General features: G+C 42.5%; 7 protein-coding genes and 1 long non-coding RNA gene across 22 annotated transcripts; 2 read left to right on the forward strand and 6 right to left on the reverse strand.

Annotated features, from left to right (window-relative positions):
* Positions 1 to 16,417: 16,417 nt before the first annotated feature.
* On the reverse strand, positions 16,418 to 44,868 carry CENPC (centromere protein C). Of its 3 annotated transcripts, none has more exons than XM_065689796.1 (18): positions 44,769 to 44,868; positions 43,150 to 43,196; positions 41,632 to 41,693; positions 41,217 to 41,302; positions 40,076 to 40,166; positions 39,753 to 39,969; positions 38,648 to 38,851; positions 36,734 to 38,034; positions 35,263 to 36,112; positions 33,869 to 33,942; positions 32,918 to 32,986; positions 30,498 to 30,602; positions 29,581 to 29,679; positions 28,011 to 28,106; positions 27,545 to 27,699; positions 27,057 to 27,147; positions 25,559 to 25,631; positions 16,418 to 16,651 (listed from the first exon to the last, which is right to left on the reverse strand). In XM_065689796.1, the coding sequence occupies exons 1-18, from the start codon at positions 44,811 to 44,813 to the stop codon at positions 16,621 to 16,623; spliced, it is 3,696 nt and encodes a 1,231-aa protein (XP_065545868.1). In that variant the 5' UTR covers positions 44,814 to 44,868; the 3' UTR covers positions 16,418 to 16,620. The 3 variants fall into 3 exon arrangements, with proteins under 3 accessions (XP_065545868.1, XP_065545874.1, XP_065545863.1); XM_065689802.1 differs by having other exon boundaries at positions 33,869 to 33,939; positions 39,753 to 39,972; XM_065689791.1 differs by having other exon boundaries at positions 39,753 to 39,972.
* A 4,126-nt stretch (positions 44,869 to 48,994) lies between these two features.
* Positions 48,995 to 80,077, reverse strand: UBA6 (ubiquitin like modifier activating enzyme 6). Of its 3 annotated transcripts, XM_065689833.1 has the most exons (35): positions 79,966 to 80,077; positions 79,577 to 79,699; positions 77,530 to 77,591; positions 75,887 to 75,981; positions 75,048 to 75,076; positions 74,180 to 74,274; positions 73,524 to 73,635; positions 72,368 to 72,448; positions 71,698 to 71,820; positions 71,331 to 71,454; positions 70,008 to 70,111; positions 69,148 to 69,210; positions 68,076 to 68,152; positions 67,347 to 67,413; positions 66,809 to 66,952; positions 66,063 to 66,130; positions 65,710 to 65,788; positions 65,428 to 65,508; positions 64,974 to 65,051; positions 63,538 to 63,719; positions 62,827 to 62,932; positions 62,029 to 62,118; positions 61,838 to 61,918; positions 61,108 to 61,236; positions 60,568 to 60,619; positions 60,401 to 60,464; positions 58,887 to 58,956; positions 58,133 to 58,204; positions 56,835 to 56,952; positions 55,690 to 55,883; positions 55,072 to 55,199; positions 54,140 to 54,227; positions 53,678 to 53,772; positions 52,723 to 52,816; positions 51,365 to 51,584 (listed from the first exon to the last, which is right to left on the reverse strand). In XM_065689833.1, the coding sequence occupies exons 3-35, from the start codon at positions 77,568 to 77,570 to the stop codon at positions 51,555 to 51,557; spliced, it is 3,054 nt and encodes a 1,017-aa protein (XP_065545905.1). In that variant the 5' UTR covers positions 77,571 to 77,591; positions 79,577 to 79,699; positions 79,966 to 80,077; the 3' UTR covers positions 51,365 to 51,554. The 3 variants fall into 3 exon arrangements, with proteins under 3 accessions (XP_065545896.1, XP_065545886.1, XP_065545905.1); XM_065689824.1 differs by lacking the exon at positions 52,723 to 52,816 and having other exon boundaries at positions 48,995 to 51,584; positions 79,969 to 80,075; XM_065689814.1 differs by lacking the exon at positions 52,723 to 52,816 and having other exon boundaries at positions 48,995 to 51,584; positions 79,966 to 80,075.
* Positions 80,078 to 86,440: 6,363 nt separating this feature from the next.
* On the reverse strand, positions 86,441 to 129,637 carry LOC136007303 (transmembrane protease serine 11E-like). The gene is made up of 11 exons (XM_065665215.1): positions 129,551 to 129,637; positions 128,432 to 128,624; positions 120,937 to 121,058; positions 120,097 to 120,215; positions 106,856 to 106,923; positions 103,537 to 103,700; positions 93,384 to 93,422; positions 90,113 to 90,308; positions 89,059 to 89,318; positions 88,166 to 88,308; positions 86,441 to 86,670 (listed from the first exon to the last, which is right to left on the reverse strand). Exons 1-11 carry the CDS (start codon positions 129,582 to 129,584, stop codon positions 86,509 to 86,511), a joined length of 1,500 nt encoding a protein of 499 aa, XP_065521287.1. The 5' UTR covers positions 129,585 to 129,637; the 3' UTR covers positions 86,441 to 86,508.
* Positions 129,638 to 138,249: 8,612 nt separating this feature from the next.
* On the reverse strand, positions 138,250 to 146,136 carry LOC136007304 (transmembrane protease serine 11E-like). Its single transcript, XM_065665216.1, has 9 exons — positions 146,013 to 146,136; positions 145,475 to 145,590; positions 145,004 to 145,071; positions 143,270 to 143,433; positions 142,239 to 142,277; positions 140,372 to 140,552; positions 139,903 to 140,171; positions 138,885 to 139,027; positions 138,250 to 138,478 (listed from the first exon to the last, which is right to left on the reverse strand). Exons 1-9 carry the CDS (start codon positions 146,122 to 146,124, stop codon positions 138,317 to 138,319), a joined length of 1,254 nt encoding a protein of 417 aa, XP_065521288.1. The 5' UTR covers positions 146,125 to 146,136; the 3' UTR covers positions 138,250 to 138,316.
* Positions 146,137 to 183,963: 37,827 nt separating this feature from the next.
* YTHDC1 (YTH N6-methyladenosine RNA binding protein C1) lies at positions 183,964 to 216,740 on the forward strand. 4 transcript variants are annotated; one of them, XM_065689847.1, is made up of 18 exons: positions 183,964 to 184,074; positions 187,928 to 188,029; positions 188,640 to 188,968; positions 189,101 to 189,455; positions 190,726 to 190,815; positions 191,318 to 191,371; positions 191,987 to 192,081; positions 194,003 to 194,111; positions 194,212 to 194,329; positions 195,350 to 195,434; positions 197,364 to 197,530; positions 200,021 to 200,103; positions 201,320 to 201,356; positions 201,450 to 201,489; positions 201,592 to 201,654; positions 203,186 to 203,320; positions 204,201 to 204,408; positions 216,694 to 216,740. In XM_065689847.1, the coding sequence occupies exons 1-18, from the start codon at positions 184,047 to 184,049 to the stop codon at positions 216,723 to 216,725; spliced, it is 2,130 nt and encodes a 709-aa protein (XP_065545919.1). In that variant the 5' UTR covers positions 183,964 to 184,046; the 3' UTR covers positions 216,726 to 216,740. The 4 variants fall into 4 exon arrangements, with proteins under 4 accessions (XP_065545919.1, XP_065545933.1, XP_065545925.1 ...); XM_065689861.1 differs by lacking the exon at positions 191,318 to 191,371; XM_065689853.1 differs by lacking the exon at positions 216,694 to 216,740 and having other exon boundaries at positions 204,201 to 205,208.
* On the reverse strand, positions 207,570 to 222,260 carry LOC136019550 (UDP-glucuronosyltransferase 2A2-like). 4 transcript variants are annotated; one of them, XM_065689893.1, is made up of 8 exons: positions 222,180 to 222,260; positions 220,677 to 221,568; positions 218,342 to 218,964; positions 213,282 to 213,430; positions 212,006 to 212,137; positions 211,497 to 211,584; positions 210,552 to 210,771; positions 207,570 to 209,016 (listed from the first exon to the last, which is right to left on the reverse strand). In XM_065689893.1, the coding sequence occupies exons 2-8, from the start codon at positions 221,414 to 221,416 to the stop codon at positions 208,737 to 208,739; spliced, it is 2,232 nt and encodes a 743-aa protein (XP_065545965.1). In that variant the 5' UTR covers positions 221,417 to 221,568; positions 222,180 to 222,260; the 3' UTR covers positions 207,570 to 208,736. The 4 variants fall into 4 exon arrangements, with proteins under 4 accessions (XP_065545965.1, XP_065545950.1, XP_065545953.1 ...); XM_065689878.1 differs by lacking the exon at positions 218,342 to 218,964 and having other exon boundaries at positions 220,681 to 221,568; positions 222,180 to 222,251; XM_065689881.1 differs by lacking the exon at positions 218,342 to 218,964 and having other exon boundaries at positions 220,681 to 221,568; positions 222,177 to 222,217.
* A 2,392-nt stretch (positions 222,261 to 224,652) lies between these two features.
* Positions 224,653 to 226,458, forward strand: LOC136019599 (uncharacterized). The gene is made up of 2 exons (XR_010614972.1): positions 224,653 to 225,295; positions 225,394 to 226,458. It is a non-coding gene; the product is annotated as an uncharacterized LOC136019599 (long non-coding RNA).
* Positions 226,459 to 232,170: 5,712 nt separating this feature from the next.
* LOC136019578 (UDP-glucuronosyltransferase 2A2-like) lies at positions 232,171 to 246,387 on the reverse strand. Of its 5 annotated transcripts, none has more exons than XM_065689900.1 (7): positions 246,325 to 246,387; positions 244,832 to 245,719; positions 237,429 to 237,577; positions 236,608 to 236,739; positions 236,099 to 236,186; positions 235,154 to 235,373; positions 232,171 to 233,617 (listed from the first exon to the last, which is right to left on the reverse strand). In XM_065689900.1, exons 2-7 carry the CDS (start codon positions 245,565 to 245,567, stop codon positions 233,338 to 233,340), a joined length of 1,605 nt encoding a protein of 534 aa, XP_065545972.1. In that variant the 5' UTR covers positions 245,568 to 245,719; positions 246,325 to 246,387; the 3' UTR covers positions 232,171 to 233,337. The 5 variants fall into 5 exon arrangements, with proteins under 5 accessions (XP_065545972.1, XP_065545982.1, XP_065545991.1 ...); XM_065689910.1 differs by having other exon boundaries at positions 246,328 to 246,367; XM_065689919.1 differs by lacking the exons at positions 244,832 to 245,719; positions 246,325 to 246,387 and adding an exon at positions 242,496 to 242,728.
* Between the last annotated feature and the right edge of the window lie 7,088 nt (positions 246,388 to 253,475).

Below are 253,475 nucleotides of genomic sequence, written 5' to 3' on the forward strand. Positions count from 1 at the left end.
TTGATGCAGCCCAGGACACGGTTGGCTTTCTGGGCTGCAAGCACACGCTGCCAGCTTACATTGAGCTTCTCATCACCCAACACCCCCATGTCCTTCTTCTCAGGGCTGCTCTCAATACAGTCTCTACCCAGCCTACTAGATATTTTACTTGGAATTGCCTTTTTCTGTTCACTTTGTAGGCAAGACTGGATGCAGTGTCACATAAGATGGTATCAGTAGAGAAGATGAAAGGTAGTTTTACCCACTGTTTCATCTTCTGCTGATTATCCTCCTCTTGCCACATCTGTGGCAATTCCACCCCCTTTCAGTCTCTCCTGCCTTCCATAATACAACCCTGGAGAAAAATCAGACATATAAATGCAATTTTCTTCCTCTGTGGTTAGTCCTGAAAAATAGTGCTTGGTCCATATGTTGCTGCTGACACTATAGAAATGATGCTATGGATTAATTACAGCTGGGGACACTAGGAGTAGGGAGCTTTGTGCGTGTTGCTCTCCCATGAGGTGCGCAGTTGCGAAGCAACCTGACACATCTGCCAGGGCTGTCTAAGAAACTATTAGCCAGTTGCTACCTCCTGTGCTCGAGAGCTGCAGGCAATTTCACAGTAATAGTTTCTCAGTTTCTTTCACGCAGGCAACCGTGGTGCTGAGATACTGACTTAAATATGTATCATGGAATGGCATCCTTAATAGAGGTTTTACAGGAACAAAATGTATATGGGTAATCCACAAAGGCTGGTTTCAACTGACAGCTTCATTACTGCTCTGAAGATGCATGGCAGGCACCACAGGCTGGGAGCAGCCACAAGAATGGACAGCTTTGATTCAGGCCATGAGAATGATTCCCCAGCCCACCTGCATCGGTGCAGGATAAAATCAGAAGTAATAGCACAGGGAGTCCCAAAAAGTACAATATTATTCCATGTATTGCATTTGCATAGCAAGGCTTTGGTATTAGGGGAGCAATGGGGGTGGCTTCTGTGAGAAGTGCTGGAAGCTTCCCTTGTGCTTGATAGAGCCAATGTCAGCTGGCTCCAAGAGGGACCCATCACTGCCCCAGGCCAAGCCCATCAGTGATGCCCCTGGGATAACATAGCTAAGAAGGGAGGGAAAAACCCTGCGCAGCTGCAGCCAGAGAGAGGAGTGAGAACATGTGGGAGAAGCAGCTCTGCAGACACCAAGGTCAGTGAGGAAGGAGGGCAGGAGGTGATCCAGGCACCGGAGCAGACATTCACCTGCAGCCCATGGTGCAGCTCATGGTGAGGCACTGTCCCTCTGCAGCACATGGAGGTCCATGGTAGAGCAAACACCCACCTGCAGCGCATGGAGGATCCCACGCTGGAGAAGGCGGATGCTCAAAGGAGGAGGGAAGCCCCTGATGGAGCAGGCTCCTGGCAGGACCTGTGGCCCTGCGGGGAGGGAAACCCATGCTGGGACAGGGGAAGAGCGTGAGGAGTCCTCCCCTGAGGAGGAGGGAGTGGCAGAGACAACATGTGATGAAGTGACCATCAACCTCCATTCTCTGTCCCCCTGTGCTGCTGGTGGGGAGGGAGGTAGAGAATGGGGGAATACAGTTAAACCTGGGAAGAAGGGAGAGGTTGGGGGAAAGGAGTTTTAAGATGTGGGCTTTTTTCTCATTATTCTACTCTGGTTTGATTGGTAATAAATGGAATTAATTTCTCCAAGTTGAGTCTGTTTTGCCCATGACAGTAATTGTTGGGTGATCTCCCTCTGTCCTTACCTTGGCCCGCAAGCCTTTTGTTGTGTTTTCTCACCCCTGTCCAGTTGAGGAGGGGAGTGACAGAGCAGCTTTGGTGGGTCCTCGCATCTAGCTATAGAGAAGCAGAGGTGAGTTACTGGGAGGCTGGGGCACTCTGCCTTGCAGAAAGGACCACAAACTGGTTTTCTCTGTAAACACAAAAAGAAGGAAGACTTCTTCGCAGCAAAGCTGGGCCAAGTATGGAAGTTGCCTGGTGTGGTCTGGCATCAGAATGAATTTACCTTTTTCAGTAAGAGGGAAGCTGAACTTGAAAGCAAAGGCAGTTTGAGTAGGTGCATTTGCAGAAGTAAGTTTAAGGCTCATTGCAGGCCAATGAGGTAGGAGATCATCTTGGGGACTTGATTTAAAGCATCTGGAAGCCTAAATGACTTTTAGTGCCTTCAGAAAACTACCTGAATCCTCGGAGCAAGGGCAAGCTCTAAATTTTTAGAGCACTGTCAAGATGTGTACCCAGAGCCCGAAGACTCCTCCTCCTGCTGCTGCATCACTTGCCCTTAGCAATTCCCTGCCCAAATGGAGAGAAGGGAAAAAAATTCCACTAAAGGACCTGGCCCTGGAGGGGTGCATTAGCTGGCATTATTTTCTCAGTTGTCAAGTTCCAGTGATTCAGAACAAGCAGCAATGCCTCTGTATGGCTATAATGACGTTCGCTGTCAGATACATGAGCCATAGGAAAGGACAGGGCTGTAACTTTATTTTAAGCTGGATAGGCTGTAGCTAAATCTCCTGAATCCCTTTCAGCTTCGGAAATAGCTTTCCCCTATCTCTGTTTTCTACCTGGCATCTTCACATTGTTTGTGCTAAAAAGAGGAATGATACTTTTAATCTTGAAAATGCCTTTAGAGCTTTGGACTGGATCATTTTAAAGTCAACTGTGTTTAAAGCACATTAATGTGGGTATTCACCATAAAACAGTTTTATTTCTGTGCGTAACTGATAAATGTGTGAAAAAACATAAGGGGAAAGAGGTGGGAAAACAGTCTTGCTTGAAAAGACAAACTGTGGATCCGCAGTGAAAGGAGCATCATACAGCACTAACGGCACTTGTGAATTTTCCAGTGAAACACCTTTTATTTTATATATTTTTCCCTCGGGAGAATTCTCATTTGTCTCAACTGGAAAAGAAATATCCTCAGAGGTTTTAATGGCATTTTGCTGGGAAACAGGCAAGCTTTTTGCCAGAGCGCCCACCTGTACCATGAGCAATCCTCCAGGGCTGAGGGATGGATGGCAGCACTGTCCTCTCCCTGGGGTGCTGGCTGCCCTCATTTCTTTGCTATCCCCAGTTTCCCCACTTTTAGGCAGTGCCAGAGGAGGAGATGAACAGAGAGAAGTTTGCAATAAAAAGGGACTAGGTGTTTTTTTCTAAGCATACTTAAACAAATTTAATTAAATGGAAAAACCAAATATTTCCCTGAAGTTTTATGGTGACAGTTTTGTCGTATATGCTTTTTTTAAAACTGTATTTTCCTGCCTAACAGTTCTGGGTGTCAGTTCATGGTCCAACAGTTTTCCTAGTGTTTGGAAAATGATGATTAGTCAGACTACACTGGGAGAATAGCTTATTGGATAAGGTATTTAAATCTTGTATTATTTTTATTATAATCTTTTAAAAGAAAGATGGTAGCTGATGCTCATCATCCTGGCATTATTCCTGTGCAGACACAGGGTAACGGAAAACGGGGAAGGGCAGAAGCAAACAGTACCGTGCTATTCTAGCAGGAAAGAAAAATAAAGAGAAAAACCCAATTTCAAATAGTTTAAAAATTAAGAAAGAACCAGGTCAGGTGGATTTTCAGGCATTGTGCCCTTTTGCATTGACATTTGCCTCTATCAGTGTAGAAGACCTGAAAGCCCAAATGTAAATTGCATATCTGTTAATGGCAATAAATAAGTGCTATCACTGTTTGCTAAAATGAACTGGAGGGGGGGAAAAATCAGGCCAATCATTTAAAACAGGCACTTGTACAGCTCTTAAAGATGTGCAATATGATTATAAAACAAATCAATAAGCTTTCAGACTTTCTGAATGTCATCGGAAATGATTAGGTTACATGGATGGGTCTGAGCTCACCCCTCTCTGGCCCCAGGGAAACCCAAAGTGCCATATTTGAACCAAAAGGGGTGCACTTGGCTCAGAAATGCTTATTTTTGTCATTTCTGTCCCCCAAAGGATGCTTATTAAGAGAAAAAGTGGCTGGAGCTGTAGCACAGTATGCTACCATTGCGATACTCTCCTTTCAACATGGGTAGAAATCTGCTTCTAAGAGCCCATAGGACACACTTGAAAATGCATCAGCTCTAGCGGATATTCCTGTGAATTTGGGTCTTATGTAAATGACATCCTGTAACAAGAGCACCATAAAAGGGAGCCATGCTCACCCTTGCAGCTGACATTTTTGACGTGCTTATCATCCTTACCTAGCTACTTAAGCCTTAAAGGTGGGGTAGAGAGACTCATCATGAGTAGCAGAAACTGATGAAAGTTGATGTCTTCTTGAAAATCCGGCCTTGTTCATCTGAGACTCCACCGCCTTGGTCCCCTGTAGCTATTCAGGCCTCTGTAAAGCCTAACTGGAGAGGCTTTAGGGAGGAGAAATCCCACTCACCTCATCGTGGTAGCTGCTTCACAGCCAAGACGCAGAGATCACTCTTAGTTGGGGATGAAGCACAACTCTGACCAAAAAGTAATTAGCATTGGCTAATTAATCAGACAACCTGCATGTGTGGATTTTCTAAACCACAGGCAAGGAGAGCTCTCAGGAAGGTAAAGTGCAGTATGCACATATTGCTCCCCAAAACGGGAAAGACACTGAGGCAGCCTATTTCAGTTTGCCTTAGGATAGTATCAGTGTTGTAAACAACCTCCCTATAGGAGTTTCCTAAATTATACCAGGAAAATCAGTCCCACTTAAAGAGAAAGCAATAGAAATATTTGCATGCGCTTAGAATCAGGGCCAGAAAACTATTATTTCTTGCATCTTCCACTTATTCTTTCATGAAAAATGTTCCCAGTAAACTTTCCTACATTACATTTTTCTCTGAAATCACGCAAACACAATATCGGACCATAGAGGACTTAAGGCTTCAAAAATTTATTTTAGCCCTTTTTTGTCAGCAATGACAAGGGCCATGGGTAGAGACCAATGGATCTCACTATGGACCTTCACGGCTCTTTGGCGGAGCATGTTTTGATGAGAAAGCACAAAGCGATGAACTGGATGAAGGTGCCCATCTTGGCTCTTCATATGGAAAAGACAGAACTTACAATCAACCACACACAAAAAATAAACCCTGAGGGTATCAGCAATGAGAAGTACTTACTCAGTAACCCCATTAACTTGATGTCCTGGCCTCACTGAACTCAAAGCGACTTTTGCCATTTTCAGTGAGATCCTGAGCTTTCTCGTTATCATTTTAACCACACCTTGCTGGGGCTGGGTTTGAAGAATCACTAAAAGATTACAGTGAGGTGAAGAGTGAACTCTCATCCGTCTCCCCTGCAAATAAATAAATAAAGAAATATGGAAAGGTCTTTAAAGAAGAATAACTATCCCACTCCAGCTCTCCAAACCAAAATGAAAAGCAGTTTAAATTCAGGAGGTTTTGTGTATTTGTCAGAAACACTTGAATATGGGGAAAACCAAGCAAACAAAACCCACGAACAGAAAGAATCACCAGCAGTTGGTCTCAGACAAATTTTCATTTTGACTGAATCTATTTCTGATGTGCCCGAGGATGAAGCATATCAATCCAGGAAATAAGTGTGTGAGCAACTTCCAAGAATAATCAGGATTTACAATGACCTTTTATTCTAGGCAAGCGAAGGCAAGCAGTATGATGGATACAGGAAATAATTACTGAGAAACAAGGAAATTTGCATCCAGCACCAACAGCAGTGAAGGGGGCACTGAAATGTGCTCATTTTACACAGAGGGTTACAGTGCCATGTTATTGCAGACAAATGAAGGGCTTGTATTAAAAATGCATAATTTAATCAAGGGAAAAACTACTAAGCAGATTGAAATATGCAGACATGATATTGGTTTTTTAATATTAGTGTTATTAAATTCCTACAGAATCACCCAAATGTAAATTAATATAAGGAGAAACAGTTAACAAAATTACAGGACCAGATCAAACATTCCTGCTTGTTCACAAGCGTCCCGCTGACTTGCGATATTAGGGATGGCATAAAAGGCTTAGTATAAAGTACTTCATGTGCTGATCTAATAGTATTTTTCCCCATCAGAGCAGCTTGAAATGAGCCCCGATGCGTTGATGGCGCTAGGCAGTCAGGAGCTGAGGATTGGTATTGGTGTCTCCGCCTTGGCCCAAAACAGAGCTGCTGCCTCCCTGTACCATAACCTGAGCATGGCCAGAGGGCTACCAGCTCCACCTGAAATCGGTCCGTGCTTATGATGACCAGGAACTTACTCCCTGGACATAATCAACCTCCAGAATTAATATGTGTCCTGAGAAAACATTAATCTAATTTAACATATTAAAAACATTAGGAACATCCTCCATTTGTGCATGCACAAGTGATGCACCGCCTCTGCTCAGCGTCTCTTGGGCTTGCAGCACCTGCCCCTCCCCAGTGCTCTTTCACTGCTGGTGCTAAAGTGCAGGCTTCCAACTTGCCCATTTTACATGAGGGCAAAACAGCTGGGCAGAAAGGGACTGTCAACTGCCAAGTGGAATAGCGCCTTGAGGTTAAAGCTAGGAAAAGACCCCAAGTCCCTTTTCTCATTTGAACATTTCTGATGTGCCAGCCCTCAGCAGAGAGAGATGTCTTTGTCTCGAAACTCCATCAAGGAACTTGGGGCTCACAGTTGAGACTATGTGCCTGGTTTGCTCTGAGTTACAGCAAGAAAGTCACTCTGTAACACTATTCTTTCAGAAAATGAAGAATTATTGATGTTGAGTTTGTTTACAAGAGTGCCTAGGGGCTCCAGCCCCACTGCTTCAAGCAGCATGGATACACCAGAAAAATTACACTTTGTAATTTTTCTTCCCTTGTCAGTTAGAACATAAACACTGTAGAGCAGAGATTCTTTCTTTTCATTTGCACAGCACCTTGAACCGCTAAGGTCCTAATCTTTCAGGCATATCTAAATGCACACAAAGTGGCTCACCAAGCTACTTTCAATCATTTATAAGCAGTCGTGGCTAACCAGAGGTCCCAGTTGACTGGAAGTTAGCAAATGTGACACCCATCTACAAGAAGGGTCAGAGTGAGGATCTGGGGAACTACAGGCCCTTCAGCCTGACCTTGATGATGAGGGAACGGCTGTAGATGTTGTCTACCTAGACTTTAGTAAAGTCTTTGACACTATTTCTCCAGCGCTCCTGGAGGAAATGCCTGCCCATGGCTTGAATGGGTGTACTCTGCTGAGTAAAAATATGGCTGGATGGTTGGGCCCAAAAAGTGGCAGTGCACAGAATGAAATCTGATTGGCAGCTGGTCACAAGTGGTGTTCTCCAGAGCTGTTCTGTTTAATCTCTTTATCAATGATCTGGACAAGGGTGAGTGCACCCCCAGTAAGTTTGCAGATGACACCAAGTGGGACAGTTGGAGTGCTGATCTCCTTGAGAGTAGAAAGGTTGTTCAGAGGGATCTGGGCAGGCTGGATTGATGTGTCAAGGCTTAAGGGAGGCTGAAGGGAGACCTTATTGATCTCTACAACTAACTGAAAGGAGGTTGTAGTGAGCTGGGGTCGGTCTCTTCTTCCAAGTAACAAGCAATAGGACAAGAGGAAACAGCTTTAAGCTGTGCCGGGGGAGGGTTAGACTGGATATTAGGAAAAATACCTTCACCAAAAGGGCTGTCAAGCATTGGAACAGGCTGCCCAGGGAAGTGGTGGAATCGCCATTTATGGAGGTATTTAAAAGGCGTGTATATGTGGCGCTTAGGGAAATGGTTTAGTGGTGGACTTGGCAGTCCTGACTTAGCGGTCAGACTTGATGATCTTAAAGGTCTTTTCCAGCCTAAATGATTTTACAATCCTATTCTAAAACGGGTACCAATCATTTAATGTTAATACTGATTTCCACCAGCACTATATCTGCACATATGAGTAAAAGAGAAGATGCATAGCATGAAAGCAAGGGAAAGTAAATAGCAGATGTGGCCAGAAATACACAGAATTGCTCGTTTTGCAAAAGTAGCTGTAGACTCTTTTAGACCAGAAGCTGATGTATCAGTGTCACTCCCTACTTCTTTTTCATTCTATATTATCTACCATGTGAGTGTTTGTGACACTACACGCAGCAGGGGATGAAGCCAAGCCAGATTCCCTCTGCTTCCTTTTTCCCTGATTTTGCCACCTGGTACCTGCCCTGATCACAGGTCCTGCATGAGCACAGCACCATAGCACAGCACACACACGGCCACCAGCAGCAATACATAATGGCCAGGAAGCTGCTGCTGCTCTCGATTCCCTGATATGTTACACCAGTGTTAATGAGGAGTAAATAATAATAACTAATAAGCTTTCTTCAGCTGACAGTAAGGTGTTCAATATTCCTGAAGGCACTGGCAACTCAGGGCCAGTTTCCAGAGGCTTCTGCCTAGCAAATATTGCAATACTGCAAACACTGCATATTCTGGAAGAGCAACTCTATGGTATAAACTTCAGCACTCCCCATCCTGCCAGGTGAGGAAATCCTTTGCAGACGCATGAAGTTGGAGGGGATGTTCACCCTCATAGGTTACAGCCTGCCTCGTGCAGCATGTGGCTCTGGCAACCCTCTGAGCTGCAATCCCACCTCAGTTTTGCTTCCTACCATAGCAACATATCCTCCAAAAAGAGAAGCCCAGCTCCCGCTAAACCTTATAGCCTTCTATGAGGAAGTGACTAGGTGGAGGGATGATGGTAGAGCGGTAGATGTAGTTTTTCTTGATTTCAGTAAGGCATTTGATACTGTCTCCCACAGCATCCTCATAGATAAGCTAAAGAAGTGTGGGCTTGACGATCAAGTAGTGAGGTGGATCGAGAACTGGTTGAAAGGAAGAAGGCAGAGAGTTGTGGTCAATGGCGCAGAATCTAGCTGGAGGTCTGTGACTAGTGGAGTTCCCCAGGGGTCGGTGCTGGGACCGGTGCTGTTTAATATTTTCATCAATGACCTGGATGAGGGAACTGAGTGCACCCTCAGCAAGTTTGCTGATGACACAAAACTGGGAGGAGTGGCTGACACACCAGAGGACTGTGCTGCCATTCAGCGAGACCTGGACAGGCTGGAGAGTTGGGCGGGGAGAAACTTGATGAAATTTAACAAGGGCAAGTGTAGAGTCTTGCATCTGGGGAAGAACAACCCCATGTACCAGTACAGGTTGGGGGTTGACCTGCTGGAAAGTAGTGAAGGGGAAAGGGACCTGGGGGTCCTGGTGGATAGGAGGATGACCATGAGCCAGCAATGTGCTCTTGCGGCCAAGAAGGCAAATGGCATCTTAGGGTGCATTAGAAAGGGAGTGGTTAGTAGGTCAAGAGAGGTTCTCCTCCCCCTCTCCTCAGCCTTGGTGAGGCCGCATCTGGAATATTGCGTCCAGTTCTGGGCCCCTCTGTTCAAGAAGGACAGGGAATTGCTTGAAGGAGTCCAGCGCAGAGCCACAAAGATGATTAAGGGAGTGGAACATCTCCCTTATGAGGAGAGGCTGAGGGAGCTGGGTCTCTTTAGCTTGGAGAAGAGGAGACTGAGGGGTGACCTCATCAATGTTTACAAATATGTAAAGGGTAGGTGTCAGGATGATGGAGCTAGGCTTTTTTCAGTGATATCCAGTGATAGGACAAGGGGCAATGGGTGTAAACTGGAACATAGGAAGTTCCACGTTAACATCAGGAAGAAATTCTTTACTGTAAGAGTGACAGAGCACTGGAACAGGCTGCCCAGGGGGGTTGTGGAGTCTCCTACACTGGAGATATTCAAGGCCCGCCTGGACAAGTTCCTGTGTGATGTACTGTAGGTTACCCTGCTCTTGTGGGGGGGTTGGACTAGATGATCTTTTTAGGTCCCTTCCAACCCTTGGGATTCTGTGATTCTGTGATTCTGTAAAGTCAAGTTCCCCACAGGAATCTCACAGATTTAGAAGCAGCACACAAAACACAGTGCTATAACCAGGTCCAGCAGCGCGGCAACAGGGCAAGCTTACACATGTGCTGCTCACAAGACCCCTATTAGGCAGCTACAAAGTCCAAAGCACCCTTCCAAGCTATTGCACCGAGCAGCACTTTCTTCTTGCTGTAAACATTTCTGGCTTTAAACAAAGTGTTAGGCAGAGCTAGTCCTTGTAGATTTGTACCATGGGATAATCCCCAGGCCAACAATTGTTGTCCTAGATGGCTTCACCTGTCTGTGACACAGAGCTGGCACCACCATACTTGTATCTGAGGACTTTTGATGTCCCTAGGACTGAGATATGACCTGAGGATCCAGAAGGCAGTGGCACTTAGGCAGACAGATGACAGAATATGGACAGGACCCTGCCCCTCAGCTGGAATTGGATGTCATTGGCTTGGTCACTGGTAAGCACAAAATTAAGGAAGATCCCCAGTAAAATGTAATAGCTACAGGCATACCATTTCCTGAAACTCTTAGAAGACCAAAGCAGTGGTATTACCCACTCTTTTTCTGTCACATTTTTGAGGTCTCCATTATTCTGTGAAGGCGGATACAGAGTCAACAGCTAAGAATTGAAAACGTGGAAGGAATATGTATAAGCAAATCAAGAGGGCAATCCTTTAACTTCTTGAAGGTTTCAGGAACAAAACACTGGAAGAAAAACTTACCAATTGAGTTCCACTTCATTAGAGGGGGATCCATTTCCAAAGGAAGAAATAATCATCAATATGGAAATACAACAGTTAAGCAACGGAAGGGAAAAAAAGATGGGTCTTTCTGCTGAAAGCCTTGCAGCTGCCTTGTCCTACACTTTATTGGCCCCTAGTGGAAAACAGAAGCTATGTCTTGCAGTGACAAAACTACATTTACAGAGCACAGGGGAAAATACACTACCCCCCATACAGAGTTTGAACACATAACTGACAAAGGAATGCAAGGCATGTGGCTAAAAAGGAGGACTATTCTGCATTAGCTACATACACAGTCTCGGTGATGCTACCATTCAAGGAAGACATTGAGTTAAATATTTGTTCGTTTCTACATACATTCCCATTCAGGTGCATTTCTTAACTGTCTGCCATAAGAGAAATAAAATTTCACCTGCAGAGGCACTAATTTTGTTGACATTTGGACTAGCAGTTCTGAACCTTTGTATGCACTCTGCTGAATGCTAACCCTTGTAGCGCTCAGATTGCAGTGGTTTGGCTGTAAGTAGACTGAAATGAGGATTTCAGTTGCTATCTTCTGTAAACACAGCCTCTCAAAATTAAAACATAAGCTTGTAGGGAGCAGACAGCGATTGCGGTAGCAGTTCTGCCTAGGTATATATTCAGTGATTCAAAACCCACGGCTCCAGATTCCATAGATATAAACAATACGGCACTCCTCAATTAATTAAAAATAGAAACCATAATCAAAAGAAAGCACTAAGTAAGACACACAGGAACAAACCTCTGGAAAGGTAAGTCAGTGGAGGGCAGTAGGCTCAATGCAGAGAGACTGGTTAACATAAAAGACCAACTCACTCACTGGAAGGAGCAGACCCCTCAGAACCAGACCCAGCTAAAAAGCAAACCCAGGCCTCAGTGAAACTGTGCTTACCAACAAAGAACAGCTACCTCCTGAGGAGAGAAGGAATGCCAATCGCTGGTGAATGCTGGTCTCCTTCAGCTGAGTGTAAATCTCTGCATCCCTCCAACAGCTCTGGCAGATTGGCTTGGTTTCCTCCCTCCTCCAGTGTCTGCCTTCTGGAGCCCAGGGTGGCACAGTAGGGTTTGCTCCTGGGAAACCCTAGGGAGTCTGGAGATGGTGGAAGGCAGATGGCAGCACCGCAGTTGGCACCGCATGGGCGGCTTGGCTGGTGTTCAGCAGAGACGCGGCCCTACATCCAGCTCCAAGGATGTACCTTGAATCCTCTGCAGAGGCTGGGCACTCGGGAACCTCAGCACACAGGAAAAGAGCAACAGGCACTCTCAAACCTAGGATAAAACTGATTCAGTGTTTTCAGTGTATTTTGACCGGGTTTTGTGTCCATTTGCTCCTGCATTCATTTTACCAGCCTCTATGCTAGCCTAGGGTGCAGGGTCATGCCATTAGAAGCTCTTTGGAGGCTGAACTGCCAAAAAAAAAAAAGTGCAAACAATCAAATTTAAAAAATGTGTCAAAACATCAAAGCCTGCATGCATTCATTCATTCATTCATTCAGAGATGATGCAAAAGCTACCTAGCAAATCTGAGGAAAAAAACATTTCTGAACGCCAAGTGCAGTCTCCTGACTTGCTTGTTCTGGCCAAATTGCTTGCATTCCCTGTTTACCTCTGAGCAGAGAAGGGAAAAGACACCAACAGCCGAAAGCCGTCATGTTCAGCTTTTTTGACAACTCAGAAGTGTTCGCACCACCCACACTCTGTGTGTGAGAGAGCAATGTGAACAGCAACAGGGAAACTGCAAGCAGTAAACACCAAGTTACCTCTCGCTCAAGTCCCCTTGGCTCAGTGCTGACCCAAGTGCTTTTTTTTCTTGCAACACTTAGCAGAATAACCTAAGCAGCCTGATTCTTATGCCACAAATGTAAAATAATCAAGCACGGGACTTCAAGCCCAAGGAAGTTGTGAATGCTCCATCCCTGGCAGTGTTCAAGGTCAGGTTGAACAGAGCCTTGGGTGACAGGGTCTAGTGTGAGGTGTCCCTGCCCATGGCAGAGAGGTTGGAACTGGATGATCTTAAGGTCCTTTCTAACCATAAATATTCTGTGACACTGTGACTCTATAAATGCTCAGGCCTGGCTGAACTCCCACTGTAAATGCTACAGATTAGTTATATTTATTTCCTTCATGAGGAAAGAAAAAAAATTAAATACAATCCATCTGAGCTGGAAATAGGCTTTCTTCCACCTCTTGCACAGGCTGGGATCTTGGAAAGAGCAGCTGAAAGCACATACAGCATGTATGGTAGAGCTTCACCAGGCTGGGGCAGCACCAGATGCAAAGCAAGGTTATTGTGGCACAGGAAAGCTTTCTCCAGTGTCAAGAGAGGCATCCAGGAAAGCTTCCCCCACCTCATCCACTTTACAGTCTTAATTCCTTAGGCTGCAAAATGTTTGGTGCTGGTTTAATATATATTCTTTCAGTCCAGCATGCGTACGGATAATGTGCAGTTCAAACCAGAAAAGGGAAAAACAAAAATCACATGATCCTTAACAGACAAATTAAACCTGCATATCTGCAGAGGAATGAGAGTCTTATTTTAGTAATAGCTGAATCACATAAGAAAGCAGTCACAGGTATGCACTGGCAGACCACGTACTAGTTGCTTCCCAGAAGAAAGGAGGATCGCTTTAACTCAAGATATTGAGAATACACAAGAGACTCACATGGTAAAACCAAAGCTGAGCTGCTAAAGATGTGCAATAAATGTGACTTTTCATGATCCCTTCTACCACCAGTGGACAACCTGAGGCTTCTGAGGCTGTTCTCAAATCCCAGGCACAAGAATCTGCCTTTGAGCCCACCACATTTCAAGGCTCTGAACTGGCTTGGTAATCCCCGAGCAGCGACTCCATGGCTCTCAGCGCACATGGAACAAGTAACTCATAACACTGATTGGCATAATTTTTAAGACTGGTACTTTTTACCTATGACAATGAAGAAAATTAAGTTGAATTATTTTACAGAAAATATAAATTCAGCCTCAGTTTCTGCTGTGCCCCTTATGAACTGCATGCCTTACCTGTGTGTTCATCACTTCTTACAGCTCCTGAAACTTTTCAGACCTTCCAGTGACATGACGCACTTCAAAAAGTACATCTGTTATTGCTGGAGGAACTGAACAAACACCATGACCCCCCCCCCCCCCCCCCCCAAAAAAAGAAAAGAACCAATACAAAGATACAAGACAAAGAAGCTCCTTCCTTCCTAAAAGTGAATACTGGGTCACCATACAGGTTTTACTGAAACTGCCCTCCTTCTGTGAAGTTATGACTGAGTCCAATTAGCACAGGAAGGGCACATGTTCTGAGTCTTCCAGGTTAAGGCAGGTAAAAGAGAAAGTCACATTAACAATCTTCCTGATCATCAAAACACAGTACCTGGTATATGCAGTTATAGCTCTGTTTCTGTCCAATGCATTGATTTGATCCAATTAACAAGAAACTGCTATGGACTGTTCCGGAACAAAAGCACTGCCAAAACACTCAGTGAAAAGCTGTAATGATTCCTCATGTCAGACCGCAAGCCCAAGAGAGCGTAACCCTGTCTGAACAGTCTGGAAGAGCAAAGAGAGCCCCCAGATCCATGTCCTGCCTGAGGGATCCTGCACGGCAATCTACACAGCAGCTCACCAGACCAGAGCAGCACTCAAGTCATATCAGTGCTGGGTCCTCTGCAAGCAGGCCTAACCATTGTATGCTTCTATGACCTGCCCCTTCCCATTTCACACAGCCCAGAGGCACAAGCATTGCACACACTTGCCCAGGTAGCAGACAGCTGAGCAGCAGACACATTCTCTGTGGCTCTAGTTAATGGTGAATACTTACTGGAATTGAGAACTGCTAGTCAAAAGCCTGCACTTTAGCCAGGCTCTCACCAGCAAAACAATGACAAGTGCTGCTTGGGGAAGGTTGATGAGAGTGGATGTTGTAAATGGAGCTTACAGAATAAAAGCTCCTCTTGCTCCCTTCTCTGCAACATTTAAATAAGTGCATACACTGTCTTTCGTAACACAGTACACTCTTGTTCAGAAGATTTTTTTTCCTTACCTTTTCACCTCCAAAAATTGTTTTGATTCCAGAATTAATATTGACCCAGACTCCAAGTTTTAAATGCTGGACAACTCTACAACACTTAGCTTGCAATCAAAACAGTGGGTTCACATGAGGCAAGGAGACTTTAAGAATAAACCAAACCAACCTGCCACCACCAAGCAGCATGATGCGCAGTATGCTTGTAGTCCAGTTTGGATTTTAAATCATTCTTAGGGAGACCTACTTTTACTACCCCCAGTAGTAAACTACCCCTACTTTTACTGACCCCAGTACGAGCTTGTTGCTGTGGAATTAATAATAGACCTATGCAGATTGATATTCCCAGGAGACAAAGTAAAAGGGAAAAATATTAAAAACTGATGCTCCTGGCAAATGAAAAACTAATGGACCATATTTTCCCAAAGGGATGGGAGGTGCTTTCATTTTATTTCATTCTGATGACTATGCAAGACCTGCCATAATAAGTGACTCTCAGGGAGTACCATCTCCAGCTAAACGGAAACACCTTGAAAATTTCACAGAGAACACACAGGAGAGCATAAGTCACCACATACCAAATCTGAAGAGCACTGGATGATCACAACACTGCATCAGAATGTAGCTCTGTCTACAATTTACCTAAAAACCAAGTAAGTCTGGAATATTTTAACCCAGAGTTTCTGTATAGCTATGGCAGGAGCAGCAAGGATTTGAATTGGTATCAAAGTAACTGTCAACTAGGGACATTGGTTTTTTAAAACTAATATATATAACAACATGGCTCAGTGCAAGGTCCTGCACTTGGGTCACAACAGTCCCCAGGCAATGCTACAGGCTTGGGGAAGGATGGCTGGAAAGCTGCTGTTTGGAAAAGGACCTGGCGGTGCCGACTGACAGAGCTGAACACGGGCCAGCTTGTGCCCAGGCATACAAGGCCAACAGCATCCTGGCCTGTATGAGCAATAGTGTGGCCAGCAGGGCCAGGGCAGCGATCATACCCCTGTACTTGACACAGGTGAGGCCACACCTGGAACACTGGGTTCAGTTACGGGCCCCTCACTACAAGAGAGACATTGAGGTGCTGGAGCGGGTCCAGAGAAGGGCACGAAGCTGGTGAAGGGCCGGGAGCACAAGTGTGATGAGGAATGGCTGAGGGAACTGGGGTTGTTCAGTCTGGAGAAGAGAAGGCTCAGGGGGACCATATTGCTCTCTACAACTATCTGAAATGAGGTTGTAGTGAGGTAGGGGTCGGTCTCTTCTCCCAAGTAACAACTGATAAGAGGAAATGGTCTCAAGCTGCACCAGGGGAGGTTCAGATTGGGTTTTAGGAAAAAAATCTTCACTGAAAGAGTTGTCAAGCACTGGAACAGGCTGCCCAGGGAACTGGGTGAGTCACCATCCCTGGAGGTATTGAAAACACATGGCACTTGTTGTAGATGGGGCACTTAGTGACACGGTTTAGTGGTGGATGTGGTAGTGCCAGGTTGATGGTTGGATTCTATGATTTTAAATGTCTTTTCCAACCTAAACAATTCTATGGTTCTAGTCTTTGAAAAATATTTACTGTCAAATTCGCTCTAAGAGTTTCCATGAACTCCAGTGGAGCACATGAAAGATTTCACTGTTGGTGACATCCTTGAAGCCACTCAAGGTAACTCACATTATTTATAAATATTTACAAGTCAAACTCCTGCAGTTACCTGCATTTTCAAAACCACACAAGCTACTAGAAAATTAATTCCTAAATGATTAAAAAATCAAATAAATCAAAACTGATTTGCATTATTTAATATTTATTGATACAAAATTAAAAATAATTTGTAACAAATCACATATTTATAATTTACACTGGAGAAATACCTTTTAAGATCAATGAAACAACATGCCACTTAAAGCTGGGGTGTATTGCTGGTCGAATGGTAGTTACAGTGTTCTTTAGAACTCATTTGCAGAAGCTGATCTTCAGTCTGCAGGCAGAGCTATGTCTCCAACATGCTATGTGGATTTGGCCTAAATTATAAAAAGAATAGAAATTAGTTCAAATTAACACAGTTTAAAAAAGCCTATCTGGCTGTGCCATGACATTAGCAGGGCTGCGAGACAGTAAAGTGGAACCACTACAAATTGTACTCACAGCAGCAAGGACATTAGAGCATTCACCTACTCCAGTGGCAAATCAATAAAAATATCAGTATCATTTCAATTACACTCAAAAAAGCACATTAGCCTAATTTAATTTAAGCAACAGTGGTCTCTAACAAACACATTCCTCTGTGCAAAGGTGCCATGACTTCCCAAATATGACGGATAATGGCTTGGCAACTTCACACACCGGTTATTCCTAGCCTGCTATATGACACAGAAAAGGACCTCCACTTGAGATGTACAGCATGTGGGTTCTCCCAAGACAAGCTTGAAATAAACTTACAGAAGAGCAGTTTCCATAGCATGGGAATCTCCAGTTTCTTAGAGTGGCTGAGGCTGGAAAGGACCTCTGGAAATCACCTGGTCCAACACCCCCTGCTCAAAGCAGGCCCACCATGAACCAGTTGCCCCAGATTCAGATAAGCTCTTCTTCCCCATACGTGAGCTTTCGCCTGATCTCTTCTGTACCTCTTCATCTATCCGCAGCAACCACAGTGGCAAGAGTGAGGATGCCAAGTGTACTTGGCAAATACACGCTCCCACCTGCAGGCAGCAAGTAGGAACGCAGATAACAGGTTCTGAGCTGTGGGGACAGAGCTTTTCCTCATAGAAGGAGGTGTCCAATGAGCCTAATGAGGTCTTAGCTCTGTCTCTAGGAGAAATACATGAAGGCAATCCTGAAGGGCCACCAAGCTCTTCCAGCTTATTTAGTCCAGGTTCCTCCTTAGACACCACAGAAACTTCAAAACCCAGGAAGATTCTCTTGGCATTTACCAGAACAGTCAGGCAGCAATGGGGTGTGAGGGAGCACACATGTCCACATCCATATCTGCAGCAATGGGCACACACCACCACGCTAGACCTGTGTTCCAAAACCAGCTGGTGCTAAATGGCATTCCCACTGGGCAAGAGGAATGAAGATGTAAGAGCAGGTGAATGCCAGGACCAGACTGCCAATGCAAAATTGGCACGTGGCACGATGCCCAAACGATGGCACAGCCACGGCAAGATTGTGCCAAAGCAAAGCAAGTCACCAACACGCTGAATCACTGCTACAAGAGGAGCTAAAAGCACAACACTACAATGCTCTGGGGTAAGTCTGGCCAGGGCGAAAGGTGCTGGGTGGATCCTTTCAGCACTGCAGAGCCAACCTCAACAGACAGACCAGACTCAAGGGCAATCATGCAGGCCTGAAGCAGTCTCAGTTCTGCTTCTGCAAGCAGCAGATGACAACAGTAACAAACACCTTTCCAGTGACATCCTGAGCTGACCTTCATGGGAATAAAACTACACAAAAGTCTTTCACACAATGGAGGCCAAAGGAAGTTCTGCATCACTTCTCTGAATGAGAAACTGGGAGCTTTGCCAGGCCCTGTACAAAGCCTGAAGGAGAAGTAGCAAAGGAACCTTCAGGCACAAGAACACTTCCAAAATAACTCAAATACCTGGAACTGAGTTAGAAAAATGATGAAATCATTGCAAGCGGCACAAAGATAAAAAAATTTATCTTCAGTAAGGGAAATGCATCCAAAGAAGGCAAAGAGATTAGTTTAGGCAGCAAGACAGAAAATGGAGGAGCAGATTGAAACTGGATACAGCACCTGAGCTGTAACAGTGGCAGGTGAATGCCTCATCTCGCAGCCTGCTCCAAGAGGAAGGAAGAAAAACAAACCAAAAGGAGACAAAGCGCAACTTTGATGGATACTTCAGGACAACTGCCAACCTGCCTAGCAAGACACAGCATGTGCACATGGAATTAATTTCATGGAGGAAATTACTACCAGCATTTGCTCAAATACCTGAGGAAACCCATTCTTTGTAATTTCCAAAACAATTCTGGTTCCAGACAAGTGCGCAGCAAAAACAACCCAAAGGTGGACATTTAAGCAAATTCTTAGCTTATGCAGGCATCCAGTTAAGTAAGACAGGTTTCGTACTTCACCAGCATCACCACTGCATGGAAATGAGAAAGGGGGGGCATGCACCTCATTTGCAACCCTCAGCATCTCACCAGAGATGACCTTTGCAAGCTGAGAAAGTCCTTCAGAAGAGGAGCTAAACTATTTCCAGTAGAAGCAATATTATTATTATGGTTTCCTCCTTTTCCTTTTTTTCCACCCAGAAATATGTCATGCAGCATGGCTGCAGGATGTAAGCAACAGAAGCCCTTTCATGACAAGGTAATAATTTCTGTGAACTTGAGTTAGCAACTGAACTGAGCTATTCTAAATTTTGTTAATTCACAGGAAACTGCCTTAAGCAGCACCAGGGGAGGTTTAGAATGGATATTAGGAAAAATGCCTTCCCCAAAATGGTAGTCAGGCATTGAAGCAGACTGCCTAGTGAAGTGGCGGAATCACTGTCCCTGGAAGCGTTCAAAAACCATGCAGACGAAGCCCTCAGTGACATGGTTTAGTGGTGAACTTGGCAGTCCTGGGATAACAGTTGGACTTGATGATCTTAAAGGTCTTTTCTAACCTGCTTGATTTTGTGAATTCACTCAATGTAGTTTGTTTGAAAGGTTAAGCAGGATGCTAAGATGGACTCTCTACGCCACAAAGTGAAAAGGCAAATAAAGCAGACATTTAGTCGCTTTGTCTTTAAAACACAGTGGCGCTTTTTCACTAGCTAAAATACCGTTCAAGTCTGGCAGCTGTATTCTAATACGTTGCTGCAGCGACCTCTGTGCTTTACCTATGAATTGCCATCAAAGCAGAGAGAAAAGCTTAGCTGTTCACCAGGCAAATGTCTGCTTCTGCTAATATGAAGAAAATCAGCCATAACAGGAGTCAGAGAGCATTTGCTGGATGCAAAAAAACCTCTGCAATTATCACTTAATTGTCCTTCACGGGCCAATACTGAGAGTCTCATACTTTCCCGTTAAGGTTGCTCCCTCCTTCAGCACTTTTTCTTAACTGGCTACTTAATTAGTCTTCCTTCCTGGGCTTAATTGTAAATTTGTTTTGATTAATTAGCCTCAGAGCTGACTTGACACTAACTTAAATATAGGAGGAGTGCTTAGCTTCTCCAGCATGCATGCAGGCTACTGCTTCCTAGGGGAGCCCCCTCTTTGTCAGCAATAAAATTTCAAGTTCAGATTGTGTTTGAAAAAAACCCTTCATCATTAACTTTCATTTCTTGTAATTGCCCCTTCTGTAGGACAACACAAAAGTGATATTAACATAAAGAAAGGATAAAACCCAGGAAGTTCAGGACTCTTGTTAAGTGGATTATACATCATGTTCATTAGCTGAATCCTGCAGTTCTAGAGAAGATGACATAATGCACCTAAACACAAGTGATCATAGCAAACTAGAATCCCCAATCACAAGTGCAGCACAGACAGGTGTATTCTCATGGTACCAACATCAGAGGGGTTTCCCTTACTGACTGGAGAAGTCTATGTTCTGCTCTTCCAAGTTACTGAATTCTATTGAAAATCCTTTGCACAGCCTAGACAAGCCAGTCTGCAGCACCCTTAGACACTACTATTGCCCTTCGTTATGTTTACACCTCCCATCTCAGTCCTTTCCTCACCATCTTTCCCTTTCATCTCCATCTTTACAGTACCTTGATTCCAGAAGACACCTGCACCCAGCACTGCCATGCAGCTGCCATCTTGATCCATTCTGATTTCAGCTACTGTTGCCTTTTCCTGTGTTTTCAGTAACTTCAAACACCATGACCATGAAAAAAAGGTAGTGAACTAAACAGAATAATGTGTGTTAACATCAACTGCACCCATTCAATAAACTTCCTAAATAATCATCAGGAGCACTGCAATCCTTCAATTTTCAAATTTTAAAGTCCGTACCTGTCAAGCTGGAAAGCGAAATTAAAAACCTTACTCTGGACATTAATATGCTTTTCTGTAAACACTTTAAGATTTGCATCTCAACTGAACAGTCAGACTGAGAAAGTAAATATTTTGCTTCTTTCAGCCTCTTGTTTCAATTATTGCCCCTCTGGTACTCCAATCATGAAAAAAACTGCAAAGAAGTGCAGAGTAAAGGTGGTTTTACTATCTTTCATGTGCGCCTTTACTTGGGCACAGGAGTTTAAATTAAGCAAATCAAACCAGGAGCTTTGTGGATGAGCTCAAGAATGAAGAGCAGCTCTGCATGCATGCTTTTTAGTATATTCATTCCTTAATTATCTTGCAGCCAACTGGTTTGACTGATGATCAACTACTGTTTTCACCTTAGAACTGGACCATAGGAATCACTTTGGTTGGCAAATCCTAAATGAAGCTTTTCCATGCAACCTAAGAAAGGTTTGGCTTCAAGATCTCTTCTGAAGAGGAAACGTACCAGCTTGGAAAGACTAAGATACTCAGTTACAACAGCTGTCGATATCATTAAAGAGGCATGTTCCATACTCTTCAGTTAGATGTATTATCTGCAATCAATCACCAATTCAAGTAAATCCTGTATTACAAAAGACATTATGCAGAGTCTATACATCAGTAGAAGTGCAAGAAATATTCTTTCATGCTGAAATGCCTTTTCAGCTGTTGTGAAATGAGGAAATAGCTCTTTAAAGTTTACTGCATTCACCAAATGTTAATATAAAATCCTCTGCAGATAAGCAATTCAGTATTTGAAACCAGAAGAAACTGTATATGTGTTTCAGTTTGCTTTATTGGTGCTATTTATTTTTCTGTAATTACTCAGCTCATATTCTCCTATTTTATGTTTACAAAGTTGTGTAAGTACATATGTGCATAAGTATCTGACAGTTTTGCAACCATTCTTCTGCTGCTTTAAACTGCAAAAAAACTTTGTGTAGTAGAAGAGGAACAGCTTTTGAACCAAATGAAACTACGAAAAGGTTTTCAAAAGAACCTACTAACCAGTAAATTTTGGGTTTGCTTTTTGTGGGCTTTTTTGTTTTGGTTTTTTTGTTTTTTTTTTTGCTTAGCTTTTTTTTTTTTTTTTTCCCAAAGGGAGCCAAAACCTTCAAAAATCTGACTTTTTATTCTGGTGGGGCATTTTCAATTGTCCTCCTCAAAATAAGCCTCTAGTCCTTACCACAATACCTACCATAGAAGACCTAGGGCTACGAACATGAAGTTGATGAAATATATTTTTGTTTCCAGCTCTCTCAATTACTGCTGACAGAAACCAGTGATCCTCCCAAGGAGCAGCATGAGTACCACACAGGCAACAGGAAAGGCCAACAAGTCTCTTTCACAACAACAATCGCAGCTACACTCCACAGCAGGTAATGCTGGCTAACCAACTCTGGCCTAGTTTAACACAAATCTGGCTCAGATTTCTACTGCTTTTAGAAGTGATGTTCTGTACTCTGATGCTAAGTAAAAAGTTGTGCTGTCTGAGGTGAATATGTAAACCATTTTAGTCTATGAAGTAACTTAAAAGCTGTTTCAAAAGCTACAACAGGCAAATAACATTACAGATACCCTAAGAATATATATTTAAGCTCCAGGCCACAACATGCTCTGTATGAGCTATTAATTTAGCATCTTACCAATTCTAACTAATTTTGACACGTAACTATTTGAAACCATCACAGCAGTAGTCAGTGGGAGTTATATTACTCAACAGAATAAAAAATATACTCATAGAGAGAATCATACATATACATAAGCCTTCAGAGGAGGCTTTTTTTCTTTTTTTGCAATATCCTATTTGGTAAAGATAAAAATTAAACTACCAAAGGCTACCCACAACTACTAGTAGCAATAGCGTAGAAAACAGGAGACAAAGCAAGTCCAGGTAGAGGTGAAACATCAACAGTTTCTTCTGACTAACAACTGGTTCTTGCTTGCCACACTGCACAACTCAGCACCCATGCCCTGGAACTCAGAACATTCTTCTGCACCTCTTCACACTATATTCAGACACAGGAGCAAGTTTTTTTACAAGTGTCAAGTTTAAGAAAAAAAACCAAAATGCAATCCAGGCAAATGGTGAGCAACCTAGCTCAACTCAGCTCCCGCTGTATGTTTTAGAAGACAACTTTGAGCAAGTGGCTACAAGTAGAACATACATGCTAACAGAACAAATTTAACAAGGTTTAGTGCCAAGTCCTAATGTTAATGGAGTATGATTTATGTCTTCTTGCAACAGAACTCAATTGAATTTATCTCCACCTATAACACTTTCTTCCTCCTCTCTTTCAAAAACCAAACCCAACTTAACATACATGCCCGCCAAAGTACAAAAGGCTGAGCTTGAAGCTCCATCTAGTGACAAATCGTGGAAATGGCGCTAAACTAAAGCAACATCCTACATACATCACCACACCCGGCACAACTGATTTTGCTGCTTTTATTGAAAACACAAACGAACAACATTGTGAGATTTGTTCCGACTACAAAATGTTCTCTGCAAACTATATAGAGCATTTCTCTCAAGAAACCGATGAGCCAGGAAGTAACAAAACCATCTGGCATAAAAAGTTACGAGCTTTACCAAAACTGCTGTATCTGTTAACACTCCCAGCCATAACATTAGGAAAACACAGAAGCATTCATGGCATGCTGACCTCGAACCTGCTCTTGAACATCTGCCACTTCCAGCCTGTATCAGGAAAAGGTCTGCACACATGTTACTTCTGCTTAAGAAAATACCCTGAAAGACGTAGTTTTCATCATTTACTCATGACCCAAAAGAAAACCCACTCAAAACCTTCCTGCCAAATTGCAGTATAGTGCAGTGGCGGAAGAGACATCAGTGCCCTATAAAACAAAGGCACTGTATCACCTCTTATCTGAGCCCACTGAACTAGAACACATTGCTAGAAAGCAGCAAACTGCCTGGAGCTCCACCACAACATACATACACACATTCTTCTAGAGCCATGAGCTCCATACATAGTCCATACATGTTCACTAACCCCTTAAGCACATATCTCCCTGCTATCTAGTACGTAGACAGGTAATGCAGAAGAAAATTTGCAGAGTAACTCCCCGGCCTTTAACACAACTGAAAAGTAGTCTTGTTCTGACCTTCATGTGGAATCAATGAGATGTTGGGCTCAAAGACCACCACATCCATACCCTGAAAGGTGGAAGACGGGCTTGGGTGAAGCGCAGAGGATCTTTGGTCTAATGCACTGTTTTCCAAGTGGCAAATTTCCAGACCTCTGCAGGCCTGAGGAGCTGAAAGACTTAAACTAAAATGTTTTAGTGGTTAGGATCCCCTCAAGCGGTGGAAACAGCCTGTGTGCCCATCTGGTAGCTGGTATGGCTCCAACACAGAAGGGACAGTATTTGAAGCTTGCTGACCTTGAAAAGAGCAACCCAAGCCCAAAATTTAGAAAATCTGCAAACATCAAATTATCAGCTGTAACTTAATGTCTTTTTTTAACTATCATTTCAACTTTTAAACTGCTTATGAAAGTTGAGGCTGGGAAAAAAAGAAGAAAGATCCTTTTGTGCAGTCTGAACTTTGGAAGCAAAGAGTTCGTATCAAGACAGAGGAAGAACTAAATGGCAATAGGCACGTTCCTCTTCCACCTTCTCGGAGTTTAGCCATGAATACAAAGATGCCACAACTTCTACTAAGTGTTTCCACTGTCAGTCTACATACACACTACTCATAGGAACATACTGCTTGAAAGAGTATGATAAAAAAAACAACAAAAAAACCTCAAGCTCCCCAGTCTAAAGGGGAGCTTGGATGTATCCTAATCTTGGTGTCCGAGCCCCTTCACAGACACAGGAAGTTAGTCAGCAGCTGAAAGCTTAAGGGAAGCACTAAAGCCAACTCATCTTTGCTACTTTAATGTATACTTCAGATATAGCATAAAGATCATGGCCAAGGCTATTTGCACTCAGTCCTGAAGTCCTTAAAGTTTACGATTCCTTTTCAATTTTCCTTATCTCATTCTCTTCTACAATACCAGTGACCACTGAGAGAAAGTACCCTATCAGAATAGCTGCAGTTTATCCTTATCTTCAGCCAGAAGGAACCTGAAAGAGCTTGGGAGACAAATGCTGTGTATACCATCTGCTGTCTAGACTTGGCTTCTGGAGTATACAGTATAATTACAGTTTTCCCAAAGGTCCTCATTATTATCCAGGAACACAGCAAGCAAAACAAAAGGAAATATTAAAGTAATACATGTGGCAATGACTTATCCCTGCTGCACAAAATAAAGCTATCCACAGTGTTCAGAGCTAATCAAGCCATAGCTTCCATGCAAAAGATACAACTGATAAGCTCCTACTTAAGAGCTCCCATTTTACAGTTTGAGGTACTAACCATACATCTGCTAAACAAGGAAGAAACACGTCATTAATACAGCAGAAGGTGGCTGGACCCCAGCACCAAAGACTCCAGCAACCCATCTCCTAGACAAGAACGTGAACAGCATGGTCCTACATTTAAACAGAGATTATTCTAAACAGTTTGTACCAGCAGACATTAAGATGACCAGAAGTTAGCTGAAGATGTCAAATTTTTTTCTAGTGGTAAGCATCTTTAGGGGAGATGAGGCATACAATCTGGATCACCAACGTGCTTTACCCACATATTTTACATGTATATCTTTCTGTCTTTGGATAACACAAGAACAGTAACTGATGCAGAGTGAAGCCTCTCAGTATGTCACTCCTGTTCATTCACCAACTACTGAGGTTCTTTTGGTTTTGCTTTTAACTCTTCCATTGATTTCAGCTGCTTTGCATCAATTTGAAATGTTAAGCTGGGTGCACTCAGTCCCTTTTTGTAGGTAAAAGGAACTCAGAAACATACAAAAGCTTTACAAGTGTTTCAGCAAATTTTTCTGCACTAAGTTCTTCACCTGTCTTTTTTGAGTTGTGTGAAGAGAAGAACACTTTCTTTATTCAGAAGATTACGTATGTTATATCCATTTCCTACAAATAAAAACAAAGAAAGTTTTCTTTAGAAGCCAGTAGTAATTTTTGAAGTCCTCTCTTAAGACAAATGTATTTCTATTTCACATATTTTAACAGGAGGAATATAAGCCCCTCACAGGCATGTCATTGCATTTCAAAGAGATAAAAAGCAATATAGCTAGTTTCATTTATCCTAACCTGTGCTAAGAATAAAGCGCATCATTGCTGAGAAGATTTTTACTGAGAAGAATGTAACAGGCTTGAGCTCTCACCTCTTGAAGCCCACAAGAAAATTTTCAGGTGACTGAATTAACTTTCATTTATTCCTATAGAAAATCTCCATAAAACCCACACAAGGACTGCAGATCTTCACTCACAGATTTGCATACTAACACAACCACAAATATGGAAACATCTAAAAGGCATTGAATGTCAGGAACAATTGACATCCTAACATTTGTCTACAGCCCCACTTGATGAAATTACAAAGAGATCACCCTCCACAACCAATGCATCGCCTATCCAGGCAATATGAGATAAGCCATCAAGAAGCAGGTAAGAATGGAAATGGATCCTTATGGCCACACAGAACTTTCAGCAGTTTTTATAATCTGCTTTTGCAAAGAGCAAACCAAAAAATTGTCTCTGCAGACCCCTATACTTTTAAAATTAAAACAAAGAGAAAACAGCTTCAAAGCATCAAACATTATTTGGACAATGACTGTTCAATCAGGATGTTCTGGTGAAAAGTTAATGGAAAAACAAGTGGTGCACCTTGTCATTTTCTAACATAGCCACTTCACAAGAAAGCTGTACAAAAGCTCTCTACAGCTCCATGAACTGCCTGCTTTACAACTACTACAGACTCTCCGGACTTGCATCTTACCCACTGAAGAACAATCTCCCATATGGAGGAATTCATTCTACTTTTATCTCAGAAGGGCAAAATCACTGTCTAAATTCTCAACAGCCCATGTGGAGTTACAAACCGTTCAAGTAGACATTCTGCACCTTTTATGTATCAAGCATAAAGTGCAAAAGGCAGTGAACTGGTCCAAATGGATTTTCACAATTATATGTAGAAAAAAACAGGCAACAGATAGCAACCGAAACAATTACATTAGCTACCACTATATATTAAGCTGTCTCTAAAGTTTCCCCAACACTATAGTTCAGGGACAGCATCAGAATACCAAGAGAAATTCACTCTTAGAACTTGGTAGTATCATAAATAACTTTGAGGCCAACTCACACAAACAAGCAGTGTTTGTACCACTGCATTCATATCCCGTCTTGGGTCACATTCCTGTCTTCACGACCCTATGTTTTCCAACTCTCTACTCAAAGATATCTTTCCTCACAATTCAGCTCCGTTTTGCTTAGCAGCTTGCTAACTGAGTCTCATCTATGTCCAACAGATTGGTTTTAAACACATGTACATACCTGCTGGAACACAGAAAAAGTCCCCTGTAGTCAGATAATATGATGTCTTATGTAAGGTAACAAGAAGTTTGCCACAGATAATATGGAAAGCCTTAATGAAAGCCAAACAGTTTTAAAGTTAGCAATGTTTCTTCTGCAAACATTTAAGAAAGTTATCCAAGAAAATATACTCTTTGTTTTGCTGTAACAAAATCAGAAACCAGATAAGCTAGATACTTCTATCTTGCCTGCAAGATCTAGAAGAAAGTATTCACTGACATACATATTTAATGTCAAGCAAAGCAGGGCAACACGCAGAGTGCCTACAACAAGTTCCTTTGGTTGTAACTGATTTCACAACTGAAATGATCCATTAATGTTTCCTGTATTAATGTGCATTATAGTGGGAGAAAACCCTGAAAAACCTACCAACGTTGCATGCACTTCTAACCAAAGATTTTACATTTACATAGTCCATTTTATAAAAATCAGAAAAAAATCATACTTACTATTGTATCCATGTGGACAAACTGATATCCCTTTTCTTTAAATGGTTTCAAAATCAATTTACCAATGGCAAAAGTAGATGTATCCAAATTTTTATATATTTCTACCGATTCATCTTTGAAGAAGCACGAGTTACTGCCTTCAGTGTTAACACATTCTACAAGAAGGTCCAGGAGATCAACATTAATATTAACACATAATTAGCCTTGTTACTAGCTCAGTAACTATTTATTAAATCCTACACATCACATATTGTTTCAGTGCAATACCCCCCAAGAGCTAGACTCAGTATTTAGATGAAAAATCAGGATGCTTTTTTGTATCTCCCACAGAATTTTCTCCAGAAGAGTGGTGAGTATTTCAACAGCTCACCCTTTTATGCCCAGTGTGGCATGAACAGTTCTTCTCCTTATCAGTTTAAATACTACAGAATTCAGACAGGCCCTTGGTCACACCCCTTCAACTCACTTAGAAGTACTTCCTCATTTGTTTCCGGGTCCACAACAGCAGTTGGCTTAGAAGTATCAGCCAGGCTGTGATCCATATTTGCAGGTATCTCACTTCCTGAGAAAAAACAAAAACCCACCATAACAAAAAACACAAAAATAATCACTCTACGTTTTAAAAACTTGATTATTTAACCACAAAATTTCTACAACTTTAGATTTCACACGTAAGTACTTAAATTTGGTTTAAGTGCCTACACAGACTGAATACACTTTCTTGAAATAAAGGGAAACCTTCCTTAACAATTCCCTGAAAATGTAGTTTTCATTGGAATTATTTTTGTGTGTAATAGATAAAGGGTCTCTAAAATCCTAAAGAATTTTCCAGGGGAATGCCAGCTATATATCCTATGCTATTGATGACAGTATTTATTTAAAAGGATCTGTGTTTTAAGAGAAGTGCTTTTCTAGCAACAGATGCTGAGAGGATATAAAATACATGATGTATGAAGAGCAAGTTTTTTCCTTTTACCTACTGCTGGTGGGTGTCAGGAGACTTAAGACATAAAGTGTTCAAAAGAATAAGCACATGTTCAATTTTCCTTTTCTCAAAAAATGCCATTAAAGGAATCTCACTTGAAGCTGTAAATCAGAGAACTATTTCTATAATAAAAAGGACTTTTCTAGAGAAGGAAACAGCCTAAGAGTTGATGACAACCTTACATTTTTCAAATAGAAATGAGACACTGGAGAATGTTCATGACAGCATAAATATCCCAAAGCTCTCTTGCAGAACTCTCTTAAGCAGACAATTTAAACTCCCTAGTGCACAGGAAATGTCCTTAAACGCAGTCAGAACATGGATGTTAAAACGCAGGCTTTAGCATTTTGTGACTGATATAGCACTCATGGCTGCTTAAATACTCTTATGCCACAACAGTCGGGGTAGGAGAAACTTGTTTGAAATAGCATTGTTCAAACATAACCATCTCTCTCTCAGAAGTAGCAACAGCTGCAACTCTCTATATAGCTATAAACACAAAATTTTTATCATATCAATAAAATTTAGAAATTTGTCCCAGAAATGCTACTCAATTGATGGTCATTATATGCATCACTTAATATTCAAGGATGCAAGCAAAAGATTACCTGTGAGCGTGAAAGTCTGTTAAAGAGGAAATCTACCACTTCTGGAAGACAGTTAAAATGCACCTAAAGCACCTTGTAAAATACAGCATGAACAGTCACTACCAGCTCAGGTTTACATGGACTGCAAATGATTTGTATTAAAACATAGACTGTACTTAGAGCAAAGGCTGATCTAGACCAGGATCCTGTCTCCCATCAATGGCCAAAAGTATACCTCTTCCTTTGCAATGCTGAAATGTTAAAAGTTTCTACGAGATTATACAGCATTGCTATAAATACAGTAAGAACAGTTTTTCCGTATCACCACATTAATACATCTATTACCCAGAGAGATTCTTTTTTTTTTTTTTTTTACAGCAGGAAAATCTTACAGCAATGGGAGTATTTTCATTTCTTTTTAAGTATCAAAAGAAAAAAGTCTGTATTCATATCTGTTTTCGTACTTTTTTCATCCCTTCTCTGCTTGTGACCATCCTTCCTCTGTGTAATCTTCCTGGGAGGTTCCGGTTCTGGACACACTATTCCACTAATCACAAGTCCTCCTGAAAAAAAACAGAAAGCTCATTAACTCATAATAATTTTTCAAGAATGCAGACTTGCACAACCAACATGCATTTCAGTTGAGGATATATTTCCTTGATGCTGAAATATTCAGATTGTTTTAGAAAGCCAGAACAAACCAGAAAGCTTTTCAACTTCATTTCGGAACGTAATGCATCTTGAAACTTTTTTTAAAAGGATTTGATCATATTTCAGTCAGAGAACATTTCAGAAATCCACGACATAAGAGTAATTTTTAAGATAAAACATCAATCTTAGGGACCCAAAAAATTTTTATTTTCAAGCCGACTAACTGATTAGGAAAGGACTAAAAGAGGCTGAACTGTCAGAAAAAAAATAAAAACCCTGAGAACATCAGATCTATTCAGATCAGATCCCGAAGATCTATTCTAACACTTTGAGGAGTTACTGAGATTGGATAAAATACTGTAATATCTACTCTGGAGAACAATCCCCACACAAAGGGAAATGATCCAATGAATGATCCAGTAGACTCCCTCTTTTTCCGGTGACATACAGAATCTCTGACGTAATAAACCTTCTAGCAGAGAGAAACGCTTTGTTCTTCTCTAAACGGTTAAGGCAAGGCTGATACTATTTCTAGCTGACACTGGAGTAGCAGGAGAGGAAACGGACTACACAGAAAGATGCCTAAATAACTGGAGACCATAAAGGATCCACTTTCTAAAAAAAATTACCAACTGTTACGAACCTCAAGGCTTTCACAGCACAAGATCAATCCAGATTTCTCTTTACTGCTCTATGGGGAGAAAGCAAATGGGTATTTTGGAAGTAGTACCTGAAGGCCTCATCGTATAGTTCACACGCTCGCCTCGCCAATATTCCAGAGGTCTCAGTCGTAACCTTTTTGTCCGACGAACATTAGGTGTGTTGGAAGGCATTACTAATTTAAAGGATGAAATAATTTACATTAAGTACGAAAGGAAAATTGGGAAATGGAAAACATTACATATCCTTTCCTGTTGTTCCATATCAGGGGGGTCAGCACTTCCCAGCTGATAATTATATCAAACTGCCATCACAACAGGAAAAGGGAATCAGCATTGCCAAAAGCATTCTTTTACATACATCAATATTTATTCTTTTTCTTAAAGTCACAATGCTGCCTTCATATTAGATTTCATTCTACATATCTTAGTGAATCTGAGATATGGACATTAGGGACACAAGCACAAGTAGCAGCAAACATAGAATCATAGAATAGTTAGGGCTGGAAAGGACATTAAGATCATCAAGTTCCAATCCCCCTGCCATGGGCAGGGACACCTCACACTAAACACCATGTTATCCAAGGCTCTGTCCAACCTGACCTTGAGCACTGCCAGGGATGGAGCATTCACAACTTCCCTGGGCAACCCAGTCCAGTGCCTCACCACCCTTACAGTAAAGAACTTCCTCCTTATATCCAATCTAAACTTCTCCTGTTTAAGTTTTAACCCATTACCCCTTATCTTGTCACTGCAGTTCCTAATGAAGAGTCCCTCCCCAGCATCCTTATAGGCCCCTTCAGATACTGGAAGGCTGCTATGATGTCTCCAGGCTGAACAGCCCCAACTTTCTCAGCCTGCCTTCATACGGGAGGTGCTCCAGTCCCCTGGGCATCCTCATGGCCCTCCTCTGGACTTGTTCCAACAGTTCCATGTCCTTTTTATGTTGAGGACACCAGAACTGCACACAATACTCCAAGTGAGGTCTCACGAGAGCAGAGTAGAGGGGCAGGATCACCTCCTTCGACCTGCTGGTCACGCTCCTTTTGATGCAGCCCAGGATACGGTTGGCTTTCTGGGGTGTAAGCGCGCACTGAAGCCGGCTCATGTTCATTTTCTCATCAACCAACACCCCCAAGTCCTTCTCCGCAGGGCTGCTCTGAATCTCTTCTCTGAGCAACCTGTATTTGTGCCTGGGATTGCTTTGACCCAGGTGTAGGACCTTGCACTTGGCACGGTTAAACTTCATAAGGTTGGCATCAGCCCACCTTACAAGCGTGTCAAGGTCCCTCTGGATGGCATTCCTTCCCTCCAGGATATCAACCAAACCACATAGCTTGATGTCATGGGCAGGATTGCTGAGGGCGCACTCAATCCCACTGTCCATGTCACTGACAAAGATGTTGAACAAGACCAGTCCCAACACCAGTCCCTGAGGGACACCACTCATTACTGGTCTCCAGAAGGACATTGAGCCATTGACCACAATTCTTTGCATGTGGCCATCCAGCCAATTCTTTATCCACCGAGTGGTCCATCTATCAAATTGATGTCTCTCCAATTTAGAGACAAGGATGTTGTGCGGGACAGTGTTGAACACTTTGCACAACTGTGTAGACACAAACTCTCAACAAAGACTAAATGTGAAGGATTTCATTAGCAACAGTGAAAAGGCACTGCCCTGGTAGTGCAAGAGGAGAGTAATAAAGAATGCATAAGCAGCCTCTTGGTTTCAAGATTCTTAAATCCAATCTCCAAGTTCCAGGAGAGCAGCACTTTTGCCAGCAGAAACCCCCCACATTTCCAAGACTTCTCAGGTATTTATCTTAATTATTACTAAGTCTCAACTTTCAATTTGTCTAAGCTGCCATATATGAATATGGTAACATTCAATATTCTCGTGTTTGTGAGAAAGAATAAAAGCCCCCTGAGAGCTGAAAGCAAGTTAGTCAAGAATATTTACAGGCTAAAAATAAAAATGGTAAATAACTTGCTGCAATAGCTTTTGAAGGCAGACATAACTATAGTGTGCATAATATACTAATGAAGGGAATAAAACCCAATAAAACTCTCCAGTACGGGACTACAATTGACTGTTTGCCCATTGCTCCATCCTATCCAGACTCAGACCACCACAGAAGGCAGGTTATTTGCACCCTCAGTTATACTGTTTAAAACCAAACTCTTATTGTTCTTATTGAACTGTGAGCAGTGTCTTGACTCAATATTAAATGAAAAACAAAAATGTGACAGTTAAAAAGGTAACTGTTGAATACAGTAATAAAAATGAAATACTAGAAGTTTTAAAAGTAATTTACAAATTAGAGCAGGGTTAATGTACACTGAAGAACTACCAGGCCTTATCTGTAAATACTAACATACGAACTCATTTCTAGGTGCCTTCCTATGTCTCATTCAGCAAAGTTTACATCAAGTTGGAAATGCATTTGTATTTATGCACTTACACTAAGATATTTTAAAATAACCTTACCTATTTTATGTCTTGCTAATTCGTCTGACAACAGATGTTGTATTTTACTGTCCAATCCTTCAGAATTATCTGAAAATACATTCAAAACCCACAATTATAATAATATACTATTCCTGACTTTTATTCACTCTACCCACTTGAAGCAACCAAAGGTAACATAAGCAGAAGTTCTTTTTCCTTTAGCCATACATGAAACTCAGTGTAGATAAACAGTACGTGCAATTAGCTTTTAAGCAGTGTAAGCTTGAAAATTACATGAAAACTATACATTCAAGTAAATATTTCCCAGGCCCATTCCTCTGATAAAACAAACATTGGCGAAGTATAACTACACATACTATTTTATTGCTCATAGTGAAAGGTCACTCAGCTTTATACCACTCAAGTCTGACTTTAGAACAACCTTCTTATCAGAACACATACAAAACTAGGTCTTTGAAGAAAACACTGCATGAATGAGTAACATTCACAACTGGCTCTAAAACACTAACGAAAAGACTTCCTGTCCCTAGGGTTCATATTCATGATGACAACATGCGCAACTTATGTAGGGGAACTTAAAAGGAAAAAAAGCAAAGTATTTTTAGGCAAACCAGCCATGATACCATAAAGATGTACAATCTGGTCTGAAGTGATCAAGTAACATCACATGGCAACACACCAAACTGCTACAAACCAAGCCTAAAAATTGTATTCAAAGTATTCTGGAAGGATAACTTCATCTTGGCAGGCCTAATGCCAAACCATGTAGTACTTGCCCCTCCAAAGCTAACACATGGTAAAGCCTGAATACTGTATCATGGATTTTGGCAGAGGTGACCAGAGCCATTACAATCTGCATTCTTACCCTGGACAAGCAGAGTACAACATTAAGAAATTACTAAACCATGAAATACGACTTATAAGAAGCTTATACATAAAATGGAAGAAAATAACAACTTTAAACATTACCTGAAGATGTATTATCCTGTTCACAATATTGACTTCCGGAAGTGAATTTATCACAATGTTCTAGAACAGGCCTGCTTCAAAGGTAAAAAAAAAAGACACTGCTTGAATACGTTAAATGGCAAAGCAGCATTACAGCACTACCAAAAATAGCGAATTTAAGGGATTTTTTTTCAGATCACGTGAGATGGTTTTTTTTCCTTCTAAACTTGTCTGTACTGATTAGACATTGAAGCAAATGACTGCTAGTTAGGAGTCACAGGTCTGAAATTCATCAGTTGCTTCTTTACTTGGTCATTAGGCAGACAAACAAGTGTTCACACCATCCCTCTAAACAGGTTTCTTAAAAATCTTTTATCAATTTCTTGTTTTTTCTCCCTTTGAGAAGAAACAGACCTTCTCCACTCCTCTGTAGCACTACCTTCCAAACTATTTTCCACAGAACATGATTACGGAACTGCTTTAAAGAATAATTTGCATACTGTAAAGAAAGGACAATAAAACAGTTCGTAATTGTAATTTGTAGTATGCATTCTGACATAAAATTTTCCACATAAAATGACAATAATTAACATATATGTAACTCCACCAAAGATTCTCTAGCAGTCAAATGACTTCTAACAGGACCTCTCTTAGAACCTTAGCACTAGTATCCCTAACTTTTCCACCTTCCCCTATCTGTGGCTGTGCTTCACTGCTTTTACCATGCCAATGAAGTTCAGGGGTGATCCTCCAAAAGGTGCATTTCAATGCTAGATTTGCAAAGCTGCACTACAAATATGTCCAAGTCAGGAACAGGTTCACGAACATATTATTACATATATTATAACATATTATTATTACGTTTACTGTTAAGTCAATTTTGCTTACTAAAAGAAACCTGTAAGTCCACAATATTACGTACTGAACAGATTCATTAAAAAAATAATTAAAAAGCACTGCAAAAAGCAGCAATTAAAATCCCAATTAGACCGGTTAAACAGACTAAGTCTTTTAATTACCAATCAGTAGTAAAGTTAATTCTTCAGAAATATAGTTGAAGAGTTAAAACACTATTTTCTCTGTTTATAAACAAAGAAACAAACCTGACAGTGAAGTCATTCTACGGGTGGTGGGCTTGTGTGCACATGTAGGGGGGCTTTTTATTTTATTTGGTTTTGAACTGGATCTGCTACTCAGGTCTCAAAGGCACACACTAAAAAATCCAGCACAAGTTTCTTTATGTAGAAGCATACACTAGATTTGGCACCCACCTCTGTGACTAGGATGTTGATTACACCATTTGGTTTCCCTATTAGCTATTCAGTTTGGCGATTACTGCTTAAAAGTTAACAAGATGCATTTAATTATCTACCAAGTTATACTATACTTGTAAGGAATTACATAAATAAACATACTTTAGTCCACGTTGTGCGTAACGTTTTCTTTTGTTACGTTTTATTTTCACATCTGATAACTTGTGGTTTTCCCTTGTACTTTCCTGTACAGAAGAACTGTCAGAATCCATTTCAGACTCATTGTCCTCAGGGCCTAAGCAAACACCTTCACTGTTTCTGCAGTGACTCCTTTTGGGTATCTTCCCTGAAGACTTAGCTGACAGCAGTTTCTTTCCAGAATTCTTCACGCTGCCTACGACATGCTGTAGTGCTTTTACAGGAGTTTCGTAATTTGCACCACCAATGGATTCCAATGTCTGCAATACATTTTTAGGCTTTTTAGACTGAGCCGAGTTCTGAATCACAGAAGTCTCTAATTCCTGATGCAGGACTGAGGCAAACACCTCATCCAATTTCACAGGCTCACTTTCAAGCTCTTCTTCACTGGGTACACTGTGAGAAATCTCCTTTCTTTGTAACTGAGGCTTTCTCTCACTACTTTTCTTGCCAGTTTTTTTAAGCTTCTTCCTTGAACTTCCTGCTAGTCTCTTAGTTACTGTAGCCCCGGGATGTTTCTGCTTAACAGATTGTTTCTTGTGAACTAAATGCTGAGAAGCTTTTGAAGCTGACCGCAGAACCCCGGAAAACTTCAGCTTCTCTTTTGGAGACAGAGACCGCTTTTGCTGGTGCCCAGCTGAGGACATAAGTGAATCCTCACTTGGCATTACCATTGTTTTACATCGTTCTGCATCACATGCTTTTGTTTCCAGACCAGACTGTGACAACGTAATTTTTTTGGCTTCTGGTTTCCAGGATGTGTCCTTTTTCTTGTTTGGAGAGCTTTGCTTAAGTGCATCCTTTTTAGTCTTTCCTATCAATACACAAAACAGTTGGACATTAGTATCTCTTCTAATTGAACCTGAAGATATATGATTTAATAACGGAAGAGAAAAATAAAGCATTATAATAATTTTTAAAAAGTATCACAAAAGCAGATTTTTCTCTGATGCTTAAAAGAAGGCTTTCTCTGAACTACAGTATATAAAAAAATTAAACCAGAATTTTCAGTGTACTGCCCAGCAGACAAAAAAAAGCACAAATGTTACATTCAATCTGCTTTCCAGTTTTCAGTATTTCCTGCTACAAAACCCTTCACAAATAATTCTTAAAAACTCATCTCCATCAGTTCAAGCTTCTTTTCTACACAGAGAGGAGCAAAAGCTTTTGGGTAGCTACAAGCTCTTTGCTTGTAAGATAAGACAACACTGCTAACTTATTTTTTAATGTCTTAACAGAAAGAGCCGGACAACGGGGGGGGTGCGAAGACACTGTCTCACCACCTTCTACACACCCACACTTAACTGCAACTGAAACATCAATTAGGAATCCATTAATGTCTCTCATTGACTTCACCCTTATTTCCAAACAAACCACCACAAAAAATATCCAGCCATACAACCAGGAAGTCTAAAGACCTGTTTAAATAACTTACCCATATGAGTAACGTTTTGCCTTCGAGATTTAAGAACCTTTCCTTCGCTGTCAGAGATGGAATCTGATTCTGATGTTCCTTCTAATTCATGTGTTCTGACATCCAAATCATCCATTTTCTGTTTAGTACGTGCTTCAACCTGTACTTTTCTCTTCTTGCCTTTCTTACCCTTTGTCTTCTCCTTTTCCATACGAGTAACGTTTTGCTTTTGAGATTTAAGAAACTTTCCTTCACTGTCAGAGATGGAGTCTGATTCTGATGTTCCTTCTGATTCACGCATTCTGACATCCAAATCATCCATTTTCTGTTTATTACATGCTTCACCCTGCACTTTTATCTTCTTGCCTTTCTTACCCTCTGTCTTCTCCCTTTCCATACGAGTAACATTTTGCCTTCGAGATTTAAGAACCTTTCCTTCACTGTCAGAGACGGAATCTGATTCTGATGTTCCTTTTAATTCATGTGTTCTGACATCCAAATCATCCATTTTCTGTTTAGTACATGCTTCACCCTGCACTTTAATCTTCTTGCCTTTCTTACCCTCTGTCTTCTCCCTTTCCATACGAGTAACATTTTGCCTTCGAGATTTAAGAACCTTTTCTTCACTGTCAGAGATGGAATCTGATTCTGATGTTCCTTTTAATTCATGTGTTCTGACATCCAAATCATCCATTTTCTGTTTAGTACATGCTTCACCCTGCACTTTTATCTTCTTGCCTTTCTTACCCTCTGTCTTCTCCCTTTCCATACGAGTAACATTTTGCCTTCGAGATTTAAGAACCTTTTCTTCACTGTCAGAGATGGAATCTGATTCTGATGTTCCTTTTAATTCATGTGTTCTGACATCCAAATCATCCATTTTCTGTTTAGTACATGCTTCACCCTGCACTTTTATCTTCTTGCCTTTCTTACCCTCTGTCTTCTCCCTTTCCATACGAGTAACATTTTGCCTTCGAGATTTAAGAACCTTTTCTTCACTGTCAGAGATGGAATCTGATTCTGATGTTCCTTTCAATTGATGTATGCTGAAGTCTAAATCATCCATTTTCTGTTTAGTAAGTGCTTCAACCTGTGTTTTTCCGTTCTTGCTTTTCTTACCCTCTGTCATCTTTTCAGAGGGCTGAAACTTAGAAACAGGAGTTGCAGAGCTAGCTTTTCTTGATTTTTTGTTCGTACGGGGTATTGAAAAGAAAGAATTAACAGATACATCATATGATTCATCAATGAAAAAATCACATTCATTTTCTATATCTTGATCTTTCATAGGAGGAGGCGATGGAGGTGATATTGAGGCTGAATACCTAAAGAAAGGAGGGACAAAGTAGTCACATCATGTGGGGAGAAAAAATGAATCAAAATCTCACAAAACTAGCGATGACTCTAGAACACTGAAACATGCTACAAGACATTCCTCAGAAGGATTACTATAAAGTTCATCATTCACTGCCCTTTAGCTTCCAAAGAGAACACAAGGCCTGCTTCTCCTTGCTGTGTGCTCATATGCACACCTCTTTATTTCTCAGATGCTGGATAGTCAGCTTCCTATCTAACTGGTCAGCTCCATATTAGCTTTGAAAAAGTCTGTTTGATAACTGCTGACTTCAGAATCACATAAGGTTTTCCTGAATCCTCCAACCTACCTATCAAAACATCTCAGGCTCAATCTGAAACACTATTTAATAGCTACACACTATTTTACTGGCAGACAAAAGCAACAGCACTGTTAAATCCTAACAGCACAGAACTCTGAAACAATTATTCAAACCCTTTCTCAAGAGGCATTTTTCAGTATGTTTTGGGATAGACCAATGTTTCTCCCAGACCATGTTTCCAGGTAGAAGGATGCTGCACCAGTACTCAGGACTGAGTTATTTTACTAGCAAATTACATTCCCTATTAAGCCTCAAAACAAACCTTTTTCCAGGTGTTTCTGTTGCTACAGCTGCTAAGACAACTGAAGAGAAAGACTTCCTTTTCTGTATAGAAGACGTAGCAATACGTTCTGTTCCATTCATGAGAACAACCTGCTCATCTCTTCCAGTCTGAGGTCCTCCCAGATTTTTAACTTCCATGTGGCTCTTCACTGCAGCAGGAGCATTTTGGCCATGAACGTGTAATCTATGTAGGAGAAACAGCATTCAAATATGCTATAAATTCTGAGTGCACATGAAGCCTCACGTGGATGGACAGATGCTGTCATTTTCTCCTGCAGACAGTGTCTCACTTCTCATGAATGAGCTTCCACTTGGTAATTTGCTGGAACACAGGTTAGCTGTACTACTTTCCAGCATAGTGACAAGTATCTAAATCAATGAGGCAACATGGGGTCAGCCTGTGATTTGACCAAAGTGAGGGCTGCACAGCAAGAACAATTCCTAACTTTAGGAGAATGCAATTCAGAAACTGTCAGGTTTCCTAGACTCCAGGTGCACTCTCCTCCAAAACTCATTCCATCAATGGGTGTCAATAGGATCTATTGGGATTAGTGTCAGTCCCCCTTCATGATCTAGCCTGGAGAGTCAGTCCTCCAAGAACTGTGGCTGGGACCACTGGCCACTCTAGCAGCTGGACTTCAGATTTTTCAGAGAGGAGGTATGATCAAATTGAAGCTGTTCTACTTTGCTTAAAGCACCAGTATATTCAGACTGAGAGGAACAATGACTGCTCATCTCTGCTTTAACGGATTTTTTAACTGTCACAGGACTCACTGAAAAAGTCTCGACTACTTGAGAAGTCAACAATTTGGGGCACTTTCTGTGAAAAAGGAGTCCAAATCTGTTCTGACATGCTTCCTGTACTTGGGTCCTGCACTTCTGCAAATTAACCCTTATCACCAGAATATTTAATAAAAAACAATTCTGCTCTTTCTAAACCCAAATATGAAAATATTCTCAAAAGCTTGGAATTATTTTTTTATTACCTCAAAATCCAAACTCATAAATAATTGAAACCACCATGTTAATTTATCCTGGGGGGGGAAAACACACATGATACCACCACCACATTCAGATCTACTTACGTATGTACAGGAGGACCTTTTGCTTCCTCCAGAAGAAGTAATCTAATTGGCCCATGATCATCCTCAGGGTCCAAAGACACATCAGGACTTTTGCGTAGTGCTTCAACATCTTTTAATGTATCATTTGTTTTTATTTTAGACACTGGAGACTCTGGGGTTTTAGAATCAGCTACATAATCACATATCACAGGCTTCAGAGGTGATGTATGTGAGCATCCTGCTATATAAATAAAATAGGTTTAATTCTTCTACTCAAAACCTTAAAAAAACCCCATGAAAGTTACCCAAAATAAAAAACTTAATTCAATAATAGCGCTACCAACCTCTGTTGTTGACTGGTTTTAGTGGTGACGCAGGTAAGGACACTGCAGAATTAAAGGCTCTTTCCACAGAGTTAGTTAACTCTCCCGTTGACTGCATAGTTGATAATGAATAATGAGACAAAGTAAAATATTTGATATAGCAACACTGTTTTGACAGGTATATAAATTTCTACAGAACACAATATAATTTCCTTCTCTTAATTCTTACTCATTTGAAGCACATTTCTATTCTAACTAAACACTTCCATTTCCTATCACTTAACATTTGCTAAAAGTAACTGGAAATTTCAAACAGGTAAAACAGTGGGCAAGGTAACAACTGATTTGCAGCTTTGAACAGACAACCTGCTAGCCCACAGGCAACCTATTTACTCTTTTCACTAGAGTGAATTAATCTAAACAATTTAATTCATCTTCATTAAGTCAGGCTGAGGTTTTGCAAAAATCAGTTTGAGATTATGCAGGATTCTAACATCAGACTGAAGTAAACAAACACCATTATAAAGGATGCCTGTTCTCAACACTATTAATAGAATACCCTATTTTTATAAAACACTACTAGAATCAAAACATTAAAACTGAATATACAAACTACATTATTGGCATAACTCTGTCAGACAGCACACGAACAAGACCTTTGGCTTGTCTCCTCTCTTCAACAAAGTTACAGGTATACAAAGTCATTGTACAGGTAACTTTATCAGGAGTACACAAGCTACAAGAACCATCTTTCAATTTTACTATTTAGTGGATACTAAGAACTGTGTCCATATATTTGGCAAAGTGTCTGAAACCACCCCCAAAGGAGTCCAAAACAGCCTTACCCACCACCAGTTAAAAGGCAGATGCTTCAACCTAAGACCATGAGAGATTTTAGTACCCTAGCAAAAAGCTGAAAAAGCTTTTATTAGCAAAAAAAACCAAGAAAATAAGCTATTAAATAAATCTAGTTATAGGATTTTACTATTATAGCACAACAAACTGAGAAAATAGCATCACCAACAACTATTACAGAAGGTTACATTATAGCCTATATACTAATTCAAGTGACACATGGAGCTTACACTCATACAGAACTAAACTTGTACCCAAGTAAAACTGTACCCAACAACAGGTTGTGACCCTGCTATAACTAACTTACCCTTGTAGTCATGTTGTCATTTCTGATGATAGGAGTTGAGCAATGCGCTGGACTTGAAGAGGTAATTGTAAGATCATTGCCACAACCTATAACAAAAAACTATAAATAAGGGATTCTTGGAGTTGTCAAGGTTTTACTTATTTCAGCAAGTTCTTAAGGCTTGTTAAGGTCACATAAATGCAAACAAGAAAGAAACCAGCTACTCAGGAAAATTATTACCTTTATGAGACAGCTAAGACACAGTTTTAAGTGGCTGGGGAATGCTTTTAAAGACTGTGAGAAAGACTTTATTTTTACTCATTTTATCTCTATTTTTTATTACCATTATTTACAGACCATTAAATATAATACAAGGAAGACTGGTTTGGGTTTTTTTTAACCAGCAAATGAAACAAAACACCAAATCAAAGCTTACTTTCAAAACCGTCCTGTATGAGTTCCAATACATTTTGGCCTGGTTCTACAGCAATCTTATTTCTAGAAAGAAGAGGGGAAAAAAACCCAAACATTTTCAATTAGAAATACTAAATGTTCCTATCCCAGCAATAAAAAAGCTGTAAAGTTCTTACTGATTAATATTTCAGATTATTATTTCTACTAGTCCCAAATTTAACACATTTTACCTACCATTTCCATGCAGATATCTGCAAAGAAACTTGTCTAAATAAAGATTCCAGGAGAAAAAGACCCACTGACATAGAATATAATGAAAATTAAGAAATCTCTTTACATAAAACACGTAAGTACTGCAACAGCTCTCAGGTAGAAAAGCTTTGTGCTGGAGAGGGACTCTTCATCAGGGACTGTAGCAATAGGACAAAGGGTAATGGGTTCAGACTTCAACAGGAGAAGTTCAGGCTGGATATAAGGAAGAAGTTCTTTACTGTGAGAGTGGTGAGGCACTGGAATGGGCTGCCCGAAGGAGTGGTGAATGCTCCATTCCTGGCAGTGCTCAAGGCCAGGTTAGCCAGAGTCTTGGGAGACATGGTCTACGGTGAGGTGTCCCTGCCCATGGCAGAGTGGTTGGAACTAGATGATCTTAAGGTCCTTTCCAATTCTAACTACTCTATGATTCTGTGAATATAGATTCTCTCTTGAAATCATCTTTTGAAAAATCAGTCCTCAAGTCATGGTGCCTGCAGTGACCCAGCCTCAGCAGACCCAGAAATTAAATGCATAGGCATCCATCCCTTCACACAAGGAGTCACCTCTGCTCCTCTGTTATTCTGTGCTTCTACAAAAGTTTCAGCAGCAAGAACTGGCTTGCGGTATCAAGTCCGTAGGCAAGCAAACAACTCAGCTGCTGGATTGCTATTTCAAACCACCCCAGCACAAATGAAAGTGGCAAAAGTGATGAACTAGCCAGAAAATGTTGATCAAAACAAAAATAACAACAGAAAAGCCATGGAGTATTTCTCCAGGAATATTACATGCCTTTAAAAACAGATAATTTGGTACATTTGGTAAGATCATGAAATGCATGTCTAAAAATGGATTCCAGTAACAAAAAGCTCACAGACTTATGACATGCCTTTAGAGAAAGCTACAGCACTGCAAATACTTATGCTTAACATTTATCAGCAAGGGCCGAATAAGCTAGAACTCTGTGTGTGCTTCATCTCTCCACCACCTAAAAGGCAAAATGTTTGCACAGACTACTGTTTCTGTGCTCAGGCATCCTAGATGGGCTAGCTTAGGCATAGCTACACCACAGTTTCCTTCCCCAGCAAAGAAAAAGAAACCCTTGATACTTCATCCCCTCCCTGCACAATTTGCACCTCTCACCACTAGAAAAATACAAGTTTAGGAAACAACATGTGATCAGCTTACTAACATACACCCAATAGTTTTGATGTTAAGCTCGCGAAGAAAAAAATCAGCATAATTTTTCCAAGCAATTGTATCTAAGAATAAAATGTTAAATGCAAATTACCCTCTTCCACGGCAGAATCTTGCTCTGTACTCTCTTTTATGACAATCCTGTGAAGAAATAAGAATCAATTTTTACTAAGCATGGTGACCACTGACAGAGAAACAAACAAATGACCACCCTCCTGTTTCTCATGTAAGTCAGTCTCAGGAATTCTTGATCCATTTGAACCTAGTGGGAGTTACAGTAGCCCTGTTTTTTCTAAAACACCACAGCAGCCACAACCCCTATAACGACTTCCAGAAATTCTCCTTTTCTCAAGAACCATGAAGCATCCATTGCATTTAAAGTCAGAGAGACTTACAGGAGACTTACATGACAGAAATCACAAACAAACTAGTGGTTAACATTTCTGCGACAATTACAGAAATAATCTTTTAAGTAAGGAAAAGGAATTAACTATCACAAAACAAGCTAGCACATAACCTTACAACACACCTGTTGCTCTGTGAGAACTGCTTACATGGAGATTCTTGCCCTGTGTTTACCACCAGCAAGACCAGGCTGACAGGCAATGGCAGCATGTCAACTGTTCCATGGGAAAACTAAAGTCTGGATTAACTACTCCCAGCGCTTCTTTCTGTACTTAAACCCCTAGTATCATTCAAATAGCAGACATGACTCCAGTCATCTATTACCATAACTAGAGTAGTAACAATCCAGTATATTATCAGTATTACTTTCCACGCCAACAAATTTAACTAACCCTACTTTGCCCCGGAAGAGGCAAAGACTGTAGAGAATAAAAACAGGAAGGGCGGGCAAATTAAAGTAAGCAGAGTGCAGTTTTTCAGCAATATGACAAGAAAACAGTGCAAAAAATTCTAATTTTAGCTGAAAAACAAACATGACCTCTTATTTGTTTGTGTAAATTAGAATAGAGTGTATATGCAGTGTGGAGACTACCTAGTCCTAACACAATAGAATTTAGCATATTTTTCTAAGTTGGTCATATTGGCATTACTCTAGGTCACACAGGAAAACAGCTGATCAAAAGTCATCACGTCAGAAACACTCCAGACCCATACTCCACAGCAAAGCAGTCACCCAGGCTTAAACTTCTTTCTCTTGCAGCGGAGCAGGGTACTACGAACCGGCAAGCAACCTTTCACCTAAGAAAATTAACAATTCCTGTAACAGATCTAAAAGAGCTTTTAACAGTTTATTTATCATTATACTATACTACATACAGAGCTTTAAAAAATTAAGCTCCCCGTGTATCTCTGACAGATAACTACAGGAGGAAGACGAGTACCTCTGCAGCACGTCCGGACAAGAGTCACTGGTTCTTTAACACGCTAACCCACGAAAGGAAGATCTCCAAGACGAGTAACAGGCGCAGCTGCCGGCAGCCCAAGGGAAACGGGGTCCCAGCAGGCAAGCCCTCAGAGCAGAAGTCCTTATGCCAGCAACCGGGACCAAGAGGGAGAGCAGAGCACTCACCCACCCCACCCCACCTCCCTCAGGAGAAGCCTCACCGCGCCGTGAAAGGCTGAAGGACGGCCCCGCCCGCCCCTCAGGAGCGCAGTAAGGGGAGGGCCGCGCCGCTGCTCTTACGGAAGCTAACCGCCCCTGTCCCCGACACTGCCCTCTCCCCGCCGCCGCTCCCCGCGCCCCCTCACCCAGTCATTCGCCGTCCGAGGCTGCCGCGACGAGGACGACGACATCAGGGCCGCGGGACCGGGCCGCGCGTCCCCACGCCACGGCCCCCCTCACATGCACACACACACACCCCCCGCCACCACCGCTTTCAAACCTCGGCCTGCTTCGCGCCGAGAGCGGGCAGCGGCCACGCCCCCTGCTCCCTACTCCATTGGTCGGCGGCCGCTGAGAGCCAATGAGGGCGGTTGCTTTTTGCGCGCGCGCGCAGCCACCTCACAACCGCCTTCTGCGCGGACCGTTGCGCTGCCGTGAGGGGAGGCTGTGGGGGCGGCCCTCACGGCACACCTACGGCCGCCGCAGGGTCATGTACGTTTTGCTTTAAGGCATAAGCAACGAACGAAAAGCAAAAACCGGTTGTGAACGTAACGTTGTAATACCCTCCATCTCTTACGGTATCTGCAAAAGACGGCCCCAAAATATAATCGTAAAATGATGCTTATCCATACACACTGGCAAGCAGTGGACTAAGTGCTGACTTGTCATCGCGAGCCTTGCCAAGCAAATGTACGGGTACCAGTGTTCATTAGCATTCATCGGCGGAGTCTAAGTCTGCCATTTAAACAGAGCCAGTAAAGAACACGTACCAAAACCTGCATTTTAGCCAAAATTGCGAACAGGTAGCTGAGGGAAACTCCACAGCCACCCCCCAGAGAATCTTCCAGGAGAAGCAGAAGAGCACTGATTTGCCTTGTACTTCCAAGGTTACCTGTCTGTCCAGCACTCCAGATGTCAGGTAAGGCACGCAGTCCCAGGAAGTGGATGTGTTGAGGCATTCCTTTAAAAATGTATTGCTAGGAGCTACAGGTCTGTGGGAGAAAACGTTTCTCAGCACTGGTTGACACAAATGTTTACACTGAAATAACGATACCTAGTTATTTCTGTTCATATCACAGGGGAGAGGGGGAAAGAAAGGAGGAGAAGAGGATGATAAAATAAATTATATAAAGTAACCACCAATATCTCCAGGATCCCATTGCAATTTACTATTAGCTACTTAAATGCAGATTGAGTTCGACTGATTTCATAGCTACCACTATGGTGAAAAGGCAATGAAGCTACCACAATATTTTTTATACCAAGAGCAAAGTTTGACATGGTATATTGCTCTGACTCATTCTGTGTTTACTGGAGAACAATATCCATGCTGAACACTCTAGTCACACACCACCTGAAGTATATGTGAGATTCTTAAATCTTCGTTTTTTTCTTGTTAGTAGGACTGATGATTTAACTTAGTGTGGACTAACTGGGAAAATAAGAATGCGCTTTTTGACCCAAGATACCTATTTAAGACAAATCTGTAAACACCTACATGCTTGTGTATGTTACAATAGCATGTATGTTCACAGCACATCCCTAATCAAGCTCATTGCCCTTTTTCAGCGGTTGATGACAAGCCCTGTACTCAGGGTTGCAAAGTCAGTTTTACCATACCTACACTCACATCTCTGTAGATACAGAAGCACAGAGTAGAGAAAAAGAAGAAAGGACAAGAATGGCAATGAGAGGACACACTGTGCCTGCAAAATGTGATGGAAAAATACTGTATTGAAATTAGGCAGTATTTGTGGACTCCATTCTGTTGCTGCCTCACAGTGCAATAAACTTTGTGTTAAAAAAAAAACATTTCTTGTCTACTCACCTGTAACGGCATGGATGCCTCACCTCTGCTGGTTCTTTTAGCACTGTCAGAGAAGTCCAACACAGACCAAAACCCAGAAAATACAAGTCTGAGAAACTGAAACTGGCGGTCCCTGTTTCTCTGAAAGGCCAGGCCACCCTTAAAATACCTGGAACATGCCAAGTAAGGCAGCTGGGGCATTTTCCACATTATGCAACTGAGGGAGAGCATAAATTCAAGCAAACTGAGACACCTTCTGCCCAGCTGAACATTCCCACCCCTCCTATATGCCAGCAGGGCCGTTCATCAGACCTTGCCATGAGCTGCTTCAGGAAACTAACCAAAAGTTGGCATCCCTGTTAGTTAAGCTCTCCCAGCTACCTTCTCCAGGGACCGAGATGAGCCCCAGTCAGAGCAGGACACAACTGCACAACTGATAATGAGGGAAGGCAGCAGAGCATGAGAGACCTGCTGGTCATACCTAACTGCTGTGTTAGGCACAGCATCCATCTTCTTGGAAACCAGGATCAGCCTTCAAAATGTGCAACCTAAGTGATAAGCAGTAAGATCCAAATTTAGTATTTTTAGCTTCCAAGTTCTGTCCTGAGTGAAGTGCTTACAGAATGGGTAGCCCCTGCTGAACTACACTCCTTCACAGTTAGTGGAGATGACTAGCTCCAGAGCCTGGCTTTTTTCTTTAAAAAAAACAAAAAGCAAAACAAACCACACATCTCTGGCAGTGGTGGGGAGCATTCACACAGCTCAGCTGAAGGCAGCTATAATGTAGGTACAGAAGCAGCTAGCACCTTCACCCCATACACAGGGTGTGCTCTAGGCAGAATTAGTCTTATTTCCAGACCGATTGTCATGTTTCTTTGATACCAGTTGAGAATCGTGAATTATTACCTGTGGCAGGCAGTCAAGGCTTGGGAAGGTTATTTTAAAAGAATGCCCATGTGTTTCTGAATAGTATATTATGTGTGACCATACAAGCACACCCACTGTATTTTAGATGTACAACATGAGACATTAGCACTTTCTTTTCATGAAAATACTGAAGCTTATTTTGTGAAGATGGTGCTGCTCAGTATGCATCAGGTTAGAGCTGCAGGCCTTCCTCAGTATGAAAGTGAAACTTGTGTGTTGCTGTGAGAAGTGGGAACTTAACACTTCTTCACCATATCTCACTTTTGACATTCAAAATGATGGACTTATTAGCAAGACACTTCTGCTGCTGTATCTGTGCTGTACCTCCTGACACCTTTCAGCTTGAGCTTCAGTAAGCTTTCTGCAACATGAATAAATACACTAGCTACTTCATCGACCACAGAAAATATATGAAAACACATGTTTACTAAAATAAACTCTGAAAAGCTATCTGGTCAAAACTTACCAACCTTTGGACAAAGGTTTATATTGCTGCACTGTGCTGCAACAGAGCATGCTTTCAGAAACTGCAAACAGTTAATGGGGGTTGACGAACCTTTTAAGCTAGTAAATCAGTTGCATTTAACTGAAATTTGGTTCCTTTCTTCAAACAACTGGCCTACAGCTACATTGTTTCAAACACATAGGAAAAAACCAAGAATTTGTCTAAACCCTTTACTTACTTGGTACAAGTCAGACATACACAAACACCCTACTTAGTTCAAACCCACATTATTTCAGGATGTGAGAAACCGTGATGAGGTGACAGGGTTTCTGCATTCAGAGGCCCAGCTGGTGCCAGAGTTTATGTAGCCATTATTCTTGGATAGCTGCTAAAGCACAGGAAGTTTCACCTCAACATGAGGATGAACTTCTTTACACTGAAGGTGGTAGAGCACTGGAACAGGCTGCTCAGGGATGTCATGGAGTCTCCCTCTCTGGAATCATTCCAACCCACCTGGACATGTTTCTGTGTAACCTGCTCAGGGGTTGGAGCAGATGATCACCAGAAGTCCCTTCCAACCCTAATGATTCTATGATTCTGTAAAAATATGAGCAAACTCTGTAAGAAAGCATTTGAGTGAGAAAAAGCTTTAATACTGGTAATGAAACTTCATCTCTGCAAGTCAGCTGCTCTTTCAACTAATAACATCTTGAAGGAAAGCTATTCAAAGTGTTCTAGTGGAATGGCTTCACTGCTGCAAGGAGGTGGCTAGCTCTAGCTGGAATAGAGCATCAAACAGTCCCAGACACACAGATGCTTTCATTACAAGGGGAAAATTAAAAATAAATAAATAAACAAATAAATAAATAAATAAATGAAAAGGAAAAAAAAATAAAAAAAAAAGTGGCTCCCAGACGCCAGGTAGTGCTACAAGCCTCTGCACTGCCAGCACTGGTAGTGACAACACTGGAGATCTGAAGACCACCATGCTGAAATTCAGTTGCCCAGTTTGACTGAGCCTTTTTTAGTGTGATCATGCTGAGCACCTGCTGAGACTTTTGATAAAAAGCGGCAGCAGATCAAGAAATAGGCTGTATCAAACCCAAATTCATCCTGAATCGATCCACTCCAGTGTACATTCACTTTCTCAATATACATCTCACATTCACTATGCATATCAGCAATTCAGAAAGTTTTAAAACATGAAAAACAACTTTAATGAGCCACTTGACATCCACAGTTCTTCCACGTGAAGTCCTCTTTAGGTTATTATTTGTAAGATTTTACCTGGGTTAACTTATAGCCAGAAACTTTTAAAGGTCTGCTAATAAATACCTAAAGCAGTTGTGCATGTTCAGTTTTTCCATCAGCAACTGTTTAACTTAGCAGAACCCATCCACAGAACAGACATCCATTCAACAGAGACACACAGTAAGAGCAGCACAGAGATACAGCCATGCCTGTAAATTCTGGCTGCGATCCCTTCCAACCTCAACCTGGACTTTTTGGCAAGGGTCTCACATGTTGTCATTAATAAAAGCCATTAATTATATCTGAAAATTTACTTTAAACCCTGAGAACTATCATATGGCATTCTAACAAAGTACTGAGACTTTATTATTTTTTATATGCCACTTACTTCAAAAGCATAAGCATGATGTTAACACCATACTAATGTAAAGTGTACTTACTCAAGGTTTCATTTGTTTCCCAGTCTCCAATTCTGAGAGCTGACAGTGCTTTCAACTTGACTTAAACCTTTAAGTGATTCTTAGCACTAGTTAGTGATTTCGGTTGAGTTCAGTTTCTAATACTGCCACAGTGAGATACATTTTAGTTATTTAGGAGTAGAAACATGCTGTCTGCTTGTGCCTCCTCTGCACTCTAAAATGTAGTAGCCGTTTCTCCTGTTTCAAAAAGTTTCTCTAAACAAAGCTCTTGAAAAAAAAAAAAAAAACAACAAAGAAATCATGTATCTCAAAAAGCACTATTATTATTCTAAAAAAATTATATCTATAAACTTAGACTGACTGTAAAACTATATACACCTTCCAGAAGGTATACTGCATGTAAGACTAAATCCCAAATACTGGAATAATTGTGTTGACTCTATCTATCCAGTTCATATGTCTTGATGTTCAAGTTCCTAGCCTAACAGCTGTTATTCTTGACTACAAGTGAGAAGGGAAAACAAGGAGAGGTAAAATTCCTGACCAATAATGTTCACTAATCTTAATGTGAAGATATCCCTAAAGCTTAATAACTTATAATTGAGAATAAATAGCTAAGTAGTCAATAGCTTTTGCAACAGCTGCTGGAGATAACACGCAATCACAATCTCAAAAGCTTACACACATTAAAAGATTTTCCATTCATAGTTTTATTCTAACCTCACTCTATTATCGTTGGGAAAAAAGAAAGAAAAAAAAAAACAACAAAAAAACAACTACCAGTTCAACTATCCAGTGTTCAAATGGTAGAGAACATAAAATGGTGTCACAGATGCTTCTCCAATGCACCTCTGCCTCACCACAGCAACAAAGCTCACCCTTAATTATTTCTGATTTAGCAGTTTCTTTATACTTGGATATCCTAGTAATTGACTGATAAAAGCCTCAGTATTCAGTGCAACTCAGACATGTGCTGTGAACAGGTGTACAGCACAATCATGTGCTAGAAGGGAGTGGTACCAAAAGAAGCAGCTGAGGAAATAGTGTTTGCTATGACAAACATCCAGAGCCCTTTGCCTTTTCTTCCTTTCAAACTCATTTGCTACAGAGTTTTTAACTTGGTGAGGCCAGAAAGGCTCAACCACATAGTTCTGGGTTCAGCTCACTACATCCATCAACCGTCTTCTCTTTCCTGAAGACAAAGTTTTAATGTTGAAAGTGCTAACTCAGCTCTCCAATGCATTTCCACCTTCCCCATATTGCAGTATTCTGCAAAAACCAGTCTTAGTGGAGGTAACAACAGTTCCAGCTCTCCTGAGCAGGTGTAAATGGACACAGCTCTCATGAAGTCATGACCTGCCTCCCTACGCTTCCATGTTGAGACTGACATAAGGTAGCTGCCCTGACACTCAGCATCACTAACTGTTCAGAAGAGAGCACCAACAGCACAATAAAACCAGCTCATCTGCTTTTAAGTGGGAGTTCAAACCTTTTGGATAGATTAAATCTCACATGTAGATGGCAAGAACGAAATTTTTCTTTGAGAATTAAATGAGACGGATTTGAGATGTTCTTAGAACAACAGAAGTATCATAAAATGGCAGTCTCCCCATTTTCTGCACTCTTCTCTAAGCAGCACCTAATTTGCACATGGAAACCATTTGTTAGGTTGAGCATTCTTCTTGCTTTCTTCAGCTCCCCACAAATCAATACAAATCTTGTCTTTAAGGTAAGGACTGTACTGGACATTCCATCTCATGGAGTGACCAATCCTCCTTTGAGCAAACAGGTTTGAAGAAAACAGGAGCAGATGAAACATAAATCCAGTTTGTCTTCAGTGCAAAGCCACTGATTTTCACCATTTGTTTTAATTAAGGCTTCACCAAAAAGAAATATATAGTACCATCTTTAATAGCCGAAAATTAGCACACTCCTTTCAGAACAAATGGTCCAGGAGTGACTTCTTTGTCTCTACCATCAATTGTCTTCCTGAACAAAGTAGTATCTCACTGGTGGCCCTGGCAAGTCTTCCTCTCCATCGGTCTCTGGAGCAAATGACACTGTCAAATCCACATACTTCTTATCAGCTGATGGTTTCACAAGCTTTTGCATCCTACAAGGAAATGAAGGACAGTTTGTTAATATACCAGAAGGAGGACTGTCAGTGGGAATTCAGGGCCAGGCTAGGATGAATTTCACTGCCAGCAATGAAGCTCAACATTCTAGAAATCAGATTAAAATGGAGTATAAGCCTTTTAATTTTGATACAAAAGCTGGTCCTCCACCTGAGGTACAGCAAATGGTATTCCACTTTCATGACAGACATAGCCTGTTAGTGAGCTATTACATTGTTCATTAACAAGTGCTCAGTACAACAAAGAAGAGACAATGGCCAGTTTTGGCTGGGATTCTTCACCAACAGAATTGCCCTTTGGCATCCTACTGAGGCACAAAGGAAATTCAGCTTTCTGTGCAGGATTCTGGTCAATGAGGAGGAGTACAAGTTCTCAGTCTACCAATAATGGCCGTTTTTAATATGTTATTAGGGAGAACCACTCCAGTGCAGGCACTAGAGAGACAGTCAACCAACCTCACTTTCATTACATATCTTTGGATGTCTCAAAAATCATTTTCTTGACAACTTAGAGCACTAGTTCATGAGCTCAAATGCTAAGAGGCTGGGGGAATACAGTCACTCATTTCTATTCCTCATGGGTCACTTACAGAAGGATTTCACTTCTGGCTATGCTTTAGCACGCAGGTCAAAAAGATGCTTCCCCCAGGGTACTTGTTCCCTTGCAAGAACACAAAGCATAAGCCTCTTTTTAGCAGAGATACTGAGATCTTTCCCATTCGCATGAGGAAATCCCATGGTACAGAGGAAGGCAGATAACTATGTCTCTAAAACTTGCTTTTAAGGAGTATGCTACCAGTCAATGCTGTAATTGTGAAATTAAGACAGGAGTCTTGCACTGCTTGTCATATTACAGTGACAGAAAGATTTTAAATACCTTAAAAAAAACACACAAGCAAGACCAAAGTTTGCTGTACAAATACCTTATAAAGCTTTTGGGACTGTTTGTAACAAAACACCAAGCTGCTGTAACTACATGGAGAGCTTGAACAGGGTCTCAGAGTTATAAATTCGGACATTTGTAAGAAGCCAGGTTCACACCTTGCCTTTGACTTCATTACACACACCACTCAAAATGATTTCTACAGCTGTAGGAGAAGGAATATAAACAACTTACCTTGAGATAGGGTATAAATTCACATTTATGTGAATTATTATTAGAATGTGCCAGGCATTCTAAAGGCAGGACCATCCTAGAGGCTCTTCTCTCCCTGAAAGTTGGAAGTAGATGCCCATAGCATATACTACTTTGCCTGGTATTACCTCCTGGTAGACCTTCAGAATGGTATTGATCTACTTGCTCTAGCAAACCCTGTGAACGCTTTCCTGCATACAGTTGACAGCTGCTGTGAGGAATGAATTTTGAGCTAAAACAGTTAAATCAACATATAAGGCAGAACCAAACCTAGGTGAGATCTGGCTGTTACTTTGCAAAGGCTTATTAGTCAAAACTAATGCTCTGCTCTCACACCCTCATAAACTTCCAGTCTTTAGACTCCAATTTCCTGTCAGTAAGTGGCACTGTAAAGCCTTGTGTAAAACCTTCACTTTTAAAAGGGCTAAAGTGAGCTAGAATCTCAAGGAATTATTATGAGCTGAACAGACTTCCAGAAATCTCAGTCTGCAACCAATACATTAACTCCTTCCTAAGTAAGTGTTCCCATTCTTTGAGGTGAGTTGCTAAATATCACCATTAGTTTTCAAGTCAGCTTAAAAGGTTTGCTTACTCTTGTTCATCTTGAATCAAGGTACTTTCTTCACCCTCCACCCCTCAAAATACTCAGCTTACTGTCAGACTTCTTTGGGTTTCTCATTCTAGCATTCATCAGTTACAGTAGCATTTTGCAAGTCTCCTGTCCTCACTACAGAAGTTAATTCACTTTCTCTTTTGTCTTTCCCCCGCCAGAAAAAAAAAAAAAAAGAAATTACCTCTTTTCTTTCCTAAATATTAATGACTAGCAACCACTCTGAGAGAAAACGCTGCTGTCAGGCACAAGTCTTTATGATACAACCAGTGAATGTAATTTGTACATGCAATTGCATCCCTCAATCCATTTTCCAGTTATACTTACGTCAGCTTTAATCTTTTAATATGACCTGGCATCACAGGAACATACAGCATTTTGACTCCCTGTACAACCATAGTTGGTTCAATTCCATATTTCTCCTGGAAATCACAAATTAAACCTATTAGAGGATTAGGACAGCTGCACAAGCCAGTGGATACTACTACTGCTAATACTACAACTAAGTATTCAAGGCCATAAAATCCCAACCAGAAAGCTTGCTAATGCGTATATATTGACAGAAGTTTTATTAAGATACATTTGAGCCAGTCGAATTAAAAATCTTAAAATAGGTTTGGACATGTTTACTTAAAGACATTCCCATTGACATAAGTACTTTCTAGAATTACTCTGACTCTTGATAAAACTAAAAATGCAAACCACAACCAAAAACCCCAAACCAACAACCCAGACCAAGAAAACCCTGTCTTCTCACCTTGTATTAAGCCATTACAGTGGATAACTTACTCTGACAGCATTAATGAAGTCCAACAGAGTAAAATCCTCTTTCCCATAAACTGTCCACCTGTCCCAGATTGTAAATGACAACCCGTTTCTGTTTTAAAAGAGCAAGTTTTTTGTTACTTTAGAAGGCAAACTCAGGCACTTCCTTTAAACATGTATTGAAAAATTGCTTTGTATCCTAGCAATTTGCTCTTTTATCTTGAGCAAAATTCTCTTCCCTCTCTGCTGCCATTTCTCCAGCCCTTTGACCTAAGCACAAGACACACTAAGAACTCTGAGTAAACATATTATCTGACAAAGAACTTTTGAGTTTTCAGACCTACTGAAAATTATCTCATGTACTGATTAAGATACAGAAGTGTGCCTAGTCTAGATGAACATCCTAGACAGGATGTTCATTAATAACCATGCCACACATCTAACTCACCTGGATTTTTATAGCCTCATAAGCAACAGCTTCCACAGAAAAGAAAACTAAGCCCTTAAAACCACTACTTTTTAAAACAGGACAGAAGAGTACGTGCTGCATTTTGAAAACAAGAAGTTCTTGAGCAATGCATTATGGGACACCCTTGGTAGTTATATCTTTAGAAATACATAGTAAATGTATAGTAAAGTTTGATTGCAACCACTAAGTGATTCATGATCTTCCACGTTTAAAGAACAACAACAGCAATGAAAAAACAAAACAACAACAAAACAGAACAACAAAAGAACCCACCAAGAAACAAAACTGGAATATCTATAATGTCTAATTGGGAGCATGACTATGAACTGTGGTTGCATCATAGTTCCGATATGCAAGCACATAAGGCCTTAATCTGGTTATCGGGATTTAATAACTGTACACACATCACACTTGTAATAGCTCACCAAGTTCTAAGCATTCATTTCCAGGTTTCCAAATACCACCCTTCTGCCGTTGCCCTTCCTACCTGATTTCTGTTCTTCTTACTTCAGCAGTTTCTGTGAAGACCATTATGGGAATGGCTAAGTTCAGAAAACAGTTCTTGTATGCATCAGCTGGGTAGCCACCAACAACTTTGATGAGTTCCAGTGCAACCTACAGTAAATAAGAAGCCCATACTTCCATGAGAGCAAACACAGGTTTTAGGTACTGTGTTATCAACTAGTTTAGTTAAGAGGCCAGCAACTACAGAGTAAGCTGTTAACAAGATCAGCTTTTCTGAAATCAGCAGAGTTAATCACATCTGGAAATGCAACCAAATATGTCACAGAAATAGAATCTGTTGCTGCTAGTGGAAATATTTCAACAGGAAACATTGCAGAAAACAAGCCAAAATGCTGATCTTCAACTCCTCTTTCTGGTCTGCAAATCAAAAATAAAACCACCAAGGGCTTACCAGATCTAGAACCAAGAGCAACCTTTTCTCTTGGTACAGGAGAAAAAGAGATTGCCGAGTATGAAATAAACCCTCTTCTTTAACAAGGCTGTCAGGGTAGTGTTAATAAATATCCAAACAACAGTGGTTTTAGGCAAGGAACAGTAAGAAAGAAATGTGCATTTTAAGCATTTTACAAAGCATACTGACCAGCCCTGACACTGCAGCAGTAGCTGTTGCAATCGCAGGAATAATCTTTCCAGCAATGCGTTTTGTTTTGAACCGATCTGCTGGTTCAATGTTGTACATCTTGGCTCGCAAGTTTGATGCTGCTGTTATGAAATCCATATGCCCATTACTATCGTCATCTTTTTCAAAGGAAATGGGCTTCATTTGCAAATCATCTGCACATATAAAAAAAACCCACACAAAACAGAGCAAAAATTATTATTAGAAAACTGAACATGTCCTAAACTTAAGTTATAGGGAACTAGAACCTTAACAAATCTAAAATTTCACATTCTGGATCTTGGTGCCTCACATACAACTTGCTTTCCCCATAGCAGAAGTAGAAATACCCATATCAGTTGTTAAAAGTGAGTAATCAAAGAATTACCAACAGAACTCCATAATTTTATTTTCCTTGCAACACCAGGAATAGATTTTGGACAGTCCTACGGATGGTTCTTATTCAGCTCCATCCTGTGAGAATTCCCTCTGTAAGCTTTGTTTGTCTATAACCATTTCACTAGGGACTCAGTAGCATGGGAGACAGAGATCAGGGTTGACACTCCATGGGATAAGTCAGAGCTAAACTAATCTTATCTTTCTCCTCTGTGCTCACAAGCTAAACATGCATGCATGTAGCTGTTGTCTAAAGACCTCTGCATGCATCCAGGCACAAAAATGGATTCAAGCATCCTCATTTTAACATATCTAGAGGATGCTGAAGAAGATGCTAACAGCCTTCATGATTTGAGATAATTTCAGATTGATTCCTGTAAGTAGTAGCTCTCGGCCTTCTCATATCAGAATCACTTTCAGACATCTGGGATCTAGCCAACACCCTTTCCCTCCTTAAAAGTTCAATTCATTGCTGCCTGCTCGCTGTCACCAGGGTTGTCTTTACATGCAAGAATAACAGAGAACCCTACACTTTCAGGAATCTCAGAAATATAGAAGCGCAGGGTAATGTCAAGCACTAAGGACACTTACTTGCATGGCACCTCAGAAAGCTTTCAGAATTACAATTCTTGCAGAATTACAAACTGCTTTATCCAAAGACCTGAATGTCATCTACTGGCAGTGCAATAGCAAGATGTTACTAAGCTATGAAGCTAGTTTGCACTACTCACTTTCCAGAGCTTCATTGGATAGTATAGACTTCTCCAGCTGGAAAATAGCATTTCTTTCATCCTCACTGCTGACTGGAATATGATCTGGTTTTCTTGCAGTTTCATCAGTCTGTACAACCTGCAAGTGTGTGCAATGCTTGAGTAAGAAAATACACAAACTTTGTTCAACACAAGTGTGAAGTGTACTAGATTTCCTGTCTTCCCCACAGTTATTTCCTCCCCAGTTCAAGAGATATAGACTTATAGAAGCAAGTCCAGCCAAAGGCCACAAAGATCATTAAGGGACTGAAGCATCTCTCATATAAGGAGAAGCTGAAAGAGTTGGGTCAGTTCAGCCTGGAAAAGTCTCAGTGGGATCTTATCAATGAATATAAACATCTGATGTAGGGGAAAGTACAGCAGGCAGAGACAGACTCTTCACTGGTGCCCAGTGACAGGACAAGCGGGTATGAGCTTTGTGCATGTTTGAAGTGCATAAAATTCTGTAACAAATATACAAAAATTCTTTAAAGAAAAAACAAAAAAGAACCCAACCAAAACTCTGAGGATGGTTGAACACTGGCACAGAGAGAACCTCTGAAGTCTCCATCCTCAGAAGTATTCAAAACCCAATGGGACAGAGTCCTTGATGACCTGCTCTAGCTGCCCCTGCGTAAGCAAGGGGACTGGACTAGGTAGTCTCCAGAGGTCCCTTCTAACCTCAACCATTCTGTGATTGTGAGTCAAAATATCACTTTTGTCTCACAATGCAAGCATTCATGAAACAAGTGTTAACACTGGTCAAGAAAATATGAGAACACCCTGGAACATATGCTAATTTTAAATGATGACAAATGCTAGCCACTGCACAGTAGCACTTCAGCTGTTTTAAAGTTAACACTTCAAAAATAAACATAAAAGTAATGACACTTCCTTTACAGTACCTAGAAAGAAGTAACAAATTGACACTAGCTTTGGATTGCTTTAAAGTTGCTGGGTAAAATTTTACTTCTTTTATTAATATAGCATAAATACAGATAAACTTAAAAAAAGCTTGCAGACTTACAATCACACTCATCCATGGAAAACAATGCTATAACAAATCACTTGCAAAAAGCAACAGCCTGCATTTAGCATCTGGTATATAGGCACTTTATCTATATCCAGTTAAAGCAGACCCATATGCCACACTCTTGTTTCCCCAAAACACATTTTAATTTGTGTTTACTTCTCATCAGCATCAATAAAAGACATAGTTGGACATGTGGGATATTGCTTGTGGATTTATCTTTTTTCTTTAAGCTAAGTATCACACTTACTTTGTTTGAAGGTCTGAACTCTGGTACCTTCACAGCTGAAATAATCTTCAAGATAGTTTCCTCTGAAAAATCCTGTTATGGTTTAAAAAACAACCCACAAAAAAAAACCCAACAAAACAATTTAAATTCACATCAACACAAAAAGGCCCCCACAAGAAGACTGTATATCCAGTAGGATTTCAAAGAATACTAAACCCAAAATATCCCATAAATATTCAACAATGATACATCATCACTGAAACACTAAGTGACATTCCAGTTGCCACAGTGAACCAGAGTAGTCTGAAGTGCCTAGCACTTGAAAACTGAACAAGTGTGAACATGACTTACAGGAAAATCCAGTTAGTAAAGAAAAGACGAAACAAGGGATAAGCAACAAACAGGGGCTGTGAATACTAAGAGTAAAGCTCCCAGACCATAGCTAAGACAATTAAAAAATGCCTTTCAGAGATGTTCTTTTAGTTCATTTACTATATTGCACAGGAAATAGGTCCATCAAAATAAGAATCCCCGAGTTCCTGAGTTCAGTGCTTCCTGAAAATACCCAATATATTACCCATTTCTTCCCCAGGTTAAGGATTTAAACAAAGACAACTAAATGTAAGCAGCTACTGAACAGCCGGTGCTGAAGGAGAGATTACTTCAAGAATCACTTTAATCAGTTCTTGGAAAGAATTGGCAACTGGACAGTGGGCCTAAACTGAATACATACATCTGAGTTATGTGATAGGAACGCTGTTACAGTACAGATTACCTTTTCTGTAAAAGGAACACAGTACACTGTTGCAAAGAGTTTTGCTGCGCTTACGATGAAACCATAGTGCCTAAAGAAAAGAGGAAGTTAATTATTTGTTTTGCTGACTTTCTACTTTAGTTGCTCAAAGGTTAGCAATCATATTCAAAGAGGTCTTGAAAACACACACAAAGAAACAGAATTTCCACCCTTCAGCCTTCACAGTACAAAACAGATGACAGGTTTTGAGGGACTTGGAAGTCATCCTCAAAACTAAGCAAACTTTGATGAGTGAAGAGTTATTTAAAGAAAACCATATTTCCTTAACCTCTGCAGTCAAGAAAACATGTTCACATGACACCAATAAGAGTGGTTAGTAGGTCAAGAGAGGTTCTCCTCCCCCTCTCCTCAGCCTTGGTGAGGCCGCATCTGGAATATTGCATCCAGTTCTGGGCCCCTCTGTTCAAGAAGGACAGGGAATTGCTTGAAGGAGTCCAGCGCAGAGCCACAAAGATGATTAGGGGAGTGGAGCATCTCCCTTATGAGGAGAGGCTGAGGGAGCTGGGTCTCTTTAGCTTGGAGAAGAGGAGACTGAGGGGTGACCTCATCAATGTTTACAAATATGTAAAGGGTAGGTGTCAGGATGATGGAGCTAGGCTTTTTTCAGTGATATCCAGTGATAGGACAAGGGGCAATGGGTGTAAACTAGAGCATAGGAAGTTCCACGTTAACATCAGGAAGAACTTCTTTACTGTAAGAGTGACAGAGCACTGGAACAGGTTGCCCAGGGGGGTTGTGGAGTCTCCTACACTGGAGATATTCAAGGCCCGCCTGGACAAGTTCCTGTGTGATGTACTGTAGGTTACCCTGCTCTTGTGGGGGGGTTGGACTAGATGATCTTTTGAGGTCCCTTCCAACCCTTGGGATTCTGTGATTCTGTGATTCTGTGATAAGATAATATAAAGTTTCACCTTACCAATACTAATTAGAAATAAAAAATTGATATTTGCCATGATCTCAGTTTTCACCCAAACTAAAAATGGTGATCCAGTTTCTCAAAGCAGGTGTAGACATTCAGCAGAAAAAGGCTTTTCAGTCCTCCAACTGCATCATTTATTTTAAATTATCTGTAATACCCAAGCCATCTGGATCAGACCCAAATTATGAAGAAGAAAAGGGGTCCCTCCATTAGGTCTTTTGAGGCAGTCAATTTAATTTGGCACATCCTCCATTTCATGAGGCAGGCTGATGGGGGCAGAGGGATATGACAGCAACAGCTCAGTAATTTTGTAGTTACATAATAAATGAAATGGGTTGTTCTAAGCCATTAAATGGCTTAGAACTTGTCAGAACTTCCCACAGCACACTTGCAGTGAAAGCATGAGGCAGCACACCAAATCTGCCACAGTGTTAAGACTAGGCACTAATACGTATGAAGTACCAGTCCAGCTTCTAGTGCTGTAAAGCCACTGCCTTGGACTGGGGCGAGTTTTATATGATGATATAGAACACATCAGTGGTAGTACCATACTTACAAAGGATCATTAAATTCAAACTTGACTGGGAAAGGTGGCCTCTTTGGTGACTGCCAAAATAAACCTGGTAGGAAGACAGACTAAGATGAAATCCTAAGGGTAATCAGACACAGCAACACACAACGTATGTGAATTCATAACGGGCACGAAGGGGCATATGTACTTACTTCCATCTTTTAATCGTGTATCAAGTGGAAATGAATGAAGGAGCTGAAGAGCCTAGAGGAAAAGACAGAGTACATTTAGTAATTTGTCATACACAGTTTGAAATTACCACTCTGTAGGACACCTGTGTCAAGATGGAGAGCTTAAACACCCAAGTACTGCTAGGCAGAGTGATTTGCCCATTCATTCACATGACGAAGATGACAGTGTGACCACATCCATCCAAAGACCAAGCAAAACACTCCAATGAGTAGAGCATTCTCCCCACTCTGTGGTCCCTTTAGGATTCTTGCATACCAATTCACAATTGGGAATGCAATGTTTTCTCAATGTGACAACTACCAGCAGAGCAATATATGCACAGATTTGTATGTTCATTAACACAGAGCACCACGATCACATCAATCACACGCTTTAAGCAACACTGTGGACCAGATTCTCAGAATGACTGGCTCTTATTTCAGCCAACCTTCCTGTGACATCTACAAGTTTTCCAATATCTCCATCAGTCTAGTGCCACCTCACTTCCAGGTCTTACCTACCTTATGGCTAAAATACTTCTCAAATTTTACTCTTGCTAGTTCCACACATTGAGTCCAACTTCGGGGTCTTCTACTGAGTGTTTTAATAACATGAAAACAGCCTTCTAAGCTCTCCCCTGATTTTATTCTCTAGAGAAGGAAATACGAAAATGTTAAAACACATAAGATTCCTCCCAATGCAGTCAAACAGTAAATATGTTTTCAGTAAGTTACAGCAAAAGGAAACAGAGGGTTACCTAGTGAAATACTATCCTTTATGTGATCCTCTCCACTGGTTTTTTCCTTACGTACTGTGGTCTACTTATTTCTACCCAACCCTACAGACAATAGGCCATTACAGACTCACAAAAGATAGCTATTAAACAATTCAGTCTAATTTATTACATAGTTGAATTCCGCGGAAACTAAGTTCCCTTCATTTTTCCCAGCTAGCTCCACATCAGTGTGACATCAACTATACACTCACCAGAAGTACCTCAGTATTTCTGGTATTTCTATATTGTGTAGAGAGCATATATGAGCTAGGGAAGCAGCCCATGCACGAGAGACTTTGGCTCTTAATTATGAGACATGCCAGAAATACTGTTCAACTAACGACTTGGCCAAAGAAGGCTTCAGGGTTTTTTTAATAAAATCAGAAAATAATTCAAATCTCACTGAATTTAAATAGAAACAAAATCCATACAGCTTTAGTTTAAACCTGTATTTTAGCCTGGCAACATTCCCCTACCTGTAAAACTTCTTCTGCAGATGCATAGGTTTGCCAGAATTTGTTAAACAATGAAGGCTTGTGAGAAAATGAACTTTCAAACTAGAAAATAAAAAGAACAAATATGGCATTTTTCAAGAAGTGTAACATATCCCCCATGCTTCCAAATACACAGTAAGTTATGCTGAATACCAGTAAGCTTATTCCCTTACCTTATCTCTTGCCCACTGTATCGTATGCTCAATGGCAGCTGGGAAAGACTTCAAGGTGCAAAAAGGTATTTCCTCTTCTGGTGGATCCCGCTGTAATTAAGTAAAGTTGTGTGTAAATGCAGATTTATTCAAGTTTATTGCTAATAATAGCACCAAGAATTTCTAGACTACTTAAATCTCAAACTGTTATAAAATACAAGGTGGCATATTCATGCTTAGAACAAAATTTGTTTATGAACACTAACATCATTTCTTATTTATGAAGAAGAGTTTAACTCAACACTGGAAAGCAAAATTGAACCCTGAAACACAAACAACAGAAGAAATCACCTGCCAGCATTTCCAGGATGTGCAGTCAGCATTCACATAGGCTCTCACCCTTTCACTGAAGGCCAGAAAGACTTCTTTTGTTGTGAACCCTATCAGGACCATTAGGACGCTCAAAATCCTGTCTCTGTGTCCAAGTACACCATTTTGTGGTGTCCTCAACCAGTGAATTTCTACCTTATAAAAGCAGTTTCATAAGAACTTACACAGGATACTGCAAGAGTTTGAAGGTTCATTATTGGCCTATGTGTAATCATTAGCTAGGTAGCAAACATTGTATCTCCAGCCTACTCAAATTTTATTTCCTCCGAGCTTTTCATCAGAAACCAAGGAAGCAATTATTTCCTAACAGTACTGCTCTTCAGCAGCTCACGTAGGCCACTTATTTAGACACATACATGAACGATTAAAGAATCAGAGGGCATTATGGGACTAGCTACAGAAGGGAAGTAATGATGTTAAAACACTTACATGACTATTATAGGACTCTGTCAGATGTGGCACGATAACTTCTGTGTGTCCTTTCGTTCCCATAGTTCCAGAGTCTATAAGAGGACGCAGGTTTGCTACACAACGACTGACACGGAAAGGCAGAATAGAGTGTAATCACTACATTGTTGCCTTGCAGACATTACCAGAGTGTAATCACAGAATTGACTTTAGACACTTTCAGAAAAGTGAAAAGCTTATACCAAACTCAGGATAAGAGATTAAATGTTTATTTAGATAAAGAAAAATAAGATATTAGCTAAGAAGAGCTATTTCAAGTTACATCAAGATACTGTAAACCTGAGCCTACCTGGATTAGGAGCATTAGTAATTCTTTCTAAATGTAAACACCCCTACTTATAAATTTAAATACACATTCTTACACAAAAATAATTCAACCTTAAGACTGCCACAGTATTCTCCCCTCCCTCATCAGACCTTGACAGTTACTCATGTCCAAGAACTCACTCCAAGACTCTATGCTGTGTGAGCTGTATGAGCTACAGAACAGCAGAGCTGGTTTCTACCACAAGTATAAATCCCATCCTCCCCCCAGCCAGAATCCCTATAAAGGAGCAAGATAAATCTGAGCAATTCAGATCTTACTAACAATAGCAATCAAGAATATTAATGGAAAAGCAGAGTTCACATAAGAATATGAAAAGCAGCCCTCGCTTCCTTTCCACAACCTACCTATCAATGTATCTCCTTGCCTCAATGTTATCCAAAGCAGTCACAATCACATCTTGTTTGGTATAGAATTCATCACTGTATGTGCTCTCAGTGGCTGGACAAACTTTATTAATATATGAGTCAATCTTTAAGCAAGGATTGATGTTCAGAGTCGCTTCTGCTGCAGTATAGCTTTTAGGTTTCTGAAAGTATAAATGCATACATATCTCAATGATATTCAGGTAAGAAGTATCTGGGACAGAATTATCAATTTCATTTGCTGATCAGACAACAATTCGCTGACAGAAATGCTAGTATGCAAAACATACAATGAAGGAAATTCTGTAATCACATACCTCCCTTACTAATAAATATCATATTAATCTAGTTTTATTTTAGTTTTATTTGAAGTAGTGCAGCAGAAATGTATTGAGTAACTGAAACTGATGCCACATGCTGCCTCTCATGCTCCCAAAATGCCGTAAGACAGGAGCAGCTCATGACTGTCAAGAGGATAAACCCATTAGTTATCGCAACTATGTCTATGCCACACAGACATCAAACATCCATGAATAATTGCACTACTGCAAAGCATTCCACACAAAGCTAATTTCAGAAGCTAAACTGAAAGAGAGTTCTTAACCTACTTGACATTGCTAGCCATACTACCTTCAATTATCTAGGGATCAGCACTTAGAACACCAGAACTCAAGACTGTGGCTTCTGAAAGCTTGAAGAGTTCACCTTCCATTTATCTACTCATTCAAAATGTAATCCATTCCCAGATTTGCTAGACATAAACAGGAGGCAGAAAATCCAGCTCCTGGATTTTGGGCAGCAGAGTCCCTTTTCTCCATTGCTATGAAGATCTAAGACACCTGCTTTATTTTGTGTTGTGCTTGTAAGTACAGGGATATTTTCTCTCTGCTTCTACAGAATTAACAGTTTCTGAATCACACATTTACTGAATGTATGTTTTTTTACCAAGTTATTTACCAGTTTAATGAAGACTGAAGTCAGAAAATAGCAACTTCAGTCAAGTTCTGTTAATAGCACTGCTATTAAGAACATTTCTGCGAGTGCTGTCTATTGTTTGCAGTTCTGTTTTATTCTCCCCCAGTTTCAGTGGTATAAAGTGTTTCTGGCATATTAACCCATAGCAGCATCTTACACAATACAGTATTCCTTATCCAGTTCTCAAGTTTGAGAGATTTCATTAGTCAAAGGTACCAGTACAAATTAAGATCAGACCAGCCAATTTTACTCAACGGGTACTAGTGGTAAGTGGGATGCCAATGTAGTTCTAGGTATTGTTTTTAAAGATACTGGATTTCACTGCAGTTTTTCTCTCTTTTCTGGACAAAAGTACATACACTCACAAGTTCAGCTCTCAGTCAGGACACAGGATGGGGAAACAGAACAACAGTCCAGAAAGTTTACTGAACAAGAAAGCCTACCTGTATGTGATGAGGTCGAAAAAGAAACTGCCTGTTCAGGTTGGATTTCTCTATCAAGTCTGGATCTGTAATTGTAACCTAAGTCAGAAGGGGTAAAAGCAACAGCTGAAGTTACAATTAAAACGTAGCACTGAGCAACAATCCTGACGAAAGTGCTGCAGAAACTTGTTAGAGCAAAGCAACCCTGTTGGCATCCACTATGGCTAACAGCTTTGCCTATACTGATGGTCTAAATTTCATTTTAAAATCAAAATATGGCAAGACTGCTGAAAGTGTGTTCTGCTTCTAATTAATCGCACACTACTTCCACTCCATACTGAAGCAATTTTAGTCTCTGCTCAGAGATTAACCCGAAATAAGACTGAGATTTTCAGCATTTGAGTAGTCTAATTATTTAACTATTCCTTGTCATGTTACTTTTTAATAAGCAAAGTGAGGTCAACAGGTGACTTACCAATCCTTTGTCTTGCCCAGTACCGACACCAAGGAGTGCAAAGTTTTTTAGCATTTCACAGCCTATTGCTCCACAGCCAACCTAAGGAAAACAACATTTTTAGAGTCAGAAACATAAGTGAACACCATGAAGACAAGTATAATAGACAAGTCCCATTATAATTTTGTAGCATTTATTCTGCAGTGGCACATATCATCAGGGCTGCTTTCATTATTTTGAAGACAGTGGACATTAGCTGTATCGACAAAGCATTTGCAAAGTCTAAGTGTCAGTCATACTCACCAAGAAAATATTCAATTCATGCAGCTTCTGGCACAGAGAGTCTCCAATACAAGCTCTCAAGGCATCATACCTATCTCCCCTATGCAGGTATAGGAGACAGAGATAGAAGACTACTAAGTTGCCATTTATCACCATAGCATTATTGATGCCAAACTGCACTTTGACATGAACTAAGAAAATCAGAGTGAGTTCCCTATAGTTCCTGCTCCTCCCATACTCAGACAGGACGCACATTCTCAAACCCAAACCTGTCCCTCCAGCAAACAGTACTGAACTAACTAAGACCTCTTCTATGCCTGCTTGAGGCTCAGATCTGAACAGTATATAAAACAGAAGACTGTAGGTATATTTACCGTGGGAGAAATTCTTCAGAGCCCATCTTTTCTAGAGGTGTTACTATGTCTAACATATCTATATACAGCTGTAAAACAAAAAAGAAAATGACCCAGTAAAAACCTGTGAAAGTCATTCATGGTATTTTCATTTAAAAACCAAAGTATTTTCAATGTACAACAGAGTCTAGAAATTTAGAAGCATTAAGTTTTTACTGTTAGTGGAAGACTAGACAGCATTCAGTTCCTACAGTTCACAATTTTAGCTGACAGGAAAAAGCACCTGATCAGAGAGGGGAAAAAAGCTCGCTGAATCGTGAGCCGCAAGCTTTTGACTTCCGACAGGCATGTCACACCTCCAAATTACACTAAGAAGCTTTTTAATTAACTTTATTCTGACACTTATCCCGAGAGTCTGAAAGCACTGCTCATACGTACAGTAGCTTAAGCTGGCATCTGGACTACCTCACACCTTTACAGCCATGCACTGGTAGGCCAGTGCTTTCCTTGCTTGTGAGGGAAAAAAAGAACATGATGTCTGAATCCCAAATACAAAAACTTAAGTAAAACTGGCTGCACATTTACTGTAGACACAACAACATTAGGTTTTTTCCTAAATTCAGTCTCAAGTCTCTCCTCTCCACCTCCCTACCCTATTATTGAAGTTGTTCAGGCTACTCTGTTCATACAGCATACATGTGTATGATCAACCATACATTCATAACAACACTGTCAAAAGAAAGATCCAAAACCAAAGACAGCCTTACCCACTGCTGCAACGGAGAAAATTTTCCTGTTACTGCTTTCAAGACTTCCTGGCTCGCAACACCACCTACTGCTGCAGCCAGAGGAGCTAGAAATCCCTGAGCAGTCCTAGACAGCCATTTCACTACATCTCCATTCACCTGAGGCTGAAAATTAAGACATAACAACAACAGATTTATCCCCTCAATTGAGTAAGTCAGTGCTTGACAGCTTCATAGATTATTATTCTTCAGTATAAGACAGATAAATTCTTTCACTAGCAAAAATGTTTCCAGCCAAGACAGATCCACTGTATACCCTGTACTTCCACTAAACACTGGCTTCACACAGCCACGAGATTCAGCCTTCATGTCAGCTGAACATTTATTTGAATCCGTGTTGAAACACGGATTCTGTATCCTCACATGGCCTTCAGAAAGCCAGCTGATCCATCTGAAGATGGATACAAAGTTCAGAACAATACCCAACAACTAAAGCATGACCTTAGGCAAGTAAACAAGTGCATCAAAAACATCATAATGACTACAATTCCTTACTTACTTTGTTTTCCAGTGTTTCACTTATAGACATGGCTATTTTCATCATTTCCTCGGCATCTTGGAGGCATCTAGACACCAGGGTAGAAACAATAATGACCATTTAACCACTCCAGAGTCCTTCTAGAAACACAATCAATGGCGAAAAAAGGCAATGGATACAGTAGGAAGAGTTCGGAAATTTATACTGGCTTTAACAGTGAGCATTAAATATGCACTTCTGATGGTTACAGTTAGCTCAAGAACAGGAGTCTCAATGGAGAAGCCCATGTGCAAGTCCAGTCTTAAGACTTATACTTTTTAAGTAATTTTGTCTCACCAAACTCAATTGTGTGCAGTAAGAAATACATCTGAAAAAACATACTGAAAATAAAAACCAAATACTTCACACCTTCTGGAGTGTTTTTTTAAATCCATAAGCTACAGAATAAGTCAGGAAATATTGAAACAACTTTGCCATATTAACCCCTCAATGTGAAAAAGCTGAAACAGAGCAGGACCTCCTCCAGAAGCATTTTCTGTCTACCTAGACCCAGAAAGTGCCATTGCTATATCGGGAAAGTCCTGTTACAAACCAGACATGCATTAGGTAACATTTTTCATCTAGATTTCAACTTTCACTTCTATGCCTTCTATTAAGCACCAGACAGACAAGGAACCCTGCTGCACATCAAACCCATAACTACACTAAACAGAGAGTCAAGGCTTAGCAGAGACAAGATTGCTGCATTACCCAATATTCGGTCCACGACCAAAGCTCTCCTGGAAGTGGTTCAAGGCAAGCATGGCAACATGGATCTGCAAAGGTGCCTGTTAAGACAACAACAGCTGTGAAAACTGAAAGAAACAAAAGCAACTATTTGAACCCTTCTGTTACCATTTCATTTCCTTGTCTCTTAACCATACCACTCAAAACCCGAAAATTAAATAGCATTAAAGATTTATTTTGAAACACCTTTCACTCATGATTTTATAAACTGAGATTATGAATTATTACTGAGTCATAACGCAGTACCCTTCATACACTTTCAGCACTCACTTCAACTAAATCCAACTAAAGAGTTCCCAAAAGAATTTAGTGCTGAAATTGAAAAATGCAGTAATTTTCTTTTAACTAGGCCCCAATAGGCACTGCCTTTTGCCAAACATCAGTATCAAATCCCAGCATCAAGGGTCAAAAAGTAGAAAATCTGAACAGGCAAGTGAGACCTTACATTACCCCCAAAAAAACCCTCCAAAAAATTATTAGATCAACATTTTTTTAGTTTAAGATTTTAATGAGCCCAAGACCTTGCGTGTCCCTAACACTTAACTAAAATGGTGTTAAGAGACATACTGCTAGATTCCAATCAGACTTTAAATATACCTCTGAATCATTTTTTCAAAGGTAAAAGAAAATATTCTTACACTTTTAACTGCAGTTTCTAACCAACCTATGACCATCTTTTTATGATTATCACAGCTTTCATGCCAGTGGGATTTTTATCAACCAAACAGCATTGTGTCACTTGCAAAATTTACACTCCCATGAATGAGAGACTTATCAAAAACTGAGATTTTAAACAGCAGAGGTGGCTGAGCCATGCATTTCAATACACTGGTGCAAATCACAGATAACAAACCTCTACATTGATCTAAACTATAATGTATATTCTGTGTGACTACACAAACTGATATCTCACTCATATTTAACTACTACAGAACAGAGCTAGGAAATAATATTGTTCTATACATAAAGCTGCATATTACACTCCACGTAATCTTAACATTAAAGCACTTACACCCAAAACCCACATGCTAATTACCTCAGGCTTGCTAAAATCTGCAACGAGGCATAATGGATTTGTTATCTGCTTCTCCAACCGTTCCTGAAAAAACAGAATTCATGATAACCAACCCACTTAAGGATACAACAGTTGGTGCTACCTGACAAATCAATACTCCTCCTGTAAAGACTAAGGACCAAATATCCTTTCTTACTAGCATTGTCCTTACTCTCTCCATTATTAATGTCACCAAAGCTGCATAAAATAATCACCTACTGCAAGTTTTGCCAAACAAAAATGGTTAAAGAGATGTTTCACATCCTAGTGGCAAGACCCATTTCAAACTGCTCTGAAGTCAGCTACCAGAGATTTTTTAGGCAATAAAAATGTGGATGTGTGCTTGCAGAACTTCCCCACCCAGGAAGAATGAGAATAAGAAGCAGCAGCTACTGCTCCACAGAGACAAGATACTGAGCTATGCATTCTCAGATCAGAAGCAACTAGTCCTCACTCCCAGCTTTTTAGAAGCATGTTTGAGGGCTGCCAGGATCTACTTTCTGCAGGCCCAAGAAGGCACACAGGACCATGTAGCTTGCAACCTACCTTATACAAACTCATCTGTCTCTTCTTCTCAGAACACCATCAAGAAATCCCATATTTGGAGTCCCCAGCAGTACAACAATAGGCTGCCCATGACTTTTTTTTCCCCTCTCTACACTGGCAGATAATTGAAGTATTTCCTATTCTCTAGGGCTTAGTAAATTGGTACCACTATTCTTACCCAGTAAAATTAGTGTAAACCCAAATCAGGGTAACTAAACCATGTATCTGCCGAACTCTGCTTCCAGTGCTCATACCAGTAACACTCAAGAACCCGGTTATCTCAAGCACACACTTACAAAGTAAAACATCTTGGGTGTCTTCACTTGGACAGCTATGCCTCCGTGTAAGTAAGGCTCCATATCTGACGTATCACCAATGCTGAAGGAATAAGGTGACACCACTGAAAAGAGAATAAAATAAACGGTGACCGACAATTAAAAGTGTCACTGGATGCTACAATTCTGCATACAATTAATTGTGGTTTTGCCAGTGCTTTTTTTGCTGTTATTTTGTAGTGTGCAAACCTGCTTTGAAAGCATAAACACAGCTGATCTTCCTAACAGGATTGTCTCTCCTTGCCAGTTTCTGGACTAAAGTATTAGTCTCACATGATCTGTTATGAAATAAGCTTTTTAAAGTGGCAGATACAACAAGAATTCTGATGACCACAGCTCCATAACAAAAATTAAATCACTCTCAGTTTTGTTTAGACTGTGCACAGCAGTGTCCAGTACACTGCCCAGAGTAGGACTGCAACCTCGTGACTGAAACAACAGGCAATCAAAAAGGGCAACTGAAGCATTTAAGTCACAACCTTTGTCTCATACCATCTGGAGCATCATCCAGATCAAGCAAGAAGGCACAAAAATTGTTAATACGTGGAAAACTGAAACCAAAAGCAGAGCTGTGTTTAGAGGAAAAGAGGAAGAACTGAACACAGCATCAGCAATAGCAAAACAAAAGAGTCTGGAGAAAACAGACTCAACCATGCTCACGGGTACTGTTTTTGTCTCAGACCACAAAGTAACCCCCACCCACCTGCTCTCTTTCCTGCTTGAGACAAACAAGCATTCATATCTGGGAACTGAGCAATTACCCAGCATCCACAAGGAAGCAAGTACTATGCCTTGAGACATGCATAATGCAGACCAAAGCAAGGTAAACACAAATCATAAGAATCACTTCAAAAGTATGCTCAGAAACAGACGTCAGGGCATCCCTGAATGCTTACAGTGTCACCCAAAAAAAACAAGGCAAACTGTGACACACACAGTGGTGTTAATTTAGGCCAAAACCATGATAAAAGTACAGGCACTATGGGGCCCTCCAAAAAACGAAAGTTTCATGAGCAAACTAATGACAGTAGCTTCAGAGACTGCCAACCAGTTTTCACTAGCTGAGAGTTTCCACTGAACTTAAGCAGCAAGATGAGTTTGAAAGACTTTAATAAATGGAAATGGAGTCAAGACAATACTAGGAAGACCTCTGCACCAAAAAGCAGATTCTTCTGTGCAAGCTCACTGGAGGTCTGCACTCCTCTGGCTACAGTAACTTACATTACAGCAAGCTAAAACAGACCTACAAATAAATACCTTGCAAAGGAGTCAGCAACATTTTACCTGTTATTTGGTGTGTGGATCCATTTAAGCACGACATTCCATTTACTTCCCGAAAGGTTAAAAACTGTCCTGTTTCAAGCATGTGTGGATGATTTTCAAGGCAAGTGACAATACCAGGATTTGACTGAAGGTGAAAATGGCAAAATTAGCAATGGGGAAAGTGTCTTGTGTAAAGAAGTCATGCTTTATTGTAGACATACAGCTTTCCGCCTATTGAAACTGCAGCCTCTAATACTTCTAGCACATCAGTTCTGTCATAACAAAGGAGTTACCTATGATAACTTTTGCAGTCCTTTTGGTCACAGAGCCAATAACAAGTCATTATAAAGAAAAAAAATAAAGCAGCACAATGACTGCTACCCCTTACTTGTGTTATATTTGAAATGAAGATCTCCTTTGGCTCCTCTCCTGTTGTATCCAGCACTTCAAATTCATCACCGAAGTCACAAAACAAACGTGAACATACTCCATATACATCTGCACTGATGAACTACAAGAGACAGTAAAACCCATGAGTATCCCTAAAGCAGCACAAGCCAAAGGACTGACCTCTCTTATTCAACCTTGTCCAAGGCTAGCAGTTTACCTTCTATCATGCAAACCTGTCAGATGCACCCAGGCCACTGACTATATAGCACAGCATTCATGACAGACTTTGAACCTGCATGAGCATTTCTGAACCCCTACACAAAACCCAAGAATCATACAGTGAAATACTGCCATTTCTACCACTGTTACATTTGGTCTCAGCATGTTCTTTCAGAATTATTGTAAGTTCACAGTGAAAACTATTTCTTCATATAAATTTTCTGTTGTTGTTAAGAACCAAGCTATGGTTACCGAGGCTGGTACCCAGATAATACCAGATATATGTACAGAGTATGAGTATTGTACTCCCCATACTCACACTACTCTATCAACATGCTACCTGCATAGAACTATACACCTCATAACCAGCTTTCCCCATTTCTGGATAGAACATGCTGGAGACCCAGAATGCTCACTGTACAGATTATTCATGTGTTTACTTCTACTACCTTAATAGGTGGGTGCTGAGCATGACAGAAGTCATTAATCTTTTTCTGCAGCAGCAGGCTTACTTCAGTCAATATGACACACTGCGAACAAGAACAGAAATATATCTAAGACACCAAAAGCAATCAACATCTTCAGGCTATGAAAAAAAGCAATACTAACAGTAAGTTGGTCAGGTGTTCTGATTCCCACACACCTGACAGAGAAAACAGTCTTAAGTCAGTTTTCTCATTACACATTAAAACAGATGGGTTACTGCTCCTCAAGTTCTGGAAACCAGATGAGCAAGAGCAAGAACAGCAAATTCTCACTTTCTTTTTACTGCAGCTATGAAACTCAAAACCTAATTAGACTAGTTATGAGAACAGTTACAGGTAATCTCAGAGAGAATGTAGTTCTTGAATTTTAAGATTAAACTTAGCAAAACAAACACAAATAATATTAATCAGTGCAAACCAAGAAGTCCACACAAGCTTCATGTACTGGTGCTCATCAAACTGCAGACATACAATTTCTGCAAGCATTCTTTTAAAGTCTAGGATAGTACTGGGTTACAAAGCATGTGCACTGCATCCCATTCAGTTATGCACGGCTTATTAAAGCTGGGACATTCAGAAACTTGGTGAGCTTGGGTATAACCAAAAGCCACACTGTAAAAGCTCCCAGCTCAGACTGAGCCATGCACACCGGCATGAGACAGCTGACTGAACAACTGAAAACACCCTTGTTCCAGCACAGGGGAGTTTACATGTCATAGACACATGCATACATAAATATATTTCTAATTATATGGCCTGAGTTTCTACCGCCTGGAATACTGCACACAAAATATATGCAGAACATCTGTACTCTGTAGCTGCAAAAAATCACTATTTCACTTTTGAACAACAACAAAAACTGTATGGCAGTACCTATTAGCTATTTACTGTCATAATAAATTCCATAGTAAGTAGCATAAGAAAGTGCTAGGAACACAAACCCACTGTTTCAGCCTTGAAACAAGCATGGCAATTTCCTCAGTCCAAATACAAGACCTACTTCTTTCTTTACATCATTTGAAAACATACTTTGGTTCATTTTCATTTTATTAAAAAAAAAAATCTAAGCTGTTTGCTGTGAGAAAAAATACCACATACAACAGCCTTAATAGTGACATACCTGGTACTGCTTTAGAAAAGACAGATCCGTAGTTTCATCTAGTGGCACAACTGATGCTGTTACATGGACATACGGATTGAGTTCTGCAATGCGATGAAGTGTAGCCTCAGCCCTGAAAGAACAGCAACTTTCAAGTTTTTTCATGCATCTACAAAACTGTATTTTCAATACAGAATTTCATACCACACATGCCCTAGGAGAGTCCCTCAGGAAGTCTCCTAGCAACAATCACCAACTCATTTACTCACACTTTGGTTCCTAGCAGGTTTGAGGGAAAAAACTCTGTCCAATGTATCACAGGTCTCATGATCATGTGGTATCATGACTGTTTTCTAGTCTCACCCAGATGGCTGAGGAAGCCCAAAGAAGAAATTCACCCTGGCCCCTACTATTAAAGTTACATTGCAAATTCCAAACTGAAAGAAGTGAGATATTTGACTAAGAACTCCAGTCCTAAATTAGACTTTCCCTAATACCCACCTGGGCACTGCAGTCAAAGCCAGTAACTCCAGAGAAAGGATGTAAGAAGTATTTGTGTATGTATCAACATTATATGTATCAGCAGCTCCTGGACAATGAACTGTTATTTTTGTGGCTGATTAAACTGTTACTCCTAGTCAAGTTCAGTCTTCCCTCACTCCAAAGACTTCACCAACCTGTTCCTTTGACTGCTAATATCATCTTCATGGATGAAGAAGTTGATCCCCAAATCCCATTTCGTGCACTGCTTGGTGTCATGAACTGTAAGAGCCTATGAAAGTTTAGCAAAAAGCATTTAGTGGAAGAAGTCTACATGCTCATAGCACCCAAAAGGATGGATTAAGCCCCACATAAAATGCTGGAGGACTAGCACTGCAGAAGATTTAGTTGTTCCATGTAGACAAGCTCCTCCAACCTCTTTTCCAAGAAAGCTTACTGTCTGAGAGACAGAAACACACCTGCTACATGCATTTCACTAAGCATTTTCCTCCCAGCTAGCAGTGATGACAGCATTTAAAGATGATTTCTACCACACTGTGATTAAAGGGAAATCTGTAAATTAATGGATTCCCAAAATTATAAACAAGATTTCTTTTTCTTCTTGATTGGAAGAGTTTTAAAATGCTTCTCTCTAATAAAATTAATCCCAGCAGCACAACAGCAATTGTTGGATTAAAACGTCCAACCATTCTAATGTCTACACAAAAGGATCCTGGTGGATGACAAAATAGGATAACATTTTGAATAGTTTGGCTTTTGAGTTTACAGCGGTTCATTTAGGAAAGACCATTTTATACAAAAGGATTCAACATCTGATCAGCAGCTGACTAAAATATTACATGAGGTATTTCAGAGTGCAGTGGACATCACTGTGAGAGTCTGAGCATCCAGATTATTAAAAGTTTTCACCCCCAGGTCCTCAAATGCTTTGCAATCCCCCTACTGAAAGCCAGTTTCAGAAATTTAAGATTAGCTACATAGTAGTGTTGTCCCTTTTTCTCCTGCTCACCCAAGAATACCCAACGACAGAACCGCTTTACATACCTTTACTCCAGCCAGAATTATATTTTTGGCTGAAAAAAACAAACAAAACAAAACAGAGAGATGGACTGTTGCAGATATCTTGCACATCTCTAATTGAACAGTTATGTGGGTAGACAATAACAGTAGGCCATTGCTAAGAACTTCACATCTTAAAGGTTTGCTCTCTTTTACATTCAGCTTAAGCATTCTACAGCACCACTGAAATCAGAATAGCATAACCAATGTTAAAACGTCTCTCTACATTCATCATTTGTCAGCTGCTCATCCCACAGGCATGATTACAGAGACACTAATGGCAATAAACTGGAAAATTCCGTGACTCTCTTCTGGCATCTGGTGCAGAGTACCATTAAAACCAACTGAAGTGTAATAAGCCATGTAAGAACCAGCCAAGACAAGTCTTGCTCATGAAAAGTAAAGGAAATTGTGAAGGAGTCTCTTGCACTGGGGCAGTTATGCATTTTTCACCAAACTGCCTATGTTCTCCTACCTTCCACCCCACTCAGGGGATACTTAGATTATAGCTGCTTTTGTGTTACAATCACTGATACTGATGTCAAAACAAATAACTTGGATTATCCACCCCCAACCCTCACTCAATACACACAATTTGGGGTAAAGCAATCTGGCCCTTGGAAGCATGTTTTAAAGTAAAAAGTGAAGTTATATTCTAGTAAAAACTGAAATTATATTCTAGTAAAAAGTTTTCTAGAGAAAACACAAATAAATTCACTCAGATATTTCAGACATGCTTATTAAATCTATAATCTTTATAAGTATTTTGGGACAGTATGTTTACATATACGTGTGAATGCTTAAATAAATGTTACCTAACTTACCAATCTCCACACCAAGGCCACCTATACCACTCAGGAATACATGGGACTGAGCCATCTTTTGCATTGCCGTGTCTCCAAGAACATACCTCTGGCGACTATAGCAAAGATAAATTCAGATCAAAGCAAGATACAAGTAAGTCAAGAGCACATGAAAGCAAGTAAAGAATTCCCAGTCATTTCCAAAAAACAGTGTTTTCAGTTATTCTATCGTCCCGATCAGTTTCTAATCCACCACACCGATTTCTGCAGATGAGTGCGTGCAACTAGTGACACGTGCACTGTTCTATTTACCAGTCCTCTGTTCAACAAGCCACTGAGGAGATAACTTTTGTGTATTTGAGCTGTATAGTGCTTTAGGAAATAAATGTGTGTCAATTGTAATATTTGCATGCACAATCCAAATAGTGTAATGCATGTAGCACAGACCTTTTCAGTGTGAGGTGTTAGAGAAATTACTTTTAAATCCATACAAAGCCTTTTTCAGGATAGTAGGTTTTTGGAATTAACTACTGAAGACATAAGCAAGCCAAAGAACTTCTTTATCAGAAACCTTCAAACCAGAAGGTGCAGCAGCTTTTTGAGTCAGAACCTGAGCTCTGGAACTATACAATCACCTATACAATCAAACTTAAACCATTCTAAATACTGCCTTTTTCACCAAGGAAAAGTATGACTTTCATAAGACAAATGCCAAAATGTAAAATCACACACATAACACAGGAAGCTCAATTAAAAAAAAGCCTCATTTGTTCAGCATGTATTTAGTTTTTAAATTTATATGTGTGTGTATATATATATTTTTTTTAAATAATAAAGTAAAAGCTTTTCATCCACATTATTCTAGGGATGCCATTTATTCCAGTACAGGGTCTCTGAACTATTGCCATGCCAAACGATTTTAAGCCACTCTCAGCTAACAAAACAGTAATAGTAAGAAAATAAATAGAAAATAAATGTGGATTTTTTTCAAATCTACCAAAAAACCCCAAACCAAGCAAACACCAAACCAACACCAAGAAACCCAATACTGTGAAGTTTGGAGGATAACAGACATACTGATGACATTCATGAGGACAGAGAAGTATGTTACAGGCTGAGGAATAAATGAGATTATGAAGGAGATAAATTACATAACGTACAAAAAGAAGGCAGCAAAAGACAAGGAACAAAGGAGGAATATCTACCTTGTCAAAGGGGAAACAAGCTTTAGCTTGTTTACATAAAGAAAAACCCTATTACAAATAGGAGAAGTATTATTCCTATTTTCCAAAAAGCACATATTATTGACAGCATTGAAACTTTGAACAACTACATAGTATTTACCTATGCTTTTTACTGTTCAAATACTAATAATGGCCATAACACACCTGTTACAAGACCAATAAAGGAACTGCTTTACAGAATGAGGAAATGTATCTTCAATTCAACCAGTTCTCACCACTAACTTTGCAAAGAAGAGTGTTCTGTTTCATTTGCTGAACACTTTGGGGGTTTTGCCTTATAAGAGGATGGACACAGCAGCACAAATACACACACTTTTAGCTCGTCAGCAGCAGACAGTGTTTTCAAGCCTTGCCTTTTACATTACCGCATGCAAACATTTTGTAAGTCAAAAGCAACGATTAAAAATCAGATATTCTTACCTATACAAAGCATCATCAATTTCCATAGAATCTGCTGCCATGATTGATATGAATCGTTTACACTAGAAGGGTTACAAAAAGAAATAATCTGGTTACATTGGATGCAATGTCACAGTTGGCCCCCTCTCCCTGCTCCATTCAGTTCTTCAACACAAGGAATGAAACCCACAAAAACTGATGTTACACAGGAACCACTTTGAACAGAGAAGTTTATAGAACACCACCACAGCTAGGTAATTAAAATGCACAGGAGCCAGAAGACAAGGACCCTCAAACCTTCCGTAAGTGATTTCAAAATACATATTTAATTTCCCCACTGAAGAGATGCAAGACTTAGTTCTTGCATTTGCCACAGTCACGTTTACTAAAAGTATAATTTCATTTTATATTAACAGCTCCAAACTATTCAACTTCTATCTACCTGATTGGTGCTTTGTTTTGAAGGGAAGACAGGAGATCCCTGAATGACTAGAAATAGTTTTTTATGCTGCATTATTTCTGTGTCTGCTGAAAATTCTTAAGAAACAAGTTACTGTTTAAGACAACTGAAGAACTCAATACCCAAAGATTTGAATTAATGCAACATTTAACTAAGATTTCAAGTTAAACAGTTCAAAGGGATTTTAAGAAAAAACGTAATTTCTGCTACTAAGGCCTTCAGTCATTACCAAAGACTTTCCCATTGTTAAGTGACCCTAGTGATAACTAAGCACTAAGACTAGGTTAACTGCCCAAAGATTAGCGAATTTACTGTTCATCTGGTTTTGGCAAACATTTTAAGGTTTCTGAAGTGTGGCACCTGCAGCCTACCACAATTCACAGACTACAACAGTCTAACCTGAAATCTGTCCTTTTGATTTTTTAGGCTTAACTAGAAAGCACTCAAGTACCGCAGCAAGGGACAGAGTCACATTGAAAACAGGCCACAAACAGCACCAGTTGATCTCTTTTACAGTGTGGATACTAATTCCTACACATAAGCTAGCACACAAGACAGTCAAATTGAGGCACCTCCATCACAATCTACACCACCAGTTACCTTCAGTGCAGTTCCTGTGCCCTTATACAACAGCAGCTGAAGACAAGCAATAGCAATGTTACCAGATCATCTGAGGACTCAAATCTTAAAACAGAGAGTAATACATCTCATCTGAGAGTCATGGGTTTCTGGCCCTGCTTAGGTAAAAACCTTCATTTCAGCCACTGACTGGGATACAAAACTTTTTAAGTTCCCCTCAAATCAGCCAACATCATCTCCTAACAGCCAAGAGCAACCATTCCCAAACTGCTCTGCTCCATAATCTTCCTCCACAAACAGCAGAGGTACTCTGAGTCTGCCCAACATAAACAGACTGTGGTACTAAGGTGAGGAAGGTGATCCACCTGGATGAAGACACCCAGCTTGCCCTGCTGTGGCTACTGACAGCCATCTCAATCAGTGTGCGTCCCAAACAGTCTTTTGTAACCAACAAGGATGTCCAATCAACCCACAAGAGAACCTTCTCCACCTGTATCACACAGACCTGTGTGACAGTGGTTCTTCCAATACATTCATGAATCCTCAGTTGTCATCCTGTATGCTTGTTACAGCACTGAGCTGCTGCAGGTATACCCATCAGCTATGTCAAAACTTCTGCTTCCAAAACAGGACTTAGTGGTACTATTATCAAGTAGTTCTAAGACAAAGTTTTGTTACTATATTCCTACATCAAATTTTATTTCTCATTTTAGTTTAACCTACTGAGTCTGTCTCACAGGCAGGTAATATGGGGAGAGGAGAGGAAAGTGACTTTATTATGTTTTAGTTCTAGTTGACATTTGCACATTTACCTGTTTCCTTTCTAAAAGCCAACACTATCAGTTTTACTGCCAGGCTCCTATTTAACTGCGTAAGTAACACCCTTCATTTTTTAAAGCCTCAGCTGCTTGTGGGACACAACCCAGGGACAAACTGCGAGGCTGCATGTTACCAAGAAGGACTGAGATGCTCTGAAGAGCAGCAAAGGCACAGGAGCTGTAGCGGTGGGCTGGTTTCAATGTTTCTTACCTCCAAGTCAGCACAGGCTGAAGCAGTATTAGTTGCTGTTCAGCAGGCTGGGATGGCAGGGAGGCCTGGATTCATCCCACCTATCCAGCGTTTCCAGAGGCGGATCCCAGCCGATGCAGTTCCCTGTTCAGTCGGCGGAAAGAGAGAGAGGACGCTCAGACCCACTGTTGTCTGCCCAGCTGGGCTAATGAGTGAAAAACACCTCGGATCTACAGCGGAAACCGAGGCGGAGCCGGCCGGTCCCCAAACGAACCCGACCCGGGTCCCAGCATTGCCCGACCGGCAGCAGACCCCAACCCCGGCGCCCTCGGGGCGTCCCCGAGGCGCTGCGCACCGACACCCGGCCGGCTGCGGCCCCCCCCGCCGGCCCCTCTGCCGCCCGCCCTCACCACCCTGGCGGCCTGGCGTTGCGATCGAGGCCTGAGCGCTGCCGGCACCACGGGGGAAGAGGCAGGAAGGCGGTAGGAAACGGCAGCGCCGGTGCCGCGGCGCTTCCCCGCCTGCGCCGACATGAGGGGCCGGGCTAGGGCCGGCCGGCGCGGCCCGCCTCCTCCTGCTTCACGGCGGGCGGCCCGAGCCTGGCTTGAGATGGCGGCGGGTGTCGGGCGCTGCTGTGGGAGCCGTGGTGCGGCGCGTAAGCCATTGGACTAAAAACGTTTTCTGCCCAAGTAGCACAGCCCGTTGTTTAAAGCAAACAAACAAGCCCCCGTTAGGCCGGAGCGTTATCGTTTCACGACGATCGAGAGCACCGCTGAGCCCTGCTCCTTGGGTCTCTGCATCTTGCAGGCCAGTGCCAGCAAGATAGTGCCTACCTCAAAAACAGGCAAGATGTCATGGAAAGGGTCTAGGGAGCAAAGGTATGAAATGCTGCAGAGTATCCAAGGCTGTAGAGGAGCAGAGATCTGGGGAAAAGGTGTCAGAACCAATGTGTGGCCCTTGCCAGCATGGTATATGTTGTGGAAACATTTTCCTTTTATTTTTGGTGTCATTTAACCAGGAGGAAGCAAGCTGCAGCAGCCACTGCTCTGCCTCACCACCACCTCAACATCACCTCCTATAAATACTCTCCGTTCCTCAAGCTCTCATCAAGATCCCAGCACTGCCCGCCTTACCCCATCAGGCAGTTCAGTCTCCCTTTCTTCAGCTTTAACCCTGCTTTCCCTTTCACCATACCCAACCCTTAGGGTAGGTGAGAACCTGTCTTGATACCATTACCCCCTTGTAGCTGGAACGGGAGGGTTTATACTACTGCACAAGCAACGACTGAAAAATGTCAGTGCATGCAGTTGTATATGTAACAGTCACATTGTATTTGAAAACATCTGTAACTTAAACAATTACCTGCATCCTACAGTACACGGGAGAGGGGAAAAAAAAGGCAAACATTTTCTGTCTTGGTTGGGGTTTGGGAAACTTGTAGGGGCAAATAGCACACGTTTTGTGCTCTTTCTTTGTGAGAATGCAATGCATTATTTTAACATTCATCTCTAACAAACAATCTTAGCAACCCTCCACATCTTCCTCAAGGTTTACACCTCGGTCCAAGAACACACAAAACTCTTGTATTGAATTAGTAAAAAACTACTTAAGAGCAGCTGGACAACACCGTGCTCTTTCAAACGTGGGCTTCGCTTTGGCAGGATTAGGGTGAAAGAACTTGACTTTTACCCAGCTTTTTTTGTGTCACACAGGAGTAGCAAGAGAAGATGTGGGCAAATTTCAAAGAACCACTAGAGGCCAGTAGAAGTCTGAAATACTGGATTGAAAGACAGGATAAACGGAGAAAGCAGTTCCCCTCTTCAGGATGTCAAACGCAGCCCTAACCAGTAAAGGAATATTTAAGGTTGGTATTTGCTCTCTAGCTTTTTCACATAATCAATAAAATTACTTCCATTATTTCAACAAAGTAATTTCAAAAAGCAATGCATGTGCCCAAGGAACAAAAGAGTCCCAGCTGTAAAGGATGGGGGGAAGTGAAATAGTTTGTCAGCTTCATTGTGCCACTTTGCTAATTAAGTTCTGTCAGCTATTTTTACATTTAATTTTGTGGTATCTTGCTTAAAAATGAACCTTTAGAATTATTATTATTCAGGTTAAACTAACAGTTCTTAAGAGCTTCTCAATCAAATATGTTGTTAAAAATAAAAAAAATTAAAAAAAAAAAAAAAAAAGTCTGCTACCTACCATTTTTCTGTCCTGATCATTGTATTTTTTAAGATACCATTCACTTTGATATGCAGTCATCTCACATGAAACAGGTTTTGCATAGTAACAATGAATGCTGACAAGCCTTCTGCCTACACGGAGAAACAACAACATCTAGTTAATTCTCACCTAACAGTTCAGTGGTAATTAAGCAACGGCCATCAAGCAAAACTGTGAACATGGGCATTTTAAGATAAATTGCTAAATAAAAATGGACAGACTCTGTTTACCCCAGAAGCCAAAGCAAGTGGTTCCCAAATACACCAATTAGCAGGTGTACTCAGGAGCCCTCTAGATCAATGGCACCAAACCAAAAATATACAAGTTTTTCTCTTATTTTCCAAGACTGCAAAATCTGAAATATTAAAGCCATTTAACTTTTCTTTTCCCCTTAGCCTTCTCTTTGAAAAATACATATAACTGTAAAATCTTAGCAAATTTGGTTAAATAAATAAATTTTAAGGGAAATCCCAACTCCATATTTGTACCACATTAGATTGGCAAAATGTATGAAGCAATGCTGTCAGTTTATTGACTTGCTAAAGCAATGGGCGGTACCTGGCTGTGGTCGGAACACCACTACCTCTGGACTCAAGCCTATTTGTGCCCAAAATCTCTGTATCTTCAGTTTATGTGCACTGCTGTAAATTTGTTCTGCGTACAGGTATTGAATACATCTTTAGGTCCAGTATTTCCAATGTATATTTTGGTATATACGATATATATGCCAAAATACATATATACATATATGTATACATATATCTATACATATATACACATATACACACACATATATATATGATGCTGATATAGCGGTAAATCTCATTTCCATCTAAAGGGGAAAATCCCAGCCACTTGCAATTCGTTTGTTTGGTTGTTGGTTTGTTTTTTTTTTTAAAGTAAGTGTTTTAATTTCCTGATTTCCAGACATAATTTCACATTCTTAATGGGGACACCAAAGTGGAGATCTGGGGGGTGTTTGTGTCCATGATCCATTTAATTAATAAGTAAATTAGCAGACAAAAATGTATGTAGTTTTCTCCCTAAAAAATGTGTTATTTGGAAGTACTAAGGCAAACACAATTCCGTTTAGCACACAGGCCAGTGCAAAGTTGACCATAAATCCACATCAGTATCATTCAATGGGTTTCCCAGCATCCTGCCAAGGCTATGGTCTCAAAGGAGTGAAGTGCTGACTGGCAAGGCTTCGTTACCTCTTTTTGGCATAACATTGTGTAGAAGTGCTTTCCTGTCACGTCTAAAAGGACTCCAGCTTCCCAATGGGGTGGGCCAAAGGATCTTGTCACTTAAGGCTGGCTCTAGCAAGTGACACCTTCCTAGAAACCATGTTAACAGTGTTGCTAAAATCCTGGTCCAGATAAACAAGGGCACCAATTACCTAAGCTGATTTCTGTGCTGACATGTGCATGAATGAATTTCCAAAAGCAAGAGCCAGCTTTTCCATGTGCGTGCATCTGTAATGCAGGCTGCAAAGTGCCAGATAAATATTCATTGCTTTCGGCAATCGGTTGTAAGAGCTTGTGGCTCTTAGCACTTCTAATTTGTTAACAGGAACAGCAGATATGGGATTGGAGTTTCCATAAGCTTTACTTACATAAGGAATCCTGGTGACAGATTGATGCCACTCAGCCAGACCTCCTCATAATTAGTCTCTTATTTCTTTCCTACTTGTGCTCCAGGCTGAAAATTAGCATGGGTAGTCTTCAAACAACCAATTTGAATAACCAGAAGTTTGGAATGCATTTCTTGATGCTTTAAATCTGCTTGGGAAATCTCAGGAGAATTGGTACGTCAGCTGCATAGACCCCCCTACAGCCAATTTTCAGGAATGCCCCGTTACAAGGATAAGTTTTTCAAGGCTAGAAGTAAGGTGGTGGGCTCTTGGTTGAAGCTTCAGATCTATTCTCAAATTTGGATAACACTAGCTTAACTGAAGTTAAATTTTACAAAAGTAGAAGTACCACCTTTTCTTTGCTGAAACATCTGTAAAGCTCCAACCACTGTTAAAGACAAACAGTTCCTAGGATGGGGAATGAACAGAGAGAGCTGCAGATTTAGAATAGTCTTATATCAAAATAAGGAAGATTAGTCCATTTTGCATCATATACATTTTTTAGCTCCGTTACTATTAAGCAAAAAAAGGACAAAAAGGGAGGAATTGTTTTTAAATACATTTAATGCTATGAAACATAATACCTTTATATCATTTAAATCCTTGCTAAATCTTAACATCAACGATAATAAAAGGTTTTTATAAATGTTTTCTTTAACCACATGATATTCTCTTTGTTTTATTCTAGGGCAGAAAACAGAGTCTTCATAAATAAAACACTGACATGGAGTGTAAGACAAACCCAGGCCAGACAGCGTGCTAAAATATCTGTGAAAAGTGCATCTGGCTGGCTCAGGACTCCCTGAGTAAGGCAGACATTCTCCTAAACACCCCTCGGCTGTTTGGCCTCTCATGAGAACACATGAAGTAAAGGCTGCCTTTCTCATTTTAAAGGTATTCTATATATACATTTAACTTGCAGTGTGAGGTAGGAACCAGTTTATAGGGGTTGTATCTAATCTGGGCCTCACATCCTTGCTGTTGCCCCTCCATTTGCTAGGCAAAAAGATTTAAGTAAGTGCAAAACAAAGCCTTAACTGTGTATGAAAGTGAAACTTGCAATTCATCAGCTGATTGTAAGGAAGGACACTTGTCATGATTTTCACCTTCAAAGCAAGAAGAGGCACAAAAAAACTAGATGTACTTTTTTCTCCAAAGGATGCTTTCGTAAAAAAGAGGACCCAGACACTAGAAGAAAAGTGTTTCCAAGTGACCTAATCCAAAACTCTGTGAGGTTTCTGTTTTTAACTGAACCTGGCCCAGAGTAAATTCTTAATTGAAAAATAGCAGCAACTCAAAAGTGCATAAATTACAAACTTCATTAATAAATTAAGGAAACAGATTTGCTGCATGTAACTATCCTCCTGACTGTCCCAAGATCCTTTTCATTTTGCAATGGACACTGAAAACGAGACTAAAGATACTACTATTTCAAAATCAAAACCTTCAATATTTTTTTTTCTGAGATAAGGCATCTTGTCTTTTACTGAAATTCAAAAGATGCATAGACAGGAAGGAGCCTAATAACAAGACAACCCCATCCTCCACTGCCGAGGCTTAATCAGTGTCTTTTCCATCCATATGTAGGCTTATAATTCAGGGTATGAGTTTTCAAGAAATGCTGAGCATCTCATTCCCAGGGATGCTGATTGCTGGAGAACTTGCACAGTAGGAAGGCTGAGGACAGAGCCAGTCCTGAGCAGAAGGGGAGGCAAGATGCTTCAGAGAAATTTTCAGCTGTAGCAGGTTCAGCTGTGGGGCTTGCAGCTTCTTTCATGTCTCCTACAGACTCTTGCGAGTCCTGCATTCACATCCTAAACATTCCGATTGGCATTCAAAGACTGCAGGAGATAGTACTGGAGTGACATTTTGGATCCGCATATTGAAGGCCTGGGCTTTAGGGGACATTAATAGTCACACCACTGGACCCCACTCCACCAGCAATCCGTGAGATGTCATGAACAGAGGTAGGAAAAGTGCTCAATTGGTATATAAGGATCATGTTTACTCTGAAGTTCTTATTGGGACTGTTATTTAATATGAAATTACTCTTCACCCTCATAAGACATGATCGTTTTAATTCATGGAGAAATGAATCCGTCAGTGAAGCATGACAGTGTCACTAATTGCTTTCTTTGCAGTGAGATGGTTTCTGCTGGCTGGCATGCCCTGGATAAGCACGCTATTTCTTGAACGAAAAAGGTTGTTCCCACTTCACTGGTGGTGAATATTTATTTTTCCTTTAGCACAAATTTAAATGCTGGGTTTTCTTCCAGGGAAGTTATTTGTGAGGACACACTCATTACGAAGAAATCTGGGTGAAGCTTGTCTTTCTGTATCTTAAGCATATTGTGAGTTGAACAGAGTAGATCTCTAAGGCATCTGGTGTAGAGGCAGCAGTACAGTATTGTGATAAAGCACTTCCAGAACAGCACTTTCAAGCACTTTGAACCTCACAGAATCCAGAAAAAAATTCCCGTTAAACGTGCTTCAAAAGAACACCAAGCTTTACTCTTATCCCTTCCAACTTACTGCAGGCACAGAAATAGGACCTACCCTCAATCCTGACTGATCCACCATTAGTGATCAAGAACATCAAGCAGGGTGAACATGCAGGGTCTTGGCTGCAGTCTGTGCAGATGATAATCTCTAACAATATTAATAATCAGGGATTCACTTTTGCTAGAAATACAGCTGTGCCAGAATCTGCTTCACTGGAGGAAGAAGATTCAGCTTCAGACCTCAGCCATGGCTGAATTAAAAATTCTCTTTTTTTTTTCCCTGGAAAATGCTTGTATTTATAACACAGGTAAAACTAGTAGCTTTTAAATGTTACTTTAATGACATCGGGTTGTAATTTCTGATAAGTGAGAATGTTTCAAGGCCCAAAGATGAGGCAGGCTATCTGATATGTTCAGTATAAATTCACAAGGGTTAGGATCTCTGACAGCAAAGATAGTGCTTGCTGTGAGTGAAGTTTGCTTTAACCAAAACTACATAGGAATATATATACCGAAAAAATAACCTTTCAGAATTACAGACAAATATGAGTTACATGTAGTCCATGTAGTTAAATCCATTTTTGATTTTGGAATTAGATGCCAGTTTTCAAGGTAATCCACTCACGGAAATAAGTCACTCTTGTGTAAACTCCAGGTTTATTTGGTTTGGCACATTCGTCTCCCCAGCTCACTATTCCCACGAGGTACCACATCAGCCTAGAGTCTGGAGTAACCAGTGGTCCCCCAGAGTCCCCCTAGAGAAAGAGGATGGGAAAAAAGAGATTTAATTGATCAGAAGGAAAAATAGACTTCCCTCCATGGACAGAAGGGTGTGCCCAAGAAGAGAAGAAAGCAAGAAAGCGAGCAGTATTTCAAGAGCTGCCATTCGTGCAGAATGCAGGTTGTTCTTGAAACTTGAGTTGGAAGTCAGCGGCTTTTTCCTGTTTGCCATGGAACCTCCTGACCTGCCTCCGTAGTTTTACAGTAAAAAGGAAAAAAGCTTCTCTTCTGTTTTGTGAAACACTGCTTCCCACCTACCTTGTCTTCCTTCTCAGACAAAGGAGGGAAGCACAAATTTGTCCAACAATCTAAGTAAAGAGGAACTTTTTTTTTCCACCCAGTAACTACTATTCTTACAACAAATAGTCACTTGCAATAATAACATTTCAAAACAGATTTCATTGAGAACTCGGTCTTCTAATTAGACAATATCCCTTTAAGATAATAGCCCCTTTCAAAGGGTCAATTCAAATACTGTTAATAGCATGACATGGTTATAATATTTAAACTGGAAACCTTACAGGCTGAAAGGCAATCCTCACCCAACAGACCAAATTCCCCATCTTCCAGCAAATGCACCCTTCTGTGCAGGTCTCCTAAATGCTGCACCAGCCAGGAACAGGGGAACTGAACCTCTCAGACTTATTCTGCAGGGGATTTTACTTTAGACACGAATCTGTAGGACTGTGATTCTGGAAAGAGTCTGTTTTGAACCAGCACTTGGCATTACATTCTTTGTAAATAACATAAATAGAAATCATGTTTTTTAAAAGTTTCCATTATGGAAATACTTTTGTTCAAACATAAACATTTACTTGTAGCATTTGCAAACCTGCACCACATGCGTATCCCTACCATTCTATTTACACTTAGCTTCCTTACAGTTATCTTTGTTTCAGACAGTTTTCCTTCCTCTGATCCAAGTCTGTTACCACAGATCATATAACACATCTGTATCAGGATGATCCAGTCCAGAATTTAATTTCAACGAGTGATAGTGCATTTTGGCTGGCTACTTAACTGCTACATTCTTAAGCTTCTTCCTTCCTAACTGCATAGGTGTTTGTCTTGATTACTTGAGACATTTAATTTTTAGCTCATATTTACTAGTTCAGCATTTAGCATCTCTGTCAATTTCTTGCCATATCCCTTTGCAACCGTATTGTTCATTTTCACACACAAGAAATTAAGAGAAGCAAATGGGCTTGTAGCAGCTTTTTTGAGTTACAGAATAAGATTTAATTTCATGCTATGAAAGGTTTAAATGCTGAATATTATAATAATTTAGCTGTCTTTGTATAGGTTTTATGTGCTAAATCGTGCAATAAATGCTATTTCATTTTACAACTTAATTCCTGTTTGAATGGAGCCTACATAAAGGACTAATACATTGTCAGTTAAGATTTGGTTAACCAGATACCAAAATTAGTATTAAAATAGTTTTTCTTTCTAATTTTCAGCTACAGTTACCTGACAAGCATCTACCCCTCCTTCCAAGTATCCAGCACACAGCATCCTAGGTGTTATGTCCCCATCATACACTTCTTTCCTGTTGCAGGTCTTTGAGTCAATAAGTTTCACTGTTGCTTCCTGAAGAGCATTTGGAGCTGGACCTAAGGGATAATACAGTTTGGATATTTGTGAACAGAATTACCTTGCAGTAGTTGAGATAGATACAGGAAGAGCATTTAATGTTCTCTTATGGAGGATCAGCTTGACTTGGTATAATGTAGAGGTTTTGCTTGTTGATCTGTCTAGGTTAGACCCTTAAGGAAAATGTACATACTCATAGTCTTAAAAACTGTACCATTAAGACAGAAGTAACAATTGCATGGCACATAGTGCCTTATACATATTCTATGTAATACCATGGAACACAAATTACCTAGCAATTTGAGCAGATGGTATGAAATGAAGATACCTTTGGTTCCATTGCTAAATCTTAGCGTGGCCTGGTAAGTGTCTGAGCTTGGGCCAGTCACTGCAGCTCACTCTGCTCATTTACCTGGAACCCCAGAGTTATCTGTAGCTTCTGGCTAGGGCTGGGAGAATATATTTTTTAGGTGCTATATAAACACATGCATTGCTAGACTTATTGCTAGACTTCTTAAGACTTATGTCTTAAGAATTTACAATGTGAAATGGAAAGGCTGGAAAAAGAGAGCAGTTTTCTGCTTGAGTGGGCTGTAGCTCTTTGTCCAGTGTAATTTTATAACAAGAATCTGCTGCTTACAACTAAAAAAGCCTATTGCTTAAAGCATTAGGCTTGTTGCCATACAACATATATCTGCAGAAGAGATATCAATTCAGCAGCACAGCAGAACTACTGTTTATACAACATACAGGTTGCCTGGCAGACTCACCGTCATTGGTAAGTGCTCCCCAGCCAGTGATGACAGCATAAGTATTGTACAGAAAAGTCTGAGACGGCTCAGGTAGACAGACACGGTGTACACTACTTGTAAACTCAACTCGTTTCGAGAGCTGCACAAGTGCAATGTCATAATCATGTTCTGGGTACTGGTACATTTCATGAATTATAATAGTCTTGATTGAGCGTTTCATGCTTGGTGGCTTCAAAAGAGCTCCAAAAGTAGCAGTCCACTCCTGAGGGTGACCCATGCTGAAAAAGGTAAGAGTGCTGTTATTTATCTGTAGTTAATTGTGTTCAGGACTTTAAACTCAGTTAGCACCTTTGCTGTAATGCTCCTTTAAGCCATGTCCCTAGTAGATTCTTAAGGCTTTCATCACTTTACATCAGTGTCTCACACGATGTTGTGCTGCTGCTAGAAGAGGGCGATCTGCATTCCCTCCTCAGCCATGGTCTCATACTCCTTCCCTGCTCCTTGTTGCTGATCCAGGCATTGTGTGGCTGCAGGGTGTAATCAAATCAAAAAGCTCTTCTACCAGAAAACTCTTCATCTGCATTACATCTTTTGAATGTTAATAATCTGTTCCATTTTACATGCCCTGCAGCTTCACAATTGCCATGTTTGAAACAAAGAGGAGTTGGGAGTGCATGGCTGAATAGAGGGGTAGGAATATGAGATTATAATTTGTGGTAGCAGCCTGCAGTGGCAGCAACCTAACTTCAACATGAAGGAGTGCCACATTCAGTGCAACAGGAAATAAATACTCTGCCATTTCAGTCACATTACTGTCTCTGCACTTTTTTGCTCAATATGCCAAATGGCTACTGATTTCCACTCACAACTGCCAGTTCTGCCCAGTCTTTAATTTCTCATTGAAATAGTCAAGAGATGTGTCTGCTTAACCCTGACTTTTCTCCTCTAAGGCAAAAAATTATTTCCCTGGAAAAGAGTTAGGGAAGTAGTGCAAATCTGGAAAGCCACATAACTTGATACGCATAGAATGGGGCACATTCTGTTGCAGATTCTCTCTAAGATGGGAACTTACTCTCTGAAGCAGTGAGCTGCAGATACAAGCCAGGTATTGCTGATGAGCGTTGCACCACAGCGATGGATATTATTGTACTGCAAGCTAGCTTGCCATGGCCAGTCCCCAGTTTCTGCAGAAGACAGTCCGCCGACTATTCGCAATGATGATGATTTTGCCATTGACTTGACTGACCTATTCTGCCGTAACCCGCAGACTGTCAAAAGGAGAAAGAGTGTATCAGCTATTCTTCTGTTGAGTAATATGCCTGCCAGTGGCTGTGAAAAAAAAGGTAGAGTAACACATCACTTAGGTTCTCTAACACTATTAACATCAACAAGAAAACATACCTTTCACCAGTCCCCCAAATCAGAGATCCTCATGCACAACCCATTCTGTTAGAAACCTGAATGAACATCTGACTTGTAGAGAGCCATGATGGTCAAGCATTCAGGCTTAACGACATAAGCAGTCCAAATCAGAAATCAAAACCATCACCACGCACCCAGGACAATTCCCAAACACAGGGAATCTGTCATTAATGTCCAAGGTAATTTGTCATTAGGATAAAACATGAACAAGGCAATATCTAAGATAGGAATGATCCAAGCCATGGGGTTTTGCCACACGTGCATGCAGATTACGTCAGGAAGATGTCACCTGGAAACAAGCAACTGTGCATTGCACAAATTGCAGTCTGCAAGCAGACCTGAAAAGGCACTTCAGGCAAAGAGCATCACATTAATCTAAGCCAGAGAAGACAAAGGCATGGATACTTCCAGCACAGTGTGCATCCATGTCAAAAAGCATTATCCTCCAAACCCAGACAGAAATTAAAATATGCATGGTTTCAGCCAGTAAACTCAGGATATTCAGAAGCAGCTGAAGCTCCCCCATACCTTTGAGAAAATTCTTCAATGGATAGAGCTGCTTCAGCTGTCTTCTCCCATCAAAACAGCATCAAATCCCTCTTACCTGGACCAAGACCCACTAGTTTTCATCCAGGCCTCAATTTCAGCTAGACATTAACAAAGTTGTCAGAGAGGACCAATTCATTAAAAAGGAGACAGGGCTAAGAATTATTTGCGTAGTGACAACACAATCCAAACCATTGCGCTGCCTGTGTCCTGCAGACAGTGACCCAGAGTGGGACAAAGCAGAAATCAGTAGTACATCTCTGAAGAGCTGTTAACCCCAGGGACCTTGAAGTCCTCAGAAGTGAAACACTGGAGCCACACACAGTGTAATCTCTGCCCCTTCCTGCTAGTATCTGCACAAGATTATGTTAACAGTACCTCATAGTCAAAAGAAGCAGCAATAACACAGCAAATTGAAAGCTGTTCACAGATTTTGGAGAAAAAGGAAAAAAAAAATGTCATGTGATGTGGAGAAGTTCATGTGCTTGGTGTAGAGTCTGCCCTGTTCTGAGACATAAAACCACAATGAAGGAGGTTGGTGAAGTTTGAGTCTACTTGTGCAAAACTTACATGTGAAAGGAAAACTGAAGAATATATCGTAACTCGCAAGACTGTCTTACCTAGCATGTTTCCCTGCAGAAAGCTATTGGTAATCCTTAATTACTGGTCCTAAAACTGCATAATCCTGTAACCATCTGAGCAGTCAATGTTCAAAACACAGGGAAAAACTCAGTTTCATCAATATCCCAGAACACCAGCACCTAAAACCAGCACCAAGTGATGTTATTTAATCTTCCATTATTTGACAGCCTGGTGCTAAGGAAATAATCAAACCTCTCAGAGTCAAAAGAAACCAAACTTGTAAGCAAAGATGGCTTTTTATAACAACTAAATCTTCAAACAAGTGAACTTCCTTCTCTGAAAGCCTAAAAACATCTCTAAACCAAACTACCTCAATCTAATCCCTACAGCATTACCTTGAGACCGGTCATATTGCCTTTTATGTACGTAAGGAACAATTTTGTGCTACTAGCCATTTCAAAATCCCAAACATTTTCATTATAATCACTTTCTTATGTAACTTCTTTGTGGTCCCTTCTTCCTTCCAATGCACCCTTAAGAAAATGACATATTCCCAATTTCTGAAAGCACAGAGAAGGACATTATTCCAAAATCTCCTGCCTGTGCCAAACCTTACCACTTTGGGGCCACTTCTCACTTGCAGGCTGCATTAGAGGTCTGCTGCTATCCTTAAAGTATCAATTGAACAACATGCTGGTACATGTGCAGGTGTAAATCTCATCACTTAATTTATTTATAGGAAAATAGCAGGTAGTAAGGTGGACACAAATTGTTATGCTACAGTATCCAAGAAAAGCATATATGAAACAGATTCTTCAGTCGCTGCTCCAAGGTGCAGTTCTAATATTTTACATAAGGGAGACAGAAGACAAGCCTGTGTAGGCAGGATTAGACTTGATGAAGTGTTCTATTTAAGCACGTTTTAATCAGCTTATAATAGAGATTGCTTCTCACTGCAATCTGCTCAAATATAAAATGCACTCAAATCTGTGATAAGGACTCTCCTGCCTTTAGCACATTATAGTACACCCTTCAGCTATCTGTTGTGCATGACATTAAGCAGTCGTCTAGCCTAAGCAATTAAATTCCTTTATTTCTTGCAAGTTCTCCTTGCTTACTCAGTTTTACTACATACACCTAGGAGTCATCTGCAATGCCTTAGCTTTCATGCAGAAACATGGCTTAGCGCCTGCATGTCCAAATACACAGTTAATCAGACACAGAGTAAAAGCTTTTGCTGGTTCCAGCAGCAACAGGATCAGGCTAGTAAATAAACAAATGTCCTGAACATTACATTGCTCAGCCCTCACTGGCCAACCTAGTTCTTTCCTAGATGACTGGGTTTAAATTTAAGATGCGCCCTCCACCTTCCACACCAGCGCTGCTGGAGACAGAAGCATACCATAGTCATCAGCAGGACCTGCACGCTTCGTCTCTGCCCAACACTGGGGATTTCTATAGAGCCCTCAGCATTTGCTCTTTTCTAACAGAATTGCTGATATTTTTAGCAGAAGGAACATCTCACTACCAAAAAAATGACAGGGAACTCAGCAGTGGGTGCAGACTTTTTACCCCATCACCAGGTTTCAAGCCAGTCATCCTAAGCATCCCAGAAGGCACTAAAAGAAAAAGGCCTCCTCATGACTGAGCAGGATTCCTAAACACATGGCTTATCTGTGTGAAGTACAAGGTCACATTCATTAGACAGAAGGATAAGAAAAGTCTTTTCAGGGCTCAGAGACTGCTAATTAAAACAATCAGAGATTTCCCAGGCTTGAAAAGCCCTCACTTACTGTCATTGAAGAGGGCTTCTGCTCTTTTTGTCTCCATATCTGAAACAGACAAACAGTCAGGGTAAGGCCAGGACAGCACAGACAAGGTTTCCCATCTGCATGGTCATCCCCCCCACCAGCTGTGTGAGTGCAGGGCAACCCAGGATGTACAGCTGAGGGAGACTGCTAGAGAAACCGGTGTAGCTCTCAAGTGATCACGTTCTCGCACTGGCTGTTGCACTCCTCTCTGCAATGCTGCTTGCTGTTCTCCAGCCAGCCGACATCCTCTGAGGAACAGGCACAGGGTCTCTCCCGTCCTGCTGGGCCCTGATGTTTCTGGAGTGTAGTACAGACAAAACAAGTCCTGTTTTACTCAAGATCTACAATTTTGCTGGGAGGAAGTTTTTACAGTGGAAAGTTTTGAAGTTCCTTTTTTGTAGAAAATCAGTTGGCCATATTTTACATTAGAGTGAGGGCCAGAAGGAATCAGGTACTCACTTTGTGCCCTCTTCCTGATCAGAAGGCACTGATTTTACTGCGGCAGTGCCAGTTTTCAATAGCTCACTCTGCTTTCTCCTATCTTATTGAGCAACAGCATGTCTGGTGCACTGTTAATACTAAAATAGATAGTTAATAGCATGGCACAGCAGGTTCTAGCAATACATTCCCTCTTTTAATATGCATGTTGTATGCTTATGGACCATACACTATGATCATACTGACAGTAACAAGTACTGGCTCAAATGTCCCCTTCTTCCAGAATGCTCTTTTACTATAGCTACCATTTTAGTTGCCAGCAGTCAAAACAAGTAAAAAATAAAATCACATTTTTAAATTACACAGTGATTCTTGAACAGCATTCACATCTTCACATTTTGCAGCTGGGTAATCTTACTTGGCAGATTGCACTCACTTCATTTCCCTGTTCTCTTTGCAGCTACACAGAATAATATTCTAGTTTTGATCCAAAACCACGCCAAGCCAGGAGGAGTCTCTTTTGAATGCAAAGGGCTCTGGCTCATACTTGTCGCCTGTTGTGCTCGTAACACTTGTGTTTTTCTTGTGGGCTTGACGCTCTTCCTGGTATGCAGGGTGAACTGCATGTTTGCAGTCCACCATTACTAGAGATGTACTCATTCATTCCTTAATGTGACATTAAGCAGATTATGATACAAGAAGGAAACAAACAGAACTCTGGTGCATGTACAGCTTGACTGCAGGGAATGTTACAGAGCAAAGGCAGGGCTAGGAATGCCATACATGCATGCACCTGCTGCTTTATGTTGTAAGAATAGGAGATGAGTTATAACTGGACATTTATACAGCAAGTCTTATTCACTATAAACAGGAGCTTTTCACATAACAAAGATAAATAAGATTTTCTGGTGGGCAGGCAACAACTTGCAAGGTCCCCTTCCAGTAAAAATGCTCACTTGTACTTCCTCAATTCCGATAAAAGAAGAAGGAAAACGTTCAAGTACAGATGCTTTTGCATTTCAGGAATATCGGTTGTATGCTGGAATTTCCATGGATAATATGGTTGGTTGTTGCCAAGATCCCTTACCTCAAAATGACCTAATACAAGATGGTAAAAGCTAGGCCAGCAGAGGGATTCAGCAGTGGCATAAACATTACTGTTTGGTAAGTTACATAGTGAGGGGGAAAAAATGGGTGCTGAGCTGTGCTAAGGATTCATCCTCTTCACCCGTATGTTTATAGTGGCAAGAAGTGCTGTGAAAAAACTGGCCCTGCTTATTTCAACTATGATCAGCAGCCAGTGTTTTCCTAGAAATTCATACGAGCTTCAGAACTAGCTCCTAATTTGAGTCACTCTCATATTTTATAGCTGGAAACTGGTAAGAAACCAACAACGAAAGAGCACCTTTTGCCTTCAAGTGCAATATCGATAATAATGGTTTTTAGCTCTTCTCTGGGTGGAGAGACATTTACCTCATAATGCCTAATTATAAAGCCTGCAGTCAATTATTAGCACTTACATTGTGTTGCAAAGCCCATCGAGAAGACAAAAGGAGCAACCAGCTTGTTCAAGTGCAGTGCCGGAAGCAATTCAGTTGGCATGTTCTCACTGCACTGAGTTTGCTGTGAGTCACGCAGCTCTTCTGCAAGGCACCTGTCTGTATCTCTATTTGCCTTTTTATGAGGCACCTAAGAAAAAGTACAAACCTCACGTAGGCAATATTTTACCCATTGCTTCCAGCTGCACTGACTTGGAATTGGAGAAACAAGTCTTACACACACATACTACAAGTCTTACATAGCATGCTTGCACAGCTTTGAATTTTTAGCATATTTTGTAATATATCATGACTATGCAGCCAATGTACTCCCCCACCGACCCACTGCTGAAGGAAAAAGGGCAGTGATACCTGTCAGTAAATTCAATGCTGTATTCATCATAGCAGGGGCACCACTCTATTTTAAAGACCTGCCCTGACCATGTATCCCACACTGGGAGCTGGAACACAAGCAGCAAAGAAAACACCACAGCAATGTAGAGAACCACAAAGTAAAAGGAGTTGTTAAGAGGTGAAAGCAGGCCTGTTTGGTAACAGGCCCAGAAACCCACCATGCAGATCAGGACAAGTGAAATTAAGGGCATAATACCCAGGACTCAAAACCAAGATCCCAAACGCAGAGCACACGTGTGTTTGGAAACATGAACTGACGCTATTTTGAGTGAGCAGAGCCCACAGTACATCCCACAGAATCATGGAATCAGCTATGTTGGAAAGGACCTTTAAGGTCATCAAGTCCCACTGTTACCCCAGGACTGCCAAGACCACTACTGAACAATGTCACTGAGGGCTTCATCTACATGGTTTTTGAACACTTCCAGTGGTGACTCCACCACTTCTCTGGGCAGCCAACGCCTGACCACCCTTTTGGTAAAGAAGTTGTTCTTAATCTCCAGTCTAAACCTGTCTTGGCACAGCTTGAGGCTGTTTCCTCTTGTCCTGTCACTTGTTATTTGGGAGACAGACACCCAGCACACTACAACCTCCTTTCAGGTAGTTATAGAGAGCAATAAGGTCCCCCTGAGCCTTCTCTTCTCCAGACTGAGCACCCCCAAGTTCCCTCAGCCGTTCCTCATCACACTTGTGCTTCAGAACCTTCAGCACCTCTGTTGTCCTTCTCTGGACCTGCTCCGGCACCTCAGTGTCTCTCTTGTAGTGAGGGGCCCAGAACTGAACACAGGATTCAAGTAATGAACAATGAGTTTCCCTCATCAACCAGGTCCATCACTTTGTCATAGAAGGAGATCCCATGAAAAGCAGGAGTGCTTTGGGTTATACAATACTGCTGAAGAGCAGGTTGCTCACTGGCTTGCCTTCGTTTGTTACTAGCTTGACATTTTGGCCTGGTCAACAGCATAGCTGCTTGCAGAATGCCAGCCAACATGTTGCAAGCCTTGCCTTGAAGCAATCACTTGTAAGGCACGAGAGACAATTTCGCTGCCCTGCTCATCTAGTAGTTGCCCTAGATGTACACGCTACCAAGAAAAAGCATCAATTATTAACAATTAAAGTGTCATATCTTGTCCCAGCCACATACAGCTGCAAATGCATTTGTTGTGCTGCATTTAGGAAAACAGTGTTCAAGCTTCCACTGTAAACAAGAACAAGTTCAACTTGAACATGCACTGTCTATCAGTAGAACGGAACTTGCTATTAAATTGAAGCTTGCCTAACTTAAAAGAGAAAACTAATATTTAAATTAAAATCACAGCAGTCTACTGAAATGTGACTTAGGGATTTCATCTTTCAGAAGAGGGCTCTCTTCTCCAACTGGACAATTTTGTTAATACAGTTATTTTTCATATTTAGTAAACCGAATAACTTTAAAAACACTTAAATTATTGGTCTTAGTTTCCAACTAATGAGAGTAGTGACTTGCAGTTACTATTTAAGGTTAATAACGTGTCAGTAAATAACTTTTTTTTTTACTCTTCAACATATATGTTTTAGCAAACAGAAAGAAAAAGGGAGTAAGCAAGAGCAAGAAAGCATCTTTATTTTGGGAATTGTTTGTATGCAGTAGCAAGTTAAGGTCAGGATTTCTAAAGGAGTTAAGTGCCCAAAGCCCATGAATCTATTTGGCGAGCATCTAAATATTTGCATTTCCCAGATAACTGCGGTGAGACCACTTCTTTTGGGGGGATTCAGAGATTCCTACAGAAAACCACTTTTCTCACTTTGCCACATTTCTAAATGGTATCAATGTCACTGTATCAGAAGGATTAATCTTTTGTCCACTGCCTCATTTCATTTTATTCACAGAGATCAGTGTTTATATTAAAAGGAAAATAACAGACAGAACTCAGTGACATAAATGGACCAGACATTATACTGATGTAGTTCTAGCAAGGCAAAAAAATGCATTATTAGGGGATAGTATGCATTTTCAGTGTAGAAAGGTCTAGAGATTGCTCCAAAATGAAAGGTGAGAAATCCATTTTAAAAAATCTGATACAGCTTTACCATTTTTCACAGATGCTGATTCCCACAAGAAACTCAATTTTCTTTAAAGGTTTCCACCTGTGATTTTCTGTGTCATATTATAACTGCTAGCTTCAAAGGCAAACTGCATGTTCTGTCCTCTAGTATCAAGTTCCCTCATTTTGCTTCTGTAAGTTGTTTTTTTGCACAGAGAAGGCAAGGTAGAGATTATCTAAAATGGGGTATGAAGGGAGAAGAGGGTTGTAAAGGAAAAAAGTAATAAAAAGTGCATGCTTCAGTACTAACACCAAATTTTTGTACATGCATTATTTAAAGCACAGCTTTGTGAAATGTACCAGGGAGCAGAGGAAGCATTTTCCCCACTGTTCTTTGTCACATTTTAATAACAACTTCCTCAATAAGAGAGAGAATTACAAAGATCTCAGCTGCATCAGAAACAGGGGGCTCACCTGGGTGACTGTTAGCTAGGCTAACAACAGGGCATGCAGGTAAAAAAAGGATCACTGGCAAGTTTCAGTAGGTGCCCGACCCAGACAACTGAGAGGAATGTCACAGTGTGCACCTGTTCTGCAGTGCAGACAGAGGTGGGGATAATAGCTCTAGTCTAATACATTTAAATTACATTAAAGACCATGAAGGCCCAAGGTTTGGGGATGAAAAGGGAATAAGAGAAGTGACCAGCAGACTCAGTCATATTCCAAAAATTGTACCTAAAAGGAAATGCAAGAGTTTCTTGAAAGATGGCAAAACACGAGCTTTGGGCTCAGCAGAAAAGTCATTCTTTTGTGTGGTTACATAGTGCACGTGACTGTCGCATAGTTTAACTCCAGCAGGTAATTGAGTACCACCCAGCCACTTGCTCACCCTCTTCCACCCCTGGTGGGATGGGGGGGAGAACTGGAAAAAGGAAGCAAAATCTATGGGTTGAGGCAGTGTTTGATAGTTGAAATAAAATAACACAAAATAATAATAATAATTGTAATTAAAAGAGAGACAACAAAAAGAGAGAGGGAAATAAACCCCAAGAAACACAAGTGATACACGATACAATTGCTCACCACCCACTGGCCAATGCTCATCCCATCCCTGAGCACCAATCAGTGGCTCCTATCAAGCCATCCTCCCCGATCTTATGCAGTGAGCATGATATGGAATATTCCTTTGGCTTGTTCAGGGCAGGTGTCCTGGCTTCTTGTGCACCTGCTCACTGGCAGATCATGGGAAGCTGGAACGTCCTTGACTTTAAGCACTACTCAGCACCAACTAAACATCCGTGTGTTATCAACATTGTTCTCATGCTACGGCCAAAATATAGCACTGCACTACTAGGAAGATTTAGTCTACCCCAGCCAAAACCAGGACAACAGCCTAAAATGTCTCCCCACTAACCTTCCAATACTCTTGCCGCTCTCTCAACAGGAATTGCCTCCCTATAGTTATGCACCCTTGTAGAAGTAGGAAAACATGGCTTAGATACAGGTGGTGCAATTCTCATTCCTTCAGCAACAGAGAGTAACCTGGTAGAGACAAGACAAAGACCTTGTACCTCTAATTGTCCCTGTCACCCAGTCCTTCCCTCCCTACTTATGTCCACTGCTGCACCTGCCCTCGCATCCACAACTCTCTCTGCCATCAACTACATCTTATTGCTGTCCATGAGGACAGAGGTCCGCACCTAACAGCATACTTACAACTCCTCCATCCGGGCATCCTGCAGCCCAAGGAGGGATCTGCATGACCCTGAACCAAGTCTGTAGTGTGTATCCAAGCTCATACAGTTTTTAGCATTATCTTTCTTCCTGACCTACACCCATGCCCCAGCTGTAATCAAGGTCTCACTACAGTAGGGGCAGCCTAAATCACTTGCAAGCTCTGCAGGCAAGGCAGAGGAAGGGAAAATCAGGAACTGATTAATGGAGGAAATCAAATCAACATATCTGGGTCATATTAGTCAGACCAGGATGATTTCCTGCTTAATTCCTTCACCAGAATCATGTCCTTGAAAAATATTAATTTAAAAATACATCTCAATCAGCCTCTCTAGACTGTTGCAAACATAAAAAGTACCACCTTGTGCAAAACTAATGGCATCGGAGTGGAGAAATGTCAGATCTCCACTGTATTTCCCAATGCACAGCTGCATGTCCTGCTTCATTCCACCAAGGTGCTGTTGTGGCTGGTAAAGTACAAAAAACCAGACTGCTACATACATTATTTGAAATTAAATATTCCTCAGTCATCCAGGCCAGACACTCTTTGGCATGTCTCCCACAGAATACTCAGTAAAGGAGAATCTGTCTCCTAGGTTCTGTACTTTGCAAGAAGCTTTAGCAAGCCCCAGATTACAGATAAATAGAAATAGTAGCAGTTGACTTGTTGATCAAAACCAATTCACGACTCATTGTTCATAGTCAAAAGCCTTGGCTGTGCAACAGGTAGGAATACTTCCCACTTGCTTTGAACAGCGCCAGTGATCTCGGAAGCAGTCTCTTTCTGATGTCAGAAGTACATTCCAATAACATTTTGGGAGACTTCCAACCTAGCTGGCAAAAGGAAATAGTCTGGCAAGCTGCTCTGTGCTTTGCTTAATAGGGATCCAGGCTCTGAGGTGACTCTTCTCCTAACCAGGAAACCCCCAGGTAAAAAAGAAATCAGCCTTGTGGGAGGTCTCTTTGGTGCCAGAACTATACAGAAGACAACAGTGGAAGAGCAAGTCCTAAGATTGGTATCTCCAAGTGACCCATGTTTGATAACCTCATTTTGCTGGCCCTGGCACTGCTGTTCATAGAAGATAGCACTTGGTTTGCTTGATTCTCCACTGAAAATATTTGGGCTTCCAATGAGGTTTGTACACAAGTGCAGAGATCACCTCCTATTTTCTATCAAATCTATAGTGGAGGTCTGGAGATCCCACTGTCCTTGACCAGGGAACTATGAAGTCTACCTACAGAAAACAGGGACTTCAGTAATAACACATCTGAAGACATCCCAATACAAATGTATTTTTGCAACCCTATATAAAGAACATCTACTTTTTTGTGACGATACAAATCAGAGACTTATTATTATGGGTAAATTCTGCACACTTCCTATTTTTCCACTTCACATCTGTACAATCAAGCTTTTCTCTCTTTTTGAAAAGACAAGACAAAACAACTAATAAAACATTGTCAGTTTAGATTTTGTCCCATCTTTATTCCCAATCCTCAGGAATGAAGCGGCAAAGCAAGTTGTACCCCTGATCTGGCGGACTACTTAGTTTTGTACTACTGCCCTGAATTGCAGCTGAAGATCCCCGTGTTACACCCAATTTGCAGGAGTTTGTTGGAGCTGATCGTCAAAGCAAATACTTTTGACTGAAGTACAAGTTGAGACATAGTGTTGAACAACAAGATGATTAGATCCAGGAGGAAGACTTAGGGAGGTTCTCTTTATCAGACCCTCCTAATAAATGTAAATAAGTGCCTGACCTGGATTTGTTCAACTAGTTAACTATGTTTAGCTAAACTAACCTATATCGTGGCCCCTAAATTAGAACTTTTTGATAAGGTGGTTACAATGAAAGTGTTGATTATTTTTTACAGACCATTATGAAAATGTTCTGAGATTGCCTCAAGACAAATAAAGATTCCAGTTGAAAGAAATATCAAAACCACAATGAAACAAGATGTAGAAACGTGTTGCAGAGCATGGAAAAATCTAGGCCTTCTTAGCTTTCCTTGGTTTAAATAGTAATGTTGGACAGGACATTTCAGAAGGGGAGAGAGAAGTGGGAAATGCAAAATCTAAATCCTTATCTGAACTTTCGGGATCTGTTGAAAATTATCACTTCTCCCAGGTGTGAGGAAGAAGATGAGCTTTATGAATTGAGACCTGCATCTCTTCTAAAAGCACTGGAGTGCTCTGTTCTATGCCCTTCACTTGTGTCAACCTGGTTTTTCTTAAACAGCAGCTCCAACAGGAGCTTGCCTAAGCCTGAAATCCCATTAGCAAAGAAATATCCAAATGGAATCTTTTATTGTTGTCTCCTAGAAATGTCAAGGTATTGTTTATGTTCCTTCATGTCACGTGTATCCATTGCACAATGCTAGTCCTGTAGTAAGTAGTAGACCTGTGTAGTCAGTGTTTTATGGTTTGGCTGGGAGAGCCAAGAAAAGCAACACCAAGTTTATCAGACAAGTTTATCAAAGTAAGACAGAGATGCCATCTTCTACCGAGACCAAATATTAATGAAAACATTGTGATTTAATTATGTCAGCTAATTTTTCTAACTAGCAACTAGTGCGTTACTGCAACAGCCCTGGTGCAGTTCAAGGTCAACTAAAACAGAGTTTTGGGTCACTTCCCACTCAAATAAGAGCAGCTAATCAGGCAGCTCAATGAGAAGATCACAGTCCTTTTCTAACAAGAGCTTTTTTTACTCCTTCCAATTTTATCCTTTCTGAAGTGTCAAAATTCACTAAATCATGACCAGACTGCCTTTAAAACAAACAATACCCAAAACAAATAAAAATCCCCCCCAAAAAAAACCCAAAGCTGTTTGTTTGAATTGGAACTACTGGCATAAAACAACACTGCAGAGAAATGGTGATTCTTTGCCCAAAGGGATATCACCGATCATCCTGAGGCATTCCAATGGGGAAGACTGGTTGACCCATCAGGAAACAATGGGTGTGTGACAGCTTATATCTGAGTTCCACTGCATTGCTGCAATGCCGTGTGCCCAGTTCAAGCACTAACAGAGAGAACAAGTGGTTGCTCCTGATCATCTCTGAGTGAGGGGAAATCTGCATCCATTCAGCATGGAATCTGGCCCAGGCTTCTTATTCTTTCACACAGCCCTCTGGCTTCTGCAAGATCTCTGCTCATTTAAGTACCCACCTATGTGCTGCACTGTCACCCTTGTGCTTAGGACTAGGCATAAGGTCTGCAAAAACAAATCGAGCGAGTCTCTGTCCCTTCCTTTCGACTAGTGACTCACTCTTGAAAAGTCTGACACCCAGAAAAAGACACTGACTATATATAATTGAAGCCAAATCAGAGACAAGAGTTTAAGCTTGCATAAAAATTCTCTAACAGATCAGAAGTGTAGAAGAGGAGGGAAACTGGCCTTTCAGTGCTTGGTATTTCACTAAAGCAAAAAGGTAGTGCTGTTGATTTTCATAGCCTGCAGATGCAGGTCTGCCTTCCAAAGAAAGAGCTAGATCCCCAGCTGAGAAGTCACACAGATTTTCCCTTTCATTCCCCTTCTGCTGTGGAATTTACAATGATTTTGATCTTCCCACCAAATATTTTTTTTTTCCAGTGCATTGTCTGTTTCCCCACTGTCATCCAAGCATAGTTTTTGCACTTTCAAGCTCCTCAGAGAAGCAAATACCTAAGGAGCATGTTTATGCTGTTACGTACTAAGGCACCATGGTGAGGCTCCTACTCTTTGCCCTGAGAGTAGCATAAGGTTTACACTGCAATTTGGAGGGAGGCTAAGGCTGTACTGTGAGGCCACGAGGCAGCTGCCCCTGTTTATCTATATTTAAGACATAATTAAAATACTTAGGTGGGGCTTATATATTGCCACTGTCATTCAGGAAAAGGCTGTCATTCAGACTCAGTAACAGCCACCATAAGAAGGGAAAAATCAAGTCCCATCAATCAGAACAGGGCAAGAACTACCTTTAAGAGAGATGCAGTATACTTACTTGAGATGGTAGAAGATCTGACATTTATCCGCAGAGGCCCTGTGTATTTTTTCAGGCCCCTCCGTAAGATCCTCTCAACTTTTTCTCGCAGTGCTTCTCTAGAATCCGTGGATGAGAACCAGAATGTGAGCAAAGCCTCTGCCATGACACCATCAGCATCTGGGCTACAAACCAACAAAACAGTCTGGTTACCCTCAGCCCATTTCTGCATTTCTTAGCTTTTATCTTACCTCTCCCAGGAATGGCAATGTAACATAAAGGGTTAGATACATTTTTGTACATTTTTTGAGAGAAAGAATTGACAAAAGGAATCCGAGCAAATGCTGAATGGTCAAATGTGTCTTAGGATAGAAGATGGCCAGATACCTTCTGTGAGCAAATGGACAGACCAATGTTCAAATGGAGTCTAAAAAGCAGTCACTGACTATATGCTTGGGAGAGAATGCGGGAGAGAATGAACTGATTTGATTGCAATTAAAAACTAGATAAACAGCACTGCAGAAACAACAAGTAGATGGTTAATGGTATCTATGCAAACCTTTCCAGGGCCCTGTACGTACACAGGAGAAACATTCCCAATCATCACCAAAAAGGTATTTGAGCAAAGGGGGAGACAGCACACAACCCAATCCTACCACTGCAACCTCTTGGGAGAATATGACTAATAGCCTCACATTATAGAACAATAAATAACTCAGCAGCTCACTTGGACTGCTTATCACAGTCCAAGAGATGGACACACAGTTCCAAAGTTCCAATGTAAGATCAAATGAAAGAAAAGGAAGAAAAAAAAAATCTTCCAACAGACTGCATTCACCTGGCAGTAGTATTTATTTTTCCTTAAAGCATCAGATACTGCAAGAGACTGAATGCCAGACTACAAAGTGTCTAATCTGGTGCAGTAAATCTTGCTATGTTCTTGTAGATGGCTTATCCTTGGTCATTACACAGGGAAGATAAGAGTGCGCACCAAGAGCCTTCTGTCCTGTGCTTTCTTCTACCTGAGCCAAGAAGCAATGACACAACAGGTGGAATCAGTTACTTCATACAGGAGGCAAACTAAAAGCAGGTTGCTCTGTCTGAAGCATCATTCAGATAGGACAGGAAAAGGATAAGATCTTCCAGTTATACCTTACTATCTTGATAAGTTGTATATAAAGGAAACATAAGAAAATTAAAAATACAATGCAACTAGCTTATACAGAAGTCACACACTCAGGCCACAATCTTCAAAAGGAACATGCACAATAATGAAAAGGATGTTCCTGGTATTGCCAGGGAAGGGCAAATAAAAGGCTATGAGCACACCAACGCATGCTAAGTGTTCAGTAGCTGAGCAGAAGGACATGTTCCTTGCCTCAAGGATCTCATAATTGAGACTGAGTAGCAGTACGTGAGCTTTCCAACAGGCTGTGTTTTCCCTTTGTGCCAACTTCAGCGTGACTGCCACTCCATTTATTTTCCAGATATTATCTGATCCAACTGTGGGTGTTGCTGTGCATTTCTGAGGTGTTCCCTTGCCTCTCCCCCCACTCCTCTTCCTGTGCTGTGCCACACTGGAATTACCGTATCAACTCTTGCAAGCACACCACACCTCTTGAAACCCTCAGGTAAGTACAGCCTGCCTTGAATCACTGTATAGCAAAGGTCCAGACAGAGCCAAATGCACCTTGTCAAGATTTGTTTTACCTTTCTCAGTGGGCTTTATTAATAACCCATTGCTTATACTGAGCTAGAAAGTATGCATGGTACTTTCCAAACAAACTCACAGCTGTGACCCTGCTTAAAAGAACTTGCAGTCTGAGCAAGGCATAAAGCTTGCATATTTAAAAAAGCAAACAAGCTTCGGTGCATACAAGTCTTGCATCCATCACTGCAAACATCACAGCAAATAGCTCAGGTTGTCCTTGGGAACAAGGAGTAGTGAAAAAATATTACTTCTCCCTACAGATTTGCCTCTCAGATAATTAAATCACCTTGTATACACTTACAGCACTCTGGTCAGTATAAAGAAAAGTGGCTGTCAAATAATGACTTGTGTGTAACTGGGGATTAAGCTAAGGGAGAGCACAAGGCACAGTATCACAAACCACAGAAGAACAAAGAGAAATACATTCGCAAGAATAAGATCTTGATGCTGCTATTATTGGTCTTGCAGCTTTAGTTTGTGATTATTAAGACATTCAAGTTTTACTTGCAAAGCAGTGGGCACTGTCACTCAGGAACAAGACCTCAGTATTACTATAGGCAGTTCTATAAAAAGGTCCTTTTCAACAATCAATAGTGATCCAAAAAAAAAAAAAAAATCAAAGCAAACATTAGGCATTATTGGAAAATGAACAGAGAATAAAAGAGAGAGAAAAAAAAATCCCATTGCTCAAGGATAATCCCAACCACAGGTCTGAACCCTTCATCTCAGGGTCAGCAGACCTGGAAGATACAGAGCGGGGTGACAAAGTGACAAGGAACAAGTTCCTGCAAAGAATGGCTGAGCAGGCGGGGACTTTCAACTGGAGGAAGATAAATAGAGTAGAGCTCATGTGGTACAAGAGAGAAAAGGGGTATGATGGGAGTGTCCGATACCACTAATTGCATGGAGAGGAGGGATAGAGATAAGCTCTTCAACACCTCTTCTAGCACAAGAACGAGGGGCCACTGAATGATCCAGAGAAGGTGGCTCTTCACAAGTAACTCTTCCTAAAGGACTGACGCACATGAATTTTAAGAGTCCAGGGGAGACTGAACAAATCCTTGGAAAATAACTCCAGCAGTTACTGCTAAACAAACCACAATGGCTTCAGGAACTCCCAAGTGGTAAATATCTGAAGGTAGGGAGGTTACCAAAAAGCAGTTACACGTATCTGTTGTGCTGCTGCTCTTCCCTAAGCACCTACTCATGCCCTTTCTTAGAGATGCTACAGCGACAAGTGGGATCTTCTCAACAAGCGCAGCTATGCTTGGGTTTTATGCCACAAGCCCAGCGCAGCAGCAATGCTAGGAGTAAAATAACGTGCATTATAGTGAAGCAAATAGTTTTGAAAATGCTTTTTCTTTTTAGATAGCTCAAGTTATATCTGCTTTATTAGCTATAGCTTGCTCAAGATCTGAACACAAACTTGTATATAATTTGGACTAACTGAAGTTTATCTTCTCCATCAAGATCCAAAGGAGAACATGGCTCAGAATATGAATATGCTCAATTGGGGATTATGCTCTGGTTTTACATAAAATACACTTTATTGAATTAGATCAAATGGCCCTCTAGCAGAGCACGTTTCAGTTTATCTCAGCTGCATGCATTTGTTATAATCTCACATACCTCACTCTGATTAAGCGTGAACGGATGTATTTTTTCCTTAAAATGGAATTGTAAAATGTCTTGTCGATCTGTTGAAAAAAGAAAAATATAAGATAACAACAAGTCTCTTCATCGGGGACTGTAGTGATAGAACAAGGGGTAGTGGACTCAAACTAAAACAGGGGAAGTTCAGGTTAGATGTAAGGAAGAAGTTCTTTACTGTCAGGGTGGTGAAGCACTGGAACAGGTTGCCCAAGGAATTTGTGAATGCTTCATCCCTGGCAGTGTTTAAGGCCAGGTTGAATGGAGTCTTGAGCGACATAGTTTAGTGGAGGGTGTCCCTACCATGGCGGGGGGTTGGAACTAGATGATCTTAAGGTCCTTTCCAACCCAAACCAATCTATGATTCTAACAAAAAAGGAGGGAAATTGACCTATTGCTGGAAGGAGCATTCAGAAAGCAGCATTCAGTTACAAACTCATGGTTTACAGACTCGAAGTAACACAGTCCTGGCCAGCCTCTAGATACATTTGCCACAGACTTTTCCTGTTTCCCATTCGTCCTAAGGCACATCATAATAAGTTAACTCATTTTTCTAAATACCCTGTTACTACACCAGTGTGCCAATATAGTGCAGTCCCATCCATTCCCAGGCACAAGAAGGGATATTTAAACATCTTTGAAACACACTGCTGCAATCTCCCAAAGCACAGCTTCCTAAAGGTGGCCTACCGAAAGGCTACAGCATGCTGTGCTCTGCACTGAGCTTCTCTTGTTGGGGTCCTTTCTGATATGGCACTTACCCTTAGACCTGGAGAAGTCTATAGCAAAAATACCAGTGATCTGCCCCTGTGATTTGCCACATGCTAGAGGGATTGGCAAGCGATTCTCATCAGAAATCTAGGACTCATAAGGAATCTATCCCCAAATGACATCTTTGCTGGTGCCTGATTAACCACATCCTGCTTTAGGCTGAATGTTATCTCAACATTGCACGATCAGTCTGAGACAGCACAGTGTGATATAACATGGATGAAATTCTGCCAGGAATGGCTCAGGATCACTGAAGTATTGAGAAATAGCAAAGTCACTAGCGAGTTATGCAGTTCCTCCTGTCAGCAAGAGCCAGCAAACTGAATGTGTTCTGTAAACATCAAATGCATTACGGGAAAAAAGTTCCCTATGTACAAATGCTTTACAGAATCAGGCAAGTTGTCTTTTTATTTGTAGTTTTTAGCCCACAAAGGCTGATTTAGCCAAGTCTCCAGATTTTCTGTCTTCCAAAGGAAAGAAGAAAAAAAAGCAATGGTTCTCAAACTTATATGTTGTATGTTGAAATCTTTCAGTTGCAGAAACAATCACGTAAGCATGAAATCTGGGAGTGATTCCTCCCAAAGAACACAAAGACAGACCTGCTTTCCAGACTTGGCTGTCATAACATGAAGCCTCATGTCATTACACAGTGATACTGAAGCAGAATAGTTTCAAGATGAAAACTGTACATTGTTTTAAGGTGGTTTTAAGCATACATTCATGAAGAAAAATAGAAAAGCTCTTAATGGTCATGCAATGAGCTGGTCTTTAATCTTGCTTTTACTGTTACTTATACATTTAGAACAGACAAACTTCTATAGGAAAATACATCGACTTCAAGCTACTACAAATATGCAGAATGCAATTTATGCAGCCTGTTCCAACACTGCCCCCCTTGGTTATTGGAAGTATTTGCCCTTAGACAAAAAGTTATTTTTAATGATAACATCTGCTTACCGTTTTGTGCACAGTGTTAACTACTTCACTGATGAGTGTGTAAGCAGAAGCATGCAGTTAAGCAGCACTGCCAGCTTCATGGCATGCAGTGGCATGTGCTATCTTTGGCTGCACTGCCACTGAGACCTTCTGCGATCCCTGGGACAGGGACTTGTTTGCCGAGTGCTTTGCAGACAAAAGAGCCTTGAGGTAGGCTGAGGAACACCTCAACCTTTTGTATTGCTAAAAAGTAAAGCAAAAGCAGGCTGACTTTAAGGATTTTGATTGAAGAAGGCAAGAATTCACAATCCCTTGCAAAGGGAGAGTTAACCCTTTATCTCCTCCTGGCAGTTGTGTTTTCAAGGTACCTGTACTGTCTCATCTCAGAGATTGCAAGTGTTTTCACTCGAGTTTCCACTGCGTTTCTGCAGCAGACACAGGGATCCTTACTTCTGCCACCCATTCCCTTGTATATCTTTGCTATAGCCTGAGCTATGTGATTGCGTACCTTATCAAGAAAGACATGCCAGCCAAATATCTGTACCGTGGCCCCTATCTCTCACCTGCTGATGAATGTTTGACAGATATGAATCTGTTGCAAATCTCCACTTTCCTTCAGTGACGATTTGGGTAACTGAATTAACATCAGTAATCTTTATATTCATCCAGATTTTATGTAAAAGCTGTAACAAGATGCTTTCAGATAATAACTTTAATGTTCAGTCTCATGTTTTTACTGTTCATCTTCTGGTAAAGCCTTTAACACCTATATCAAACAGTATACATCTCTCCAGCCTGTTTATAGCTTTCTTTTCAGCTTGAGACACAACCCTGGAAGCAAAAACAGCTAGACCTTTGTCCAGTAACTAGGTGGGACCTGGGCCTGCCTGGGAGAAGCATCTACACTCATTTTAAGTACTTTGATTACAACCACTCATAAGTGACACTGTCATGACCAGATCCCTCAAATTCACCACTGATTAATTGCATCTCACTTGTTTTCCTGGCCCTCGTCTAGCGACTGCTCAGTGGTGACAGTTCCTGCTGCAGGCAAGGTCTATAAGCATTCATAACTAAGCAGCAAGTCCCGCTCTTCTCAAGTGAGCAGTGTTTTCCTGACAGCCTTTATTTTAGCATTTGTTCAACAAGATTTTCTTTAAGTTAACATTTGCTGGCTAGTTTAGCTTAATGCCATCTGGTACATCCTCAGTGTAATTTCAAACCCTCTATCATTTCAACAAAACTTCTCTGCATGCAGTATAATTTGCTAAGACAAACTGGACCTCAATCCTGAGCACTGGTCCATGTATGCCAATGCAGGAACTAACAGTGGCTGGCACCAAAGATGCAACAAGAGGTCAAAACATTCCCACCTGTACAAACACAGCCACAAAGGAAATTCTGCCTTGTTCCTTGAGGCTGGAAGTTCCTTTACACCTTGATGAATAGGACCTGTTTTGCTATTTGATCTTGAATAACTCTGGATCTCATCATTATCCTCTTTTTCTCATGTCACACCATGGCCACCCTCTGAGGCCTGTGAGCAGCCTTCTAAAATCCTCACCGTTTCAGAGTCACCCAGTATGCCCTGCTTCCCAGGGACCAAAAAAAACCCCAAACTCTGGAAGTAGGTCACGTAGTCTGGAACTGACCCAGCAAGATTGGCTGTGTCAGCCCTTGCTCTCTCCCAGCACACACTGCTCTGTGCACAGGGTAACAGGATTTATTTTTTATAAAGCTAGTAAATAAATCCAGTATAAAACTTTTTGATAAATCTCTTAAATTGGCAGAACTTTCCTCTGGAACATTTGCTGAACACCCGGAATTGTGTGATATTCAAAAGTGTTCAGTAGGTTTCATACAATCCCAGACTAGTTCGTATTGGAAGGGACCTTAAAGCTCATCCAGTTCCAAACCCCTGCCATGCGCAGGGGCACCTTCCACTAGAGCAGGTTGCTCAAAGCCCCGTCCAACCTGGCCTTGAACACTGCCCGGGATGGGGCAGCCACAGCTTCTCTGGGAACCCTGTGCCAGTGTCTCACAGTAAAGAATTTCTTCCTAATGTCTAATTTGGGAGCACAAAAATGCTCTTTTTCCCCAATGCTATTGCCCTTTTGCCTGCTTCAAGTTAAGTGTTTAATCCTTCAACAGTAATCTTCATAATATGTTTTTCCTCCTGCTTCATTAGCTCTTTAGGATGTAAAACCTATTAATAGTGATTTGTAAAGCCTATGATTAGAGATTTTTAAAGCTTTCTGACCAAAAATACTAATTGGAACATACTACCTGCTAATTCTGTACCTAGCACCCAACTTGCTGGCCATTTTGCATCCAATTTACAGCTCCACCCAGAACTGACCATAATGCAAATCCAGTAGCAGCTCCCTTGAGAACTGGATATATCTTCTGCCCAGGTTTTGACTGAGGGAGAGAGGGCAAGAGGAGAAAGACAGGAACACCAAACCCTGAAGCTGGCACTGTCCCAAACCAGGATGTGGACATCACACTCCCCTTAGAAACCGATCCAGTGACAGCCCTACAGCCACAGGGCTTGACGAAGGCAAAGAAAATAGACCTGAAGCAGAGCAAGTGTAATGGTAGCCTCCAGCTAACCAGATCAGAAACTTCCGTATCAGAAACCACCCATACACAAAGTTGTGTATGTCTAGTTGGTGACCAGTCACTAGTGGTGTCCTGCAGGGTTTGGTATTGGGGCCAGTGTTGTTTAATATCTTTATTGATGATCTGGATGAGAGGATCAAGTGCATCCTCAGTAAATTTGTAGACAACAGCAACCTGCGTAGGACTGTTGATCTGCTGAAGGGTAGGAGGGCTCTACAGATGAATCTGGACAGGCTGGATTGATGGTCTCAGGCCAATTGTGTGAGGTTCAACAAGGCAAAGTGCTGGGTCCTGCACTTGGGCCACAACAACCCCATGCAACGCTACAGGCTTGGGGAAGAGTGGCTGGAAAGCTGCTATTTGGAAAAGGACCTGGCGGTGCTGATTGGTGGAGCTGAACATGAACCAGCTTGTGCCCAGGCAGCCAAGAAGGCCAACAGCGTCCTGGCCTGTACCAGCAATAGTGTGGCCAGCAGGGTCAGGGCAGTGATCATACCCCTGTACTCGGCACTGCTGAGACCACACCTTGAATCCTGTGCTCAGTTCTGGGCCCCTCACTACAAGAGAGACACTGAGGTGCTGGAGTGGGTCCAGAGAAGGGCAACGGAGCTGCTGAAGGTTCTGAATCACAAGTGTGATGAGAAATGGCTGAGGGAACTGGGGGTGCTCAGTCTGGAGAAGAGAAGGCTCAGGGGGAACCTTATCACTCTCTACAGATACCTGAAAGGAGGTTGCAGTGAGGTGGGGGTTGGTCTCTTCTCCTAAGTAACAAGCAATAGGACAAGAATTAACAGCCTCAAGCTGCACCAGGGGAGTTTTAGATTGGATAATAGGGAAAATTCATTCACCCAGATGGTGGTCAGGCATTGGAACGGGCTGCCCAGGGCAGTGGTGGCATCACCGTTCCTGAAAGTGTTCATAAACCGTGTAGACAAGGCCCTCAGTGACATGGTTTAGTGATAGCCTTGGCAGTCCTGGGGTAACAGTTGGACTTGATGATCTTAAAGGTCTTTTCCAAAGTACTTGATTCTGTGATTCTGTGAAAAAATAGCATGTGTCACAGCAGGCAAGAGCAGTGTGATCCCATGCATCTACAAATGGCATTGCAAACTCTTCACAATGTTTAAAGTCATTGGACTGCTAAAGTTGGGAGGTGACTACCTGTGCTAAAATAAGGAGCTCAGCTGAATGGTTCTTTGAGGTGTCAGCTGCAAAAGGGAAATAACTGACCTTGTACAGTAGTTCCTAAAAAGAGGGGGTTATTTTGGATAAAAGAAATTAACAGGACTAATACATGGGATAATGTCAGGATTTAAAGTACCATGCTTATGCCTAGTGGAACCAATTTCAAAGGCATGCAGTCGCATGAGAGTTTCATTATAGCCATGTAATAGTGACAGCTGGAATTAAGGTCACATAAGTATTCCCATTCCTACTCCCTGCTTTCAATTGTCCATAATTATCTTCCTAAAACTTTCACACTGCCACTGAAATTTTGCCCGCTTAGGGAGAAGATTTCCTAACTTTAAGAGAGAAAAATCAAGGTTGGAGAGAAAATCATCTGGGCCAATACCCAGAGAAGGGCCTTTGTGTATTCCCACCCCCACTCCAAATGAGTATGCTTTTCCCAGGAAAATGACTCTGCACCTTCTGTTTTCTTAAGCAGTAATTAGAGGTAAGGAGTTGAAAGACAGGGACGAATAGCTCTTAGAAAAATAATAGCTTTATGAAAACTAAGGAAGATCAATGGTGATGTATTTTGTATACAAAAAGCATCAACCATGTAAGCTCAGTACTGAATTTGGATTCTCCCTTTTGACAACACCGTGTTCTAAACAACCACTCTCTTGATCAGCCAGATTTCGATCTCAGTGACACTCGTTCACATCTTGAATCACTTCATTGATTTAATTACCCGTAAACAATGCAGTAATTCTGGACTGTGGGTCTGTAATTAAGATAAGGTTCTACCCTTAATCACACACAGTATCAATAACTGCCCTTTATTTAATTTTGAATTCCTTTTCCAGCTCAGGTTCTCATCCATTTTCCTTGTGCACATTTTACAGCTTTTCTTGCCACACACTGGACCTGAATTACAGTTGCTTTGGGGATGGGGGAGGAAGGGGTGTCTGGCTTTGTACGTGTTTATTAGATCTTCTGCCCTGATGAACCAGGAAAAAAAATACACATCAGCTTGTATGCCTATTACTTGAGAAAATTACACTGTGTAAGTTCAAGAATCAAAGAAATTGAAGGATTATTGAATTTAAGTTAGATAAAAAGTTGGATATCAGGCATGTTATTGATAGCCAATCATTTCATCCTGTAAATTCATACTATTTAGGTAGAGCACACTGATGGTTTGAGATCTTACAGGTGAGGAAAAACACTGAACTACAGCTTCATGCACTACACTGCATCAGCTCACACTAGCATTTAGAATTACTTGGTACTTTCCTCAGTATTATTTTAGTTCCCTGTGCTACTGTGACCTATGGGAACAGGAAAAACTGGAAACAAAAGTTAAAGCAAGAAAGCATCTCGATTTTTAAATCAATGCAATATATATGCCTATGTCAGTGGTCTTTTTCTTCTGATTTCAATGGGAATCTCTGAAAAAGGCAACACAAGCAAGATGCAAGGGCTTTCAGTGAGTTATTTCCACTCTCAGTGTACAGCATTTCACCTATATTCTTAAGACCACACCTGTGTATATACATATATAGAGAGTGTGCTGTCACCCTCTAATTCCAGAGCTAAATAAACAAGTTACCACACAGTCATCTTGGCCACTGTTAACATTGCCTTGTGTCCCTGTTTGGCTGAATTACTGGGGAAAGATGCTTTCTGCTTTGTTTCTGGCCCCAGTCGCCCATAGAGGGCAACCTTATTGTACCATGCTAGTCCAAGGACAATGTTTCCTATTCGAGAGAGCCATTCCTTTAAAGTTTCTGATGCAGAAGTTGTCAAATGCCATAAATTTACTTTAGGTTTTGTTGGGTTGTTTTTTTCTTTAAAATGCTTCTTATCTTAATACCTTTTTAAAATATTTTTTTGATTTTCATTTTACAACATTATTTTGCAGAGCAAGAAACAAGGGAGAGTATTTTTAATAAAGTCCATAAAAAACTTCATTTAAGTCTTCACTTCTCTGGCTTTTGTACCATATATGCACTCCAAAATAAAATGGCATTAAGTGAAGAACAGTAAAAAGGTGTATTAAAAGTTCTGTTCTTTTTAATTCATATCAGTACTAAGCAAGTACTTGAAGGAGCACATACAGAGGCTAGGAATGCTTGGGGTTTGAAACTGGGGATTTGTATCTGAAAACAGTGCCATACAGGAAATTAAGCTGCATGATACATCTAAATAGGTGTACTTTCCAACTTGCTCTGAAGAGTCATGTTAGACTCCCTTGAACTTCAGCACACTCACTCTTCCTGGGGCACGTTCAGTTGTCACCTCTAACTTAGTCCTCACAGTCTGGTCTCACAGAGCAAATAGCCTTTAGGAGTGTTTCAAAAACCTGCTGCCTTGGGGATCTGCTCCTACTGAGTCAATCTCCTGGCCCAGGGACCATATAAGGCACTGATTGAGCAAGCCCCACACTTCTGAGCTTTACCTTAACTCCCACATGGAAGATGTGACAAACACACCTCTTGTACAGTTTCAGCCAGCTTTGCGGTTAGCTCTTGGCTCTGAAGCAATTTGTCTTTCACCTCCCAAATACACACATGAACACTTCTGCTCCCCAGGAAGACCTGAGTCACATCTGACACTAAAAAGGCCAAGTGTCATAAAACAGTGGTCTCATCTACTTACTCACTGCTGCCCATCTTTTCAGCTGGGCTTTGTTTGACTTTACCTCAAATGGAAACATGAGCCAGTACTTCAGGCTTTGTCCATTCAGATGTGCAATAACCACAGCTCTAGGATACACAATCCTAACGATACAAGGTACTTCCTGATATCAGGATGGCAAGCTTATCATTGGGTATAAAGCAGAGCCTTTCAATTACAAGCTAGGAACTGAACTAGTTACAAGTTGAAGGCTAACCCATCCACCAAACAAGCTTATCAGATGTTAAATCTCTGCTTTCCATGGAAGCAAGGGTGTCTTTATGGGAATTAAAGAGAGAACACAAAGCAACTCAAACACTGTGACGAGGGTGAATAAAATCTGAATGTGGCAAAGGAACCGAGTCCTTTCCTGACTACCCAATAAGGACTTGAAAAATCTTTCCTATCTCTGAGGATCTCTTCTCAGGTGCTGAAGTGGCTTGATGGAGTTGGCCTTTCACTCTCTACAATAGTCCTTGGCATCCTTCTCTCACCTTAGCTGCCCAAAGAACAGGAGGTGTGTGTGGGGCAGGAGGTCAGTGGCACCTCCTGCCCCTCTGCTTCTCCCACACTGAAGTGAGAGAAATGTACTAATAGCCTCTAAAATCATCATCTCCCAAGGGAGAAAACTGCCTCTTTCATTGCCAGCTCCAGTACAGAGACTCATCAATGAGTTCTTAAGCTGACAAAGAACAGGCACAATCATCAGAACTGTTCTGCAGCATTTTCCTGTGGTATTGCAAGTGCTTCTGCAATACTCGGTAGAGACACTATTTCTAAATTAAACCCACACTAATCCAATTCTATCAGACAGGACAAACTTCAAGAGCTGTATTCATCAAAAATTCCTCCCTCCCAGTATCTATACTTAAGGACACAGGAGATGCTTTTATCACTTGAAGTTACGAAGCAAGATGTCTCTTTCTAAAAGAGATGTCCTGACACACAAAACTGAGTCCTGAGGCAAGAATTACTTAATGAAATTCCGCAACTTCAGTGAGTATACTGGGATAGGCAGTAGTTTCCCAGGAAAGGTACCCAGGTATCTTCTTTATACAATTCCCAGCCACTCTGCTCAGACCCAGGCAGTATTCTGTGGCTGGTTTCAGTGTCATTCTGCGTTGGTTTCACATAGCAGAAGGACGGGGGAGAGCCCAGGTGACTTGCAGGTGATGAGACAAGAAGAGAAAGCCATGCCAGACCATTCTGTGGCTCAGGGCACTCATGGAGAGAAAAGAAACACCTCATTCTCCCACAGCCACCCAGCTAGCAAGGGAGCAAGTCATGCTACATTCATAGCTGCATTCATCCATCCACCCAACCCACAGCCTGCCCTACCATCAAACAGGATCAGGAGAGTAGTGGATAATGAACAAGCCATAGCCTTAGATTCAGGCTGCAGTGTACTATCAGTACAGTGTCTAACACCAGAGTTCACAAAGACACATGGACTAGGACAGGGAGAGCAGCCCAAGAGCAGGGAACAGCTCTGGCCAGAGAAGGTGACAGGGAGATACTAGGTATCAGGGAAAGGAGAAGGGTGGCAGAGGCTGTCCTGCAAGAGGGGAAAGCCCACAACGTCTAGGAGAAAGTATTAGAAGGTTATTGTGGTAAGAAGAGCAGACTGGTACATCTGGAAGTCACTGGTGGGCAAAGTAAAGGCTGGTGTTTATTTTTATGGAGCAACCAGCCATGTACTGAAGGGACCACATATGCTGTGGCTGCTTGGTACTCACTGCCCTCTCACAGATAGACACTTGCCAGCCTTCAGCTGAGTCAGTTCTCATTTAAGATGAGCTTGATGAGGTACTCATTTCAAGCTCTCCTGAATGCATACCTCCTTCCTTTGGGGTCAAAGATGACTTTCCACACTGGACACAAAGCCCCTCCACCCTCCTCCCTGTGCATAAGACAGTTAGTGCTGCTATCCAGAGTAGGAAACTGGGACCATCTCAGTCACCCAGGTCATCTAGAGCTGGCTGCCTCCACTCTCTTCACACATCAGGGTGCCACAGGGGCTGAAGAAGCAAAGCTTAAAACAGTGCCTTGGAAATCTCCCCCAGTATGCTGTTAGTAAGAGGATTAGGGATTCCCAAAGCATTCTTGGGAAATCTGAAAGAATTAATACCTTTTGTGGGTAAAGAAAAAACAAATTCAAATCTGCTGCAGGAGTTGGAGACTAACAGTGGGTAGTTGTGCAGATCAGCCAAGCACCAAGTGAACCCAGTATAAAACAGAGGCTCCTTGGGGAAGGAGCCATTGAGATTATGACTGTGCCCTTTTTATCCAGTGCAAGAGAGCACAATCTGGCATGTTATAGCTTGGCAAGGGAAGAAAAATCGGTCCAGCTAAGAAACCAAGGAGGCTCTGATGAGCTGGAACATCTCCTTTCACAGTGGCAGTTAGTCAGGTCTCCTTTTTCAAGAGAACAGAAAGAAAAGCCTCAGAGCCACTTGCAGGAAGCAAGGCAAGGAGCAAAGACCTTTCATCATCTGTTCCTCAGTCCCCCCAGCTCCACCCCACAAGACATTTTCCAGACTTTCCAGTCAGCCCTGAGATGTTGACTGGTGTACCAGCTTCATCAGCTCTCTGGCATGACCTCGGCTGCATTCCCTCCCACCTTCAATGAGATAAGAGTCAGGAATGTCGTTCACACAATGGGTGTTACTACTCAAGTCTAAAAACCAAAGCAAACACCAGGACATTTGCTGCCAGTTCCAAAGAAGGCATGGGAAGAGTTCCCCTATGGGACCTGAAGCTTCCTTCCTGATGAAACCTCAGCTCTGAAAAGAGCTCCTTTCAGGGTTGTTTTGGGGACAAATGAAGGAGGCCTCATCAGGGAGGGATCGGAGAAGGGAGCACTTGGCAGGGAGTTGCACTAACTCGGGTAATTTGAATGCTTCTGATTATCAGAGATGATTCACTTCTGTTCACTTTGCACCAACTATTGTGAAAGACATCGCATTTATCTGCATTGACTCACTGTTTCACAAGATGAGTTTGAGGTATCGTTACTACTATGACATGGGAAGGCTTGGACATCCAAAACCCTGACACCTACCAGGAAGAGATTACAAAGGGCTTTGGTAAATCCAAACAAATCAGGAAATGTGATAAAACCCTCTCAACTCTCTCCTCATCTATCAAAGATATGGTGTGAAAACCCTGAAGATAAAAATGCCGATGTTCCAAGACAGCTGACTGTCAAGAAGTCAAGAGAATATTTGTGTCTTTGGAAAGATTGCTTCGATTTTTACCAGCACAAGCTGAGTTCTGCTTGCAGAAAATCAGACTTACAAAGAACATGCCATTATTCACTAATAGTATAGTGAATAATTGTACAGAGCCAACTTAGATAAGCTTATGGGCAATTCTCAACCTCATGCATCCTTGTTAGATGGAATGCCTGAAGCTAAAAACACAAGAAGTCAAAGTTTACGGCAGCGACCATTTATATCAGCTAACCTAAAATTACAGCAAAGAACTCACCAAATCTGAGAGGGAGGTAGAAGTTAATGGCTGAATGCAAGACAGCTCTTCAGAAAAGTCATGGGAATGAAGGAAAGGCAACAAGTTATCTATGTTTGGTAGGGTGTTACTTATCAGGCACAATTAACATGCCCTGAAATAATGGTTCTCACTGTTCAACCAGCACTGGTAGTTACTGTCACTACTATCAGAGGTGCTCAACACCCATAGAGGAGACAGGGTTTCTACAACATTGGCTTCCATTCAAGCATCTAAATTCATAGCTATGTTTAGGGGAAATCTGACTGCATTGGACACTGTCTGAAATAACTTCTCAGTTACAATAAGTGTTTCTTTGCCAAAGGAGGCGCATCTTTAAAAAATGAAGAGGGAATGGAGTGGGAGAAAGGGATGCAGCTTTACTCAGTGAAGTGTAATTCCTCAGACTTCTACCCACCCCTTGCCTTCCTCCCACCTCAGCAATACACAATGTCTTGTTCAGGGAGAACATTCCCTCTCCAAGGTCCTATATCACAAGGTTAAAAGCCTGCAATTATCAGGTAATAGTTGTAGAGTGGTAGCAACTAAATAAATGCAGCTTATGTAAGACTCTGTACATACAGATATGCACCAGAAGCAGATCTTGGGAAACCTGGTACAGTCCCCGCTAGGCAAAGAGGGCAGAAAAGAAACAAGCCCAGAAAAGAGGACAACTTGACTAAGACCTCTGAGGCTTTTAGCAGGGGAGCCAGGAAAAGATGCTAGCACTGCCAAATCCTTACATAGCACCCTAGTTCTCCAGAGCAACGTTCACCACAGCTCACGTTTTGCTGTGGACAAGTGGCATGGCCCTGATTACATGACAGTGGGGAGCAAAGTACTGATTGTCCTGTTAAACTGAGTATCTGTGCAAGGTTGCTAAACAGGAGGCAGGAGATACAAATTGGACTCTGATGAATGAAACACAAAAAGATACAACCACAATCACATGCTTATTGCAGTAAAGAGCTGAACTCTGTAATTAGCATCTGTGGGGAAGTGTCTCAAAGAGAAAACAAGAAAGGAAATTGCGATGTGTCTATTTATTTCCATAGCTACTCTATGACTGAGAGCCACTCAGCAGCCTCTGCTATTTGTAGGAGGGTTTCCCAACAAAACATACCAAAGGTGCAGGAAAAGGGCTTGTGTTTTGTTTTCTCACCACACAGTAACAGTCTGACAGGTTCCCCACCCCACAAAAGAGAGGGTGTAAAAGCATGCTTTCCTATGAGACGGTGGGGCATAAATCACAAATCAGGGCAGGGAAAGAGAACACACACACAAATGATTACTGATAAAGGAAAAAGCTGAGATTATGTCAATATCTAGTTCACCACTGCAGGGGAAAAAAGAAGTGACATGCTAGAACAAGTTGACTGGCAAGTGCCCGGTCTGTCAGGTAAGGTCATGATCCATGGTCTGCTAACCATGGGGGCTCAGGGTACACCAGACACCCATGGTCTAAGAGTGTGCTGTTCACGTTAATGACTCCTGTATTATCACACAGTTCTTAACAGAAAGGCACAACAGTCCAAACTTACCAGTCTCTCAACCCTCTCGCTCAGGTCTCTAAACCTTCCTGAGGACTGTCTGGACAATTCATTGTTGTACCGGATGTTGGTGATTTTTATGTTGGCGCTGTAATAGAACAGCTTCTGATCTGTAAGCGAAAGAAGAGGAACAGGCAATACTCAAAGCACCAAGATGCTTGAAGTTCTGAGAAACGCCTGGGTCTCACTGCTACTCAGACATCTAGGGGGTGGATGAGCCTTCACCTGTATCCAACCCATTCAAATACAGCTTCCAAAAGGTATGAGAGCTCAGCTGAGTTATGTGATGTAAGCCAAGCAAGGACAAAAAGCCTGGTTTCCCCAATGGTTACTATTTGTGGCCAACCACCACCGCATTGCGCTCACACAGGGGTCACACTTTGGGCTCACAAGTGGCATCTTGCTGGTCAGTTTACCTTTGTTTCTGGTTTGCATACCCACTCAACACCAAGCCCTGGCAGGCAGCTGCTGGTGATCAGGGCAAGGGAACAGAGAAACACCACGGGTAGAAACAGGCTGAAGGCTGTTTGTTACTCACATAAAGGAGACCAGAAGACTTGTGTGTTGACCTCATCACAGAAAGAGATCATGAGAAAGAAGTGGAAACAAGAGAAAGCCAACAGAAACCATAGCCTTAAACCACCCTGCACAGCATGAAATGTTCCCAAGACATCTGCAAAGATGCTAAATAAAGAAGGAAAGAGAGCTGTAGAGAAGCCAGTGGGTTTCCCCAGAATGGTGGGACAGGCTGGTGGAAAGCAAGCTCCCAGCATTGTGTCACACAAGAAACAAGGAAATTCACCACACATAGGAATGTTACATTAAACTTACCATATGCCAAAAAATAAGCTAGAAGACCAATGGTGATAGCTGCTGCCACTGCTGCTCCAATAACAATCAGAGCAATTTTCCAGGGCTCAAAATGTCTTATTTTGATGGCTGGCTGGTGAATTCTGAGAGAAAATAAAAACAAAGGGTGAAGATTAATACAAGATCCTTTTCTGTTTGAACACCCCACACCCCAAAACGAAGCTCCCTCAACATCGGCTGAGTCTTCCCAGCAGCATTAATTGACTTCTCACCCAACAGCCTTGAATTGAAGCCATGACTCAAGACTATTTTGAAATAGATGCTGGGATATACAAGAAGTCACAGAACACAGACAGGGTTTGAGGTGGTGGGGGAGAGTGGGGGTGTTTGGGGGGGGGGGTTGGTTTAGTTTTGTGGTTTGGGTGGTTTTGTTAGGTTTGTTTGGTTTATTTGTTGTTTGCTTGTGTTTTTTATTGTTAAGGCCAGATAGGAGTCCCACTGAACACCTTCCTATGTGACCCCCGACTGGAGATCTGCAAGGGTAAAACTTATTTTATCAGTTAGGTGAACTTTCATACAGCAGTGGAGGCGGATTTCAGTTGGTTAAACAAATCAGTTGTCACAGACACACTGGCACTTCTGCTCCCAAAACCGCTTTGTAGAATAAAAAGCATCCCATGCTTTGTATAGGATATATCTGTGGAAGCTGCTCAGTCCATTTCAGCCTGCAAAACAGGGCTGGGCAAAAGAAGAGAGATATTTCAGAGGACCAGCCTGTGCTTCCTGTTTCGCTCAGACTAAATCTAAAAGCAAAAGGTAAGCACTGCTTTAGCTGTATTTGCTGTGGGGATGGAATGACAGGGACGGGCAAGGACACGTGAATGGACCAAGGTAGATAGGTAGGAAGCCTCACCAACTGCTTCTCTTTGACATACTCTTAATTACACAAGTGTTAATCCAAATTAACACAAAGGAAGTCAATAGTCAGTAGGTCAATATTACAGTTGGACAAAAAATTGCCTGAAAAAGATTACTTACAGCAAATTCTGGCTTTGACTATAAATTCAAAGACATATGAAGACACTTAAAGCTGTACTTTCTACTATGTTATCAGCCATTACAAAATACAGGACAGGAAGCCACAATTTCTGACAAGAGTCCTTCATTCTAGGAGCCAGGTACCTCATTCACACAAACATGCACCCCCTCAGGCCAAGGTACAGCCAGCCCCAGGAAAGCAGGCTGCAGGGATCCTCTCCTGAGGGTATGAGGCATCCCACGTTCCTAACAGAATACATACAGCTCATTTCTGAAACATACATCTCATGAGCCGTAAGTTTAAACACGCTAAAATAAGCTGGAAATAATTGCAAGTGACCACTGCAGCTGTGCGTGGGAACGAGACGCCAAGCACACTGTGCATAAATGCCAAAGCAGGTATTGATATTTCATTCTGATTTCAATGTAAAGCCTTACAATTAAAGCCTTATTACTTCAGCTTGGAAAACAACTGACTCACGTGAGGCTAAACATCGTGACATTTGTTTGAGTGAAAATAGGAAAACTCGTTTGTCACTCCTATCTGTTCAGACTTGTCCTGGATCTCTCATATCAGTGCAAGAGCAGTTTCAGGCTAGAAGTAATATGGCCAGGACACAGTTAAATATCGAGTACTAGGTAGTTTGGAACCTTTTCAGGGTTTTTTTGTGCATAGTATAACACTTTTTCTAACTCTCATGTTTCCCTTTCAAGTGCCATGGCACCATTCAGCAAACAGAAACCCCAGCCTGCAACTGCTACTCACACATGTAATTTTAACTCACACACGTGACTTTCACTTCATTCATGAAACGTGTTTGGGAGCATCATGTCAGAGGGGTGCAGAGGGGACTCAGCATCAGCTTCTAAACTGGATTTCCTCAGACAAGAACCTGTTTTGATAAATACATCTTAGATAGTCACATAATAGAGGGGAGGGCTGGTTTGGGACTTGGGGTGTCGATTTTTTCATTCCTTTTTTTCCTGAATAAACTTTCCCAAATATTTTTAAACAAAAAAAAAAATATTTGTTTAATGCAGTTGAACAACAATATGAAACAACTGTTAAGGTTTACTCTTCGCTCCTAATTTGGTTTAAAAACAAAAACTGGTTTTAAAAACAAAAGATATTTTTGAGTAAAATGTTCTTGGTCAGGCTGTACCATCTTGATACTTCGCCATCTGAATAAAGGATTTGAAGGAGGATTTGAAATCCAGGTTTTTAAAGATATCTGTGAGAGAAAAACAAAGATTTCTGTCCTGATCCTTTCCTGTTCCCATTAACTTTGAGCTTTATTGCTGCTTTGCTCTGTCTCCTGAGGTTCATTTCTCAACAATCAATTATTTAATTTGACATGAAGTTGTAAATGCTCCATCCCTGACAGTGTTTAAGGCCAGGCTGGACGGAGCCTTGGGCGACATGGTCTAGTGGAAGGTGTCCCTGCCCATGGCAGTGGAGTTGGAACTAGATGAACTAGATTTTCCAACCCAAACCATTCTATGATTCTATGTCCCATTGTGTAAAGTTGGACAGTGTTTACAGGGATTCAAGAGAAGTAACTATTCCAGAACTGAAACAGCTTCCATCCACATGATGGCCCATCAGAGCCTGACTACTCTGCAGAGAGCTGATAGAAGTTGAACAGTGGACATTTGTTTTCTCAGATCAGAGTCAAGCAGCCCCTGTTAACTCCTTGGGAACTAAGAGAACAACAGAGGGGGAACAGGGAGCGTAACACAGAAATGCACAGCAGAATTAGAAACACTTCAGCTGAGGTGCTCACTGAAATCCAGCAGAGGAGAAATAGTTTTTTTAAGCCTGACCCAAACACCAGCTGAAAGCCTCCCACTAACCTCATCAGGCTTTCTGATAAGGGTCTCTTCTGCCTGCAGCCTAAGTGGGGGTCCTCTCCACCCCAGAGACCACACAGTAATCTTAAATAGAGCACAGTCAGGAACTGGGTTTCATCTCTCTGCAGAAGACAGAGAGAGTCCCTGATTAAGATTTGTCTGATTAGGAAGAGGAGTGAAATATTTGCTGACAAAGATAAATGACAAAAACTGTTATAAAACCATTCCTCTGCCATAACCATTTTACTTGGTTGTCCTCTCTTTTGTTTCCTCATTATCCCTAACACTGTCCTGGCTTTTTCACCTGGTATCCAGCTGGCATTTCCTAGAAATACCCACTGAGATATGTCCTATGGTGGTAGGTGACTTGGAGCCCTGCATTCTGCATTCGAGTTCCTCCCCCCCACTCCTAGAACACAAAGAAGCCCCCAGAAACCCTGTCCTCAACAGCTCACACTAATAAACACAGAGCCTGAGTGATCCCTCTACTTACGCACTTTACAAGGCAGATATAAGAAGGACATAGTTAATTACGTCTGTGAACTTCCAGTAATGGGGGGGGGGGGGGGGGGAAGTCAGTCTCAGAGGAAAACTAAACTCTTACATAATATCCTAACTTGTTTCATTTGAAAGGGTGCCATTTATCGTAAACAGCACACTGAAATATGCATGCACTTGCCTCACTGCGGCCTGAAACTGTTGGTTTGCAAAAGAAAGGAGGGCCTTTTACCTAGTGGAATTTAAATAGCATAACTGAAACTGCCTGTTTCGGAGGAAAAGCCTCAGAGGTCTTCCTCAGCAGGGCAGAAAACACACTCTGACACCTACGGGAACCCCTCCAGTGAGGTTCGAATCAGAGACAGTGTCTTGCTAAGTCAGCATGCACCATATCTGCTTTGGCATGCATGCACTAACAGTGTCCGCTCAAGAAAGGTGCTGACAGGACAGCCTAACAGCCAAACCCGAAACAGTCACCTAAAGATGATCTCTTGTGGGCTATTAAATGTCCTTTGGGTTTAGTCCTATAAGAAAGGCACGCTTAGACAAGTTTTCTACCCCATGTGGTACTTCTCTCTTACTAAGGTGCTTCAAGAAAAATGAATGATAAAACCCTACCATCAGCCTTAGTAATAATCATAATATATAAACAAGAATGTAATAGGGCAGTGATGGTGTTTTAACCTCTTTACCAAAATAAACCTCTTTACTGGTACACGGAACAACACTGTAAAACAACTATACATACATCGGTCCTCAGGAGTTCAGCAAATCTGATACAACAGACCAGCCCTTCTGCCTGAGTGATACTTTGTGTGCAGCTATGACAGCTTATATCCACTGAGAATCTGACCCAAAGTATCCCATTTTTCTTGTGGCCTGGGAGCTTGCGTTTATGGCTGAATAATAAGTTTTTCCTAGGCTGGGTAGATAAACGGTGAGATACTGTAATCTAGCAATGTATTTTCACTGAACAGAGATGGCCCCATTTCTTCATGGGAGAAATGCTGCTAAAATTAGAGGAGGCTCTTAAACAAGAGGTTCAGCTGAGGCTCTGAAATCACAGATTGTTCTCCATTGGCAGAGAAACCAGACAATTCCCATGTTCCATTCTGTATGAAATCTGTCACCCTGTTACTACCAAAACCTATGCACAGACCACATGAGGTATTCAGATTGTCTTGTATCTTTCACATGAAAATGTCAAATTAAGCCGTACCAAGCTTTGTGTTAGCTTGACTTGATTCAGAATGGAGATCTCTGTGTAACCAGAAATGCAGATACCAAACAAGTATGTGATGGGAGCAGAATGACTTGACTTTGAAAGCTTATGCTCACCCAAAATGCCCAATCCTAAAATTGTGAAAAACTTAAGTAAGGTGCTTCTGCAACACACTCTAACAGGAACAGCAGAGGCCGAAGGAGCTGTGGGATTTATACTGGGGCTGGCTCAGTTGATGACGACAACTAGATTTTAAGACTCAGGAGGAGGTCCTTTCTCATTCTGTTTTTCCAGTTTAAAATGGTCAGAAACTGAGTGAGCATGGCAAGGAAACACAAACTGTACCAACTGTGTAAGAGTTAAACCAGGTGTGGTGTGTGCCAGAATCAGATGTATTTCACTAGGTTTTACCAGAATCAGGATCTACTCTGGGGCAAACCGCGTAGAATAGGTTTCTATTTGGTACCATGCGGGAACTGTACCTGCTTCTTGCAATGATCAAGGTTAACTCCCAGTAATGACGATGGGACATGAGTGTCCCTGCGCCAGGGCTGATATCCATTTCCTGCTACACTTCAGCAGTCTGTACCTTACACTCATTTTGCCCACACTCATTTTGCCCACCAATTTGCATGACAAATTGGTGCAGGTGGCACTGCATTTCCACCTACACATTCACTTTTAGGCCACCATATACAGCACCGGCCACTCTGTAGATCTCCCTGCCAGTGGCACAAGACCTTAACAAGGAAGTTATGGCATGACACTGCATTTGCTTCCCAGACTGCAGGACACAGCACAACAGAAGAGGGACAAGACCAGCAAGGCTGTTTGCTCCACCCTGCTTTCCTTAGCAGCTTTGCTTCCTGAAGGATTTTATGGAACACTCATTCCAATGAGTTGAAATGTTGTTAAGAGCCATAACTGAAGCACTGCCCTTATAAGAGACTAAGGCACAGCATGTGATGAGCTCCACGCTCTGATCTGCATTCCTGCCCAAAGAACTCTGGACATTGAACAGGCTGCACAGGGTCTTTGATTAAGACAGGGCAGTCTCCATCCCTTCCCAAACACGTAAATATTTAATTACCCAACACACATTTCAACATACTTTAGATTATTTTACAATATCTATTTATTTTGTTTAGATTGTTTTATAATAATCTAAACAACTATTTAAACAACTAAATCCTTTCCCAATTAGGAGGAGACCAAACTGGACTCAGGTGTTGTTTAACTACCTTCTAGGACTCTTATTAAAATCACTTACAACACTGTTGGTATCAATAAGACACAGCATCTAAATTTACGTCTAACTAGAAAAAGAAATGGCTTTCCAATTCTGCAAGGTAGAGAACTCTCACTCAGTTTTGCTTTTCTATGTAACATGCACAAACTGGTATCCACAACTGATGGTGATTTCTTTCTCACCGAACTTAGCAGAATAACTTTTAAGGTAGGGATATTATACATAGCAGAAGGTATTGAGCTGGGTATCACAAAAGAGTACAGAACCAAAAGCTGAACTCAGTCTTCTCCTGGCAAAGCCAACACTATTGACTAAAATGACACTGTCCATGCAAAATGAGAAAAACACATAAGTGGGCATGAAGTGGACGTTTTGTGAATCCAGACACAATGTTTGCTTTATCAGCATGTCCAGAAATTATTAAAACAAATGAACAAATAAACCCAAACCACAACATTTTTAAGAATACGGAGGACAGATTAAAAAACAAGCGCTATCTTGCAAGCATCCACAGCTGTTTGCCCAAAGCAATGCCAGAGACGAGACTGGTGTTGAAGTCTTCAGCAATCACAGTGAACCTCAGCCATGCAGCCAAATCATTAGGGTGTTAATCAAATTCTTTTGTATTTTTGTTTCTGAGGTCCTACTTTCAAGCTTCATCAATCCCTGAGGCAACAACAAAAAACAAGCTCAAGGAGACTGAGCCTCTCCTGTTGCCACTTGAATCCAGGAGCCAGAGCATTTAGACAGAAATAGCAAATTCCAGGAGACATTTATGACCAGATCCCTGCTCTGCCCCAATAGAGCACAGAACAGCATCACAGCCAGGAGACTTATCTTTGTAAAAACACTCTGAGCTTTCCAGCACTGTCTGAAATATCGTTACAGTAAAACAAAACTAAAGATGTCCAGCACCTCCGACTGCACAACATCATTGAGACAATACACCTCGTCATTACACCCTAGAATCACAGTTTTTTCCTTAAAAGTAACAGGGTTAAAACTGGAATGGTGAATAACTGTAGTGCTCTCTTTATGCAGTTGTGCTGCCGTCACTGATTTAACTGGGACTTTTTGCAGGGTTTGGGGGGAAACAATATTACAACTAGACCTGACCAAAAGCCATGGTTTCCAAAAATCATGTTACTAACATTTCATTTGGACACAAAAGAGCCTCCTGGATTCTGCACTGCTGCAATAAAAGCCTGCTGGGCTTTTATTGACAACCACAGGGAGGAAAAACAAGTGTCAACCTGAGCAATCACATCATCTTTCTAAACAGAAAGCAAATCTTTGTGCTTCTGGCCATGCTAGGGAAGGATTTCTCACTCCAGCCATAGCCACATCATTTTTTTCATCCAGACCACAACCTGCAAAACCTTCCTTTCACCCTGTAACTTGCTGCTTAATTTCCCTCTGTCTATCATCCCTTTTCAGGCTGCATATTTCAGGCATATCCATGATGGACCCTAAATCTAAAAGGATGAAAGGGGCAGAGATAGAGCAGTAAGGTCCAAGATCAGGCAAGAGAACAAACAGATCTCTCTTCTGGACTTACGGATGTGTCCTTGAAGTCCTAAAGCTGCCCTATAGTCAGCATCCTTTATCACCATTATACCTCCCAACCAGACTTGTGAAGTTAAAAACACACCACCTACTTTTGAAGATCCCATGGTAGGTCCCGGTAGGTCTGGTAGCCTTTCTGACCGCCAACCAAGGCTTGACTAAAGTCTGGACTGCGTAGTGAATGCTGCTGGAAGACGCAGGAGTCGCACTGACTGGTGTGATGGGAAGGGAAAGGTGTTGAATGAAGATCCTTCATTGAGGCACGGCTGAGCAACACCCAGCACCCTGTGGGTTATTGCAAAACGAGGGAGCGAACTTCAGAATAAAAACAAACAGAGGCAAGCATGGAGTTGATAAGGACACTTCAGATCAGCTCCGCATCAAAGAGCTCCCCAGGCAGAGATGGACAGAGCAGATAAACCAGCCCAGGCAAGATGACTTGTTCTTCACCACAGCAGAACAGGAAGTGCGTGAGATTTCCCTTTTCCAGCCTCCCTTTCTGTCCAGCTTGTATCTCTACAGCAGGCCTTCTCCTGAGCAGCAGCACCTTCTACCATACGCGCACTGCAGAAACCACATGGGACAGGCACCACACTACCAGCAGTCACTTGCTTCCTGAGACAGCCGACACAAAGGCTGAACACAACAGACACAAATGGCTTGGTCAGCCAAGCCTGATCTCCCTTGGTGCTCACTCCTCCACAGCTGTCCTGGACTCCCTTGGCATCAGGGACATGACAACTATAAGTATCCAGCCTCCTAATTACATGTTAGTCATTTAATGGTTGGCATAACCCCGCCTGTGGAAAATGCTTACTCTGTGAAAAAGGCCACCAATCTCCTTGGAATTCCCTTCTCCCAGCACAAACATGATTCTTCAGAGGTAGCTGGAAAGGGTTAAAATGGATATTCCCTTCTCCCAGCACAAACGGGATTCTTCAGAGCCAGCTGGAAAAGGGAGAAGTGGCTATTCTCTAGCAAGAGATTCTATACTTGCAAAATTCATGCCAAACCAAAGAGGAAAGTTACCAGAAACCAGACTTCTCATCATGGTTTATCATCTTCTATATGCTTAGATTTGTGCCAAAACATTTAAAACATTCGGTTTTCCAATAAAGTCTCAAGATTTCACAGTAATTTTTATGGGAGCATTTGCTACCTTCCAACTCCCCAAGAAAAAACAGCAAGAGGAAGATTTCACCTAATCATACCAAGTCCTTTTCCAGCTTCCCCAAAGATGCCCATTCGCAAGCATTTCAATGCAGTTATGGAAGCACATCTCTGGACGGTTCATCTTCGGACTGCAGGACAAGCTGAGCACTGCTGCATGGTATCTTCTGTTTCGCTAACAGGATCGATCAAATCGATTGGGGTTTTTTGGCTTCTCCCAGCTCTCTGTAGAAAGGGCATCATTGCAGTTACCTGCCTTGTGTGGGGCTTTACTGAGTGAACACACAGTTGCCTGCCAAGTACTAGCATCCTCCCTGAGCATCCCTCCCCCCCCCCCCCCTCCCCCCCCCCAGCCCTGTGATTTTCTTTCTCAAGATTAGCAAAACTCAGAAAAGTTTGTGCACAAAATAATCCCTGTTCCACCCGGGAACACCACTCCAGCACTCAGCGGGGTGCTGAAGATGATTACAAACCAATTCCATCCGGGGGTCAAGAAAATACCTTAGAATTCCTTGGTTCGTTCTTTGTTTTGTTTGGGTTTTTTTTTAATGCTGTGACCAGAAACCCTGTCATCCTTACAAAACACAGCCCTAGAATACAGACAAAAGCTTAATTAAGTTTGGGATGCAAGACAAAAAAGCACATAGCAATTTCTGCGCAGAATGGTCAGGCTGAGGCTGTTCATAGCGGTCTCCTCTGCACTGTTACTGGTTTAATTAGTATTTAGAGGATACTAATCAGGTGCCCTGAGTACCCCGGCCAAGCACATTGGGAAAAGATGGCTCTTAAAGAGTTTACCCTGCAGGATGCACAGAGTTTTCCCTGATGTGCCCAGAAGCCGAGAGACCAGCTCTACCCACTGGGTCAGGTAAGAAATATAATCCATCAGAAGCAGGTTTTAGCAAACAGCTAGAGTCTTAGAAGTTACTTGAGATCTAGGGCTCTGCAACAAGATTTTGTGGAGATAAAGTGCATCCATTGGAAGCATACCAGATTGCAAAGAGTCTCAGGAGGTAGTAGAGGAAGGGTCTTAGACAACAGATGCAAGAACTTCTGGTAACTTTCAGAGCAGACTAGGATAGACTTTTCTGCTGTTACTCCAGAGTATGAACAACAGAGATATTCCAAAGACATGATTTTGATTTGGTTTCCTTTCAATCAAGATTTTTTTGCAATTTGCCTAATAGAAATTCAATTAGGTTGCTTTTGTTTTCAAATTAATTAACCATGAAAATGAACTGCCCTGGAAAACAGTGGAAAATAAGGAAATAACTTGCCTTTGTAGAATTATGCAAAATCAATTTACACATGTCCACCAGCAACAATGGTACAGACAGGCCAAGAAGAGACAATCATTAAGGAACAATTTTCCTCACAGTAAATTAGCAAGTTGCAAAGTGCTGGGTATTACAGGGTTATTCAGTAAGCTAAAGGCAGTTACTGACCTTTTTAGTTAATACTAGGGAAGCAGTGCAGAAACTAGCAATCAGAGTGTGGGGTGGAAATGTGGAGAATGTGGGTATGCAGGACTTCGTGAATGAAAGTGTAAAAAGATGTAATGACCATTCTCTCCATTTAACCCTGCAAAGTCAGCCCAGCCGGTCAGACAGACTGCTTGCCTAAGAATACTAATAATAGACTACCTTGGTTTATGTTTGCATACTTATATAGGCTCCCTGGCTGCAGATACAAAGAATGCCTTTAGAGGAGACCATTGGCAAGCCCCACAGCAATAACATCTTTGGAATTTAGAAGCAAAGACGTTTAACATAATTGTCTACCAGTTACTCAATCCAGGCCATGAATTCTACACCAAAACCAGCAGTCAGTCATTACCTCTAAACTAAGAAGTGAATGTTCTTGCTGATAACATTTAACAGAACTAACAGAAGCGATGTCAAGTAGTATTGCCTTAAACAACCTGAACTAATTAGACCCGCTTTGAGCAGGGTGTTTGATGAGATGACCTCTGTACATCCCTCCCAATCTAAATTACTTGCTGATGCTGTGAGCATCTGATAAGACCAAACTGGTACAATGCCATGAAATCCTTCCCTAGGACAAATCCACTCATTTTGCACCACCACGTCTTGGCAGCTGAGTTACAGCTTCAGGCCTCCTCTTCCAAAAAACACAAAGGCACATTGCATTTGGCCTTCAAAATTGAGAGGCAGCTCTAAAGGAGCTGCATTTCTTTACACTTTTTAACTTCAGCTGTAGACGTGCTGCACAACTTTTCTGTTTTGACAAAAAACGGGTCACAGGTTTATTATACCATGCTTGCCTTTGCCACATGAAATTCCCAGCCATAGACTGATAGAATACTTAGGGCTAGAAAGGACCTCAAGACCATCTAGCTCCAACCCGGCACCATGGGTAGAGACGCCTCACATTAGACCATGTTCCATGGCTTTCCGTAACCGATAAATAGAAAAACAAAACCAGAAAATCCACTAAAATGACAGAATGATTCTCTAGAGCCAACATCAGGCTGGGAGAGAAGCCAGGTGCTTTATCTTGAGCCTTGAAAAGTCACTCGGGGCCAGATCTTATTACATGCATATGCAGCTTTGAGTTACTGAATGTGAGGGGGCTTTCAGACGCTACAGCAATGGCCTTAAGCTTCAAAGTACACTAGATCCTGCCCTGGTTGGTTTCCAAATAGTCCCTCTTTCTAGGCCCTTATAACAGAAACTGCTACACCCGTCTGAGCTGCAGCCAAATGGGCCTGCCCAGAACACTGACAACGCCCTTTGACAACAGAAGTCCCCCACTGCCAGAGTCATCAACAAAGAATTCATACTCCATCGCACTATTTGAGCCAAAAAGGTAGCACACATGTACCTGTCCTCTGCTCAGCCACAGCTGCTACTTGGTACAGTGAAACAGGACAGCCCACATTTTCTTCCCCACGTTGCCTAGCGATCGGGCTAACAAGCTGCTCTACATCCACTGCACAGATTCTCTGGTCCCAATCAAGATACACAGCATCTCCAAAGAGACAGAAGACCTTTATACGAATTAGACTAGGTCTACAAAGAAACATGGCACATTAAGATATAAATAAATCCCTTACAGGCACAGCTCAAATTAAACAAAAGAACAGCAGCATTGTTTCACACATCATACATGCTAGAGAGACCTACTGGGAGCACTAACACAGAGGTCTGTGGAAGCCATCACACTCTAATCAAGACTTTTCCTACATCTCTTTATCCCCAGAAAAGGGTTAGCTTGGATTTTATTTCATGTTACCTGTTAGCAGCTAACTGGCCAGGTAGAAGCCAGAGTCTGGCTCTTTGAGATGCTTTCTGCCACAGCTTTCCAGCAGCATGCAAGATCCTGAATGTGATTCTTGTGAGCAATCACCTGATTTATCATTCACTGTGTCAGCTTTTGAGACTTCACAGGCTAAATTAGACATAATGATGATCAAACTCAAGCCCTCCATCCTGCAGTCATCTCAACTCTGGCTGTCTTTTCAACTACAGTTCAGGAGCTGATTCACTCTGACAGAAAAATGCAGCACGCATCACACAGCATGCTCAGTACAGATTAAGGGTCCTCCTTGCTTTGCTGCCTCCCTGCAAGACCTTCTAGCTGAGCTTCCTCTTGGGTAACTTGCTTTCTACCTTTGTGGCACAGAATGGATTGTTCCCTCCTGTGCCCTGCTATTTTCATTGATTACTCAATCAATAGTAACAGTGCCAGACACGTTGGGCACAAGAGTGCCAAGTACTGCATCTAAGGGTCAAGCATGAAGACAGCCTGGTGTCTGTCTTTAGGCTGTCTACCACAGCATTCGTCTGTCACAGAGTCAGCTGAGAGACAGTCAGCTCATCTGAGTTAGCACCCACCACTTAGCCATGGCTATGTGCCATTCGCTGAAGCTGCTAGACACTTTAGAGAACAGAACCACAGAGTAGCTGACATGGAAAAGGGGCTCTGGAGACAGCATAGCCCAAAATCCCTGTCCAAAATAAGGGTAGCTCGACCACAGTGCTCAGGATCATGTCCAGTTGCATTTTGTGTATCTCCAAGAATGGAGACTCCATAACCTCTCCTAGAACCTGTTTCAATGTCCAAACACTCTTAGAGTAAAAAGCTTTTTCTTATGTTCTCACCACTCTAGCATAGGAGACATTATTTCCTAGTACAGTCCCCCCATCCGGTCTGGCCAGTGGGGAAAGAATTATCCCAGTTAGAGCTCCCATCAGTATGCAGGTCATCTCTGCTGGCCTGGAGAGCAGTGCCAGACTGTCTGGGTCACAACTCTAAAGGCTGCAGGTGATCCCAAGAGTGCACGGAAGGTCAGAGCTGCGGCACAACTGCTGGCAGATTACCGTATTGATTTACAAAGAACAAGCTGTGGTTAAAACAGGCTCCGGAGGCTAGGCTGATGGTAAGTGCTTCATCAAGGAAGGGACTGCCTAGTGGCACAACTGGAAGATAGGAAGCGCAGAAGCTGAGGGGGCTGACAGCAGATAGCAAGCACAACCTTCCAGATTTACTGGAGGGAGGAAGGAAGGAAGGAAGTCCGTATCTAATCAAGTGAATCAGAGACATGCCATGTATTTCTTGGACCTAATCAAGCTTACATAAAATGCTTGCATTTTTGGATAACAATTTCCTTTTATTGCACTTGACCCAGTAAAATGTGATGAAAGGGCTACTGTTCTTCCAAACATCCATCTTCCCATCCATAGGTAACCTTGCATTTCCTGTAATACTTCAATAAAGCAGTTGCACTCCTTTTTACCCTGTTAGATAATCTCAAGTGCCGTGACAATCCCTTTGGTTGTTGGGTATTACAGATCAGAATCAATCAACTCCAGCATGTTTCACTCATTAAAAACTTGCTCTTCTAGCTCAGAATATGGTGCAACTTGCACAATGTTTCCCATCCTGATGGGAAAGGGACAAGAAGAAATATGGTACATAATTTTTGAGCTACAAGAATCTTCAGAAGCTGTCAAAATGGGAGGTTAGAGCAAACAGCAGCTGTATACTACTGCAAACCTCCCATCTATGAAATTCTCCAAGTTACTGCTGCTCTTTGCTATGCTGATGAGCCCAGAAACCAGACCCATGATGCCAACAATGCCTGGCAACGTGCCTTTCCAGCCTACTTTACCACAAGACAAGGGTCTGCCTATAGTGTGGCAGAGAATCAGGCAAAACCTTCTCAGCCCCTTGCTCACAGCCATAGCACACTGCACCTAACATACATAAAGCGGAGCATTTGGTGCCAACTTTCTCATGGAGGAAAAGACCAAAACTCCCTCACTGCTGCAGAGGCCTATGCTAAAAGCTGAACGGCTGTAGCCCCCTCAGGCTTTGCAAGAGGTGTAGCATCTCTCCACCTTCAAGGCAACTTGGGCATAGTGCCTTGTCTTCATCTGTCTACAGAGCTGGAGCAGAGCACCACCAGCAGCCTGAAGCGTAAGGCTCGCACACAATACGATTCACCCTCTAGTGGCTGACATAAGACCTATTTACCTGCACACAAATTTGGTTAACCTCTGGCCAGGTGGGTAAATTCTGTCCAAGTCTGGATGGTGTTTTGCTCTTCTAAAAGTTCTGCTCTTCTTCCAGTATGCTCTTCTAACGGGGCAATAAAACCAGATGGTTAAGACTACATAAAAGCCAGTACATAAATACATGGTGGAGGATCAGTGCAACGTGTTCTAAAACGGAGGAGCCCCCATCTTACAGATGTTTACCATGATGCAGGAAATTAACAAGTACATGAACCAGAAGGCAAATTTAACAAGTTTTATTAAAATTACATATAAGTTACATTCCTATGTGTCATGCATGATTGTAGTTAGATACATCCCATTCTGCATTGAGTGAAAATGTTAATTTCTCTGAAAATGTGGCTGAGAGAAGATGAAGCTTGTGGCTTCATAAATAGGTGAGACTGTATCTTAAAAAAACAAAAACAAAACAAAAAAAAACCACCACACAAATCTAATAGGCCACATAAAACAAATAAAATGGTTTGACCGCCTGCATTGCTTCAGGCTTCCATAATGTCCCCACAGAAAAAGCCAGACAATGCTGCCATCAGTGTAGTTTTGCCACAAGTAAGGGACTTGGACCCATCATATCCCCAGCATTCTCAGTATAGGAGGGATGTTCTTTCAAGTGTACTTCTTGACAGTCCCTACTTACATGGCTTTGCATCACCAATAGGCTTCACAGCATGTAAACTACATTGCTTCCAGGAGAATCCAGATCAGCATATTTGTTCCAGTTGCTATCAGGAAAACTTCCCAAGGCAGTACAAAGTAGAGGCTCCCAAAATAGACACGATGTAGATGTGAGGTCCTCTTCAGCCCCCTCCTCCTGGCTGCACTGTGCTGGCATTCAGTGATTAAGGTGGATCAGGTACTGTATCTGAGTAGATGCTTAAGGAACTAGCAGTTCTGAGTGACGAGTTCATTGCTCCTGCTTTGTGTGCACCACTTTGAAGGATGTATTTGCTGCAGCCCTTGATACAGAGCAACATGCTTAACACTTTCTGATTTTGTACCCAAATAAGTGCAACAGGAATGTCCACAGATACAAGATAATTTTTTGGACATCTACTTACCTATTTTGGGGAAACAGTGAGGTAGCTGGGATTTGCAAGACTAAAACTGTTACGTTTCCAAGTTATAATGAAATCCCTGGCATGGGGAAACCATTATGACCTTTGAAAACCCAAGCCTAAAGTGCTTTGAAAACTGGAAATCCATGACATCCTGTAATGATGCTTTTCTTCATGAAGACCAAATTTTATTCTGTGCTGATAAGAAAACTTGTTACCAGCAAGAAAAAAAACATAATTATATGTACTTGTCATACAGCACTTTTAAGCATCCTCTACAATATACTTCAAAGCCATGTTCTGCTTAAGGGACTAAGATGAGATGTGCTGGGCCCAGACCTACAGAACTAGTCTGCCATTTTTTACTCCTTATGTAGAAATTAAGCCACCAAAGTTTTGTTTGTGAAGCTTACAACATTCCACAAGAAAAGCTCCCTGAGAAAAAAGAAACAGAATTAAGTGTGAGGCTTCCTGATACACACAAGTATAGAACACACAACAGCTGCATACCCTCATCTTTCACACAGACCTTCTCTGGGCATCCAAATATTCCAGTACCTCCAGTGAGGCTCTACAAAAGCATGGCTCTGTGAACTGCCATTGACTGTGTCAACTGACTTGTCCTCAATTTGGACAGCACTTTGATCCCAAGACTGTAATCATTGAGGGCCTGTTCCCCGGATTTTATACCTATAACCTTGCTGAAAGCCTGTTTGCCTTATGCCTGGAATAAGATTCTTCCTTGCTTGTTATGCTGCCCAAGCTTTGAGACTTGGCAGTGTGGCTGGTATCTCCTTTGCCAAGTTCTTTCTCTTCTGACCATAGAGGAAAAAGAGATCAATCTGAGCAGTTCATTATTCATTAGCAACTAAGACCACCGCATTTGATGTTGTCAGGATAAGCATCCTTATGAAGTGCTGGAAAGAGTCTGCAGACATACCAAAGAAAGTATCCTCACTAGCAATAGGCATGTTCTGCTGCCGAAGTGTGGAAGGTGTTTGAGATCTACCTTGCAGATGGAAACATGGGCTCCTGAAAACAAAGTCAGAGAGAATATGAAGTTTGCGTGGTCGAGATTAAATGAGCTACTTATACTCTGTCAATGAGACACAGACAACTCTTAGTTCCTGGCAGAAGAGAGGGATCTTCACATAAGATGACTGGGTCAGTCAGAAGTTCTGCCCTGCTCTGAAGGAGATAGGTATTTCCACCATAGCACAAAACCTAAGGTTTTTTTTAGGATGCAGCTGAAGATGCACATATGAAGACTTGAGAACAGCATTCACAAGAATAAGCAGTCTAAAAGGTTGGGGTTTTTGGCAATGGTCGTACTGAGATTACATTACAATCCCTCATCCTGCATAAAATGTCATGCAATTTTATTCAGAAAAATATAGTCTGTAAAGTTAAAAGTAGAAATTAACCCAAATACTCTAATATGACAACATGAATATGAATATGAAGGCAAAGTGGGTTTTGGTCTTCAATCCAGCAATCACTCTGCCAGCAAATGCTGTGGTAGGGGTTGTTCATACGAAGCGATGCATGGGTGTGCATATACTTGTCCAAAAGAAGGTGGACAAAAGTTAGTGTTTTCCACTGATTCCCTATTCAGGGCAACACAGCAAGGAAAAATTCTCTGTTCACCTAAGTAACAGTCTGATGTGATATTAGGAACCAGGACTCTTTTAAGCCGTCTTCCATTCTTCATTAGAGTATGCTCCCTGGAATGATGCAGGAAAAAGCTCAAGAAGAATTTGGGAGTGCAGCAGCTTTAGAGTCAGGGTCTGGACTGCAGCTGGCGTATAGACAGATGGGTCTTGGGAACACACAGAAAATGGGTGGGCCACGTTTTAGTTACAACTTCTCTTGGATGCTGGTAAATGATTGGTCTCAAGTGCTCTGCCTGGGTATAAAAGTTGGGGATAAGGCATTTGGCCACAGAGAAAAAGGGTCAGTATATTGCATATATGTATGAAGGCAGTTGTCCCTTTGATAGATTACTTCCTGAACAACAGCTGTCACATGTATAAAGTCTGTTCCTGTTTGGCTGTAGACCAAACCAGTTTCAAGTCCTAGACTGCTCCGAGCTTGCTGGCACTTAACACATGACCACAAGCTAAGCCAGCAGCTGTTTAAAGGGTAACCACAGAGCAGAACGTGTCAAAGGAATAGCTGCACATAGCCCACAAAACTTAATCCACTGCAGGTGTCAGATGCCTGTTTTCGAGTTGATCCAGTTTCGATAGTAAGTCACTCTTGTGTACACTCCTGGTTTATTTAGCTTGCCACATTCATCTCCCCAGCTTACTATTCCCACCAGATACCAGATCCCTCTGGAGTTCACATTCACCAGTGGCCCGCCAGAGTCACCCTAAGGAGAAAAATGTCAACAGGCAGAAACAAAGTAAACAGGGTTCACCTCACTAATGGAACAGAACAATGAGGCTTGCTGCAACAGAGATCTGTCTCTAGACCACAGCTATAATTCAACCTCTACATACAGAGTTTACTGACAACACAGAGGCTGACAGCCTATGTCTAAATTCAGTCTCTCCCTCTCCACACCCTCCCATCTATGCTCTCACATGTGCATTATATATAAACCCCAAGCCTCTACGTGCAGCCTTCAGGCCGTGAAGCATGAAGCTCTTCATTTACATTTGTCAAGATATTTAACCCCAAAATTTAATCAAGAATCCCCAGAGTACATTTTATTCCTAGGAAACATAAGCTCCTGCCCCTCCTATTACCTTTTTATTACCTATGAAGCGACTTACCTGGCAGGCATCCACCTCCCCCTTCAAGTATCCGGCACACAACATTCCAGGTGTTATCGCTCCATTGTACACTTCTCTTCTATTACAAGTTGCAGTACTTATAATTTTTATTTCTGCTTGTCGAAGCTGATTAACACTATAGCCTAGAAAGAGAATTTGCAGACAGGATATGTAAGCTAAAATACTCAAGGATTAGGAGCAGTCAAGTTTTCCTACAGCTTTTCTGCTATTACAGGCCACGAAAGGGAGCTACCCAACAATGCCTCAGGAAGAAATAAGGGGTTGGGTTCTTCCTTCTCTTAAAGTCCTTCACTTGTTCCCAAACTTAACTTCTTTCAACTTTCATCCTCATCACATGCTCTTCAGTGTAACAGACAAAGGGATTTTTTACCTGTTTCAGTGCTGAGCTCAGCTGTAGGCTACAAGATATGTCCTTGTATCATTGAAAAGGCCCATTTGATTAATTGCAGTGTAGCTTTGGACAATCACTATGTACCCCATACACTACTTATATAGTTCAATGGATCTCATAAGCAGATACATAGTCTCATCATCTCAGTCCTCACTGACATAGACTAATTTGAATGAAGCTCACTTATGTCATCGGATGAAGACTGATTTATGACCAAAGAAAGAATAACTGATGAAAACTGTCATGATACATCTATGACAAAGCTGAATGGGGAAAGAGTGTACGTTAGAGCTAAACTCAGCTGAACTGGGCCAGTGGGAATGGAGAACAGAATGTATTCAACCAGCACAATGCATGACGCAACGAAAGCTGCTCTTAGTCCTATAAGGCTAACCTGTAAAGTCTTTCACCCTACTGACTTTCCAACCTACTGACCAAGCCAGAAAAACAAGCAGCAAACTAAGCCCAGACATGTATCATTAGCACGTGCACCTACCAAACTAAGTCTAAGGAACCCAAAATGAAACAAAAAAACCTGAAACACAAAACTAACAGCAGTCTTCTCAGATACATGTGTGACAGGACATGGGAAAGCAAGACACTCACCATCATTCTCCAAAGCTCCCCAACCTGTGACAAAGCAGGAACTGTTGTCTGGGAACACATGAGATGCTTCAGGGAGGCAAACACTGTGCACATCACTCGTGAGCTCAATAGCAGAGGCAAGTTCAACAACAGCCACATCATATTCATGATTAAGGCCTAAGCTGTTGTATCTTTCATGAACGATAATTCTTCGGACTAATTTTTTCTGGGTTGGAGGTCTCAGCAGAATTCCAAAGCTGGCAGTCCACCTCCTAGGATTTATTCTTCCACTGTAAGGTATTTGAGCTTATGTTACAGCCACACAAAACAAGATCCCCAAAGGAGCTTAGCTCACCATTGATAAAACAGACTTATTCAACTTATTATTACCTTTCTGCATATAAAATATCAGAAGACCCCAAAAGGTCAGAGCACCCAAGAGTCCTAAGACCTGTAGGATCAGAAAGGTGCTGAAGTGCTGATGACTTACTCTTTAAAGCAGTGGGCTGCAGTCACTAGCCACGTATTACTGATCACTGATGCACCACAGCGATGGCTCCCATCATACTGAATACTAGCCTGCCAGGGCCATTCGCCTTCCTGTGCACGCTGCCCGCCGGTTATTCTCTCCTCTCCTGTGAAGGAGAATGCCTGTTTTCGTATTCCACAGCCTACCAAAGAAAAAACAGCTCTGCTTTACCTGACTGAGGGAAATCAGGGTGTTGCTTTGGGAAAGGCCCTCACGGCTGCAGGCAGACGTATAACAGGGCAGGGTGCATAAGACAGCCTCCACCTAAACCAGTGCCTCCAGCAGCAGGGAAACCAAGTGTCATGGTCACAAGCATCTCAGGATAGATGTGCAGTAAACACAGTTTGGTAGAAGAGTCACTACTTTTTCATTAAGCCAGTTTTCAGACTCACAAGCCCATAGGCACTCCCACGGGAACTGAAGGCTGTATATCTGAGACCCTGTGTATTTTCCCAGTTGTAACTCTTTACCTGTTTAAGAAGATACTGCTTCTACCTTCCTTGTTTTGACATTTGACTAGAACTGTACAGAGATAAAGGTAACATATGCAGTCACTAGTGTATCTGTGCATACAGGAATACAGGCACAAACACATGCACTGATAACCTAAGCATTTACATTCATATAGCTTTCATAATAGCAGCATGTAAATTCCAACTAAAGACTAAACTCTCTCAGTAAAGAACATCATCCTGAGTTTTTTGTTTGCCTTTAAGACTTCTTAAAAATTGAGTATGAAAATACTGAGGAACCACCAATAAACAACCACCACACCAAGGGGGCTCTAAGCCCCCCCCCACACCACCAAAACATGCACAAGAGAGAGACACTACACATCACTAAAGAACTCAATGGAGTCAATCTTTCCCATATTTCTAATATCCTACCTGTATAACAAAGTCAAGACCAACACAGTCAGTACAGCTTTAAGTGTCACAGAATTCCTGAAGACTAGTTTGCAAAAACCCCACAGAATCAAACAAAAAACCCCACCCACAAACTGGGCAAACAAAGAAGGGATTTTGTCAGGTCACTTCCAGGTCAGCTTTGACAACAGCAACAAAAAAATAGCATCCTCTTCTTCCGACACTTTACTTATAGCCACTGTACCAAGAGCATAGGCATGTATTACTCAGCTGAAAAAAAAACACCTTAGCTCCAAACCAGTTAATTCTCAGTCCATTTAAAGACGGGAAGCTAGAGTGCAAAGGCTCTGAGACCATGCAGGGGACTGATGGAGTCCAATGGGAAGGGATTTAAACTGTCTCCCCATTTCCAGAGAAGCTTTAAGACCTCATGGGGGAGCAGACAACAGGAGAGGGACTTAGAACCTGCCCCTCTCCAGGGCTGTGCCACTGCCTTGTTCTCACTGCGGACAGCTCTTCTCCATCTCCTACACTCTGGCCTTTCCCTGTATATTGCCAGGTTTAGCTCAAATCTGACAGACAGCTATGGCCAAACCTTTCTGCAGAGAGGAGGCGGCAAGAGGGAAAATGTTTTTGGAAGGATTCCAGCAAGAATCCTGGTTTTGTGCAAAGCTCACTAACAGCAGCTCATCTACTTGCCCCTACTTCCCATAATCAATATTAAAGCAACTGCTTTACACTTTTGCACCACCAAATCAGAATGCCTGGTTCTGCAAACACTAGAGTCAGCCTGACTGCAGGAAAATGAGCTGAAGTCTTCCCTGGCTCATGCTCTGTCTACTGCTCTAGCATCTTTAACAAGTTATTTTTCCAATTTGCATCTTAAAAGCATAAGAATCTTGTAAACACAGAACCAATAGCACCATGTCATCGGACCTTTTCTATACAGCATTTGTACTTACAGTTGTTTAAAAGGTTATCGCCCCTTTCCTTTTTCAAGTCTGGAATGAAAAGCAAACACACAGTAAATACATCTTATACTGCCATGTGATTTAGCACAGATTCCCTCCCTGTAGCCAGCAAACACAAATTAAATAGTCTACATTAACTGTATGGATTTACAGTATGGTAAAAGGAGTAATTTGCTCTGTTGGAGAAGTTCAGTTAAGCATCTGTTCCTCACCAAAAGCATAAGGCCAAAGGATACATCTGTCTTGCCATAGCTCAAAGCTAACAGAAGCAACAGATGACTGCAAATACATCGAAGTAACATCTACATGTATAATGTGCACAGCCACCAGCAAATGTCTACATACATTTATTCAGGCTCAGTATGGCAACATGGTCAAAACACTCTTCAGAAATCCTCAGTACTGGGGTTGACTGGAGCTAAACTAACATTACTGATTTCTTTCCTACAAAAAACTGCCAGATTCTGATGGCAACCAGCAACTGATTCATGGGAGAGGATTACTGCCCAAGGAACCTCAGGTTTTGTTACAAACACTGGCTACAGCAATTTGTCAGATAAGCAAAGGAGATACCAAGGGGTGAAGTGAGCCATCTCAGCCTTACATTTTCTTAATAGCTTGAGGACTCTGCATTCCAGTACCTGGTGATACAGGTTCTCATTCAATTCACTATGTGCCTTAAAGTAACCTGTGAGCCCATGGTCTCAAAGTTGGACCTTTTTTTGATGAGTCAGGGAGGGCCGGACACAATATGACCTCATTCAATCAACAGAGCTAGATCACACAGAGAAAGCCTCTGGTACACAGAGAGCTCACTCACAAATCAGTGCCAGCATGCTTTTCTTTTAATGCTAATTCTTCCAAGTTCCCAGGCTATCAGCAGTAATACAACATTTGGAGAAGGCAAAAGAAGAAAATAAGAACAGTCTGCATTTGCATACTAAGGTGACACTCATTACGCTAAGAACAGCAAAGTATGAGGAACAAATTCCAAGTTGAAAACGCAAACCTAAGCCACTTGCCTGTGAGTCTAAGGGTAGACTCGTCAACATTCAAGAGCTTGGAGCTTGATTTTAGCCTTCTGCGTAACACGTTGTTGACCTGACTCCAGCTTGTGGCCTTACTGTCAGCCGAGGCAAATTTAAATACCAGAACAACAGATGCAAGCACTCCACCAGCATCTGGGCTGCAAACCAACAACAACAAAGCAGTGTCAGTCTCTTTTTTCTGCCATTAATCCTCTTTGTTCTGCTGTGCACTGTATGCCTTCTTTATATGAAAACAGGTCTGGTCTGCACTGATGTAGAGAACAATTAGTATAGCTGTGCACAAGAGAAGGAAGATGATGACATGTCAGCATGCAGCAAAAGGCTTGGTTCTTGCTATAACAGTGGGAGTACTCCCCACTGCTCCCATATACCCAGTATTTTCTGGGAACTGTTATAGGCAGTACAGATGAAGAAGAGAGGAGGGGTCACACCCTTTGGCCTCAACACAGCTCACAGTCAGTAGGACAATACAGCAAATGAAAACCTTTAACAGACACCCAACAGGCCATTCCTAACAGCCATTAAATGATCCAGTCAAGAGCCACAGAAGTTAAAAAGATCTTTTGGCATTTCTTTCCATTTAAGTCACTTGTCCACTTATTGGTCAGTTAGCTCCATTTATATGAAGACAAAAAACTCAGTAGCCTGATTTACCTGAGCAAGGCACGATCACCTACTGTCAGTATAAAATATCGGACCCAATATTTTAGGCTAGCAGTCTAAAGAAAAGCCAGCTAAAGCCTAGAGGGAATTGGCAGCAGAGATGCAGCTAAGCTGGTCCAGTGCCTAGTTAAAGACACCTACAACGTATCTGTAGTGAAAGCAAGCTTGGACGAGATACACTGTTTGGTCAACCTAAAAGGTTTGCAGTCAAGCTCCCAAGTTCTGCAGTTCCAATTGACATACAGTATGGAGGCTTGTGGAAGAAACCAGCAGCAGAAAAACAGTGTGGAACAGTTTAAGGAAATTACTCATTCCATCCAGACAGAGGTAAAGGCAAGAAAACCCAGAAGTGCTGTGGAGAAGGACATTTGTGGGAAGTTTGGTATTCTTTGCTGTCTAGGAAAAATACTCCACAGCAAAAGCAAGCCTTATAGAAATATATTTCCAAACCAAAAATAATGTGAAGGAGAAGGAAGCGATGACTCTTATTGCTGAGAGCAAAACATAATTACTGCAGAGACAGGAAAGGTTTAAAAACTCTTAAACAGGACCTTTATACCTTTTTGCCCCACTTTGTTCCCTCAGCTCTGTATCCAGGTATCTCAAGAACCATTTATTCCTTCAGACCTTTTCAGAGAGGGAGGAGAATAGTCATCTCCTGCTGTACACCATGCAAAGGGGTAAACACCAGCCTGATTTTCCATAGGAAGAATTAAGTAGAATAAAGAGCTGACCCTGCACCTCTCAATCCCTTAACTAGTAGTAAAAACTGGGATCACCTAGTAACTTGGTTACTCCATCACAGCCGTAAACAACTGGTAATCAATCTGCAGAAGTATAAGGCAAATTTCTCTTCCATGCTGACCTCTGAATGTAACTAAGCCCTCAGTGTTGTCAGCACTAAAGGAGAGCAACAACCAGCCAACTTAGTCATGCTGCTGGTGTAATCCAAGCATAAGCAACCAGGCACTCCATATGGTCAAGCAGAAGGAAGAAAGAACATTTATCACACCCCTGCTTATTCCTGATATTCACATTACTTACCTTAAGTTGACAACATGGGACCTGATGTACCTTCTACTTAGAAAGGATCCATTGAATACTGCAGACATCTGTTAAGTAAAAAGATTGTGTTAACCACATCTGTAATATGTACATGCTCTCAAGATACAGCAGTCTCATGAGCCTCCAAAACACAAGAAAATGCATTCAGAACTCCACCTGTACACCAAAGATCCTAAATTTCCATCAGAGGGTACAGAACCAAAATAAACAGCTGTGTTGGCCAATTTTGTTGTCCCTTCTGCTCTGTGGGTGCCTGTTCCACCACAGAGCTACTGGAACAGACAGCACCTGAGCTTACTATCTGCTTGTGCACAGTCAGCAATGCATCTTTAACCCACTATAGCAAGGTTTGAAAGGTAAGTGCCATAAGGATGAGGCACAATCACCTCTATTTCCAATCAGTCACAGACTCTTCACCATAGGTCAGGCAGAAACAGAGAAACAGCTTACCATGGTTTCAACTTCCTGGCTCAGGTGCCTGAAGTCTTCTGTGGTTTGCTTTTCATACTGAGGGTCATACTCGACATTGGTGACTAGGAAAGTTGCATTGTAATATCGATCCTCATCTAGAGAAGAAAAGTGAAGGTGGCTGACCTTCTGCAGTACAATTCAGACAGGCACAGTATGTCAGAGTATGGCACAAGTAAGGTTCCCAGGCTGTGGCTGTGACCCTATCAGCTGTGGAATTACAGCTTTATCAGCACTTTTGGGAAAAAGTGGCTCTGGACAATACCCATGGAGGCACTGGGGTAAGACAAGAAACTGAAAGAGGGAGAAAACTTAAATCCCTGCTTAAAACAAATAATATTTTAAGTATTCTTGTAGGTTTTCTAATCAATTCAGATCTTGAATAAGTTGTAGTAAGTTTTCTCATGCAGTTTCTATACCAGGGTGAACTGTGTACCTAAATCATCATGCAAGACCACAGCAGGAAGTGAAGCACAACAAATCCCTGAAGACTTGCGACAACAAAGACTGGTGCACTTACCACGACATAAAAAGTATGTAGTCAAGCCAATGATGAGGGCTAACACCAATATCACTGACACAACAATGACTGCTATCTTCCATGGCTCCATACGCTTCACTGCTCTGTCCATTTAGATCACTACCTGCATTGAAGAAAACAATATGGAGAAATCGCTCTATTGCACAGACAATAGCACATCCTGAAACAAATCATATCTGGCACAGCTTAACTCAGCTGACAAACCTCACAGAATGACGAAGGTTGGGAAGGACCTCTGGAAGCTGTGAGTCTGACCTTCTGTTCAAACCAGGCCCCACTATGGCAGGTTGCTCCAGACTTTGTCCAGGCAAGTTTTTTGTATCTCCAAGGACAGAGACCCTCCAGTCTTCTCCTAAGACTTGATCCAGCTCCTGATCAAAAGCAAAAGCATTTTCTTTGTATCTAGTAAGAATTTCGTCTGTTCTCACTTGCTCTCATTGTCTCACATGCACCCCTGAAAAAGCCTAGAGTTGTACAGGTATTGCTAGCAGAGACAATTTCCCATTAAGAAATATTAAACAGATTTCAAGTGCAGCTGACTGCCCACACAGGTGCTTAAACTGAACATAAATGTAATAATTAATGACTGATTAAATAAATTCTGAACCAAGAATAATCTAGGTTACTGGAGATGCCATATAATATACAGCTTTGAGTTATTTTCAGCTGGCATGAATAGTAACATTTATTGATCCCCTACAGGGTTTAGGATTTATTGCACCAAAACCACACATACATTGTAAGAGACCACATCCTGTTTCCTGCCAGACAATCTGTCAGAGGGGAGAGAAATAGCTACTTGTGTAAATGTGATATGGAAATAAGACCTGGACTTTGTGACTCACATTGAAAGCCAACAACAGACCTGTAAAAGGGTCAGGAACTTTACCTACACATGGACAAAAAACACATAAGCATTTTTCTTCCACTTATGTTCACCTTTGCAGCATTAAGCAAGAGAACATGAGGAAAACTGCATTTGCATGTGTCCTCGGGAGCTTTGTTGTAGGACAGTGCAAAGCCTTAAGCACAATTATTTCAGATCCCCAGTAATTCCACAGCATGCTTTGTTGTAATTGTTGTCATGCCTCCCATTAAGTCCCTACATCAATGGTCAGCATTAGTACAGGGTAACAGAAAAATACATGGGATAACTTCTCAGAGGTGCCTGGAGTGACAAACAGCAACAGCCAGCTCTGGGGAGGAGAGACTCCACTGTTTACCATGCTGTTTTACACCCACTGATCCATGTTTTGTATTGCTGTAGACCGGACATACTAAACACGATTTTCCTCTTTCCAGGTACAGGCATTTCTGAGCAACACCTGAGAAAACAAGGGCAGGAAGGGGCAGAAAGGAACAAAGAGAGAGAGTAAGTCTTTGCAGGCTTTTTGACTATAAGGAGGCAAAAAAGAAATCACAGTGAAAGCGGAGCCCAGGCTGTCCAAGATTACTTTTTTTGGAAAGTGCAAGCTGCAGTAAGCACATAATATACACACACTAGAGCTGAATTGGTTCCACAAAGCCTTGACTTCTCACCATTTAGACCTCAGTATATACGCTATCCATTAGCTCTGAGGGCTTCACAGATGCAGAGATTCAGATAAAAACCTAAGACCAGTGGTACTGTCCTGCCTCAGTTTCTTTAACATGCTGCAGCTTCCGATGGACTGAACTGCATCCCATCCTCATCTCAGTCTTTTCACAGTCCCATCTCATGGAACTGGAGCATACTTTATCAGCAGCCAGTTACTGCCAGTTACATGGAAGTCCCTTGGCTAACTACAACAGCCCACTATGGTAAGATGCTCCTGCCCCTCCTTAGCTAGCCACCTCTCATGTTTTAAAAGATTCTGCTTTAGCATCTCACTTTGCCCTCCTCACTGGAGAGATTTTGCTCTCCATCCTGAGCCCCTGTCACATGTCTCAATCAGCCTGGTTCTCTATGCTTCAGTCAGCCCACCCCAGCATGCTCCCACCAAAACAATCCAAGCAACATCTCTCCATTGCTCTTAACAGAGAACACACAGCACAGCCCTGATGGTATATGGCTGGCCCTGCAGATACTGAGGCAGCAGCACTCCTGTTTCATACAGTTTCAGTTTAACTGTACACAGATTTCCTCAAGATATGGCCTTATGCCTAAGCTATGATAAGTATAGGCTCACACTTGAAAAACGAGCACCTTGCTGCCTGTGGGACTCGTGCTCTGACAGCCAGCATTGTCCTCCATTTCAATCTGTCTCTATTTCCTTTTCATGCAAATAGCAGCTACCACAGCAAACACTGGCAGCACAGACCCCCTTCTCCAACATTGCGGAACTGCTTACTCTCCACAGGTCTTAGAGACTTGTGAGGGGAAACAGACACTTGAGGAACTGCTGCAGTGCTGGTGGAAATGGAAACATGGGATATGAGGGATAAAATCCCCCTCTGTTTCCAATACTGATTCAACTTTTTTTTTTTTTTTTTTAAGAAAGCAGTTTAAAGGATGCACTTCTGTAAATTTCTACATCAGAATCAGTCACAGAATGGTTTGGGTTGGAAGGGACCTTAAATATCATCTAGTTCCAACCCCGCTGCCATGGGCAGGTACATCTTCCACCAGACCAAGTTGCTCAAAGCCCCGTCCAACCCAGCTCTGAACACTGCCAGGGATGGAGCATTGCAACTTCTTTTTACTGTGTCCCCCACAGTATGGGGCATCACATCCTTCCTTTACTGTGAGGGTAGTGAGACACTGGAATAGGTTGCCCACTCCTTAGTCTAAATCTACCCTCTTTCAGTTTAAAGCCATTACTCCTTATCCTAGCACTACTTGCTCTTATAAAATACTCCTCTCCAGATTTCCTGTAGGTTCCCCTTTACATATTGGAAGGCTACTCTAAGGTCTCCCTGGAGCCTTCTCTTGCTCTGGCTGAACAAGTCCAACACTTTCAGCCTATCTTCATAGGAGAGGTGCTCCCCTCTCCTATGATCCAGCCCTCTGATCATCTTCATGGCCCTCCTGTGGACTTGTTCGAGCAGGTTCACGTCCCTCTTGTGTTGGGTGCCCCAGAGCTGGATGCAGTACTGCAGGTGGGGTCTCATGAGAGCAGAATAGAGGAGGAGGAGGATCACCTCCCTCATCCTACTGGATATGCTTCTTCTGATGCAGGCCAGCACATGGGCTGCAAGTGCACATTGCCAGGTCATGCTGAGCTCCTCATCAACCAACATCCCCAAAGGGTCAACAACACCAACCACCTCATATAGATAATTAGTACAAACTAAAATGGAAACACCTTTTCAAAAAGGTTTTCTGCTCTTTTTGTCTATTTTATCAGCAGACATGCTCATCACCAACTGTGCTGAATGTCAGTAAAGAATAACTGCTTTTAGTTTTTTCAGGAAATACCTAATCTTTTGCCACCATTTCAGGAATCAGTATGAACATAGGGAATAGAGTCTTGTTTGGCCCAAAATTAGCTATCCTTTATTCTTTGAAGAAGAGCTCAACTACAGGCAACACCAAATGTGTATTGCTTGTATTAGAGCAGCATTTATTTCCAGTGGTGTCCAGGAGTTCTAGCCTTTGACACTTGTATGCTAGGGTCTGTACTCATGAAACAAACCACACTCACAACTAGGTCTAGTTTTGAGCCTACCTCTGCTGAAACCTACTAGGATGTTTAGTGACAGATCTTGCCCAGGTTATGTCCACTCAGTCCATTCAGTTATTAATCACATATATTACACCTCCAGCTCACTCTTTTGCTATTATGTCATGGAGGGCAGGATTGTCATGCTTTACCAGAAGGACAAGGATCCCTGGGCCTGGGATATCTATCTCTATAGTTAAATAGTTCAGTTGCAGGTGGATCTCCCTGTTCAGGAATCAGACTTCTGCATGGTCGTATCTGCACTCCAGTAAATCAAGAAAACTCTGTTCCACCCAGCAACACTCACCAGCCAGAGAAACACTGATCCTCTGCGGTGATGATGAATACAGAGGCAGAGATGATCTCATCACCTTTCACCATAGGTGCATCCTTTTTTTCTTCTGTGGCAAGGAGGCACTGCTTAATGGCTAGTTATGTTCCTCAGAAGACACTCCCCAATACCACAGCTGTCTGTGTAGATGCCTTCCAGGGTCAGGTGTTTTTGTACAGCCTCGTATTTCTTGCTTCCTTATGCCACATGCTTTGATTTTTCATTTTACTGTCCTAACTCTATTAAGTTGCAAATTAACTCTCAGGAAAGCAGACAAGGGAATTCAGGTAACAGTAATGCATTTATCCTCTGGTACGGATGAGGATAACTGTTACTCTTCAAGAGCAAACCCTTATAATATCAGAAGCCAGACTCCACTGGGAGACCTCAAAGGCTGAGTCCTCTCTGCTCTAAAAACTACCTCCTCACAGTCTGCATCTGGTAGCTTTCTGTCTGCAGTGAATTAGCGAGAAATTTCAAACCCAAGAACTTTCAGTTCAGTACAAAACTTCTTGTCTTGGCAATACTATGGATGAACATCAGATGTCCTACAGCAACCCCAGTTCTCATTTAAAACAGGCTGCATTCCCAACAGGAGCCCAAAACACATCCATGGAGACAACAGGATTTGGCAACTTCATAGCATAGTTCATTTGGTGTGTAAACCTGGAAATGCAAACTATTCATTTTCTTAGTTTACACACCTTGACTCTGGCATGCAGAATGTGTTTTGATCACTAAAAAGTTAAACTATATTGAAGGCATTTCATTCGAATGCACTATTTTGGAAATAGCTATTTATACAGAGTTAAAATACTTTAGTCACAGCGAAGTTGTGTTTAGAGAGAGATACATTAAATCAAGCCTCAGTACGGGATATTTTAATATGTGCAATACAGCAAGAAATAAAGTTGTGTTAATAGTTATTGGCACATTAGGAAGAAGAGCTGTACTGAAATTTTCCTAAAATTGTCTGGTCTTCCTTGTGAAACCAAGAAGAAAACAGGATTTCTGATCAACCCGAAATGAATTCTCTACCTTCCAGTTTGGCACATATACCCAAAAGCAAAAGACAAGCACAGGTCACAAGCTGCTTTTCTCCTCTCGTCTTTTACCAAACTCCCTAAAAGTTCATTCAGAATGCAAATGATCAAAGTTTGGCTCCTACCCCCTGCCTGATAGGATTTGATTCACTATATTGAGCTCATCCATCTCTTTTGGTAAAGCTACTGTGTGTTATAAAAGCCTCAGTAAGAACAATACCAGAAAACTGATCAGAAAATGTCTGTTCAGACAAGTAGAGGAAGTGTAACTGTAACCTAAAAGGCCCTAGTCACTGAACTGCTGGATAAGCAGGGAACAGCTACCCTGGGTTTTTATACAGAACTGCTCTTGACATTTTTTGACTTCTTAAGCTAAGCCCTCACAGCATCCCCAACCTAGATTTGCTTCTAGATTAAACTATGTTTTCTGGCACTAGCAGTTTACTGAAGAGGTTTCACCACAGACTGAATAGAAGAGGTTGCATATTTTCTTCTATTTGATCTGCTGCTGGCTTCCTATAATAAATTCATTATTATATTTTTTTATTTTATATCCCTGTTCACTCATACTCCAATACTCTCAGAAGAGCCAGTGTCAGAGCTTGAATGGCACATCTGCTGACGACGGTCTCTCCACATTTATAGCCATGAACAGTTTTTCCATTCAAAGATGAATTCAAGCACATCCCTATAATCATTTTTCCTAGGAGTGGGACTTTTCACAAGACAACTGAACAGATTAGTCTGCTGGCCCAGTGAGTGCACTTTGAAAACTCAGACTAGGTCCCTGAAACTACCTACCTTGGCATAGTGGTTGGGAACAGCAGTAAGTGAAATACATCTTGCTTAGTCCAGGAGTGCTGCAGCAAAAGCAAAGGGCCACGGAGGCAAGACATGCTATTTCTGCTCCCACCTTTGCCACAAACAATCACACCAACCTAATACTATTCCTCTCCTCTTGTGGCATACTTCGGACACACACTTCTAAAATAATAGGACAACAACCTCTACTACTTTGGGCATTGAAAAAGCAGCAGCCTGAGTACCATACGACCCTTGCTTGGATGAGGTTAGTTACCAACCTCAGTGACTCAATGCTTAGTATCTCCCAAGCTGATCCAATGGAAGACTTCCAGACATTGAAGGGATCTACTGAGGGAAACAAAATGTGTGGTGTTCTATGCGTCATGCTGAATCAGTTGATCTCCCCACACCCTTGAACATACCACAAAAACAGTAGGTGCTGCATGCCACCCCTTTGCAGTCAGATAGAACATCACTAATGTATTTGCCACTACTAACTGAGCTCCTCCTCAACTACCCAGTTCTAAGATCTTGATGCTTACCAAGAGCACACTTCAGCTGGGCAAAGACAACAGTTCCAAATACTGTTCTTGTCATTTGCACCAAGATTCAAGGACAGCATTCAGTCTTTGCGATGTATTAACTCAGAGCTTACCAGTAACTATCCCCATGATGCAAAATGCTGTTCATATATTATTTGATCACCTTTGAAATCATCACAAAAGTTCTGTTGTTTGTTATTTTCTCATCCATTTTGCATAGGGCTTTTTGGAGGTTATGAGATGTTTAATTGTTGGGACAGAGCTAGCCTCCTGTACCACTGTGACAGTTTGTGGAACATAACTAACATCAACAACTGAAATATCCTTGTTCCATAGAGCATTTTCCTACAGTTGACTGCCACAGCCAACATCTTGAGAAAGTCTCCCATGTTCTGAAATAAGACGTAGTAGAACTAGGAGGGCTACTCACGACGTAAGGACTTTACAATTTCCATAAACATGCGAGAGGCCATCCCGGTATATAGGAAATATTAAGTACATGGCCACTGATTGCAATCAGTTTAGGATAAGGTTCTGCAAGTTCTACATCATCTTTACCTTTCAAATTTCTGTTTCCAGCTACATTTATCATAGACAAAGTATCGTATTCTGTTAGTTCATCAGTCCCAGGTTACAGAAGTAGATCCCTGCTTTTCAGCCTTTGAAAATAGCTCTGCATCATATAGTTCTCTCTTTATCCTGCTTTGACTGCTTCAAATCCAATCCAGAAGCAAGATACAACAGTTATAGTCTTTGTGGATTTTCAGTTTGATTTTCATTCCAAGGCAGGGTGGGTGAAATGGTCTGGTGCCAGATTTGGTGCATTTACAAACTGATTCTGCACGGATTAACACTTCACTGGCTGCATGCACAGCCCATGAAAATAAAAAAGAGCACAAGAAGCTATTTTTACTTTGTTTACTCCACTCCCCCTTTTGTGCCAGGTTATCGACTCAGTACTTGTGACTGCAACACATTCTAACTGTACTAGCACAAGCAGATCAGAGTTGGGGTATAGTTATGACTCTCACCTGCTTCCCCACCACAACTTCCAGTGGCCATAGGCCACCTTAATTTGTCACCATACAATGCTGTAGAGGAGCTGAGGAACAGTTAAAAAATAAATGCATTTTGGGTAAGAAGAAAGGGTGAAATATCAGAAGGATTACCAATGCATAGAAGGCAGCTCAAATCAGAAGAAAGCTCAGAGCTAGCACCATTCTCTCTCCACCCTCACCCAAAGCTCAAACTGCTCTATAAACTTACACATGCTGCCCAGACTACCAAGGAGCAAATCAGAGGCTGCAGCACTCACCTTTGGGTGCCACTGAGAGGTCAGCAAGAAGCTCTTCTATCTGGCAGATGCGCTGTCCCAAATGCCACAACACACTGTGCAGCATCTCAGCATAGACTTCAGGCTTTATCTCCTGAATTAGGAAAGAAAGGAGTCATAGGCAAGTCAGAACAAACGAGTCCAGCAAGTCTCAGTGACAGAGGCTTACCTAGTAGTATGATTCCTCCCCTAAAACAACAATACACTTCTTTCATCACACCTTTCATCCAGGAATCCCAAAGACTTTTCAGAGCATTAACTACACCCTGCAACACCCCAAATCAGAAGAGCCATGAAAATTTTGCAAGGCTGCGGAGTTTATTTCCTTCTCCAGTATAATTAAAAACAAACCAGACATTCTGGGCAGGACCAATGCAGAAAATTGTCATGTTCTAAAGAGACAGTGCTAGGCCAGATACAGAGCTGACAAACTGATATAGATTCAGTGGCATGTGCCTCTCAACTCTTTTGAATTTCCTTGAACTTGACTATTTGGCTAAAAAAGAACACGGCCAAATAATAATGGATATATTCAAGTTTGTAATTCTTCTTTAACTCCTTAGATGTTGATTTTAATTGTGGCTACCTAGCCACACACATAGCTCTGTCCTGGTAAAATTCTTCCAGGTCATAAACATTTGTGATAAGTATTTACAGGTTGTCTAGATAAGCATTTCTAATTGTGCTAGTTACAGCGAACCAACTAGCAAGTGAATTAATGCATGCACAAACTCCAACCTAAAGTAGCATTTCTCAATCTTTTCTTTGCAGCCCTTTTTTCGATTTTAGGTTCTCAGTTCCATCAAGCCTATTAGAAGATATATATGTCCACATAGCCTTACACACAGATTTGGTTCAGAAGGCAAGCAAAGACGACAGAACATTACAACAAAATATGCATGGCACATATTTGCTTTGCTGCAATGAAGTTTTAACATCTAAGGACTCTTTTCCTCCACCTTAATGACCTTCATTTGACCCCTCTACAGCTCAGGAATCACTAGATTAATAACACTCATGCAAATACATCTTACACATCTGGAACTCCTCCTTCCATGCTGTATTAAGTTGCTAGCCAAGTAACAGCAAGACTGCCTTTCTGGGAAGGCCAGCTTCTTTTGAATGAGACGCAGGCTAAAGATAAGCCTCAGCTTCTCATAATTTGGATTCAATGTCTCAGCATAATTTGTTACGAAACACAATGAATAGTGTTGGTAAGGATGTACATAATGTAATTACTTCTCAATACTAGAACTGGAACATCCCATATAGGAATACTTCTCTTGAGTCAGTCCAGATACGCAAAAAAAATGCAGTCATAAGCCTAGCTAGAGGGTGACAATTTCCCATGGCAAAGTATCAAGTCCCATAGGATTACCTGACCTATGTGTAGGTGGTGGGAAGACATATTCGTTCCAGGCAGCCCCTAATCTTCAGAGACAGAGCCCTTTCCTGTGACTTGGTTGGGGCACAAGTGAAAGACATACGCAACAGAGGCTTCACGACAATCGCTGAATAGTCTCACCAGCAGGCAAAAAAAAAAAAATCCCTATTTATGATGGTTAAGGAAAGAGGTTAAATTGAGGCGGCTTTTTAGGGCACTGAAAAGCTCTTCCAGGCCTAGTGTTATGACACAGAGGTACCAAACTGATTAAGAATGTAACAATTCTTGGGCTGATAATACTTCCCTGGAGCAGAAATCCCAGCTGAGAAAAAGGGACAGGGAATAGCCTTCAGTGGTTCAGTTACGAGGTACCCAAAGGTTTGACTCCTAATTCCAGAAACAGTGTAAGGGTGTGCCTGCTGGTGCTACACTGACAAACATCAAAAAAGCCTGGACTAAGTGGGAAATGCTGGAAAGGAGGCAGGGGTTGTGGTCCACCTGGGCACCACATAAAAGATAAACTCTGGAGGCAGAACACAGGATGCCAAAGACCTGGACCCCTATCATAAAAAAGGAAGCAAAGTCTTGATACACAACTAAAGCAATGGCATAATGAAAAGAGGCTCAGGCTCATCAGGGACTGGGGAAACTTCTAGAAACGATTAACCATAACAAAGGCTGACCAGATTTCCACCTGAACTGAGACAGAAAATGAGTATGTGCTTCACGTAAGTAATATCATACAGAAATTTCTCATGAGGAAATGAGAGACCTGGTTACCCAGGATATGGAGAAGGCTGGAGGTACTCAATGACTTCTTTGCCTCAGTCTTCACTGGCAAGAATTCCAGCCATACCACCCAAGTCACAGAGGGCAAAGGCAGGGACTGGGAGGATAAAGAACCACCCATGCTGTAGATCAGGTTCAAGATCATCTAAGGAACCTGGAGGTGCACAAGTCTATGGGACCTGACAAGATGCATCTGTGAGTCCTGAGGGAGCTGGCAGATGAAGTTGCCAGGCTATTACCCATTGTATTTGAGAAGCTGAGGCAGTTTGGTGAAGCTCCTGTTGACTGGAAAATGGGAAATATAACCCCTGTTTTTAGAAAAGGAGAAAAGGAAGACCAAGGGAGCTACAGGCTGGTCAGGTTCTCCTCAGTGCCCAGCAAAATCTTGAAGCAGATCCTCCTGGAAACTAATCTAAGGCACATGGACAATAAGGAGGTGACTGGTGACAGCCAGCATGGCTTCACTAAGGGCACATAATGCTTGACAAATCTGATAGCCTTCTATGACAGGGTAACGACACCGGACAAGGGAAGAGTGACTGACATGACCTACCTGGACTTGTGAAAAACATTTGACACTGCAACCCTGCACCTGGGTTGGGGAAATCCCAAGCACAACTACAGGTTGGGCAGAACCTGAACTGAGAGGAGCCCTGAGGAGAAGGACATACTGGGGATGCTGGCTGATGAGAAGCTCAACATGACCCAGCAGTGTGCACTTGCAGCCCAGAAAGCCAACTGTATGCTGGGCTGCAACAGAAGGAGTGTGACCAACAGGCTGAAAGAGATAATTCTCACTCTCTACTCTTCTCTGGTGAGGCCCCACCTGCAGTACTGCATCCAGCTCCAGGGCACCCAACACAAGAGGGACGTGGACGTGCTCAAGCAAGTCTAGAGGAGGGACACAAAGATGATCAGAGTACTGGAGCACCTCTGCTATGAAGACACGCTGAGAGAGCTGGGGTTGTTCAGCTTGGAGAAGGCTCAGGGAAGACCATATAACAGTCTTCCAATACCTAAAGGGGGCCTACAAGAAATCTGGAGAGGGACTTCTTATAAGAGCAAGTAGTGCTAGGATAAAAGACAATAGCTTTAAACTAAAAGAGGTATCTAATTTAAATTAGATACCAGGAAGAATCTCTTCACTGTGAGAGTGGTGAGGCACTGGAAGAGGCTGTCCAGAGAAGATGTGGATGCTCCAGGTTGGATGGGGCTTTAAGCATCCTGGTCTAGTGAAAAGTGTCCCTGCCTACGGCGGGGGGTTGGAATTAGATGATCATTAAGGTCTCTTTCAACCCCAACTATTCCATGATTCTATGAAATTTCAAACTGACAAGTACAAAAACAAGGACTTGCGCACACAGGATGCACTGTTCTGAATCCTGTGGTCAACACTGCAACCTCAAGAATAGGATGGAAGTTGACAAAAGTCAAATAGTAAAATAAAAGTAGTAAAAAAAGTTTGATGTGAACAGAACAGCAACAGAAATCCAAAACAATATTTTCCATTTCACAGAATTCTCTAAGATAATGGTGGCACAGACCCAGAATACTTGCCTTAAACAAGGACATGGACACAGCAGTTACAAAGGAAACATGGTGACAGAAAGGCAATGAAACGTAGAAATCCCAGGGAGCTATCGTTTTCAAATGATTAAATTACTCTGAAGTAAAATGTGAAGTCTTTACATGAACCACTCATAAAACTTGATTTGTAGATGCTGTGAATAACTGTTTCATTAAGAGGAAGTTAGGGAACCTACAAAATAGGAAACAACTCTTGACCAGTACAGGTGTTTCCACCATATACCTGAACAATGTCAGCACGATATGCAGCCTCTCACCCAATACTACTTCATCTAGAAGAAGACTGAGGGAAATCTTTCAAAAAAAGCATTCTAAAGCAAGCGTGGGGAACATTTGATGGTGCAGTGTGATATACAAAATGCCCACATTAGCACAAGCAATTAACTAATAAAAGTAGCATGTGTTTCTATAAATCTACTGTATGAGGCAAAATCATCACAGCTTTTGTAAAGCAAAGTGCTGCCTTGCAAACTTACCTCTGTTCCTGAGCAGGCCAATAGCTGGTGCATGAGGCAGATCTGCTTGATAAGGTCTGCTTGGATTTCCAAAATAAATTAAGATCTCTTACAAAAGCCTCTTAAAAGATCTGAGCTGCCATGAGATATGAAGTCTTGAGGTGGAAAACCACTTAAGAGAGGAAACAGGAAATAAATTACAATGCTATCTCACAGGAATCTTTGCTAAGTTCATAAATGGTCTAAAAAAGAAATACTGAGATGACAGTCATCCAGTGATAACTGTCTATTCATGACAGTAAAGAAAAAAGCTACAACATGCTGCAGAAACATCTCATACTATTGAGATACTATACAATAAAACAAGAGATGAACTTTGGAATGAAAAAGCATAAAGTGACACAAACAGAAAAAACAGCTCTAACCTTACCCATAAGTGTCAGGTGTTGAGCTGGTTATTCTTTTCAGGAATAAGATTGAGGCAGAGGTGCCTGTGTGAATATCAACTCAGAAAGAAAACAACAGGAACAGTAGAAACTGCTTCTAGGGAGACTAGAAAAGCAAAAAACGGAACAAATGTATCACAACATTAATCCACATTATGCCTTTTTCCTGAATACTGTGTTAAATTATACCATTTGCCCGCCTCAAAGCCAATACAGATAAACTGTAAAAGGTCCTGAAAGCAGCAGCACAGCTTCTATGCACAGTATGGCTGAATAGACCAGGATTGTGCAACCTGAAAAAGGTATGAAGGAATGGGTAGGGGACTAGAGAGTAATGTGTGGAGCATTGAAAGTGAACAAGAAAACACTATTCACTCTCATACAACAACAAGAGGATTTCAAACAAGAACAGCAAGTTTAAAGCAAGCACAAGATGATACTGCCATATAATATACAGGTAAGGTACATGAAATATCAAATATTTTTCACATTTGAAAGGAATAATCACTTTTGTGGAAGACAATTACACTTAGAGCTCTTAAATATGACTATTTCACCTTTGTGATCCAAGAATTTCCTACTCAATTCACTGGACATTTTAAAAACACTCTCAAGAAGCACCATACTCTTACTGCTGTGTTCTCATTTTCCCTAGGTGTCTTCCATTAACTACTCCATAAGTCCCTACTTAATTTAGCTGCCAGACACTCCCTAATAATAATAGTGAAATATTATTAATCCTTTGATAGAAAAACTGCCAGCTTGGGATCAATGTTTTCTCCAGCTGTCTCCTGAGTAAAGTGTGGTCTGACCTGCCTAGCTGGATCAGTAGTCACAGGAAAGATGTATTGCTGTCTTTGCTCTTAAACAGTTAAGGAGCCATGGCAGCCCTCTCATCAGAACAGTTCAGTTGGAAGGGTCCTATAACAATCATCTATTTTAATTGGCAAGATCATGATTCTTGATATTTATATCTCCTTATCCTATCTTAATATCTCCTAGATATTTAGAAGCAGCACAGCTTCAAAGATGTGTAATTTCCTGGGATAAACTCTAGTTAGACGAACTTTACTAAATGCCAATTTGCAGTCAAGAACTCGGTCTGACCAGCATCCTGGCTAGCAGTTAGGCCATGTGAGCACAACGCCTTTGCACAGCAGATCCTGAACTACCCCACCACTGACTGCCTGTGCATCTCTGAAGACCTAGCTTCAAATCCTCATCTAGAAGTTGAAATAAAGCTGTTGAAAAACAAAATCAAGTCACTTTACTAGAAGTCATCAACATCCTTTATCAGGCCCAAACAATATTTACTAAACCTTCACTTTCCTTTCTGATTTTATTCAGTGAGCATCTTTCATTATGAAACTTCAGGAAAGAAGAGAAGCTTCAAATACACAAGGACCGTCATTCACTTTCTGCCTTTATTATTCCTGGCAGTACCACTGCAGCTGGGTGTCACAGGGCTGTGTTTGATTACAGTTTACGGAGGATTTGCTGCCCAGATTTCAAAAGCTAGACTTTTTTTTGTGATGTCTGAACAGAGACAACCTACGGTAACCAGGTATGTATGTCAATTAACCCTGGTTCTGTTATCAAAGAGAAAGTAAAAATCCATGAAGGAGTACACATGTAGTTGACCTCCAGCTTCATGGTAAGCTTTATCTTAAGCATTTCCTACATTGTGTGCACAGAAGCAACGTTTTCCCCACAAAGACCTCACCATCCCATCTAGTCCATGCTCTGATACGCAAATAATCCCAAAATCTTATGACTTCAGTCTCACTCCTCACATAAAGGATATAGTAAGAAAGCCATAAGCAAACAAAGGTAAGTGCTGTTTCAACCTTTTGAAAGGCATTTACTGTCTCCTTTTAGAACACTGCTTTAATTTGCCAGTAACAAAACATAACAGGATTAGGTTGCTCTGCTAGAACCTAATTGAATACAGGGTAGAGAACATCCAGGATTCTCTTTAGCAGCAATCAGTCTAAATACAGCTTGTGTACAAATCAGAAATCCCTTAAAGCAAACTTAAGTCTTCATTGTCCTCTTTTACTGCTGTACCACCAGCTTAATTGAACTCATGCATATTGCAAGCAGATGGAGAAGAGATCCAAAGCTGGTGGATACAGAACTAATTTTTTATGCCTGTGACCCTTCACTTTTGGGATTATTTTTCTTTGATCCATTTTGCTTTGCTTCCTCTGCCCCTAAGAGCAAACTGTATGGTTTCACCTAGGGCTCTGAGTCAAGCAGCATTTACTCAGTCTCACTTAGGATAATCCCCAAAAAGCCCTCCTCCTTACTAAACTGCACTGAAGTAATTTTCTGTTGGGAGCCTCCTGCTGCCTTGTCAATCTTTTCTTTAATTGAGAAATGTACATTATACAGAACTGCCCCAACTTGCAGAATGCTGAAGAATTGACTTAAACACTAAGCCATTAACAAGATCTTGCTATACTAATGTGTCATCAGAATTGCTTCAGCAACCCTTATGACTCCCTACCATGTTTGCCATGACAGCTCATTTTCCTCCTTAAATAACAGAGACATATGCATGCCTATGCCATGGTATTTAACCTCTCCTTGTGCAGTTCTTCTTGAAACAGAGGCAAGAAAACCAGCTGCTGTCGTAATGAACTGCCCATGCAGAAGTTAATACAAAAATAGAAACTGATATGCAGGCACAGGTCTATAGCTCTCTCAAATCACCTTCACTGGGTAACCACATACTAAGCTGTGCTAATACCCAACTAGCTGAAGATTTCTCCCCATTACTTCTGGAATGGCTATTCAGGTAAAGGCAATGATGCATGTGTTGAAGACTAAGTTATAAGTCTTGTAAAAGCAAAGTAAAAGAGACAAAAAGGAACTGAGATTAAAAAAAAAAAAAAAAAAAAAAAGTATCTCCCCTTATAATTCGGTTTTGGGTTGATGTTGATCTCTAGGGGATGAAAGACAACTCACAAATATAAAATTGCTTTACTCTTTGGTTTTCTATTTAACATAATTGTTCTACAGAGCTAGTAGTAAGATGTAGAGAAATTTAATTACCTTATTCCTATTGTGAAGAATGAAATTAACAACATGTCCATGACAGGACAAGATATTTCCATGTTATCATTACTTTCTATGAAGGAGACTCAATGAAATAGAAGTGGACATGATCTGAAGCACAGGTCTGGTTTATGAATCATGAAAGGGAAGGTGGTGACGAGGAACAGCAAAATGAGAATCAAAAGTATGGTAAATTAGACCCTGGAGCATTTGCCCATGAGGGCTGAGGCTGCCATCATTCTCATGCCCACTTCTAGCCTCCAGAAAGGAGTCAGGAAAATCTGAGGCTACAGCACCAAATAAAGGAATGTCAACATTTGAACTGCTGGACAGCAAAAACGAACAATACAATTCAATACAAGCTTCGATACAAGCCTAGCAGACCCTACAGTCTCTTGGATCCAAAAATCTTCCTGTCACATTGCGGGGCATGTCACAATCACACTACAGATACAACAGACTTGGGGAACACAGAGCAAAGACAGCACAAGAGTAGCTACCAGCATGTGAGGAACACCACCCATGACCTGTTATATTTCATTCCTCCTGCCCATACTATGCAGAGCCGCACTACACCATTACCAGCAAGAGCACAGTGTTGTCCCTGCCTGCACTTCCCAGCTCCAGTATTCAAGAGTTTGTTCTTGCAGAATGATCCAAATTCCCTCCTGCACCCCAGTATCCCAGCACTGGAGTCAAGCAGCAACCACAGATGACTTCTGTAGTAAGCTTCACCACAGCTTTATCCCCTACAGGAAACAGCAAGGTACAGACCATGCTTTGGGTACCCTGTAAACACCCAATGCTACGAGATTGTCTCCTACAGTGTACATTATCTTTTCATAACCAGCAATCTTCCACGGCAAACACTGAGTCAGTGCTTCAAGACTTTTAGTAGCCGAAATACAGCATTTTAAGAATATTTAACAGAAAGAAATAAAAAAATTATGCAGACAGCCCCCACCCTGGTGCCAGTACCATCACATATTTAGACTAAACCAGAAGGACACATACATGTGTAATGCTTAGCTGTAACAGGGCTGCAGTAACAACACAGTGACATCTTTGTGCTGAGCACATGGGTCATCTCCCAGCAGACAGGGTTCTCAGATGTTCCACCCTTCCTGCTTGTTGAGACTGGGTGGGCCGGAGAGAGCCTGGTCTGGCTTACTTAAAAATTTAAGAAAATGCTTACAAAGCATTTGGGTGGGGAGAAAAGATCAAACAGTGTCAGTGACAGCTGAGTTTCTCAGGCTGTCTGCATACTAGAAACAGCATGGGTACCTCCCTTATTTGTGGGGAGATGAGGCTCTGACTTCACTGGAAGAAGTCTCCGTCTCCCCTCGCTTCTCTGCTCCAGGTTGACAGGGGAGCAGAGCTGGACTGAGTGGACAGTTAAAGGCCTGCTGAAGGGTCTGTTGCTGCTGCAGTCATTAACCCAAGTCCTCCATCAACAGTGAGTAAAGATGCACAGTGTGAGAGACGCTGAACCCACCCTCCCCCTTCTGGAGGTACAGCCCTCAGTCTTCTGCTTGTAAACTTGCATCCTAGAGGTCTGAAAGGGGTGATACACCTAACTGTATGGCCTCAAAATAGTTACAACAAGTTAGGACAGAGAAGAAAAAGAAGTCAGCTCTGGAAGCTGTCACAGACTACGTGAGTACACCATACTGAATTGCGTCCTAGGTATTTGGAAACAAATCAGGATTTAATTCAGAATTATATCAAGTAACAAATACCACAGTATGCAATAAGACAAAATGCAACATCAAGTACCTGTAGAATAAACAATTCAAAACCTAGAAGATCATCCACTGAAAAAGGGTAGATACTTGATCATGCTGTAAGCAATTCTGAAATGGCTTGGAGCCGAAATTGATTCAGCCATCAAAAAAGAAAATATAAATCTAGTTGGTATTACAGATGAGCTACTTCAAGAAGTAGTACACCATGCACTGCGACACAGACTCCCTCTGGAGTACAACTTCACTGCCACAGATTATACCTAGAGCAGACATGAAGGAGGTTGTCAAAAGAATGAAAGCAATGGAAAGCTAGCTTTAGAAGAGGATAAAATCTAGGTAAAACAGAGCTTGACAGTTATTTTAGAAGGACGTATTGGACAAGAGCTAGACAATCAAAATCTGTTTGGCCTGGTATTCCACTAAGAGACTTGGCTGGAAACAGAAACAGCTTCAGTGTTGTAAACACCAAGTCACCCAGTGGATTAACAGCCTACATGTAACACACTACATGGCAAGCCATGCATTCTTCCTGGAAACAGCCATACTTTGACACTGCATGTGAAGGAATCATTTTGACACTTTAAGCACTCTTTTGCATAGCATTACTCACATTCTGAAAGACAAATGTCTTCAACAGCAGTGGGGAAACACTCTTTGGCTGGTTTCAGTGGATTAGAGGGAGAAGAGTATCTTACTGGTCCTCTCAAATGGTAGGTAGCTCATCCTTAAGTAGTCAGCTCCCTCTTGACTAACCCTTTTTTTCCACAACTCTCTGGACTTAAGTGGATGGAGCAAAGGACACAGAGGAAAAGAACTATGTCTGGAAGAGAATAGAAATGGATACATGATGTTTAAAATAAACCGACTGCATGTTTTCTAATTATGCAAGCTTTCAGCACACAGCTGACAGCCTGAAGCCACAGGAAGAAATCACTCCATATAAACCCATCTCAGTTCATCCGGCAGTTTTCATTGCTGGGCCAGAGACAAAAGTGTCTGAGCTTTGCCAGACTAACTACAGTGCTTTTCAGGAAAGGAAAAGCCATGCACAGAGGGTGACTTTTCACCCTTCATCTGTATGCTGCCTCTCCAAAAGGCTGGCTTCCCTGTAGGATGGCACACAAAACAAGTCAATTCCACTGCAAGGTGGGCTAAGGCCATCACATGAACAGGATCAACAAGAAGAACATCCTTGTGAAGCCCTCTCTCAAAAGCTTTACACACTAAGTTAGAGTCTCAAGATGCAAGATGAACGTAACAGATTTGTCAAGGTCAGTGCATAACATTCGCTAAAAACTGGTCTTTCACCCATTCTAAAACAAATGCTTTGTAAGAACAAGTGTTGCAAGACAGGTGTCCTAGCCCAGAACATTCATGAGTGTATAATTTAGTTGCTAATAAAAACAGGAAATGTCTTTTCCTCCACACCAAATAATGCTTAGTAAAGACAGCAAATACTGTTACAACTGGAAGGCATGCAAATACCCTCTGTGCTTGATCCAAAGCTCATTTAACAGAGATGAGAGCACTTGCAGAAGTTTAGATGTTTAGATGATTTTTAATTCAGAAAGTCAGTAAGACTTACTCACACCGACATAGTCCACAAAACAAATGCTTTGCTATATGGTGACTCTACAAGCGTTTGGCAGTTGACTTTGCACAGACTAGTACTCATCCATTATAAACAGTGTTTTAGTTCAAATAATCAAGAACTTCCCCAGGCCAAACCCTTTAGAAGGGCTTGACAACTATATCATATGGTGGAGATGAGGAACACGTATTCAAGATGTTCGGCCACACGCAGCACTCCCACAGGAGTCAGCAAGACGTGGGTTCTGGAGGAAGAAAAGCCTTCAACTAAAAGTCTTCAATAAAAAAAAAATTAATACATTTTTCCACAGATATCTTAACTCAAGTTGTCTCTGCCACCAGCAGGACCAGAACAACTGCTAATCTGTTTGAAAAGAAAACAGACATTTCCAGCATCTCTTGCCACAGATGGAAGGAGTAACTCTTACTTCCATAGTAAGTAACTTAGCCATACTTCAAACATTGATATAATATTGGTAATGCTACTAGCAGCTGACACTCACAAGTGTCAAGTCTCTTCCGCACCCACTTAACCTAGCAGTTAGGTGCTGCTGGACTGGCTCTTCTGCCTCTTTCTTGGAGATAAATGAGCCAACATCAGGCAGCTCTAAGCCTGTGCCAACATCTGCATCGTGCACAGGCTCCAGCTGCTGCTCAGGAAGGATAAGGGTCTGCCCAAGTCCTATGTGCTAGACCCAAGAGGACATCTCAGATACACCAAGGTGTCTTAGATAATATTAGAAGCCAATATGATGGCAGTTGGATCAAACCTAAGGGACACTGCTCTTTCCATTGCAGGGACAGGAATCTCCATTACTGTGGCAATAAAACACACTTCAAGTATTCTCCCTGAAAGTTCAACACTGCTGGAGGAAATTTAATTCTCAGACTTTATTAGATAGAAAAGTTCTGTTTATATCTTAGATAATCCAGGGTCCTTACACTGACAGCAACCTATGGGAGACACTGTTAAGTAATTCCGGCTTAAATAGAAATGTGGTTTTGGTGCAAAGTTATCTACAGAAACAGCTCCAACAGCTTCTTTTGAAAGAAGCAGGTGCTCTATGCCTAGCACCTTTCAGAGTCCTATGTTTGAACACAGAAGCTTGCCTTTCAAAGCTACCCATTTTAACTCTGTATGTTGGCAGTTAGGACTGCAAGGGACAAGTGTCTTGAGGTGGTCCTGTAAGGAACTGAGGCTAAGGAGAGATGACTGCTAACAGTCAAGTCACCACATGATAGCTAGCTACAAATTATCTGCTGAACTGTATTAACTAGTCAATTGCAGTGTAACCTGAACTTACTTCCATCTGATTTATAACAACATGTTAAGCTAACATAATCTTGCTTTGTACTGTGATAGGACAGAAACAAGCATACAATCCACATCAACCAGCTGAGCTGTACTGTGCTGAACAAAAGCAATTCAAAGGTCACTGCTTCTTCCAGCATCCTCAACAATCCTTCCTGTAACTCTGGGGTGCGGCACCTTCCCAGAATTAGCAGTGGTGCACTATTAACCCCTTCCCATATCCTGAAGAAAAATACATTACAAAAATTAGAAGAGAACCTAAGAAACCCATTAACCATTAATCTTTTCTTCCCTATGTCTCCCCTCCATGTCCTTTACCTTTATGGTCATCGTCTCAAATAGCCCCAGGTGTGGTTTATTTAAACTGTACTTAACCTCTCCTAATTAATGTTGGAGAGAGGTGGAGCTGCTGTTGTAACAGCAAGAGGCAGTCTGTCACTAGCCACAAGATTCAAGATAAAAACCTAACAGGCAGAATTCTCCCACACACCCTACCAAGGCCCAACAAAAATCTAAATATAATCAGTTTGAGGAAACGTAAGTCCATGTTACTCTACTCCAAGTATAATGTTTGCCAATAACATGGAAAACTTAATTGTGTGAGTAGCTAATATCTACTTCTGGTGATAACCACACTTTTTTCCTCTGCAGATTGCAGGTTTTAAAATGACAGCTTGATTACCGGCTATATTCAGTTGCATCTACATGGTGGAGAGGACTAACTGCTACTGCCTAAACATATGTCAGAGCGGTAAAGAAAAAGCCTACTGAAAATTAAATGGAAGATCAAAATATGCTGTGGTTGAAAGATGCTTCACTAAGACTGCCTAAAACCAGAATCAGATTGCTGCATGCACCAGCATGTTACTAAGGTATGATATATATTATATTTACACATATTTAACAAAAAAAGGTATTTTATTTTTTCTTTTCAATTCTTCATTCTCTTTCAAGGAAGTCAAGCCAAACAATGCAAATCTCTTATGAGCAAGAAGCCAGCTGGGGAATCACTGGGGCTTACTGTTGCTAGAGCATATAACTGCAATACCTCAATGGGTTGGACTGGAAGTGCCTGTGACTGCCAGCATCATCTTCTGAGGACCCTTGTGTAGTGGTATTGAACACTTGGAGCAGGGAGATGATCTGTCTATAGTTCACAGATTTATACTGTGGATAGCAAGGCAATTCATATTCAGCTGTTACACCCTATCAATAACTTAAGGCTTTTAAAGCTGTTTTTTTTTCCCCTCTCCTTTGCATGCTCTACTTCCTGGGATAAATCTACTTAATGCTCCACTATTGCACTGCAGTATCATTGTCCATAATATCCACAATTTAACAGGGACAGTTTCAACTCTGAGCCCCTTCTTGTGACAGCTTACAAACATTACCCAGGTCTGTCACTGCAGAGCATGTGCCAAGCATTAGGCAACTATTTCTCATCTCTGCAAGAAGGTAGAAAGGACCGGTAAAGACAGAAAGAGCAAGCACAATACCTGCATCCCCTTCTTTACCCAGCAATCCTGCTTCCAGCACATACATGTTTAGTGAACTCCCGCTCCCCAATGCACAGAAACCACAAATTGAGAAGCCTACCATGGGAACATAGGCAAGCTTTGCTTATTCTTTATGGCTTCCACCTCTCCCTCCCTGTCCTCAGTCACTCTAGCTGGGTATTTAAACCCTGAACCCATACAACAGCTCTGCAAATTATTAAGGCAGGCCACATTTACTAGTGACACAGCTCATGCTTACTGTTGCCCAACCACAGCTTACAGTAGGAAAAACTGCTTTTCCCTCTTGGCCTGAGCATCTTATGCACAGAGAAGCTTTCACATGAGCAGAAAAAACCCCAACCAGTTTAGACATAGTCAATCTCATCTGCACCTAAATGAGAAGATTAACTTCTTCCTTTCCAACACAATAGAGTTAAGGCAGTTTCCTTGACCAAATTCTCTAGTGCCACACCAGCCACACTCTTCCTGTTTCCTCCAAGAGTCACCCATACCTCTTGCACATGAGCTACCACCAGTCATTCCTTCCACGCCCTTATGAAACAACCAAGATTGTCCATGGCCATCTTTCTTTTGCAGTAGTTTTCCATAGCAACGATGCTGCAAATCTCACTGAAAGGCTAAATCCACCTTTGACTCTTCCTGACAAAGGATGAAACAGGAAAGAAACAACAAAGAGTGATGGAAGCAAACCCCTCTACCCATATGAAGACTTTTTCAGATGTGATACAGTGACTGTACAGACCAAGCACATACTCATATGCATGCAGAACTTTCTTTAGGTAGCTACTGCTACCTAAACCAATCCATGTTAAAACACACAACAGTGACTCAACCCATACAAAGAGAGAAGCAGATATGTACCACCACTGCAGGTTAACCGCTCTGTTTATTCCCTCAAAGACATCTCTGGCAGCCTATACCAAGCTTAGCTGGTCAGGCATCTTCCAGAACGCAGCTTAACCAATTTAATCCTACCTGCACAATGTCTGCCACACATCCAGCCCTATGAGTGACAGCAGCATGGGCGTGTTGGACCTATTCTTAGTCTCCCCCATTAGGTCTCCACAACTAAATGGGTTAAACATTTGTAAGAAATTTGAAGGTTGTTTAAGTTCACCATGCTGGAAGCCTGGACCAAGTTTCTTCTCTTCTGACAAAAATGGCTTTAGGAGTAAGGGAAGACAGACAACACAAAGGAAGGCAGTCTATTAAGAAGATACCTTTCATGAACCTGGATATATGTCCAAATGCAAATAAAATCACAAATTCTGGTTCATAAAATGCCAACACAACATAAAGGCTCAGGTAAAGTTTCACTGAACAGTGTGATCAAGACAATCTGACTAATAAATCTTCTCCCAGCAAGCCAGAGCAGGAAGTCCATAGGATCGACAGACCATCAGACTATTAAAGGAGTACTGACAAAAGATGATTTCAAAATAAAAAGTTAAGGAAGTTCTTCACACCAGCCTAAGGAAGTTCATACTCTTTAGAAACAGATGATATCATATATTCTCCTCAAAGTAAGTGTCAGCAGAACAGAATTTGATTTTATTCATTCTTCCTTACCACTTTCTAAGGCTGAGTAATATTCACCCGAACATTCATAGAGAACTCCTTCAAAGGGGAGCAGGAAGAATGCGAGAACGGAATGTTCCCCTCCTGAAAACTGAGACTTGCAAGGGCAGCTAGGAGGGAGGGCAGCTAGGAGGGAGAGTTACTATATTAAAACTTGAGCTGTTTCTCAAGATGCTACTTCCACCTATATGAGGTAGCTGGCAAACCAGAGACTATTAGCACATGGCAATAAACACACTGGCAGGAGTGTGACAGGCATCAAAATTTGTCAGGTCTTGGCTAAACCTCAAGAGAGAATGGGGTGAAAAACCACAGGCCTGAAAACCTCAGCAGACACCTAGTAAGGTAGCAAGCAACCATGCCTCCAAAAGAGCAGGGAAACATGCAGCGTGGTAGTTTTAAATCAGCCTGTATTTTCTGATATCTCTGCCAACATTTCTAAATGCCTATAGTCAGAATGAGCCTCACCCTTTTTCAAGGAAAAAGGAAGATTTTTCTCCTTATGATAGCATGACACACAGGAAGAGATACCGCACTGGAGAGGGGCTGGGGGATATCACACTAACTCCATTAAGTCAGAAACTGCACTGATCCAGACAAGACTGTACAGCATCCAGCCTCTTCCCAGGTAATGGAAGAGGCTGCTTCAATCTACTGCAGTACACACAGCCACAGACTTGCCCTGTCCAGGACAGCACTGGGATTATCACCTGTATGTCAGCCTTAGAACAAGGTCAGCATGGGAACACTTTCAGCTACATACATGGCCTAAAAATCTCATTCCTGAAATCACTCTAAAGACCTAGTAATGACCAAAGGATTATTACTATCATTCTCATTTTTATCACTCATGTTTCAGAATGAACAGAGACAATATGAATTCTCACTGTAACACTAGCTGGGTGGCAAAAGGGAAAACAGGTTGCCTACTTGCCTGCTCTTTTATATCCTTTAATCTTTTTAGAGGGTGATTACTTAGCTGCAGTGTGACAGAATCACCCTGAGCTGTTTAGACTGGGTTTATCTCAACCATATCACTGGTATTAAGAGCAGACATGGAAATAAATCTTACCCAAACTGAAAACTAAGCGGCTGAATATAGGTATTAACAACATGAAATTGTAAAGTGCTTTACCTGAAACACTCAACACTGTTTTGTCTCCACATACCAGCAAGAGACATGACAACCATCTACAATATGAGGTTTAAGTTCCAGCACTTGAAAAATTATCAGACAATGCAAATGGTACAGGCATTTAGTGAAATTAGAAGTAATGAGTTTATAGTGGTGTTTTTTATGCACTATACAATTACTACTTTGCTGCAGGATATGAATGTGCCAAACAGCTTTATAATATTTATCAAAAATATAAAGCAGTTGGCTTTAAATAACAGGGCAGTTCGGGGCTGACATCACTCCTGCTTGTAACTGGAGGAAATTTGTCTCAAGCTGTGGCAATACTGCAGAAGTAGTCACTTCACATGTTGCAAAGCAATCAGACGGGTCATAAAAGCAAGGATCTCCCAAGGACAACCTCCTGCACAACTGGCATTGGCTAGTGAGAGACAACCTACCACATTAGTTAAACCTGCATCAGGTTTACAGCATTTCTGGTCCACCCAACTTGCACTTAGATAGCTGCATTACAAAGCTGTAGAGGAAAAGAGAATGAATAAGCAAGAGGCATATCCTTACAGTAACTCCCATGGCATTACTCCCATTATGACCTGATCATTGGACTGTATCCACTTCTAGTATTTCCATTTTTTCTTTTGAACTACAAGTGAAATGGCAGATCTGGTTTTGGATCTGTACCAGACTGGTATCATATCCATCCTGTTTGGTATGGAAATCAAAAAATATCACATCCTGGTTTCTTATGGGAAAGTGTCTTTTGCAGTCACAATTTCTCTGTGTTTACCCTAAATAGTTCTATGCCACCACAGATGACATGTACACCCCTACCGAAAGAAAGGATGGAGTTTAAACTCATGTCTTCTAGACACTAAGGAACTCTCATGAGCAAGGTGATCAATGACCACCACTGACCAAAAACCAGCGGGATAAAGATCCATACAAACCCAACTTCCAGTCTCACTGCACACAGCAGGTGGCTTGGGAAAGCAGCAAAAATGCTGACCTTGACTCTGTGAGCAGTGCTAGCAATCTGGACAGGCAGCAGGAGTAAGGACAGGCACAGAGATATCGCTAACCAGCTAAAGCCTCCGATCCAAGAACTAGGCAAAACCCCCTAGTCTGTTATTCCACCAGGAGTGCCTAGCTTCTAATTCAAAAGACAGACAAGTCCTACTCTCCTGTACAATAGCAGAAGGGCAAGCAATCACAATGCACCAGTCCTTGCCAGCAGATTCTCCAGAAGCCAGCATCCATGCATGTCAGGTTAGCTGGGGCTGCCAAACAGCCTGCCTGCATGCTGCCTGCTGCCATCTGTGACAGGTCTCACCTGGGGGAGGAGTTTTCCCTTGCTGCATCTCTCCAGACATCTCGAGTGGCAAGCTCTGCAGAAATTCAAGGGACTTTTCAACTCAAAAAGAAAAGTTTTACTAGAACCTAAATTAACTTTTTAAGCAGGAAAAACAAAGTGCCTAGGCAAAACACAACAGAAATAAAACAGATTTATAGACAGGTCTCTCCTAAGAGATTTCTCCTTTTGCAGGTTTGATTCTGGTCACTCTAGTGGGTTTCTGGATTCCAGCAAACCCTGTACAATCCCTTCCCCAAGGAAGTTGTTCTTTCTGTCACCAGAAGTCTGGCCAGCTCTACAGCATTCACCTATCAGCAGCAGGGTCCCAGGGCTTTAACATCCCTTTCGCCACTTAACAATCAAGGAAAGATTATATCCTAAGCATCAGGATTCACGACCTTCTAACTGTTGCCCTCTTTCATTTGGAAAAAACAAATTTCGCATAATCTAGGTTGCCTTGTGTCCTGGGTTCAGCAGTAGCAGTCATTTTTCTCCTTCTTAGTAGCTGGTGCAGTGCTGTGGTTTTGACTTTCGGCCTCGGAACAGTGCTGATAACACCAATGGTTTTAGTTGCTGCTCAGTAATGTTTACTCTGACCAAGGACTTTGTGAGTCTCATGCTCTGCCAAGGAGGAGGTGAAGCTGGGAGGAAGCAGACACAGGACACCTGACCCAAACTAACCAAAGAGGTATTCCATACCACAGCACGTCATGCCCACTATATATACTGGGGGCAGTTACCCGGAAGGGCTAGATCACTGCTCAGGTCGGGCTGGGTATCGGTCTGTGGGTAGTGAACAGTTGTATTCTCTCCCCTTGTTATTTCCCTTATCATTGGTGGTAGCAGTAGTGATTTGTGTTATACCGTAGTTCCTGGACTGCTCTTATCTCAGCCCGTGGGAGTTACATTCTTTTGATTCTCCTCCCCATCCCTCCAGGAGTGGGGGGAGGAAGCGGGGGGGGGGGGGCGGGAAGTGAGTGAGCAGCTTCATGGTTCTGGGCTGCTGGCTGGCCTTAAACCATGACACCTTGATACTACCCATATTTGTGTACACAGTCCAACTCCATCCATGTAAAATACTTTTAATTCACTGCTCAAATTAAATTACATGGATGTGATGTGATCTGCTTGGTAACACAGGAACCAAAACTAGTACCTCTCAAAAGCAATCCCATAAACACTGTAAGAAGGCTGAGCCAAAAAACAGGGCCCACACACTTTCCCACAGAAAAAGGGCAGCTGAGAACCAAGGGGACTCCAAAAACTAGGGATGCCTACTCCAAGGAGGGACAGCTGTCATCCAGCTTTCTGAAGGTTCAGGTCTGAAGCTTCCTGGCTTCCTCAGTGTCACAGCCTCCTGTCACACCTAAGACTAGGAGATAGTTACTTAAGTTGCGCAAAATATTCTGTGACCACATCTCAAAATTATAGGCATTGCAAGTGGAATTATGTTGAAGTGAGTAGCTCAGATACTGGATATTTTTAATGCTTTTGCCCTATAGAATAGCTTGAAAAACAGAATTTGGTTTGGTTTGGTTTGTTTTTAAGAAAAAATATAGAAGCCTTAAAATTTAAGTAATCTAGCACTGTCACAATGACCTTGAGAAAAAAATTTTGTTCCCAAAGCAAAGTTAGTTTTGCTCTTCTTTGAATTGTCAAGTTCTAATATATCCACACCTGAAACAACTATAAAACCCAAGAAAGCCACAATTATGTTAATTAACTTATCATATATACATAATTGATATTTCAAGACTCTGAGAAAGAACATGTTGCTACATGACAAATAGAGATAATAAAAAGAACTTCTAAAGTAGCAGTTAGTAGGCTATAAAATGAAATAGGAGGCAATTAAAGCAGTTCATCTCCTTGCACAGATTACTGTCACAGAACATTACATTTGGTCTGGTTGGGTCATAGTTAGTTTTCTTCACAGCAGCCCATACGGTGCTGTGCTTTAGATTTGTGACCAAAACAGTGTTGACAGTGCCTGCACAGCAACAAAGCCTTCTCTGTTTCTCACTCTACCCTTCCCCTCCCTGCCAGCAAGTAGTCTAAAGGTAGGCAAAAGATAGGGAGGGATAACAGTGAGGACAGCTGACCCAAACTGATCAGAGGGATATTCCGTACCACATAACATCATACTTAGCAAAAAACACCAGGGGCAATATTTTCCAAAGTAGCCATTGCTCAGAGACTGCCTGGGCATCCCACTGCTTGTGGCAGGTGGCTAGGTACCGCCTTTGCATTGCGTGTAGCCCAGTCAGTTTCACCCCAACTCACCCACCCCAAACCCCATCTTTCTTTTAAACTGCCTTGATCTTGACCCACAAGTTTTTCTTTTGTTCTCCTGATTATCTCACGCATCCCACTGGGTGGGCCTGACCCATCAGCAGATGGGTGATTAGTTGCTGGCCCTGGCCAGCTCCTCTCAGAGTCACACAAGACAGTTACCCCTGACAAACCAAGGAACTGGGAGCCATGCAGGTCAGATTAAAGAAAGTTTAGTATGATTTATGGCACTGCAAAGAAAAATTACAGGGGAACTGAAAATTCATTGTATAACAATTTCAAGAGCAGAGAAAAAACAAAGATCATGTAGTTTTTCCATTACATCAGAAGCCAACTAGCTGAATAATTTCTAAATGACCAAGACAAGGATAAAGCAGAAAAAGCCACTGCAGTGACACTGCATATTTCTGCATCTGCTTTCACTTTTCGGGGATGTGGAACAGAAGATCTTCAGGCTCATGTTAACAGTTTTCAGGAAAATGCAAGATACTTAAAGAGCCAAAACTCAAAGCACCATACCCCACAAATATGCTCATTTGGGTCTCACAGTCCACTCCTGAGTAATCCAAGACCTGCAAAAGTGTAATAGAAATGAAACATTAAAATTCACATCAAATGAGCAGACAAGTGAAGCTTGTGACCCAGCGGTGCTGACAAACTCAGAAACACCTTGCAGATTAAATTAGATCTATATATTATGACTCATCTGAATAATTGCCCAGCAAGCTGTGGCTGAAAAAAAAATCTCAGCATGCAAGAATTTCTACACTTGGGTCAGAGAAGGCAAGATGTACTTAGCTGCCATGCTTTGCAGCAAAACTTGTCAGTGCCTTGCAGAGAAAGCCAGGTGCAGAGGAAGAGCTGAAAGCAGACAAAACAAATGACAGTTAGGAGTACAGCTGCAATGAACTGCAGAAGCAGATTAGTCAAACAACCAACAGATAAAGAACCAAGGTTGAGAAGAAAAGTATAAGCAATGTTTCATATGCATCAACACAGAGCGGTATCAAGAAGTTTGATGAGTAGATGCTCCCAGAGAACATAAGAGAGGCCAAGTCAAATTCTTAAGCTTTTCTGGAGTGAATCACCATTGCCTGCATCTCAAATCTATTCCATTTCGTTACCAGCTCCCACAGTAACTCCTTTTTGGGACAAACCCTACAAAGGCACAGAAGTTGCCTAAGGCCTCTCCAGCTACCTCTGACACATGTGCTTTCTCCCTGAAAATCACTGCTTTTCAGCAAGGCTTATCAAGACCCACAGGAAGCCTTGGCACATAGCTGGCACCATGGCTTCCAGCAGCAGGATTCAGTCATTAGGAGTTAGCTGACATACATCACCTAGCCATAGCATCATACCACAAACAATGTAAAAGGAGAGGGGGTCATCCACATTGTATTCTGCTTTACAATGATGGAGTTGGGGGAGGCATATGCATAACTGGGTGAAACTTAAAGGCTCCAAATGTACAGAAGCTCTTCATGCTATAATTTAAAATAAATTTAGTTTGAATGATTCTAGAGGAACAGATGCACAGGCCAAGAAGTGCCATGTCAAATAAGAGATATTTCTAGAATCACAGAATGGCTTGGGTTGAAAGGGACCTTAAAAATCATATCAGCTTCCACCCCACCCCACCACTCCCCCCCCCCCCCCCCCGCCACCGCCACAGGCAGAAACACCTTCCACTAGACCAGGTTTCTCAAACCCCATCCAACCTGGCCTTAAACACTGACAGGGATGGGGCAGCCACAGCTTCTCTGGGCTACCTGTTCTGAAGTGTTTTCTTTTCACCATTCCACCTCTTCCCACTTGTCTACTCTAGACACGGTACTTCCTGGTAATTTAATTTGATTCCTTTGACACCTATGGTGAGGCAAAACACTGAAGTATGAATCCTACTTCCAAAACTCAAAGGTAAAAGAATATGCACCCTCATGGTATCCAAGCACTTAATAATTGTCCAAACTGTTCTTCCAAGCTTCATTTACAGATATTCTGTAACTTCTGTAAATAATCAGGATCACTTAAACTGTACTTAATCATGCCTGTTTGTGGAGGAGGAATCAGAAGACCCACCAATATCCTTTCAGCCCCAGCTTCTATTATATCTCTACTACTCACCTGTGAAACTTCATGGCTTTGCTATTTTAAGCATCCAATGAGGGCAACACAGATAACCATCCCATAAACTCACACAGAAAAAAACCTTTAAGTAATTGAAACAGGACACAGAATTAGATACTTTAAACTCCAATCCTATGAATGGGTACCCAGCAGCCCTAGAAACAGAAAAGCATTGTGATTTAAAAATAGGGTGTGATACCAGATAACAGCAGTGATTCACCTGGAAGACAAGGAGAGTACAAAAGCAAGAGACAAGCCAAAACCTGCATTGTAATGACACCACACAGAGTCACAGCCTTAACAGCATCTTTGGTGTTGGAATGGAAAGAAAGGTTAAGAACAGGGCAGCCTGGCCTTCACGACAACAAAGCACAGGAAAACCCACGTCCCTCACAGAGGCAAAAGCCACCACAGACTGAAATGGTTATTACCAGTTTATCTACCAACAGTGATGCACACTGCAGCCATCCACAATCAAATATAGCAACCCACTTCTTAAATCAGCACAGACTTTGTAACACGAAGCAAGACATTTATTCACAACCAAGAGTCTGACCATAAAGACTGCAGATGAACAGAGAACAATATGGGGAGCAAAGGAATTTCCTGCTGCAGTAGAAGATGCATGTATGTCTCAACTTGACCATCATCCACACATTTATATGGAGAATGAGACAGTAAGTTCTTAAGCAATTGCTAATGTTTATTTGCATACTGTCCTTTATTATGAACAACATAACATTTGGTCCCATTCTTCTGGGGTTTGTGGTTTTGGGGTCAAGATTTGGATACATACTTAACCTCTACCCCAAATCAGATACGCTTACTAAACTAACATTCATACAATTATGAGATGGATTTTTTCTTAGCTGCTTCCTGCCCTTCAATTCCCCTCAGACACTGTTTCTAATTGTCCAAGCCTCTGAGCAGCCACTTTTTGGAACCTGATTTATCTTTAAGAAAGACAAATAATGCAGACAGTGTCTGTCAACAAACTCAGCAGGCTCTGAAATTTTAAGAATTTGAAGGAGGGGAGGAGTAGGGTAAGGAAAGAGGCTACTACCCCTATTGAGAAAATGGCATTTATGCTCACTCCTTGTTAGACACCAGAAACTCCACTATAGACAGATGGGAAACTGGGTTTTGATTCAGTTAGGCTTCCAAGGAATTACCAGACACAAGCTTCCTTCTCTCTGTAAAGATGACTTCCCAGCAACAGTACCTCAATGATTATACTCATTCTTTAATCAGACCTCCAACAGTGAACAGCTCTCTGTAGCCAGAAACTAAGCAGGAAATGTTCACAAGTGTCAGCATGCTGAAGGCCTTGCGGTACTTGGCTCCAGCAGTGAGAGCTGCAAAAGGTGACCTTTACAGTCTGCTATCCAAACAGCACATAGTGCTGTGTTTCTTGCAACTGTTGTTTGAAAGTACTGAACACTCTGCATTTCTTCCACAGACAGGACGGAATGAAGAAAAAAGAAAAAACACTGACATGAGACAGGAAAACTTGACAAGTTCTCTCCATTATGTTGTTGAAAGCGATCTGTCCATCATGTACAGCCTTAAACTACGCTGCTGGCAATGGGTGTGAATACTTACTGTGCACAGAGCACTGCACAATTTTTGGGGACCAAAAATATTCCTTGGTTTGCATCAAGGTGCTATTCATCTATTTCAGGATAAGTTAAGGTAGGGCTATCTAGCTAATGATAGGGTCTATCACAGTACCATGTAGACACCTAGTCTTGTCAAGCCTGTTCTTTAAACCCCTGTCTAATTGGGCTAGACAGTTTGTACCACACAGTAATTGTTCATACACTTCCAGTGAGATGACAATTAAGAAGAGAGCTGTACTTTTCAGCAACTATAAATTACAACAGACACAGGGGAATGAATAGAGAATACCAAATATATTCCTCATCCTTTCAGTGCAGCATAGCATATAACCTCAGCTCCTAGCATAGGGCTCACAGCAATAAAAAGCTAACTGTAATACAATTCAGCAAGGAGTTTAAGACCATACTTATCTTCAAGTATTTGTTTAGAACCTCATGGTTTCCGTAACGTTCAGGCAAGAGCAATCATAGTTCTGTAAAAACCCATCTGAACTCAAGACAAGCAAATGCAAGTGTCAAAAACAGATCTGAGAAATACATCTCCAGGATGACCTTAACTGCAACTGTACAGCCCCTCTTGTTTCACAAAAAAACAGACACAGCAAGCAGCAAAAAATTACCACTTAAAACATCACCTAGAATAAATCCTACCATCTCCACACAAGATCTAGCTAGTTCAAGCAGCACTTGCATGCCAGTGATCTATAGTGGATCCTTTATTTCCTCTCCTCCAGCCATAACCACTTATAGACCACTTACCCACAGCAAAGAAGATAAAATAGTTCACACTGGTCTGGGATCAAAATAGGCTCCAAATGCAAGATGCTGCCACCTCCTGATTCAGTAGGTGACTGACCTAGAACACCCCCAAAGCCACACAGAGTTGCAGCTGGACTGAGGGCATCTAGATACTACTCAGTGATGCCAAAGGGGACAATAGCCTTCCCTCCGCATTCATCCTGCCTCTTGAAAAGCCCTTTCAATTTACCTTCTGGAAAGTTATTCAACAAAGAAAAATTAATCTGTTTTCTTTCAGATTAGCAATTTAAATCGGCTCAGTGACAGCCATGAGAACTGTGGTCAGCATAACTGAAAGTGTAGGACAGAGGAGAGAGAAGAGAGGGTCACCACATCCTGCAGCAGAAATGCACAGCCTCAGCTATATGATCTCACCCTCCTTTAGAGGATCTGAAAAGGCAGGTTTTGGAAATACAGTCTCATGTTTAAAGTGGAAGTGCTCAAACAAGGGAAAACTGCAGCAGCAATTATGAAATGCAGACTCTTCAGGTCTCTCTTCAAAATCAGCATCAATGAGACCACCCAAACTCCACTTTGTCCTAACTTGCTTGTCACTGAAGCGACCATTCAACTCTCCAGGGTCAGCCTGTCTTACAATAAAAACTTTCAAAAGCATTTCTCAGGTTTTATTTTTCAGAAAAATCTCAACCTCCTTGAAACCCAGTGCAAACACATATCACCTTTAACAATATCAGCATGAGAATCACATTCCCAAGGGGAAAAAGGAGACGAGAAAGAAGCCGTAGGGAAAGAAAACAGGCAACACACACAAACAGGAACAGCGATGGGGAAAAAGCAGCCAAACTCTTATCTTTTGGGAGACAAGCGAAAAACTTGTTGGCTTCTAAGAACTAAAGTTTCCCTTTTCCCTCCCTCCCCCCTACTCCATCTTATTACCTTACTAATTAAAAATATATTTTTGAGTAATACCTATAGGGAGTTTCCTGTTTACACAGCACTAACCCCATGAGCTAATAAACTCCCTGGCCTTGACACACACTCAGTCCAGAATACAGTAATTACCTAGTAAACAGGAAGCACACCACTGCCAATGCACCAAGGCCAAGAAGACAGGGCACACAGAAGTTAAGACTTCTGCACTAGCACCTCCTGCAGCTACTTAAAATGCACATTAGAAATTAAATCAAATCCAAATAATACTTTATGGGTACCTATGCCAACAAGTGTTTGCCAGCACTCTCTGAAGCTTTCATTTAAAAAGAAATCACAATTATTTTTTTTTTTAAACCAGAAGCTTCTTCCATAGGCTGACATGGCCAAAATACTTCTGGGCATCACAGGGTAACTTTAGAAAGGCTTTTATGCGTAAAGAGGTTAAGGCGAGGCAGAAGAAATTTCCATTATAACCTACACATTCCTGTCGCACATTTGTCAGCAGACGACATTTGGAAAGGTATCAGACTTTATGGGAATTATGAGGTGTCCTGGGTTCAGCAGTAGCAGTCATTTTTCTCCTTCTTAGTAGCTGATGCAGTGCTGCGTTTTTGACTTTGGCCTGGGAACAGCACTCATAACACCGATGTTTTCAGTTGCTGCTCAGTAATGTTTACTCTGACCAAGGACTTTGTGAGTCTCATGCTCTGCCAGGGAGGAGGGGAAGCCAGCAGGAAGCACAGACAGTACACCTGACCCAAACTAGCCAAAGGGGTATTCCACACCACAGCACGTCATACCCACTATATAAACTGTGGGCAGTTACCCGGAAGGGCTAGATCACTGCTCGGTCAGGTGGGGTATCGGTCTGTGGGTAGTGAGCAGTTGTATTCTCTCCCCTTGTTATTTCCCTTATCATTATTATCACTGGTGGCAGCAGCAGTGGTTTGTGTTGTACCTTAGTTACTGGGCTGTTCTTATCTCAACCCGTGGGAGTTACATTCTTTTGATTCTCCTCCCCATCCCTCCGGGAGCAGGGGGATGAAGGGGGGAAGTGAGTGAGGGCTGCGTGGTTCTGAGCTACAGCTGGGCTTAAACCACAACATGAGGTAACACCATCCAGATGTACAGATGCGAGGACTTACACGGCAGGATACAGCTGCAGGAATGGCTCCCTGCTGACTTGCATTATACTAAGACTGCCTTTTGAGAAGGGCAGAAGTAGTAACAAGTCTTATCCTCCAATCTGGAAGACAAATTCTGAATCAGTGTATTTTGCTGATTTTAATCTAACTTAAATAAGCTAACCCACTTTACAGAAGTGGTATCCCCACTTCATTTTACTTCTCCACAGTTCCAAGTTACACAGGCTGCAACAGGCCTACGAAGAAATAATCATCAAAATATATACCTCCTGAGCTGTCAGCAACCATCCTCACTCAGTTCCTTGATAAACAGCAGAAGGCCTGGACATAAAAGCAGCCCCAAATCTTGTCTCTAACATAGGACGCTATAATTCTCAGTCATCCTAGTCATTCCTCAATAGTGGCCCATCTCTAAAATGCAGTCTCCAGAGAATGCCCATCAGCAGTCACTTGCACATAACACGCAGACAAACAAGCTAACGCCATGATGTTATAAAGACCATTTTACAGGGAGAACTTCCAAGCAGCTGTTGTAATCTGATTCTGATAGGCATTCTGCAGACACCAAATTAATTCTTAAATATTCCCTTTAAAACAGGTTTGGACAGAGAAATTATCTGTCCCTTAAAATAATAGTGTATCTATCAAATCTCTGGCACAGCAAGAACTAAAAGAAAACCCACTACCAAGTTCAGCATCTCCCTCCTTCCCCCCTCCTCAGCTGAGATTTGTTACATTGCAAGTTATATGAGAAGACACAGGTACCAGCTGCTTTGCTGCACTAACGAGTTTCTCTTATCCTATAATTCTTGAAGAAGGCCCCATCAATAACAGAACAGAAGCACAGTTAAGGTTGTAAGGGACCACTGAAGATTGATTAGTGTATCTAAAGTCACTACACCCTTAAGAAAAACAGCAGCAGCTACCCTCACTGGCAGACAGACACCCCAGCTCCTCACACTACCATAAAGCTGCTGGACCTATGCTACCAGTATCTTAACTCTGAAAGGCCACATGAAAGGCATGAGGCCCACCAGAAGAGTCACACTTGGCTTTAAAGCACAGCCTTCTCGAAAGCTGTCTTGGTGCACTTGCAGATCCAATAAAAGTACAGAAACTAAAATAAACTGCAGCTCTGTTTAAGGGCCCTTCCATTTAACTCACGTTAACACCACCATCTAGTGGATTACACGCAGATACACAATTAATTGGGTTTAGATCAGAAACAAAACACCCAGTAAGTCCACAGGGTAATTCCGAGTAAAATCTAAAAATGTGGGCACTGCTTATAAATAATGCATACTACAGAAACTTGTTGTGTCCATGCCAGTCGCAGAAAGGTCACTCCAGAAGTGCCTTACCGAATTGGTGGTTTGGGAACACAGACACACAGGAATTGGTTGTTTTTCACTACAAAACAAAGAGATTAAGTGCATATTAAGTGCATAATACAGTCAAGTCCTGCAAAATAAAAATCCAAAGGAGGAACAGACACATGGGATGAGCAAATGATCCATAAGCTGTGACACTCTGTCAAGTAATAGTAACATTGAATCAGATCGAGAAGCCAATCCAAAGTTGAAGAACAAGTATCTTTATTTCTGTAAACTTCACAGTCACCTCATCATTTTGCCTTATCACGTAATTCCAACTTCCATCACTTCTGTGCAATCACCTCTCTCCATTCTTCAGGAGATACTTTTATCCTCTTTACAGGCTTTGCTTTCACCATTTTGAAGTGAGATGGACAATACCAATCAATGCTATAGAGTGCCTTCTGCACTGCAGCCTTCATTAGTTGAAGGGAAAAGTGCCTCCCCAACATAACCAACAGCTACTGTGCCAACCAGTAGCTCATTTCATTAACCTAACCACGCTGTGAACGCAGGCAAACACAATTAATACCATGAGTGTGTGTCGTGGTTTAAACCCAACCACAAACCTCGTTCACTCACTCCCCCCCTTCTTGCCCTCCCCCTGCTTCTGGAGGAACTGAGAGGAGAATAAAAAAGAATGCAACTCCCACGGGTTGAGATAAGAACAGCCCAGTAACTAAGGTATAACACAAACCACTGCTGCTACCACCAATGATAATAGTGCTAAAGGAAATAACAAGAGGAAAGAATACAACACCTCAACACCAGCCGACCAATAACTCACCCCGCTCCCCCCAGCCAAGCACTGACTGATACCTCCTCCAACCCTGCAGTCCCAACCCTTCCGGGTCACTCTCCATTACATCCTGGGCATGATGTGCTGTGGTATGGAATACCTCTTTGGCTAGTTTGGGTCAGGTGTCCTGTCTCTGCTCCCTCCCAGCCTCCCCTCCTCCCTGGCAGAGCATGAGGCTCAGAAAGTCCTTGGCCAGACCAAACATTCGAGCAGCAACTGAAAACATCGGTGTTATCAGCACTGTTCCCAGGCCAAAAGATCAAAACACAGCACTGCACTAGCTACTAAGGAGAAAAATGACTGCTACTGCTGAACCCAGGACAGTGAGGCATGCTGGACCTGCATTGCTCTGGAGAAAGGAATTAAAGCATTAAGTTGACTGGCTTTACCCATCAGGCTACTCAGTATCTGCAGCCTTAAAACAGAAGTCACCATTTCGTCTACAGCATTAATCCACTTGCTATGCAACTACTCCAGTTAAAGAGAAAAAAAGGCATGTAGAGATTTTATAACAGTAGCATGCCAGCTAATAATATTTAACATACCACAGACAAAACAAGCTCTTAATGGGTAATTACAAATTGGCCTTATAAACTATTGGAGACCATTCAACGGGACAGGTTTCTTCACAAGCTGCCCAAAAAGGTAACCAACGTAAGGTGGCAAGTTTTCACCTAGGCTGTGGTAGGGAAGAAGCATGAGTGAACCCCAAATACCTTTAAAAGGATCTATACATTGATAAACGGCTCTTGTTTCGTATTTGAAGAGGCACATTACAAACCAAACTGAACATCACCAGGAGCAGGGAAAAAAAAAAAAACAACACTACAAAAAACCACTTTGAATGAGAAAAAAAAAAACAAAACACCACAAACAAAACAAAATCAAGAAACAGACAAGAGGAAATGCAAGGAACAGAAACACACAACACTGAGGAAGGCCATGGCTGCTTTGCCCCACTGAAGAACCACAGCAAGAGCTGTAGCACCTCACAGGGCTGTAAGAACAGCGCAGGGACGCTGAAGGAGCGGACTCCCTTCGCTTAGAGAAGGCAGGAACCCCTCCATTCCCTACAGCCCTTCTCCCAGCGCCGGGAAGCGCAAACACCACACAGCTCCTCAGCCCCTGCCACAGCGCGGCCGCCCAAAGAGACACGCTTTCTCCGCGGGCCCTCGTCCCGCCCTCCGCGGCGCACGCCCCGCCCGTTCCGCCCCGGTGACGTGCCGAGCGTAAACAAGGCAGTGCATTCTGGGAAGAGGGAGTCGTTACGTGCAGGAAGAGGGAGCCTCCATCTTAGGCGCTCGACGGCGTCGCGGCGGCGGGATGGCGGCTGATAGCCGGGAGGAAAAAGGTAGTCGGTACTAGGGGTGTGGGCTGTGACTAGGTGCTGGGGAGGGGGAATGGGCTGGGGGCAGCGGCATCCTCTTCCTTCAGCCGTTCCTCGTTCCTTGGGGCCTGGTCGGTTACTCGGCCTTTAGTCTGGGAGATTTCCGTGAGGAGAATGGAAAGGTAGCGGGGCCGGGAGGCTTCTTCGAGGAGGATTCTTGTGTTGTTTATACGTGGCGTGTGGGGAAGCGGTTCCTGTTTCGCGCTGTGGGGCCGGAGGTGGTAGGATGGATCATCATGCTGTAATGTGGTGCCCCAGCTGCAGTGGGCCTAGGACAAGGTGACTTAAGAAACGGGCACAGGAGTAAGTCCGTGGGTCGTAAGCTCAGCGTTAATGGCAGCAAGTTGCGGCTGATTATTTTCTTGTAGGAAGTATTTGCTTAGATCCCTGGCAGCATTTTTTGCTAGATTTCTGCTGGGGGATGTAGTTACTTGAACAAGCAGAAGCTGGCGTTGGAATATATATGTTTTTGCGTGATACTTGTTTGGCTTTTTGCAATCAGTTATGCATTCTGAGCACTGTGGATGAATAAATTTGAATTAAAGAAATCAAACGTTTCCAGGGTAATGTATGCTTGCAGCTCTTATAGCTGCCTGTCACTGTGTACGGGAGCTGAAGTGATCCCCATGGTGTCTGTGAGATTGTATGAGTCAGTTCTCACAAAATAGTCCATTTAAGAGCTAAACCCAAAGTTTACATGTAGAAGGTTGCTCTTTGGTGGTTAGTGCAGATAATATCAGTGCTACAAAAAAGGTAAAGGACCACTGTGGTATGATTTGCTTGGCTTTTCTATGGAACATATTTCATGTAAAGTTTTTGCAGAATAGCTGTTCACAGAAATGGCTCTGTCAGAGTAGTGAGGGTTTGCTGCCTCTAATACTTACTGTGAAACTAGATCACATGGAAAATTCCCATTAGATTTTGTTAGAATTGCTAAGTAAAATTGTCGTGCATGATTATTGACAGTGTTACTGTGAGACTGGTGGGGTAGGATACGGTCAGGTTGTGTTGAAACAGATGTGAGCTGCCACCATGGAGGAGCAGTGAAATTAAAATACTTGCAGTTGTCGCCTCTAAATTTCTCCTCATAGAGTCATTTATCCAGATGGACTTGAACTTTTTATTTTTTGGAGGGTTTTTTTGTTGGTTTGTTTTGGGGTTTTCTTGTTTTAAATCACTGAGAGTAGTCAAGTCATGAGTAGCAGTCAGGAAATGTTTGTGTTTTGTATTTTAACTTGTTTTTAATCTTATGGCCTATGAAGGGATTGAATAACAGTGTTAATACAGATTTCTTTGTAGCTGTATTTATTTTGGCTGTAAATGCATCATTATTTTTGTGCTCCTTTTTGGAAGAGAAATGCTATACCATTGCATAAGAAAGTGGAAATAAATTTCGCATACCCATTTAGTCTGAAATCTTTAGTCTTATCTGTTCTGTTTGCCAGATTACATTTTTGCTTGGATCCTTCCTTAACTAGATCTAATGTGCATGGCCAGCAGAGGAAAAGTGGCATCCCCAAGTTACTTTAATGTTGTTTTGGATGAGTTAAATTTGTTCATGGAAGGATCCAACACACCCAAGTCAAGAAAAGATGAGTTGTAGGAGACCCCAGCTGCAAGTCTCCTTAATGGAAAGGAGTCATTTAGACCTTCCCCCTTGAGCAGTGATTAACTGTAAGAAATCTGTCCTCTAACAATTTTTTTTGTTTATTTTCTTTTGCATTTCCTGATGCTTCTCTCGTCTGTATGAGATAATTCAGCTTATCAGGTTGAATGCTAACAGGGGCAGTTCAGTGACTGGAATCATCTTGTGGAAGTCAGTTGAGCAGTATACTTGATGCAAGTGAGGGACGGGAATTGTGTGTTCAGATTGTCCTTTTTGCAGCACCAGCCTGCTAAATAAATCTGGAAGCTTATTTTTAAATAAATTGGATGAATATTTCTACAGAAGGGATTTGGAGGCAGAACTCATCCTGCTTCCATCTTATACGTACTTGTTTAGGGTTCCAACTATAAATCAGGCCCACCTAACCTGGGAAGGATTTATTAGAGAGTATATGTCATGTCAGATTTGCATATTCTATTAAATTTTCTTTCTCATTTATTACTGAACCAGCTGATAATGTGAGTCTTTTAGCACCTCTGAATGCTACTGCAGTAGTTAGGTCAAATGTAGTTGCCTTGCCAAAAGGGAAACAAAGCTAAGGTTCAATATGTGCAATATGAGATTGGTGGTATGTTTAATATTCTAATCCTAGTGCCCCTCTTTTTCATTAGCATCCAGTAAAAATATTGTGTGCTCTGAACTTGCCCAGTCTTCTGCAGGGAAGCAGAATGAAAGCCAGGAAATCACAGCCCATGTTTAGCAGTTGCACAGCCATGAATCTCACTGTTATATATTTCTCAGTAACAGCAAGAGTACTTGCTGTGAATATTTAGGTATCTACAAATGTAAAGGACTGTTTCCAAGAGAGTTACAATGCAGCTTCATGTGACGCTTAAATACCCTTTAACTGTAAACTGCCAGGGAAAGGCCAGATGCACCTCTCTGCACCAGTCCCTTTGCATCAGCTTCTGCTTGTGCAGTTCAGGGACCACTTCCGCATTCCACTACCATAGAAAATGTGGAGAGATGCCAGCAAGACGGCTAGCAGACATGCTGACTTGATGTTCAGTAGTATGTAGTACAGGTACAATTACAACGCTTTTTCTGTGGTGTGGATTGCATCTTTTGTGATGCAGCTAAAGATTTTGAGATAAACAAACTGCCAAACTCTGGAGGACTTTGTTTGCTGCCTTACAATACAGGAGTCCTTACCTGCTGCTTTATAATATTATACAGTATGTCTCCTGCAGATGTTGTGAACTAGCTGAATCCTTGGAGTTTTCTCTGCTTTCTGTTCCCTGAACACAGTAAATAGAATCAATCATAGTAATATAAAGTGGAACTAAGAATTCCAGAGTTCAGGAGAAGAAATATAAGCTTCCAAAATTAATACTTTTTTTTTATTTTTCCCTTTGCATGCTTAGGCTTACCTCAGTCTTATTTTTTAAAGTGCTTGAAATACAGATCTGCTGTCTTAAAAGATGGCGAATCCTTCTTCTGCCAGAATTGCCTTACATCCTCTTTGACTTCAGGCAAAGTGAAACAGTTGGAAACAGTGATAAATATTACAAGCTGTGTGACCAAGCGTGGTGATTTACTGCTTCCAACTACTCCTGCTTGCCGCCTTAAACTTTTTCCCTTTTGGTCAAGGTAAACTAGTTGTATGTTCTTCTTGTTAACTTGCCCTGTTGTGTTTTTTCTACTTGGAGGTGAACCACAAAAATCACCTTCCTAATGTAGCAAAGACAACAAAAATAGTGGGGCAGGAAGGGAGACAATTTAAGGTACAAGTTCTTAAAGACTTTGAGGAGAGCTTCCTCTTTGCTTTTGGCGCTCAGACTCTCTCGCAGTCTCCTTTTTCACAGATTTCGTACAGGCTTTTTTAAGCTTTCATTTGTAGGTCAGCTCTCCTGAAAAGCTTGTGTGACATGAGAAGCCAAATTGGACCTTCTTCAGAGTCCTAAATGCATCCTGTGACGTATTTTAATTCTTTTCTTGGCTTTGCTTGATTCTTTTAACTAAAATTGTGGAAGTAAATCAGGAAGTAAATCAAGGAGACATTAATTTTTGCCTTGTGGTAGATCTGAAACCCTAAAGGAAATGTTTGGGTTTGTAAATACTAGTTCTACTGTAGTATAAATACCCAGACTTTTTATAGGGTATTTTTAACTTTTTTCTTTTTTTCTTTTCCTTTTTTTTTTTTTTTTCCAGACGGTGAACTCAATGTTCTGGATGACATTTTGACTGATGCTCCAGACCAAGATGATGAGTTGTATAACCCCGACAGTGAGCAAGATAAAAGTGAGAAAAAGGGTAGGTAGTGGATATTGTGCAGAAATGTAAATGGTAAAAAGAATCTGTCTTATTATGGCTAAAGTCTTTGAAGTAGCAGCTCTTACAACCTGATTCAAAGAATGAAAGAGTTCTAGAATTTTTTTTTCATGTACGTCTGCTTTTTCACCTGACCTTCTGGGCAAACAGTTAACTAGGTTTCCTTTTGTCTCAAAAGCAACTACTGAGTCTGGCTTGTTGTGAATTCATTTGCTCTTAGTAAATTATTGTCTTTTTTGGTTCAGTGAAGTGAAATGGAAATAGAGCCAAGGGGTTCTCAGAGCCTGGTTCCAGCTCAGTTTTTGTTTTGGCTTTAGGTCAATCGCATAAGCATTTAATTCAGTATTCCCATATATAAAATTTAGAAGTCGCCTACCACAGCTTAAAGGATTTATCTTTTAGAGTAAAATGTGTGTTTTAGAACATGAGCTGTTCCTAACAAGCAGTTTTGAGTGTTACTGCAAAGCCTACAACTGGAAGATGCTACCCATGACTTCAAAGAGGAATTACCTGAAGTAGAAAAGTAGGAGCCTCTGCACAGTTTTTTGTTTGATATACTGAATAACATTGAACTTATATCTTTCTGTTAAAGGATCAAAAAGAAAAACTGACAGGATGGAAAATGCTGAAAACAAGAGACAAAAGCCTTCTGTGCATTCATCAAGGCAGATGATGCCAAAGCCTCCTAGTTCATCAGTTAGCAATAACAAGAGAATAGTGAGTACGAAAGGAAAACCAATATCAGAATACAAGAATGAGGAGTATCAGAGGTCTGACAGAAACAAGCGTCCAGATGGTGATCGAAAGACACGCATGTCAAGCAGTTCTAGGGAACTGTATAAAGGACAACCAGAAAAAACTTGCTTGAGGAAGAGGGATATTGACAGAAGGGCAAAGTCTTCTACACCAGATGGTTCAGAGGTATTAAATATTCTTGCTGCCTTATAAATAGAGCAATTATATGAGACTTTTATAAGGCGCATTCTCTTAGGACTGTGTGCGCATCCTGACAGTGTTATATGACTGCTGATTCACTTTTTCTTTAAACATCAGAGAATCAGGCATGATGTGGATAGAAGACCAAGCAGATCCAGCCATTCTTCTAAAGAAGAGGTGAACTCTGAGGAGTATTGTTCGGATCATGAGACTGGCAGTAGTGGTTCCTCTGAACAAGGCAACACAGAGAATGAGGAGGAGGGAATGGAAGAAGAGGAAGACGATGAAGGGGAGGAGGATGAAGAGGTGGAGGAAGATGGGGAGGAGGATGAAGAAGAGTATGAACAGGATGAGAGAGATCAGAAGGAAGGAAATGACTATGACACACGAAGTGAAGCCAGTGATTCAGATTCTGAATCAGCCTCTTTCACAGATGGGTCAGTTAGATCTGGGTCTGGTTCAGATGCATCAGGTAAGTAAAATCTAGCATGTGAATCTGAAATAACCTTGCCATTGAAAGTTTAGCTGCTTTTAAAAATAACTACTTCCTGACTGTGGCAAAAGTAAGTCTTAGGTAGCACAAGTCAGTAAGATACTAATTATGAAATACTGTAGGCAAGGAAAAAAACCATTCTGGAAATGATACTTACTTACACCAAAACTTGTGAGTATCAGGATTACCATGCTGAGGATTCACAGTGTTATTGACTGCTTTGGCCTTGCTGTTCAGTTCTTTAAATGTCAGAATTCGTATTTTCTTAGGTATCTAATGGCTTAGGTTCCCATAAGATTCTTTTCAAGTTGGTGTTGACCTGTTCTGTATTCATCTAGATGAGTGACCAGGTAGACCGGTGTACTAAAAGCACCATCTCCCAAAGGAAAGGTAGTTTAATCTTAAATAGTAGCTGCCTTCAGCATAAGAAGTCTAAACCTAAATTGAAATGCTTAGCTACTAGGGCAAACTTAGAAATGTTTTAAGCAGAAACTAGAAACAAGTGCTTTGCAGTTGTATATTACAACTGGTCCTAACTTACACATGTGAAGTGTTAATGGTGTATATAATGTTGTGTTTGGCTGTTTCAGTTTTGGTCTTGTTGCTGTTGTTTTAAGAAAACAGCTGGCAATCTTGTTAAGATTCCTCTTGTGTATCTTCCTTGTCTGAAGTCTCCACAGGTCGTCATCCTGCTTAACATAATGGCTTTTTTAGCTCAGCTCTGCTGTTTGGAAGTAGAGACCAGAAATGTATAATATGAAGATGAGTGAAGCTGTAGTAACTGTTCTAAAAAAACTCCGTAGTATAACGTAACACTTTTAGGAGTAGAAGTAATTGCCTGTGTGCCACAGTGTTTTGTTTTCATACCTCTTGCCTTTTTGTTGAGCTCTGAGCAAATGAGCTCATTTCACTGGTGCAGCACAGTTTGTGCTCTGTGTTGCAAATTTGGCTGAAGACCTAAGCTAGCCTTACTTAAAACACCTAGGAGATGAATTCTGCCTCTAAACTTTGCACAGAATTAGTAGGTTTTTAGAGTTTCTTTTCCTTTAATGAATGAAGAACTTAAGAAACCAGGATTAGCTTCTTTTGTGCGTAATACTTTTGGGGCAGCAACCACAATTTCACGTGTAAGTCAAATACCAATATCACTATTACCGATGTTATTTTCCTGTCTCAGTACTTATAATCTCAATTTTGCCTGCCACTTGATGTTTAAAATACTGCCTTTATTTGTTATGGGTTTTTTTAGATGAGAAAAAGAAGGAGAGGAAGAGAGCTAGAGGTATCTCTCCAATTGTTTTTGACAGAAGTGGAAGTTCTGCATCTGAATCATATGCAGGTATTCTTTCCTTTTATTGCTTGTCATCCTGACTTGCATCGAATCTTAATGTATAATCTAAAATAAATGTAACTGGCTATAGAGTTATATGAGCTATGTAGCTTTGTATAATTTGGTATTGAATTCTGGCATGTTGTGTGTGGATACCTTTGGGGGGAAGTAGGCTTTCTTGTTACTTTAATGCTATTCTGTTGCTTAAGTGGAATTTTCACTTTTTTTTTAAACTTGGAAGATGATGATTCAGTGACTAGTTTTCTGAGTAGGAAACTGTTCAAAGACTATTTTAAAAAAACAAACCCAAACCAAACAACTCAAAACCAAATCAAAAAACAAACCTAAAACAAAACACTCGTGCACATTGAATAGTATTTTTTGTGTGTGTGGGTGCGCGCCAGAAAGCATAATTTGTCATGAATGAAAATTGTATGTGACAAGGCTGTAGAAATTGTATCTTATCTCTATTAAGGCTCAATCTGAACAAATGTACTTTGGCTAAACACAGGTTCAGAAAAGAAGCATGAGAAATTATCATCTTCCGTTCGTGCTGTCCAAAAAGGTATCATTTAAATTTGAATTTTTAATGCATGCCACGTAGCAAGCCATTGTCTCTGTTCATTAAATTACCTGTAAGTAGTAATGTTCCGATATAAATCGGTTTGAGCGCATAATCATTCTAAGCATAACAAGTGAATCTTGAGCTACTTTTGCATATGTTGAAAGCAGTATGCAAAAAGTTGAGTCACTTTGCTCCTTGCAAAATGGCAAAGCAAAAAACAAAGCGCTTGCATCTTAAAAAAGGAACATTTCGGCATTCTCTATTAGACAACTCATGGTGATACGAATATTACCCACTATTTGACCAAACATTCTTAAGCAAGGAAATTAAGGCCTGTATATCGGAGCATCACTGAATCATGCTGATTTTATTTTATTTTTTAATTACCTCAATATTTAAGTTTTAGTTTTGATTTGTTTTCCCCTGGCATCTTGTGCTCTAGAGCTTAGACTTCAAGTTTCAAGTTGGGTGGTGAACCGTGATAATATGCAGGTAGTAACTGGGTGGGATACAGTGTATTTTGAAAGAAACAAACAGCTATTTACATGCAAAGTGATATTTTTTGACAACCGTAGATATTTACAGTTCAGCTTATGTGACGTTTTGTTTTTTCAGACCAAACAAGTAAACTTAAATACATTCTCCAAGATGCAAGATTCTTTCTTATCAAGAGTAATAACCATGAAAACGTGTCACTTGCTAAAGCAAAGGTATGTTGAATTTTCTTCAAATTGATCACTTTCCCTATTTTCAAACACATGCATGTTACTATAGGAGAGCATATATATAGATACATTCTCTTCTTCATCTTGGTAGAGGCCAGGATGAAAGCTGCTGTCCTTTGATTCTTCAAGGGTAGCTATTCTGCTTCCACTGCAATCTAGAAATGCTTCTAGTCGTTTATCTTGGTAAGAGTAAGGTAAAAAAGCGGCCTCAGGATCTGTTTCATAACCTCCTTAGTTACCCTCCATTGAGAGTGTGCTCTGATGGTATTTTCTCCCTTTCATCAGCACCTGTGTTCCTATCACTGTACTGTGGGGAGGTTCAGAACATCGCTTTGGCTTTAATCTGATGCTGTAAAAATAGGGTTTTTTCAGTTTATTCAAGGTTCTGAATCCTTATTGTAGAAATGTATGCCTGGCAGTGCTGATGTAAGCGAGTTCTGTGGAAGGGATTCCAGTGAACTGGACTTCCGCTGAGGAATGGCACTAAGCCACTCTGCTGGTTTTGTATTTGCATGTGTTACTTGGAACAGCTTAGAAAAGAAAAGAGCTGATTTGCAGTTACACAATATACACAGAGTAGGTGTTTCTATTAATGAAGATTTTTCTAAAATAGAATAGCATTAAAACAGTTAAATCAGTCTAAAATGCTTGTCTGATTTGGCTCCCCCCATTCCTCCGCCAGCCCCAGCTTTGGGTTTGATCTGTGCAGTTAACACCATTATGATGGGTGTTTTGATTTAGCTCTTTCAAGGAGTATATCCTTCCTGGGTCTCATTCACACTTAGGTCTGCAGCGATATCCATGTTCCTGATGTTCTTGGAGTGGATGCTTTTGTGTCTCAAGCGTGTAGACGTCAGTGCTTTGCCACTGCACTTTCACAAAATTGGCTTTTGTGGTGACAATGTCATAAGTTGTTCTAATTCACAGTAGGACTTCACAAGTAGCTAAAAGCAATATAAATCTGATTGAAAACTGTTGAAAAAAGAACAAGTAGTTCTTAGGTACCTCTAATGAATTCTCAGAGTCAGGCAAGCACTAACCTGGGCGTAGAGTAGGACATGAGAACATACCTTCAGTAAAAAAGGAAGGGGTGGAACATTTTCTATGCTGGGTCCTAGATTATATTATGATGCTGAAGTTTAAACATACTAAACCAGCATACAGTTCTCCTTTGAGTTTGCACAGAGAATATACTGGGGAACTGATCTTGATGAGAAGTAATGCATCAAACTGGTGTTCTATAGCGTAGCTCAGCTGGTAGCTTAAAACAAATTTGGGTTATTGTGCATGGCTGCACAATGGCTGGTGAAAGGGAAAAGGTGGGAGGTATGCGGGAGGCTGAACAAACTGTTTTGAGTTGTCTTTCCAATTTAAACTGTTGGTCTGGTGTCTTTCATGTTTCTACCCTTTCGCTAAAAGAGTTTTAAAGTCTGCAAGCTGTCCTCCAGAAATCTGTAATGCTAAGGTTACTGAACGCTGCCTGCCCACCATTCGGTATATATGCTGCTGGTTTTTCATCATTCATGCATGTGATATAACAGATGACCTCCCAAAGTTACTTAAAACATGTATTAAAAATAGTAAAACCAAAGGTTTCCATATATCAGTCCATCATTATAATTACAAATGAAACCTTATAGATGGTCTAAATGCATCTGCAGTGTTAAAAAAAAAAAAAAATAAAAAAAAGCCAGTGTTTTAAAAGTTCCATCACAGGGCAGGTTAAAAATATTTTCTGAAATAAACTGAATTTAGCATTACCTTTCTCTTTCCATTCTCTTCAATTCCAGAACATGAGTTTGGTCTTGTTTCCCTCATCTGCACTATATACTTCTATATATTTAGCTAAATCCCTTGAGATGAACTCTTACATTTTGGTGGTGGGATGGGTATTGCTTTGTTTTAGGGAGTATGGTCGACACTTCCAGTGAATGAAAAGAAGCTCAATGCTGCATTTAGATCAGCAAGGAGTGTTATTTTGATATTTTCCGTAAGAGAGAGTGGCAAATTCCAAGGTAAGGGAAAGTGAACTATTACAAAGGTAAGTGAAATTAAGTTTTATGTGCAGCAGCTTTTATGTTGTGTTTTTGTTACAATTCATGTGAAATCCTTTAGGATTTGCAAGACTCTCTTCAGAGTCCCATCATGGAGGATCACCTATACACTGGGTGCTGCCCGCAGGAATGAATGCAAAAATGTTGGGAGGTGTCTTTAAAATTGACTGGATTTGCAGGTAAATAATTGTTGATTTACATTGCTGTTTAATAACAAGGCATTATAGTACCTTTTGTGTGTAAGACTGGTGATGACAGCATCCTTTTGAAAACTCAACTCAGCCAGAGATCTCCAGTCTCCCCAAATCCTCCATGTTACTGAGCTTGGAACTCAGGTCTTCACCTGACATACACAATAGAAATTTATTTTTAATGTAGGCAATAAATTAAAGATTTTAAATACTTGATTGTGTTCCTTCACTGATCTCTTGCACTGAAACCAGAAAACTGTATTCTGTAGTCTTGGAGTAAAAACTGCTCACTTGAATAGACAGCTGTGGATAAAAGGGGAGAAAAATCCTGTAAGGACAGATCTTTCTTCATCTGGCATCTTGGCATCTGGCTGAACAAAGAAAATGCTGCTGCTCTAAAATAACGACAGTAGCACAGATATTTTTTGCGTAATGGTGAGCAGTAAATTCACTGACTTAACTGAGTATGTCTTAAGGAAAGATTTTAGCTCTTTAGAAAAAGAGCTGTATCAGTCCTGTGGAATATATTGCATGGTTGTACAAGCACTTTGAACTGCCAGAAAGAATAAATACAGGGACAGTGAAACTTAAAATTAGAGAAAAACCTAGGTTGGAAAGATCCTCTGGAAGTAACTGACTCCCACCTCCAGAACAAAGCGGTTCGGCTTCATAGTTAGGTCAGAGGCTCAGGGATTTATTCCAGTGGGTACCATGAGCTACAACCTCACGTTGAGACTGGTCAGTGTATTCAGATGATAAGATTGTACAAAGACAAACATTTCTTCAGTAAGATAGCCTGTCATAGTGTGGACTAGGTAATACTGGCATAAGTCAAAGTGAAATCTTCAGTTAGTAATACTTCATACATACTAATATATTCATTCTGAGACCTGACAGTGCAAAGGACAACAGGATTGTTAGCATGTAATGTCCTGCTGTATTCGATTTTAATTTTTTTTTAATGAAAAATGGAGGCAACATTATAAATGATGCCACTTACATATTTAGGCGTGAATTGCCGTTCACTAAGTCTGCTCACCTGACCAATCCTTGGAATGAACATAAGCCAGTAAAGATTGGACGCGATGGACAGGTCTGTTAATATTTTTTTTTTTCTCTTCAACCTTCATGTTCTACTGCTTGCTTTCAGCTTTGTACATACAGAAGTTTTTGAATCTTCTAGAGCAGTTGCTGCTTGCAGTAGAGTACTGTGACAAAGGTACTCAGCTTATTTCTAATGTTGTGGACAGAAAACAATAGGGTGCTGATTCTGTTGTCACACTTGTGATTAATAGTGTTTGATGCTTCAAAATAATGTCATGTTTTGGATGTGAAATGTAATGTGCCTTGCACTGTATGCAAACCTGTTTAACATCAGTTTGTAAGAACAAGTTCTGGTGTTTCCAGCTGCATTCTGCATTGCATTATTTTTATATACTGAATTGCTTAGGGCATAGACTCTACCATTATAAAGTATATGCTGAGTAAATGTTAAGCAGGGTGGGTGGCTCTTTGTCTTGTCAGACGTACCAGAGTTTCTGCTGTCATCAAGTAACCCAGCCTTTAATAAAATAACAGGTTCTGTTTTCTTACAAGAAAGTAAAATGGTAGTTGCACAATCCCCATACTGTATGGAAAATGTAGATTCTGTGTGTTATATGGCCTGTAGACACATTCACTTTCTTGGGTAGCAGAAGTAAAATGGTATTTTTGGTCTTGTTTATAATATAGTGTGAACTTTAAACAAAAAAGGTATTTTAGTTTGTTTCTGTTAAATGGTTAAGGAAATTTATTTTTTTTTTTTTAATGTTTTGTCCTCTTCACTGTAGAGTTGCAGTCTTGATACGAGTTTCATCATTTCTCATTAAATAGTTGTGCTGTTAGCACAGCAGTTGCTGGGCAAACATTGTGTGATGCTTGCTCTCCCTGCTTCTCAGCTCTGGTTATTTTCTGAAGTGGTGTTTGTTTATCCATTTGCATTTTATGTAACACTGAATGGATTTCTCTTCTGAGGATGTGTACACTGAGCTTCTTGCATTTATGACATCCTTTGGGAAGGCATTCCACAGGTCTGCTAGTCACCAGGTTGAAGAAGCACCCTTATTGGATTGTTTTGCAACTGACTCCTGTTAGTTTCGTTTGATGGCCCCGAGTTCTTGTACTGGAAGAGAGAGTCAACATGTTCATCTCTGTCACTCTCTCATCCAAACAGCTAGTGGTGTCAGATACTCCGGGTGTGTCCATCTTGTTCCCCATGCCCTGCATACTCCTATTTTATTCTAGGCTGGAGAGACCCAACCTTCATTGCATGGAATTGTGCTCATTCGGTTATCCTTGCTGCACTGCTTTGAAGCTTTTCCATTTCTGCCGTTCCTGTTTTTTGAGATGTAGGGGTCAGTATTTAAGGTGTGGAGTCCGTGAAACATGGACTTCCAGTGTGATATGATGACTTCCTTATTCAGTGTTACTTTCCTAATAATCTTGAACACACGATTTGCTTGTTCTGACTGATGTCAATAATTGAGCTGGTATTTTCACGGACCTCTCTATCATACATGGAAGAACTCACTTTTGACTGGTAATAGTCAACTTCATTAGGCCATGGCTTTATATGTGAAGCTGGGATGGATTTTTTTTTTCTTCCTTGCATGTGTTGCTTTTCTTTCTGTAATAGGTGGTTATTTTCTTTGGTTATGAAAAACAATGCTCTGATTTTGTGGCAAAAGAGTGATGTGGCTTGTATGTCTCATGGGAAGATATGGTTGCCCCAAGTGTTGGACTATTTTCTGAGTAGTCCCTAAAGAGTGAAAGGTAATGTAAGTGAACTTTGCACTGTCTTGTGATACTAAAATATCTTCAAAGTGTTTTGTTCTTGTTTCTTGGTTTGGGTTTTGTTTGTGGTTTTTTTTAAATATATACATATATATATGCATATATATATATGTATGTATATTGTTAATACATTTGGGGAGAGTCATTTCTTCAGTTTATAAACTACTACTGAACTTCTAACTAATTCTAGGAAATTGAGCCGGAATGTGGAACCCAACTTTGTCTTCTCTTCCCTCCTGATGAAAGTATTGACTTGTATCAAGTCATTCATAAAATGAGGCACAAGAGAAGAATGCACTCACAACCCCGATCAAGAGGACGCCCATCCCGTCGAGACCCCGTTCGGGACCTGGGAAGGTTAGAAACGTTCTTTGGACTGATAATAGGCACATGTATCAGAATAACGTGATGGAGGAATATGATTCGTCAAAGCTTTCCCTGCGATAAAGAAGAGAGAAAATCCTCAAATCAAGCTGCATGGACAAGTTTGTGGCTTCATTGAGGATTTCACATGGTTCCCCGGTCTGTCATTTTTCAAGAGGAAAATGGGGATCTTTACTTTTGCAGAAAAAAGCTCTTAAAATGCTGTCTGGTTTAGACTAGATGATTTATTGAGATAATGCAACATGTCATGCTAGCTGTAGGTAGGCTTGGATGGATAAAGAGCAGGCTAGATGGAGAGAAGGAAGTATTTATATGCCAAAAATGTGTTAATATCTTGTAAAAGCCTTTTCTTTCAGGTATGTCTCTGGATAACCCTTATCAAATATGGGACTTTTATAAGGATCACTTAGAATTTTGCAGAAGATGCCGCCTCATTTTGAGGATAAAATATTTAAGTTATTTTGATATTCAAGAGGAGCGTTATTGGGACTGTTTCAAATTGTGTCACCGTGATGTGTTAACCCCATTGCCAAATATTCTCTAACATGTAACCACTGAATTCATACATCTTGCTGAGCTTCTGAAAACAGTAGGTTCTTTCCAAAAGGGATCAAGTGGCCCTTGGAGACCCGGCAACAAACCAAAAAGAATGGCTGTTGCTGTGTCTGTATATACAACCTTTCCAGATGCTGGCAGTACCTGTGGACTTAAAGTATTTTTAGAGGATCGACATGGTTATTGATCACTGCTATATGAACTTAACATCATTTTCCAGAAAAAAGGGGGGATAACTTGTTGCAGAATTGGAGAAGTCATTGCAAAGAACTGATATTAGCCCTTCTGCCAAACACCTTTTCCCCCGTGTAGCCACTTTGCATACAGACTGATGTATGGTTTGGGCTGAAACCTTTGGTTAAGTTTCCTCTCTGTGGAAACATCCTGTGGTAGGTACAGATACCCAACAAGAGTCCCCATTTCCTTGACCTTAAAAAAGGACACTGTAACGAGTAGGTAGGAGGAAACCTGGCAGCACCCCCTATTTTTGGCTTTAAAGGACTGAACACCAAGATGGCTTTTGAAGTTAAGCTAAGAGGTTTCCAGTGCAATAAAGTATATACAAGTGAAGGTTTTGCAATGGACTGCAAACTATACATATAACACCACCACACCTTCTCAAGCCTGCCAGGGCCTCCATTTATGTGTGTGGCTTACAGCTTAAAGTCAGTAGTTGGACCTACTATATGAACTGTTTCTATCATATTTTATACCGGTCGTAAATGCACTCTCAAAACTACAAGAAAGCGGTATGTTTATTCTTTACACCAGCTTTTATTTTCCTTGATCTGATTTTGCTGTTAGATGCAACTGCTTTGGTTTTTGGGCTTTTTGCTCATAGTAAAGAATCTGCTTTCGTTTTAAAAAGCTTAGTAACTGGGTATGGTGGGCTTAAAAGGTTGAAGTGGGAAAGGGGGAGGAGAAATTATTATAAAATTAAAAGCTATGTGAGTTTGTTACTCAGCAAGTTGCAAGTAATTAAGTGATTTAAGAAAGTGTAAATTTTTTGTCATAAGGAATTATATTGTTGGGGGTGGGGGAGAGAATGGGTTTGTAGCTGCTTTGTCTTTTAAAACACTGTTATGTTAGCATTGGAGTCTCCCATTAATGTCTGTGTACCTTGGTGGAGCAAAATTAGCAGCCAGTTTCTGTATTAAACATAACAGTAACTGGAATGTAACTGGTTTATAATTAAGGTTTCTCTCTGAGAGTGAAGTTCTTAAAGATAACATCTCTTATGTAAAAAAAGTCGTTTGTATAGAAAGGATCCCCAATTAATTTAATTATTAGGAAGCTTACGTGCTCTTAAACTTTTTGTAAGAGGCACTGCTGCATTGCTGGTATCTTGCTTAGAATAGAAATTGTTGGAAATAGTATCATTGGTCTACCCAGTAAGAAGAGCTACAGTGAAAGAAGCAATTTCACAAAGCATGCACAATTTTATTTATAAATGTTATGGAAATAGACTTTATATAGAATTCTTTACTCCATAGCTATCAAACACAGCGATGTCCGTGTGTTCTGATGTAATGGTATATCTTGCTATATATTTTCACTGTAGTTCTGTAAATTCTTTTGTTATCCAGTAGGTTGTTTCAAAATGTAATGTGGGAAGTGCAGTGTTAAAAGTGTTAAGTCTGAGTTTGTTTTAGAGAAATTTGTTACCCTTTGTTTGGTACAGAAGTACAGTTGGATAGAGTTCCTTCTTTACCTACCAAAGCTTCCATAGCCAGAAAGTAACAGTGGAGGGGATTTGTTCCCAATTGTTGAATTTAAATTTAATCTGTAGCAAATGGAATTCAGAATGATTTGAGATCCTGGGCAGCTCAAGCTGTGTCTGTGAGGTATTCTGCTGTTGACGAGTGCTCCAAGCAACCTTGTTTAATCTTTGATATCTAATTTGTGTAGGCGTCGACCAGAAGATTATGATATTCATAACAGCAGAAAGAAACCAAGGATTGACTATCCCCCTGAGTTTCACCAAAGACCAGGTTAATATCTTACTATGAAGATTTGTGTGCACCAATTCACAAATGTTTTCTCTTTTAGTGTATCCTCATTAATTCAGAAGTAAAATACTGATATGTCTGGGATAAAAAAAAATGGGACTTGTCCCAAGTGCTGCCTAATGGTTTAAAGCACCTCTCACAGAAATGGGTGACACTGTTTCACTGGTTTGAGAGGGAGCTGCGTTAATCTGGGCTGAGCCCTTTTAAGAGCCTCAGAATTGTGTACATTGTGAATTATCTCCTCAAGTGTTTTGTTAATACTGGCACAAGAAGTGGCTTGACCTACTTGACAGTGCACTAATTGTCAAAGTTATCAGAAATTTCCAGCTGGGAAAGTCAGCTGAGGTTGCCTGACTAGCAGCCTCTCCTTAGAGATGATGATACACATCTGGTTATATTTTCAGAGGGAATTTATTTACAAGCTTGACAAGAAAGGGAGGGGGAAGTTTTACAGCACTTTACAAGAGGGTCTAATGATGAGTTTGAGATGCAAAAAGAGTGTTGTTGCTGCTCCCTGCCTTTCCAAGACCCTTGTTTAGAGTGTAGAACAATTATTTATTTATTTATTTTTTTAATAATAAAGCTTGGAAGCATAATTTTACTAGCATAAGCATGCACCATATTACTGAGCTCTTTAAAGTTTATTTCCTGAGATTTACTGAAGCTGTAAGAATTCCTTACCCTGTGGGGCTTTTCTAGAAGTTTTTGTTAGTTTGTATTTTCTGTGTAACATTGTATACAAAACATATTAGGAAATCAGCCTTAAGAGTTGCCCAGATGAACATGTTCTACTGAACACACAGTTAATAGCTAGTAGCAGCCATGTGCTAACTGCCAAGGGACAGTACCCTTTGAATTTCTGGGCATTCCCAATTATTTGACTAAAACTCAAGTTTTACTTACACAGATAACCCCTTGCGTGTTTACTTGTACTATGGGCAAGTTCCTGTGGGTGTATCTGTATTATTTTTTGTTACTACAGAAAAATGTAGTAACATCTTTGTTAAAATTATACTATTTTTCTGTAGTGTTTACAACAAGTTTTAAGTTTTTGAGAGGTATTGTGAAAGCAGAGGCAGTGGCAGGTAGACACAACTTCATAGCTGGCACAGAATGAAAGGACAGTTTCTAATGAGAATGTTTAAGACAGCTAACTTGAGATGGTATATTGAATTCATACTGCTTGATGTTTGAACAGGGTATATAAAGGATCCCAGATATCCCGAAGTAGACAGGTAAGGTGTGTTCATGTTATTCATTTTATGGCCTGGTAACTTGCCTGTACAGATAAATTGGATTTAGTTTCTACAAATTTTTATTCCCAACAGACGATTTTCAGGAGTCCGACGAGATGTATTTTTAAATGGGGTAAGTTGGTGCATGCAGACTTGGGGGGAACTTCTATATTCAGCTTTCTGCACTTCCAAAGAACACTCATCATAAATGTTAATATTATATCTTTCATTTTAGTCCTACAATGATTACGTGAGGGAATTCCACAACATGGGACCACCACCACCATGGCAAGGAATGGTTTGTGTCTTGTTGAATTCAGTTTTTCTCTGTAGAGTATGGCTTTTTTTGTTCCACTCAAGAGGAGCCCAGCATATTTAATGTGTGCTCAACTCTTCCCTTTTCCAGAATGTAAGCTTTTTAGGGGAAAATTATTTACATCAAGTATTTTGTAATATACTTAGCAATCCAGCAGTACAGCAGCAGGAGTCTGACTTGGTTTTGACCTGTGAGAAACTAAAAAATTATGAGGAAATAGAAGAACCCTCCTGTAGCCTACATAAGAGGATGTGATGAAATTTTGCGTTCTGACATATTCATTGCAATTGGCTTTCTCTTAAACAGCAAACACATCAAAGAGGTGGACTTGCTGCAGGGGCTCATGGAATGGGCTAGCGTGCTCTAGTGTTGCACAGTAGCTTGCTTTTGGCTGTGGCAGTGAAGCATGCAGTAAAGTAGTAGAATGTACTGCACACTGTAATCAAAATAAGTCTTGCTGTGTTGCAGCCTCTAATGAAATGCATTTTTTTTCCCAGTCATGAGCGTATGTATGAACGCACATATTTACAGCTTCGTACATGGAAATCAACTGACAGTTCATTTGTACAGCTTTGGTGTCACTATGTCAGGAGGAGGAGTCATTATAACTAGTCACTTTGATTATATTTAGTAATTCTGGCCCTGAGTGTCCTGATTTCGCATAACTGTAATGAGGCTTTTGGCTCTTGCATATGCTGTGAATGAGCAAAAGGCAGTGCCAGATGCAGGGATGCCACTGCAGCTTCTCAATTTTTTCAGGTGAAACACAGCTCTGTTTTGTTGGAACTGAAAGAAGTCAACAGAGTTGTCAGACTGGGAGGAAAATGTTTTTTCGAGCACAGCTAAGCCTCCAGAAACTCCTTCTTCCCCCCCCCCCCTTTCCCTTCTCCCCCATTCTGCATGCTGTTATCCTAAAATAGTCATCCTAAAAGCCAGCACTTCCACCTACTTCCTTTGTGACAACAATCCAAGCAAAGATGCTTCCGTTATATGGGAAAGAAAGGCCTTGGTGATTGAAGAAATGGAATAGAATAGCCAAGAGACATCTTGTTTAAAAGAAAAAAAGTCTGCTAACATTTTGTCATATAATTTGTCTTGCAGAGTAAGTTTATTTATTTAAAATAGGAATATAGTTATAAGGAGTGGCACAAAAAAGCTTGCTGGTTTGGACAGAATTCGTGTTCCGTATACATAGAATAAAAAAAAAACAAGAAACGAGCAACCAGCGTTTAAGTAGCAAAGTTTTCATGTACAGTGTCATGGGAATGGCATGGTTGGGGGCTGGGAAGGGTTTTGCCCAGGCTTTAAAAAAAATGGTAGAGAAGTAGTAAAGCATGCAACTTAATGTAAAATGGTCTGCTGTTCATTTAGGAAGCTGTGATCACATATATTTAGGTGTCATGTTTTCCATCTGAATGGCAGTAGCTTCTGCTCTTAATTCCCAGGGCTCAGCTGTGTGTGCATTTTTTTTTTTTTTTAAATCCTCAACAAACTTCCTGTAACTTTCTTGTAGCCACCGTATCCAGGTATGGAGCAACCACCACACCACCCTTACTATCAGCACCATGCACCTCCACCTCAGGCTCACCCTCCATACTCAGGACATCATCCTGTACCACATGAAGCAAGATACAGAGACAAAAGAGTAGTAAGTGTCCACAGAGACAGGGTGACAAAAGTCTGCACTCCAGAGTATGAATTTGGGGTACAGATGTAGCCAAATCTGAGACATGTTGATTTTTATAAACTGCATTTTTAAGACCTGTATTAGTTTTCCTTGGGAAGATCAGTTATTAAGGTTGACTAGAGACTTCCAGCATCCTTGAAAAGCCTCTGCCTCACAGATGATGTGTAAGTGCAAAATACTCAGAACATAACTCTTGCACTGAGATGTCTGTTTAAAATGGCTTCCAGCTGTCTAGCTTTGAAACCTTTCATGCTGAAGCCCAGTGTGAATAAGGACTTGCCTGCAACATTGCTTGTGCTCATGCAGACCAAATTATCAGCAGAAAAGTTTGTGGGTTTTATAAGATTTTAGACACATAAAAAGTGGCAGATTGTTCAGTAATTTCTGTTAGCTGGCTTTGACGGCTGCTTAGATTTCAGGTCTCTTAAACCCCAGCGTCTGCACAGTGGAGGCACACACATAGTGCTGCCCTGAAGATGAAAGAAGAAACTTGTGCTTATGGATCATAGAATGGTTTGGGTTGGAAAGGACCTTAATATTACGTAGTTCCAGCCCCCCTGCCACGGGCAGGGACACCTTCCACTAGACCATGTTGCTCCAAGCCCTGTCCAGCCTGGCCTTGAACACTGCCAGGGATGGAGCAGCACCCTCTTTGGACAACCTCTGCCAGTGCCTCACAGTGAAGAATTTCTTCCTTATGTGTAACCTGAACTTCCCCTGAATGCTGGACAGAATTCCCCCCACACCACCCCCCCAGGAGTTACAGCCAGGCTTATGGATAAGGCAAGGAGGGGATTTTAACCTGGGAAAGAAAATAAACATAGCTGTCCTTTCATCACAGCACGACTATGACATGAGAGTAGATGACTTTCTTCGCCGCACACAAGCAGTTGTCAGTGGACGGAGAAGCAGGCCTCGGGAGAGGGACCGAGAGCGGGAACGGGACCGTCCTAGAGATAACAGAAGAGACAGAGAACGCGACAGAGGTCGGGATCGCGAAAGGGAGCGAGAGAGGATTTGTGACCGGGACAGAGACAGAGGTGAAAGAGGTAGATACCGAAGATAATCTATCTGGAACCAGTGCTCACTTGAAACAAAAAAAGCTTGTATTTTTTTGTGTGTTTACAAGTAGTACCTTTTATTTTCAGCTGTCTACTTAAAGTTCATTGTGTAGAAGGATTTATAATGACCCTCTCTATTCCAAGCATGCAGTGAACTGTGAACTGGAAAAACCCAAATCGGCCAAAAATAAAACATGCAAAGCTGACACTCAACTTCACGTTTCTGTTGGAGCAGAATGGGGAACAGCTGAGAATGTAGATACTGGTTAATTCTCAAAAAGTGTTCATCTACTTGGTGACTTTATTCTAGGTTTTTGAATACTGATGGATAACTGCCTTTGTTTTTCTCCTTTTTCATCTGCTTTGATGTTTTCTTCCTGTGTTTTCACATCGTTCAGTGGGAGAATGCTGCTATCAAGTATGCAAATATTGAAGTATGATTTTTAGTATTTTTTTTGACTGTATGGCAGTGTTGTAGCAGCCTTTTTTTTTTTCCCCCCCCTCCACCCCATTTTTTAACCCTATCTGTAAAGTCAAGTGTTTTTTCAGTCTTCAGTAATGAAAGCAATATTAAGAAGACACTATGGATACCTAATTTTTAACGTTTTTAAAAACTCTTCCTGTGTTCAGTAACACTTTGGTCAATTCTCTTGTCTAGTCTCCTTCCCAAGTGTGCACATTGCTTGGAATGTTCACAGCCTGCCTGTGTGGAACCAGAAAATATTGCTGTATTCTACATTGCTACAATTTTTTTTATATAAAAAATAAATTGGTAACTATTGAAATGATTCAAACTCCAGATCGAGTTTCTTGGTCTTTGAACTTTGCCAGCTTTCATAGATTCTGGCAGCTCTAGGAAAGTATTTGTCTTCAAAAATAGATAGTAGGTTCTTGTGAAAAGTGAAGGTGAAGCCTGAATTTAGGTAAAGAATTGACGAAGTAAAAGGTAATTGATTTTCTGTTTCCACAATGAAGTAGTCAACAGCTCGTGCAGCTAATCAGAGTTATGGCCATACGCGTTCAACTTAATCAAATGATCCTCAAGCTATTGAGGGTCTGTCATTGGCCACAATCGTACCTGTCTCCGAGGAGTGTGTTTGTTGTGCAAGATCCACACTCTCCCTGTTACTTATTTATAGTGATCACTGCATCACTTGCTATTTCTCTTACCTAAGAAATACTTCAACCTAAATGCCAGTGATAAAACTGAAAAAAAAAAAAGTAAAACTTGTAGCAGAAGCTGTTCACTTTCTGCACCTGTTTTGTACTTCTCAAAACTTGTTATCATGGCTTAAGCCCAGCTGGTAACTTGGAACCACTCAGCCGATCGCTTGCTCCTTCCCCTCCCCTCCCCTCCCCTGGGTGGGATGAGGAGGAGAATCAGAAGATTGTAAACCCCATGGGCTGAGATAAGAACAGTCCAGTAACTAAAGTATAACACAAAACTACTGCTCCTACTACTAATAATGATAAGGGAAGTAACAAGGGGAGAGAAAATGAAAAAGGGGAGGAGGGAAAAAACAACAATAAACCCAAGCGATGTACAACACAACCACTCAGTCACCTGCCAGCTGATTCCCAGCCTGACCCGAGGAGCAATCTGGGCCTTCTGGGTAACTCCCCCCAGTTTATATACTGGGCAAGATGTGCTGTGGTATGGAATACCCCTTTGGCTAGTTTGGGTGAGGTGTACTGTCTGCAACCTCCCATCTTCTTCTGCCCCTCCTGACCAGCAGAGCATGAGAGACTGAAAAGTCCTTGACAGGGGTAAACGTTCCTTAGCAGTAACTAAAACATCGGTGTTAACTGCCATTGTTCTCAGCCCTACGCCGAAACACAGCAATGCACCAGCTTCTAAGGAAGGGTCAAAATAGCTGTTAAAGCTGAACCCAGGACATTTGTGTGAGCAGCACTGCCTCAGTGGACTGCATAACCTTTCTTCAGTGTCTTCTCACATAACAAAGTCAGATTGTAGCATTTGTTTTAAAGAGCTCCAACCCCACAGTGCTGAGTGCTGTAGCCGTTTTTACAAACTGTAATATAGGATTGGCCACAATGTGGCAGTTGTGGAAACGTGTGCTTTAGATAATTTGGGCTCTGTGTATTTTAGTCTGTGCAGCTATAGTAAGCATCTACATGTGCTACAAAAGAAGTTTGATCTCCCAGCAATCAAGTATATTGAGAATTTTTTAGATGTTGAATGTTATATTCCTCAGAACAGTTCACTGTGCACTGAGAGGTATGCGTATTAGCAATAGGATTAGATCACTATCCAATTCAGTACATATACTATGTCTAGTTGGAGAAAAGCATCATAGACAACCTTCATTCTTTGATATGATTATCTGCTTTATGTACAGACTGTTAATATTTATATAGAGTTAAGAGTGGTGAGGCAATGGCACAGGTTGCCTAAAGGAGTGGTAAATGTTCTATTCCTGGCAGTGTTTAAGGCCAGGTTGGGTGGGACTTTGACCAACCTGGTCTAGTGTGAGGTATCCCTGCCCACAGCAGGGGGGTTCTAGCTAGATGATTTTAAGATTATTTCTAACCTAAACAATTCCTTGAATCTCAAGAGAAGAGGGAGGATTGGGTTTGGTTCATTTTACCTTTATTTTTTAAACACAATACTAGTTAAGCCAATTTTTTCTGATTCAGTTACAGAAAAGAAGCTCCTCTGTAAAGTGACTGCATAGCATTTTCTCTTCCAACCCTTCCCAGCTATCCTGTTTCCCGAGTCCTTTGCTAGCCCTGCCTGACCAGTGTCCTAGTAGTATGTTAAGAGGCTTGCTGGCCTACAGGCAACCAAACTCACATCTCAGCAAATCTTGGCTGGCAGAAGCTGGATGATGGCGGCTGTTAGTGATCAAGCTTGGTGGAGCTGTGCCTAGGGACAAGGTTCTATGAGCAGCTACAGAAAAACCTTTCAGATCTTCAGCCCGACTGCCAGGCTGGCCACTTTCTGTTCACTATGCATATTTCCGTGTGTATTCTTGCATATGGTCCCATCGTGACCACAGGAACAGTGTAGCAGAAGTTACTATGGGAAGCACCAGTCTTGTTCTAACCCTTCTTTAGTTTGGAAGCAATTCACTTGAGCTTTTGTAAATGTAGTTTGAAGAGATTTGAGCAGACATTGAAGCCATCGATGATGCTAATAAAGCTAACAGAGTATAGGAATTTTATTATGTAAACAAATATGCCATGTTTTCTCAGCCTGTTCTGTTTGAAAACAATTCTGCAGCATCCAGAATACCACAAATACCAGTTAAAATTGGGATTGGTTCCTTCTTGAGTAAGCCGGCACAGCAGTGGAATAGCCTTGCCTAGAACAGGAGGCTTCAGCTAACATAATTTTAGCTGGCTTTCGTCGGTAAGGTCACCTTGAACAATGTATGGAGTGCTGTATTTACTACCGCTCTTACCTGAGCCAAGAGCAACATTATTTTCCCCCAAACTTTCCAGGCAAGGCAAGTGACTGTTGCACTGTTCCCACATGTAATGTTTCTTCCTTGCAAATTCCACGTCTAGAGGTTTTCCTGCATTTATGAGTTAGCATGGCTCGGGGGCATTTGGGGGACTAAGATGGGCAAGCTCCTGACAGAGGTGGTTTTCACACCTTCATTATTGCAGCTACAACAGTGGCCTGTGCAGGAGGACTGCAGACTGAATGGGAAAGACGTTATTTTCAGCAAAGTGATTTCTTTGGTGGTTTGGGGATTTTGGTCTCCCTTCAGCTGCCAAGTAGTGCATTTGTAAAAATGTGATATACAGGCTCCACCAGGCACTTACAGCTCCCAGGTTTTCATGATCTCGGCCATTCAGATGGGTGCTTTTTAGGAGCCCATGACTGTCCAATCTGGAGAGAGCTATTCTGACAGGAGAGGCATTTTGGTTGTGAATCATCAAACCTGGGTGTCATTACAGGAGAGGACAGAGTTAAGGTACGGAGACTAGATGCAGATTAAGGGACCCACGGTACCACATATGGGAAGGCTGAATTTGTGCAATACCAAAATGAATTTGAAAAGTTCGACCAACAATCATCGTTCTGCAGACCATACGTGTGATCAGCTAAGGGGGTCCCAAGGGATGAAGTAGCTATAATTTGATCTTATTTAGGCCAGAAGGAATTTGCTGGTGAAGCAAGTAGCCCTGCCTCACAACAGATTTTTAGTATGACCCAGTTCAGTGGGGTGCTTCATGATACGCCTAGCTTAAAGCATACTCTAATCATTTTATTTGGGAAGGTATGTGCATAAATGCCTTGCTGAATGGGCATAGGAGAAGAAAAAGTGCTGGCAGAAGCAGGATGATTATTCTTTCTTCCTCTTTGCAACCCCTTTGCCGCGTCTCCTACAGCAAAATAAGCAGCACTTGACAAGAATGAAGACAGCAGTGGCTGTACAGGTGAACAAGAATGCCAGAACGTCCAGGCAGTGGTACTGGTACCAGGTGAGATTGTGAGCAGCTGGCCTCAAGTGCTTTGCTCCTTTGTGACGCATGACAAATTCAATCCAGAAGACAGCTCTGTCCAGAGGCTTGAGTGGCTGGTCATGGTGTATCTTGGATAACCTTAGAGCATTTTCCTTATAGCTGAGGAAAAAAGAAGAAACCAATGAGATTTCTCACTGATTCCTGAAACAACCCATTCAGCACCTGCCAGTGTTGAGGAAAGTAGACATCCCTGCTTTTACTTTCATCCGTGTTACTCAAATATATTTGAAACTGGCCCAGTTTACGCTTACCTGCATAAAATTGGATTGTGAACAGTAATAGAGAAAGCCAATCTTTTATAAGGAAATGTTACTCAAAAATATTCCAGATACTCCTTTTAAAAAAATCAGCATGGGAACATTTGCAGCATTTTCTGTTCCGATATAATAGAGTGTTGGGTTTGGCTGGGATAGAGTTAATTTTCCTCATAGTAGCTAGTTCGGGCTATGTGTAGTGATAGGACACGGGGTAATTGTTTTAAACTGGAAGAGGGTAGATTTAGTTGAGATATTAGGAAGACGTTTTTTACTGTGAGGGTGGTAAGGCACCGGCACAGATTTCCCAGAGAAGCTGTGGCTGCCCCATCCCTGACAGTGTTCACGGCCAGGTTGGATGGGGCTTTGAGCAACCTGCTCTAGTGGAAGGTGTCCCTGCCTATGGCAGGGAGTTGGAACTGGATGAGCTTTCAGGTCCCTTCCAACCCAAACCATTCTGTGATTCTATGTTCTAGGTTTGTGCTGGAAACACTGTTGGTAACACAGGTATGTTTTTGTTACTGGTGAGCAGTATTTACAGAGAGTCAAGGGCTTTTCTGCCTCTCACACCACCCTGCCAGTGCGTAGGCTGGGAATGCACGATGAGCTGGGAGGGGACACGGGCAGGACAGCTGACCCCGACTGACCAAAGGGATATTCCATATGTTATGATGTCATGGCCAGCATTAAAACTAAGGGAGAGGTTGGCAGGGGAAGACAGAGCTGCACACACTGGGTTGCATCCGGGTCTTTGGATGCCTGGTCGTCATCCAGGTCATTATAGATCAGTTTCACCATGGTTAATTCCCTCAGATACTGGCTGCCTTCATCAGTGTTTGTCTTTTTGCTTTGGCAATTTTCAGGTTCTTCCTTGAAGGGATACCTGTCCTTCACCTTGACAAAAGTCACAGCCGAAGACTGAGGACTCCTGGCTTTTTTCTAATCCTTTGTCAATGGTCTTATCCTTAGCAAGGGATTCCAGCTGCCAGGCTTCCTTACCCTCCAGTTCCAGACTGATAGGTACGGTGACCTAAGGATATGGGTAGCTCAGGTGCAGAAGAAGGAACTGTGGCTACAGACAGCATAGACATACTATAGCTGTAATTGTCAATGGAGAGAGAGCAGAAAACTGTCTCAAGAGTTGCTCTGGGTTTTCCAAGAGCTTTCTATCAAAGGAATCAGAAAATGTAGTATGAGGAAAATGAAGTTACTGATCTCTGAGAAATGTTGATGCTCAGAAATGAAAGACGGTTTTCATCTGAAACCCAGACTCCAGCTACTCAGTATTTTTGGTTCCCAGAAGGGCCACCAGAACTTCTCACATCAGCAGCCCAAGATTTTAATAACCTCATCCCACTGTAAGGCAAGAACAAAACTCACGTGGAATTGTTAATGACTGTATTCAGTGCATCAACTAAGTCCTGCGTCGTCATTGTGCTGAAATCCAGCCCGACTGCAGCCCCCTTTGCTCTCATGTGAGCTATGTTGTCATGCTGGTCAGCAAACATGGGAATCCCAACCATTGGGATCCCATGGTAGATAGCTTCATAGATCCCATTGGTCCCACCATGAGTAATAAAGGCCTTTGTCAAGGGATGGCCTGGAAGGAGAGACATGTATAACAGCAACTGTGGCAGACTAGATTCACTAGGCTGTGAGCACTGCAAACTACCCAGGCACCTGCACTGCAAGAGAAAGGAACAGCCGTGACCTCTGACTCAGCATCAGAGCTTGCACACTCAGCTTTCACACATGCATGATTATTTTAATGCAGTGTGTGAATCGGCATGTTTTCCAGACTGTCCCAGAGTTACTTTGGCCTGTCTGCTGTTGTGCAGGTACAGCTTCTACATGATACCAGGTTCACAACAGCCCCCTGCTTAGGTCAAGGATTTTGAAGAATGAGCTCTGGAGTTTAACTACCAAATGGACCTCCAGAGTTCATGTCTACTTTCATATTAACTCATGCCTGCAGGTGAATTTTAGTCCTTCCAGACAATTGCCACTGAGCTCCATAAGAAAGGCTTTTGCTTTAGAGATGCATCTGCATAGGTAAGCTCAAGCTACTGCCTTCTTCAGCTACTGCTCAACTTCCTTCACAGCCTGGCTGCATCTGCCATGGTTCTTGTACAGCAACCCATCTTAAGTCAGAAATAGGCTACGAAGTTAAGGCTTCAAGAGCAAACCTCTGCTGTTTAAGCTATAGAACTAGTTGTGGCCACAAGTTTTATGTGATTGGTTTGCCTTGAATAAGCCATTTCAGTGGAAAAACAAGGGAACAGTATTTCGAAGGGCTCATTGCATCCCAGATGGAATTAGTCTCACCAAGCAAGTCATTTTGGGGTATCCAGTCATAAATCCTGGTGTTGGAGCCGAGAGCTTCTGGTTTGCTTCCTTTGTACCGCCAGAGGACCTTGAACAAAGAAAGAAGAAGATAAATGCTGTGCATGTGACATGCCCTTCTGTATTATTACATGTAATATAGGGCTTTATCTCCAACCCATGTACCTTTTCCCAGTAATTGAAATAGCTCTGGCTCCAGTTTAGCTCTTTGATTAGTTACTATCTGCTTATAAAAATCACGTAGAGAGATTTTTGTATTTTGGCCTATGGACGCACCTCCATGTGATTTGGTTCAGAGAAGGGGCAACACCAGAACTGCCCGTGAGCTGACTCAGCAGTCTGCCCCTCTGCAGAGCCCAGCTTCCCAAGTGTGGCATGTGCGGCAGAGACACAGGTAAAAAACAGGCCAGTCCAAACGTAAAAGGCTTGCTGAAAGCAAGAGGGGTAACTAAAAGCAAGGCGAGCTGGTTTAGACTTGAAAGGAAATTCACCTTTTGTGGAAGCTGGCTGAGGGCTCTGGCAATGAGGTTGCTTTTTTCAGCAGTTAGGTTGTAGACCATTGACCCAAGAGAGAATACCACAATGCCGTGTTTTCCTGAGCTCTGAACAAATTCTTCCATTTCCTAGGAGAGGAAGAACACATACGAAGAGTAGTTACGCACTGCAGATGAAACAGTTTTCTGTGAACAGGGGACATAACCTTTTTAGCTTATCAAGATGATGGTGGTGCGTAAGCACCTCTGGCTACACAAGGGCATTACAAAGAGAGATCTGGCCCTGTGCAGAACAGTTTCTGCCCAAGAAGGTGCAGGACAAGTTGAGACATGCGACAAAGCTTTGTCTTCTTGAAAGTGAGTCAAGCAGTTTCAGGACACCTTTCTTTCAGAACACAAGCAGTAGGAATGGATCCTGGCACTGGTGTGAGAGGGCTGCACCAGTGACACCTTCCCTAGCATAGTCAGTCACGATTCTGGATTTTCCTGGAACAAGTACTGTGCATTTCATAGCTCTGCAGGAAGGGACAGTGCTGAAAACTGACAGGACTTTCCAGCACCCCGATGAGATCATTGAGTCACTGTTACTGTGAGCCAGCCAGTTCTCTATTTTTTGCAATACAGCACATGCTGCTAAATGGATTTTCTAGAAATCAAACCAATAGGTTTTCCGGTTCCTTTTTATACTTAGTGTCATGTGAAATGGAGCAATAACATCCAAAAGAGAATGGTTATCAATCTTCCCCAATTCAACCTCTGCTACAGGGAAGTAGGAAGGGAGTTCCAGATTTCACCAGAGTACTGCCATTCACAGCAGAGTGTAGGCTGAAGAGGCCGAGTATTTTACTTACTTTAAGATGTCTTAAACTAAGCAACAGTAGAACAGTGTTTATCACTCTGCAAGTCTGGACTCCGTTTTGTCTAAATAATCTGTCCTGTCACAGTGCCTTTCTGAATCAGGTATGCCAGTGTTACTGTAGGCTGCAAGTCTGTGTCTTAGAATTAAATCTTACACTTACTACTGTGAGGTAGTACCTGTTTTTCCTAAAGCAAACACTGTATTCCCTCCTGCTGATCTCAGCTATCTTCTTTGAAGACAGCAGGCTGTCATCGCAGCCCTCAGTTTGCACAAGTACGAACAGATTGCTAAATAGCTGCATGCTTGCCGTTGGCAGCAGAGCGCCTTCTTTAGGAATGAGCTTCCCCAGAATATGGCTTGCACAGTTGATAAGAGAGAGAAACAACCAGCCAGTGGCAGAACAAAGCTGGGCACCTTTGGTAAGGGCTTTGCAGGCTGGCACTGAAGTCCTCCAACGAACTCGAAGTTGGGCAGGAAAGGGCGTGGAAATTCAAAATCCCAGTAAGTCCTGATTAACCATATCTCTGCTTTCCCCATCGTCTCACACAGCGTTGTGGGCCTCCCTGTAAAGAAGGTACAAAGGGCTTACAACACGCATGGCAGCGGTCTTGTTTGCTGTAGATTGTGCAAAGGAGCCTTACCTTTTCTTTGGGCACTCCCAGTCAGTGGAGTCTATCAGGTCACGCATGCAAGGACAAATCTAGACCTATCCCTTGTCTTGTCCTGTCCTGTGCTCAGCCTTGGCAGGATTCCATGAGCAAGGCAGTACAATCATTAGAAGTATTTTGAACCTTCAGAATGAATGTAGAGCAGTACAAGAGCAAGTAGGAAGCATTTAGTTCCTGTGACAGTGCAGTTCTTGTAGCACTGAAAGACTTTGTTATCTGTGCTTGGAATAAAAGCGCATTTTGGGGAATAGAAAAATCACAGAAAATTTAGTTCTGAATGAAAAATAGATGAATTACAAAGGGATGATCACCAGCCAGGCAGGAGGAAAGCTCCTACAGGTCTGTGGCATTTTTCAAATGGTGACTCAGTCAGTGGCTGCTCAGGGTACAGTCATACTACTAATTACTACTGGTTACTCAATAACATTACTACTACAGGTGTATCTATCCCTAGTTCTTGTAGGGGCTGGGTCAGCTCCTTCTGACACATACTGGGAAAATTTAGCCAAATCCATAGATGTTTTTTCAATGTCTTTTTATGCAAAATCCAATGTCTTCAGAAACTGATCTACAGAAAAAAAAATCCAGTGCCTAAAGTAGTTTTATAACTTCCCGTTTGGAAACATCTATATTCTCAGGTACATGTGGCAAGTCGGATTTGCAGTATTTTCCCCACAAAGGGGAGGTGGAGAGTAAAAGGGTTACAAGTGTTGGTAAATGATTGTCTAAAGCCTAATGCAAGCAGGAACCAAGCAAACCAAGCAGCAAGAAAAAATCTCTCTATCTGTAGAGTGTCTTCTTCTTATGCTACGTGATCAGCGTTATAATTTACCCCAGTAATTTCAAAATGGTTTTTTAGGTAAAGAACAATGAGTCAGTTACGAAGTTACTGGGGTGAAAATGAAGCCTGCCTTTACAAGTACAATGATATAAGGTTGTAATTACATCTTGTGCGGTGTTAGAAAAATAACAATCAGGGGAAAAGGGGCTAGTTTGCAGAGCACAGAGGTTTTCTTGGGAAACACACGAAGAGGTTAAAGGGCAGCAGAATAGATGGCCTTGTGCCTGCTGTTCACTCCTTATCTGCCTAAATACAGATATTCTGTGCAAGATTCGAAGTCCATTGAACAAAAGGTCTCCTTAGTAGACTTTGAATCAAGCCTGAGTTGTATGAGGTTGGAACAAAAATTTCATTGATTTGTCTAGTTTCAGGAGACTATTTCACAATCTGAATGGTGAAAGAAAGGGAAAGGTGACAGTTCTTCGCATTTAGTATTGGAGAAAATGAACTCATGCTTAGTGCCCTGTACTACACAGGATTCAAAATGATACCTGCAGACATAATGCAGTGAGAGCAAAGGGTGCTTTTTTTTGCTCTGCAGTTGTTCAGAGACAGACAGTGTTCCTCGTTACAACAGGGTTAACTCCATCCCTCTGTTGTCAATGGAGCTGCTTCCAGTGCCTCACAGTTAGGAACAATTTTGTCCTCCAGCCTTTACCTACTGCCCCCTTAATTGTGAAAGTGCCACTCATCAGGATGAGAAGGCAACAACAGTCCTCTGAAAGCACTAAAATGGGAATACATCTCACTGCAAGAGCTCACCAGCACTATCATCATTGGCAAAGATCAGTACTAACGTGGTCTAAAGACCCTCAAGAGGAACTAGGGCAAAACTCTAGTAGTGTCTGTTAGACTAGACAAGACATAAAAGGGAAAGCCTCCATGTGACTGGAACAGGATTACCGTCTCTGCTGGCCACTGAGAAAAAGAGTATTTTGAGACAACAGCACTGAGGCACCAGACATTCAAAAGGCACAGCCTATGCAAGAGGAGAAACCACTCAACAACTGGCTTACCCAAGACGTTACTGTAGTACCCATCTCATTCATCTCCCCACAGCTCCAAGAAAAAGAAATCCACGTACAAGTAAAAGAGGAAGTTCTTTAGTCTTTCCGTGAAGGACATACGATCTGTCAGCCCACTTGTGCTAGCGGGCACATAAGAAGGTGGGGATGGGAGCCCACCGCACAGCCGCTCTACCACATTCCCATCAGAGAAGCGGAAGCTGTAGACAAAAGGGATTGCTAGGATTTCTGCTACGAGCTCCCCACATATAGACAGGGGGTCAGCAATCAGGACATCAAAACTGGCCTGCTGCAGCTTTGCTATCAGTTGAGTGTTTGTCACAAAGGTATGACAGGTCTGCTTCAACATATTGTTAAAGACCTCCTGGTCTTTTTTCATCCTCCACATGAATTCCCAGGGTGAGAGGTTAGAGACCTCATTCATCCAGAAATTGAGGAAGTCATCCATGAGATCATCCAGGTCCTTCTGGGTAAAGGGGACTTGCAGGACCTCAAAGGTGAAGGGGGAGGAGGTGTCTTCATAGTTGATGAGCAGATTGCTTGAGGCCACCAGCACAGTCACTTCATGACCCTGGAGAACAAGCTTTTCCAGCAGCACTTTTATATTGATCCAGTGACTTGCATCGGTGGGCCAGACCACCACCTTACCACAATAGCCAGTGCTCCAGCAGCATGCGTAGGCCCAGAGCAGCCAGGGGAACCTTGGCCCCGTCATCTCAGTGATCCATGTACGACTCCAGTCTGATTAAGCTGGAAGGAGTTCACTGCCACAGTGTGCAAACACTTAAGAGCCAGCCAATAAAACTGACAACCACTTGGTGCCAAGCTTGGCCAGAGGGCAAGCCAGCCATGGGAGGGTGGGGAGAGCAGCAAATCTCATTCTGGAGCCTCCTGCAGAGCCACAGCCGATCTTGAAATAACAGCAACTCCTGTTTCTGCTTACTCACTTGTTGCCTCTCACTCCCCCACAGTAGGAGGGGAGAAGGAAGAGCAAAAGTTGCAAAACTCATGGTTTGCGATAGGGACTGCTTAATAAACAAACAGAAAAAAAAACCCTAAGAAAAACTGGCAATTCAGAAAGAGCAATTGCTGACACCAGCTCACCACCCAGCATGTCGCTGAGCAGCCCTGGCAAACTCCCCCTTCCACCCCCAAGCTGTCTTTGCTGAGTACAACATCATGTGCCATGGGATCTCTCTTTGATCAATTGTCAGCCTAGATTTGCTTCTTTGCCCTGGAAGAACCAAGCTACCTGTAAAGCTGGTTACAGTTTTTTTCTTCTCACTTACTAGGCGCAAAATGCCCTGCAGTGATTCACATCTAGCCCGCAGTTCTGTCTTCTCTGTAACCAGATGTTGTGGATACATAACACTGCCACTGGAAGGGCACAGTCCTCGTAGAGATGAGTCCACGGCCAGGCCACCACAGGAGGCAAACAGAAGTAGGTAAGGAGCACAGGTTTTGCTCACCTTCCTGCTTAGGTATCTTCTCCTGGGAGGATGCTGCAAACTGGCATCAGTGTATCTGTATCATGTAGTCCAGGATAGAGAGTGCCAAGACAAGAGACCTGAGTTCTCCTTTTGACTGTATCCTGTGGATGTAGTGGAGATGCTTGCATGCTTGGTGCTACTAATGTGTTCAAGGAAAAGAACAAGCAGCCTCTTTCCTGAGCAGAGGGTGAATGAGGCTCAGACTGCGTCTAAAGAGGGCCTGAGCACTCCTCCAGGAGCTCAGCACAATGATGTGACCTTCCCTGACTGGACTGACAGTGGAGCAAGCAGTCTTTCATCATGCCTCAACCTCACCTCTTGAAAAAGCCTTTAGGTAGCTCTAGGAAAGCAGCTAGAATAATAAGAACTCTGAAGAAGATTTTCCAAGGCAAAAGAGAAGGTGCTTGCATGCACTGCAGGAGCTGGGGCATTGCCCCATTTCTGTGCGATGCTTGCCTCTTCCTTTCACACCTCTTTCAGGACTAGATACGCTCCAGATCAAAGCATATCCCGGTAGAGAACAGCTAGGCTAACACAGCTAACAAAACAGGAATTACGCATAAGAGTGTTAAATGCTAACCCCCACATTTAGCAATAAAAAAGACAACTCGAAATTCAAGCAGCCCTGAGGCTTACGCAGCAGGAGGTTGGCAAACCGTGCTTCTGCCAGCACACGGTTTCCTCTTCTCTGCCAAACATGATAAGCAACACATAAACACGCAGCTAGCTACTCTAATAGTAGGATGTCTTAACAAATCAGCTGCCCACCTCCAACGCATGTATACTTGCCCTATTTCCTTTTAAGCATTACAATAACCAGAGCAGAAATGTGACAATAATTATGCAACCATTATATAAAAAAGAAAAATATCTATAAAGAAATAAAACTGTATTTTAATAGTTTCTTTAGACACTTTCAAGAAAGCAAAGAACTCTCTGCTGGGGGCCTTCTATCACTGCAAACGGGGGCTCATCTGCTCTCCCAGTCCTTTCAAGGACTGGAGGAGGCCGTTATCTCTCATTTTGAGATAAGCTAGCAAACAAGAACGGTGCTAGGAGAAAAAAGGCAGTGTTGTATAGCTTTCCAAACCCGTTTTTTATTTCTACTTCCAAAGGTTTCATTCCCTACTAGTGTTTGGTGGGTATATAGTATTATTTCACTGTTCTTAAGTGTCTGTCATGATTCATCTATGAATACGACTGAGGAGCTGTGTTTCAAGTGGCTTTAGAACCATACCTATATGAACTCATCTGTACTAGTGTCAGCAGGTCAGGATTAGAGGTAATGTTTGTACTTGCCTGGAATGTTTGACTTGACTTGGGAATTTTGGAGGACAGAGAGTGTGTCCAGGGCTGCTTTGCTTCCAATTTGTGCCTTAACCTCTCAGCTCTGGGTATTTACCCTTGTACATACAGCAGATGTAATTTCTGGAAGTAAAAGCAGCCTTACCTAACACATCAGTGTAGTATTGATCCCAGCCTCCCCAGAGAAGGAAATGATACGTAAAATCCTGAGCAGTGTAGGAGAAGATGTTCTTTAGCCTTTCCAGGAAGGACATCCTATCTGCTAGGTTGCTTAGGGTGGCTGGTACATAGGAGGGAGGTGCTGGGAGCATCCCACAAAGCCGCTCCACTGTGTTGCCCATCGAGAACCGGATGGTGTACATGAAGGGGATACCCAGCTTCTCAGCAATCAGCTCTCCGCTGGGTAGCAGTGGGTCTATCAAGACGACATCGAAGTTGGATGCCCTCAGTCTCTGCATCAGTGCCTTATTCTTCAGGACTCTGTCACAAATGGCTTTGGTTAAGTTCTCCATCTTGTACAGTATTTGAGCCGTCCTGTAAAGACTTTCCCAGATGGGTAGCTGTCTCTCCTCATAAAACCAAAAATAGAAACCTTCTTCCAGCATGGCAGCCATCTCCTTTTTGGTGATCGGCGCCTCAATCACCTCAAAGTGGAAGGGCGAGGTCTGTGTGGCGTTGAGGATGAGGAAGCACGAAGGCAGCAGCACAGTCACCTCGTGGCCCCGGACCACAAGCTCGTCGAGTATGTACTCCATGTTCAGCCAGTGGCTGTTGTCAGCCGGCCAGACCAACACCTTCCCTCCAGACCCATAGCCCAGGACAGCCAGCAGCCACAGCACGGCCACCTCCTTCCCAGCCATAGCCTGCTCTGCACGGCAATGCCCCACAAGGAGCAGCTGTGCTGCCAGGCTGGGCTGGGTGTGCGTGACAGTGCCGTGCCCGGGCGGGCAGGCAGCCAAGGTTGCCGGTGGGAAGTCCTGCGTGGATAACGGCCTGGTTTCCTGCGTTAAACTGTGACAGGGACCAGCTGGCACCATCTAGTGGTAAATGGCTCTCTGGAGCTGTACAATGTGCTTCCGCTGGAGCAGAAGGGAGACCTCTCAGCCCTCAGGGGCAAAACCCAGTGTGGACTGTGGCCTGTTGGTTATTCTAGCCCTCCTGCCTGTCTAACTACAGCCTCTATGCTGTTTGTTTGCTAGAAGAGGTGACTTTTCCATTCTTCTGTCTCTTTGAAGCACAGCTGGGATGCACCAAAGATGTTCACCCTCTGTGTGGGCACCCTGCTCCTTTATAAAGCAAATGAGCATCCTTTCATAGTGCCTTGTCTCTTCAAGGCACGCATCACAAGCAGAAAAAGATGGTGGGCTGCACCCCTGGCACTTAGTGCCAGCAATACACTATGAGTTGAACCAGAAAATCTGTTAAGCAGTTTTATTTATGGTCACCCTTCTGATGTGCAATTAAGAAATCCTGTAAGTCCTCTTCACTGTGCTAAAAATTATCACCACTGGGCTTCTCTGCAGCTCTGTTACACAATGGCTTCCTGCAGTTGTTGAGCAAGGCTTTTGCTGCAGCTTCCATAAAGCAGCCTAAAGCATCTTTTCCCAGGTGAAAACGAGGGTGGTGGAAGCAGCTGAGCTGTGAGCAGCCAACCTGAGACACCTTGTCTGCTGTGCATATAACAACAGTTTCGTGTACTCGAGGTGTACAGTCCCGCAGCGTACAGGTACTTGCAGGCAATTGAACCCTGAGGGGTTTACAGTGCTCTTTGTCAGGACCTTAATGAGAGGTCACTAAAAATGGCGTGTTGATCACATGTGTTTAATACCTAAATACACATCTTTTTCTACATAGTCCCTCGAAACAGCCCAGAAGAAAAGCCTGCAGGGAAAGACTTGCTGCTTTCACTGTTTGCTTGTGGGCAGAGGCTATGTTTTAACAAAACTTGTTTTGTGCAAAGAGGATTGGTTTCATGTGACCAGTGACGTACGTGAAGTCTCTACTCAAAAGCCACAATGGCTTTCAGCGTTGTTACTGATGGCGACGGGGTTGTCTTGTAGTTTACCAGCTCCCCTCTCCTTGTTACGATATTCTGGATTAGGAAAACAGCTCTGTACCTGGATGTGTAGGCAGTTGTTGGAGGGGGGGATTGTGTAAGCTGCACAGGCTTGCTGGGGGCCCTAAATGCTGTGGAAGTTGCTTCAATCTCCACATTAAAAATCATTATGGCAAAAGCAAAATCCATCAATGGGTATTACCACCGATTGCTGTCTCAATGCATGGCATAGCACAGCACAGCACCCTGACAGGGGAGCAGGTGAAACTGCTGGACCCTGGTGGCTCCTTCTCTTTTCCACATAGGCACATAATGACAAACTGCTTGCTGACCTCTCCCAGACTTTGTGGCCCTGCCAGGTTCGTAGCTCTGCAGCTCTTAACGAAGAGGCTGTGATATAATGAGCAGTAAAGCAACAGGAGACTTACCTAAGATCTTGCTATAGTAGGTGTCCCAGTGTCCCCAGTAGCTCTGAAAAACGAAGTCTTGCCAGTGGTAAGACAAGATGTTTTTTATCCTCTCACCAAAGGACATGTTGTCGGTGAGCTCGGACAGGGCTGCAGGTGCATAGGACGGTGGTGCTGGCATCTTGCCACAGTGCCTCTCCACGGTGAAGGCTGGGGAGAAGCGCAGCGAGTACACGAAGGGGATGGACAGCTTGAGAGCCAGGAGGTCCCCGCAGAGGGTGACCGGGTCTGACAGCAGCAGGTCATAGCCGGACCCCTGCAGGTGGGCCATCAACTCGTGGTTGGTTAGCACTGCGTCGCACATCAGCCTGTTCATCTCGTGCCAGTTCTTGAACTGCTTCCCCACCTCCCTGTAAAACTTCCAGAAGTTCAGGATGGTTGGCCTGTTGTTCAGCCACAGTGCCACTGACTCCTCAATCATGGTCTCGATGGTGTCCGTCTTGAAGGGCACATTATAGACCTCAAACTTCTCCACGGCATCATCACTGGATTTAATGAAGAGGGAAGCGTTGGACACCAGGACAGTGACGCTGTGCCCACGGCGGATGAGCTCCTCTGTAACTGTCTTCATATTCAGCCAGTGGCTGCCTTCTGTTGGCCAGACCAGCACATTCCCACAGAAGACAGGCCCTAGAAGAGCAACCTGGAAAAGGAGCAGCTGGAGGGATTTCTTAGAGCTGATGGCTTCTGTGGCCATGGCAAGGCAAAAGGGCCAAGTATCCCGGGAATGTTTCCCTTCCAGTTGGGAGTGCTGTACCGCTGTGCTGTGTTTGGTGCCTCTTCACTAGCAAAAGCAGGAGTTTGCTGTTGCACAGGTGAGGCCTTTAAAACCCACGTTTGGTCTCAGGTCTGAAACGACAGAAGAGGATGTTTGGTGATTCACTTCTGCCTTTCTGCCTTCTATCCTGGCAGAAAGGACAGAAACCTGCCAGTATCCCTGCTTAGCAGGGTGACAGCAATCCTCACTGCTGTCAAAGGTCTGCTCTCAAGCTACTCCCTCTGCAAAGGATGAATTTAAGCCTCTTTTTAAATCTACCCTTTGTAGTTTCTCTGAGGAATCCTTGTCATAAAAGCAAACAACAGAGGATCTCTTCTATGTAATTACTGTTTCATTAAATGCTGGCAGGTTTACTGTAAGTATTAGTGAGTAAGTGGCACTACTGATAACGCTGGAGAAACACTGAGATTTGCAGGAGAATATATGATCAGGTGTCGTGGTTTAAACTCAGCCATGCAGCCTCTCTCTCACTCCAGCCCTTCCAACCCCCCCCCAACAACCCTGCCCCCCCCCCCCCCCCCACTCCCAGAGGGATGGGGAGGGGAATTGAAAGAGTGTAACTCCCACAGGTTGAGATAAGAACAGCCCAGTAACTAAGGTACAACACAAACCACTGCTGCTGCCACCAATAATAATAATGATAAGGGAAATAACAAGGGAAAAGAATACAACCGCTCACCACCTGCGGACTGATAGCCAGCCTGTCTCCAGCAGTGATCCAAGACTTCCAAGTAACTGCCCCCAGTTTATATAGTGGGCATGACGTGCTGTGGTATGGAATACCTCTTTGGCTAGTTTGGGTCAGGTGTCCTGTTCTGCTTCCTCCCGGCGTCCCCTCCTCCCTGGCAGAGCATGAAACTCACAAAGTCCTTGCTCAGAGTAAACATGGCTTAGCAACAACTAAAACCGTCGGTGTTATCAGTGCTGTTCCCAATCCAAAAGTCAAACCCACAGCACTGCACCAGCTACTAAGAAGGAGAAAACCGACTGCTACTGCTGAACCCAGGGCAGTATCCACCCCTTATTCCATACCACTCATGTCATGCTCAGATCCCACATTTTCAACATACCATCTCTTTTATCTCATATATATATATACATACATACACACACACACACACACACAGAGATCATTTCTTAGTGCATGGACCAATCCCTATAATGCTGCTGATTCCATTTGGTCCATGATGTCAGGTTCCATCCCTCGTAACAGCCTTTCAGAGCAGGAGAGGCTGTGTGCAGTGTTGGATCATTGCCTGCTGATGCTGATCGTTCCTTTGCTGCAGAATTCATCTGGTTCATTCTCTGTTGGGATGATGGTTGCAGGGAAGTCAGGGCCGGTTGCTGGGGACCTGGAGACATCTGGTTGGTGGGCTATAAAAGTATTACATAGCAGGCAACAGCATACAATTGAGTTCATTGGCTGTTTCCCCTAAAATCAAATCCCCTTGAGGTATACATCGGCCTTCCCCATCTTCCCGCATTACTCACCAAGTATATCTGGGTCCCTGAGCAAAAGCAATCCCACAAGTGGGTTTGCCTTTACCTGAAGCAGGAATAACCCAGACTGTCTTCCCCAGCAAATTCCTTATGTGCTCCACAGGAACTTTGTCCCCCTCTACAATATGTAAAAGTTCCGACTGGGCTGGGCCATCCCTGTTGGCAGATCCTCTGGTGTTGACGAACCAGGTGGCCTTTGGTAAGTGTGTATCCCAATGCTTGAAAGTTCCCCCACCCATTGCTCTCAGTGTGGTTTTTAACAGCCCACGGTACCGTTCGATTTTCCCAGAGGCTGGTGCATGGTAGGGGATGTGATATACCCACCCAATGCCATGCTCTTTGGCCCAAGTGTCTATAAGGCTATTCCAGAAATTAGTCCCATTGTCTGACTCAATTCTCTCTGGGGTGCCGTGTCGCCACAAAATCTGTTTCTCAAGGCCCAGGATAGTGTTCCGGGCAGTGGCGTGGGGCACAGCGTATGTTTCCAGCCACCCTGTAGTTGCTTCCACCATGGTAAGCTCATGGCACTTGCCTTGGCGGGTTGGTGGGAGTGTGATATAGTCAATCTGCCAGACCTCCCATATTTGTACTTCAGCCATCGTCCTCCATACCAGAGAGGCTTTAATCGTTTGGCTTGTTTAATTGCAGCACATGTTTCACACTCATGAATAACCTGGGCAATAGTGTCCATTGCTAAGTCCACCCCTCGGTCAGGAGCCCATCTCTATGTTGCATCTCTGCCCTGATGGCCTGAAGTGTCATGGGCCCACCGGGCCAAAAATTGTTCACCCTCCCCTTCAGCAGGTTCTGCAGCTTGTCACTGGGGACTCCATACTGCTGCCTTCCATCTCCGACTCTTCCAAAGCATTGGAGGGGCCCAGTGGACTACATACTTGCCCATGCTGTCCCACACACCTTGCCACACGTGACTGTCCAGCCTTGGGGAAAATCTCTTGGTGGTCTAACCTATATTGTAGTCTAACCCTAGAAAAGACCCAAACCTGACTCAGCTTAACTTTAGAGATCAGACAAAATGGTCATGGATAAAACACACTCTGTATGAGTGCCAACAGGCTGATCCCCATCACAGTCAGCAGGCAGGTCTCAAGGGTACCCAAACGCCATTCAAACCCTTCAGAACCCTCAAACGATGCTGCTGTACTTGTCCCTGGGGCTGATGTAGCTGCTGTGCTTGGAGCTGGAGTAGCTGCGCTGTCTGCTGCGGTAGGAGTTTGAGTAGCTGCTGTACTTGTTGCAGGGGTGTGTGGGAATGTCTCCCTCATAGGCTGACCACCCGAGGAGGGGAAAAAAGATGTGCAATTGCTATACACTTCTATTATATACGTCCCAAAGTATAGAGGTGGTGACCACACTGGGAATGCAAGCCAGATCAGTTTCATGTCCAATGCTTCTATTGTATTACAAGTTATTACAATAAAGTACATCCCAGAGGGATGGGGAGGAGAATCGAAAGAATGTAACTCCCACGGGTTGAGATAAGAACAGTCCAGTAACTAAGGTACAACACAAACCAGTACTGCTGCCACCAATAATAATAATGATAAGGGAAATAAGGGAAGAGAATACAACCGCTCACCACCTGTCGACTGATAGCCAGCCTGTCTCAAGCAGTGATCTATCCCTTCTGGGTAACTGCCCCTAGTTCTGCCTCCTGGGCATGATGTGCTGTGGTATGGAATACCTCTTTGGCTAGTTTGAGTCAGGTATCCTTCTCTGCTTCCTGATGGTTTCTCCTCCTCCCTGGCAGAGCATGAGGCTCACAGAGTCCTTGGTCAGTGTAAACATTACTGAGCAGCAACTAAAAACATCGGTGTTATCAGTGCTGTTCCCAGGCTGAAAGTCAAAACCACAGCACTGCACCAGCTACTAAGAAGGAAAAAAATGACCAGTGCCTCACCACCCTCACAGTGAAGAATTTCTTCCTTACGTGTAACCTGAACTTCCCCTGAATGCTGGACAGAATTCCCCCCACACCACCCCCCCAGGAGTTACAGCCAGGCTTACGGATAAGGCAAGGAGGGGATTTTAACCTGGGAAAGAAAATAAACATAGCTGTCCTTTCATCACAGCACGACTATGACATGAGAGTAGATGACTTTCTTCGCCGCACACAAGCAGTTGTCAGTGGACGGAGAAGCAGGCCTCGGGAGAGGGACCGAGAGCGGGAACGGGACCGTCCTAGAGATAACAGAAGAGACAGAGAACGCGACAGAGGTCGGGATCGCGAAAGGGAGCGAGAGAGGATTTGTGACCGGGACAGAGACAGAGGTGAAAGAGGTAGATACCGAAGATAATCTATCTGGAACCAGTGCTCACTTGAACCAAAAATGCTTGTATTTTTTTGTGTGTTTACAAGTAGTACCTTTTATTTTCAGCTGTCTACTTAAAGTTCATTGTGTAGAAGGATTTATAATGACCCTCTCTATTCCAAGCATGCAGTGAACTGTGAACTGGAAAAACCCAAATCGGCCAAAAATAAAACATGCAAAGCTGACACTCAACTTCACGTTTCTGTTGGAGCAGAATGGGAAACAGCTGAGAATGTAGATACTGGTTAATTCTCAATAAGTGTTTGCGGAAGATCAACGGACAGCACGCTGATTAATGTAATCAGAAACTGACCTTTCTTCACTTCAGAGCACTGCCTTTTATAGCTTCCAAGCTTGGTCCCGCGCTTAAGCTTTATAATGATTGGTTTCTACACACAATGCAAAGACAGCTGATTGGTTCCTTCTTCAGCATCCGGGAGCAACGCTAGCTGATTGGTTACTTCTTCAGCATCTGGGAGTTGTTTCCCTCCTGCAGAACTTCCGCATACTTCCACAGCTTTGCCCTGAAGTAACCTGTGAACTAGGCCGTTAATCCTTACTACAAACTCTAACCAATGGCAAGAGTCCTGGATCGCTCACATGCACATTGTTTGTTAAAGAGCCCTCAACAAGTGTTCATCTACTTGGTGACTTTATGGTTTTGAATACCGATGGATAACTGCCTTTGTTTTTCTCCTTTTTCATCTGCTTTGATGTTTTCTTCCTGTGTTTTCACATCGTTCAGTGGGAGAATGCTGCTATCAAGTATGCAAATATTGAAGTATGATTTTTAGTATTTTTTTTGACTGTATGGCAGTGTTGTAGCAGCCTTTCCCCCCCCCCCCTCCACCCCATTTTTTAACCCTATCTGTAAAGTCAAGTGTTTTTTCAGTCTTCAGTAATGAAAGCAATATTAAGAAGACACTATGGATACCTAATTTTTAACGTTTTTAAAAACTCTTCCTGTGTTCAGTAACACTTTGGTCAATTCTCTTGTCTAGTCTCCTTCCCAAGTGTGCACATTGCTTGGAATGTTCACAGCCTGCCTGTGTGGAACCAGAAAATATTGCTGTATTCTACATTGCTACAATTTTTTTTATATAAAAAATAAATTGGTAACTATTGAAATGATTCAAACTCCAGATCGAGTTTCTTGGTCTTTGAACTTTGCCAGCTTTCATAGATTCTGGCAGCTCTAGGAAAGTATTTGTCTTCAAAAATAGATAGTAGGTTCTTGTGAAAAGTGAAGGTGAAGCCTGAATTTAGGTAAAGAATTGACGAAGTAAAAGGTAATTGATTTTCTGTTTCCACAATGAAGTAGTCAACAGCTCGTGCAGCTAATCAGAGTTAAGGCCATGCACGTTCAACTTAATCAAATGATCCTCAAGAACTTAATGAAATGATCCTCAAGCTATTGAGGGGCTTTCCTTGGCCATAATCATACCTATCTCCGAGGAGCGTGTTAGTCGTGCAAGATCCACACTCTCCCTGTGCCTTCTTTATAGAATCATAGAACAGTTAGGGCTGGAAAGGACCTCAAGATCATCTAGTTCCAACCCCCCTGCCATGGGCAGGGACACCTCACGAATTGCTGAGGTGAGTGGCTCGAGAGAGGACGCCTTTAACACCGGAGCTGGAGAGAGATCAGCGTCCAGGAGCCTCAACTCACAGCGGCCAGAGCCACCGAGGGAGCTTCCAGCCCTCGACAGGGCCTGCTCAGGAGCCGGCAGCTCCGCGGACGTGAGCAGGGACTCACAGGGGGCGGAGCCAGGAGGGGCGGCACCAGCCCTGAGGGGGTAAAAACCTGCCCCAGGGAGCGCAAGTGAGCAGGAGTGAGGCAGTTTGCGCGGGCAGGTGAGCGTCTGCTGTATGGGCAGGGCCGGGTCGGGTCGGGTCTGGGGGCTCTGCTCTGGCTGCCCCTGCGGTGCCAGCCTAGGCACCCAGACAGAGCCGATGAGAGGGGAGGCTGCAGGGCAGAGCTCGGAGGGTAGAGGGTGCCTGCACTGGGCTTGTGAGGGAAAGGAGCACGATGGGCAGGGCTGCACTCGGTGCGCCCTGGTGGAGGCCCTCCTGCAGCAGGTGGCTGAGCTGCGGAATGCTATTAGCGGGCTTCAAGATGTCGGGGTAGCTGAGAGGAAGTGGGGCTGCTTGCTCCAGCCCCATACTGTGCGGGGGCCTCAAGCTTCCCCTCCAGCTCATGAAGGAAAGAAGGAGGCCACCAACCCGGAAAATTGGGAATTGGTGACAAAGAAAAATAACAAAAGAAGGAGGAAAAGGACAACTAAAGGCAAGGGGCTTCCTCCTAAATCTGTTGTCCCCACGCAGAACCACTTTGCTGTCCTGCAGGAGACTAACCAGGAAACACACTTGCACCACAAACAGCCGGATTATGCACATTTAAAGATCTCTACTGGTGCTACAAAGAAAAAGCGGCGGGTCGTAGGAATAGAACAGAATAGTTAGGGTTGGAAAGGACCTCAAGATCATCTAGTTCCAACCCCCCTGCCATGGGCAGGGACACCTCACACTAAACCATCCCACACAAGGCTTCATCCAACCTGGCCTTGAACACTGCCAGGGATGGAGCACTCACAACCCCCGTGGGCAACCCATTCCAGTGCCTCACCAACCTCACAGGAAAGAATTTCCTCCTTATATCCAATCTAAACTTCCCCTGTTTAAGTTTTAACCCGTTACCCCTTGTCCTGTCACTACAGTCCCTGACGAAGAGTCCCTCCCCAGCATCCCTATAGGCCCCCTTCAGATACTGGAAGGCTGCTATGAGGTCCCCACGCAGCCTTCTCTTCTCCAGGCTGAACAGCCCCAACTTCCTCAGCCTGTCTTCATACGGGAGGTGCTCCAAGCCCCTGATCATCCTTGTGGCCCTCCTCTGGACTTGTTCCAACAGTTCCATGTCCTTTTTATGTTGAGGACACCAGAACTGCACACAGTACTCCAGGTGAGGTCTCACAAGAGCAGAGTAGAGGGGCAGGATGACCTCTTTTGACCTGCTGGTCACGCTCCTTTTGATGCAGCCCAGGATACGGTTGGCTTTCTGGGCTGCGAGCGCACACTGAAGCCAGCCCATGTTCACTTTCTCATCGACCTGCACCCCCAAGTCCTTCTCTGCAGGGCCGCTCTGAATCTCTTCTTTGCCCAGTCTGTAGCTGTGCCTGGGATTGCTCCGACCCAGGTGTAGGACCTTGCACTTGTCATGGGTGAACTTCATGAGGTTGGCATCAGCCCACCTCACAAGCGTGTCAAGGTCCCTCTGGATGGCATCCCTTCCCTCCAGCATATCAATCGGACCACACAGCTTGGTGTCATCGGCAAACTTGCTGAGGGCGCACTCAATCCCACTGTCCATGTCAGCGATGAAGATGTTAAACAAGACCGGTCCCAACACCGATCCCTGAGGGACACCACTCGTTACCGGTCTCCAGCTGGACATCGAGCCATTGACCACAACTCTTTGTGTGCGGCCATCCAGCCAGTTCTTTATCCACCGAGTGGTCCATCCATCAAATTGATATCTCTCCAATTTAGAGAGAAGGATGTCGTGTGGGACAGTGTCAAACGCTTTGCACAAGTCCAGGTAGATGACATCAACTGCTTTACCCTTGTCCATCAATTCTGTAGCCCCATCATAGAAGGCCACCAAATTGGTCAGGCAGGATTTCCCCTTAGTGAAGCCATGCTGGCTGTCACCAAGCACCTTGTTGTTTTCCATGTGCCTTAGCATGCTGTCCAGGAGAATGTGCTCCAAGATTTTGCCAGGCACAGAGGTGAGACTGACTGGTCTGTAATTCCCCGGGTCTTCCATTTTCCCCTTCCTGAAAATGGGGGTTATATTTCCCCTTTTCCAGTCGTCGGGAACTTCACCTGACTGCCATGATTTTTCAAATACGATGGCCAGTGGCTTAGCAACTTCATTCGCCAGCTCCTTCAGGACCCGCGGATGGATTCCATCAGGTCCCACGGACTTGTGCGCGTTCAGATTTTGAAGATGGTCTCAAACCAGATCCTCTCCTACAGTGGGCCCAAGGTCTTCATTCTCACAGTCCCTGCGTCTGCCTTCTAAGACCTGGGTGGTGCAGTCAGAGCCTTTGCCAGTGAAGACCGAGGCAAAGAAGTCATTCAGAACCTCAGCCTTCTCCAAATCCTGTGTAGCCAGTTCTCCCGAAAGCTTCCTCAGGGGGCCTATGTTGTCCCTACTCTGCCAGCCACTCCTAGGCTGCCCTGGAGCGTCACATTTCCAACGACCCCTTCCCTGTTGGTGAGCACAAGGTCAAGCATGGCACCTCTCCTTGTCGGCTCCTCTGTTACTTGCAGAAGGAAGTTGTCTTCCACACAATCGAGGAACCTCCTGGATTGCTTGTGCCGTGCAGTGCCATCGTTCCAACAGATGTCAGGGTGGCTGAAATCCCCCATGAGAACAAGGGCCTGTGAGCGCGAGGCTTTTCCTATCTGTCTGTAGCGTGCTTCATCCACAGGTTCTCCTTGATCAGGCGGCCTGTAACAGATCCCCACAGTAATGTCTCCCATGGCTGTTTTCGCTTTAACCCTGACCCACAAACTCTCTGTAAACTGCTCACCTGTCCCCAGAGTTCCATACTCTCCAGCCTATCCCTAACATAAAGGGCAACTCCCCCTCCCCGCCTGCCAGGGCTGTCTTTTCTAAAGAGCCTGTAACCCTCCATTCCAACACTCCAGTCATAGGAGCCGTCCCACCATGTTTCTGTGATGCCTATTATATCATACCCCTGTAGATGTGCACACATCTCTAATTCCTCTTGTTTGTTCCCCATGCTACGGGTGTTTGTATAGAGGCATCTGAGCTGTGCTCCAATTGAAGCCGACTCGTTGGCTGGAGCAGCCGGAATGTATGTACATTGTTCTGAGCATTTATTATAGGTGCTGGCAACTGACTGGGTGTGTTGGGATGGAATGATGCCCCCTTCCCCCAACACATCTAGTTTAAAGCCTTCTTGACCAGTCTGGGTAGCCTCCTACCAAAACTGTTCTTCCCCTTCTTTACCAGAGCAGCTCCACCAGCCCCCAGTAGACCTGGCGTACTAACTTCAGTCCTGTGTTCAAGACACCCAAACCCCTGACTATGACACCACCCTTTTAACCATTTATTAACCTGGCCAATCCTCCTAGCTTTTTCTTGGTCCTCCCCTATGTCCTGGAGAATTGACGAAAAGACTATCTGAGCACCAGAGCCCCTAACCAGCTCTCCCAGGGCTCTGTAGTCTTTCTTTATGGTCCCCAGTCTACTACTATCTATATCCCTAGCACCCGCATGGATCACCAGGAGCAGGTAATAGTCCGTGGAACTTACTAGAGCAGGCAGCCTCTCTGTAACATCCCTGATCCGTGCTCCCAGTAGGCAGCACACCTCCCTCGAGACAGGGTCAGGCCGACAGACGAGTGCTTCCATCCCTTTCAAAGTAGGGAAGGGCTCGTTGAGAATGTGGTACTCCAGGGCAGCCTTGGATGCAGCGATCACGAGATGGTCGAATTTTAGATCCCCAGGACAGCGAGAAGAGTGTGTAGCAAGCTCACTGCCCTGGACTTCAAAAGAGCAGACTTTGGCCTCTTCAGGAGCCTGCTTAGTAAGGTTCCATGGGATATAGCCCTGGAGGGCAGGGGGGCCCAAGACTGTTGGTTTATATTCAAGGATCACCTACTACAAGCTCAGGAGTGCTGCATTCCAATTAGAAGGAAGTGCAGCAGAAGGGCCAGGAGACCTCCTTGGATAGATAAGGAGCTGCTGAGGAAAATTCAAAGGAAAAAAGAGGCTTATAAAAACTGGAAGCAAGGACAGGAGGCCTGGGTAGAGTACAGGGATGTGGTCCAGGAATCTAGGGACCAGGTTAGGATTAAATCTAGCCAGGGATGTTAAGGATAACAGGAAGGGATTCTACAGGTACGTAGCAAACAAAAAACAGAGTAGGGACAACACAGGCATAGACATATATTATGTCTAGTTGGAGAAATGCATCATAGACAACCTTCATTCTTTGATATGATTATCTGCTTTATGTACAGACTGTTAATATTTATATAGAGTTAAGAGTGGTGAGGCAATGGCACAGGTTGCCTAAAGGAGTGGTAAATGTTCTATTCCTGGCAGTGTTTAAGGCCAGGTTGGGTGGGACTTTGACCAACCTGGTCTAGTGTGAGGTATCCCTGCCCACAGCAGGGGGGTTCTAGCTAGATGATTTTAAGATTATTTCTAACCTAAACAATTCCTTGAATCTCAAGAGAAGAGGGAGGATTGGGTTTGGTTCATTTTACCTTTATTTTTTAAACACAATACTAGTTAAGCCAATTTTTTCTGATTCAGTTACAGAAAAGAAGCTCCTCTGTAAAGTGACTGCATAGCATTTTCTCTTCCAACCCTTCCCAGCTATCCTGTTTCCCGAGTCCTTTGCTAGCCCTGCCTGACCAGTGTCCTAGTAGTATGTTAAGAGGCTTGCTGGCCTACAGGCAACCAAACTCACATCTCAGCAAATCTTGGCTGGCAGAAGCTGGATGATGGCGGCTGTTAGTGATCAAGCTTGGTGGAGCTGTGCCTAGGGACAAGGTTCTATGAGCAGCTACAGAAAAACCTTTCAGATCTTCAGCCCGACTGCCAGGCTGGCCACTTTCTGTTCACTATGCATATTTCCGTGTGTATTCTTGCATATGGTCCCATCGTGACCACAGGAACAGTGTAGCAGAAGTTACTATGGGAAGCACCAGTCTTGTTCTAACCCTTCTTTAGTTTGGAAGCAATTCACTTGAGCTTTTGTAAATGTAGTTTGAAGAGATTTGAGCAGACATTGAAGCCATCGATGATGCTAATAAAGCTAACAGAGTATAGGAATTTTATTATGTAAACAAATATGCCATGTTTTCTCAGCCTGTTCTGTTTGAAAACAATTCTGCAGCATCCAGAATACCACAAATACCAGTTAAAATTGGGATTGGTTCCTTCTTGAGTAAGCCGGCACAGCAGTGGAATAGCCTTGCCTAGAACAGGAGGCTTCAGCTAACATAATTTTAGCTGGCTTTCGTCGGTAAGGTCACCTTGAACAATGTATGGAGTGCTGTATTTACTACCGCTCTTACCTGAGCCAAGAGCAACATTATTTTCCCCCAAACTTTCCAGGCAAGGCAAGTGACTGTTGCACTGTTCCCACATGTAATGTTTCTTCCTTGCAAATTCCATGTCTAGAGGTTTTCCTGCATTTATGAGTTAGCATGGCTCGGGGGCATTTAGGGGACTAAGATGGGCAAGCACCTGACAGAGGTGGTTTTCACACCTTCATTATTGCAGCTACAACAGTGGCCTGTGCAGGAGGACTGCAGACTGAATGGGAAAGACGTTATTTTCAGCAAAGTGATTTCTCTGGTGGTTTGGGGATTTTGGTCTCCCTTCAGCTGCCAAGTAGTGCATTTGTAAAAATGTGATATACAGGCTCCACCAGGCACTTACAGCTCCCAGGTTTTCATGATCTCGGCCATTCAGATGGGTGCTTTTTAGGAGCCCATGACTGTCCAATCTGGAGAGAGCTATTCTGACAGGAGAGGCATTTTGGTTGTGAATCATCAAACCTGGGTGTCATTACAGGAGAGGACAGAGTTAAGGTACGGAGACTAGATGCAGATTAAGGGACCCACGGTACCACATATGGGAAGGCTGAATTTGTGCAATACCAAAATGAATTTGAAAAGTTCGACCAACAATCATCGTTCTGCAGACCATACGTGTGATCAGCTAAGGGGGTCCCAAGGGATGAAGTAGCTATAATTTGATCTTATTTAGGCCAGAAGGAATTTGCTGGTGAAGCAAGTAGCCCTGCCTCACAACAGATTTTTAGTATGACCCAGTTCAGTGGGGTGCTTCATGATACGCCTAGCTTAAAGCATACTCTAATCATTTTATTTGGGAAGGTATGTGCATAAATGCCTTGCTGAATGGGCATAGGAGAAGAAAAAGTGCTGGCAGAAGCAGGATGATTATTCTTTCTTCCTCTTTGCAACCCCTTTGCCGCGTCTCCTACAGCAAAATAAGCAGCACTTGACAAGAATGAAGACAGCAGTGGCTGTACAGGTGAACAAGAATGCCAGAACGTCCAGGCAGTGGTACTGGTACCAGGTGAGATTGTGAGCAGCTGGCCTCAAGTGCTTTGCTCCTTTGTGACGCATGACAAATTCAATCCAGAAGACAGCTCTGTCCAGAGGCTTGAGTGGCTGGTCATGGTGTATCTTGGATAACCTTAGAGCATTTTCCTTATAGCTGAGGAAAAAAGAAGAAACCAATGAGATTTCTCACTGATTCCTGAAACAACCCATTCAGCACCTGCCAGTGTTGAGGAAAGTAGACATCCCTGCTTTTACTTTCATCCGTGTTACTCAAATATATTTGAAACTGGCCCAGTTTACGCTTACCTGCATAAAATTGGATTGTGAACAGTAATAGAGAAAGCCAATCTTTTATAAGGAAATGTTACTCAAAAATATTCCAGATACTCCTTTTAAAAAAATCAGCATGGGAACATTTGCAGCATTTTCTGTTCCGATATAATAGAGTGTTGGGTTTGGCTGGGATAGAGTTAATTTTCCTCATAGTAGCTAGTTCGGGCTATGTGTAGTGATAGGACATGGGGTAATTGTTTTAAACTGGAAGAGGGTAGATTTAGTTGAGATATTAGGAAGACGTTTTTTACTGTGAGGGTGGTAAGGCACCGGCACAGATTTCCCAGAGAAGCTGTGGCTGCCCCATCCCTGACAGTGTTCACGGCCAGGTTGGATGGGGCTTTGAGCAACCTGCTCTAGTGGAAGGTGTCCCTGCCTATGGCAGGGAGTTGGAACTGGATGAGCTTTCAGGTCCCTTCCAACCCAAACCATTCTGTGATTCTATGTTCTAGGTTTGTGCTGGAAACACTGTTGGTAACACAGGTATGTTTTTGTTACTGGTGAGCAGTATTTACAGAGAGTCAAGGGCTTTTCTGCCTCTCACACCACCCTGACAGTGCGTAGGCTGGGAATGCACGATGAGCTGGGAGGGGACACAGGCAGGACAGCTGACCCCGACTGACCAAAGGGATATTCCATATGTTATGATGTCATGGCCAGCATTAAAACTAAGGGAGAGGTTGGCAGGGGAGGACAGAGCTGCACACACTGGGTTGCATCCGGGTCTTTGGATGCCTGGTCGTCATCCAGGTCATTATAGATCAGTTTCACCATGGTTAATTCCCTCAGATACTGGCTGCCTTCATCAGTGTTTGTCTATTTGCTTTGGCAATTTTCAGGTTCTTCCTTGATGGGATACCTGTCCTTCACCCTTGACAAAAGTCACAGCCGAAGACTGAGGACTCCTGGCTTTTTTCTAATCCTTTGTCAATGGTCTTATCCTTAGCAAGGGATTCCAGCTGCCAGGCTTCCTTACCCTCCAGTTCCAGACTGATAGGTACGGTGACCTAAGGATATGGGTAGCTCAGGTGCAGAAGAAGGAACTGTGGCTACAGACAGCATAGACATACTATAGCTGTAATTGTCAATGGAGAGAGAGCAGAAAACTGTCTCAAGAGTTGCTCTGGGTTTTCCAAGAGCTTTCTATCAAAGGAATCAGAAAATGTAGTATGAGGAAAATGAAATTACTGATCTCTGAGAAATGTTGATGCTCAGAAATGAAAGACGGTTTTCATCTGAAACCCAGACTCCAGCTACTCAGTATTTTTGGTTCCCAGAAGGGCCACCAGAACTTCTCACATCAGCAGCCCAAGATTTTAATAACCTCATCCCACTGTAAGGCAAGAACAAAACTCACGTGGAATTGTTAATGACTGTATTCAGTGCATCAACTAAGTCCTGCGTTGTCATTGTGCTGAAATCCAGCCCGACTGCAGCCCCCTTTGCTCTCATGTGAGCTATGTTGTCATGCTGGTCGGCAAACATGGGAATCCCAACCATTGGGATCCCATGGTAGATAGCTTCATAGATCCCATTGGTCCCACCATGAGTAATAAAGGCCTTTGTCAAGGGATGGCCTGGAAGGAGAGACATGTATAACAGCAACTGTGGCAGACTAGATTCACTAGGCTGTGAGCACTGCAAACTACCCAGGCACCTGCACTGCAAGAGAAAGGAACAGCCGTGACCTCTGACTCAGCATCAGAGCTTGCACACTCAGCTTTCACACATGCATGATTATTTTAATGCAGTGTGTGAATCGGCATGTTTTCCAGACTGTCCCAGAGTTACTTTGGCCTGTCTGCTGTTGTGCAGGTACAGCTTCTACATGATACCAGGTTCACAACAGCCCCCTGCTTAGGTCAAGGATTTTGAAGAATGAGCTCTGGAGTTTAACTACCAAATGGACCTCCAGAGTTCATGTCTACTTTCATATTAACTCATGCCTGCAGGTGAATTTTAGTCCTTCCAGACAATTGCCACTGAGCTCCATAAGAAAGGCTTTTGCTTTAGAGATGCATCTGCATAGGTAAGCTCAAGCTACTGCCTTCTTCAGCTACTGCTCAACTTCCTTCACAGCCTGGCTGCATCTGCCATGGTTCTTGTACAGCAACCCATCTTAAGTCAGAAATAGGCTACGAAGTTAAGGCTTCAAGAGCAAACCTCTGCTGTTTAAGCTATAGAACTAGTTGTGGCCACAAGTTTTATGTGATTGGTTTGCCTTGAATAAGCCATTTCAGTGGAAAAACAAGGGAACAGTATTTCGAAGGGCTCATTGCATCCCAGATGGAATTAGTCTCACCAAGCAAGTCATTTTGGGGTATCCAGTCATAAATCCTGGTGTTGGAGCCGAGAGCTTCTGGTTTGCTTCCTTTGTACCGCCAGAGGACCTTGAACAAAGAAAGAAGAAGATAAATGCTGTGCATGTGACATGCCCTTCTGTATTATTACATGTAATATAGGGCTTTATCTCCAACCCATGTACCTTTTCCCAGTAATTGAAATAGCTCTGGCTCCAGTTTAGCTCTTTGATTAGTTACTATCTGCTTATAAAAATCACGTAGAGAGATTTTTGTATTTTGGCCTATGGACGCACCTCCATGTGATTTGGTTCAGAGAAGGGGCAACACCAGAACTGCCCGTGAGCTGACTCAGCAGTCTGCCCCTCTGCAGAGCCCAGCTTCCCAAGTGTGGCATGTGCGGCAGAGACACAGGTAAAAAACAGGCCAGTCCAAACGTAAAAGGCTTGCTGAAAGCAAGAGGGGTAACTAAAAGCAAGGCGAGCTGGTTTAGACTTGAAAGGAAATTCACCTTTTGTGGAAGCTGGCTGAGGGCTCTGGCAATGAGGTTGCTTTTTTCAGCAGTTAGGTTGTAGACCATTGACCCAAGAGAGAATACCACAATGCCGTGTTTTCCTGAGCTCTGAACAAATTCTTCCATTTCCTAGGAGAGGAAGAACACATACGAAGAGTAGTTACGCACTGCAGATGAAACAGTTTTCTGTGAACAGGGGACATAACCTTTTTAGCTTATCAAGATGATGGTGGTGCGTAAGCACCTCTGGCTACACAAGGGCATTACAAAGAGAGATCTGGCCCTGTGCAGAACAGTTTCTGCCCAAGAAGGTGCAGGACAAGTTGAGACAGATTTCACCAGAGTACTGCCATTCACAGCAGAGTGTAGGCTGAAGAGGCCGAGTATTTTACTTACTTTAAGATGTCTTAAACTAAGCAACAGTAGACCAGTGTTTATCACTCTGCAAGTCTGGACTCCGTTTTGTCTAAATAATCTGTCCTGTCACAGTGCCTTTCTGCATCAGGTATGCCACTGTTACTGTAGGCTGCGAGTCTGTGTCTTAGAATTAAATCTTACACTTACTACTGTGAGGTAGTACCTGTTTTTCCTAAAGCAAACACTGTATTCCCTCCTGCTGATCTCAGCTATCTTCTTTGAAGACAGCAGGCTGTCATCGCAGCCCTCAGTTTGCACAAGTACGAACAGATTGCTAAATAGCTGCATGCTTGCCGTTGGCAGCAGAGCGCCTTCTTTAGGAATGAGCTTCCCCAGAATATGGCTTGCACAGTTGATAAGAGAGAGAAACAACCAGCCAGTGGCAGAACAAAGCTGGGTACCTTTGGTAAGGGCTTTGCGGGCTGGCACTGAAGTCCTCCAACGAACTCGAAGTTGGGCAGGAAAGGGCGTGGAAATTCAAAATCCCAGTAAGTCCTGATTAACCATATCTCTGCTTTCCCCATCGTCTCACACAGCGTTGTGGGCCTCCCTGTAAAGAAGGTACAAAGGGCTTACAACACGCATGGCAGCGGTCTTGTTTGCTGTAGATTGTGCAAAGGAGCCTTACCTTTTCTTTGGGCACTCCCAGTCAGTGGAGTCTATCAGGTCACGCATGCAAGGAAAAGAGACAAATCTAGACCTATCCCTTGTCTTGTCCTGTCCTGTGCTCAGCCTTGGCAGGATTCCATGAGCAAGGCAGTACAATCATTAGAAGTATTTTGAACCTTCAGAATGAATGTAGAGCAGTACAAGAGCAAGTAGGAAGCATTTAGTTCCTGTGACAGTGCAGTTCTTGTAGCACTGAAAGACTTTGTTATCTGTGCTTGGAATAAAAGCGCATTTTGGGGAATAGAAAAATCACAGAAAATTTAGTTCTGAATGAAAAATAGATGAATTACAAAGGGATGATCACCAGCCAGGCAGGAGGAAAGCTCCTACAGGTCTGTGGCATTTTTCAAATGGTGACTCAGTCAGTGGCTGCTCAGGGTACAGTCATACTACTAATTACTACTGGTTACTCAATAACATTACTACTACAGGTGTATCTATCCCTAGTTCTTGTAGGGGCTGGGTCAGCTCCTTCTGACACATACTGGGAAAATTTAGCCAAATCCATAGATGTTTTTTCAATGTCTTTTTATGCAAAATCCAATGTCTTCAGAAACTGATCTACAGAAAAAAAAATCCAGTGCCTAAAGTAGTTTTATAACTTCCCGTTTGGAAACATCTATATTCTCAGGTACATGTGGCAAGTCGGATTTGCAGTATTTTCCCCACAAAGGGGAGGTGGAGAGTAAAAGGGTTACAAGTGTTGGTAAATGATTGTCTAAAGCCTAATGCAAGCAGGAACCAAGCAAACCAAGCAGCAAGAAAAAATCTCTCTATCTGTAGAGTGTCTTCTTCTTATGCTACTTGATCAGCGTTATAATTTACCCCAGTAATTTCAAAATGGTTTTTTAGGTAAAGAACAATGAGTCAGTTACGAAGTTACTGGGGTGAAAATGAAGCCTGCCTTTACAAGTACAATGATATAAGGTTGTAATTACATCTTGTGCGGTGTTAGAAAAATAACAATCAGGGGAAAAGGGGCTAGTTTGCAGAGCACAGAGGTTTTCTTGGGAAACACACGAAGAGGTTAAAGGGCAGCAGAATAGATGGCCTTGTGCCTGCTGTTCACTCCTTATCTGCCTAAATACAGATATTCTGTGCAAGATTCGAAGTCCATTGAACAAAAGGTCTCCTTAGTAGACTTTGAATCAAGCCTGAGTTGTATGAGGTTGGAACAAAAATTTCATTGATTTGTCTAGTTTCAGGAGACTATTTCACAATCTGAATGGTGAAAGAAAGGGAAAGGTGACAGTTCTTCGCATTTAGTATTGGAGAAAATGAACTCATGCTTAGTGCCCTGTACTACACAGGATTCAAAATGATACCTGCAGACATAATGCAGTGAGAGCAAAGGGTGCTTTTTTTTGCTCTGCAGTTGTTCAGAGACAGACAGTGTTCCTCGTTACAACAGGGTTAACTCCATCCCTCTGTTGTCAATGGAGCTGCTTCCAGTGCCTCACAGTTAGGAACAATTTTGTCCTCCAGCCTTTACCTACTGCCCCCTTAATTGTGAAAGTGCCACTCATCAGGATGAGAAGGCAACAACAGTCCTCTGAAAGCACTAAAATGGGAATACATCTCACTGCAAGAGCTCACCAGCACTATCATCATTGGCAAAGATCAGTACTAACGTGGTCTAAAGACCCTCAAGAGGAACTAGGGCAAAACTCTAGTAGTGTCTGTTAGACTAGACAAGACATAAAAGGGAAAGCCTCCATGTGACTGGAACAGGATTACCGTCTCTGCTGGCCACTGAGAAAAAGAGTATTTTGAGACAACAGCACTGAGGCACCAGACATTCAAAAGGCACAGCCTATGCAAGAGGAGAAACCACTCAACAACTGGCTTACCCAAGACGTTACTGTAGTACCCATCTCATTCATCTCCCCACAGCTCCAAGAAAAAGAAATCCACGTACAAGTAAAAGAGGAAGTTCTTTAGTCTTTCCGTGAAGGACATACGATCTGTCAGCCCACTTGTGCTAGCGGGCACATAAGAAGGTGGGGATGGGAGCCCACCGCACAGCCGCTCTACCACATTCCCATCAGAGAAGCGGAAGCTGTAGACAAAAGGGATTGCTAGGATTTCTGCTACGAGCTCCCCACATATAGACAGGGGGTCAGCAATCAGGACATCAAAACTGGCCTGCTGCAGCTTTGCTATCAGTTGAGTGTTTGTCACAAAGGTATGACAGGTCTGCTTCAACATATTGTTAAAGACCTCCTGGTCTTTTTTCATCCTCCACATGAATTCCCAGGGTGAGAGGTTAGAGACCTCATTCATCCAGAAATTGAGGAAGTCATCCATGAGATCATCCAGGTCCTTCTGGGTAAAGGGGACTTGCAGGACCTCAAAGGTGAAGGGGGAGGAGGTGTCTTCATAGTTGATGAGCAGATTGCTTGAGGCCACCAGCACAGTCACTTCATGACCCTGGAGAACAAGCTTTTCCAGCAGCACTTTTATATTGATCCAGTGACTTGCATCGGTGGGCCAGACCACCACCTTACCACAATAGCCAGTGCTCCAGCAGCATGCGTAGGCCCAGAGCAGCCAGGGGAACCTTGGCCCCGTCATCTCAGTGATCCATGTACGACTCCAGTCTGATTAAGCTGGAAGGAGTTCACTGCCACAGTGTGCAAACACTTAAGAGCCAGCCAATAAAACTGACAACCACTTGGTGCCAAGCTTGGCCAGAGGGCAAGCCAGCCATGGGAGGGTGGGGAGAGCAGCAAATCTCATTCTGGAGCCTCCTGCAGAGCCACAGCCGATCTTGAAATAACAGCAACTCCTGTTTCTGCTTACTCACTTGTTGCCTCTCACTCCCCCACAGTAGGAGGGGAGAAGGAAGAGCAAAAGTTGCAAAACTCATGGTTTGCGATAGGGACTGCTTAATAAACAAACAGAAAAAAAAACCCTAAGAAAAACTGGCAATTCAGAAAGAGCAATTGCTGACACCAGCTCACCACCCAGCGTGTCGCTGAGCAGCCCTGGCAAACTCCCCCTTCCACCCCCAAGCTGTCTTTGCTGAGTACAACATCATGTGCCATGGGATCTCTCTTTGATCAATTGTCAGCCTAGATTTGCTTCTTTGCCCTGGAAGAACCAAGCTACCTGTAAAGCTGGTTACAGTTTTTTTCTTCTCACTTACTAGGCGCAAAATGCCCTGCAGTGATTCACATCTAGCCCGCAGTTCTGTCTTCTCTGTAACCAGATGTTGTGGATACATAACACTGCCACTGGAAGGGCACAGTCCTTGTAGAGATGAGTCCACGGCCAGGCCTCCACAGGAGGCAAACAGAAGTAGGTAAGGAGCACAGGTTTTGCTCACCTTCCTGCTTAGGTATCTTCTCCTGGGAGGATGCTGCAAACTGGCATCAGTGTATCTGTATCATGTAGTCCAGGATAGAGAGTGCCAAGACAAGAGACCTGAGTTCTCCTTTTGACTGTATCCTGTGGATGTAGTGGAGATGCTTGCATGCTTGGTGCTACTAATGTGTTCAAGGAAAAGAACAGGCAGCCTCTTTCCTGAGCAGAGGGTGAATGAGGCTCAGACTGCATCTAAACAGGGCCTGAGCACTCCTCCAGGAGCTCAGCACAATGATGTGACCTTCCCTGACTGGACTGACAGTGGAGCAAGCAGTCTTTCATCATGCCTCAACCTCACCTCTTGAAAAAGCCTTTAGGTAGCTCTAGGAAAGCAGCTAGAATAATAAGAACTCTGAAGAAGATTTTCCAAGGCAAAAGAGAAGGTGCTTGCATGCACTGCAGGAGCTGGGGCATTGCCCCATTTCTGTGCGATGCTTGCCTCTTCCTTTCACACCTCTTTCAGGACTAGATACGCTCCAGATCAAAGCATATCCCGGTAGAGAACAGCTAGGCTAACACAGCTAACAAAACAGGAATTACGCATAAGAGTGTTAAATGCTAACCCCCACATTTAGCAATAAAAAAGACAACTCGAAATTCAAGCAGCCCTGAGGCTTACGCAGCAGGAGGTTGGCAAACCGTGCTTCTGCCAGCACACGGTTTCCTCTTCTCTGCCAAACATGATAAGCAGCACATAAACACACAGCTAGCTACTCTAATAGTAGGATGTCTTAACAAATCAGCTGCCCACCTCCAACGCATGTATACTTGCCCTATTTCCTTTTAAGCATTACAATAACCAGAGCAGAAATGTGACAATAATTATGCAACCATTATGTAAAAAAGAAAAATATCTATAAAGAAATAAAACTGTATTTTAATAGTTTCTTTAGACACTTTCAAGAAAGCAAAGAACTCTCTGCTGGGGGCCTTCTATCACTGCAAACGGGGGCTCATCTGCTCTCCCAGTCCTTTCAAGGACTGGAGGAGGCCGTTATCTCTCATTTTGAGATAAGCTAGCAAACAAGAACGGTGCTAGGAGAAAAAAGGCAGTGTTGTATAGCTTTCCAAACCTGTTTTTTATTTCTACTTCCAAAGGTTTCATTCCCTACTAGTGTTTGGTGGATATATAGTATTATTTCACTGTTCTTAAGTGTCTGTCATGATTCATCTATGAATATGACTGAGGAGCTGTGTTTCAAGTGGCTTTAGCACCATACCTGTATGAACTCATCTGTACTAGTGTCAGCAGGTCAGGATTAGAGGTAACGTTTGTACTTGCCTGGAATGTTTGACTTGACTTGGGAATTTTGGAGGACAGAGAGTGTGTCCAGGGCTGCTTTGCTTCCAATTTGTGCCTTAACCTCTCAGCTCTGGGTATTTACCCTTGTACATACAGCAGATGTAATTTCTGGAAGTAAAAGCAGCCTTACCTAACACATCAGTGTAGTATTGATCCCAGCCTCCCCAGAGAAGGAAATGATACGTAAAATCCTGAGCAGTGTAGGAGATGTTCTTTAGCCTTTCCAGGAAGGACATCCTATCTGCTAGGCTGCTTAGGGTGGCTGGTACATAGGAGGGAGGTGCTGGGAGCATCCCACAAAGACGCTCCACTGTGTTGCCCATCGAGAACCAGAAGGCTTACATGAAGGGGGTACCCAGCTTCCCAGCAATCAGCTCTCCGCTGGGTAGCAGTGGGTCTACCAAGACGACATCGAAGTTGGATGCCCTCAGTCTCTGCATCAGTGCCTTATTCTTCAGGACTCTGTCACAAATGGTTTTGGTAAAGTTCTCCATCTTGTACAGTATTTGAGCCGTCCTGTAAAGACTTTCCCAGATGGGTAGCTGTCTCTCCTCATAAAACCAAAAATAGAAACCTTCTTCCAGCATGGCAGCCATCTCCTTTTTGGTGATTGGCGCCTCAATCACCTCAAAGTGGAAGGGCGAGGTCTGTGTGGCGTTGAGGATGAGGAAGCACGAAGGCAGCAGCACAGTCACCTCGTGGCCCCGGACCACAAGCTCGTCGAGTATGTACTCCATGTTCAGCCAGTGGCTGTTGTCAGCCGGCCAGACCAACACCTTCCCTCCAGACCCATAGCCCAGGACAGCCAGCAGCCACAGCACGGCCACCTCCTTCCCAGCCATAGCCTGCTCTGCACGGCAATGCCCCACAGGGAGCAGCTGTGCTGCCAGGCTGGGCTGGGTGTGCGTGACAGTGCCGTGCCCGGGCGGGCAGGCAGCCAAGTTCGCCGGTGGAAAGTCCTGCGTGGATAATGGCCTGGTTTCCTGCGTTAAACTGTGACAGGGACCAGCTGGCACCATCTGGTGGTAAATGGCTCTCTGGAGCTGTACAATGTGCTTCCGCTGGAGCAGAAGGGAGACCTCTCAGCCCTCAGGGGCAAAACCCAGTGTGGACTGTGGCCTGTTGGTTATTCTAGCCCTCCTGCCTGTCTAACTACAGCCTCTATGCTGTTTGTTTGCTAGAAGAGGTGACTTTTCCATTCTTCTGGCTCTTTGAAGCACAGCTGGGATGCACCAAAGATGTTCACCCTCTGTGTGGGCACCCTGCTCCTTTATAAAGCAAATGAGCATCCTTTCATAGTGCCTTGTCTCTTCAACGCACGCATCACAAGCAGAAAAAGCTGGTGGGCTGCACCCCTGGCACTTAGTGCCAGCAATACACTATGAGTTGAACCAGAAAATCTGTTAAGCAGTTTTATTTATGGTCACCCTTCTGATGTGCAATTAAGAAATCCTGTAAGTCCTCTTCACTGTGCTAAAAATTATCACCACTGGGCTTCTCTGCAGCTCTGTTACACAATGGCTTCCTGCAGTTGTTGAGCAAGGCTTTTGCTGCAGCTTCCATAAAGCAGCCTAAAGCATCTTTTCCCAGGTGAAAACGAGGGTGGTGGAAGCAGCTGAGCTGTGAGCAGCCAACCTGAGACACCTTGTCTGCTGTGCATATAACAACAGTTTCGTGTACTCGAGGTGTACAGTCCCGCAGCGTACAGGTACTTGCAGGCAATTGAACCCTGAGGGGTTTACAGTGCTCTTTGTCAGGACCTTAATGAGAGGTCACTAAAAATGGCGTGTTGATCACATGTGTTTAATACCTAAATACACATCTTTTTCTACATAGTCCCTCGAAACAGCCCAGAAGAAAAGCCTGCAGGGAAAGACTTGCTGCTTTCACTGTTTGCTTGTGGGCAGAGGCTATGTTTTAACAAAACTTGTTTTGTGCAAAGAGGATTGGTTTCATGTGACCAGTGACGTACGTGAAGTCTCTACTCAAAAGCCACAATGGCTTTCAGCGTTGTTACTGATGGCGACGGGGTTGTCTTGTAGTTTACCAGCTCCCCTCTCCTTGTTACGATATTCTGGATTAGGAAAACAGCTCTGTACCTGGATGTGTAGGCAGTTGTTGGAGGGGGGGATTGTGTAAGCTGCACAGGCTTGCTGGGGGCCCTAAATGCTGTGGAAGTTGCTTCAATCTCCACATTAAAAATCATTATGGCAAAAGCAAAATCCATCAATGGGTATTACCACCGATTGCTGTCTCAATGCATGGCATAGCACAGCACAGCACCCTGACAGGGGAGCAGGTGAAACTGCTGGACCCTGGTGGCTCCTTCTCTTTTCCACATAGGCACATAATGACAAACTGCTTGCTGACCTCTCCCAGACTTTGTGGCCCTGCCAGGTTCGTAGCTCTGCAGCTCTTAACGAAGAGGCTGTGATGTAATGAGCAGTAAAGCAACAGGAGACTTACCTAAGATCTTGCTATAGTAGGTGTCCCAGTGTGCCCAGTAGCTCTGAAAAATGAAGTCTTGCCAGTGGTAAGACAAGATGTTTTTTATCCTCTCACCAAAGGACATGTTGTCGGTGAGCTCGGACAGGGCTGCAGGTGCATAGGACGGTGGTGCTGGCATCTTGCCACAGTGCCTCTCCACGGTGAAGGCTGGGGAGAAGCGCAGCGAGTACACGAAGGGGATGGACAGCTTGAGAGCCAGGAGGTCCCCGCAGAGGGTGACCGGGTCTGACAGCAGCAGGTCATAGCCGGACCCCTGCAGGTGGGCCATCAACTCGTGGTTGGTTAGCACTGCGTCGCACATCAGCCTGTTCATCTCGTGCCAGGTCTTGAACTGCTTCCCCACCTCCCTGTAAAACTTCCAGAAGTTCAGGATGGTTGGCCTGTTGTTCAGCCACAGTGCCACTAGCTTCTCAATCGAGGCCTCAATGGTCTCCGTCTTGAAGGGCACATTATAGACCTCAAACTTCTCCACGGCATCATCACTGGATTTAATGAAGAGGGAAGCGTTGGACACCAGGACAGTGACGCTGTGCCCACGGCGGATGAGCTCCTCTGTAACTGTCTTCATATTCAGCCAGTGGCTGCCTTCTGTTGGCCAGACCAGCACATTCCCACAGAAGACAGGCCCTAGAAGAGCAACCTGGAAAAGGAGCAGCTGGAGGGATTTCTTAGAGCTGATGGCTTCTGTGGCCATGGCAAGGCAAAAGGGCCAGGTATCCCGGGAATGTTTCCCTTCCAGTTGGGAGTGCTGTACCGCTGTGCTGTGTTTGGTGCCTCTTCACTAGCAAAAGCAGGAGTTTGCTGTTGCACAGGTGAGGCCTTTAAAACCCACGTTTGGTCTCAGGTCTGAAACGACAGAAGAGGATGTTTGGTGATTCACTTCTGCTTTTCTGCCTTCTATCCTGGCAGAAAGGACAGAAACCTGCCAGTATCCCTGCTTAGCAGGGTGACAGCAATCCTCACTGCTGTCAAAGGTCTGCTCTCAAGCTACTCCCTCTGCAAAGGATGAATTTAAGCCTCTTTTTAAATCTACCCTTTGTAGTTTCTCTGAGGAATCCTTGTCATAAAAGCAAACAACAGAGGATCTCTTCTATGTAATTACTGTTTCATTAAATGCTGGCAGGTTTACTGTAAGTATTAGTGAGTAAGTGGCACTACTGATAACGCTGGAGAAACACTGAGATTTGCAGGAGAATATATGATCAGGTGTCGTGGTTTAAACTCAGCCATGCAGCCTCTCTCTTACTCCAGCCCTTCCAACCCCCCCCCCCAACCCTGCCACCCCCCACCCCCACTCCCAGAGGGATGGGGAGGGGAATCGAAAGAGTGTAACTCCCACAGGTTGAGATAAGAACAGCCCAGTAACTAAGGTACAACACAAACCACTGCTGCTGCCACCAATAATAATAATGATAAGGGAAATAACAAGGGAAGAGAATACAACCGCTCACCACCTGCGGACTGATAGCCAGCCTGTCTCCAGCAGTGATCCAAGACTTCCAGGTAACTGCCCCCAGTTTATATAGTGGGCATGACGTGCTGTGGTATGGAATACCTCTTTGGCTAGTTTGGGTCAGGTGTCCTGTTCTGCTTCCTCCCGGCGTCCCCTCCTCCCTGGCAGAGCATGAGACTCACAAAGTCCTTGCTCAGAGTAAACATGGCTTAGCAACAACTAAAACCGTAGGTGTTATCAGTGCTGTTCCCAATCCAAAAGTCAAACCCACAGCACTGCACCAGCTACTAAGAAGGAGAAAACTGACTGCTACTGCTGAACCCAGGGCAGTATCCACCCCTTATTCCATACCACTCATGTCATGCTCAGATCCCACATTTTCAACATACCATCTCTTTTATCTCATATATATATACATACATACACACATACACACACACAGAGAGATCATTTCTTAGTGCATGGACCAATCCCTATAATGCTGCTGATTCCATTTGGTCCATGATGTCAGGTTCCATCCCTCGTAACAGCCTTTCAGAGCAGGAGAGGCTGTGTGCAGTGTTGGATCGTTGCCTGCTGATGCTGATCGTTCCTTTGCTGCAGAACTCATCTGGTTCATTCTCTGTTGGGATGATGGTTGCAGGGAAGTCAGGGCCAGTTGCTGGGGACCTGGAGACATCTGGTTGGTGGGCTATAAAAGTATTACATAGCAGGCAACAGCATACAATTGAGTTCATTGGCTGTTTCCCCTAAAATCAAATCCCCTTGAGGTATACATCGGACTTCCCCATCTTCCCGCATTACTCACCAAGTATATCTGGGTCCCTGAGCAAAAGCAATCCCACAAGTGGGTTTGCCTTTACCTGAAGCAGGAATAACCCAGACTGTCTTCCCCAGCAAATTCCTTATGTGCTCCACAGGAACTTTGTCCCCCTCTACAATATGTAAAAGTTCCGACTGGGCTGGGCCATCCCTGTTGGCAGATCCTCTGGTGTTGACGAACCAGGTGGCCTTTGGTAAGTGTGTATCCCAATGCTTGAAAGTTCCCCCACCCATTGCTCTCAGTGTGGTTTTTAACAGCCCACGGTACCGTTCGATTTTCCCAGAGGCTGGTGCATGGTAGGGGATGTGATATACCCACCCAATGCCATGCTCTTTGGCCCAAGTGTCTATAAGGCTATTCCAGAAATGAGTCCCATTGTCTGACTCAATTCTCTCTGGGGTGCCGTGTCGCCACAAAATCTGTTTCTCAAGGCCCAGGATAGTGTTCCGGGCAGTGGCGTGGGGCACAGCGTATGTTTCCAGCCACCCTGTAGTTGCTTCCACCATGGTAAGCTCATGGCACTTGCCTTGGCGGGTTGGTGGGAGTGTGATATAGTCAATCTGCCAGACCTCCCATATTTGTACTTCAGCCATCGTCCTCCATACCAGAGAGGCTTTAATCGTTTGGCTTGTTTAATTGCAGCACATGTTTCACACTCATGAATAACCTGGGCAATAGTGTCCATTGCTAAGTCCACCCCTCGGTCAGGAGCCCATCTCTATGTTGCATCTCTGCCCTGATGGCCTGAAGTGTCATGGGCCCACCGGGCCAAAAATTGTTCACCCTCCCCTTCAGCAGGTTCTGCAACTTGTCACTGGGGACTCCATACTGCTGCCTTCCATCTCCGACTCTTCCAAAGCATTGGAGGGGCCCAGTGGACTACATACTTGCCCATGCTGTCCCACACACCTTGCCACACGTGACTGTCCAGCCTTGGGGAAAATCTCCTGGTGGTCCTCCTATATCGTAGTCTAACCCTAGACAAGACCCAAACCCGACTCAGCTTAACTTTAGAGATCAGACAAAATGGTCATGGATAAAACACACTCTGTATGAGTGCCAACAGGCTGATCCCCATCACAGTCAGCAGGCAGGTCCCAAGGGTACCCAAACGCCATTCAAACCCTTCAGAACTCTCAAACGATGCTGCTGTACTTGTCCCTGGGGCTGATGTAGCTGCTGTGCTTGGAGCTGGAGTAGCTGCGCTGTCTGCTGCGGTCGGAGTTTGAGTAGCTGCTGTACTTGTTGCAGGGGTGTGTGGGAATGTCTCCCTCATAGGCTGACCACCCGAGGAGGGGAAAAAAGATGTGCAATCGCTATACACTTCTATTATATACGTCCCAAAGTATAGAGGTGGTGACCACACTGGGAATGCAAGCCAGATCAGTTTCATGTCCAATGCTTCTATTGCATTGCAAGTCATTACCATAAGGTACAACAAAACAAGAACCTTAGCCCAATGCCCCCAGCTGGTAAACACGAACACAGCAAATACTGGCTGTAAGTAAGGTACAGCATGCTGGAACTGTGAGATCAAGAGCAACAACTTTGAGAGCCAATCAATCAGCATTGTGACGAGTGACTATTAATCTGAAACAATGAACGCGTATCACAAATACGATTAGACACACGCTGGTCAGATCTGTCGTTATCTCAACCCCTCGTGCCCACGTTGAGCGCCCAAAAGAACTGTCGTGGTTTAAGCTCAGCCACGCAGTGTCTCTCTCCCTCCACCCACTTCCTCCCCACTCCTGCTCCCGGAGGGATGGGGAGGAGAATCGAAAGAATGTAACTCCCACGGGTTGAGATAAGAACAGCCCAGTAACTACGGTACAACACAAACCACTGCTGCTGCCACCAATGATGATAATGATAAGGGAAATAACAAGGGAAGAGAATACAACCGCTCATCATCCGCCAACCAATACCCAGCCCAACTGAGCAGTGATCTATCCCCTCTGGGTAACTGCCCCTAGTTCTGCCTCCTGGGCATGACGTGCTGTGGTATGGAATACCTCTTTGGTTAGTTTGGGTCAGGTGCCCTGTCTCTGCTTCCTCCCAGCTTCCCCTCCTCCCTGGCAGAGCGTGAGACTCACAGAGTCCTTGGTCCGAGTAAACATGATTTAGCAACAACTAAAACCATCGGTGTTATCAGCGCGGTTCCCAGGCCGAAACTCAAATCCACAGCACTGCACCAGCTACTAAGAAGTAAAAAAAATGACTGCTACTGCTGAATCCAGGACATCACATCTGATTTTAAAATGCCTGTTTTCAATTGCAACAGCCCTGGTATCTGTGTCCTGTGATGTTTCTATCACTTAAGCCTACCTGTACTTAAAGATACATTTTTCTCATTCTGAGTTTCCAGTCTTTCTCCACCTTTCTTTCCAGAAGCAGCACAGGGGCTTACTTAGTTGACAGGCAGCAGCACTACAGGGAGTGCTTGCTTGAAGATACTGCTAGGCCTGGGGCAAGAGCCCTGGCCAGCACAAGGTGGAGGGACATCTGTGATGGGCAAATCATATCATAGGCATCCTTAAACCTCCTCAACCCTTCTACAGCCGTGTCCCTGCTGGTAAATAATGTGACTTCCTGACAGTCATGCCCCAGCCCCTACAGAAAGCTGCTGCATCTTTGAGCTTCACCATTAATTCAAGTTGGAGCATCTTTACAGGGCAAGATGAGCCAGACCTCTGGGTGCCAGCCCTCAAACAAATCACTTGCATTACACATCCATGAACCAGCGATGCCAGAGGCAGGCCAAGGCAGGAGGGAGCACAGGTATATATGGAAAGGGCTGACTTGGAAGTGGCATCCTTTTTTAGGGTGAGATGCTAGAAGTGCTGGTGTTTCCCACGCTGATATAAGGCAGCAAGTCCTTCGTTTGGGTGATGATAATGCCAGTAATAACATGTGGTTTGTTCTGATATGTGACAGATGGTTTCCAGCCACTCTGAGAGAACTCAATGCAGGGAGCTCATTGCTACTGTCTGGGGCACATCACCACCTATCTGGTCATGTTGTGCGCTCAGTTCAGGTGTCTAAACATGGGTCTGAGGCCCTCCTAACCCCTAAAGGTTCTTCTCGGAGCAAAATCCACATCTTTTGGGGTGTCTCTCACTTGGAAAGTCAGTGCTTGAATGTAAGGCACTATGTCCTGGGAGGAGCTCTGAACCACCAGGAGCCAAAATGACAATTAAAACCCATGCACTCGATGCAATATAATTTGGGGAATGAATGACATGCAGCAAAAGCTCTTACCTAGTGGAGTCTTCCCAGGTATGTAAGCTCTGAGTTGCAAAGGTGCAGTTTGCTTACACCGGTTTGTGTCCGTGCCTTACTGCTTGCCCGCTCTGTGCCTGGGCTGCTCTGGCAAGGTTGGGTATGAGGCAGAAGGAGCTTAAATAAGTTACCCTCTTTTCAAAAAGGAGGAAGTAATACAATATGCGGTGATCACAACAAGGCATGTATTCTGGCATTATTTATTGCTTTGCTATGCTCCAGTAATTTAACAGTTGAGATAGCCTTCCTCATGCTGGGCTGTATTATATTATGCTATATTATATGCTATATATATTATTATGCTATGGCAGAGCCAGATTCTCAGGACTTTGCATCCTGTAGCTCAGAAGTATGGTGTGTGACTGCTGAAAAGACTTTCCTCTCCCTTTAGGATCACAGCTGGCAAGATAATAGTAGTAATAATAATAATAAGCAATGGACTTGTTTATAAACTGTGTACAGGAACAAAGAGAAAATCTTGCAGTTTGTTTGTAGAGCTGTTTCTAGAGGTGGTGTGCTGGGTGCATGGCCCTCGGTTCTGGAGATCCAAGTTTTTAATGACTTGGAAATAGAGACATCTAAAATGCACTTCCATTGCATTTCGTTCACTTCCATTGCATTTACCATAGGGTTTGAGTATTTCCCATAATATTCAACCTGACCTCTTCTAAGCCCTCAGAATTCAGGGCAATGATGCCAGCATGTTTGGCCTTCCAGCCAGGAGTTTCAGTAGACCTCTGTATTCAGGATAGTATCTTCTTTTTCAGGCTAATATAGCTTATTTGGGAAAGTGCTATAAAAACGTTAAAGCTTTTCCAGCAGCTGTTGAAAGGCCATATTCATGTGGGCTGGGACAGACAAGAACCTGGGTTTCATTTCTAACCCCTCGATAACTAATTCTTCCATAGCAAATGAGAACTATTACGAGGTGCAGTCCCTCCTCTGGCCTCATAACCAAACTGTTAAATTTGTCTTGTTTCCGTGTCCACCGTTTAAAGATTACTGCTCAAATTACTCTTAATGAAGAGAAGATAAGCACTGTGAGAGGATTAAAGGACAAAATCCAGCAGCAAGTGAGAGAAATTGGAGCTGAAGAAAGTAGATGGTGTTAGGTGTCTGTATTTTACACATCTAGCATTACTAAGCAGAAGTGCTGCAGGTACTGATGCAACCTCCAGCCTTGTTAAATAACAAAAGGGTTATTTTGAGGTGAAGGTGGGTTATGCAAAAGTTAGGCAATACAGACCAGTGTTTTCCACATATGGGTCTCTCCACCGTTATGGTGTGCAGGGCACCTGTATGTCTAGAAAACCTTGATGCCAGCCAGCACCTCAAAAACTCAGTGCCAGGGTGGAAAAGGGAAGCTTTTGCCCTGAGAAGCACCACATTGCTCTGTGGTTTTCCTTTCACTTACAGCAACAAAGCAGACTTCAAAGTTTTGACTGTATTTGGGGTTTAATTGTGTGGGGAGAATCAGAGGTGAGGCTGGATAGGGTAAATATCAAGGTTAGTTCACCCCTGGGTACACACAGGAGTGAGTGGATTGAGCAATTCTGCAGAGGCACATGTGCAAGTGCTCAGTAAAATATTTACTGCCACGTAGTGCCCAGGGGTAAAAGGAAACTCTGGCAGAAGTCAGCGAGCTGAAATAGCCTTACCCTAACCGTGATTCTCAGCTAAATGGGATCTTTCTGTCCCTACCTCGCAGCTGTAGGACAGGAATACCTCATGCTAGCTTTCACACTTCACTTGGGTTTAGTGATTCAGTTTAAGGTTTCATGAACTCTCTTCATTGCTGTTGCAGTGTTGCAGGGGACACTGCTTTTCCTCTGATATTGCAGGTTTGGAGCTGATCCGTCAGGCCCGGCGTGGGAGGCAGAAGGGAGCTCCTCATCTGCTGCTGATTGGAGCGTGGAGGAGTGGCTCTGCACGTCTGCCTGGGAGGCAAATAGAGGCACCCTGTCTGCTCCAGGGAAACCGGGTCTGGAGGTTTGGACTTGGGCTTTGCCTCGCAACTTGCGGGATGCCATTTCATCCCTGGGGTATTTCACCAGGGTAGGTTTGTGTTTCCTCCTCTGTTAGCACCGGGAGCACGGGTGGGATTTCAGTGGGGGCTGCCCTGTCCTTTGCCTGAGGTGTTTCAAGGCTGGAGGAGTGAGAGAGAGAAACATCCTGATTCGGATGTCATCAGCTCAGATGTCTGGACCTCTGCATGCAATGTGGGAACACCCTTGACCACTCTTACTGTGAGCATCAAGGACCCCACACTCCTGCCTCTAAGCCAGCAGGAAACCCCTTCTGTGGTCCATGGCTCCACTCCCTGGCATCTGCGCACGGCCGTGAGGAGGAAGGGTCCCCCATCCTCACCACGGCTTTCACCCCCCGCATGTACACCTTGGCACTGGCAACATGCACTGCCTTCATATCAAGGGATTCAAAGTCCTGTTTTTACCAGGGTGCTTAAGAGGGAGCTTGTGTGGAATTGCACATTCCCCGATGTGCCACATGGTGCTTTGAGCAGCAAAATTACTTCCACTATCCCTCCTCTGGCCTGACCAAATACTTGTTTCTTCCCTGGGGTCTTAGCAGTTTAGGTCCTCACAAAACTCGTGGGACACAGCATTTTAGCCTCGCCTACCTGGTTGTGTTGCAATTCTTCAGCTCTCACAAGCACCCTATCTACAGCAGTGGGAGCAGTCAGGATTGCACTTTGAGCCCAGGGACAAAAGACACAGATACAACCCCCCCTGTTTCTCATGGAGAGCAGTGAATGAAAGCACTTCTTGAAGCATGTTTGATGCCCTTATACATTTCCCAGGAGCTGCTGTCTGAACTATGAGGAAGAAAGAGGTGTCATTAGAGAGTCATCTACAGACAAGAGTGAGGTGTCATTAGAGAGTCATCTACAGACAAAAGAGAGGTGTCATTAGAGAGTCATCTACAGACAAAAGAGAGGTGTCATTAGAGAGTCATCTACAGACCAGAGAGACTTTGGGGAAACAAAACGCAAATCTGTGTGTTTCCACACAGATGGAAACATCCGA

The sequence above is a fragment of the Lathamus discolor genome, chromosome 1 (genome assembly GCF_037157495.1).
Source record: "Lathamus discolor isolate bLatDis1 chromosome 1, bLatDis1.hap1, whole genome shotgun sequence".
Classification (NCBI taxonomy): Eukaryota; Metazoa; Chordata; class Aves; order Psittaciformes; family Psittacidae; genus Lathamus; species Lathamus discolor.

Bases quoted from the DNA above. Each gene is read 5' to 3' on its own strand.
- UBA6 (XM_065689824.1), bottom strand. From the start codon at position 77,570: ATGGCAGCAGATTCTATGGAAATTGATGATGCTTTGTATAG. The intron at 69,211-70,007 runs GTAAGTGTGTGC...CTGTTTTTTCAG, and splicing joins CACCCAAGATGTTTTACTTT to GAACGGTTGGAGAAGCAGAT. The intron at 63,720-64,973 runs GTAGGCTTTCTT...TTATACTTTCAG, and splicing joins TTCGACCTCATCACATACAG to AAACCTAAAAGCTATACTGC.
- CENPC (XM_065689791.1), bottom strand. From the start codon at position 44,813: ATGTCGTCGTCCTCGTCGCGGCAGCCTCGGACGGCGAATGACTGG. The intron at 43,197-44,768 runs GTGAGGGGGCGC...ATTTCTTCACAG, and splicing joins CTCGGACGGCGAATGACTGG to GATTGTCATAAAAGAGAGTA. The intron at 40,167-41,216 runs GTAAGTTAGTTA...TCAACTATGCAG, and splicing joins ATGACAACATGACTACAAGG to TCAACGGGAGAGTTAACTAA.
- LOC136019578 (XM_065689900.1), bottom strand. From the start codon at position 245,567: ATGGCCACAGAAGCCATCAGCTCTAAGAAATCCCTCCAGCTGCTCCTT. The intron at 237,578-244,831 runs GTAAGTCTCCTG...CCTTCTTTACAG, and splicing joins CTACTATAGCAAGATCTTAG to GGAGGCCCACAACGCTGTGT. The intron at 236,740-237,428 runs GTACCCAGCTTT...TTCCTCTCCTAG, and splicing joins CCGCAAAGCCCTTACCAAAG to GAAATGGAAGAATTTGTTCA.
- YTHDC1 (XM_065689847.1), top strand. From the start codon at position 184,047: ATGGCGGCTGATAGCCGGGAGGAAAAAG. The intron at 188,969-189,100 runs GTATTAAATATT...TTTAAACATCAG, and splicing joins CTACACCAGATGGTTCAGAG to AGAATCAGGCATGATGTGGA. The intron at 194,330-195,349 runs GTAAATAATTGT...TTACATATTTAG, and splicing joins AAAATTGACTGGATTTGCAG to GCGTGAATTGCCGTTCACTA.
- LOC136007303 (XM_065665215.1), bottom strand. From the start codon at position 129,584: ATGGGCATCTTTGGGGAAGCTGGAAAAGGACTTG. The intron at 121,059-128,431 runs GTAGGTGGTGTG...ATTTTCTCTCAG, and splicing joins CTACCATGGGATCTTCAAAA to AATTCACCAGCCAGCCATCA. The intron at 89,319-90,112 runs GTAAGTTCCCAT...TACCTTTTTCAG, and splicing joins GCAGCTCACTGCTTCAGAGA to CATGGGTCACCCTCAGGAGT.
- LOC136007304 (XM_065665216.1), bottom strand. From the start codon at position 146,124: ATGGACAGAGCAGTGAAGCGTATGGAGCCATGGAAGATAGCAGTCATT. The intron at 142,278-143,269 runs GCAAGTGGCTTA...TTTTCATTCCAG, and splicing joins GTCTACCCTTAGACTCACAG to ACTTGAAAAAGGAAAGGGGC. The intron at 140,172-140,371 runs GTAAGTCATCAG...AATACCTTACAG, and splicing joins GCAGCCCACTGCTTTAAAGA to TGGAAGAATAAATCCTAGGA.
- LOC136019550 (XM_065689893.1), bottom strand. From the start codon at position 221,416: ATGGCCACAGAAGCCATCAGCTCTAAGAAATCCCTCCAGCTGCTCCTT. The intron at 218,965-220,676 runs GTCTCCTGTTGC...GGCTGACAACAG, and splicing joins TATAGCAAGATCTTAGGTAA to CCACTGGCTGAACATGGAGT. The intron at 210,772-211,496 runs GTGAGACTAATT...CTCTCCTTCCAG, and splicing joins ACCCCAAAATGACTTGCTTG to GCCATCCCTTGACAAAGGCC.